The 288,358-nt window shown below is 40.3% G+C and overlaps 8 protein-coding genes across 15 annotated transcripts; 5 read left to right on the top strand and 3 right to left on the bottom strand.

The window, feature by feature from the left end:
• The first annotated feature begins 338 nt into the window (after window positions 1-338).
• NPEPL1 (aminopeptidase like 1) lies at window positions 339-14,603 on the top strand. The gene is made up of 12 exons (XM_054391830.1): window positions 339-488; window positions 1,679-1,864; window positions 3,013-3,183; window positions 5,770-5,859; window positions 6,548-6,629; window positions 6,830-6,972; window positions 7,499-7,576; window positions 10,981-11,081; window positions 11,724-11,847; window positions 12,605-12,781; window positions 13,448-13,558; window positions 14,388-14,603. Exons 1-12 carry the CDS (start codon window positions 339-341, stop codon window positions 14,544-14,546), a joined length of 1,572 nt encoding a protein of 523 aa, XP_054247805.1. The 3' UTR covers window positions 14,547-14,603.
• A 36,597-nt stretch (window positions 14,604-51,200) lies between these two features.
• On the top strand, window positions 51,201-195,199 carry GNAS (GNAS complex locus). 3 transcript variants are annotated; one of them, XM_054392030.1, is made up of 13 exons: window positions 103,586-103,724; window positions 107,621-107,693; window positions 135,527-135,533; window positions 144,389-144,439; window positions 144,522-144,641; window positions 159,071-159,168; window positions 188,416-188,470; window positions 189,751-189,824; window positions 190,496-190,554; window positions 192,308-192,428; window positions 193,460-193,590; window positions 194,103-194,170; window positions 195,053-195,199. In XM_054392030.1, the coding sequence occupies exons 1-13, from the start codon at window positions 103,586-103,588 to the stop codon at window positions 195,197-195,199; spliced, it is 1,143 nt and encodes a 380-aa protein (XP_054248005.1). The 3 variants fall into 3 exon arrangements, with proteins under 3 accessions (XP_054248003.1, XP_054248005.1, XP_054248004.1); XM_054392028.1 differs by lacking the exons at window positions 103,586-103,724; window positions 135,527-135,533 and adding an exon at window positions 51,201-51,456 and having other exon boundaries at window positions 144,385-144,439; XM_054392029.1 differs by lacking the exon at window positions 135,527-135,533 and having other exon boundaries at window positions 144,385-144,439.
• An 8,216-nt stretch (window positions 195,200-203,415) lies between these two features.
• NELFCD (negative elongation factor complex member C/D) lies at window positions 203,416-215,654 on the top strand. The gene is made up of 16 exons (XM_054391751.1): window positions 203,416-203,434; window positions 205,895-205,965; window positions 206,441-206,556; window positions 207,493-207,602; window positions 208,723-208,832; window positions 209,154-209,261; window positions 209,490-209,642; window positions 210,209-210,339; window positions 210,760-210,925; window positions 211,599-211,733; window positions 212,683-212,822; window positions 213,142-213,256; window positions 213,416-213,511; window positions 213,727-213,867; window positions 214,221-214,350; window positions 214,752-215,654. The coding sequence occupies exons 1-16, from the start codon at window positions 203,416-203,418 to the stop codon at window positions 214,784-214,786; spliced, it is 1,776 nt and encodes a 591-aa protein (XP_054247726.1). The 3' UTR covers window positions 214,787-215,654.
• Window positions 215,655-217,292: 1,638 nt separating this feature from the next.
• Window positions 217,293-223,645, bottom strand: CTSZ (cathepsin Z). Its single transcript, XM_054391738.1, has 7 exons — window positions 223,586-223,645; window positions 222,320-222,594; window positions 221,684-221,847; window positions 219,318-219,497; window positions 218,603-218,753; window positions 218,088-218,250; window positions 217,293-217,696 (listed from the first exon to the last, which is right to left on the bottom strand). The coding sequence occupies exons 1-7, from the start codon at window positions 223,643-223,645 to the stop codon at window positions 217,583-217,585; spliced, it is 1,107 nt and encodes a 368-aa protein (XP_054247713.1). The 3' UTR covers window positions 217,293-217,582.
• A 3,067-nt stretch (window positions 223,646-226,712) lies between these two features.
• On the top strand, window positions 226,713-230,817 carry TUBB1 (tubulin beta 1 class VI). 4 transcript variants are annotated; one of them, XM_054392106.1, is made up of 5 exons: window positions 226,713-226,834; window positions 228,271-228,379; window positions 228,565-228,675; window positions 228,809-228,901; window positions 229,508-230,817. In XM_054392106.1, exons 1-5 carry the CDS (start codon window positions 226,778-226,780, stop codon window positions 229,879-229,881), a joined length of 744 nt encoding a protein of 247 aa, XP_054248081.1. In that variant the 5' UTR covers window positions 226,713-226,777; the 3' UTR covers window positions 229,882-230,817. The 4 variants fall into 4 exon arrangements, with proteins under 4 accessions (XP_054248081.1, XP_054248078.1, XP_054248079.1 ...); XM_054392103.1 differs by having other exon boundaries at window positions 228,809-230,817; XM_054392104.1 differs by lacking the exon at window positions 228,565-228,675 and having other exon boundaries at window positions 228,809-230,817.
• A 1,023-nt stretch (window positions 230,818-231,840) lies between these two features.
• Window positions 231,841-233,071, bottom strand: ATP5F1E (ATP synthase F1 subunit epsilon). The gene is made up of 3 exons (XM_054391991.1): window positions 232,939-233,071; window positions 232,627-232,753; window positions 231,841-231,975 (listed from the first exon to the last, which is right to left on the bottom strand). The coding sequence occupies exons 1-2, from the start codon at window positions 232,968-232,970 to the stop codon at window positions 232,630-232,632; spliced, it is 156 nt and encodes a 51-aa protein (XP_054247966.1). The 5' UTR covers window positions 232,971-233,071; the 3' UTR covers window positions 231,841-231,975; window positions 232,627-232,629.
• A 10,205-nt stretch (window positions 233,072-243,276) lies between these two features.
• PRELID3B (PRELI domain containing 3B) lies at window positions 243,277-249,362 on the bottom strand. Of its 3 annotated transcripts, none has more exons than XM_054391807.1 (6): window positions 249,329-249,362; window positions 248,241-248,409; window positions 247,780-247,869; window positions 247,133-247,203; window positions 246,161-246,263; window positions 243,277-243,313 (listed from the first exon to the last, which is right to left on the bottom strand). In XM_054391807.1, the coding sequence occupies exons 1-6, from the start codon at window positions 249,358-249,360 to the stop codon at window positions 243,296-243,298; spliced, it is 483 nt and encodes a 160-aa protein (XP_054247782.1). In that variant the 5' UTR covers window positions 249,361-249,362; the 3' UTR covers window positions 243,277-243,295. The 3 variants fall into 3 exon arrangements, with proteins under 3 accessions (XP_054247782.1, XP_054247781.1, XP_054247783.1); XM_054391806.1 differs by lacking the exon at window positions 243,277-243,313 and adding an exon at window positions 245,360-245,514; XM_054391808.1 differs by lacking the exons at window positions 243,277-243,313; window positions 247,780-247,869 and adding an exon at window positions 245,360-245,514.
• A 27,432-nt stretch (window positions 249,363-276,794) lies between these two features.
• On the top strand, window positions 276,795-286,412 carry ZNF831 (zinc finger protein 831). The gene is made up of 5 exons (XM_054392076.1): window positions 276,795-281,015; window positions 281,509-281,651; window positions 283,488-283,657; window positions 284,181-284,332; window positions 285,561-286,412. Exons 1-5 carry the CDS (start codon window positions 276,795-276,797, stop codon window positions 286,410-286,412), a joined length of 5,538 nt encoding a protein of 1,845 aa, XP_054248051.1.
• The last annotated feature ends 1,946 nt before the right edge of the window (window positions 286,413-288,358 follow it).

Consider the following 288,358-nt stretch of genomic DNA (forward strand, 5'->3'; position numbering starts at 1 on the left):
TCTCTCGCCTAGAGTTCCCAGCACAGGCTCAGAGCAGCACCCTGCCCTTACACAGCTGGTTGTGCAGGGTAATCCCGAAGCGATACGCACCGCGCCTGGGTGAGAGCCCTGTGGCGGGGCTGTAAGGGATCGCCCGGGACCAGCTCCCGTCGCTGCATCCGGGTCCCGCACAGCACCCGACCCGGCAGGCTACCCGCCTGCGGTGCCCGGCGCGGCCGCCGGGGGCCGCCCGCAGTACCGTGGTGCCCGCCCCGCGAAGCCGGCGCCGGGGCGGAGCCGTGCGGACGAGCCGAGCCGAGCCGAGCCGAGCCGAGCCGAGCCGGGCTAGGTGCAGGAAGATGGCGAACGTGCAGCTGGAATTCCAAGCCAGTGCCGGCGAGGCGGACCCGCAGAGCCGCCCGCTGCTCGTCCTGGGCCAGCTCCACAACCTCCACCGCTTGCCTTGGGCCCAGCTGCGGGGCAAGCTACAGCCGCGGGTCACTGAGGAGGTGAGGCCGGTCCGCGGTGTCCCAGTTTCCCCCATACACACAGACCTCCTGAGGCGGTGGCCCCGGCGCGGGGTGGAGCGCAGCCCTCTCCTCGGCACGGCCTCCCGGCGGGGTGCCCACGGGGGCCCCCACCCAGAGGCCGCAGCTCCCCGCCCGGCCCCGAGCGGCCTCGTGGTGCGGGGGAGGCGGGGGCTTGCCTGGCCTGCGGCTGCCTGCGCGGCGCCGGGGCCTGCCGCGGCCAAGGGGGGGCCGGCGCCTGGGGAAGCTGCCAGCCAGGCCCGATGGGAAGCGACCCGGCCTTGAACTACAGAGCCCCGGAGGGCATTACCCCGTTAACCCCACCTCGGAGTGGCCCTTAACGGAAAAATGAAGGGGCAGCGAGCCGGTCACGGCTGGGTACTGGGGACGCAGCGGGGTCTAGCGGGAGAGCCTGTTGCTGCGGTGCCGGGGAGCGCGCAGCCCTTCCCTCACCCCCTGTGCCCACCTCAACGGGTGGAAGGCGCTTTGCCCGCCCCTGAGGTGACGTGGGGATGTCTGCAATTAACGTTATTACCGAAATGCGTTATCTGGCCCCCGATGGAAGGCAAGAGGCTGCGCCCCGCTCCTTGCACAGGGCGAAGCGGATGGAAGCAATGTCCCCCTCCCCTGCGCTCAGCACTGCAGTGGGATGTGCGGACCCCTGTATTTAGATGGTCTTGGTGGCTTGAGATAAAACGGTACATGTTCTGCATCGCGGCTTTTGGGTCTCAAGGTGTCCGGCACGCTTTTCTGCTGGGCTCCCGAACCTCTTAGGACAGTGTTTAGCCTTATTTTTCTGTTTGTTTTTAATTAAATTGCTAGGTGAAACAGAAACTCAGGACTAGTAAATCAACCCCATCTATCAGTACCAAAACTGCCGTTAAAAGGCTCTGACACAGCCATTGCACTGAGTCATGTGGGTTTACATTTTGATTCCTATAGCTTAGAAGAGATACTTGTAACAGAAAGTGAGTTTGTATTATCTGCTTATTAGATAGGTTTGTTGTATTTCCTGTTTCTTTTCACTCCAGAGGCTATTGCATTGGGAAGTGTGTGCATAATTTGTTTCCAACACCTAAAATCCCTCAATTAAAGACTGCCTACATATAGTAGGAATGAGATGGAAAGAGAAGTCTGGTACAGTTGTCTTTAAATTCTTCTTTTCTCCCCAGATCTGGCAATCTGCTCTAAGCACACTGAATCCAAACCCCACCGACAGCTGTCCTCTCTACCTGAATTACGCTACTGTGGCCGCTTTGCCTTCCAGGGTCAGCCGGCACAATAGCCCATCTGCAGCCCAGTTCATCACCCGCCTGGTTAGGAATTGCCTCCCAGGAGGTGTCAACAGATGTATTGTTGTAAGTGGCCATTTGAAAATGCTTCTGGTGAAATGTCAAGTCAAGTATTTTCTTGACTTTTCAGGATTTTAGCTGTATCCAAGGAGACTGGAGATGGGCAGGCTTACCCATGTAATTATACTGACATTTACAAGTGGTTTTGCACTGATGCATAAACAAGACCTAACTGTAATGGCTTATGCATGGTCAAGCAGTTGGAGGGAATTAAAGGTGGAAATATACGGAATGTCTTCAACTTGAAATGTACATGCAAAGGGAATCCAGCGGTGGGGTTTTTTGATCTAGGATTTTTGACATCAGCACATGCTCTAGGAGATTGATGTAGCCTGTGTACAGGGTTCTATGTCTACACTGCATAGCCCCATTTAAGGTGCCTTGTTTGTGAAATAAGTCTTAATACAGATTAATGCTCTAACCCGAGTCCTTTGCAGGGAAGCTCTTGAACTACTTTGGTCATCTTCTGTACAAGCCTGATGAATTTGTTACTTGTTTCTGTGGCTTCTCCAGATCAGTTCAGATTTTTGGGTTGCTAGACAAGGCTCACAGGCAGTGTCAATTACAAAATCAAATTATACTCTTAATTTGGAAAACTTATTTGCAAGAGTATTAGCTCTACTATTTTTTTCTTACAGTTACCTTTGAAAATGTTTAGCTAAAACTGCTTTCCCTGTACTGAATTTCAGAAAAATCTGCATGTTTAAAATTTTTTGGGTTAATATTACCCATATTCTCTATCATTTCTCTTTGTTTCATTTGTTTTGAGCACATATTGATAGTTCACATGCCTTTTCTTTTTTTTTCCCTTGATGTGTAGACTAATCTGTGTTAATTGCAATATAATTGAAGTATAATTAAAGCAGTCTATCTCCATTAAAAGGACGTACTAATTCCCACACAGTCAAGTCCAGCAGTGTAATTAATTTCCATATGGGAAATGAACTGAACCAGTTCAGTGTGATAATGTTTGTAGTGCCACTCCATCCATGCCAAACATAACTGATGGCTGCATCAAGATGTGCTCATGTCAATTCCCACCCACCTCCTTTTTTTCCGCTCTTCACCAATAGTATCACACGTAACAGATCCTTTTAAATTTCTCTTCCACATCCCTAATGTTGTTTGCCTCTGTCTCCTGGCTGGTGTTTCAGATGGTCTGTGAGCGGTCTGAAGTCTTTGCTTCTGCTTGTGCATTGGCCAGGGCTTTCCCCTTGTTCACGCATCGGTCCAGCGCATCGAGACGCACAGAGAAGAAAACTGTAACGGTTGAGTTTTTCCTGGTTGGACAAAACAATGGGCCAATAGAAGTGGCAACACTTAAAGTAAGATTTGGGGTGTTTCTCTCATGAATTTTTTCCATTATTCCCTGAAGTTAATTTGTTTTGTGTTTCTTCAGTTTGTTGCATGCACAGGTATGTCTTTCTCAGGCTACCTGTGGAACAGATGTTTTAACTAAAGTAATAAATTGTCCTAGGTCAAAGGTCTTGAAACTGATCGGTTCACAGCACCTTTGGATAGAGATACATGTTACTGCAGCAAAGGCTGAAGATCTTGTTCAGAATTTAGATCTTGGGGGTGGAAAACACCAAACAAATAGCACAAAGAAAACGTCTCCTTTTCATGTTTATCACAGATGCAAACAGTGTATTTTTAGACTCCAGTATTACCTTGCCTTTGGTGTGTGGGCTTCTCACTGTCTTTTACCCAGGCAAAATCTGTACATGGCTGTGCAGGTGAATGTCTCAGGGAAGTCACTAGAAGTTGCATATTCTGAGACTGCGTATGGCTTCTGCTATTTCTGTCTCATCCATCTTCTTGGCTGAGTTTTCCTAGCAGAAAAAAGACCCTAAAAAAGGATACAGCTTGGAGATGAGCTATACATAACCGTTAAATATGCCTAAGTTGTCTTTCAGTAGCAGATAATCAAAGACTGTTTCCCTTGCATCTGACTGTTACAGGGAGGAAAGTCCACATCACGTAATTTTTAGTATGCTGGATCATACTAAAACAACATCCTAAATAAAAAGCTGTTTCAGGGTTTGTACTTAAGCTGTTAGGCAACATCCTGTTCAGTGCTCCAGGTCCTGTGCCTCAGTACAGATGGACGCTCACTTAGCTGATCAGTCAATCAGCAAGGCAGTAAAAATCCCTTAAAATTTTTGGCAGTGGATTTGACAAAGGATATGGTGTTGCTGCATCTGAAATTTGCAGAATTGCAGCTTTAGGGTTTGCTTTTTTTCTTTCAATGTCTTTTCCTCCATGCTTTGTCCTTTATGAACCCATTTGCCCACAGCAAATGATGCCAGACCAGCGTTCAGGAAAGTGACAGAGACATGTGCTGTGAGGACAACTTTTGATCACAGACTTTTTCCATGCCCCAAATCAGAAAAAATAACTGGTGTCAAAAATAGTTCCTTCAGATAGGTAGATTCCAAACCACTTTGGTTATAAAAAACAAAGCTAAAATTATTTCTACCTCCTGTTCTTCCCCTTGATATCAATGCCAAAACTATTACTGGCTTCCTGCAAGCCAAGTTTTCACCCCTTAAATTCAACTAGCACCAGACTGCTAATGTACAGTGTGGAAGAGGCATGTGGTAGGATTTTTTTAGCTAAATCTCTCCCTTGACATGTTCCTATAGTTTGCACCTACTGCATTGTCCAGAATGTTTTATGGTGAGGACTAGCAGGGATTGTCAGAGTTTTACAAGGCACTTATTAAAGGCTGCCATTATCCAAGTTCTCTTAAGTACACTGGAAGCCAAACCCAGACACAGCTTATTTCCATAAATCTTACTGTTTCTCTTGATCTTTGGGTTAGAGCACCTCCATTTACCTGCATGGTGGATACCTAATGGTGGATCACTCCAAACCTAACTTGGCTCCTGAGGAGGTCCTTATCCCTTTGGGGAAAGTAAAGCAATCAAAAGTAATTGCAGGGAATTGGGCACCATTCCAAAGCAAGCCAAGGTTTATGAGTCTGCTGGGATACAGAATGTATGGAGTCCTTAGGCCAGTCTGGCCAAGCCAAATTTCAGATACCTCAGCACAAATGACTATCCAACGCATTAGATTCCTCTGAAACCCATCTTGCCTCGCCTGTCTGCTGTGTGTGGTCTTCAGTATAGTATGGCTGCTGGAAAGCTTGAACAAAGCTTCCTTCTACCTAGTCTTTTTGTTTCAAGTTGCTGATCCACAGGAATTAAAAGTTGAAGATTAGTGTGTGATGCCTTCATTGTCCCTTTTTTCCAGGGTTATTCTTCTTGAAGAATCAGCCTTAGCATGCTTACTGTTGACCACTTTGATTTTGTTTACTCTTGCTTAGATAAGTTTTCACTCAGTCCAGGTGAGGGTCAGTTGATTTTGGCACAGGAAAGAGGAACAGAAACACGTGTGTTTTACATAAAATGAAATACTCTTATGGGCCTGCCATATAGTAGATCTCTTAATGCACTCAGCCACTCTGCCTGCCATGTACAAACTTGAGCTTTCCCATGTTGAAGATTCTGCAATCTCTGCAGGTTTCCAACCCAGCAGCCTGCAAGCTCATTGTGACTTCCTGAATTGGCTTCCTCTTTGCTTCTTTCCTCCACCTCACGTTGTCTTCTTGATCTCACTTTGATAGTGGAGGAGGCTAGTAATTTTGTAATATCAGTTCACTGTGGGGAGGGATAAAGTAGCTTAGAAATTAGCACACAGGGAAAAATAACTTGAGCTTAACATACAAAAAATAGTGGTTGGCGTGGCTAACACTCTTTAGTGCCATGCAACTGTCTCTGATCACTGCAGTTAAGCATTGATGTGCTCCAGGGGAATCACACATCTGATGTAGGCTGCATGGCACTAAAGGCAAAAGAAAATCAGCCAAAGAAAGGCCAGTTCTCAGATGTCCTCACTTTTTTTCATAGTGTCTGGCAAGTGCTGCAGAAGGAGTCAGGCTGGCTGCTCGAATTGTGGACACTCCATGCAATGAGATGAACACAGATAACTTCCTGGAGGTAGGTAATACACCGGGTGAGTAAGAGTTACTAATTGTAAGTCTAGACTACAGTAATCAAGAACTAGTGTTGCTCTCTTTTAGTAAAATCTGTGTGTCAGCAGTGGGAAGCACATCAAAGAACTTGTCCAAGGATGCTGAGGCTATTTCTTTGGCCTTTAATATTTCGTAGAACTTTGCTAAGTTGTAAGGTGGCAGAGTGCACAGCTTGGGGTAAGGTGGTAGGAATCAGAAGACACAAGTTCTTGATTTAGTCATGAAATTAGCTTCTTTGCCAGTGCAGGTGTTCTCTTAAGCTTGATAAGAGTCTGAAATTACAGGACAGAAGTTGCCATGTTTCCAAATGAGTTTTATCATGAAGATCTGGAAAGCTGTCGAGAATGAAAATATTTCTGTCCTGTTGCATCACAATCCAGTGGAGTGAACAGAAGGCCTTTACTGCTGAAGATTTCTTTTACTGGTGGAGCTTAAAGTTCAAATTAGTATTTCATGCCACAGTATATCCAGGATATCTCAGTGGAATTAGGCCATTGGAAAACCAACACCGCTCCCAGATTTGGGAATGTTTGTATGTGTATGCATGCAAAAATAACAGAAAACCCTTAAGTGGGTACCTGTATGTGTGAAAAGACACAGTATGTCCTTCTGGTGACTGACTGATGGTGTACTTTTTTGTTTTAATCATTAAGGAAATCAAAAAAGTTGGCAAGGATCTTGGGATTACTCCTACCATTATTCGAGATGAGGAGCTGAAAGAGAGAGGCTTTGGAGGTATATCTTGTTGAAAATTCAGCTTTTTTTGCCTAGCAGTCAACGGGAATGCTTTGCCATCTCCATTGTAATGTTTTATTTGCACATTTTGCAAACAGTTTTATTGCCCATAATATTCCAAGATGTTCTACAGAAAATAGCTACAGCTTGCTTCCCACAATCATTCTTGCCCACAAGTGGTTTAATTCTCTGTTTTCCAGGTATCTATGGAGTTGGCAAGGCAGCTTTGCATCCTCCAGCCCTAGCAGTTCTTAGTCACACTCCAGATGGTGCTACACAGACCATTGCATGGGTGGGCAAAGGTATTGTGTATGATACTGGAGGACTCAGCATTAAGGGTAAGGTATGTAAAGACTTGACTGCTGCCTTTGCTTGCATTATTGTTCTCTGATGGAAATGATTCAGTTAATGTCTGCAAGAAGCAAAGTGTATCTGTTTGAGTAAACACTTCATCTGTCATGCACATGGACACACATCAGTGGGGAAGACCAAATAGGATTCAAGAAACACTTCACAGAGCAGTTAAATAGCAACCTAATATTTAGTCCTTAAAAATATTGCCCACTGCTAGAAGAAAGCTATAAACAAAAGTGTTTAATTTCTGATTTTGGAGATAGATCCAAAACTCATTTCAGCTGGCCTTGTAAACAACTTCTTCATTTTCCTAACAAATTAACAGCAGAGGTTTAGTATTTTCCAGTTCTAAGGCAAGATCCACCAGTAAGCAGATGCACATGTTCTGTGTTTCTGTTATGGCTAAGCATTGTCAAGACCAGAGTTACAGAAGCCTCAGAACCACTAGTTTTAGCAGGCATTACTCTGAAATTCTCTTCTAAAGAAAAAATAATTCTATGGTTCTGTTTGAACAGACTACTATGCCTGGAATGAAACGAGACTGTGGTGGAGCAGCTGCTATTTTGGGTGCCTTCAAAGCCACTGTGAAGCAAGTAAGTAAAATGTGTTAATTGATATCATGTATCCCAGCATTGCCAAGGAGCAGTTTGGCTTTGGATATATTCCCAGATATGGGGGCCAGTCTATTCCTGAAGTTTTGACCTCCCACTGCTATTGGTGATCTTGGGCCAGTCTCCTCTTTCTGCTATTTCAGGAAAATGCTTCAAATCTTTACCAAGATCTTGAGAACTGTGAGAAATTCCTTGAATCCTGATTTTGTTTTTTTTATAAAGAGTCTTCTTTGAATTTCAGGGTTTGTTCTGCGGACTGAGTGTTTTCTAGTTTCTTGAATCAGATTTATACTTGAGTTATCCAGTGCTGATTTTGTTTAAGATGTGGGATTCGGGGCAGCTGTCACCCTCTTAACAGAGAAGGGGATGAGTGACTCTTTGATATGAAGTCTGTCCCTATTCCAAGTCCTATGCCAATTCTAATATTAACCTACCGGGGAAGTGGCAGCTCTAGTGTGACCAGGAGCTGCTGGTTGGTTTGCTCCTGTGGTAAAAAAGTGGTAGGAAAGCTGAGAAGAAGCCAGGTATTGAAATATGAAGAATTTTTTTAAATGCACATTGTGCCTTAATAATATAAACTGGGAAAAAGAAGTGGCCACTGCCAATAAAACTCTCTCCTCTCCACAAATCCAACGATTGAGTTTTGCTGACAGAGCAGCTATTGCCTCCAAGGAGTATCCAAAGTTCAAAGAAAGTCGACTGCTGCAGATTAATGCATAGATCTGATGGAAGCTTTGTCCAGGGAATAATCAATGCCAAATTCCCATTTCTCAACAGTTTAGCTCCATGCCTTGGCCCTAGCAGCACGTTTGATGTGGAAAGATTGTAAACTTCATAGTTATCTGCAGAGATCTAAAATTAAAAACAGATTTGTGAGCTGCATCTGAGGCAAAATGACTACCTTGCCGTGGCTTAGTCCTTCAGAAAGTTGGATCACTTAGTGCTTTGGGAGAGCAGGAAAGCCATGGGTGCAGGATGTTCTTCCAGTGATTCCTTGTTTCTGAAGTAGTTTTTTGTATAATTGTGTGCACTGAGAGAAAGTTGCATTCATGTTTACAGTAGGTGTGAATGTAAGTGATTTATCATCTCATGTGCAGTTACTGTAACAGTAAATAAACTGGCAGTGATACCTTTGGACAAACAGAGCCTGAAGAAGCTGTTAGATCTCACAAGAAATCTGTACCTTTGTGTGTGAAAACGAAAGAGTGATGTCAGTGCTTCATTTTGCCGCCTTATGTAAGAAGACCTGTTAATGAAATCCCTGCAGAAAATGTATTCAGGTGGACAGTGGAAAGAGTTTGTTGTTGTTGTTGTTACTGTGTCAAAGCTATTTTATTTCTCTTAATGAATAAAATGAAGCTGGAAGAGGTTTAAATTAGTTATGCTTTGTCACAGAGACTGGAGTTGGAAATGTGTGTTGGATAGAAAGCTCAATGGGAAGAAGGGCAGTGTTTGTTATTCATCTGCAGAAAATGCCTACATACTGTTGCAACAGTTTTACCACATGATTTAGAAAGGCTTTGGGTAGGCAAATTAAGCAAGTGATTTTTCCTAGAAAGATGCAGTTTATCCATTCAGAGCTTTCCAGCACAAGGAAGAGAAAAATTTACTTGACTTCCTGAAATCTTTCTTGATCCTGTGTGTTGGCATAGTGAATCCTGCTTTTGAAAAACTGCAGACAGAAAGAGAGAGGAAAAGGCAACTGATGCTGGAAGCAGGTCTTTGCTTTTTGACAGTAGATTAACCTCATCTCCCACTTGCAGGAGGAAAATTTAGTGCAGTCCAGGGAGAGATTGTGGAGAAAGTGGTAGTTCTGCTGCACGTCATAGAACGGTCTGGGTTGGAAGGGACATCCAAAGGTCATCTAGTCACAAGATCACAAGATGTTAGGGGTTGGAGGGACCTCTGGAGATCTTCAAGTCCAACCCCCCTGCCAGAGCAGTCCAACCCCCTCTGCAGTAAGCAGGGGCATCCTCAACTAGATCAGGTTGCCCAGAGCCCTGTCAAGCCTCATTTTGGAAGAGCCAAAGGTTCGTACATAAAAGGTTATCTCATCAACAGTAATGTTTGTCCTCTGGCTGGACTAGGTTACCTTATGATTTCTAGGTGCTGCTAGTTATTTTGAAAGTTTTTGATTGATGCATTTGCCCTTTAGACTACAGATATTAGTTGATTCAGCAAGTCCAGATTTCTTCAGCTACAGACTTTTATCAAGGGATTAGCAGTAAAACTGACCCTGATTTCCCTAGGAATTTGCTATTTTTAAGGCTAGCTATCCCAGTTGAGGAGGAAGTATGTTTTTATTTGTTAAATGCTGCAGTCTCCCTTTCTGTTCATCGGATACACACACACAATGCAGCCATTGCATGTACAACAAAGTCAGCATACATTTTAAAATGCCTTTCATAACCATATAAAGTTCTACTGCGTTCCAGGGTTCCCACAATCAAAGTTACCTTCCAACAAAGTACTCAGAGATGGAATTCATTCACCTAAGGTTGGTTTTTGGGAGGAGTATAGAGTTCACAAGTGGCTGAATATTAGCATTTATTATTTCTGTTGTTTTGCACTATTATTGTAGGTTCTTCTTAGTGTGGCAGAAATGGTGAGAAGGAACTTAGTTGTTGTTATTGGAGATTAAATAAAAGGAGTGGAAAATACAAGGTTTGGAAAATAATCCCAAGTATCCTGACTGGCTGTGTAATGTCTTTTCACAAGCCTTTCTAATTGTCACATAGAAAGCATCCATTGCTTGGACCTTTGCTTGTGGCTGTGAAAGGTGGAGGAGTTACACAGTCCAAACACGTTGTGATCTCTGTTGTGAGTCTGTGTTAGAGTTGTATTAAAATTAGGTAAGTGAAGCACTGCATCTCTGCAGATTTTCATAGAGGGGTACTGTAGTTTAGTGACTTGGCTTTGGTGAGTTTGGAGCTGTTGCCTGGTGAGCTCAGTGAACTTTGGGGTTGTGCTCGTGAAAGATCTTACTGGAGCTGGCTGTAAAGAGCTGAGCTTGCTCTTGGAGGATTGGGTTTGACTAAACCTAATCCCCTCCAGTTGAATCTGCACTCTGCATATGCAGGGTGTTTTCATTTGGATGCCTTGCCACTGAGAGAAGGTTATACTGATCACTGCTTGAACGACAAGGGCTTTGTAGATTCTTTCCCCATTTGTCTCTCACATGTATGTGGGCTTTTATTCACTGCAGTGAGAATTCTAAAACCTTATCACCCACTTCCTACAGCCTCAGCCTCAAGTTACATTCCTCACAGATTGCCCTTATAACGAGCGGCATTACTGTCAAGAAGTCATAACCTCTCCTTGATTTCAGTCCCAGTAAATTAGCTGGATGTGAATCAAAAGCCATTTCTTTCTTATTCTTGTTACAGGGGTTTAAAGACAATCTTCATGCTGTTTTTTGTTTGGCTGAGAATGCAGTCGGGCCACGTGCAACAAGACCTGATGATATTCATGTCCTTTACTCTGGAAAGTAAGATTGTATCTATCCATTCATAGAAACATTGAAAGGAAATATCATCTGTGGTCCTGTTTCTCTGGGTACCACAAAGATTGCAAACCTGTCCTTCTATCAGTTTTCCTAAATAGTGGTAGTAGCATTTCAAACAGCTATAGGAGTAAGTTTTAAGTGTGCTTAGAGTTTCCTGTTTGGTGTGTAAATACACATCAAAATACATATCACATATGTCATGAGCTTAAGTCTCCTTAAAGCACCCAGGTGTAGGTGCTTTTTCCTGTTTCCTGTGTCCATCTGTAGTCTATGCTGTCTCAGTCATGGGGGCAGGCTACCATTGCATAAGAATCTTTTGTTTTAAGCGCAGTAGGATACCCCTGTGTGTGGCAGTGATTTTTGAAATCCCAGCTCAACATTCTGGCCGGTATACAGACCCAACAAATAGAGCCAACCATGAGACAGTGTTATGAGGACCCTTTTCCATGTGTTCTCTGTCTGAATGCTTGCAGCTGGGGAATAAGCAGCCATACAGACTTGTAGATTCAAATAGAAAAGATGAGGTTTGAAACTCTCATCCATTCTTCTAGTCCAGACAGATGAGTCTTAGCTTCCAGTCTGAAGCTGTAAGTTATTGTATTAAATACCCTCTCTTTTTCCTAGAACTGTGGAGATCAATAACACTGATGCAGAAGGTAGACTGATACTGGCTGATGGAGTAGCTTATGCATGCAAAGATCTTGGAGCTGATATAATTCTTGATATGGCCACTCTTACTGGAGCTCAGGTACTGATGTGGAACTGTTAGTGGACACCAGGCTGCATCCTTCTACTGTGTGCTTTATACACTTCTTTGTGTCTGTCCTCCTAGTCTTTGGGGGAAAGTGAATACAGTGAGCTGTTGTCCTTGATGGTAGCTTCCTAAACTTGTGCAAGAGAAAACTGCCAGCAAAACCTCAGTGAAGTATAAAACTCTGTGTACATGACGTGCCATGAATATGTTACATTTATGACTGCATTACTCAAGCAGGGCTTTTTTTGTTCTTTATGCAACTTTCTTGCATTTGCATACTTAAAGAAAAAATGGTGTTCTTCTGATGACATTAGCAGTAGCTGTAAGCAGTCCAGTACCCAGCATCTGCAAATCAGTAGCTTTATAATTAGCAGAACTGATTTGATGATAGCCATCAGGAGTTTTTCTTGTTCATAAAATGGCCTACGTTGTAAATCATACACAGGATGATACAAGGCTGCAAACATAATGCTATTACGTTTTTAAATCAAATCCTGATTTATAGAAAGTTACATTGATGGGCAGTGATTCTTCTGGAATGGATTTTGAAAAATTTAAAAGATTGAGCAGTAGCTACAATGTCTTTGTGTACATTTGTAACACTTCTTGTGGAGTTGTTTTGAGATGCTTATTTCTTGGTGATTTTGTTAGGTGGAAAGCAGCTGTTAATGCCATGGGGGAGTAGTACAGAATTATCCTACCCAGCACAGTTAAGGTGAATCCTTCCTGATTTTGTGTTCTGTCTCACCAGGGAATTGCTACAGGAAAGTATCATGCTGCTGTCCTCACCAATAATGAAGAGTGGGAAAAGGCTTGTGTTAAAGCTGGCAGGAATTGTGGAGACTTGGTCCATCCTCTTGTGTATTGCCCTGAACTTCACTTCAGTGAATTTACCTCTGCTGTAGCCGATATGAAGAACTCGGTGGCAGTAAGATGTTTCTGGGTTTTCTCCCTATAAAATTTCATTTATTGCATAAAAATTGTGTGTTTTCTAGGTGATATGGTGGCCTGATGATAGATGGCTGAAAGTTCTTCATGTGAGCTGTTATCTTTTAGAAATGGGCCATATTATTGTGGTTTTCAGAGTCTTTTACCTGGGAATTTTGCAGGCTTTGTGTCACCACACTTAAATTTAGTATCGATTTTAAACAGAGTAGCCTGCTGCAAAGGTGTGTTTGGGCCACTTGCCTTTAAGCGTGAGCCTAAGAAGGATGCTAAATTCCTAGATGGAGATTAAGAAGTGGTCCAGGTACTCATACAGAACCAGCAGAGACAGTAACCACCGATGCAGACACCAGGAAATTGAGGACAGAGGCCTTGTGAATTGCTGCAGCCAATTCTGCTGTGTTTAAAGACTTACAACATGCAGTTAAGATTCTAAAATACCGCAGAAAGGAGCTTGGGTGGAAGAGGAATTGAGCAGGGCCATACTGCTACTGGGGATTAAGTCAAAGGATTTACAGTGTACCTGCTTTGTGAGACTGTTTTAGAGCCATTGATTAAGCTTTGCACAAATGTCTTTTTTATAGGCAGGAATAAAACACTGGTGTTTTCTTTTCTTGCAAGACCAACTGTATTTTTACCATCTCTGCAGGACCGAGACAATACTCCAAGCTCCTGTGCTGGGCTCTTTATTGCTTCTCACATTGGCTTTGACTGGCCTGGAGTCTGGGTTCATATAGACATCGCTGCTCCTGTTCACGCAGTGAGTATATTCCTGTGGCTGCTGACACTCCTGGACAAGCAAGCTGAGTGAAGGAAATTGCTTCTACCTGCAGATACTCTCAGTCCTGTGCCATCAAATTAAAAGCAAGAGAATTACATCGAGAAGTGTTCTTTTGAAATGTGTTGACTCTTCCTCTGTATTGTACATTGTTTTGTTTTGGTAGCTTCATCTCTTTGTATTTTTCATTTTGGTTTAAAAAGTATTCTAATAGTGACTTTAATCAGCAACATCATCATTTTGAACTTCAACAACTCGCCTTCTTCCTGTTCATGGCAATAATCCTAGCTTCCCATTTTCACCCAGATTGTTTTGAGGTGATTGGCCAGAGCTGATCATCCTGTCTGCTGACCTGCAGCAGAACAAACATTTGTTTCTTCTTGGGGCTTTCCCCACCTCCCTTTGACAGAACTTTTGTATATTCTTTTTTCCTAAAAAATAAGCCAATTTACTCCCCCCCACCTCCTTTTTTTGTAAACCCAGTTTACTCAGCTCACACTCCAAATCCATAGTCATGTTTGATGGCACATTTTCTTCCCTGGACAATGCTAGCATAAATCCACTCTTGAGTCACTGTGAGCTCTGTTCTCGTGTGAATCAGCTGGTGTGTCGGTTTAATCTAACCAGGACAAATTCCAGCAGCAGTAAGGATACAGAAGCACAGCTGAGCAGGCCTGCTAGGGACCCTGAGTATTCCCTGTGGCCATGTGGCATCACTGTTCTTGTTGAGTGAGTAGGGAAATTAAAATTAGATTCAAATTACACAATCTGAAGGGTGAATTATTTTGTGTCGTGTTGTTTTTTCTTCTAGGGTGAACGAGCTACTGGCTATGGTGTGGCTTTGTTGCTGTCCCTGTTTGGAGGGGCATCTGAAGACCCTTTGCTAAACCTGGTGTCCCCTCTTGGGTGCAATGGAGACTCTCCCACTGAAGATATGGAGAGAGATTCCAAACGTCGACGGCTGGTTTAACGTGCCCTGAGTGACAGGGTGCATGGGTTACCTCACTTTGCACTGAATCATTCTCAAGCAATGAAAATGTCACATGTCAGAAATTGCCATTTTTTTTTACTCTCATGATAAGATTTATTACTTGTTTCTGATAAAAACAGCCTGATTTCTTGGATTTTTTAAAATTATTGGTGCACACAGTTGCTGAACAATATCAGTGGTGCAGAGTCAAGGCTCAACTAACTGTATCAGGAAGAGGGTGCACCCTCCTCTGAGCTCCTCACAAAACCTAACTAAGTGCATTAATGCATGAGAAGCTCTCTCTAGTCTGAACAAGCAATTGCAGCTATTGCTTACAAAGCCTTCTGAATTACTTACTATTTGTGAGGTTTTATCAGATATATCTGCAGGCCCCATTACATCTCAGAACACAGAACAAGGGAAAAAAACCTCTGTAGACTGGGCTTGTTCAATGACAAAATTTAGCTTAGAAGCAAAGGAGATGTAATGAGAAAAGGCCTCTAGTTTTAATAAGGTGCTGTTTCTGCATGTTTAATGTTTTTTCTGGCCAGTAAAATCAGCAAGAGTGGTCCAGAACATATCTCTACGTAAATCTTTCACATACAAATTGCAGAATGTATTCATGTTAATAGAAAGATAGAGGGACTGTGATTGAGTAAAATCGGTTTACAAAGCAGAGTGGCTTCTTGCCACTTAATAAATTTATTATTATTAAAGCAGCTTACGTATTCCATGTGGCATTTTTTGGAGTTATTTACATTTCTGAGAACACTGAGTGTTCCAAAAGTTTGTGCGTGCTGTCATTACTCTTTTCAAATTCCTTTGCCCAGCACTCTTATATCTGAAAGCAGAACGTGGGGAATCACAGCTTACACTGGATGGTTCATAGCACTTCTGAAGAGCTTGCCCTGATTCACTTCATTTGTTTGATTCAGCAGTAAGCAGGGATGTGTAGTCTTGGGTTCTAAGGCAGTCACACAGAGTTTAAAAGCATTCGTCTGGCTTGGGCAGCCACAGGAAATGACTTCCCCCAGTGTGTGTAATGTCAGCATCAGAGCTGGGAACAGTGACCACCTTTTAGTCAGTGCTGGTTCCTACCACGTGGTTTGAGCATCAGCCTTTGGAAATGTTTCTTGGCTTCACTGGAGTGTTGATGGTACAAAATCCCACCCAGCACACAGTTTTGGCTGCTTTGCAGATAAAGTCAAGCTGAGTTGTGATGAGTTGCACCTTTCCCTGTGTTGGGGGTGATCTCTGGAGAGAACCAGTGCTGGGGTTTAGATGAAGTTCCAACAATGAGATACACATCTGGTTTAGGCATGAGTCTTTTTGACTAAAGGCTTCACGGAAAGCTTAATGCATAAGGGAGAAGAAACATTTTTATCCTGGTTTTGGGGCTGTATTTGGTTCTTTGGGGACTATATTTGATTGTTATGCAGAACATAAGCTTGTTCATTTGTCTTTTAATAAGCCCCCCAGCATGTCATTACTTCCTACATTTGTTCACTTTTGCTGTTCTTGTTCCCTGATCCACTGGATCATAGTTTTGAGAGATCTATATATAAATGAGTTCTGCCTTTAGTCATTCCAGTAAAAAAAGAACTATCTGGTACCAAAAATTCTTGTGGGAATTGCCCTGATGAAGAGTTTGTTTTATTAGTGACAGCCTGACCTAATGGCAGAATGTTCTGATTTCACTGGTCTGAAATCGAGTCTTCAATCTCCATCATGTAGAAACATGCTTCAAATTAATCAATTCTAGTGTTGGAGCTCAATCTTTTGCCAAAATGAGGCAGATTAAAAGCCCCTGGGTTTATGGTGTAAGGCTAAATTCTAGTGTTATTCACTGAACGCAGCAAGTCCAGGTAAAGGATTTTGATGACTAATTATATTCCTCCATTTTGCTGCATCTCAGAGCATATCATTCAGCTGGATTCATTTTGGAAGGCACATAGTGGAAACCATCATTAAAAAGAAATACCTAATATGAAGGAATCTACTATGACATACCTGAAATCAACGGGGATAAATATTTAAGAAATCAAAAAATGAAAACCATAAAATGAAAATTCTGTAATAAAATCCCTTGCAGTTCCCAGTGTGTATTATTACTTCCTTCTGCTTGGGTAGAGCAAAAGCTTAGGACCTACACTAGACAGTGATTTGTGAGCTGTATTTACTAAATAAATGATTCTTTTGTGTTTCATGGAGCTTGCATTGGCATCATTCCTGTTAAGCTCACAGCGTTTAACTCCCTAAAGAGTAGAATTTTAGTTCCTCCACAACCAGTCTCCACCACCTGAGTTTACTTCCCTAATTTAGGTGCTGGGCAATTTTAGCCTCAGCTGCAGCATTTGTTATGAGTTATCTTGGTATGAGACCTGGAAGCAATCTACAAAAGCAGAGATTCCAAAACTGTCTTAGAAGTACCAGATACTCAGGGTCAGAAATTAATACATGGGATGGTTACCAAGCCTGCACTGCACAGCACAGCTGAATTTGGTCAGGGCAGCTGCCACCCACTCCTCATCACCATGTGGCCTGAAGTAAGCAGATTGCAGAAGCCTCCTGATATTCTTACAGCCATCCTGACCGAGTGCTCCACAACTACTAATGCATTTAGGTTTACTGTCCCTTCTGTGTGACAAAGCAGCAGTTATTCAGAGGAAACAGATCCAGACACCAGAGATTGACCTCAGTGGATTTAGGTGACTACATGTGAAGTATATTCTGGCACCACTTAAGCAACTTTAAATAGAAACACTCCTACGCAGCATACACTTTTGTAAAACACTGCTAGGTCTTGGGTCCTCCATGCTGTGGGGTACCCTGGGCCAACCCTTCAAAGAAACCAAAGAAGCACAGGACTCAGTGAGCTGTTGAAGGATCACTTCAGTATCTAAGCAGAGAACTGAAAATTGGGAGTTCCCAAGCTGCAGGTTTCCACATGGTCTCCCACTCCTCAGCTGCTTTCTAAGCAACCACAGGACATGGAGCAGGGTCACAGAGAACCTTACATCAGGCTCCAGTAAACCCAGGGAGGTGCCTCTCTAGGTTGTTCTGTAAAAAATAGAGCTTAAATTACTACAGCTGTAGGTCCATCACTTTTAAGAGGAGGAGTCACAAACTAATGCACTCCCTCAGGAGCTTTCCTTCTCAATTCCTCCTTGGAGCTGTGCTGTTACTTGAGGGTGGTTCAAATGGAAGCTGATACAGACTGCAGGTAAGACAGCAAGCTCCTCTGCCATGGCCACGCAGCTCTGGGAGCAGCAGATCAGTGCTGCTCTTCATCCTGGTGACAGCAATGTGCTCTGGGCAGTAGTTTGCTGTGAATCGTGTGGCAGATGTCAGAGTTGGGGACAAGGCTGATCTGCTGGTTTGCTTGTTCGAGTGAAGAGGAACTGGTGTTTTGTGGATTGTCCAAGGCCAAGGAATAGCTGTGTCTGTGATGTTTTCAGTTTGTAAACCTTACCACAGAAAGGTCCTTTCTGGCTTTGCTGCATTTTGCCTGGAGCAAATGAGGCTAACAGTGTAATTTGCCACATTTTGTTACTACTAAATGCTGTCTGAACTGAGGCCTGGTGACAGACACATCACCAGAGTTTTAGCAAGGGCTCAGCCCCTAGAGGAAAGATGAACTCAGCCAAAGCACTGCTTGGGGATTAGCTCTTGCTGGTCAGTACTGACCCTAGGAGGGTGGCTACAAGGTGCAGTAGGGATGGGTGTGCTCCCTTTGCGCTTCACAACATCTTGCACACTGCTGTCATGTGTTGGCCAGGATGAGTATGGTAGAGCTGTGAGCACAGTGTCATGCAGCAATGGCACAGCTGTGCTGTGTGCACATCTGTAAATCATATGGGGGTCCTGCACCCATGTGTGTTATCTACCAAGTGCTTGGACAACGCTTACTGGGTAAAGGGTATAGTGACTTGTTGGGTCATTGTTTGCTGCTAAAGTAAAAGGGATCAAAGGCCTTTGCTGAGAACCTGTGGGAAATAACTTGGTGAACAAGGGTGTGACAGAGTGCTCTAAGTGCAGCCTTTATAGCCCCAGAGCTGTGTGTACCCTGAAGAAGTGAATTAGCCAGAGAAACAGAGAGAAAAAGCTGTTCTGGAGGATGCTGTGGTCTGATTGCCAACAAGGGCAAAGTGTTTCTTGCTGTATACAGGGAGCCTGGGTTGATGGGTGTTTAGAAATACCTCCTTCTGCATCTGGGACAGCATTTACTAAAGCAAATAAAACTTGTGATGTTGGAAGGCAAAAATGAAACTAAAGTGGCAGTCACTGTGCCCACATTTGTCATTTGCCCTTTGCTTTCTTCTGTCATTTTCCACTCTGCTGCTTTTCACATGGGACTGAGCAGCCTCCAGTTAACATGAAGTGTTTCAGCTGCTGAGGTTTGAACTTGTAGTTGTGTATCATGCTTTGGTCAGAGGAAGCCCTTAACTTGTAACTGCCCTTTGTGAGGAGCCCACGGATGTCCAGGGGCTGGCTGGTTACCCCTGGCATGGACTGAAGAAGTGGCATAAGAAGCAAAGGAGACCACAGTTTACATTTCACAACCACTTTCCTCTCCTGCCTCATCGGCTGAGGATATTTCTGGAAAGAAATAAAATTTTGGTTAATTTGCCACAGCTGTTTCAGAAGCTTGTGTGAAAAGGGGATTGCACAACAGGAGCCACTGACTTTTTTGTACAGCCTTTCAGAATGAATTTGATAGAATATAAATCATATAAATGCAGATCCAGCTGAGGGTTGTCTTGGGCCAGACCCAGTTTGGTTCCCTTAGGGTTTGTTGGACTTCACTTGTAGGTTTGAATTCTGCTGAGCCAGGCTTGAGTGTCTGAGGTGGAGGGATCATCATCACTACAGCTTTCTTAGGATACATTATGAGACTGAGAGGCACAGAAATCCCATCCTGTCTGTCAAGTAGACCAAAGTTTGAATAGTTTTATCTTTTTCTGTATATATATATATATATATATATATGTATGTGTGTGTGTGTGTGTCTTTGGGACATCCAGACAAGCTCCTGTGTTCCAAGAGTTCCAGGTGACTCAGGGCATCTTTTTATCTTCTAGTACCTATGCACAGAACTACTATTAATCATGTTTGCTACAGCAGCACTAGGGCTTGCTAAAAAAGCATCCATACTGGATAAGGGTCCTTAACTTGAGTAAATCAGAAGCTGCGCAAAGTCATATTAGACAATCACACAGACTTCTCTCCATTTGCATGTGTAAGGGGGGGAATCATTGCATCTCGTTCCATGTTCCCTATTGTGCTTCGTGTCCTGGAATTTCTCTTGCCTTGATGTGTGAGGACTTCTAGGCTCTGGATGATCAAGTAATAGTTTTGAAAAACTTCAGTGTGGGGATTTTTATTTTTCCCTTTCATGTTTTCTTTCAAACACTTCTCTTACACAAAATCCACAGAAAGAGTTCCAAACAGTGTCCACCTCTATGAAACCAGGCATTTTTCCATAATCTTTTTATAGATTTAATAATATTTAACTCAGCATGCATTAAAAATGTATGGAGTACATAAAATTCATTATAAATGTCACCAAACAGGCCAATGGCTTTTTAATATTGCTGCCACAAGACTGCATTTTAACCTTTTTCCTGTCTGGATCCATTCCAGTGGCAATTCCAGGAGGGGAATATATTTAGTCTATATTTACTTAGTCTGTTTAACTTTCAGTTAGTGTCTTTGGCTCATCCCATGGCCATGCTATTTTGGGATGATTTATATAATATTTACATTAAATTCTGCTAATATTTCCTTGCCTCTTGAAGTTGGATTACACTATTTACATCTCAAAGACCCAAGCTGGAGGAATAAGCAGCTGTTCCAGGCACCAGAGAGAATTTAGTGTAGGGGAGGCTGCCAGAAATGAGACTGTGTCTGAACTACTCATGGAGTAATTACTTAGAATTGAAGTAGTGCTTCATAGAGGAAGGGAGGAGGCTTACTGTGGCAGTAAGAAATGTGGTTGGTATATAGGGGTCAGACAGTAGCATTCAGACATTGTTTTTAGTTTCCTGCAAAGAATTTCTGATCAATTTTTCTTTCCACCATCTGCGAATGTCTCGGGCTAAACCACAGCAGGACTGTGGTGTGAGGTCCTTTGTGGGTAGGACTGGGCTTAGAGTTGTCATACTCTTAAAAGTCCTCTATGTCACTGTTGTGGTCACCCCTGAGATAAGGGTGGATGCAACTCTATCTCCATCAGAATGTGGCCTGGAGTGGACTATAGCCATGTTTGGTTTGGTGGTCTGACAGACCAAAATAGGTGTGTTTGAGCAAGTACAAAAACTGAACCATGTGATCAGTGTTAAACCTCCTGGAAACGAGAAAGCATAGGATTTGCTGAAATGTGTAAATAATTTTATTTAAAAGAATTTTTTAAAAGTAACAGATCTGACCTTCTTATTAAGTATAAATCAAAAAACAATGAAGAGTGGCTGCACATTAGAGGGAATTCCCATCATATCATGGTAAAGCAAAGCAGCCAGAAAAGGGAATAAATTGTATCTCTTATTCAGGCCTCTGTGTGATGTAGCATGATAAGTAGGGACAATGCTCCTTAGGTGTGTGATTTAGCCTTTCACAAAGCTGAGAGACACCTTCATATCAAGTTTGGACGCTGAGGCCATGTTCCTTAAAGTAAAAAAGTCAGTCTTGAAATTACAACAAAAATTAAGCTGAAGTACATTCAGTGCCACTTAACTGAGCTACAAACAAGTATCAGATTGGGGGGGGGGGGGGAGAAATCCTTTCCAAATGTATGCAAATTTACCTCCAGGACTAACCTGTGCAGTAAGAAAGCAGGCAGCTTGATGAGATCAAAGTGCATGTAGCCGACCAGCCTCTCAATCCCAATAGTACTTGGCAGAACAAATGGTTCTTCCCCACTGATGGCACAATACAATCCAGTGGTCCGGGGCAAAAATCCAAACTGAGAAAATATCTGACAACTACTGTTATCCGGGGGAGGTAGGGGCAGAAACCAAATTAGATGGAATTTTGAACTAAAATTACTCTCAGAGGCATATGCAGATCTTTTAAGTATAGGGGATTAGTCCAATAGACATTCTTAATGGTCTGAATCTCTGGAGATCAAGTCTTGCTATGAAAGCCACTGAAACTTTAGGGTGGCTAAATATTTTCTTTTTTTACTCAATTTAGTTTTCTTTTTCAAGTCAATGAATTGTCTACAGTTTATGAACAAAATATTTTAAGTCTTTTATCCTTGCTAATTGACTTTAACACTGATCTTAAAGGATGTTCACTGTGCTTAAGAAATGTCTGGTTTGCAAAGTTACTCAATTCTATACTAAGAAAAATCTTAGCAGTAGTAAGGAAAACATACCTGTGTATGAATCATAGCTGTCCTCCAGAAGGATTTTTTTTGGCCTTGGAACAGACAAAATGACCCAGAAAAACCAAATAAAAGTGGGCAGAACCAAAGTGAGAACTGAAGCTGAAATCCTGTGATTCAGAATGATCACGAAATCACAAAGCCTTTCTGACTTGGACACCGCAGCATTGTACAAAGCAAAGCACAAGGCAAACTGATAAAACGTCTCTGACTCCTCGAGTTCATTGCCATGAAATATCTTGAACTGTGAGGGGAGAGGTAGGGGGAAAGAGTTCAAATGAGTAATTTTTCTTTTCTAGGAAAAAAGGCACAAGGCTGATAAACAGCATTTTCAAACCCAGACAATTAAATAAATCAGACCAGAGAATGGCAGAATGGAACTTCTTAAGAACTGAAGGAGTGAGGTGATAACAGCATGGTAACCAAGTCTTTCTTAAAAGCTTTTGCTGACTCAGACACTGATAAATCTCAGTCCAAGATCCTAGGGCTTACTTACAGGTACCAAAAGAATGAGTTAAATAATCTACATTGCACCTGCTCTGTAACCTCCCTGATTACCAGTGTGTGTTTACATTTACACATGAGACAGGAGCAGACACAGAGCAGGAACAGAATCTCTGTCCAGGCAGTAATGCCAGTTCAGGACAACTGATTTACACCAACTTTTTAGTCCATATGATTCAAGCTCTTCTTGGAACAAGTGAAAAAACTGCAAACTATTAAGTTCTATTACATTTATTATTTTTTTAGATTTTTTTTGCAGGGATCACATGCATGTTGAACTGGTGAGATTGCTCTTTGATTTTCCTTGCTCGTTCAGAAACAATTTACTGGCACTTATCACAGCAAGAACTTCACTTAAAGGCCTGCCTGCCTCTTTGCTCCTCTGACCTCATGGGGAGGGGATGAGGTCTGCTGCAGCTAACAGTTCTCCAGGTTGGGAAACTGAGCAGACAAAGCAGGCGAAAGATTCATAGAATGGTTTGTATTTGAAGGTGCTCAAAAGATCATCTAATTCCAACCCTCTTGCCTTGGGCTGGGATGCTCCATCCAACCTGGACTTGGACACTTTCAGGGATGGAGCATCCACAACTTCTCTGATCAACCTGTGCCATTGTCTTGCCACCCTCACAGTAAATAATTTCTTCCTTATATCTAATCTAAATTAGTCTTTGGCATCTTGCCTTTGATGCTGTCATCAGCTTCCATCTTTTCTGCTGCTTCATCTCTACTTCTTCAGCATTGTGGCTTAAGTGTGCTCTTTTGAACATCTCTGAATCTAACAGATAAAAAATTTAACAGATGATGATCATCTTAGATAGATACAACAGAAGGCTCTTGCCAAGTGGCAAATGCCTCACTTGTGCTTTTCTCCTTTTGGGCAAAAGTTAAATATGAATTTGTAGCATGATTGCATTAAGATTTCAGAAGTGCGCTGCAAAAGCGAATCAATGTTGCTGCGACCTTACTTGGCTTGAGATTATGGAACTGTGCCTGTAAATCATCTTTGTGTCGTTGGACATCTTAGTGCATATGTTTGACTTTTTTTATTACAAGTTAACTATAGCATGATGGAACATACAGTTAATGCTTTTATTCCCCTTATTAGTGTTTTTTAATGTAATTTTAATATAGTTTAAGGCAGTTATTGAGTTTTAATTAAGAACATCTGGGAAGAAAATAATTTTCCACGTACATTGAAGTATGTTGGGCAATGGTAGTGTTTGGGAGGGACAGAGTGGAAAATTGCACACATCTTGCTAAAATACACACCCACCCCTGGGAGCAGAGGAGACCTGGGTGCAGCTGCTGGAGAGCAGTGGGGGTCTGTTCCTGCAGGTCACGGCTGTGTGCAGAGACACGTCTCGGGCAGGGTGTGTTGTTTCCACTTCTGCACATCATCTTTCCTACTGGTAATGACTTGTTGGCTTTTAACTTCCCTGAGGAGTGGTTCAGCCAGGGTTGCCACCATTTCTTTTTGCTACCATTTTTCTGCAGGACGCATGACACTGCTGGCTTACCTGCATCTTGGAGATGCTGCCCTTCCTCTAGTGATTTGCTTTAAGCTCTCACATTTCTTCTATCTTATTTTGATTTGTTTAATCCTACTGGCTGAAAACAGAATTAAGGCAATAACTGCTCTAGATTAGGTGTGTAGTTTTTCTGAATTCAAAGTCTCACAAACACTACTCTTGTGACAGCTCTGTGACATAGAGTCTGTGACTTCAGTGTTTACAGATATAACCAGAAAACTTATTTATTTAGAAATTAGTTAAGAAATGAGAAATGTTTTTTTTTTTTTTTCTCTAAAACGGTAGGGGTTATTTCTTCCAGCTAGTCAAATACTCTTTTTCCCCCCTCCTTTTCTATTTTAATCAATATTTTTTATTTCATGTTGAAGCAGCCCTGTATATAGCCCAAATAAATCCAGGTTGCAAATCTGGAAGTATTTTTCCAGAAGATGTAAAGTCAAGGAGTCCCTGGCTGTAGGTCTGGTGTTTAAAATACCAGGCATTTGTTACGGGCATTTGCATTCACACTCATGACCTTTCCCCATCTGACTGTCACACTTTTCCTCAGAAGACTGAGTATCCCACCAGTGTGCTGCTTTCTCAGTCACACTTCACAAGCCACTTTCCACATCTGTCTGAAGTCCTGCTGGTGAGAGCAAGCCAGCATTCCCTTTGTCTTCAGCAGACTTAACAGTGGACTAGCTCACAAAGCTAATGCAAATTCCATTGTATGAATATCAAAAGGGATGAGGAGGGGTCTTAAATGCATATTTTGTTGGCTATCACTTTAACATTTAAGATACAAAAGCTGTGAGAATAATGAAGACCTTCATATCTTTGGCCAGTAGGAATTTAGCATATGTCTAAAAATTGCCCCCCTTCTACGAACACATGGAAGCTTGCAAGCCAGGAAATAATAGAGAGACAATTATTCATCTCAGTATTTATACTTCTTCAGATATTATTGTTATTATGTTTGCAGAGCACAGCTTACTTTGGACCTGGCTAGTATCTGGAAGCTCTCCATCCCAAGATCTAATACCCAAAACAGGAAGCAGATTTGACAGGCACATGCAATACCATAGGCAAACACAAAACAACATCGTAAAGGCTTGGCTCCAGACCAGCTTTGTATGTGATGCTGAAACATTTGGTATGCTGCTTAAGGTTTCTGCAAGGAAACATCTGTGAGATTCTGCTGCAGATAACACGATCAATCTTTGTTCAGCTAGAAAGACGTGGAGAATGCTTCACACAACCCTAGCTGTAAAATCAAAATATGAGAAGCCCACCTGGTGTCTCTAATGATACTCCCCACCAAGAAATGGTGGTGTAGTTCCCAGACAGATGAACACAGGCCAGGACAATCTTGTTACATCCCCACTGGGCAATGGTTCAACACCATTATGCAGATCTAAACTTAGCATGTTTCTCCTCCATCTTCAAAGGAAGTTCTACTTTTTCTTCTCTTCATCTGCAGAGTGCCATCTTCAGTGTAGGACTTTTATGAGTTCTGTTTATCATAAGGCTTTGACACTTGTATATCTACAGAATGTAATGTCTTAGTGCCAGGAGAGCTTGTGACAAAGTACAGGGGTCAGCCCCAGCATACAGTAGTGCAGTGGGCTTATGTGAGCCATTTGCAGCAGCACACTTATGGCATCAGCTGAAGTCTTGATGTACAGATGGCCTCAATCTGATCACTGAGGCATTCACTCTAGGCTGCAAAACAGTAAAGATGATGCAATGCCTTCAGACAGAACAGACAGGTGTCTTCTAGCAGAGAAACACCACCTTGGTGAGCACAAATTGTTCTTCTGAGGCTGCAGACCTCATGCCAGGTGAACAACTTGTGGCTTTAGGAGAGGTCAGAAGGACAAAAGAGAGGGAATACTGCCTGCCTTCAGGCACATCTTCCCCAACAGTCCTCACAGAACAGGTGGGTTTTCTTGTTGTGAACATTGATGCTTTCTGAAGGCATAAATATACTCCTAATGGTGGCAATACTCTTGCAAACCCTTCCGCTTCTCAGAACTGCAGAACTGTGATCCCAAGACAGCACTACAAGTGTGATTTTAAATTTCATAAATATTTGTATCTACTCCTTGAGAATACATTGTAACTAGAAAAGTGCTCTTTGGGAATGTTTCATGCAGCATGGAACACACCTAGAAATGCTCACAATTTGTGTAATATATAGTTTTGATGTATCCTGGGGGATATCTTAGTAGCCCATTTTCTGATACTATGGTTTAACATAATTAAATGATAGTGGGTTTTATACTGGATAGTTAATACTAGGATTGCTGCTGGGGGGAGAATTTGACAACCATGAGTTACTCCATTATTTAACAGGAGAAAAGTCATTATATGATAGAGCAAATTGTCAGGAGAAATGGGAATGTCTCCTGATTTCTTCAGACTAAGACTACATGTTGAAGATACAGCTTAGTCAAATGTGAGGTAATGACTCAAGCAAATTGCAGCCAGTTCTTGATTCCTTTAGAAAAATAAGTGGTGGGATACCCAGGATAAATGAAAGAAATCCACATGAAACCACAAAACACAGGTAACATTAGCCTAAAAAGCATAGTTATGAGGGAATAATGAAAGAAAGAGGAGTCAGTGGTGTTATCTGCTGTGCAGAACACCAATCTGAGTCAGTCCTGGCTGAGCTGGTAGTATTTACCTTTCTCTTCTGTGATGCCCTCAATCAGTATCAAAAGATCCTGCCTCTCCACTTGTAGCAACTCCCTGGTTCTTACCTGCAGTACACTGTTTGTCACAGGACTGCAGTGGCTGAGGACAAGTAGGTCTAAATCGTGACTGATCTGCATTGTCTCCTGCCCATGTTCTCAGGCAAGCAATACATTCGCCCTCGAGTACTTGCCACTGGAGGGAGGCAGAAAGCAGAAGTTGAAAGTCGTCTGGACAGACAGAGGAGCCAGAAAGTGTGTCGCAGTTTATCTTCAGCTGGAGAACTGTGCTACATTTGTGATGTAGGAACTCAGATGTTTCTCTAAAGGAAAAAGACACACCTGGTGAGATGTGCAGAGCTAGAGTGGCCACCCATCAACACACACCTACCTTCACAGTGCTCTAGTGCCAATGACAAGTGATGGGAGATCCTATGTGAGTTGATTTCAGCCCTGGGAAGAGTCAACAGCAGCCTTTGTAATGGAAGATGGATGTTTACAGCTGCATACTCAGCGTGTGGTTCAGTGCTTAGCAACTGGTGGTTTGGGGATTTAATAGAAGGAGCTCATCAGGGTCTATTCCAAGATGCTTTCTGGTCTCTTCTTGTCATTAGTTAGCAATAGCTGCACTCTGCCCGTTGCTGAGCTCTGGGTCATCCCTTCCCCCTTTATTCTTCCTTGGTTTAAATATTTCATTATAGCGGCTGTCACCTTCTGCACTCTTCGTTTTGCTTTGTGGAGAGAAATAAAAGCTCTAGATCAGAGAATGGCCTACAACAGTGGGTTACAGGTCCTCAAAATGCACCTTGTACCTTGTGCTTCCAGCAGAATGTGGAGTGTGAAGAGACTTCTTAGTAGTGGCCATAAAGTTGTGAGCATAGTACTGTGTAGCTTATTCGCTTTTGCATGTAGCCTCAGCCAAACATCTTAGCTTCCAAAACTTCTGATTTGGATGGTGATTTTCTGTCACAAGGAATGAAATGGGTGCTTAGAATACAGGGGAGCAAGAGAGGGAAGGCTGCTTGAAGAGGAGCCTAAAAGAAAAAGCAAGTCCTCCAGAGCATGACTAGATTTTGACTGTTTGCTTTTCTGACTGTTGGGCAGATAAAAAGCAGTCCTGAGGATACTTCCTTGGTGAGCTGAAGCTTGGAGGAGGGCTGTTTGCATCCATTTGCTGGTGGGGTCCTCTCACTAGACTACCTCTGGTTTTGAATGAGTATTCCATGGCACCTCAAAGAACATTGAGGAGCACCACTGAGTGTTATCCCATCTCCTGCTCTTGCTTTGCCATGTAGGTGCTCTTGTCTTACATACCTGGAACAGAAGTAACCCTCCAGTCTTTCTCTGCCACAGTCTTCCTCTGTTCTCCTCTGGTGCCACAACAGATGTTGCCTGACACAGATAGAGCAGCACACAGGAATCCATATGGTAGTCTACAATGTTGATGGCAGTAGTGAGGTGTGTCTGCAAGAGCACAGCAAGCCAAGCAAACAAGAAGGGATGCTTTGTTGGTTACAGTGTACTGTCATTTAGAAAACGATCCTGACTTGGCTGGTGAAGCTTGAGAACAATTTTAAGAAACACTTCAGAAGCGGGGGAAAAAAAGCCTCTTGGAATAAGAGTGTTTCTACTTGGAGTTTACTTGTATAAACACAGACAAAATGTTGCCCTCTCAGTGACACCTGTGCTTATAGAAGTCAGAAAGCAATGCTGATATTTACAGAATGAACTATTAAAAGCAAAATTCTGGTTTTCTGTACAAGTGGTTGATAGTCCTTGAGAGCTGATGAGAAGTGCTGATACTGTAATCCTCCTCATGCAATGTGGTGCTGCCCCCAGAGCACAGTAGGCACCTGCAGTGTCTGAGATTGCTGGGGACAGAGTAAGGGAAGAGATGACATCTATGTGTCACTACTGTTTTGTATGCCTGCAGCATCAGAGAACTTAGCTTATGCTTACCTGAGTTTACTACAGGTATTTCCATGCCATGGCAAATTGAAGCTTGATGCCCACTTCCCAAGGATGCTTCTCCATTTCTTATTTCCTCACCACCAATCCAAATTTCTAAAAACGATAGCTGAGAAAATATTTGACACAGATGAGGAACCTCCAAGTGCTCCTGAGTAATGCTCTCCAGCACAGTCCCTGACATGGGTGGTGGCAGCTGGTTTGAAGCTAGGAGACAAGCTGATGGCAATACGCTGTCATCTCCATTGCATTTAGCCCCGAAATAATTCTGTGGTACTCAAGACTAATGCAAAATGTCAAAAAAGTTCAAAATGTGATAAGCAAGAGGAACTGAGAGAGGGGAGGGCAGTCACAGCTCAGAGCATCCAAAATGCTGTTCTGTGCTTTCCTCTGCTAGGCGTCATACTGTGTTTACCACCTTCTGGAGCTGGTTTTTTAGGAACAGAAGCCAAGAGAACTGGATGAGCCATAGCCTGTTCCTAGCCTGGAACATGTGTGATACCATGATGTGGGGTGAGTCTCCTCATAGTTCCACTGTACCAACAATAACTAAAGGACTTGGGCCAGCGGCAGTTTTAAGGAATAATGTTTCTGGTGTTGTGCAATAAGGCTTGTAGGGGGAAAGAGGCGAAAGTAAAGTGAACTAAAAGAGCTCAAAATAGTTTTATTTGCTGTCACAAATATCTAAACAGGATTTTTATTTTAAGGAATCTTTTACACCCTGTTTATCCCATGAAGACAATGGATCAGTCAGCCTACTGGCTGGACCAGAAATCTTTTGAATAATTTCTAGCCTACTAGAAAAAGTGTTTTAGCTCTCTTTGAAAGATAAAACCAAACAAATTAGTAGAATGAAAGTTAGAGCAACTGTTTAAAAAAAAAGGGGGGGGGGAACCCCCCCCCCCCACACACAGACAGTGTTAACACTGCAAGGACTTCCTCCTCTTGGTAAACACCGCCTGATATGCAGCAGAGCTTGATACTGCTTGAACCTGCTATGACATTGTTCCAGGAATCTTTGGGTTATTAAAATAAGGCTCCTGCCTTGAGACAGGGTAAAACAGGCATCGTGATCCCAGAGCCCTCTGAACCAGTCTGTAGGATCAGCAGGAGCGCAGCACAGTGCAGATTTGTGCAGCAGCTCATTAAAGCTGGCACAATGGTGTACATTAGACTGAAGCTGAAGAAACCTTTTTTATCTTTTTGTTTTCCTTACCCAACAAAATTCCAAAGAGATGTGATAGTTTACTCCATCTGAAATTTCATGCTAAAAGACACTCTGATTTTTCTTCTTACTGGGTGCTGAGCACACAGAACCAAAAGAGCACAGTATAGAGTATTCTGTACACAGCTGAGAACTGAATACATGGCAGCACAGAGAGCTCCAGCATTTAAGAATCACTCCCTGAAGCAGGGAGCCAAGGATTTCCAAATGAAGATTCTGCGTTTTGTCCCCTTCTGTAATAAGAAAACAAATCTGTTGGGCATGATGCTATCACTGTAACATCCCGACACCTTTTCTATAATTATCCCTGCCTATGGAGGAAAACGTCTCCTGTAGGTGACTTATCTGGCTTTAAACATTGTCACCTAGCAACAGAGGCCAAAAATGCATGTGAGATTGGCAGTCCCATAAAGCAGTTGCAGCTTCTGAATACATGTAACATGCTCTCTTCTACTATAAGTGGCAGGCCTCCACTTGTCTGTCCAAAATACACTTGAAACAGCACCCAAAGAGAGCTGAACAATTGCCAGAAACAGAGGTATATTCTTTGCGGCAGAAACTTCTACTTTAGGAGCCATGTATGGTCCTTACAGTATTCTATGTTGCTCCATGAATGGCTGGAAGGTCTCTACTGTGAGCACGAGTGCACCACCCATCTCTTCCCCACATGCTGTTATGAAGTTTGTGATATCCAAGAAGTCTGTTCTCATTCTAGCGGTGAAGCAAGCACGCGGCTGAGATGTTTGCAAAAGCACATGTGCAGCTGCACGGAGGAGCCAGGTAGCTGTCTGCACAAATCAAGGGCTTGTGTTTGCACAACTGATATTTAGTAAAACTATCCTTGGAGTACTTTGGTAATGGGATCCAGATTTAGTTTAGCAAGACTAAATGCTTAACTGTATTGCCAAACAGAAGGTCAGAGAATCACACTAGGATGAACTTGTGTTGCTCCCTTACTGTTCTCATTCAGTGTTGCTTCTCGGAGGGACAGTTGTTTATCCATCATGTATCTCTCAATCTCATGTTGCCTTAGTAACAGTCAGACTGTGAATGCATAGAGGATCTGCAATTAAAACATGCTTGCACCTTATTTTCTCCACAGAACTCATAGAGGTACACAAGCCACATCCTTCTGTGTTTGGTAATTGATAGGGATCTAGATCCTTGCAAATCATCTAAACAAGTGCAAGAGGTAGCACACTTTAGAGAAGTCTGTGCCAGTGGTTGTGTCTTATATATGTGCAAATTGAGGGGATCAGGTCTCAAAGACTTTGGAGGCAGGAGCTGTTGTCACTTTGTATCAGTATCACGCAGAACGTCATGAGGTCTGAGCATTACCACTAATTGCTGCACTTCAGTACCAACAAATGACTGTTTTCCCCAAGAGTCAATTAAGTTAGCATAGGAAGATGGAAGTTTAACTTGGCTGTACAGCACGATCCACATCCCGCCTTGAAGTGTCTTCAACAAATCAAATGACAAGTGTTACCTACAGAGTGGTGGTCTGTCCTGCAGATTCCAGGACTGGCCATTCACCACTCCAGGCTCTCTTACAAAGCCAAATTCTTGTGCTTCGTATAAACTGGCAGGCCTGGAACAAGCTCTCAGGCTTTAACAAGAATTGGACTTTGCATGTGGCCTGCCCTCAGAGGCTAAAAACACAATCACCAAACTGTGCCTGTATTTCATGAAAGCCTTTGCCAAGTAATTTTGGTTTGTTCCTCAGATCATTGCTAATGTGGTGCTGGCTGTCGCAGGGTGAGGGAGAGAACAATACATCACAAAAATAAAAATACAGCTTTATTTTTCTTTCAAAGGCTGGCTTACCTGACTAGGGAATGAGAAAATGTGGAATTCCTACCTTCATGCCAAGAGGCATGCTTGGCAGTCAGTATGGTTTTAAGCCAAAGCTGATGAGAACCGATTGTGGAATTGTAGGAAAGAATTCCTCTGGGGAGATATTTAGCCCTGCAAAGAAACTTAGGACAAGCAGGATGTACCCATAAGCAGGAAGGAATGGGGAACTACGCAAGGCATAATGCCTCTGATCATGAGCCATCCCAGTGATGCAGTACCAAAGTGGCAGAATAAAAGTCAAACAGCTGTAATATGTGATGCTCCAAACTTGCAGGACAACAGAAACACTTGGTGGGAGAAATGCTGCTATGTAAATTTCAACGAACTTCTGTGTCCTATGTTATCCCTTCTGATTTCCTTGTGCAAAGCAAAATCAAGGATTAGACAGATCCCAAGTAAAAATGTTGTGCGTAAGGGATGAAGTAGGACAGATAGTCCTTTAGGGAACTTAGAGCTCTTTTAAACAGATTTCTTGGCCCTTCTGGTCATGGTCTCCAAAACACTTAGAGTTTGTGCACATGGTCCTCATGCCATTCTTTTTCTGCTCCAAATGCTGTTTTATCCTATTTCAGCAGGAAGCAAATGGGACACTGGGAGGTACATTAAAATTACCTGCAAACATAAATTTTACCAAGTCAGTGTGTTGTAAAGTCAGATTGAATAGACTTAACTGACCGGATCATAGAGTCACAGAATGGAGAATGATAGGGGTTGGAAGGAACTTCTGGAGATCATCTAGTCCCACCCTGCTGCCAGAGCAGGATCACACAGAGCAGGAATGTGCCCAGGTGTGTTTGTGCCCATTACCTCTGTTCTGTCACTGGGCACCACTGAAGGAGCAATGGCCCCCTCCTCCTGACACCCATCCTTTAATTATTTATAAGCATTAATAAGATCCCTTGTCAGTCTTCTCTTCTCTAGAGGAGCATGTTTAACTGTATGCTCTTCATCAACATAAAGTTCTTGTAAGTGAGCCAAGTGTAGCTTTACTTTTAGAGATTCTCTGGCACGACAGCTTCCTCTTTCAATAGCATATTGCCTATCAATAGTTGAAAAGTCAACAGATGTAGCACAAGCCATGAAACTAGGTGTGCTTCTCTTTTCCCCTTTTTCCCCCCAAAAAACCCCAGCCTCAAGAAAGAATCATTTGTTTGCTTGTGTGGGTAATACTAGGCCATAAGTCCCTCTTGCAGCATGCTAAGGCTGACCAGTACTGATCCATGAATGATGTGCAAGCTGCATTCATGGTTCCATGTCTCCCACAGCTGTGAATTTACAACACAACCACCTTCATATGTAAGGTGGGATTGGCTAGTAACTGTGCTTTGGTCTGTGTCACACTTAGTCATGTAATTGCCACTCTTAGGTACCTCATAAAGAAGGGCTGTGTACTTTGTCGATGCTGGCCAAGCTGTGCAGGAAATCACAGAATCAGGAAGGGTTGGAAGGGACCACAAGGATCATCTAGTTCCAATCCTCCTGCCCTGGGCAGGGACACCCCACACTAGATCAGGCTGGCCAGAGCCACATCCAACCTCCAGGGATGGGGCCTCAACCACCTCTCTGGGCAACCCTTTCCAAGGTCTCACCACTCTCATAGTGAAGAACTTCTTCCTTATGTCCAGTCTGAATCTCCCCACTTCCAGGTTTGTTCCATCCCCCCTAGTCCTGTCACTACCTGATATGCTAAAAAGTTCCCTCTCCAGCTTTCTTGTAGCCCCCTTCAGATACTGGAAGGCCACAATAAGGTCACCTCAGAGCCTTCTCTTCTCCAGACTGAACAGCCCCAACTCTTTCAGTGCTGTCCACAGGTGGCAAAAAGGGAGCATCCTGCCAGCTTCCACCTGCAAAATGAGCTGCCTGAAAATGAAACACAAGGATATTTTAGGAGCAACCTCATCTTCCCACAGAGGTTTCTAGTGCACCAGTAGAAACTGGAACTACTTTATAATGACTCACTGTTCCTGTGTGTTGGCATGGCCATCAAGGTGTCAGTTTTCTGAATATTGGATCTGTTTGTTAAGAAACTCAGATAGGTGGGAGGAAAAAACAGAAAAGAAAGAACAATAACTCTCAGTTTCTCTGGATATATTTGTGTTGATAAGAGATAATCCTAACCCACCTTATTCTCGTCGTTCTCAGTCAGCCATAGCACATTATCCTATTCCAGACTTCTGCTCTCATCTGGTCACACTGAGGCTTATTGTCTACATTCCTGCATTAAATATCACAGTAAGATATCGTATTTCTGTAACACAGCTACACACTATCCAGTATCAGTTACTAGCTGAGAGTAGCAGTGCAGTTTCACCAACACCCTAAAGTGTTTTTCTACTAATAGCCCCATAAAAAGCAGGAAGCAAACATCAGTGGGAAAAGTAATGGGAAAACCAAGTAATCACTAAACAAGGCTGAAAATGTCTTCGATGCGCTTTCTTGTTAGCAAAAATGTGGTCTAGTCTGGATGTGGTGACCTGCAGAACAGTACACAAGAGTCTCCAGAAAGGTCTCAAGGTGCATCTGAGTCTCTAAATGCTATATTGAACATTCACAGCTAGGGTGGGAAAACCTCTTCTGGGAGATCACTTAGACTACACAACGAACCAGACAAAGCAACCTCTATTTAGAACTGTTGCTAAAGCTCCTAAAGCTCCTAACCCAACTGCATTTTTGCTATGTGTCAGAGATTTAATTCAGGCAGTGGAATACTACATGTCCTCTTCATTGTTCTCTTCTTCTTTCTCCTGTTCTGAGTCTTCACAACAAGATGGTATTTTGGGAACTTAGGGCTTTGTCAGATTTGTGTTGGGTTGGTTTGTTTGCTTGTTTTCAAGTTCTCGTAACTGTGATGCTACTAAGAAACGTTCCCAAATCAGGAATTGGTAGGCAGAAGATATTACCAACATTGACTCTGCTGAGCCCGCCAAGCAGAAATCAGTGCTTAAAAATGTACAGCTCCATAATTTTTCCATATATTCTTTTGAATAATTGACTTGAAATCTCTCTTACCACCACAGTGTAACTGCAGTAATGCAGAAAAAAACCCACACCAGAATGCTTTAAAACAAAGCAAATTGCATCACAGTAATCAAATGTGCAATGAAAATTGCTCCAGTAAAAATTGTTTCCATGGAAAGATTCAGAAAGATTATTAGAGTTTTTTAAGAGAAATGCTTGGATAAGCTAATAGTGCAATTTAATACCTTCTTGGTTTATTTTTTGCAGCCAACACTGAATATGATTTGCTGTATTTAATACACCACTTCTTGTACTGCATTTTGGAAGCAGAGCCATCTTTGGAATCCCATCTTACAATTCCAACATCACAAAGACAGTTTTCCTAACCGAAGACTGCTGGACAAGAACAAGAAACTGTCCCTATTTTGAAATTTTCTTGGTGTAGGTGTATGCCTCACATTCTGCCATTGTACAGGGAGTCTGAGCTAGGATATATCCTGCTCTCCCACATCCCAGTTAATTTGCAGTTGGCTTTGGTCAGGAGAGTGTGCAGGTCCTTTTATGTCACAAAAAAAGAGAATGACTGAAGCAGAACATGATTTTGCTTCAAGTAGTTGTAAGAAATCTCCGAAGAGCCCATTGATGTTATCTGCAGTCAGAATGATGCATTCATCTCTCTGCCAGCAACTCTGGGAGTGCAGTGGGACTGTGTTTAAATCGTTACAGATCCAGCTTCAGTAGTGATTAGAGATGTCACTGAGCTGTGACATCTGGACAGCTAAAAATGTCCTCAGATGAAAAAGAGGGATCAACATCCAAAGTCATTTAACTTGGGGGTAGTTGGAACAAGGCTCTCAGTGATAGCACTCTGCTTCAATAAATGAGTTTCTGAGACTTTTGTTTTTGAGTAACCAATTGGCATAAAAAAATGCCCACAGCATTAGGCAGCTAGCAGTGGGAAGCAATCCAAAATGCCATTGGGATCGTGAGAAAACTGCTGAATCTGATTGCTCTGAGTAAGGTGTGGGTGCCTCCTGAACCAGCAAATACTGGTTTCATTGTGCCTAGAGAAAAATGTGAATTATATAAAGCAAAACATATGATGGAGCACATACCTTGCTCCAAGGATTTAATAGGTTGCATAACCTTGATATGCTAACCCCAGGGCAGCCCATGAGCATATTCCCTTCTCAAGCACAGTTCAGATAAAACCACACCAGAAGATCCTGGCAGGTCTTGTGGGGAGGAAACTCTCCCATTTGTCATCATTGCAGAGACAGAGGTTGAGAAAAATGTGCAAGCTAACAAAATAATGATGACAGCCAGAGCTGGACTCCTTAGACACCATATCAAGAAGGTCTGTAAGAACACAGGTCATAATGCATTGAGAGAGGTCCTCTGCACATGGCTTAAATGAGTGGCTTAGTAACTAATGTGTAATGATGCAATATTGCTCATCAAGAATTTGACAGAGGTCTTCTACCTTTCAGTGTGCCAGCTGTAGGTCTTGGAAACCATGGGAAAATCAGCAGGATGATGAGGTAGGCAATGAAGTCTATGGTACAGGATGATAGAGCTCTGCAAGAAGATGTGATTTTAATTCAGAGGGATGGTGGATTTAAAAGAAATCTGACATCTATTCAGTAATGCTGTTGATAGTGGGAATAAAGTATTTTATTTCAAAGCCATCTCTCTTCTCTGTCTTTCAGTAAGCCACACCATGCTTTTGTGAGAAGCCTTGAACAGGAACTTGACTTCTCTACTACTTAGTTTTGATTGTAACTTTAACGTTTTAGCTTTAATGAAAATTATTCCTGGGTTGTTTGTTTGGTTTTTGATGTTATTTTTCCTTTTAAAATAATAAAAATGTCCTAGACCCTTTCCCTGGAGTGCTTGCAGTTTGAAGATGGTGCCAACGATAAGGAAAGAGTAGAGTGACCAAGTGTTGATGGTTCCAGCCTGAGATGTACCAGCTCATTGCAGTGACACAGACTCTGTGTGCAAGAGCAAGTCAGCCCAGCCCTTCACATTAGCTTCCAGTTACGAGTGGGAGTGATGCCATCTTCTAACTGCCCAGTGTGTCAGTAGCAATAAAAGCTGAGCAATCAATGTAGCAAACCTGAAGCTTTAGAAGGATTGGAATGCATTTGATGATTTAGGGTGCCAATCTATGGATCACGTTCAAACTGGAATTGTAGATTGCTGGTGCATTCTGAAGGGGAAATGCTCTGATAACAGGAGGTGAAAAGTTTGGTGGTGGCAAGAGGCTGATACAAAAGCAAATAACTTTGTTTTTAAAAAAATCTATTAAATTTTGTAAACTTTTCTATGTAAACTTTGACAAAGACAATGTGAGAGGGTTTGGTTTGTTTTCTTAAAGAGAAGCACTTTTTTTTCTGGGTTTTCTTCTCCCCCAAAATGTAAAACATCTTTTACTGAAATCAGAGTGGCTCTTGCTTAGGCAATGAAAGTTGAAGTGAGGGTCACCTCTAATAACAAAACTTGTGTTTGCATTTAATCAGTAGCACATTAAAATCCCTGAAATACTAATTTTGTTTCTTCAGATAGAAAATTGACAAAACGCCAGTTTAAAATAAAACAAGAACTGGCACATTTTTTTAACACAACATGTTTTTATTGATAACTTTTCTTTCAAAGTGTGAGTCTGTATGGAGTTTGGATTATAAACGAAACAGGGAAGTGTATATTTCAGCTACCTCCTCAGTGCAATAGGTACTGCCAAGCTAATAATGCAGTCACAGGGTGCTACTTTCAATGACTGGTAAGTTGTGCCAAAAAAAGCCATGCAGATAAATTAGGTCATATACTCATGCTGTCTAGTTTTACGTACCAAGTTGCATTATTATTTGCAAAGTTTACTAAGCTGATATTTTCTTTAAATCTAAAGAATAACCAAGGGTATATTGTACAGACCATTCTTCAAAATGTTTCCAAAATAATAAGCACAGAAAAACAACTTCATATCAGATAATTAAGACCTAAGCTATTAGAATTTAAAGTAAGTTTGTGTAACTTATTTTAATAACACAATGGAAAAAGTTATCCTCCTTTGCCACGAGACCTTCCGTGCTAAGTTGCACTCATGTGCAAGAATTGTATGAATGCTAAAGTTTCAGCAGAATACATGAAGTTATACATGATATACTAACATTTTAACCATGTACATTTTGAGTAAGGCTGTTGTAACAGCAGACATCTTTTATGAAAAAAGAAATTCAGCTGCTGATGTCATGTTGACATGAGCAACTCATGTCCCTCTGTTAACAGCATGACGTTTTTATAGCAACTCTTCCTTTCCAAGCATCATCATTCTCTGCTTCCCTCCCTCTTTTTCTCTGTTCTTATCTCTGTTGTTATCTTTAAGAAAATTCTTCTGAAAAAAAAATAACATCTTCCAAGTTTCTGATAAATAAATACGTCAGAGAACACTGGAGTACTTCTGAGACAGCCCTGCATCTATTTTTCTCTCCTTCCAGATCTGCTCAGTTCTTTTTTCCAGACCATGCCATTTCTTTCCAATGCTGATGGAATTTTCTTAAACAAATGCAGCTCTTAAAAGTCATATTTCTAAATTAGTTTTTAGTTTTGCTTCCCATCTTCAGTAACATGGTTCAATTTCAATCCTGCTTAATCTATGTTGAACTTGGTGTGTTTACTTCTGGAATAAGTTTTGCCTTCTCTTCCTATCACCTTGCTGCATTATTCTAGCTATCAAGGCAAATGGTAAAACTATTCTGAAAAATCAACCCAGAAGCTAAATTATTCTCCACTGCTGTCACCCCACATCTGTGATTGGTGTAGCAAATCATAAGGCTTCTACAGATGATGGATTAGCAGCAATTGTTTACACTGCTTTAAAAGGGGGAACAACCTTACAGTGAGTGTTTCTGTTTTCTTGCCCTTTAGATCTCTCAAGTGGAAAGCACAAACGGTGTCAATCGATAGCTTTGCAGGTACTTTTACTGTATACATTTCTAATCATCAAACCAAATGCTGGGATTTGTTTTCTGTCCAATAATCCTCAGTTTCTCTCAAATGGGAACTATTGATCCCTTATGTTTCACTTTAACTCAGACTCTTTATTGCTGAACAAGTATTCTGAAATGTGGCTGTTAGATGATTCTTTCTAGATTAGAATTCCTTTGCCTGGTTTCTTTCCAGATACAAATAACTAGACAGAACAGAATTGTTCTTTAAATTTAAAAAAATTATCATAGGATTTTTTTTTCTTCGTTAATGTTCAAAACTAATTTTTTACTTTAATGCAGACAGTTTGTGTACAATGCATCCCTATATGCTTAACAGGCCAAGTGAAGAGACTTTAAAGAAAATTCAAGCAGCAACCCAAGCATCATAGATGCAACAGGCAGCTGCCTGGATCATCCACCAGATGGGCACAAGTGTTTGGGGTGAAACAGAAAACAGTTGTTTATGGGCATGATTATGTCCCAGAATTAACTCACAAGCTTCTGATGAATAGCTGCAGTATTAAATGTTCCTGAATTCCACCTATTCATCCCATATTGCTATGTCCACTTCAGCAGAGCAGAAGCTGTTTTTATCCACTGCAGTCTGAAGCTCAAACTCTGAGCTCATGCGGACCAGTGATGCCTGAAGATGCTGACCCAGCTCTGAGCAAACTAGCTTGGAGACTGGGAATAGTGGAGGTACATCAGCATAGTTCTTCACCTGAGTTGATATCCTTAGAAATACTTGAGGCAGGGTTAGCTAGCAGGGTATAACACTGTTAAGTTGATATAGCAATGCTGGTACTTTTGCTTTACTCAGGAAATCCTCTTTCTGTCATATTAATTACTCACTGAAATAATTTACTACTTAAACTGTGAAAGCTAAACTAGATCTGTGAATTTTCCTGTTAATCCTTGGCTAATGATTTTGTAGTAGACTATCCAATAGAGAGTATGTGGTGGGTCTCTGATTTTCATTTTGAAATCTATCTGTGAATGAACCCTGCAGCTTTCAAAACACAGAGCCCTATACAATAATCTGCCAAAAAGGCAATTAAAAGCTGTTTTGAGGCTGGTACTTGCGTGCAGTCTCCTTTTATGTTATTGTTAGCTTTAACGAAATTAATCAGGGGGTGAAGCAACACTTCCATCCCAGAGACTAGACAGAATGCTGTAACATGTTTGTGCTAGTTGGCAAATGGATGCATATGTTCAGTTGAAATGATGCAGGTGGCCAGACTGTACCCTGAGTCACACTGATTCTCAGGGCTTCTCCAGCCTTGGGCAGCTGCCTGCTGCTCTCACAAAGGAACAGGAATGAGTTCAGGGACTGTGCCTTAATTACACAACCTGTTCAAAGGGAGTTTGTCTCTGAAGTGTCAGTCCTGTAGAGGAACAGGTCTTTCTCAAGTCCTTAGCACAAGTTAGTCAGTTAAGGAATGACACTCTGCAGGCTACAAATGCTCATCTGTTTACGTATTTCATCTCCAAGTTCTTTGTGCTCTGGGTAGAATTTAATTCAGTCCTGTAGACCTCTCTTGTAGGCAAATGTCCTGTAGATGTTTGAAGGCGGAATAATAACATTCCATTCTGCACCTAAACTGTTGGAAAGACCACAGATACCTATTCTGGTGCTGGCTGGAGAAGGAAGTATTTAATAATGGGATCACCATCAAAAATTAATAAATCTTGACAAAACTTCCTTACTATCCAGTGACAAATACCAGATAAGATATGAGTGACATCATCCCAAGGAAATGCACAGTTTTAAATGGAGCAGAAACCAGAGCCTCTTGTATCATATAAACAAAGGAATGATTAAAGTGATAAGGAGATGCTACAATCCGAAAAAGAAATGTTTTCCCTTTTCTACATAGTAGTTTCTAGAAACTAATAAAAGCCAATGTACTGCTCTGCCCTGCTTTTCTCTGCCCTGTCTGCCTTGTCCTGAGCAGGGTTGGTGTATGTGGCTGACCTATGTAGAGCACATGGCCATGCCATTGCAGGGACAGGGTTTCAGGCTCAGCCTCTAGTTGACATGCAGTAATGTGCACTTTTAAATACCTTCATAGATTTCATTCTACCCAAAAGCCAAAGCAAGCTAACTTGTGTGAGATATATACACCATGGAAGGGAAAGGCACCCTTAAAACCAATTTGGCATTAGTATAAAACACTCCAAGACATGCTGGTGGGATCTGCATGCTCTTCAAAGAGGCCAGCTCAGCACCCCACAGCTGCTCAGATAGCATTGCTGCATTCATAACATCCCTTTGTGCAGCTATCCACATGGCAGTGGCTGGTGAGCAGCTCTTGATTTCAGAGCACACAGATCTTTATTCATCATCCTTTCTTTGGCAAGAATAAAAGCCATGGCTGCAGCAGGCTTTTGCACTGAAAGTGTGTGACAAGGACTCTCTGGCACTTCCACCTCAGTGTAAGGTGCAGGACAGCTGACTATGCCTCCTTTCCACCCAGATGTTTTGAGCTCTCCGGAGGTAATAGCACAAATTAATTTGTTTAATCTGTGGAAACAGACTAAAGGTTCTTAAATAGAGAAGGAAAATGCTACAGTGATTTATTGACTGTTTTTTATAGCTACAGAAAAATGGGAAAGAGGGAACCATAAGGAAGGCACAAGCCTAGTGAACTTAGAGGTTGCATAAATTCTCAGCAAGGTGTCATCTTTGTGCATTCAGGGTATGTCTTAGCATCACTGAGATGTGGCAGGAAAATTCAGAACTTCTTAAGAAACAGATAAAAATCTACTATTTAAAAAGCCCTTGGGATTTTTTTCCTGGCAAAGACTAACTCTAGAGAAAAATAAGATGTTTTTAAAATCTTATTTTCTTATTGTCTAACTAGCTGTACACAAAATGGCTGGATTCATAATGTAGTTATAGGTTTGGTATAAAAAGATCCTTGGTGTAGAACACAAAAATTTTGGCTTGAAACTCTGAAAAAAAGAATCCTTTGGCAGCACATGGTTTCACATCCAAAAAACAATAGATTTTGTCTTTCTTCCTGTAGCTGCTGTGCCCATTGCTGATAGTGTAAAGCAGAACAATCTTTGGTGTCTCTTTTGACAGATGAAAATGTTTCTTAACATAAAAATACTTCATTGTCTTAATTGTTCCATTTTCTTGTATTTTTTTCAATAGCAATAACAGCAAGAAGAATTATCAGTGCTTTGCACTTCCATGGGGGCTTTATAAACGAGAGGCTCCTTCACTTGAGCCTTTCCATTTGGATCATTGAATACTGTGGGTGTTCAGCTTAGCACACTCCTGAGTGCAGGGTAGCTATCTGTCCCAAGTAAGGGTAGCTGTCTTTCCCAACAAACACAAGTTTTCTGCTTGGACATTGCAAACAGATGTGGTTCAGCTCTATCCAGGCAAACAGTTAACCAATTTTTATCCTACGGAAGCCATTGGGAGGTTGAAAAATACAGCAGTTAGTGAGATAACAGCAAAATACATCTTGTGAGAAGGAAGGGAAGTAACCTTGTATTTTTCTAAGGCTTCTTGTTGATGATGCACCAGAAGGGGAAAGGTTGTAAGTTACTGATCACTCTCCTTTTGTGCCTGCAACCTGAACATAGCAGCATTAGTTAGGACAGGAGAACATGCGGACACCTGGATTGATCAGACATCAGATGTGAGAAGGCAGGTAGCGAAGTAACAGCAGAAATGGTAAAAGAGAAATGAAGTGGATTTGTTATTTTTTTAGCTTTTAATGAGGCTGGTGTTAATACACCGGGGTCTCATTAGCAGCTTGAAAACGGCTCTAAAGCTGGCCATCTCCAAAGCAGTAGCTCTGCCTTTGTTCTTGGTGGACGCTTTTAGGGCTGCCTTACTGCAGGACCAGGCACCTGCAGCCCGTTGCAGTGGTGACATCTAGAGGACTCGAGCTCCGCGGCGGGGACGGCTTCATGCTGTTGGAAAGATGAGCTTTCCGACCATGGGCCACTCTCTGCTTCCAGCTAAACTCATTTCACAGTGATGTAGCAGAGGAAAACATCAAAACCCACCCTGTATGCATGTCACTGTCCCCCTGAGAGAACACTCTGCTCCCCTTCTTCTTCAGCCTGTGCTGTAGTTCCAGATTTCATTAACTAACACTGGACAGTGCACTGCTGTAAGCAAAGCAAAGAGCAGAATCCATCACTTTACTGCTGTCACTGACTTACCAGAAGGCCTGAGTCTGGGGACACTCTGACAGTGCTCCCAGAGCTGGGGTTGAGTGATGGTGTGTGGCACAGAGCAGGTGTTGTGGTTGTGCTCTAGGGACTGCTCCCCTTCCAGTCCCCATTGATGTCTTGCCCAGGAAGCAGGGCACAATTAATCAGAATTATGGCTACAACTGCAGCAAAGAGGCAGGTGTTCAGGCAAAGTAACATACATATATAAAGAAAAGGTGCAACTGGGAGCTTAAACTCCTCTGCAGGGCTGCTGCTTCTCGTCTCTTTGAGGCATGCTGCCGCAGTACATTTCTGAGAGCCCTGCGTTGCTCAGCCCCTTGGCCCTGACAGCTTTAACTCTTTACCTTGGCTCTTCTGTGATTTAGCACAGAACATTTCAGTGGCAGAGGTGCCAGGTTGCTCTGGGGCTTGACAGTGGTTGAGATACCAGCCTTCTCCACTTTCCCTGTCCGGCATGACCAGCGATGCTTTCATGTTCAGCACATTTTTACCAAGACAGTAGATTCCTTGTTTGTCTGCCATTTTCTTCTTTAATGCTGCATGAGGATACCAAAGTCTGGCCCAGAGCTTGCATGGGAAATATTAAACTGCAGTGCTTAGAGAAATGATGAAATCTTTACTAGGAGAATTTAACAACCTACTTACAGTGAAGCCAAGCAGGAGAGATTTATAAAGCTGTAAAATAAACTAATTCTGTTCTAAATTATTACAAAACATGAAAAGTACAAACTGTCTTTAAAATCAAAGAGCAGATTTGACTTTTAAAAAACGAGATTATGCTTTGTAAGGCTGAAAGTAAATGCTGTTCACCCAAGCACTTAACAAATATTTGTGAGGAATAGCAGGGAAAAGGCTTTCTGGATTTATTTCCACTCAGAACCAAAACTGATGGCAGTCTCCATCTCTGCCAAGTCTGCCCCTCCAGTCCATACTATTCTAAATGTCCTCTCCCATGTAAATTCCTCCCATGCTCACAATAACTCTGTGCTACTTATTTGCTTTTTCACTGGCAAGGTGCTGTGATCACATCGCAGCTGGGCACTGTGTTTGCAGAGCGTTTCTCAGAAAACCCCTTGGGCTGCACAGTCAGACCTGGGATGTGCCACACTTTGGGCATTAGTCACTTCAAAACCAGAGGCTTGTAACTCATCACTAAGCCTGACAGAAAAGTGGCTAGCACCATTACCCACTTCAGCTAAGTCATGTGTTAATGCTGTGAATAAGAGCACTGACATACAAATACAGTATTTGCAAGAGAGAGATTTAACCAAAGCAAGATGCTGGCTAAGCTCCAGTTGTTCTTTGCTTATGACACTGAATACACAGTTATGTTTTCAAAGTTGTACATCTGAGTAAGACTTTGCTAGTTCAAATGAAATGCTTTGCTCAGTTCTTAGCTGTTTTTTTCCAAAAGGTTGTGTGATCTTTTCAGACACTGATTCAGAAATGAGTGTTCATGTCCTACTGGTTTAATTAGTCACATGGATTTAACAACATGCTTGCAGTGAAACACAAAGCTTCTTCTAGCTGGCTTGAGCCTTCTCCTTCAGAAAGGCAATTTGTGCTGTTTCAGGTTACAAGAAGAGCCACGGAATTGGAAGGACAATCACTGGGAATTTCATGTTTCACAGGGAACCTGGGATGTTGCCAACTATACAGGAGGCCCTGAGCTTCCGAACTCACCTAACCCTGCCCACTGGACAGTACTGTCTGTGCATTACTTATCACTCCTGGATAAGGCACTGTTATTGCAGGACTACATGCCTGGTTATTTGTTTCTGCCTGCAAGCATTATCTCAGTGTATGAAACCAACCAGGTTTGTTTTTTCCTACCTTGGTTGATAAGAGCCAACAGATGTCAGTGCAGTCTGAGCAACAGGAGCCTGTGCTGCAGCTCAGGGCTCTGCTTCTGCAGAAACATCCCTGGGTGGGATTTTCACCAACAGAGGACTGCAGCATGCCTGGGAGAAGGGGGAGGATGGCGCAGAGAACAGTATTGGTGTGTTTGGGGAGGCTGGAGAGGTTCTCACAGCTAAAAATACTCACCCAAGTATTTTTGAAAACAGATTCAAGGGTCCTTATAAACACACACTTTTGTTGACAGAACAAGACTGATCATTTATGCTGTGTATTATCCTTGAAAACCTGTTCTGTTTATGCAGGGAGTCCCATGACAACCCTCAGCTTGCTAAAGGTGCCACAATGATCTTAAAAACAAATGTGTCCCTTTATCTGCTGGAGAGGAATGGTGGGGAAGCAGGAAGTATCTGCAGGCTGTAGGGAAAGCAGTTGGGAAATGGAAATAAGCTGCTTTATCAAAATATTTCTTTGGTGTTTTCAAAAATGCAATCCCAGTGGCTTTGTAGCCCAACTTGGGGCACCTCTTATGCAGCAGATTAATGCTAGATATGTGTATAAAGCCCAGTAAAATCAGTGGAGTTGGGTTGGTCATCTGCTTGAGTGATTTCTGAATGGAAGGAATTTGACAATGTGCTTTCTCTTTTTTCCACCTGAAGCCATAAATATTTTTCAGGCGACAGCTCTAGGAGCCAGCGAGCCATTGTAAGGAACCTCACATATGCTCTTCAGCAGGGAAAAACAAAAAAAATGGAAAAGGAAAGATATGTTAATATTCCTGTGGCATGATGCTGAAAGCCAAAATAGTCAAGGGGAAATCAACCATAGTCAGAGGGAAAGGCAGCAAGTTTTATTGTACCTGAGAGAGTGAAAAGTTTGTACTTTGGAATTTGAATGGTGACACTGTCTGGTTCAGTGCCCAGCAAAGCCTATCTGCCAGGGAGCAGTTGGTCTCCTTAGAGCACAGGCTATTGTTACTATTAAAAAACACCTACATGAGTGCCTTCAGAAGTTGGGCAAGAGGAATGGACAAAGGAGCAAATAGTCCCAATTTAATTTGTATACACAGTGTCAGTTTGACCCCATAATGCAGTACTCTCAGGTATGGATATCCAAGTCCCACTGTCATCTCTGCACACCCTTCTTCTTGCTGTGGCCAGTCTTTTGTCACTTATTTTGTTATCATGAGCAGAGAAGACAAATGCTGGATGAGGTGATGAAAGATCTCATGGGAATTGCTTTGGGATAACTAACATCTCCATGAAATTCATCAGGCTGTTACTAGTTGGGTGCTTTTCTATTCAGTTACATGCTATGCTGAGTGAAGTGCACAGCAAAGTGCACAGCTTTGCTCCTGGCGTCTACAACTTCATCTTGTGGCTTATGGGAACCGAAGATGGACTGGAAGGGTATCAGTCAGAACTGACATTTAGAGCAGGATATTGTGATCTCCCACACCCATAGCTGTATGGACTGGTCTCCCCACATAACGACTTTGCCCTCTTTATACACAGAAGAAACTGGAATATCTTCCTAGATAAAGATGGCTTTGCTCAACCTGCATCCTGAAAGCCTGCTGTGCAGTAACACTGCATCTGTTGACCACGTCTTCAGAACACTTTCTCATGACCAGATGCACTAATATCTTTTGTCATTTTAGGTCTGAAATACAACTCAAATGTAGCTAATTCTACCCATTGTGCCTTATCTGTCTATCATGATGTTTATTTCACAGACGAACTGGCTTTGAAGTTAAGAGATGTGACAAGAGCACAGAGGGTGGCTTTGGGGTTACAGGTATCAGCAACTCTTGGCTTTCACACTTCCTGGAAGAAAAGAAAATGTAACAGTTTAGATTGATGCTTTAAAAAGGATTTAGGAATCCAAGATTGAAATTAGATGCTTAGTCTCTCTTTTAAATCTTGACTTCAATGTAGGAAACGGAAATAACAGCAAAATAGGTACTGACCTGAAGTGAAGGACCAAAAGCAGAGATCAGCTAGAACCTGCTTCAGCTAAAATTAATAGAAAACACTTGCAGTCTGTAGTGGGTGTTTAATCATATAGACACTGAGCAAACTCCACAAACGTAGGTTCCTCTCCTTGTGCCCTAAAAGCTTTGTTTTGCAATGGAGTGGCTCAAATTTTTTTCCAGGGGTGTTCAGCATCCTTTTTTTGCTTCAGCTAGACTGTGAACAGCAATCACAAGCCTGCTGGTAAAGTTTACTTCTTTACTTGAGATGCCTTTAACAGAGGTGCCAGGCTATGGCCACCTACATTGGAAAAGTTGAGTGCAAATGACTGCACTGGAGAGAGGGCTGCCTGTGGGAGCCCAGTGCCAAAAGCTCATGAGCACATCTGACACACTGGTGTTTCCACAAGAAGTGAATGTTGCATGTATAGATCACTTACAGTAACAGAGGCAGGAGAGTTCGAATTCAATTAATTACTTTCTCTCCCAGGATACAAATAAATGCAAATTTTACTCATTTGCATTTCATTTGCTGATATATTTCCTGGTGTTGGTCCAGGTTTTTTTGCTTACGTGTCCATGCCTCTTCTCTAAATGCTGCACTCTCACAGTTATTGCCTCTCTTCCTCAGTATTTTTTGCATTCCCAGATGGCCCATTCTGATTTTTAACCTCTCCACATTTTTTCCCCTCTGTTGGAGATGGTAGTAACAACAGAATAAAAATATAGAGAGATCTACATCTCAGTAGGATTCCCATACATCAGGGAGGCTTCTACTCCAGTGTCATTTAAGGTTCTTATTGTTTGTGAGGACTGTTTTTCCAAAATAGTTAAAACTCCACATGGGAGTGGTCATGCACTGGAGATTGGCTGTAACTTTATTCCTATTTATTGTGCTGGACTATTTTCTTAGTCTCTTTCCAAGGATACAAGTCAGAATATGGTTCCCAATCCTCTTTCTCCTGCAGGCCCTCCACAAGTGGATGTGAAGTCCCATCAAGGCTCCAGAGGAGCTGCCATAAGCTGAGATGCTTCTGAATCCTTTGCTTTAGAATTCTGCACTTTCTCGTAACTCACTCATCCCCTTCTTTTCTTATAACTCTACAGTCTAAGTGTCCACCTTGTCAGCAAGCAATTTGTTTTGGCACTGTAACTTTACAGTTTGATTCCACAAATCACACATCTGTCGCTCCATATGGGAGGTTCTCACAACAATTGCTCTTTCTGTTGGTGCTGTTTCCAATATGCTGGTAACAAAATCCATCCCTGTCTTCCCGAATCCACAACTTATTTTCCTTTTTGACAGACAATTTCTGGATGCATTTTAACATATTCAACTCACCGTCCCAATGTTCACATGATCCTCCAATCCTAGCCCACTTGAAAGCCAGGAATTTCAGAGGGGACTGATTCATTACATTTAGTTTTAAAAGGCAGCATTTTGTCCAACTATGTCAATTAATATTTTGCTAAAGGGTGGGATTCCAAGCAAAAACACAAAGGAAAGAAAATATCTTGACTGGGAATTTCTGAAAACATGAAGAGGTTCCTCTGTGAAACACAAAGAGGTTTCTCTGCTAAGCATCAAGAGGTTCTGCCTCAGAAATATCAAGAACCTCTACCAATCACCAAGAAAATCCCAACCTTCACACTATTAAATAAGATATTTTTATTTGAAATCCTGTCTGTGATGTCAATTTATGTATTGCAAATTGAGGAGGTCAGTACAAGGGACACAGACACCAAGTTAAAATAAAACCAACAAACTTATCTTTTACTTATATACAAAGCAGTAGAAGAACAAACAATAATACAGTGAGGACAAAATAATAATACAACAAGCAAAGGCTTTCAAGGTAACAAAACTAAGATGGACTGATCTTAAACTTGTCTTGCTGTGAATTACAGCAGGAGAAAAAACTCTGCTTGCCTACCCTCAGAGCCAGGGGAGTAGATTCATACACTGCATGCTACATGCTAATTCTTCATTTTACCTTCTGGGTTTGTTTGGCTTTGGTTTCTTCACAGCCCTCAAGAGTTACCTTTCCTTGTGCAGGTGGCACATTGACAGCTCCCCCTCACTGAGTATGCTTCAGAGAACTGTCCTGGCTGCAAGTATGAGCTTCCTCTTGTTCCAGTGCTTCTCAAAAAACAAAACAAAACAAAACAAAACACAGGAAGAAGAAGACAACCATTACCAATAATCATCTAGGCTGACCTTTCTGTTTTCTTGGTATACTACATTCTCGGGGGTGTGTTCATCAGAGAGCAAACTCTCAGTCCCAGAGGAAAAGGCATTACAGCAGTGGAGACAGAGTGAGTCATGTGGGCATCTTCATTCTGCTGCTGAAGCTTGGGCTCATACTGAAGTGTATTTGGCTGCTGTATAGTGATTTAATTTGTACAGGTACTAATTTCTGTGACAACCAGGCAGCAGCATATTGATTAGGTGCCTTGAATGGTACATAGGCAGCATAATAAAGGGGAAGAAGGAGATGTTCGCTGCCTTTGGTCAGGTGATATCTTTCTCCAGGAAGAGACCACTCACTTTCCATAGGATAACTTGCAGGAGTGAAGAGATAAGAACCTGGCCATCAGCTACCAGACCTGACCAAAAGTTAAATAGAAATAAACTTGTAGAAATAACAAACATCCTTCCCATGAGAGACACACACACACACACACACAGTGTCTCCTTCCAGAATAGATGGAAGTCTTCTGGGCATGTTCCCACTGTGAATGATTTGCTCATGTCTCTGCCTGAGCAAAAACTCACAGACCATTTAACCATGTTTCCTGAACTTTGTTCTGGCATCCCCACTTGCTGTCACTGATTGTTCCTGGAATCACTCTGGGAACAGGATGACAGGGAGCCAGTATGCAGAGAAGCCAGGGCCCCCTCCTGCAGGACGGCATTGGGAGAGCCTCACCGAAATGCCAGTGCTGTCTGCCAGTATTGTGCTCTTTGTTGCTGCCTTCCAGCAGGGAGGCTGGACCTGGGATGCTACTCTTCCTCTGCTTCAGGAGAGAGTCAAATGGGTTGATTTAAGGCCACATCCCAAGACTAGGGGTAGCAAAAGGTACAAAAAAGCGAGCTGGTTAGCTTACCAGGTTATCAGTGACCTCTGTGCTCAGCTCTGTCATTCCTGCAAGGCAGCTCCTACCCTGTCAAAGCTGTCTTGCTGAGTCAGCAACAGAAACACTCCAAGGTTTCATATAAGATATGACCTGCTCAGCCTTTTGGGCGGTTAGAGGCAAGAGAGGGTCACCACAGCCCGCTTAACAGATCTGTCCTTCTGATGACACAGAATTGCAGGATATTTTGAAAGATAAAGTTATGTTAAGAAGACATCTAACTTGTGAGAACTCACCAAAAGGAGAAAATGAGATTTCAGTGAGAACCATGCAGGCTGTTTGCAGAAGAAATGCTACAGCACAGATAGCTGGTTGGAAAGCTCCAACTCCAGAGTGCAGGATGTGTGGCCAGGCCCCAGAGAGCATTAGTCATAAGTAATGTGAATGTTCAGAGCTGGCTGGAGATGAGGATAAAATCCAGTATGACAAAGTTGGCAGTAGTGTGCACAGAGCATGCTGCCAGAGAGGGAGCATTACCACAGCTAGTATCAGCTCCCTGAGCCAGGTAGACTGATGGCAACTGAGGAGATGAAGTTGTAAGAAGGCAGATGCGGGGCCACCAGAGGACAGGGGGAGAGAGCTCCATCATTACCTTCTCCACTGGATGACGGCATTGGTAGAAAATAGTAAGAAGCCACTGTCAAATAGGTGTCTGTCAGGAAGTGATGAAGAACTGGGGCATGAAAATGGTTCATGGCTCGGTGGCACATCCCTACTTCCAGGGGGCTGGGGTGTTTGATGAAGGAGCTCTGCAGCGGTGCTCTAAGTGGAGACGAGCTCTGCCGGGGACCTGGGCTCTTCCCTCTCACCGCAGCATCCCCACCACATTCCGAGGCTGGGATGTCACCTCAGCTCCTGACCTGGACCCGTGTCTGGGGCGATAGCCTCTCCGAGGCTGGGGTGCGATATCAAACCAGCCATGGCTACAACGGTTTCGGGTGCTGGAGATGTGAATCGCTGACCGACGACTCTCCCGTGCCGTGTCCGCAGGGATGGACTGACCGGTGTCTTCCCCGCGGGGCAGAATCGAGAAGTGGGCGCCCGCAGAGCCTCACCAGCCCCCGGGGCGCGGCAGGACACCGGCACCTTCACCCGGCGGGGAGACGAGAGGTGCCGGTGGCCGTGTCGTTCTCCCCCCCCTCTCCCCCGGTCGCCCCGCCAACAGCGGGAGGCTGCGGCGGGGGCCGCTTTCCAGAGAATACGGTAAACTGTCCGCATCACGTGTGGCCGCCGGCCGCGGCGCGGGGAACCGGCCGAGGGGAGGGGCGGGACGGGACGGGACACAGCTCTCCGCAGCCCCGGCGGAGCGGGGACACTTTAAGAGGCCGCCGGGCGCCGCTGCCTTGCCTTGCCCGGCGGAGAGCATGCCCGTGGCACGGTAAGAGTCGGCACTCCGGTACCATGGGGCTGTGCTACAGCTTGCGCTCCCGCCTGGCCGCCGCGCACCCCTCCGCGCCCTACGGTAGCCGTGGCGGCGAGGCTGACATCCCCGCCTGCGCGACGGTAGGGGAACACGGGGACCCGCAGGTGCGGCACCGGCTGCGGCAGGACCTGGTGGCCAAAGAGCGGGCGGACAAGAAGCGGAGCAAGAGCATTGACAAGACGCTGAAGGCGGAGAAGCGGGAGTATAAGCAAACGCACCGACTGCTGCTGCTGGGTGAGCCAGGGTGGGCGCGGCGCGGACCGGCAGGTGCGGGGCGGCCCGGAAACTGCGGTCGGTGTCGGCGCCGGTGCCCGTGCCCGGCAGCCCCGTGCTGGCGGAGTGGGCGGCGGGGGCGGGGCGCTCACGTGCGCGGCCGTGCCTCAGGCTTCACCGCCGCCGGGCGGGCTGTGACCGGCCCCGCGGTGGGGATGGTGGCTCCGCTCCCGCTTCTGCAGGGGCTCGAGGCTCGGATGGGGGTGCGGCTGTGGCAGTGCTTGCAGCCAGCCGGGAGGATGCGACAGCTCTTCTCGCGCATCCCCGATAGAGGTACCTGCTCGCTCCCCACAGAGGTGCTGTGTCCGCGTTCCTCCCCAGGTTGATTTGGTGACATCAAGTCACTCACTGGGAGTGAAAGGGAGAGCTTGTAGAGCGAATTTTCTGTTTGGCGGAAGGCTGGGTTATTCTGTGTACCTTAATTTTTTGCGGTTGCCTTCTACGCCTCCCAGAATACACCCTGGGGAAGTTGCCGCCTCTGAGGCTCGTTTAATTCACCATGCTGCCTTGCACCAGCACCTTCTGACTGCGTGGAGCAGCTTCTCCCTGCCTGTGGGCTCTGCAGGGCTCCCAGGCAGGAGATGCTGTGACGCTGGGCTCCCTTCCCTAGGGGAGCTCTGAGGAAAGGCACCTTTTCTTTGTTTACTTGTGTACACTGATGTGTAAGCTTTACGGTGTGTCACCCCCATGAAAACTGTCATAGAAAGTAATTTATTGGCTTTCAGATAAGTCAAAGGAGTTTGGAAATGTTTCTACTCCCTGTTTGCCCAGCACACTGTAGGTGAAGCACAGATTGTCCTGCACAAGTGGATTGCTAAACAATTAACATCTTGCAATAATGGAGAGTATTTTCAAATGTCCACGAATAACTTCAGAGGCTCCTATCCCCTCAGGTGTGCATGGTACCCCATGTAATAAATCGCAAGATTTAGTCCTGATCTTTTCTGTATGTTTGTAGCCTGTAATTGAGGAGCTAAACTTTAAGGAGCTTTAGAAAACAATATTGGACATAGTTTTCTGAGTCTTAGTGGTAAAAGTTTTTATTCTAGAAGTACGGCTTCTTTTGATGTGGTTGTAGCTATAGTGATGTAAGTCTGATCATAAAGATATACTTTCTTCTTACGAGATGGGGGTTGAGCAATACTTGTGTAAAGACTGAAGCCTGTATGCTGTGCCTCTACTGGTAAGGAGTCATACCTCTAGCCAGCGTGACTCTCCTTTCAATCACAGGCTACACTGTAGGTATTTTACAGTTTGGGGTTGGGGTTTCTTGTAAAATGTATTTTGAGTTTGTTCTGTAGCAAAGAAGTGCTTGAAGGAAGAGCTGTGAAAATTGTTTTTTCTTTATAGATTAAATAAACAGGGAAACAACCCAAAACCATCCAGTAGGGTTAATTTTGATGTCAGTCTGCAAGATTTAAGTCATACAGGCTATCTGGTAGGCTTGTTTGCAGGAAGCAATACTTCAGTTGCCTGGTTTTCAATATTGCTCCTGACATGTTGCACCACAGAACTGTTGGTTGTTTTTTTTTTTTTTTTGGCAGAAATTATATTAAACATTGAGTGGGTTAAACAGCATATCCTAGCAGTTTGAAATCATCCACGGTGAAGCCAACAGAGCATTCTTCATCAAAGTACTAATTTATAAATCTGATGGATATGAGTCAGTGTTATGCTGGCAGTGGTTTATTATATTTCAGCCTGGATTTGAATAGCAGGAAGTCACTTTTTGGCCCTCTTATAAAACTTGGGATGCCTAAGACACCTATTTCCCTGCTCCTCACACAAGGACCATCAGTTTTCCAGTTAGCTTTCTTCTCTTGCTGTTTCTCCCCTTCATCCTGCTCTCACTCTGAGTTCTGTTTCTAAGCGGGAGTAAAAAGTTTGGGGTATATTTGGTTATACTTTATGCACATCTGCAGGTATTGCTGCCATCACTCAGTGTCTCTGTGATGAGACCTCTTGGTGGTCATGTGCAAACAACGCAGAACAGTAACACTGAATGAAGGGGGCAGGAGCATCTAGCTGGGATTTAAAGCTGCAGCTGAATGTTCTTCCAAGGAATGGAGTTAAGGTGGGGGAAATAAAAGACTGAAGAAGTGCAGAGCCAGGGGTGTCAACTTGCTTGAGGTTAAAGGCTCAGTGGCAAAAGCTGCAGTAGGTACTCATGGTTCCTTACTTGTGCTCACAACGTTTTAGGCTGATGTGCTCCTGCTTGTATGTATTGCTGACATGGACAGCAAAGGGCACACGGGTGGCTGCTTTTTCTTTGAGAGTATTAGAATTTAAATGAAAACTGCACTGATGCTTCAGGTCTGGTCTGTCCCCAAGTCTAGATGATGTTTAACATATGGCTGCAATAGTTCATATGCTTTCAAGGGCTCCAAAGCTGCCCTATGAATCTGGAGTGTTTCTTCCTAGCATGTGCTTGGCTGTACAGAACACTGCAAATGCAGAGGGGCACCAATGCCTGTACCCACCTGTATTCTGATGTTGTAGTGTCTATATAATGTATCTCACAGCTGTAAGCTCTAGTCTGTTAAGAGTGTTACTCAGATTAGTTCTCTTTAGCACAAGTGATACTTATGTTCCCATGTTGCAGATCCTTTCTTGGAAGGAGAAGTTCCCTGCTTTATGGGAGTGTTCAGGGATGTGCAGGGCATGGGTATAGTTACTCAGTGGATATTTGTATGTCCTGTTACTTGATTTTTAGGTCTATTTCATAATTTTTTCAGTCCTTTTTTCACCACCACAGACATATAAAGTGAATTCCCGATTCCTGAAGCTTCTCTTAATTTCAGTAGAGCAAAGATCTGCTCTATTTTTGAAGCAATAATCTGACTTTGTACTTGCAGGAGAGTAGCTTTCTCCTTTGTTTTTTGTGATAGGAAAATGCGCAATCGAGTGTAATCTCATTGGATTTTGTTTAATGTACTGTACAAGTCACAACTCTGAGATTACAATCATTGTTATGTTGGCAATGTAACATGAGTTCAGGGTTGCTACTGGGTATTGGAGGGTGACTTTTTTTTTTTTCCTTCAGTGCATGGTGATTGTCTTCTGTTTGAGAACTATCCTGGCTCTAAAACTGAAAGTATATGCCTATCGGGGAAAGGATTTTGAACTTTGACAGAAAGCAATTCCATTCTGTGTGTGCTTTCTAACTGATGACTGTAATATGAGTTGTCTTCTATCTTTTTTAAAAGCCTTTAAAGAAAAGCACGATTTAAGTTGAATTACAACAAATGTATGGAAACAATTATTCTCTTGTCTGAGGGGTTTTAATGTTAAGTTAGTGTTTTCCAACAAAACCCCACACTGTCCAAAGCTATTGCTCAGCTCTCCTGGTGTATGTCTTACGTTGCTGTGACCTTCCTCTTCTGTGATGTGTTTTGCTCTAAGGAAGTGAACTTGGGCTGGTCTCCTCTCGGTGCTTTGTAAATCTTTCTGTACTTAGTTTTTTGCTCTCTCAGGCTGAACACTTACGTGTATAAAAAGTACTTGTAGCTTATTCCTGTATTGAAAAGGAAATGTGGGTATCAGTGTATCAAGATAGATATATACACTTGTCATCTTAGATGTTTTTATTAGACTACAATGTATTAAATAGTTGCCATTCTGAATCTTACCTACAGCAGTGCCTAAGTAAAAAAGTTTCTAACAGAAATATTTATATTGGTAGAAATATTAATACAGGCCATGCAAATTGGAAGTTTTTATAGGGGGAATATATTATACAGGAAGAAAAACATACTTTAAAAAGCTAGGAAATATCACCATGAGGACTAACCACAGTCACCCTCTCTGTGCATGCTGCATGGTAAGCCCCTCCATACCATATAATTAAAGACTGTCTTGTATGGTTTACATTGTATTTTTTTTCCACAGGGCTGCTACTTCATTCAGGGCACAAGATGAATGTTGCTCAGTGAATGAGCAGCTATTCAATATTCTTATCCTCCTCATACAATGTGTCACCCTGTGCCCTATTTACGACACACCATCCATACCCTGTACTGAATAAAGAACTGTTGAACTCTTCATGGGATTTTTTTGTAGTGCTGATTACTGCAGGGACTGAATGCTTCATAAATGTCAGTGCATGGCACTGCTGTGAAATGAGGTGGTATCATTCTCCTTCTTTTGTAGATGCTGGAGAAGAAAATGCCACCAAAGACAAAATCTAAAGTTGTCTGAAGCTACTGCTGATCTTAGATGCTTGGCCTTTGTCTAATGCTTATTTTTTATCCTAGTTATCAACCTTTTTTTAACACTTGATGTGTGTAGAGCATGGAATGCATGGTTATGAACACTTAGCACTTTGCAGCACCAGCTCTAGATGCTCTGAAGTGCAACCCAGAGAGCAAGAAGCACAAGTGGATGCCTGCTATGGAAGAAGTGTGCTGCACAGTAGAACAAAGCTGGTCTGGTTCTTCAGGGCAGCATTTAATGGCAAATCCCACAAGATATCCTTTCTCTTGCTGTGAGTCCCTATCTTGCTTGCTTACAGGGGGTGGTTATCCTGGTGCTGCTTCTCTTGAGGAGGTGCTGCTTCTCTTGAGGATCGGGCAGGTGGGGAGGGAAGACACCCTGTTACCAAGACAGGCATGTGGTTAAGCACTTGATGAAATACCATCTCACAAGAGCCTGTCCCTGTTGACAATAGTTTCACTCACTTGCAACTGATTTGGTTTTTGTGCACCATGCATTATGGTCTGGAAGAGGAGGCATACACCCTGTAGAAAAGCTTATGACCCTCATTATTAGATTGTGTAAAAGACATACGGAACAGAGTATACTAAAAATGTAGCAGGAACCTTCATCCTGGCGCTTCCAAATTCTTGAGAACAAGATTTTTGACACTAAACACCTTATACGAAGCTGGTATTGAATTTCACTTTTAAGAAAAGCAGGAATAGGAAATAAAAAAAGCCCTGGGCTCAATCCTAGAGGCTGCTCTGCTGAACAACCTGCCCCCCTGCACACCATGGCAGCAGCTTACAGGGCAGTGGTACCCAGTTGTTCTCCAAATGGACTGTCATTAGTGGTGAAGGAATTATAATATTTTCCAATGGAGTTCCCAGTAACTACCAGACACTGTGAGTACACTTGAACATGAGTATCTCTGTGGTTTCCATCTGCCCAGTACTTTCCAGTGCAGACATGATGATCCTGCTGTGGACACCAGGAGGTGGTATGATAATTACAGGTCTTCCTTTACAATGAAGAGCCTCTGCAGCTCAAGTCCTACTCATTTCCCACTGCTGTATACAAAATGTGCTCTATAGCACAGTGTACTGCCTCTTCAGTTGGTAGACCAAGATCTTCTAGGCCTGGAGCATGCTCACCCTGAACACCTGGAAAGCTCTGCAAACTTTAACAAGGCTTTACCCAGTATCCAAACAGTGGTGGCTCCAGCTCTTCAGCACTGGCACCTCTATTCTTTAAATTGCTTTGTAAGATAGTTTCTCTTCTGCTCCCATTTTAAAATGTCACAGAAAGGAAACAGGCAAGCTACTCATCATAGCCGGGTTGTGGTGGTGGTGGTGTTTGTTTTTCTTTGTTTTGGTTAGCCTCAGACAGACACATGGTGTGGAGAGCTTCAGCCAGCATATTTGAAATTTGGCAAAGTCTGAGCTGCTTCAAATGGTCTGGCAAAGGAAGGTGTCAGGAAACCTACAGCAGTACTGCTGTAAAAGGGCTGCTTATGATGAAGGGCTGCTACTGGATGGCATACTGCATTGGTGCTAGGACAGTGTTCTCTGTATAGAGATCCAAACTGCAAAATTATTGCTTTCACAGTTACAGCTCATGCTGAAGGGATGCTCTGTGCATATATAAGCATGGATTTTTGTGGGAAGGGGGTGAGGAATCTGGGGAATCCCCTGATCCCTTGGACCAACCATGGCTGTGTGGTCACACAACAGCATGAACATACGTCACCTCTGCCCTTCCTTAGCATCCATACACTCTGTGTTTGTGGTAATCTGTATTAGTACTCATTAAATGCCTGGTGGGATAAAGATAATTATCTTCCACTGTAGGGAGGCTGCATTCATGTGTAACTATGGGCCTAATTTCAGTGTTATTAGAGACTTTTTTTTTTAATTATAAAGCTCCACTCCAGTAGTGCTCTTTTTGCTTACTGCTTTTTAACAGTTTATTTCATCTCTTGTTCTGAAGGTTGGTAGCAGCTTTTCCTTTCCATGTGTAGAAAGTGTGGCTGTGGCACCTGTTGGCATCTCAAGTAGTGAGGGAAGCCACCATGTTTCTTGCCTGGAAGAAGTTAGCCTCACCTACCACAGACATTGAATGGAGTCAAAAGTTGGTTATTGGGGCGGCTGAGACCAAAGTTTTTCTTTGGGAAGGGGACAATATCAGTCAAGGGGGTTTTCGGGTGTGAATAGGTGGCTTGACTTGAAAGGGAAATGCAAACTTGCAAAAAATCTGTATTTGCCTTTTTTGGGGGTTACAAAGAGGTTACCTGCTGAGCATAACATCAATTAAATGGTGATGCTTAGGTCTCATGCATGCTGTTACACTTTTTAACTAGTGGCTGCCATGCTAGGCTCAAACTACTGCTGGTTTAAGTGCAGTAGGACTGGCAAAAGCTTTTCATCTGATTGCTTTTCATCTCTTTCCAGAACAGACAAAATATCTTGATTGCTTCTGTGCAACTGTTCATCTCAAATTCAACTGTCTCCCATGCAAAGGTTTCTCTAGACCTGGCAATGTCATGGTTGGGACTAGCTGATGGAAAGGACCATCACAAGAGAGGGGAGGACTGAACCTGATTTGGTGCTTCTTAAAAGAAAAAATACTTTGGAAATAAAAGAAAATAAAGAAACAGGGAAACAGAGAGGAGACCCAAGTGCTTAGTATTATTTATAGTTTAGACTTTACTGCTGTAATAAAGTACAAGCAAACTCCTTCTGTCTGATTCATGAGGCACTTGTGAAGTTTTTGGAGCTGCCTACGGAAATGTTCAAATTCTCTCCAGTTTCTCAGCATTTATGTCCAGTGTATGTGTTGAAGCTGTGTTTGTTTTATCATGTGCATTAAAGAGGCATTTGGGGCAGCTCAGGCAGGATTGGCTGGTGCCTGAAGGTAGATTACCTGACCTAGAGAGTTTTTGTTTTCTTCCCTTGGGTTTGGTGAAAACCTTGCACTCTGAGTTAGAGAAGTAGCTTCCAGCTGTGACCATGCTGGTTTTCATACCTCATGTCTACTCACTTTTTTTTTTCCTGGTAGAAGAATCTCATAATTCCCTGTTAATCTTTGTTATTTATATGGCTTCCTTGGAAAGGAGGTATGAGAAGTTTCTCTTCTGAGTTTGCAGAATGCCATCCCACTTTAAGTCCAAATAAACATTAGGTGTATTTTCTTGGGAGACACTTTAATTTTAAAGCACTATTTTATACATGAGGTTCTGAGCACTCTGAGCTGGATCCTGCTGTCCTGGGCTGTTCTGCACAATGCTGCAATCCCACCCCTGCATCCCTGGCAGTAACTACACTGTTACTGTTATCCTAAGTGTCTTTTCACTGTCAAGGCAAAAATGGAGTACCCCAGGGATTAGGCTGTTTTCTTCATCCCTGTTGAGACTGAATGGGCTCCACCTTCATCTTCCTTTGCATAATGAAAGGAGTCTTGAGCCAGTGTTACAACCATGCTCATGCTTGTTGGTTGGTTAAGTGAGGAGTAGCTACAGGTTGAATTACCGTATGTGAGTGAGTGCCCTGAGGCCTCACTGTGCTACATCTACTCACTTGGGCACCATCAGAGAGCACGGCTGCCATCTCTGAGGGACGTGCTTAGTGTTAGCTTCTCACTAAAGGGAAGTTTCAGGCACCAAAACTGCTTATGGCAGTTTGACTGGGACACAGCTGTGTGCTCCTCTTCCTGGCTTTCTCTGAGTTGCTGAGCTCCACTGGCTTCTTCGTAGAAATGGCAAAGAGGTTTGAGTGCCTGGAACACAGAAAAAGCCTGTACTGGAAACCAGTAGCTGTCTTGCTTGTCCTTCCCCAAGCTATTATAGATCGTGCCTGCCCAGTGGTAGTCCCCAGAGAGTGGCTCCAGAACCCCTGGGCTGACTCTGAGCAATAACTCTGAGAGGGAGATGCTGCTGTGGAAATGAGGGGGGTAAAAGTGCTTTATAGAGTTTGTGCTTCTCTTGGTGACACCCTCATCACATGTTACACCACAGCCTCTTCCTCTTCCCTTCCCCACTCTCTTCCGAACACAATTTTCGGTTTGTGGGCTGTATTGGTTTGGTTTTTAATTTTTCCTGGTTGTTTTTTTTATGTTGAATTCTCAAGACTGTTGGTTAGCCAGGAGGTTTTCTGGAGTACTGGGGGATTTGTGGGTCTGAGACTTAAGAAGAGGAGGAAACAAGAGACACTGAGAAGCAGGACATGTTGTGAGCAGAAAAACTGCATTCAAATTTAGCCAGCAAAAAATGTCTGCTTAGGAGAAACATACTGTATAAAGCACTCTTGATGCTTTCCTTGCCTTATCTCCACACAGGAAATTCACAATTTGTTAGGTCAATTTTTTCTCTGTTAATTAAAAACATATAACAAATACTTTTTAGACTATAAGAACTGAAAGAATATTTTATTCTGCAAGCCTGCTTCCTTAACATTGTTTGCGCTCTCATTTCTCTCAGCTTTTGTGAAGTTTAGTCTCTTATCTGTAGCATTTTCTGGGTTTAGGTGGAGACTGATGCAGGTATTGATTTGCAGATCACAGAATCGCTTTGGTTGGAAAAGACAGTGAGGGCAGTGTCAGCTGTCCCTTCTGGAGTGTCCCATCAGCAAAGGGACAGCATGCCATCCGTGGACAAACTAATGGTGACACATCATGAAATCCTGCATAATCCACTTTGGTACAGAACCAGCCAATTTAGCCTGAGGATCACTATTGGGCCCAAACTGAAGGCTTACTGTATAAAGAATTTTAAGAAAATGTTACTTAAAACTTTTTCTGCTATTGCTCCTAGTAGAGTTCTAAGCAAAAACTAAATACTGCAGAGATATTTACCATTCAGGCTTATTTTGGGAGGGGGATGAGGAAAGGCCTGATAAGTTATGTACTTGACCACATGCAGTTAAAAATATTATTTGGAATATAAACTTCCTTGTCTGAAGACCAGCTTTATGCACAAAGTCAAAAAGCACAAGAAGCAGTTCTCCTCCTGGCCTCTGTAAGTATACCTTAATGCTGCTGAATCCTGGAAATTATGCAGGGCGTGCTTTTTGAATGTTGATTTTGACTTCTTGCCTGGGACCAAGTGTAAAGTCTTTCCAAGGAAATACTTAGAAGACTTGCAATGAGACCCAAAAGCTGCTGCCAAACCTTAGTTTTTAGAAAGGGAGTAAGGGGCAATCCAGCCTGTTAAAAACTTCCAGTTGTTTGTAATTAAATCCACTTCTTCTGTGCACAACAAACATATACTTAGAAAAAGATCATTTTACATAATACTTATGTGGTTTACTGCTGCTCTTCAGCTGCTAAAAATCAAGCAGTAGGTCTGCTATTTTAGTCTGGAAAGGTTACTGGAAGCTGGGAAGCCAGGACTGATGCAGCTGTGCCACCACAGTGGCACTTATCCAGTGGGGACACACAAATCAAGCCAGGGAATCCTTTTCTCATCATCAACCATCTTTCCCACCTCTAACTAGATGAAGTTTGTTTTGGATTGACAGGGTTGGGAATGAAAAGGAGGTAAAAATACCCTGTCCGCACATCCCTCCTTGCCAGCAGCACCACCACTCATGGATTTGGTGGAAGCTAAGGGATTGCAGGAGCTTCTCATCATGCTGCTTGCTTCTTTGAGTGCTGGCAGGAGACAGAAACACTAAACCCTCACAACTCTCCCTGCCCTGAGGTTGGTCTGCCACAGTTCATTCAGAATTGTTTCAAGTCCACTGCCAGAGGGTGGGGGTGTGTGTGGTGGAAACAGCAGCAGCTCTCATTGACATCTGCTTCTCTTCCTAGCTGGCATTCAGAAATGCCCCAGGGGTTGAAGAAACTGGTAGGTCTGTCAGAAAGTCCAGCACAGGTAACACCTTGCTAGGAAGCAAAGAGGCCAAAGCTTGAAAGAGATTTTCTACCCTCTTGTGCAGGGAAGTGATGCCACCGAGCTGGGTAATGTAACTGATTCCTTATGCCTCTGCCTGCATCCTGGAGAAGGGAGTCATTCAGGCTCCAGAGCAGTCTGTCTTGTCTGCAGTCATCTCTAGTTTTGTTGTTATTGTTGTTTAATGCCAAAGATCAAATTCTGTTTGTGTATACACATTTGTTATGGCCACAAAAGTGCCATCACAGTTTTCAGTGCTGGAACTTCGATTTTTGTCAAGCAAAGTACCTTAAAGATCTCTGACGTTCAGTTAATGAAGTTGCTTATAAACTCCTTTTGTTCTTTTATGTACTGATGTTCAGACTCATAGCCCTAACCAGGAGCTCGAACAAAAGCAGAAGACTGTTCCCACCAGTGTTGGACGAAATCTTTCAGAGCCTTGCCCAATGTGTGTGACTTTCCTGCCTTAGACCTCTTGCAGGTGGCAGCACTAGCTAGGTAGGGGACAGCCTCAGCGTGAGTTTATCCAGGAGGTAAACTTTGTATTTACCCTTGGCAAGGAAAGGAATTTTTTTGGGGATGACATGAAGAAATTGTAATTTTTTGACTGGGCTGCAGGTTGCAGGAACCTTTGGATACTGTGAAAGAATAGACACAAAGCATGGAAAGAGCAGAGCAGCAGCTGAGAGGTATTATCTAATAAGGGACACAAGAAAAAAAGATGAAGCCTTGCAGACCAGATTTGTTGGGATTTGAGATGAAAATCCTTGTTGGTTGCTGAGATTATCCCCCAGCATATGGCAGGGAATGTAACAGAGATGTAGAATTAGCTGCTAATGATCTCGACACCTCTTGAAAACAGATGTTTGTAGTCCTCTACAACTGTACGTGGTTTGGTTCAGTTGAAATCTGGATTACTCCACAAGAGGTTTGGTGTGGTATTCCCATTGATCTCACCCAGCATAGATCACCTCTTTCTTAGGAGTACTGCTGGAGTAACTTTATGTAAAATTGGAATTGGGAATTCCAGTTTGTCTTGTCTACTCCATCTTGTTGTCCCAGTTGGTTTGCCTGCTGCTCGCTTTCCACAGCTGCAGGATGTCAGATCTGCTGGCAGAAAAATATGTTAGTGTTTCTGAACCCCTGCCACTGACAGGGTGCTTTCTAAACCTTTTACTTTAACAAATGGCCTATCAGAACCTCTTTTTCTTTATCTGCTTCCCTCTGGATTCTCAGTCCGTTTTACAGCTGCTTCATTCAGAGCCTGCTCCCTTTCCTCCTGCTGTCATCGGTACAAAACTGGCACCATAGTGAACTTCTTGTCCCTGCTAGGTTTGCTGTTGTCTTTTCTATTGTTGTCTTCTCTCAGAACTAACTCAGCTAAAGGGAGTAAGTGCCTAATTTCCTTTCTGATGCCATAAACTATACATCAGGCCCTTTGCATCTCACTCAGCTGTTTCCTAATCATGGAGACTACTGAATTCATTGGTACCTCTGTTGCTTCCATGAAGTTTTCTTGGTAACTGTGTCTTTCTACCACATATACCCAGGGCTGGCCAAGACTTAACATTGATGCATGGAAAAATGCTCAATGCAACACCCTTTTTGTTACACAGATTCAAAGACTTGTTCTGTTTGGAAGAGACCTTTAAAGATTGGGTCCCACCATTAACCCAACACTGCCAGCTTTCCCATCAGGTAGTTTTGGTATGTCCTTACTCTGAGCTGTTGTTCACAAATACTTGACTCATCTTCTCCATGACTTAAGACACTGAAGTTTCTCACTCATGGATGCAGTTTCTTCTAGGTTCTAGAGAGCAGCTCTGTGGAGAAGGACCTGGGAGTCCTGGTAGATAACAAGTTATCCATGGGACAACAATGTGCCCTTGTGGCCAAGAGGGCTAATGGTGTCCTGGGGTGCATTAAGAGGAGTGTGTCCAGCAGATTGAGGGAAGTTCTCTTCCCCCTCTTGCCCTAGCAAGACCTCATCTGGAATTTTGCATCCAGTTTTGGTCTCCCCAGTGCAAGAGGGACAGGGATCTACTCAAGAGAGTCCACTGAAGGGCTACAAAGATGATTAAGGGACTGGAGCACATGCCCTGTGAAGAAAGGCTGAGAGACCTGGGGCTTTTTAATCTGGAGAAGAGAAGACTGAGAGGGATTTAATAAATGTTTATAGATATCTGAGGGCTGGATGTCAAGAGGAAGGGAACAGGCTCTGCTCCATTTCACCCTGTAACAAGACAAGGGTCAGTGGATATAAACTACTGCACGAGAGATTCCACCTCAGCATGAGGAGGAACTTCTTCACTGTGAGGGTCACATAGCACTAGAATGGGCTCCCCAGAGGGGTTGTGGAGTCTCCTCCTCTGGAGATTTTCATGACCCATCTGGACACATTCCTTTGCGACCTGTGCTAGATTCTATGGTCCTGCTCTGGCAGGGGGGTTGGACTCTATGATCCCTTTAACATCTTGTGATCCTCTTTGTAATCTTTCATTTAAGCAATCTGCCCTGATAATTATCTCACTATGCTTATATTTCTTTATGTGTCCGAAGGTCTCTTAATTTACTTACCTCAATTTGTGATATTGGAAGATATCCTCTTGGAGTTGGAAGCTTTTATTGTTCACAGAGGAAAAAAGTTCATTAGCTGTCAGTTCAGGTCATCTTTCTTCCACCCTTTCCTTCATGTGAAACTTCCTCTTGGACTTAATCTTTTAGAGCAACAGCAAGACCTTAACCTCAACGTTTCTTTGTAAGTTAAATTCTTTTGACCTGTCGTCATCTTCATTACGAAGCTTCACACGCTGCAGTACAATAATATTTTTCTTGTGGTGCAATGAACAGCATTGAAGAGTCTGTTCCAGATGGGGTCATTTTTTCTCTAAATTAGCAACTGTCTTAATAGATGTTTTCTGTGGCTTCCAAACTATGTGATATTGCTTGAACAAAAATGTAATTCCACTGAGAGATTTCAAGATCGACTTCAGCTGGACTTCCAGAAACAGGGATTTTTTCACATTTACTTTCAGAGTCAAAACAAGCAAGCTAGAGCACTGTGTTTGTGTTTTGAAGCTGCATCTTCAGAATCAGATTGAAAATATGAATGTTCTCTGGTATGTTTTTCTCACAGAACAAAATTTTCGTGCAGGCTTACATGCTAATGTAAGGGTTCAACTACAGCAAATGTGTCTTGAAACAGGTGAAATATTTCTTTGTGTCAAAAGTGGAAAGCCCAGCTCTTTGCACTCAAACTTGTGGTTAACTTCCTATCATTTTTAAAATAATCATTTGAGAATGCAGTTTTAATTTGGACAACTTGCTTCCAAGGCCAACAGAGTCATTTATTCACTTGAAACGTCCTTGAAGGAAGTTGTAGCCATGCTGTGGGCTAACATGCAAACTCCTCAGTGGTGGCTGCTTCAGCAAGACGTGAGCGGACTCTCAGGAGCATTTGTTTGACTTCTCCTTTGTCAGCAACATCCCATGATGAATGTGGAAAATGCAGTAAATAATCAAAAATCCACTAGGATATGCTACAAGCTTTAGGGTCACAGCTATCTTCTTACAGATTTAAACTCCTAAGGACAAAACATAAATCAAGAAGCCTCAAACCCTCAGGGTTTCTGAGTCAAGAGACTGGATTTCAACCCTCTGCAGTGGCAGGGAAGTTGTTACCTGAAATACGAGAGAGGGCCAAATGGAACAGCAGAGAACAAGAAACTCTGGGGGTTTGGTGTGGTGGTGTTTTTTCTTAAACAAAACAGGACCTAAACACTTTTGACAAACACAAGTTGTGTAGTTCCATACAATCCTAACCTGTAAGTTTTTTAACAGTAACAATAGATTGAACTCAGTCATTGTCTTTCACTGGGGAATTGGGAGTTCATCTATGTGACTCTGGAAAATGTTGGATGATACCTGTCAAGGTTTGTTCAGAATGAAAAGCACTCAGTAACCCAACAGGCAAATGACTTGTGGTTATTTTCACCATGTTTACCACCAGGGAAAGCTGTCCTTTAAAGAGCCTGGAAAGTATGAGAACCCTGAGCAAGGATGCAGTTCTCAGTACAGATGGTTTTGCCTGAGTGACAAGAATAATGTCATCCCGGCATGCCAGGAACCTACAAGTTTTGGTGACTGCAAGAAAAGTGGGAATTGATCTTGTACCACCAGTAGTCAGTACAGTGCCTAGATGTAGCTGCTTTGTGGTTTGTTGTGTGGGTTGGTTTTGTTTTTAATCCCCAGACTTCAAACAATCTTTATTAATAAAAATAAATAAGCTTTATTATTTAGAACAAATTCCATCAAATGATTGATTTTTGTTATATCAATTTTTTATTTGCTAATCCACACGATGGCAAAACTTTATTTTGACTACTCTTATTTAGTTTTCAGACTATCAGTTTCAAATAGTTGGATTTAATTTTTTTCAGAGAAATTCCAAGAGTTCTAAATGGTCATTCACTTAAAATCATGGGCATGGTCAAGAGCTAACTATTAAACTTAAACCTGTCCTGTAAGTTTTTTGCGGTTACAGGATCTGTCTACTGCTTTTGAGGTGGAGATTTTGCAGTTTGGTCCCATATTCTTCTTGTAGCTCTGTGTCTATCCTGACACATCTGTCCTGAGCCATCAGTATACTCAGGTGTTCCCCATGTTAGGCAGGTCTTTTTTAATGCTAAAACCGGAAGAGCTGTTCCAGTTTTTAAAAATTTCACCAAGTGAAAGGCCCTGAACCACCTCCAAACCTTGGTAACCAGCATCACAACAGAAGTGCTTTGGAGGAAGGGCAGCTGTCACCCGGTTGGTGATTTACAGGCTGTGTTTCGGTGAACAGCCTGGTACAGGGTAGTATGTTCCAGCTCGAGAGTGAAGACAGAAAACAAACTGGGCAAGACCTGATTCTGAGCAAGAATAGCTCTTTGTGCTTGTGCACTCGGAGTTGAGCACGTTTTCTGTTGGAGCACAAAAATGTCTCATCCTTTCACACTGGAAGCCTGAGATGCTCTTGGAGCTATTGTATTTCAGGAGAGAAAGTGGGATTTTTGTGTAGCCAGAGTACTAACACTGTGCCTGTGGGGTGGGAGGGAATCCTGCCAGCTCTCCATGGGAATAGAGCTGGGAGTGCATCCATTTCTTCCATCTTTGGGGGTAGTTAGGTTCGGTTGAGCTCTCCTGCAAAGATGTTGCAAGAACAGTGCATGTCTTGGTCATTAGGAATATGTCCATGTTGCATTATTAGATGAGGTCTCTCTCTTCATTTTAGTTTTATCCTCCATCCTCAACCCACTGTGCATAAAGAAGATCCTGCTTGTGTCACCTGGGGAAGCCGCACTTTTCCAGTGCTTCCCAAAGTTCCCTCCAGGAAGAGATTGTTACATCTGACCCAGATGCTTATGGGAAACAAAATGTCTCAGCACAGTGAGTTCATGGAGAGACCCTCACATGCAGGAGCTGATCACAGCAGTGAGGACAGTGGGGAGAGGCTTTTCCTTGGGTTAATTCCAGTTGACAGCCAAGTACTTGGGTTTTAGATAGTATGAGAGAGCCAAATGCTGGCTGGCCCTCTTTACAAGCTGGGCCTTTCCATTTCTCAAGTGGGAGTGCTGTTCTTGGACCTCTAAAACCTCCAATAAATTTTCTCCTTCTGTTCTTTGATTAAGGATTTGTTTGTCGACACTTCAGTGGGCTGTAGCTCTAACTACAGCAGCCCTTGTGTCAACCAAGGCAGAGCTTCTCACTGTTGATAGTTCCTGGCTTTGTGTCTGCTTCCTAGATGTGGTCTGATAGAGGTTTTAATGATCTTGTAAGTTATGAGTTGCAATAATTCTCAGTACAAAAGTTAATGAAATGTTGGGGGGTTTATTTCTCCTACTGTCCCCTGTGCATATCTCTGGACCAGACAGATGAACAGCAGTAGTGCTATGCAGATATCTTCATCAAGTGTTTGTTCTAATAGTTTGCCTGCAAAAAGTAGAAGTGTAGGATGAAACAGAAAGCTCCAACTTGCTCAATAAACATTTAAGAAGTTAGTTCTGCATATATTTTAAGATAACTTTTCAATGGAAAATAACTGTCTGACTGATTTTTCCAATGAACTAAATGTGGCATAAAGTTCACATTTACATTTCTTTTTATAGCTCAGAGGGTCTCATCTTAAAGGGGTTTTAATAGGTGCCAAATGTTCTCAGTATCTGTCAAGGTCAATTACAGATGAGATTTGTTATTTTATTTTAATTTTTTTTCATGGAACAGGAAACATGAAGCATCTTATTGGAATTGTTCCTAGAAGGTTTGAACTTAGGGTTTTGTATGTCTTGGTAAAATGCTAAGTCTGAAGCAAATTACTATGCTGGCTGTTAACAGCGGATTCCAGCTGTGCTGGTTCTGTAGGAAAAGATATGAGATTGAAAGATTTCCAGTGCTGCCAAATGGAGATCTCTTGGTAGGTAACTGATCCCAGGAGCAGCTTGGCTGTCGGTCTACCTGCCCTTTCCAGTCAAGTTCAGCCTTCTTGAAAGCTTCAGCAAGCCAAAACTCGGGTAAAATGTGCTGCTCTGGTTTCCAGCCATGAACACAGAGATCAGTATCATGTCACAACTAGAAGAACTGTTAAAATTGGACGTGCAGTGTTTGTTATGACTTATTTTTAAAGCTAAACTCTTAACTAATCACAGAACAATAGAAAAGAATCATTTATTTGCAGATAAGGTACCAAGTTATTTTGTGCTCTGTTCTTTTTTGTGTGTTACTTTTTTTTACAAATGTGGATTTTAATGCATTTTTCATTGACTGCTTTCCCTTTCTTAACTTGGTCCCCTCATTTTTACACTTGCGGATGATTTTGGCCATATAAGCAGCAGTCCTTGCAGTCACATTGTTTGTTTTTTTTTTTTATAGGACTGATGCTGTAGTTGTCTCTAACCTTTGTCAAAACAGTCTGTATGTTTTAGGATGTGTTGTCCACACATTTGCTTTAAGATATTTCTGCTTTCTCTAAATTAAGGTCAAGCATATTCTGAAACACAGCCAAGGACATTTGAAATATTAAATTCTTAAGGACAGACAACTGTTGAATAAAACAACGGGGAAAATACAGTACTGCAGGAATACAAAAAATGTTGTGAAAGCTCATTTCAGTCTTCACTGATCCATTTTACTCTTTCTCTGTTCAGTAGTCAGTAGTATTTGGAAATTCAAATGTAAAACTGTCCATTTTATTCCCCCCCAATAGGTTTTGAGACAACCATATAATTAATAAACCACTACACTAAAAAGTATTGAGCATACCATTCAAAACCAAGAAAAATACCAAAGTACAGAAGTCCTATGGTTAAAAAAATGATGTTATGAAATCCAACATTGCATTGACAGTACTTCTGAACAGAGTTTTCTCAGACTGGCAAGTTATAGCTTAAGTCAAAAGTCTGTTTTTTCTCCAGTCTATTTCACATCAGAGCAGGGAAAAAAAGGAGGGGAATGAGTTGCATTAATTCAGATAAAGAGGAAAAATTACCATAACCCACGGGGACTGTAGATGTCCATGACCCCACACTGGAGGTAAATGTGGACTTGGGGTAGAATCTGAAGAAAGCAATCACTAATATGGGTAGATTTGGGATCTGGCATTGAGCATCCCAAACTGCTCCTCAGCATCCTGCTGGACCTGGCTCCAGCAAGAAGAAAGGTGTGAAGGTTGCAGTGGAGCATGAAGTGGGTAGAAAGTGGAAAAGGGATGTGAGTTTATTCGTGAGGGCCAAAAAGTCTTTGCAGGGAGGATGCTATTAAAGACCAGGGAAAACAGCAAAACAGTGTCATCAGTCTGCCCATAAAGGTCAACAGCGACTCATGATCTCCCTTAAGAGAAAGTGGTGTTTGCATCTTCAACCCTAATCTTTTTAGTTTGTAATTCCTTGAACAGATACAGTTTCTCACACCTTCTCCTTTCACCCAAATAAATTACACTGAAAAAAAAAAATTCCGAATTAAAGTGTTTTCTTATCCTCCTGCCACTTTTATCAATTTGTGAAGATATTTGAAAGGATAACTAGGTGCCAACCTTGAATGCTAAATGTTAGTCCTAGCTTCTGCTTATTGTTTATCAAAATAGTCAGGCCACTGTGTAACAGCAGCAGTGTAAGTAAATGTCAACATGGGTCATTGATGTTGTAACAGAAGACTTTAATTCGTGATAACACTAAGTAGAGGTTTTTAGGGTGAGTTAATTTTATTGCAGCAGCGCCCTCAAGTGCTGTGACATTTAAAGGTCTGATAGTGTCTCTCCCACAGGACACTGGGGGTTTATTAGCTGGGGCTTGATTCTTTAGCCTGGTCAAGTCAACCAAGAACACATAGGTTATTTTGGTGTAATTTTGAGTGCTCGCATAAATCTAAGACTATTTAATAATAGTATGAGAAGAAGTGTGCTGGTTTTGCAGTTTCTTTTTTAATTGTTCCGTGGTAAGGAAGGTGTTGTTTGGTAAGGACCAGTTTGGTTGGAAGTGATGGTAGAAGGAGTCCTGGGCAGAGGAGCTTTTTCAAGTCAGTGATGAGCCAGGTCCTGCAGGATACCAGTTTGTAGTTTGGGATATTTGGTGCCAGCAGAGCCCAGTGCATAGCTCTATAAACTGCTCTTCAGCTCCCACAGCCCTTTCTTAGTTTAAGTTGTTGACATAATGGAACATATTTTTTTCTGGTGTCACTCACTACCTTAATGAAGAATTTATCTGGATTTAGATGTGGTGTTCATTTTGTTCTGGGATAACCCTATCTGGTAGGCTGTGGACCATTACACTGTTTCTAATGTTATACACTGTATGGACATAACCATAGCAGTATAAAGCTGTGGTCGTTCTGCTAGAGATATTACACCATCCTAAACATACCAGCACCATTATGGTTCTGCAAGGAGCCTGTAGCCCCTGTACTTGCTGGACTGTGGTTTTCCCAGCAGAGTTCCAGCTGTCCCTGAGGTACCTAATGCAGTGAGCCAGTTTGTAAGCCTGCTCTTCAACTCCAGAGCAGTAAAGCCAGTCACTTCCCAAATTGCAGCATCTGCTTTAATTTTCTGACAAAGCTGGCTCTGATTTCCTCCATTCTCTAGAATTCCCTTCTGCTAAGCCCTTCCCACCTCTTGTCTCCCAGCAGGTATGATCAAAGCAGGTCAGGTCACCTGTGTTCAAAGGCAGATTCGATGAGTGATACTGGTGTGTCTGGAGAAGTGAATTTAGCCTGAGAGAATGATTGCATGGGAGAAATGCAATCATAGCACCTAGTAATTACCTGTATCCACAAAATGAACATTTGAGCCACCGCTGAGAACAGAAGGTGTCACTTGCAGCACTCCCTGGTAAAAACAATGCCCTTTCCTCCTAATTCTTAAGGAGCATTTTTTATAGATACGATACTTCAAAGCCTCTATTTTATATTCCTTGCATATGCTATTCAAATGTGTATTTTATATTGTCCTTTTGGTGTGGGTTTCTCAGGATCCAGAGGGAATAGCAATTGCAATAGCGATAGCAATCTGTGGAATGAAGAATTGCAACATTTGGGCCATACCCACTCTTAATATTTGAGTCTTGAATGAGCATTTCTAGAACAAAACAGAAAGAAAATAAGAGGTCAGAGGAAAGAAAATTTAGAAATCATTCAGTTTTTTGACTCAAGAGAAAAATAAAATAGTGAGACATCTTTAAAACAAACAAACATAAAGGTCAGTGGGCATCTGGAGATCCAGTAGCCCGGGATCACTTGTACCACACAGTTTTGCTGCAGAAGACACTCACTAACTTCACACCCTGTATTGCAGGGACAACTTTCTGTGTTTCCTTTGTACTTGCTCTGGCATCACACTCTGAAAAAATAGGGGAGGGGGGGAAATGGGAAGAGTGCAACTTAGTGAATATATGGCACACCTCCAAGAGGAACATGACGAGGGAGTTTGTTTTTGCTAACAGAAGAGGGGGCCAAAACTGCAAGGACTGAGGGTAGGTTTCAGGTTTTTAGGTTAAGAAAGGGAGAGAGAGAGAACGGGAAATAGCCAGGTAAGTGAAGGAGCAGCAGAGAGGACTGAGCAGGTTTGCAAGCCTGCGTGGCTGGGAAGCAGTTGAAAATAAAGATTTACTTAGGGCTCAGGCTGAGGAGTGGGCTGTGAGTGAGAGGAGCTCCTGGCAGGAGAGGACGAAGAGGGAGCTGACTTGGCAAATCAAGGAGTTCAGGAATACCAGGGAAGCTGTGACCCGGGAGCCAGCTGGGATAAGGACTTACTGGCTCAGGATACTCCCTACTAAAATAACCCTTTCAATACATGTTCAAAAGACAGATGTCAGCACTAGAAAAGCTTGATGTGTTTTGTAGCTGCCCAGCTTCATCCTCTTGGGTAAAAACTTTGGTCTGTGGGTACAGTGTTCTACAGGGGAGACAGGGGAGGCCAGTCAGCCTGCCCAGAGCAGCGGGGGCCATGCCTCTCTAACTCCAGGTATGGCCACCACTGTCCTCTGGCTATGTTTTTTACTGTAGTTTTTTACATCAGAAATGGGTTATTTGCAGCTCAGCTGGGGGTCAAAAAAAAAAAAAAGTTCCTTGAGCTATACTTCACCTTAATAATAATAATCCAATTGCTGTAAGGTTAGCAGACCAGCATATATTCATACTTTGGGTAAAGTTGTACTTTGTCTTACTTCTGCTTTTGAAACCCGGAGAGCATAATGCTTCCATGGCAAATTCAGGCCCTCTGGAGAGACTGCCACTCTCTGCCTTGTTAGAAAGTGCTCCCAGCCCTTGGGCTGTGCTCTCTCTTGCTCTGACAAGTATTTTGCACAGCACAGCAACTACTACAGATAGGTTTCTCATGACAATTTTGTCCAGGGATGCTTGCATCTTCCTGTGTCTTCTAAATGTGTGCTTGAATGGCATTCCACAGCAACTGAGTGAATAGATAAAAAAGGATAATCTGGATTTCTTGCAAACACAGAGACAATTACAACACTGATAGCAATGTGGCAGTGAAGTTTCCACTTCCCTGCTTTAAAGCATCTCCCCCTAGAAAGGCATGTGCAGAACCACTGTGTTCTGATATTAGTGACTTTCAGGATCATGGTGTTCTGTGATTTGCTTCTAGCTTTTCTGAAAGCAGCTTAAAAATTGCATTTGCTTGCTAATGTCAGATCATGGGGGGTGGTTAGCATACCAGTAGCAGACAGCTAAAAGCTGGTGGAAACTAGTAGAAATCTGTATATCATAATAAAACTTGTATGATGCATATGATGAGCACAGCCCTGAGAAATGTTTGACCAGCTTACTGCATGTCTGTTTTGGTGATATGTGAAGTTTTGGAAAGGCACTGGTACACATGGACACTTTTTGTTCCTGTATAAACAAAGGGAAGTGAGTGTATACGTGGTGGAGCTATGGAGGGAAAATACAGCCTGAAAACTCTTCTGCAGACAAGCATGATGTGATGTGATTTCCTACTGAGAAGCCAAAATCAAGAAGAGTATCAGAAAAGCAACTGAAATGGGGCTGTTAGGAGGAATAAATGTAGGTAACACTGTTGCCAGCTGTTACAGTATTCCTTTTCTCTGGATCCCACTGCAGTTACTACTTTTTTCCTCAGCTACAATCCATGGAGCGCTGGCACTGAACTTCTGCTGTCAGTCCAAACAAACCACATTTTCTAGCTCTTAAGAGTACTGAGAAATATTTCAGCTGCACCCAAAAGACTTGTAACTGGAAGGTACATTTTCCTTTAAAGTCTCATAACATTGGGAGGATTTGACCCCTTATTTCTAAGTGACTGGGGATTGCACATTTGTGATAAACTACACTAAAATGCCATTGTTTGCTGATGTAGTTTTTTTGTTGCTGCTTCTCAGTGACGTCTAAGTTGTCATCCTGCCTCTGAACCAGGATTCTTTGTTTCAGTAGTAAGAGAATGAGGCAAGGAAACCTGTGCTTCCAGGAGAAGAAATTTTAAAACAACAAAGTGAGTTGCTGTTAAATGGGAGGTGGCATTACTGTGGCACCTTTCCCAAAACATGAAGGTGTGGCTTCCACTGAACCGAGTGCTGGGCTGTGCCCTTGGGACTTTGTTTTAGTCCTGCAGCTCGTTCTGCTGCACATGCAGTTCCTGAGTCCTGCACAGGTGCTAATGGAAATTTTTACCATCAAATTCAGAAGGTGTTAGTGAAGGAATAAATCCCACACTGGTAAAATCTCCTGTGTGAATAATTACTGCAGATAACACCATGTATTTGTGTCTGCCAGTTGTGGTGCCACTTGTAAACCAACTCCTGTTGCTGACTCTGGCATTGCCCTTGAGCCAGCTCCAGTCCTTGTCTATCTGCAAACCCAAAAACCATGCCTGCAATGGTCTGGAGTCAAACCAGCAGCTGTTTCCAAGCATGATTTCTAGAGCTGCCTCTAAATCGACATCTAGATTCATTTCCAGTGTCCACCTCTGTGCACAATTCTAAAGTTGCTTCCAGAACAACCTTCAGACCTGCCCCTGACACTAGGTTTGTAGTTACTCCCACCCCTCCTTATGGCCCCAAGCTACACCAGGAGAAGTTTAGGCTGGGTATTAGGAAAAAAATTTTCACTGGAAGGGTTGTCAGGCATTGAAACAGTCTGCCCAGGGAGGTGGTTGAGTCACCGTGCCTGGATGTGTTTAAAAGCCATGTGGATGTGGTTTAGTGGTGGACTTGGTAGAGTAGGGTTAATGGTTGGACTCCATGATCTCAAAGGTCTTTTCCAACCTAAATGTTCTGTGATTCTAGAAAGAATTCATGTGTTGCTCACATACAGAGCCAAGCTGGAGCTGCTTCTGGAGCCCCCTCTTTGCTGTATGCTGGGAGAGGTCCTACGCTGCCTTGGGGCTGCCTGCCAGTCCCTGACCACCTCCATTTCCCTGCTGCCTCCCTAATTGTACATTTGTCAAGCGTGCCAAGAATGGCATGGGGCAGCTCACATGGGTTACTGCCTTTTCTCTTTTTTTTTTTTTTTTTTTTTTTTTCCTTCTTGTCCTTTATCCTGCTCTCCCCTGGCAGCAACAGTAGTGTTTCAATGTGTGCTTTGTGGGAGCAGAGCTGTCTGAGCCCTTTAAGCGGGAGATGAGCTCAGGTAGAAGGAACGCAAAGAGCTCCTTTCATCGGCTAGGGCCCCGCCAGCGGCTCCGGGGCATGTCCGGCCAGTTATAAATGGATCGTGTGTTACTATTTTTAGCCAAGAGTGGATTGTAAATATAAAAGGGTATAAAGTGCAAAACTTAGCAACAGTGGCGTTTGTTTGCTTTTTGCCTTTTTTTTTTTTTCCTTCTTTCCCTCCCCGTTGGCAGGAATGTGTTTGGAAAGGAATGAAGGTAGAGCAGCAGGTCTGCTGGGTGATCTCCTTTGGACTTTGCACTGCCTGCAATTTGCAGATGTATATATTATATATGTCTTTCTCTCCATACAAAGGAGGGGTGGGAGGAGGGAGTACAGACTTTTTTTTTTTTTTTAGGCTGTTTAAAGAGATCCAAAAGTGCAGCCTGACATGCAGTGCAAGAGCTGGAGGGGGAAGCAGGGGGAGTGAGCGGGGAGCAGCGGGGGCCACGGCGGGGGGACCAGAGGAGGGAGTGGGGGGTGATGGGGAGGAGCGAAGCCCTGCCTGCATGGGGACAGAGTTCAGCAAATGGAAAACACTGACATGGGTAAAAATAGTAACAGCAGGGTTAAAAATAGCATCTGGTGAAATAAATGTGCAGTAACTTCTGAAACCCTCTTGGGAACTTTTCCCTTCTGATCCGCTTCTGCCTTGTGCCCTGTTCCTTCTCCTTCAAGAAATCCCAAAGCAAACCCCTCTGCAGACTGAAAACATTAAAGCGGCACCCTGCATACTGCAGAGGATGAGCTTTGGTTACTTTTTGACTTTTTAATGGATTTTTTTGTTTGTTTGTTTGTCTGCTGAAACTTTGTGCCAGAGAGAGGGGACAAATTCCTCTTTTGCTGAGCCTCTCACAAAGTCCTGGGACAGACCAGTTGGAAGGTCCTTGGGGTTGTTTATCACTTTTTTCCTTCTTTTTCTCCTTTTTGGTGTGGTCTGTCTTTTTTTTTTTTTTTTTTTTTTTTTTTTTTTTTTTTTTTAATGGTGGTGTTCCTACCTTGATTTTTAAGACCCTTTTGTTGCTTCTTGGAGTGCAGACTTCAGTCTGGCCATCCAGCTCCAGCCCCTCAGCCCTGGCAGCAGCAAGCGCAGATGGATGACAAAGCCCCCACAGATGTCCGCAGCTGTGTCTGAAGGGCAGTGGCCAGCCCGGGGTGTTGGGAAGCACCAGGGCTCCCTGATGATGAGAAGGTGCAGGCTTTGCTCCAGGGTACTGTGGGATGGCAAGAGGATGGAAAAGTGAACTGGGTAATAGGAGAGAATGGGGAGACCTCGGGTAGCTTGTTCTGTGGGGCAAAGGGTTGATTGCTGCCTTCTCTTGGTGGGGTTGAAGGTGGTCAGGGCTCTGGGTGTGATGGTGGCCCTGGGAGAGGGGTCAGGGAGGAGGAGAGTCACTGGCATGGGATGGGCAAAGGTACAGGGGAGCTGCTTAGGAGGGCTTGTAGAAATCTCCTGAGAGATCTTTCTGCAGCTCTGGCACTAAACTTGGCTTGTTTTGACTAGACTAGATAACTGAGGCAGAAACAATTGTTGTGACAGGCAGGCAGACCTGGTTCCTGGAGCTGCCCCACTACAGGGTAGGGACAAACAGAAGGTTCTGTAGTTCAGAGGCAATTACAGGTTTAATCTCTCTCTTTTTTTTTTTTTTTTTTTTTTTTTTTCCAAACTAAGCAGCTGAAACTTTCCACCTGGCTTTTTATTGCCCAGGTTAAAGACACAAAGTGTTTCAGCAGTGCATTTTGTAATGTCTTCTCTCCAGTTGGTTATCTTTACTAGCTTTGGATAGAGGAAGTGTCCTGGCAGGGCTGGCAGCTGGACCTGGTACAGCCCCATGCTCTGTACCCAGCTTCCCCTGCAGCCTGAGCAGAGCTGCACAGAATGACCTGCCCTGCCCATGGAACCCTCTGTTTGTATGCTCCTCAGCTAATAAACATGAAAAACAAACATGATAAATAAGATTATACTAGTTTCTGTGTCGAGACATCACTGATGCATCTGGAAATGATTGGTTTGAAATGCAGGTTGATGTCTCACCCTTTTTTCAGGTCCAGTCTTAGCCTCCAGGGTGGCTGGAAGTGCTTCTGCCATGGTTGGAGGTGAAGGGGAGGGCATTTTATCTGGCAAAGTGAGAAAGGAGGCAAATGTCCTTAATTGTATTTAGCAAGCTAAGCCCTGAGCATTTAATTACCTTTTTTTTCTCTTTTTTTTTTTTTTTTTGAAGATTGGAAGTTCCACGGTTTGTTTTTGGAGATCATTTTAAATTAGTTTTGATGTTTAAATTTATTTCATATGAAGCTTGTCTAAAACCTTTAACCAGTATATTTTTTGAAAGCACAAATATGCTTTCATTTGGTAGAATAGCTAAAAAAAAAATACTTTTTGTATTTGGGCAAGGCTGGTTTGTTTTTAAATTAGGTTGTTCAAATCTTTCTAATGTGATCATTTCATATTTGATTCAGCACATAAAAATGATGCAGAAACTCCTGTTACGAATCTAAACTGAACATTCATTTTCTTATCAAAATATTATTATAGAAAAATATTAGTCATTCTTCTTGGCATAGTAAGTAAAGAAACATGTGGATGTGTTAATTTATTCCAGACCCAGCAAAAAGGGATAGTTTATATAAGTAAAATAAATAATTCTCGACTATTTAATAATTGGATCACTTTAACAATAGTTGACTAATAGTCAGATGTCTGAAATACATCTTGCCCATTTCTACTCTTTAGGGAATTTAACACTTAAAAAGTGTTTTTTCCAGGAATTGTAATTCTTAAATTGTTACCTTTTTACATACTTAGTATTTGTTGCCTTCCATAATTTATTAAATCAGAACTAGGAGAAAGCAGCTCAAATGTAGTTGAAATTAATCCCTTGGGAGTCTGCACAGAAATTAAACTGAGATGATAAATCTTGTGTTTTAGGAGTTTAGGATGAGTATACACAAGATAGAGTTATTCTAAAAGGGTATTGTTTTACCATTTAGCATAGGTAAAAAAGATGTTGATTCTCAGGAATAGTGATGCATTTGTTAGTAATTTATTGTCTCTGACTGTGTTAATGAATTGTTGAATTATTTATGTATGTCCCGTTTCAGATTGTGTTGGTAATACAGGAGTGAAAGTTAGAAAAGTGAAGACGTTTTCTCACTATAATTTAAATGTGTCTACTTATAGCATATGAAATTCATGCATTCCTTGCATATAGCTCTGCTAATTTGTTAGCTGTTGTTAGCGTTGCCTTTCAAATTATTTTGCGCCTGCTCATTAACTGCTTTAACATTTTGTTGTGTTTTCAGAATGCAGGTGGCATGTCTCTTCATGTTGCTAATTGATAACAGCCAGCTAAGATTAACTCATAGGATTATGTTGGTTAAGATAACGAAATTCCACAAATGTATTTTTGCATTTGCCTGAGCTTTAAAGAAATCAATCCTGTGATTGTTGTTTGTAAGTAATAAAAATTAACCACCCTCCTGCCAATGGTATGATGGTGAGGATATAGCTCACAGAGTGCAAACATGCACAGTAAGTATTTAAACACTCATGGGTATTTTTACTACCCTCTGAAGTAATAAAAAATATTTAAGTATCAGAATCTAAAGTGCATGAACAACTTATTTGAAAGGCATAACTTATATTATTAAAATGTCAGATAAACTGTATTTGTTTGATACAGAGAATATATTAGAGAGTTTTGAGAATATGTAAAATATTAATAATTATTTGACAATATAAAGGTAGACTATCTCAGGGAAAGTCAGAGCTGAGGTCTTGCAGTCCTTATTTGTTAAGAATGATTTTTATAAAAGTAGAATTTTTGGATGCATGGTAGGGAATTCAGTATTGTTCTCTAGAAACTTAACAGAATTACATTCTGTTAGAAAAAATTAAGACAGCAATTGCAAAGCCAAAAAATCTCTAAACAAACAAACAAAAGATAATTACCATTTTTCCTGGTGAACTTTTTTTGTTGCATGTCATCACAATAAGGGCATACAGGAGGGTGCTGAATCAAGCAAAAATGCTATTTATATTTTTCCTTGGAACCTGCCCCCCACTCCCTGTTACATTGAGTGCAAGATGACATAAATAAAATGTGTTAATTAAAATGATTGAATAATATGTTGCTTCCTCATATTTACCTGTTTTATCCATAGATTAATAAAATGGATATAGTGGGTATTTTTCATCATTTGGATGTAGCTTTTTAAATTAATTTAGACATAGTCCAATTTTTCATGTAAATAGTATTACATGATTTTCAGGTTGCTATGTTTCATTTTCTCAGTGTGTTGCTACAAACTCAGTGCAAAAAGGCATGGAGATGGATGAAACTGCTTTATGTGTATTTGCAGATTATTTTGTACACTTATGCTGACTCAGTGCTAAAAGAGTCAGTTTTGTCCTAAATGTGAACTGTAAACTGTAGCATGAAACATTCAAATGCAGCATCAGTATTTAAAGGAAAAGTAAAGGAATTTAATAGAAGTGACCATGTTTAGAAATATAGAAATCTTAAATGATGAGAGAAAGTAGTACTAAATAATTTGGGGTTTAACTCCAAAAAATAAAATTCCTAAATCTTGGTGAAAATAGATTTTCAGCATTTTCCTAGATATTAAAAAATGAGCACAAGGAAAACTGATATTCTGAGAAGCTGTAACATGGCATTGTATGACTAGTTTAGCAAAGATTTTGATTATCTGTAACTATCTGGCAATACCAGACCTGCGAAACTCTGGTCTTTACTTGCTTTTTTATTTATTTATTTGACTGTATTTTTCATCGTATTTTCTTGAGTGAGAAATGTAGGGAAAAGGAGGCTTGGCAAAACAACTCAGAGTATTGACTTGCTCTTTGCATATTTGGGAAGGATTCCCTTTGAAATACTTCTAAGGCTTTAGAAAACTGGAAAGGAAAAAAAGAAACTTATTACAGTAAAACCACTGATTTAATTAACATTTCCTAAAGTGACGCAAGACTTTCAGTTACCTAAAGAGTTTATTTCCAATTTTAATTTCTTCTGTCAGATTGTGCTGGGTCTGTTGTGATACTGAGGTACTACTTTTAATTATTGAAGTCCTCACTCATGCTCGCTAGCTCTAGACTCTAAGCCTTGCCACACAGCTGATGGGGTCAGAGGGGAGCTGCCGGTGAGTCTCCTTCCCACAAGGCAGCCCCCAATTCTGGATTTCCTGGGCAAGTCTGAAACCTACAGAATATAAAATGTGTGTCAGGAAGCTTGAAAGTCATGTGTGATTGATTTACTTGATTTTAACAACTGCTAAAAAAATAATATGTAGTATGATTGTGATTAATAGTGATTAATACAATGTGATTAAGAGTGCTCATGCAGGGTTTTTTTTTGTCATTTTGTGGTTTGGGTTTTTTTTGGGGGTTTTGGTTTTTTTTTTTTTGGTTTTTTTTTTTTCCCCTCTTTGCAAATCCATCACAGTCAGAAGTACACAGCCAGGTATCCAGCATGTAACACTGGTATCTTCAAAAATCACCTCTCAAAGGTCTCTCCCTTAGGGAGCGTATAGCTGCCAAAACAGACTCCTGCCGAGTATCAAAGGGCATCCCCTGCAAGGAAGCAAGGTTTCTCCCAGCAGTTTTGACAGAGCAGCTGTCTGGCATAACCAGAGCTGCAGCTGGATAGCCCCAGCCCTGCTCATCCTGCTTTTTTTTTTTTTTTTCTATAAGGAGTTTATAAATACACACTGCTGCTCGTACAGTACCCAGCATTAGGATTTTGTGAGCAGTGAGGCTGTTCGATTGAATCAAAAGTACTAGATGCAGTGCGCATAACCAAACCCACGGCAGAAACTGTTCCCAGGGAGAGCTCTGCAGCAGCAGGCAGTGGCCCTGGCTGCACCGCCGCGGTCGCTGGCACTGGTTTCTCTGTGCTTTCTGTACGTTCAAAACAATGGATATTCCCCAAAAGCACAGACAGCTGCTGCCAGCAGTTCAGAGGGAGCCCCTGATCCTGGTCTTTTGCCCTCCACAGGGGCTCTGCAGCCACGAGCACTGCAGTAACATCCTTGCTCAAATGATTTCAGGCAGTCTGAGGGAGACGTCTGTTAGCAGTGGTTCTACAAACAGCCACTCTCAGGGTTGCCTCCATCATGCATGGGCATTAAAACTTGGCCCAACAGGGTCCCTCCACCCAATGCTGGGGGCTCCAGGAGAGCTCCCAAGCCCAATAGGCCTCTGAAGGGAGTAAATCCCAAGTCCAGGGGATGATGTAGATGCATAGACTTCACAGTCAACCTTTTTTTTTTTAGGCACAGAAATAATGGATGTACAACTGCAACTTGAAGTAGAAGGACTGGAAAAATTTATGAACTTTACTGTTATGGGTTCAGTCAAGCTGGCAAATGAACCCAGCACAGGAATACTGTGGGTACAGGCTTCTTGCAAAGCAGTGGTACCACAGACTGCTGAAGAGGGCATCCCTACTTGCTGCTGAGCCCAGACAAACTGACAGTCAGGGTTCAGAAGGCTCCAGCTCCTCTCCTTGCACTGCCTGGGGAGCAGGACAACACTGGTACAACAGTGGTGGGTCAGCTTTCCCTTATATGGGAAAACCCTGCTCTAATTTTTAAAGCTATGTGTTGTGACAGTGCTGAATATGGGAATTTTATAAGCAAAGCTGAATGCTTGTTATGTTCATTTGTATACCAGTATCTGGAACGCTGTCATGGTCGCTGCTGCAAGGTATGCTTGCAGCCCTTGCATAGGCAAAGTCCCAGTGTTTTCCCACCTATTAGGATTTTCTAGTAGAAGTGTGAAGCAGGAGTATGTCATGGAGGAAAGAGTGATGCTAAGATGCTCTAGAAAAGCAAATGACCAGAGGGCCCCATACACAGGACAGTTTGCATTGGGAGCTTAGTGAGATAGCCAATAGAGGATATAAGGACGAACCTTTCAGCAGTAAATGTGGTGGTTGAGAGGCATTATTTATTAATACGTATTATTTTGGTATTACTTGGATTTACACTGAGCTCATCCCTATGCTAATCTAAATGCCTTACTCTTATCCAAGCCACTGCAGGCTTCCCATGCAGTGAGTAGACAACCAGCCTGTCATTTCTGTAATTCTCATAATCTAATTACTGCGTGCCAGAGCAGCAAGTAACTTCTGCTTAAAACCCATGATGTACTTAATGCCTTGATGCAGATGTCTGATCTGGAAAAAGGATCGGCCAAAAATTACCTGAGGGCTCCTGGGTCTATCAGGAGCCTGTGGTGGGAGTGGGACTAGGGTTGACCTTTTTCTCTTGGTTGGTGTTCACCTCTCTGTGTGTGACTCTTAAATGCAGCAATTAAAAGGCTGAGGAAAATGGGAAGGAAACAACCATGTCTACCTCCAGGACAAGGTAGCTGCTTTGTCCTGTGAATAAATAGTTGTGTGAACAAGACTCCTGCCCTGGAAGCCTGGGATGGGCAGACCTCTCCTCCAGGCACTGCTTAGAATTTTAGGTGCTCTAAATCCACTCCTTTGGTTTTTTTGTTTGCTTGCTTTTAAGGAAAAAATAGAACATTAATTATTATTTGTAAAGGGCTAGATTCTCACTACAGAACAGCCCAAGTAAAATTAAATCATACAGTAGTTATTTTGCTTAAAATATTAAGCAAAGTTTGCTGCCATTGCCCTGTTGACCACTATTTTTGAGCCAGCAAATGTTCAGAAGTAGCTAATGATGCTGTTTGTGGCTCCCCTGGTATTTATCCATTGATTTGGGGTGGCAAGGAAAACTATCCTTTGATGCAAGCCTAACTAGTCCAACAACAGAAGTGCCAATATGAGCAGGATGTGAATCTGGACTTTTTTTAAAATGAATTTGTTTAAAATTAGCCATTTTGCAGCCACTCCAAAAAAGAAACCAGAAATGAAACCCATCCTGTCAATGCCTTGCATGGTCCAGCTCACTGCTGGTTATTCCTACCACATACACTGTTTTAGGGACAGCACCTGTGAGAATGTGCCATTTTCTCAGCAGCTGGAGAGGAAAACATTACAGGTACTTGCTGGCTGGAAAAGAAAGATGCAGCAAGCAGCAGCTAGTTGCAAAATAGCCGCTTTAAAGCAGAAGCTGCCTGGCTCTGCCAAAGCTGAAGGGCCAGCCCCAGAATGGAATGCTTATAAAAATAAGATGGTAACCATGCAGCAGAGAAGGAGTAGAGACCAGGAAGTTTCAGTGTTACATACTACATGATACTCTGCTTGGAAAAATATTGTCACAATTGTAGAGATACGGGCATGGATCCATAGTTGAGAGGCATAACCCAGTACCTATCATTAGGGTGATTTTAATCTCTCATTTCCAATTTTGTCTGTGGAAGAAACTCCTTCTGGCTTGAAAATTCTCATGTGAAATGTTGAGCCAAAGGAGATGTGTCTCGTCTGGGGAAAAGCTTGAAGTAATTGGTTAAGGCTGGTTTTGAATTATAGAGGCGGAGAAATGTTTCTTATACCATTGGAAAACATAGCAGTATATTGATTTGTTTAAAAACTTACAGGAGGATGGTTTTATTTTGGTTTAACCATGTTGATATTTATTTGTTGGTTTGGGTTTTCAACAAAGTGAAAGTGCTACTTTCATGCAGCCTGATGGGGAAATAAAAATAAGACAGTAACTTCTGAAAACATGAATGCTGCAACTCCTCAGTTGACCTGAACAACAGTAGGATATCTTAATTTTCAATGCTTAAGACATCTTGCAGTCTCTACAAACAATGTTGTTCTCCATCTTTTTTTTTTTTTTTTTAATAGCAGAATCTGATTTCTGTCATCTTTGTTTAAAAGACAGGATCTTGCTTGAGCTCTGATTACATCCAGAGAGACACTTTTCTGCTGAAACAGGGTCTGTAGATAAGCAAGAACTAGTGTGAAATCTCTGACTTGATTCTCCTTCAGGAATCACAGAGATGCTTCAGTAAGCCAACATGGGGCATTGGAAAAGGGACAGATCTGGTCAAAGAAGTAGTGTTGGGCTAAATTCTCCTATTAGTGCTACCAGCTAAAGAGATACTAAGTTCTAGCACTCCTCTGTGTTGAAAATTTATGGAGAAAGTATAGTCAAAGTGCTAGAGAGAAAGTGTACTAAAAGTCCTGTTAGTCTAAAATCAGAAATTTGGAAAAAAATGCTTAAGCATTATTTAAAAGTACTCGCTGTCTTGCTTTCTCTTCTTCTCCCCCACCCCAGAGCATCAGAATGACAACATGGACACTGAATCATTAAATGTTACTTCAACCAAAATTTATTTTCTGGTTTTATAATGAAGATGTCACTGCTAAAAAGTGAGTTGGTGTGCCTTCTTCTGAGCTGTTGGTTTACAGGCAAGCTGTCCCTTCTTGTGATGGCAAGAAATCAATAAATTACAGACACTTAACTACTCTTCTTCTTGTTACAAACACATAACAGCCTTTGCAATCAGAGAAATGTGTTCACATAATAACTTAGCCTACAGAATATTAATCCAACAATTAATTTACTTTCCTTGCTTTTTTGCTTTTATCTTACCACAATAGGGACAGTCGTTCATCTCAGAGGTATTTAGTGTCAGGGCAGAAAGTTTGTGTATATGTGCAGAGTATTCCATGTGCATTTTCCTGCGTTTTGCGCATTGTCTTTGAGCTTTCAACCCTCTTAGCCTGGTCTTCAATGGAGCACATGCACCCAAAATGAAATCACCCCGTGGGCCAGTGCTTTGGTTATTTCTTTTATACTCAGCTCTATCAGTGTCTGTAAAAAATGTTCTTCCGGCTCTGCATAGGGTACTGTGTCTCTTATGCTGAAAGTTTTGCAAATCATACCAGGGTTAGAAAGCACTAAGAGGAAACCCAGCCCTTGACTGAACTATTTGGGTCTAACACTCCTTTGCAGCCCCAAGGTTTATGTATGTACTGGTTTATTTCACAGACCTCCTCTGGTTCTGTTGTGAAAATTTTCCACTCCTACTGCTTCTAACTTTTATATTAAATGCTTTGAAAACATTTTATTTGTTGGAAGCACCTTGGCAGACATGATTCACTTCAGCAAGCAGTGAATATATAATATATATATGTGTGTGTATGTGTCTACCAAGACACTGTGAGCACTCAAAGGTGTTGCTTCTCTCAAAGATGTTGGTGTTTACTTTACAAGCAAGGCAAAGCTCTTTAGAACCAGCAAAAACTAGGTCTAACAAAAATAGTTTAAGTAAACAAAGATGTTTCTCTTTTGAGAGGAGATAGATGTGCATATGTAAGGACATGATCCCTATGGAGTCTGTCCCACCACAGAGTATAAAAAAAAAAACAAACCCAAAAAACGAAACACAAACAAACAGAAAGCCCCCCACAACCAAACAAAACCCAACAACCCACCATGGAAAAAAAAAAAAAAATCAGGACCTTTGTTGCCTTTCTTGTTCAAGCATCTCATTGTTAGGAGAGGGTTTGTGTAACTTTGTTACATGAGCGGGAGCAGGTTGTGTATAGCAATGTTTTGAGTGTCCTCCTCCCCATGACCCTAGCCATGGTAAATCTCTGCCTGGATTGAACTGACTGGATATCTCAACCAGTTTTTATAGATGTAGTTGCAGGCAGGTGACCTTTGCTATTTAGCAGCTTTATTGTCCTTTGCTCCACCTCAGTATCACCTGTTTTCCCAGGAAATATGTGAAAACATTTTGGAGGATGGAGGTCATCTTTGAGAGGCATCCTATGAAGTTTCTCTCCTTGTTTCTTGTTAGGGAGCTTGTAGGTCTCTTTAAACTTTTTTTTTTTTCCCTAAGTCCATAAAACCAGAAGGAAAATGTCATAGCCTGACTGCATAGCCTGTTTTGTGTTGCTTGAAAACAGTTTCCTGCCCTTGACTGTGGTGGAAGTTTGGATAAACTCACAGCAAAGGAATATAGCTTAAAGTATAGGGTAGAGGATTATGTCTGCCCCCTTTTAAATCTGTGATAACCAATAAGCTTAGGTAACTTTGTAAGAAGTATTTCAGAAGGAGCCTGAACAGTGGAGAGGACTGGTCCTTTAATTTTAATAGATTACCATCATTTGTCTAGGCTGAAAATTTAATTCGATTCTGCATCAAGATTTATTTTTGGCTTATAAGACTTAGTGCCTTTAGAAAACATCAGTCTTGATTTAAAGACTTTAAGATGTAATATAAATACTTTGAAATGCAGACAGCAACAGTATGTTATGTAAAAAAAGTAACAGAAAAATGTAATATCTGTGATACTATCAGCATGCTAGATATCATACCACCTGAAACTTCTTGGGAGGTTTTCTTACAGCTCTGTTAGCTCAGACCTGTTGTGGATCAACTTTTGCATATTTTTCAAGTCAGCAAGACTGCAAACAAGGATTTAGAGACTGTAAAGCAGTAAAGCTGCAAAGGAGAGACACTGGCGTTGGGGAAAGGGACTCTGATATTTAGTTTCTTTTTCTTGGCATTCTTTAGACTCCCAAATGACAACGTTTCTAGTTTTCTAGCACAAAGGAGGCCTCACGCTGTTCAGGATCTGCTGTAAAGTTCTAGTACAGAGCATTCTGTATCCCAAACGATTTATCTAGTTCAATGATATTTTTATTTCACAGCTACAGTTTATAAGCCCTAGTCTAATAGATGGTATTTTTGGAAACCTCCCGTTTACCTAACAATAAAAGCCAGGATGGAATATTAGCTTCCATTTAGAGTTTCCTAAATTCTCTCCCATTAAATCAAAAACATTATTTTATTATTATTTTTTAAAAATTAAACTTTCTTTTGCTTTGAAAAAGAAAGACTAAAAAGAAAAAATGAAAAAACAAATGCTGGGGCATAAACCAGAAAAATGGCATTGATTTCAAGTAAGTTAAGTAATCTGGGTGGGTTTTGTTTCAAGATTTACATCATGAAATGTAATTTTAGTCACAGGAATGTAACTGATTTACAACATATACTGTGAATGCTAGAAGTAAATGTGAGCAGGCCATTGTATCTTTTAGTTTGTGCACGTCAGTCTCACATCTTAAATCCGAGCTTTTGGGAGAGAGACTGGGAGACTGGAGAGAGAGAGAGAATCAGATAAAAAACTTTTTTGACAAATTGATTTCCAGTAAATAACAATACGCTACCTCCTGGGTTTTTTACTAGACCAAATTACCTGAAAGGAGCATTGTGCACATAATCAGTCACAGTAGCATTTTCATTTCTGTCACAGAGGTCTAAATAAATGAATTGGCCATCTGCAATTAATTCGCATTGTACAAATAGTTTGAAGACTGAGTCGTCTGTCTTCTGAACAGAACAATCTATTTTTAGCTTTTCAAGCAAGCCTGTTTTGTGTTCTTTGTAGAGTCAGCGACATTCTTTCAATTTTTCAGCTTAATTAACACAAAAGAAATTGTAATCTGAGAAGGCAGCAGAAACAAGCACCCCCTGGAAACCATGAATTTGCAGGAAAGCAGAAGATGGCAGCTTAGCAAATGATAGCTGGCAAAAAGAAAAAAAAAAGTTCATAGCAGTTTGTGGGATTTTGGCTGGATACTATATAGGCTAAATTTATACATACACTTTGTTGATTTACAGTGAATACTCACAGGTCTTGCAACTAACTTTAGATTCTTTATTCTGAAAATGATGAGGGCCACAAGAACAACGTTTTATGTGAGATCACAGCTACAACTTGCGAATAAAGCAGATTTCTGTAGAATTACATACACTCGTCTGGTTTGCATGTGAACATTGCTGTGTCCTCCCTGGATGGCTGAGGGAACACCGAATCCCCTCCAGATGGACTCACTGTGCTTACAGTTGTGGGTAAATCCTTACTTCAAGCTCAGATATATTCATGTCTATGTAATTTTTATTGGAATCATGTCCTGACAAATGCAAAAATATCCCCATGCATCACGAGATGTATTCTGCACTACATTAGCTAGAAGATTTCTAGCCATTGTTTTGTGAAAAGGAAGGCACAGCTTACTGAGTTAAAATGTTACTTCTAGGTATAGAAAAGGCAGTGAAAAGCTAAATAAAAAGGATACCAACTGAAATCAGTGAATGTTCAGAAACAGTACTTTGAAATAATGAGGAGATTTCTGTGCCTGTTGGCATGTGCTTTTCTGTTTAGATACATTAAATATACAGCATTAGCACTTGCTGTGCGTTAATATTATACCTTGCATAGCATGTAAGCTTCCCAATTAAGTATCTTCCCGAGTATTCGTTTATGGATGCTTGTTGGAAATACACAAACAGAAGGAGGAACAGTCACAAGCAGAAGGAGGAACAGTTGCAAACAGTCAGCCTCCGCTCTTTGAATACAGGTAGAGAGCTCAAAAGCCTGAAGTACAACTCCAAAAAAACCATGCTGGGATGTCAGCAGCCCCACTCAGCTGGTGGCCATTACAGCAGGGGGAATGGAAACGTATTCCTGCAACAACTGGTGCAACTGTAGCCTTACATTTCTGACTCATTTGCATCATCTTTTAAAAAGAAAGTGTAGATTCTAAGTCGTGTAACATCGAGTATTTAGAGGTATTTGATTCCTTACAATTACAGCAAAGTTCCTAATGGGACTCCTTTTCAAATACTGTTGCAGATAAAGCAAATAGATCCCTTTTGGAGATCTGCCTGTACCTGTAGATACAAAGGCACCTTTTGAAATCTCTTCTGCAGGTGTTTTTGAAAATGATTTCCCAACCCAGCCACCCTATCATCCCAGTACTTTGTGTATGAAGAAGTTGTATCACATTGTAGAAAAAATGCACGCAGTAAACGTGTTTAACAAGCTGAACGTTGTTCCCAGAAATGGAAGTATGTTCAAGTGTATCAAATTGGAATAGAAACTGTGACTGACTTCTGATTAAGTTATGATTCTTAAGTTTGTTGCAGAAATGGCCTCCTGCAGGATGCCTTCGACTTCTCTCTCTAACCAGTTTTGCAGTGCTGGAGCCTCACCTCTTAAAACAAGTGCTGAGGGAGATCTCTTTCACTGCCAAGGACTTATAAGACTGTATCCTCTTTTTCCTTCACTGTAGTAACAGGCTTTATTTTCCATCTGTAAATGAAAAGTGTAACTGAGCTGTCGGGGGAAGGATGGGAACACCAATGTTCTTGCTAAGAAACAAGAAAGTTACAAAGCTGTTCGCAGAGCCCCTGTGAAGGACCGTAGAGGGTGTGTAGCTGGTGTGTGCAATCAACTGGCAGTGAGGCTGAATGTAAAAAAGCAGTGGTGAGACAACTGGTTTGCTCACCTAGAAACTTGGTAAACCCAAGTAGAGTAACCCATAACTGTCTTTTTACAAGTTATCTCATCCTCACAGTGTCAGATTTGATGTGCAGTTCTAACAACAGGGAGTGTGAAAGATGGTGATCAATGCTGAAAATTGGTGATGAATATTAAACACTACAAACAAATCAGTTTGCATGCTTTTGCATTAATTTGGGCTGTGAATTTGCCCCACATGATGCTAGAGGAAGCAGAGGAAAATTAATATTAGTGTCATCTTTTTCAGTATCTAATGTGAGGCAGAAGAAAGTAACAGGCACAACTAATCAATGAACTGGGATTTAATTATTATTGGAGTTCTACTTGCAGAAGTTTTCCATTCTGGGCAATATGCAGACATGCCTTTTGTGCTAAGGGCTAAATATACTCATACTAATAGTATGTTCATAATAATTGCTTTGATTTTTATAAAGATTTGTGGGTATTCATTAAACAATTTCAGTGCATTAAACCCAACAAGTTATATTTCTGTGATCACCATGCTCTTACAGTTAATTTTTTGGATCTTTGTTTAAGGAAAAGTAGATTTAATTCTTAAAGTATAGTTAAATACAGTAACAAAACAGGAAATATGTCCTAAAGTATGTTTGGTTTAGGCCCTGTAAGAAAGTCTATTTAAGGAATCTTCTGTAAGGATGTAAATTCTGAAATACCTATTTAGTGTAACAGTTGTAAAATATGTGAGGTAGTCAATCATACTTTTGGCTTTTATACTCAGCCAGGTTACTTGCCAACATAAACAAAGACTTAAAGGCTTATTTTTCAGACATTTCAGACAGAATCCAGTGTAAACCTTTCATTTAATCCATAATATCCTAAATGTTAATTAACTATTTCTGAAAGTAATAAATTAAAACTGTCATTTCTAAAGACAGCTTGATGGTATCTTCCACTTCACCCATTTTATTCTCATGTGCTTGTCTCTTAAAACCAAAATATTTCCTTTTTTTTTTTTAAAGTGCAAAGCATAATTTCTTAATCATTTCTTTAAAAGTTTTGCACTCAATGTCTTCTCTTTTCAGTCAGGTCTGTAGACTGTTGCATTGTTAAATAACAGTAAACATTCTTGCTGCTGAATCACCCATGAGGACAGATCCAGCACCTGGACTGTGGGCACTGAGCGATCCAGCAACTAGAGGGACAAAGTACTCTGTGCTCTTAAGGACTGAAAAGAATTGTTTAGGTAATTGGCTGTCCACAGCCCTTCTCCATACTCTTATCCTGGAGTCTTCACCACTTTCATCTGACTTCCAAAAAACAGGGAGAAACATCCATGTTCATGAAAAGTCATAGAAGGGTCACCGGTCTTTCCAGTTTCTCCTTCTGTCACCCCTTTATGGCTGCTTAGTACCAGAGTATAACAGATGCTTTTCCCACAGTAAGTATGGAGTGAAGGGGCCATGTTGAGCAAAAGCCTTTGGTCTAACTAGGCAGAGCACAAACCCCTGGGTCAGAACTTGGAACACAACTTCCTGCTCTTCTGTTGAGGACTTGTCTGGTCTAATAATCAAACTGAAAGGGCCTGGCCTTTAAAGGGAGGGAAGAACACAAGTATTTGTGGCTTATATTGATTTTGCCAGGAGCTGTGGCTGCTTGGCTGTCCTAGCTGCCGTAGTTGCTTCAGGAGGTTCCCTCATTTGATACTAGGCAGTCCCAGGAGAGCAAGATGGTGTTCTGGATACATGATATGGTGGCTAAAGATCTGTTTAGGACCCTAGTATTCTCAGCATGCATTTTCTTAAGTGTAAGAGAGTAACTTTCCATATTATATCAATCGACCTTCCTGCCGAGAAGACTTTGCAGTTTCCTCAGTGCTGCTGCAAAGCCATCAGACAGTAGAGGGAGCACAAGTTAAGAGTCCCTTTTCCCAGTGCCATGGGACAGCAGCACTAATTGTATGTAAAACAGCTAACAGAAATGGAAGAAATAGGAGGGTGAAAGCCATATTGGTTAGTAGTATGCTGGATCTAGATGAAAGAGCTGGAAGGAACAGGTTAAATGCCTGAGTATTAGGGAATCAGGAGCTAAATATGGCATCTTAATACAACACATGGCAAGAGGCCAGATCTGTTAGCTCACAGGTCTGAATCTGCTTCCAATATTGGGGTTTGATCAGGATTAAAAACCAGGAGGGGATGGTTTTTTGGGGTTCTGTTTTTGACAGCAATGGGATCTATGAAGTCGCATTTCAGTGCTGTGGCATTCAAACCCAAATTCTCATCTTGTGGGACCTTAGGATGCGAGCCACAACCCAGTGTCATTTCTTGAGTCCATCTGTACCAAGCATTTGATAACTATGCTCTACAAAATAGTTTGTGTACAGCTTCAAAATGCAGTTGGGTGATCATTGCTGTGAAATAAAACACAACACTCTGACGACTGATGTTCATATCAAGTATAGTGTGTCAAGTTAGCTTCTATTCCTGGTTCAGAAAAGGTGTAATTCTCTTATGCTCTACATTAGGCAAGTTTACATTATACAGTACCAGAGTAGGACAAGTTCCTGAAGATTTCTTAGGAATCAGCTGCATTAATGATGTTGTTACAACTGAGAATATAAATGAGAGTGACATTTGTATAACAAACTTTCCAATGTAAAAGCCAGAGTCTGTTGGCTAGAACCACTCAGAAAGCTTTACTATAAAAAAATTACAACAATCAGGGTTTAGATGTTATATTTAGAGAAAATGTAGGGCAAGATGCATGAATCTACTGCTTTTTTTCATCACCTTTTTCTGAGTGGAATGACTTGATCTGAAGTTAACTTTTTACAACTTAAGAAGATTATATGGTTTATATAAAAATAATTCAAAGTGCTTAATTTTTAAAGCTTTTTTAATAAGAAAACTTCAAAGAGGTTCATTTTAGAGTAGGATTCAAATAATGTAGGTAAGATAGTTAAATATTCCTTCACTGAAATGCAGTTTGAAAAATAGACATTCATGGCACCTATACAAGTATTTCTATAGATCCTTATCTGTAAGAACAGCAACATATTTCTTTTTTTAATTAAAGATCATTATAATTGCTAATGTATGATTGTTTGGGGGCATATATGAGTCAAACTGTGGTTTTGAGAACACAGTTTTTGAGAACACCTTAACCTTCACCAAATCCTTCGCCCTGTACTGTAATGTCTGTGCTGAATTAAAATGTATGCCCATGTTGGAGATGCCCTATGTACTTGCCAAGGAGAGGAGCACCTCCAAGAGGACAAATGAGAAAACTGGGAATCTTTCAGAGTAACTCAGGAACAGGATTTTGTACATCAATGACCATTTTGCAGAGAAGCTGCTGAGCAATTTAGGAAGGGGGTTCAAATTATTTAGAGAAGAGACGCTTTCTTGCAAAGAAGCAAAACTTTCTGGAGAGAGCAGAGGCAGAGTCATTGCTAGTAGAAATGGCATAATCAGGCCTAGAGGCAAATTCAAGACTGTGTGTTGTGTTGTTGTAATCTCTATATTGGAGGGGGGGTGTTGAATGTTTTGGGGTTTTTTTCATAAGGCTTAGGTATCCATGATTAAGAGGTTTCCTTGCTAAGTCTATATTGCTTTCTTTCATAGTCCTTTAAGGATACTACTGGAAAACCAGAGTTTCTCACAGCCAGCATACCCCTAGGGTAATGTACTGAAAGAACTGTCTCCAGAAAATTGTTCCATACGTGTTGATGTGTCCAGATAGTGGCTTATATGGAGTGCTCTTCAGCTCGGGTCTTCAAAGCTAGTGATTCATTCATGATGTATATCTGTCTAGACATGAGAACTTGATGCAATAAAAAGGTTTCTTACTTGGGTATGAAGACACTGTAGCAATTACATAATTGTTACTAGGGCAGGAGGTCTCAAGTCATGGTAGATTATTACTGGTGTGTCTTGTGCCATCTTTTTCCCTGCCTGCAGACCAGCTTGGATCAAGTCAGTGAAAGTAGGTGCTTCTTCCACCTCCCACTTGAGTAGTTCACTCCTCCTTACAGATTTCACATTGATGCTACTATGAAGAGACCTCCTGTAGGACACTCTTTGGGGCAGCGAGATCCTACAGTTTGTTTTCTTAGCCAGTGAAAGCACTGCTTCCATGCTTCACATTCTCCTGGTATAATTTCAGTTTCAACTCTCTGGTAATGGATATTCCTTTATTCATCCTTGAGCAAGAAGTTTCTTAGCCTTTTAAACTTTGCTCTTAAAATAGTACTAAGCATGTGCATCTCACTGAAATTTAGCATTCTTGCAAAACTGCTGCTCAGTTTGGTCTTGTAGATTGAGTCACTATGCACATCAGCTCTTCATGCCTTCTCTCTGATTAACTTGACCAATGTGAGCTGATGCAGTCTCATTCATAGTCTGAAGTCTATTCTTTGCACTCCCCTTTCTTCCCTCCAAGACGGATTTTTAGAGTGAGGAAGAATTAATTCTTCTTTCTACGCTGAAAGCTAGGAGATGGTCAGTGCTGCTAGCTCTGTCTCTGCTATGTGGCCATCATCATTCAGCTGAGTACAGTGTCTCTCCAGCAACATGAGTGCTTTGATCCTTCATGGAGGGTGTGATACCAAATACATGTTAACAAACCTTATCACCAAAGTGATGTTCACAGACTAAAACAGGGTTATGATTTTCATGGAGAGTTATTTTTGGTGTGTCACAATTGCCTTGGTCCCTTTTGCCTGCCAAAACTGTGAATTTATAAACTCCCTCACTAGTTTCCTCACTCAAGGAAAGCAAACCCAGGAAGCTTAAACTCCATTTTTCTTTCAGATTAATATTAATGGCAAATGTTATGAGGTACTTGCTCAGCTCTGTAATAATACACATGTCCATTCATGAGATGGTGCAGACAGAACAGAGGATTAGGGATACAGAACTGAAGATTGAATTCAAAAAGGCAGCACAGGAACTTCAGGCCCCAAAATATCCTCTGAAAGTTTGGCTTAATTTCATGCTGACAGCCAGGATTCTCCTTACAGCACCACGATACTCATAATAAAGAAATAAATTAAATCCACCCCTTCCTGCATGCCTCACAACACACAGCACTGTGCATGCTCAGCACTTGTGTAGTTTTGATAAAGAGACAATATCGAGCCTGAAATCATTTTAAACAAAACAAATAATGTGGCTACCCAGTGCTTCCTCTGGAAGTAGTTGCTTGGACAAATCATCCTTAATTCTCGCATGTATGCAGTGGGTATATATATCACTCAGTGACACCAACTCCTAGAAAGAATTTTTCATGATAATTGTACAGCTCTGTATTTTATATATAGGGGGTGAAATGCAGCCATGCAGGAGGGCCCTGCCTTCAGCCTGGGATTGCCAGTGCCAGAAGGAACTCAGCACCTTCCAGATGCCCTACAGCACAAGTCAAGCAGTGGGGAGCAGGTGTCCATGTGTTGTGACCCTCGGGACGCTGGCTGAGGGCAGGGTTCATTAGTGGTCACTCTTCTTGTTTATGGGGCAGCAGAGAGGCTGCAGCGTAAAGGAGACAGCAGTGGTGGCATCAGGGTAAATACTGTTGAATCCCCAGCCCCTTGCAGAATCCCCATATCCTTGGCTGATCAGAGGACTTTCCAGCAAAGCCCTTCTGCTGACATAGCCATGATCCCACTGAGCAAAGGGGTTCTGCACATCCAGTGGTGCCTTCCTCATTCACACTGGGCTTGTGGGGAGCTCAGTTGCTTGGGGCTGACACCCAGGAAGTGGGCAGCAGCTCCCAGGGCTGGTTCAGGTCCCCAGGGTGGGGTGTGCTCCTCAACTCTTGAGGACCAGGGGCTCAGCCATGCCACTTGCTCTCAGTTTACATAGCACAGATTAAGCTGTAAAAAGCCAATTGCTTCAGAAGCAAATAAGTCTCTCTTAGACAAGAGAGCATGCACAGAGTAATGGAAAAACAAATTTGGTATTGTAACACCAGAGAGCATAAAGCAAACCTGGAGGTGACCTGCAAAAGAACTCAGCACCAGGTTTCTGCCCTGTTTGGTGCTTTGTGGTGTACAAAGAAAGATTGAGAAATATGCAGGCATATTTTTTTCTCCCCTATTTTCAAAATAAAAAGTATCTTTGTCTGGTGCTTTGAATGTAGCAAGCATGCTGATTCCAGCTTTCCCTGGTTTTGCTGGAGGGCCTGTGGGAGAAGGACTCAACAGAATACTAGCAGCTTTCTCAGCATTTTCATCTAAGAAAAACAGTGTTAAATCTTTAAGAGTGCGTATTTTTTCATCTGATTTGCTGAGAACGTCTGAGTTAAAGAGGTGTTAAGAAAAGGAAGACAGACTATTGAAAAAAAAAACCCACACTTCCTTTTTGAATAATTATTTTATGATGAAACGTGTAGCAGAAGGGCTTAAAGGTCACCAGTGAGATCAGAGCCCCTCAGTTCTCGATACTGTGCAGACATGCAAGAAATAAATGGCTTACAACCTATATGAGAAAGGCTGATAAAAGATAGATGGAAAAAGAGGCACAGAAGGGGGAAGCAGCTTGTCCAAGGTCACACACAGACCAGTGACTGTGCTGTATCAAACCATCAGATCTAATCTCCTGGATCCTGGTCCCCTCTTGCTCATTTCTTCTCCATTGACATTTTGTGTGAATTCTAGCAGGCCTGAGCATCCACCTGGCCTGGTTCCTTAGGAGGAGATAATCTTTTGCCTCTGATGATTTTAATGTGGCAGAAGCAAAATCCAAGTGCTGGACCACAGATTCTGACCCAGCCTGGGCTGGAGCTGGGTCCAGACCATAGTTCCTGCCTGGTGCCCACAGCACTGGTAATGGATGTCTTTCCTGGCTTTGTCTGAGATAGAGCAACAAGGGAAACCTTTGCACACCTAAAATCTTGGAGATAATTGACTAGTTTCTATGCATTTCTAAAACCTAAGACATAAAAAAACACCCAAGCCCACCAGAAAAGAGTCTACATTCTGCAACTGCCCTAGGGTGTGTGGGGCACTCTAATTTAACATCAAGGCACTTAAGAAGTAATGATGCTGTTAGTTTGCCAGACGGACATATTCCAGGAAAAACTGGGTAGAGAAGACCCGTGTTCTGTAGTTGTGTCTGTATGTAATTTTAGGATCTATGCTTAATGCTTTTCCTTCTGAAGAAAAAGAGAGGAGAAAATACCCTTTCTGAAAGAAAACACTTTTAGGCCTTTTGGCAGACAGAGAAGCAAAATCACAGTTCTGTTTTCCTTGTAGATCATCTCTAATAATGGTTCCTGGTACTGAGACTGTTATGGTTTGCTAGCACTAAAATGTAAAGGTATTTTGAGCGTGAAAGCCTGAATGTCATTCTGTTTAAAACAATGTAAAAGAAGGAGAGGAATGTTTATAGCACGTTAAAACTTGTGTGACAACTTAGCAAGAACTATTTTAACAATCCTCTTATTCTCCTTCCTGTTCTGAACCAGTGTCAGTAATAAATAACATTAGTGTGGAAGGATAGCAGCTCACCGTGCTGCTGAGAGCAGGCTGGGTCAGGCTGAGCCTAAGCTGCACTCAGCCCTAGATCCCACCCTGCTCCAGTGGGGAACCACAGCCGGTGCTGGGCTGCTTGTCTGCCTGGTGCACTGGGGAGTTGAAGCCACGAGAAGCTTCTCCTTCTCTGCTGACATCCTCGGCAGGAGAAAGGCTTGAGGGTTTCATGCTTCTTTGCAGGAGCTGACTATAACCCAGGAGTTAGAAAACACAGCCTCTGCTACTACTGCCTCCGTGGGTTTTGTGACCTAAATGTAACAAGGATTAAAGCAGAAGAATTCTTTGTTAAAAAGTTGGCAGTTGGGGGTAGGTCTGCAGTGAATGTTGACAAATATTGAAACTAAATCTGAAAAAAGACTTGTTCCAGCTTTTGTTTGTAATCGGCATTCCATATGTGTTATGCATGGAGCTCGCATGTGCTGCTGCTTCACTTACATAAGAGGGTTTTTTAATAAAGAGCAGTGCAGAATGTGTGAGTAGTAAGAAGGAATATTGGAGTGGGGGGAAGGGGGAACTGCAAGAAAGTAAGAAAAGCTGCTAGGTGAAAAGCTCTTATTCAGGGTGTTATTTCCATAATTCCATGAGTTCCTTTAAGTGTCTTTTAACATTTCTGAGGAAAAGCCTCAAAGTGAAAGGAGGCAGGCAAGCATTTTTTTTCCCTTTGGTTTAAAGGAACATCTTGGTTAATTCTATTAGTAGACTTTGGGCTTGGTTTTATTTAAAACCAAAACAAAAATCCCTCTCAAGTTTAGAATTTCTGTATGGAAAAATTTTTCTTCGTTGCCAGAGAGGGAAGTATCTCCTTTTCATTCTGTTTGTTTTGGAGTATCTGTACCTAAGCATTTTGCGTTTGTTCTTTATTGAATACATTAGTGGTGCATTAATTTCTTCCTGACGATACTTGTTTCATTGCATTTGGATAGGCTAACTCTTGCCCATATGACAGACAAATCTGTTCGTTTTACTTGATGACCCTGCTTTGCCCTCCCTGGGTTTTATTGATAATGGCTTCCTTTCCTACCTTGTTTACCTTTTAAAGTGATTTTTGTTCTAGCTGCCACAAAGGAAACAGCTGAAAGAAACCCCACATTGGATTCTTGCTCCAGTCCCAATCTGTTTGCATTGTTTTTCCTTTTTCAATTATTGTTTGGCTTTAATTTGTTTGTTTCTCCTTTAAATGGGCTTGAGATTACTCAAGGGTTCCTTGTGCAGCAGGTCAAAGGGTAACTTGGAGACTTTGAAACTGTCTTCCTTTTTATCACCAAGTTTCGTTCTTTCAGGAGTCCAAAGGATCTTGCAGGATGATAGCTCGTGGAGGATGCCTCCAAGGAAAGCATGAGCAGCAGACCTGAGTCATTGCAAGAGGCCATGGTAGCCTTTACAGTGTTCAAAACCTATGAAAAAAAACCCACACTGATAGTCTAAATTAGAACCTTGATTATTCTGTATCTATAACTAATTAAAAGACCCTAACTCTCAGAAATGGAATAGTCTTGCAGGTGTGAGGACTAGGGAGAGCACATAAATGCATGGTTGGAACTGCATTTTCAATTTGTAGAGAACTGACCCATTGTTTGTTGTTCACTGAACCACTCTTTAACAGCTTTGAATCAGACAGTATTTTTCTGTTGTGGGGTTGTTGGTTTTTTTTTTCATGTGGGCCTCGCTGTCTTTCAGTTCATCCTGATATCAGCAAGAGGAATGTTATAAAGTTTACAGTCTAGTTTTCAAGTGGAAAGTGTCTAAATCAGAGATAAAGGTGTTGCTGTAAGAACCATTTGTTTCATCTGTTCCCCAGATTGAGTTCTGTATCCTTCCATGAAAAAGACTTGCTGAAAATAGGGTATTTCCTATAAGTAGAAATAAAGGAAATTGTAGTTAGATCACCGCTATCACTTTTACTTTCTGACTACAGATTTTGTGTTCTCTGCTCCTCAGCCATGGTAGGAATTGAAACACAGGGCTATTCAAGGGGCAAGCAAGGCTGACAACCTTCTCGAAAGCTGCAGTGCCATTTCAATCAGGTTGCTAAGGGATGCAGAAGTGTGATGTCATCTGTGTCTTGCCTTCCAAATGAGCACATTGATTTGGTCATAACTCCACCCCCCACAGTTCACAGCCAAAAGTTTATGAAGTCATGTTCACTGTGGACAGCTTGAGCCTGTAAGGAACTGTACAAATGTCTCATCTGAAAACTAATTAACCATTTTTTTTTCTGGAGGCTGGGGCATCCAAAGTGCTCTGTACCTTCAACTTCCTAACAAATGTGAATTGTTTGCAATAGGAAATAAGGGCATTTGTCACCTGGAGGGTTTGGAAGGCGTCTGTAGTATAAAATGGACATCCTGATCTGGGCCTTATAATCGCCTGTAAAAAAAACAAGATTAACTTGAGTGAATTCAGAGCCTAGCTCTGATTGATTGAGAGTAAAAGAGGTGCAACATCTGAATTTTAAGCAGAAAGTTTCATCCATTCATGCTTGCTCTTCAAAAGATAAAAGAATAGAACAAGATTAAGTATGTGTCTCAGAAGCTCAAAATCTACTTTTTTAAGAAAATACAAAAAATATAGTACTTTTCTTGAGGTTCTTCTGAGTGGCGACACCTATAGGTATTATATGCAAATCTTAAGAGGACAGAAATTTGTGTCTACAGGGTAGTTTCAGGGACATGTACTTTTCAACAACTTGTATTGTTATTGATTGTCAGCTTCTATTCTATATGTAAATCTTTCTAACAATTTGTAAATCAAGCTCAAATACTTGTCCTAGATGGGAAAAGTAAACTCTGCATAAATTATACCCTTTAGTAGGCCTACTCAAGTGAGCAGAGTATGTGTTTATTTACAGGATTGAGCTATTGTTACAGATCCTTCCCCAGTTTCAGGCACCAAACAGTAGTAGTTCTGGGGGCAAAAGCTTTGGAGGGAGAATGGAGGAAAGAAATGCAATGAAATTTCTCTTCCCCCCAAAAATCAAGAAAGCTAAGACATCTGATGATTTTCATCAGAATGTAATAGAAGTTAGGCCAATTGAAAAAGCCGTTAAGTTACCAAGTAGAATTAAATGGATTATAGATATATGAAACTTTACAATGCACACCCCCTATAAATATTCAATTACAATGTTATTCACTTGGAATTACCCTGCTTGTGAGATTGTTTCTGGTTTGAGAAGTGAAACAGTATTGTTTCAATCAGCCAATCCCTCCATTATTTTATGAAATCCTTACCTAAAATGCATATTGATGTTACAGAGTTTTTGCATATTCTTTACAGTGAAAATAAAATTAATCTAAGAATGAATCTGAGGCTGTTGGCTGTTATTTTCAGACACAGGAGAAATAGAAAGGAATTTTAATTTCACCTAAGTGTGCAACGCTCACAATCTTCTGTATGTAAACTCTTATCTCCCATTAAGTAGTACAGACTGAGTTAATAGACCTAAGTTTTCTAACGTCTCTTCCACGTGTCTATTCCACTCTTCTAATGTCTCTTTCTAACATCTCATTTACACACTCATGTTATCTTGCCTATTTCTGCTTAAAATGCAGCAGCATCCTTCAACACTCTCTTTTGAGTATTTTCAACTCTCGAATAGACTTCTATCGCAAAGGCACTATAGTCATATATATATATATCTATTTTATCTTTGCATTTACTTGTTCTTAAGACTCCAAGTTCTTTGGAAGTGAGCTTTAATTTTATGGTGAGTAGGGGTCAGATTTTGCCTCCACTTACCCTTCTGATGGCAGGAGTTCTGGGAAGTGGGGTTCACAGATTTTTTACAAGATGGAAGCTAATGCAACTGGTTCCAATAAGAAACAAGGCTTATTCTAAAGACACCTCAGTATCTTTATATTGTTTTAACAAGTAAAATAATTAGAACAGCTAACGTGTTGGTGCATTCGCTTTTCAAATAAATGCTCTCCTAATCAAGTCAGCACTAGAAAAAATCATGGCAGTTTGGTGGGTTTGTGAAGTAAGGTTGCTGCCTTATGTCTTATGTTCTTCTGTACTTTAGAAAGATTAAAAAAATTCTAATTGCTGATAGGCTTAACAGTTTGGGAGTTTTCTCTTTGTTTTCTGCAGCTTTTGACACTTTGACACTTTCTGATGCATTAATGACACTTGTAAAACGAGCTAATTCTTAATTCTGTTGTAACTGCAAGTTTTGTGAATTAGCTGAGTGTGTTTTCTCTTTTCAACTACCTCATGCTTTGCTCAACCTAGAGACAGAGCACAGGGTGCATATACCAGGAAGGCAGCAATTCAAGTGCTCAACACGCTGGCTGATGGCTGTTAGAGTTTAACCTCGCTGAGCCCATCCCAGTTTGCGTTTGGGACAGGGATGTGTGTGTGCTGCTGGACAAGGGCATTTACACAGCAGTGACTCCCTTGTTGTGGATGCTTTGCATACTTATCACTCTCCTTTCTCTACACTAACACCACACATTGATCATCAAGGTTTTATCCTTTTGTATATCTTCAAGCAGTAGTTTTTATCATCTTTGTATATTTCTTCATGTTTGGAGCCTGTCATGTGCTCTATTCTACCCACAGCTGGGACCTGAAGGGAAGCAAAGCTGGAGACTGGGGTAGATTTTCCCTGCTGGTGTTTCTGCGTTCTCTTCATACCTGTGACCATAAAAGTACTATGAGGTTTTATACTTTTCAGTCTGAATTCTGCTTTATTGAGTCTTTTATGCCTTGTAAATGCCACAGTTGAAATGTATTTGAATTACATAGAAACAACACAAATAAATAAGACATATAAAAGATACAAGAAATTATTATAGTCTTTGCTTTGGAAGAATCTGGGCATATCTGAGCCAAGTCTTTTGTAAGACCTTTCAAAAGTGCCTAGGCCTAAACCAGCACCTCAGGAAGTCAGTAAGAGTCTCTCCACTGATTCAAATCTTTTAGGCTCTGCGTACCCCAAGGCTGTGTCATTTAAGAATAGAGTGAAGGCACCAGTAACTCCTCAAAGACCCAAGATTTGGTGGCGATGTTTCCTGTCCCTGCTGAGGTCCACCCATCTTTCAGCAGGGGCAGCTGAACAGATGTATCTGATGACACTAACTGTGACCTTCTGGTTGTTTGCTCTCTTCACATAATTATTTTACTGTAGGTGGTTCTAAATATAGTAACCGGATGACATAAAAAGGTGCATTCATGGGAGTAGTGGGACAGATAATTGAATGTTGCAAATGAGAATAAATAATTTATGTATGGTAAAGGCCATTTCACTCATCACAGGGCAGTAAACTACCCATGTATTTTAGGGAACTGGGTTTTTACAAAGAGCAAAGCACCAATCTTTGTTTTCCAGAGGTGTGTGATAAGCATGCATGAAAGCTAGATAGCTGGTGAAAGCAGACATAGAAGCAACTGCATGCATCAAGTTGTATATTCTGGGTCCACCCAGCATGACTTTGTGGCTTGTTTCCTCCTGTTCAACCCTGTCCCTGGCTGGAGCCCTGAAGAGGCATTGCATGGGTGTGAGGTGGATGCAAGGGAGCTGCCCAGATCAGGAAATGTTTGCCTTGGTAAAAATTAATTTATGCTTATCAGCCTCTGCAGGTCCATTCTATAGACAGATATTCAGAGTTCATCTTGAGAAAATGTATATATACATACATACTTAGTGCAATAACTTTTGCAGTAGTTATATCCAAGCATAGTATAAAGTATCCGGGCACGCCTCCGTTAAAATTAATTTAGAATTCTGCTAACTAAACCCCAAATTCCTGCAAATATTTTTCTGGGTCGCTTTCGTCACGAAAAGCCCTTCCTGAGAGCCACTCGCTGCCGGAGCGACTGCAGCATCCCCTGGCTGACTGTCCGAGGGGATCTGGGGTGGTGCTCCTCCTAAGCCGTCCCCAGGCTCTCTGCGCGGCAGTAGCCGCTGGTGCGGAGTGGTGCGGAGTGGCGCGGGGCGGGAGCGACGGCGGGGCTGGTTCGAAGAGGGCGCCGGCAGCGGAGCGGGCTGACGCGGGCTGTCATGTGAGCGGCCCCGCTCCCAGGGTTCAGTGTGGGCCTGCTTGCCCCACCCCGCCGCTCCGCCGCCTCGGTGCAGTTCAATAGGGAGAGGGGAGGGAAAAAAAAAAAAAAAAGAGAAGGGGAAAAAAAGAAAAGAAAAAAAAAAAGAAAGAAATGCGGGAGAGAGCAGGAAAAATAAGACGGGGGGAAAATCTCCCTTGAGGGACAGGTTTCGCTCGGGGGGAGAGACCCAACAGGCTTTTCTAAATTAATTTTTTTTCTCTCCCGCTCGCTGGAGAAGCCGAGAGGATTCAGCCGCCTGGAAACCTGATGTGAAAAAACAGCAGCCAGGAGAGAGGGGGGGAAAAAAAGAAAAGGAAAGATAAAAGAGGGAGGGGGCTCGGATTGGATCCCCCCGCCTCGGTGAGGGAGGAAGGACCCGCGGCGGTCAGAGGGCGAGGAGCAGCGGCGGCCAGCAAGGGAAGGGGACCCGACCTCCGCTGAGAGCCGCGGTTGGCGTGACCCCCTCGACGCTTCTGCCCGTCGGCGCGGGGGGAGAGGCGAGGAAGAGACGTTTCCCGATCCTCCCCGCCGAGGATTTGGGGAGGTTTCCGCGCCCGGAGCCCGTGCCTTTGGATCTAAAGAGGATTATTATTTTTTGGGGGGGGTGGCACTGAAGCTGGATTTGTTCCTGTGCGTGCGGCGCCGAAGGGGTGGCATTTCTGTTCCCTCTAGAGGAGCCGGCGGCCCGGCGGGTCCGCGGAGATCCCCGCGGATCGCTCCGCATCGCGCCCTGCCGCCACCCCTCCCGGGAAAGGTGCGCTGAGGGGATCGGCGCGGGGCTGAGCGGGGGGGCGGGGGAGGAGAAGCAGCTGCAGCTGCCGGGGAGGAGGCCCGGCAGAGCAGCAGCAAAGTCATCGCCATCGGCCCCCCCTTGGCTGGCTTCGGGCTCGGCTCTCTCCATGTCTCTGGCTCTGGGCAGCGGCCGCCACAGCAGCGAGTAGCGGGGGGAGGAGGAGGAGGAGGAGGAAGAAGAAGAAGGGAGCCCGGGAGAGTGCCTCCCTCCCTCCCCCCGGCAGCCCCGGCCGCCTCCCGTCCCCTCGCCCCGCGTCCCCTGCCTCCCCCTCCCCAAGATGGGCTGTTTAGGGAACAGCAAGACGGAGGATCAGCGCAACGAGGAGAAGGCGCAGCGGGAGGCCAACAAGAAGATCGAGAAGCAGCTGCAGAAGGACAAGCAGGTCTATAGGGCCACGCACCGGCTCCTCCTGCTGGGTAAGGGGGCCGCGGGCAGCACAGCGCCGGGGCACCGGGCCGGGGGCTGGCGGCCGTCCCCTCCCCGCCGAGGTCGGGGGTTTGGGGGGGTACGCACCGGTGCCTTCCCGGGCACGGGGAAGCCCAAGGGAGAGGTGGGGCCCAGGGGAAGCGGAGCCGCAGGGGCCCACACGTTCCCGGGGGGGCGAGGGGCGGTCAGCGAGCCCGCTCCCGCCAGAGTAACGGGGATCCGCTAGCGGCCGGGGTGGTGGGCCCGGGGGCGCTGAGGAGGCCGGTGCAGTCCGGAGGAAGCTGCCGGGCTCCTCGGCCTGACGGCGGCAGGGAAATCTCGGGCACCACCCGGGGCGCCGCGGGCGGGGGGTCGGGGGCAGGCCCCGCAGGTACGGAGCTGCGGCTCGGGGCCGCTTTCCGCCCGCAGAGGCAGCGCCCTGCGGCTGGAACAGAGGGAGCACACAGGTTGGGGCGGGGAGCGGGCCTCGAGTGTGAGGAGGTGGCCGGGGATGCCGGGCCGGCTGCCGGCGAGGGGCGCGGGAGCGTCGGGCCCGAGAGGGAACCTGGGAGATAAACAGGGCAGGGCGCTGACAGGGGCCGCGGGCCTGCCGCGGGTGTGTAGAGCAGGGAGCAGCTGCCGCGGCGAAGGCTGATCACTACCGCCTGGCAGGAGCTGGGGGCCGGGCTGCGGCGGCGGGGGCAGCCGGGGCTCGGCCGGCCCGAAGCGCTCCCCTCGGCGGAGGCTGAAGCGAGGGTGCAGAGGAACGTGCGGCCAGGCCGGAGAGAGGAGGAAGAGGAAGGGAGGAAGTCGAGGAATCGTTTGGGGGAAACGGAGGGAGGATGTCGGTCCCGGAGGGAAGCACGGCGGCCGGCGTTGGGGACGGGGGAGCTCCGTGCCTACGGCAGGGGTAGCAGCGGCAGGGACGGGCTGGCAGCGGACGGGTCGCGGGCACGTCCTCCGTGCCCCAGCGGGCTTCCTTAGCCTTCATTCTGTCGCACCATTAAATTAAGGTATCGCGCGTTTGGAGAGAGGAGAAGATTTGTAGCTTGGTTTCAGGCATTATTTCAGCAGTTAGTTTGTGTTACCTGCCTGTGTCACGTTTTTGAGGAGATACGCTTGCAAGTGTAGGGTTTGGCTTCAAGGAAGGGGAAGGTCCAAAAATTGTTATTGGAGAGAACAAGAATGTGTTTGTCAGACTCATTATTTCAAAATTTTGTAAAGCAGTGCTTTAAAATAAGATGGACTTAGGAGATCTCAGTTGTTTTGATCACGCCAAGAGACCGCTTGTGCACGTTATGCAGGGGTTTAGCGTGGAGCACAGGCTAGGCCTCAGTGAGCTGACTCAGTTATGGTGTGAAACAGCTGTAACTGGGAGGAAAAAAGGAATTTTTGAAGGGTGTGAATTTGGAAGTGTGCTCTTGCTAGTAAAACCTTTCAAACACTAATTTGAAGATAGGGGCTTAACAAAAAGAATGACTGGGACTATAGCAACACCTGCAGCACTGAGGAGTCAGCCAGGACTCCAACAGAAATCTTTTAACAGAATAATTTGGACCTCAGCTCTTGGGGAATGTCTTGAATTTCCAGATTTCAGGCTGAACATTGCATAGATAGCTAGAAAACATGTTCTTGAATGGGTTACTTTCATAAGAGGCAGAAAACAGAAATGTGACGGGCTCACTTGAATTTTCTTTTTGTTTTCTTTAGTTTTGGTGGCTGAAAAATAGTTTAGATACTTGCAAATAAAAATTTATGGACGTTTAGCTATGGCTGTAAGGTCCTAACAGTGGCTGTCATGAATTGTGGACAGTCCATAACCTAAATTTGCTAGTGAAAAATAAAAAAGTTCATGTCCTTATGTTTATTTTAAAATGTGTAAAATTCAAAAAAAGTACTTTGAAAGCATTTTTAAATATTTTCACTTCATTTTCAAATACCAACAAAGAAGAGCTGCTACATATTCTAATGGGTTTGTGCTGCTCTTTGTAGGCCCCACCACTCCACACATGGTTTTCCCTCGTGCCACAGTCTCACTGAACTTAATGGAACTCTCCTTGGTGGTGAAGTTTAAATGTGTGCGTAATTGTTGGTAAGAATAGGACCTTAACGAGTGGCCCAATATAGAAATAGACTTACTCAGAAATTTAGATGCAGTACTTCATTTTAGCTAATTGGTGTTGTATCTGATCCAGAGAATGCAGGTATGTCCATATCAGACTATGTGTTTGTAGCAAATGCGACAACCATCTCCTTTTGTCCTTGGCCTAAATAAAGTGAAGATTTTGACTCTCAATGCTCATAAATACAAGATGTAATGTAGAGTTACAAATGAAATGTTGTTATGAATTACTTTGAATGGAAATACAACTATAGTACATAGTGCTATTCCTGAGTCATTCTTAGTTGGGAGGAGGACCCAGTCTCTTATCTTAAGCCCAGGTAATTTTTCTTGGTTACTTTTGCCACCTGTTTTTATTGCATGGTGCAAATATGCCTGAAAAGACAGAGTGTGTGAGTTATAAAATAATAGTTCAAGGGAGAAACGGTGCTTTCATAAAGAGCTGTAGACTCTTTGTAGTTGCTTATTAAACATTACTGAGCAAGGAGAGGAAAAAGAATGCTCTGGTATTTAGGTGGCAAAGCATGCAAGCAGGTGTTATGGAGAGAGGAGCAGGAGTGTTAGCAATTCATGAGGGAAAAGGAAAGGAAGGGAGAAAGAGGAGGAGAATGCATTTGTCAGAACATGAACTTTGAAATAGAACTGCTAAAATTGAGTTTGGAACACAAAGCTCAAAATGGAGGCTTGTGCTGTCAGTATGTCCTAGCAGAGGCCTGGCATCCTGTAAATACAAACTGTACCTCTCGGCCCATTCTGCCACAGACATGTTTTCTGTTGTTGAGACATAAGCTAATGAGACAAATAAACAATTAGCCAGGAGATGCAAAGGAGAATATTTCTAAATTTTGCCAGGTTATGATACTACTCTTGCAAAAATATGTGTGCTTTGTATAGAAGGCTACTGCTCGGGCAGCGTGGAGCAGCTCAATTAAATGCTGCTGCCGTTCAAGTCTTTTTAACGGGTATGGAAAAACGGGTGCTGTAGGCAGATGGGTTGCCCTGTGCACTGGCATCCATGCAGCAGCACAGAAATAGCATACAACTACATATGGAAACTTGGGTAAAATGGAGTGTTTTTCTTGTACTGCAGGTATATAAGAGAATCAGAGGAGAGCTGCGGGGGAGTGGGGGGCTTTTCAGAGCATGCAGCCACAAAAAGTGGTCTACTTCTCATTGTGTATGTGATTGATTTGGAACACATAGTGAGGGTGGGAGGTTGCTTACAAGACACAGAGAAGGAGGTTTCTGTAGCTTTGTGGGTGGAGGCTTAAAGGGATGCCTTTGTTTTTCAGATATGAGTATCCATATATTTTATTTCTTGTGATTTAAGTTGCGGTCTCTTGACTGGATGATGATAACCACAGCCAAACTCAAAAAAAATTGAGGATCTAGCAAGAACGTTTCAGTTTAATATGGACTTGTCAGTCTTTCTCTCCATCACATAGTAGTGACAAGGCAAGCAGAAATTGGTGTTTCCTGCCTCATTCTTTAGAAAATGTTGAAGTTGTCCTTTTTTCCTTCCAGACCCTGCAATCTGCTTTAACATTGTCACTGGAAAAATGGACAGTGAAATGATCCAAGATTCAGATCTGACACATGACTTGAGCTGGGCGTTTATTTTTAGCTACAACTGAAGTTTCCAGTGGCAATTATTTCTTTTTCTTTCACTTTTCACTCTTACACTGAGAAAACCAACTTTCTCGATTTTACCCTGAAGAAAAAATTGTAGTGTGTGTCTTCATCACTCCTGCTTCCTTCTGAAATTGATTTACTTTCATTTTCTAGGTGCTGGTGAATCCGGTAAAAGCACAATAGTCAAACAGATGAGGATCTTGCATGTGAATGGATTTAATGCTGAGTAAGTGGATTCTCTTTTTCACTTTATCCTACATCAATGTGCTGCACAGTAGTCATTGCTGTTGTTTTATATCTTGGTGTATTTCTTTTTGATACTGTCTCTCAATTTCTAGAATTTGGATGTGTATTTTTAGATGAAATTAGTAGACATGAACTTGAGGTCACGCACTAGTAATAAGTAACAGCTAACAGTATAAAACAATTTATACCAAGGTTCAGTATAGCTGATTTGATTAAGGATTAAGTTTTGTGGTGTTTTTATTTTTAAATGCAGTTTCTTTCACAACATGGCTGACACTGATTTACCTCTGCTATAGCACATTGATTCATACTGCTGAAACATACCTCCTGTTACTCTGCAAAATGAATGCAATTTTCTTTCTGTAGAGGAAGTAAGGCTTTTCTTTCTGTCTTCTCACAAAATGAGACTGTGCTGTGAGTTTTTTTGGGTAATAGGTCAGATTTTATTCTCTCTTTTGTTGTGTTTGCTTATCCAGATCATTGTGTTAAATTGTTTCTAAAAGCTTTTCTTGTTTATGCTTAAAATCTGTCCAGTTATTTGATATTTGTGACGAATGGAATGATATTAAGATGGGGAAAATGGAATTTTCTTTTTTTTTTGTCTGAGAAAGATTTTTTTTTTTTTTTTTTTTTAACTTTTCATCTAACCTTGCTAGGGAGTAGGAAGAGATTGTTCGTGTTAGTTTATACTTCTAAGTGTCTGTGTGTATGTCTGTATACCAAAATCTGCTCAGTTACTTCTAATTGAATTAAGGTGCTGGACTCTCAGAGCTTATTCTGTGTTTAGTTTTTTTTTTTTTAGATTATATTGCTGGTTTTGTCTTTCTCATTTTCATCCTCTAGCTTCTAGTAGCATCATCTATTTTGTGACTCCTGCCTTTATGGGAAGCTTTCACTAGTCTTTCAATAGTTAGTTCTTTAGTAAGAACGTCCAAGCTAAAGTTTAGCTGAGGATCATGGACAATACATGTTTTTAGTTCCTCTTTATAAGGAATATTTTCTTTATCCAAGACATAGTCCTTTTTATAAGTGCACAGTCGTGCATCCTGCTACTGCTGGGTTGTCTCCATGATTTTGGCTGCTGGCTGCTTTTGTTACTGAAGACCTCTTAAAAGAGTTGTGTGACTTAAAAGATTTGTCTGGGTTGACTTTAATGTAACAACTCTAAAAATTAGGTGCTAAGCAAAAAATTCAACAAAGAAAGTGGAAGTCAAGGATGCCTAGCACCTTTAAAAAGTATCAGTCCATTGAACCAACAAGTTACAAGTTTTGTAAGCATACAGATGCTTTTAAAGAAATGCTGCTGCTGTGTAATGAATGGTGCATTACATGGATAGATGTAATACATACATACAAATACACACACACTGGCAAGTTGCATACCCAAATTCATGTGCAGCTGGGAGCCATGTTACACAAAGCCTACAGAGCTGGTGAAGGACTGGGACATGCTCTGGGATTTGCAGCAGTGGTGCGTTCCTGAAATGTTTCACTTCTGCGTTGTAGATTGGGGTTACGTTAAGCATGCAGCTGGATTTCAGGGCAACATGGTGAATTTGGCCTTCTCACAGCGCTGGCTTCCTTCACTGAGTGTGCACATTTTCTGTTTGTTGGGTTTTAGGATTCTACCCCTAAGTAGCTGAAGGGACAGTTGTCATGTGCATTTAGATGACTTGTTGTAGCATTTAACAAGGTGAAATCTGTGTAGTTCTACAAAACTAGAAGAATCTCCTCTGGGACTCCAATCCTTGATCTCTTCAGCTAAGTAATTATTTGAGGAACTGTATGGAATCAAGTGTTCCAGGTAATTAACGTGCTTAATAGTTAACAATGCTAAGGTGAATTGGAAGGTGGTTAAAATTCTAGCCAAGTTAACTACAGTGAAGACTGCTTACGTTTTTTTCAATATGTCTTTTATAATCTGTAGCAGATTTAGAGACAGAAATACATATTTCGGTTTTTTTATTCCTGCTGTGAAGGTGGTGTGTGAGAAGTAACAGCCCTGTGGCATTGGGATGTGGAGCAGAACACTGGAGAAGCAAGGCATGGTCTCCAGCACAGGCTTTTCTGGATGGAGTTTTTTTGGAAGGGCTTAGTCTGCTTTGAGCTCTTGCAGGATGACTTCAGTTGTCTGTGCTATCAACTGATACCTTCCTACAGCAGTTTTATAAATAATGGCAGCATGGCTTCCTCAGTATTCTTCCAGTGTTCCACATCTTTAGCATGGAAGAGTTGCGTTTTAAGCATAATGAAGACCCCATATCAACCACATTTCTACTCTTTGCAGTGCTGTCCACAACAGAGCCCCTTGTAATGTTTATATTTGTCTTGTAATAGCAGGAAGCCTGTGACTTCCCTTCCTTTACTTCCTTCTCTCCTCAACACTTCAACTGTCCTTTCATGAGTATACTCAAGGGCAGGTCTCTACTGTTGCATACTGCGTTCTGTGAGCATCCACTAATAAAATGAAGATAAAATCTCTTGGCTGTGCAGAAGTTCAGATGCCAATCTTTATGAACCAGAAAATGGGAAAGGGAGGACACGAGGAGTAAGGAACGTAGTTGGAAAAATTAACGTAAATGTATAGTTGAAAAGGGAAAAAACTCTTGTGTTATGTTGAGGCTGGGGTTCTTCGTTTCTAAGATCATGGCCTTTTACTGACTTTTTTTTTTTTAAAGTTGTCTTTTCCCTCTGATCATTTTGAGCTTGGCTGACAAACTCTAAGGAGGGGGACATTGTCATGCACCATTTTAGAAAGTGGGAAATTGGCAAGGATGGCAGTTTTGAAGTGTCATGGGAAAAACTGGAACAAGCAGAAATATTTGACTTATGAAATGCACTGTGAAGATTGACAAATAAGGGGAATGTACCTTTGTGATTAGTTAAGTTTGGATAGTATTTATGATTTGGGAAGTCTCGAGGTTATAGGGAATTTCAAATAACACTTCTCAGCCTCAGTTTCCCACATGATTTTGTATAATGATGACCCTATATCTTAAACAAGTACGTTGAAGTGTTGAATAGGATTTTGTGTATTTGTCAGATCTGATAGCAACGACAGCAGAAGCAGAACTGAGTAGCTTTATTTTCAAGACTTAGATGACAAAAATGTTTGCATTTGTACCTTTGAAAATAATTTTCTCTTATTTGAAAGCTAAAGCTAAAAAGCCCTCCTGAAAGTTTGGAACTTTTTTCTCACCTAGATTTAGAAGTTTGTCAGGAAGGGAAAAGTAGTCATTGACGCTTTCTAATCTTAATGTATCTTGTCCACCCAAGTTTAACTGTAGTACCACCATTATTACACATAAACCAGTAAATGATGTTATCTAGTCACATTGGCCAGTGTCAATCTCTTTTGTGACTGATATGACTTCTGCCTTGGTAACTTTACTCTTCTACTATCTGATAGTGTTTTGATTTTGAACTTTGACCTTTTCATGTGTATGATTTTTTTTTTCGTGTGTATGAAGTTAATATTAAGAGGAAGGAAAATGCATAATAGTTATAACTAAGTCTTCTAAAATAATTAGTACTCTCCTTTTAGCTAATACTAGTTTGAATACACAAACCTTATTGCTCTGTTTTCACAGTTCCTTTAGATTTGTATAACAGTATCATGTTTTTAGAGTGGTCATGTCAAATCTTTGCCAAGAAACAAACTGGCTTTACTGTATTTTACTCTACCAGCAACAGAAATAATTTCTTCCTGGCATTAACATTAAAAATTGAAGGGAGGGGGGCTTGGTGTGTGTGATTTCCGTCCCCTACTCTCTTTTCTTTCTTTGCATCACAATGTATATCAGGAGGCTTCTGCAGATTTAAGGCAGAGAGCTTTGTTTTGTGCTTTGTTGTTTGTTTTGTTTTGTTTTTTTAAAATTCAGCTGCTGTTCCATGGCACAGGGGAGGTGCTACTGTGTCTTGTCCTAAGAACCAACGCAGTTATGTAATTGAGTTTTGTCAAAAGACAAGAATATACCAACAGTGAATAAATACTATGATTAGGAACTGAATACTGCATATAGCTTGTAAAAGTTTATGCAAAATATTTATGCAAGTAAAGTATAACTTCCATCAACTGGAAAGAAATGGGAGGTAATATCTGGTGATGTTAAACAACCTAAGCAAACAACTTCTTTAATTGCTATTTTGTTTCTGTGCTTGAAATTAGCTTTTCATTGCAAATAATTTTTTTTCCCTACAAAAGGGAAAATTCCATTCTGTGAAAAAGTAAACTTGAACTCAATGAAGCAGCATTAATATTTCATTATATTATAAAGGAAAAAAAGTTTCAAGTTTTGGTTTTTTTCAAATTTCTTGTGGTGTTCTGCCCTGAGATATGAGACATTCTCCTTTAGGAATATGTACAAATGTTTTGTATTTGAATCTACTACTCAGATATGTACTGTAACATGAGTTTTCAGAAAATTCTGATTGTGTGTAATACACTGGGCCTATTTTGACAAAGAATATTAAAATACCGTGGTGCTGAATATTGTAATAGTCAATGGAATAACTGCTTTACCTTGCTCATAGGCATTCTGAAATCAAACCATTAAGGTATTTCCATGTGCAAATGAAATGAAATACTTTGGGTTTAGTTTAGTTTTCCTTTTTTTCCCCTTTAGAAATGCAAAATAATATTATTTAGGAAGTATTACAGAAAATTGACACATGAAGGAATCTAAAAGTTTAAGAAGCTTGCTAGTTCTGTCTGATTTTAGATGGTCATAGTAGGCTCAGGCTACCTGTAAATTGAAAGATAGCAACACAGTATTGAAAGAAAGCATAGACTCTCATTTGTACATCATGCTTTATTTTCAACTGCCTGGTTTTTGTGTTTTTGCTTTTTCAAGAAACTTCTTGCTTAGGTAAAAGAAGGGAAGTGAGAATTGAATCTTAAAATTTCTTCATAATTGCACACAAACAAGATGTTGCTCGTAGCAGAGCATGCATCTTGCCAACATTTTCTGGTTGGTGGGAAATGTGAACTTCTAGCAAAGCAGTAGTTAAACTACCAGTTGCACATTAAGAGCTCTCCTTCCTCTGAATTATTTTTCCTGGTCTTGCAACTTGACATTTGTGCTTCAATTAAATATTTCAGGTTTCCGATTTTAAAACAAACCAAAACAAACCCCACAAAAAACCCACAGCAAAAAATGGTAGTAAACTCATCCCTTAAGCTACATTTGCATATGTTGCAGCCATGATTTGGCATGTGAAGGGACTGGCCAAAAATATGGCAGTAGGTTTTTTTGAGGTTTAAGTTTCCCAAAAGCTTTTTAAGTATGCACAGACAAGTATTAGCCTAGTAGAAAGCTTTATAGTTCAAGTTCTAGAGAGCTTGGAGGGCAATAACTATGAATAGTGGAATAAGCATGAGTGATGTAATCTGAGAAGCAAAAGAGAGAGAAGAGAGTTTAAGGCTTAGTTAAGTGGAGAACGGTGTGAATGATTTTGACTTCAGAGAGTATATGTGGGATTTTACCCATTAGTTTTGGTAAAAACAAACCCTGTTCTAGAAAATTTGCAGTTTTCTTTTTGACATTTCAAAACAGAAAATAAACTGCTCTGTGAGTGATGAGCTAATTAAGTCAGATTTCTGTAGCTTGTTCTGTGTCTCCCAGATCTTTTCCCCAATAGTAACTCCCAGTCCCCTACAGCATCTGCAGTTCCTCTCCATGGGACCTGTGGCTTCCAAGTATCTCCTGTTTCCTCCAGCTGATAGAGTCCTCATTCTAGTTCCTGGCCCTGATGTTCCTTGCAACATGGATTCCTAAATTCTCCTGGATCATCCTGTCCTTTATCTTCCCTTTCTCTGCTTCTTCCTGCTACCTGGACAAAGTCAGTGTGTGCTGTGGCTGGTGTAGATCTTTGTGAACTCTTCCTGCTTTTCCTCCTTGAAGCACTATTTTTACTTCTCAGCCTCTAGTTTTTATTTCTGGAAATTAATCTCTGTAACAGGAACCCCTTCTTCATATTTGGTTGGACAACAGTATTTGGGAGAGAGTGAGACTGCGAGAAAACAGATTTTTTTTAAAAAGTCCATTTCTTCAATTCACTCTGAATATTTTTTGAAATGCTTTCACTCTGCACATTCATGAATTAACATGGAAGTGGTGTGCTTGCTTCTTAACCAAACATCTGATACCACAGATACATCATTCTATACAACTTGTTATTTAATAAGTCACAAACTGTATTAAATATCCTCAAAAAGCTTTAGATAACTTTAATATTTGTCACTCAGTTATATTTTTTTAATATATATCTGTATTCCACAATTCAGTGTTCTTTCTGAAAAAAGAAAGTCAGTGTATCAAGTTCTTCACAACTCTTCTCAGGAATTAGATTGGCTTAGCAATTGCCCTTTCTCTGCCAGTGTTACAGAGTCAGTACAACTTGAAGAATTTTATTCTATAGTATCTCACTGGTTTTCTTCTTGTCCTATGTGTTTTGGATGGACAGACTGGGCAGTACTCTGATTTTCACAGTAAGAAATGGTTTTACCAAGTTATCTAGATGGATGCTTGAATTACTTTGTGTATGAACGGAATACTTTTTATCGTTCTGAGCTCATGGAAAGTTACTTTCTGGTGCCAAAATGATACCTTCATGTTTCTGCAATCCTTGAACACTCCTCTTACTTCATTACATAGCTAGGTTTTATCTGTGGCAAGAGAATTTTTTCAGTGTCATTATGTTAAAACATGTGCGTTTGTCCCATAAGATAAAATTTATTATTAATAAATGCTCTTTCTAGCAATCTAGATATGAGTCTTCTTGTTTCTGAGGATGCTGGGCTTCTTGCATTGTTATGGTCTCTATGGGATAGGTTCAGCAAAAGCAAAGATGCATCCTTTGGTTTCTCTTCTCTCAAGCTGGGGCAGCAGGTTTTGTGGGATTCTGAACATTAATTTTTTTTTTTAATGAAAAATACTGTTCTTGTTCCAATTTTGTAAGCATCCTTCCTGAGTGTCTCCTAGATCAAGACAAGCATAGGTAATGTTTTCAAGTATAATCCAGCAGGCAAATTTATTTCTATTTTTAGATATATCAGGTGTTTGTATATTATCTAAAGAACGGGGGGCAAGAAGATGGGGCCAGACTCTTTTTTTAGTGGTGTCCAGTGATCGGACAAAGGTCAGTGGGCACAAACTGGAACACAGGAGGTTCCAGTTAAACACAAGGAAAAACTTCTTTCCTGTGAGGGTGGCAGAACACTGGAACAGACTGCCTAGAGAGGCTGTGGAGTCTCCTTCTCTGCAGACTTTCAGTTCCCACCTAGATACTGCAATCCTGTGCAGCCTGTTCTGGGTGACCCTGCTTTAGCAGAGGGGTAGGACAAGATGATCTCCAAAGGTCTCTTCCAACCTTCAGTGTTCTGTGATTCTATGATTTGAGTTGATGATGTCCCATTTGTCGTGAAGAGCTGAGATACAGAAATTTTTCTGTTTAATCTTGGTCACTCAAAGTTCTCTCATTGAAATAAAGGAATTTTCATGATGAGGTTTTTTTTTTTTTTTTTTAAAGGTAACTTGAATCCTGATGTCAGTATGCCCTCCATTTTACTTTGACAATTGAATCTTGAGTTCCTGGTAAATGCAAGAGTGCAAGTGTAGCTACAAAAGTCTGTAATAGTTATTTCTACAACATGCAGTTCATTAGAATTGTTTACAGGTGAGCTTACTTGGAAACAGCAATACATTGAGGTGTGGTTTTGACAGCTAAGGGGCAAAATTGTCTGTTCTTTGAGGAATGTAGTAGTGAAATATCTTGATGAGATGTTCTGTTTTGAGGTGTTTACTATTATAGTAATATGAGAAAGCTTTGTGACCTTCTCAATTAGCTACCTGTTGCTGACTGAATTCTCCAAAGGACTATTTAATAAGTCATTTTGTTCACTTGTCTTTTTAGTTAGGGCACCAGAAAATAATCATCTCTCCCAGCTGGACCCTTATAGCCTCCCAGGAGTGGAGGGTGAGCTAATGGATCAGGCAGAGGTGTGCAGTATTTCCTTCTGAGGTTTAGTGCAGCCCCGGTAGATGTTACATTTATCCTTTAATGGCAGCTTCACAGCTAGCTGAGGGATTTACTTGCTGCCGCCTTAATCATTGTGACTTAAGTACTCTCTTCTTGTCTGTAGGTCTTTGTGCATAGTGACACTTTTGTTACCTTCAAATTAAGACGCTTTAATTGTTTTGCCAATACAATTGTCTATATAAGATATATGTACATATTAATTAGAAAATGTTGCAAGGAAGTGGGTATCCATGAAGAAAGTTTCTTCCTTAAGTTTGTAATGAGAAAGGGTGCCTTATTCACGTTGCTTGATTTTTATTTTATTTTTAGTAGATAAAAATGGGAAACTTAGCACAGTAAGTTCAGAAAATCATGCATAATACCTGTTTTAACCCTGATAGTTTAAATAACTTATAAATAATGCTAGTTAAATTTGATGTAATGTGTCATTACTGTGGGGAAAAATTCACGGTATCACAGTATATCAGAAGCTGGAAGGGACCTCAAGAGATCATCAGGTCCAACCCCCCTGCCAAAGCAGGATCACTTATGGTGGTCTGCACAGCAATGCATCCAGATGGGTTTTGAAAATCTCCAGAGAAGGAGACTCCACAACCCCCTTGAGGAGCCTGTTCCAGTATTTCATCACCCTCACTGTAAAGAAGTTTCTCCTCATGCTGAAGTGCAATCTTCTATGTTCAAGTTTGAACCCATTGTTCCTTGTCTTACCACTGTGAACCACCAAAAAGAGCCTGGCCCCCTCCACTTGACACCCACCCCTCAGATATTTATACACATTAATGAGACCCCTTCTCAGTCTTCTCAAGACTAAATAGCCCCAGGGCTCTCAGTCTCTCTTCATAGGGGAGATGCTCAAGTCCCCTAATCATCCTGGTGGCTCTCTGTTGGATTCTCTCCAGCAGGTCTCTGTCTCTCTTGAACTGGGGAGCCCAAAACTGGACACCATATTCCAGGTGTGGTCTCAGCAGGGCAGAGTAGAGATGTAGAACTTCCCTAGCCCTGCTGGACACACCTTTCTTGATACATCCCAGGATCCCATTGGCTTTCTTGGCCACAAGAGCACATTGTTGTTCCATGGAGAACTTGCTGTCCACCATCACTCCAAGGTCTTTCTCTGTGGAGCTGCTTTCCAGCAGGGCAGTCCCTAACCTGTATTGGTGCCTGCTGTTATTCCTCCCCAGATGTAGGACCCTGTACTTGTCCTTCTTGAACTTTATGAGGTTTGCCTGCACCCAGCTCTCAGCCTGTCCAGGTCATGTTGGATGGCTGCACAGCCTGATGGGATGTCAGCCAACCCCCCCCACCCTACCCCCCCCCCAGTTTTGTATCATCAGCAAACTTGCTGAAGGTACTCTCAATCCCCTCATCAAGGATATTGACAAAAATATTGAACAAAACTGGACCCAGTACCAATCCCTGGGGATCACCACTTTTCCCAGGCCTCCAGGTTAACTCTGTGCCACTGATGGCGACCCTCTGAACTCTGTTGTCAAGCCAGTTTTCAATCCACCTCATTGACCAGCCATCTATGCCACATCTCCTGAGCTTTTCTATGAGGATGTTATGGGAGATATCAAACTAATTGGTTTCATGAATTTTAATTTAATTGTATAACAGTCATTGTTATAGCTTCATGTATTCTATGTTGCTTTTAACAGTTTAAGACCATTTAAGATGAAAACTTGTAATAACTTTAAAAAATAAGCAAAAGATAGCTATAAGGATATAGCCATTTGCCAAGAAGGGATGGTCTGAAATGAGAATATAATCACAACGCTGCATTATTCATGGGGAAAAAAGCCTGTAAGCACAATACATATCTTAGGAAAATGTTTTGTTTTTTTTTTTTCTTTAAACAAGTGAGGAAACTAAAAGGAGAAAGGTTCAGTTGAGTACTTGGGGTTCTCAGGAAAGCTGATAATACTCTGGCTCAAACTACTATTCATATACTGGGTCAGGAAGAGCAGTTCTAGTTCTGCTATCCAGACCTACACTTCCTACACTTCCAAATATTTGATGAAACAGTTGCAGAGGTCACTGGCAGTAAAAAATTTTCAGTATTCTGATACTTTGTCTCAGTTTATTTTGCAGCAGGCATGTTGGACAACTTTCAGGAAGATTTGCTTTGTGTTTCTGGGTTTTTTTTTTTGTTGTTAAATTTCTATAGCATACAAAGTTACTGAATTTACAGTACTGAATTGAAGCATACTAAATTAGATGCAAGCTTTTGCCTTTGGTATGTAAAAATGATTAATGGTGCTTCAAAATAGTTACTCATAGGAACGCATTCTGCTTATGCTGAACGTAGTAGATGAAAATATGTTCCATAACTTACACGTAATACACTTAAAACCTGCAAATGTAGTTATTTTTGCCTTTTAGTTTTTTGACTTGAAAATGGGAGGGAACTGTGTCACAAGTAAAGTATATATAAAGGGACAAGGGGAGGTAGACACGAGTGATAGTCCTAGATGTCTATAAATAATATCTAATAGGAACATACTAATTAGTGGGTTTTTTTTTTAAAGATCTACCAGATGTATATTGCCCTTAGACAAAAATACTGGGATCATCTGTTAGAGTATGGATATTTTCAATAAATAATGGACAGGAATCCCAAAGGAACTATGTGAGAAACTATGGGAAATGCTAATGTTTATTGCTTTATAATGGAATTGTTCCCCTTTTTCTAAGAATTGCTTAACATTAAGGGATTGCCCACATGTTTGCCATCAGATGTGGACATTTTAATGCAACAGGAGTGTATAGGAGGAATGTCATTATGGGTCAGCTTAAATTTGCTTCTAGTGAGATTTGTTGAATGAACTTAGCCCTTTTGGAAAGATTACAGATCTGATGGATAGAATCAACTGTTTTGCTATTTGAAGTAATATATTAATATATTTTGGTTTTCAAAATTGCACTATGTGAAATTAAGTGTGTATATTACAGGAATGTAAAAGCTAGCTTAATGGTAGAGCTCTCACTGCGGTGGTTAATAGAGTGGGACCACATCCTGGAAAACTTTCAGGATAGTAGTAGCCATATATATAAAGTCATTCCTTAGATTGCTGGCCTGATTTGGTCTGAATCCGTCTGCAAACTGAACATGGAGTTAATATGGGGAAATTCAGGTAACTCTCTCAGGGTGACCTGAAGAATGCCTTTAAAAAGTTGTATTTCAGAAGTTTGTTTTAATACAGCTGAATGCAACTTGCCAGAGTTAGAATGTATGTTGTATCTGTCAAAGTGGAAAAGGACTTGAAAGTCAGTTGTGTGCTTTTTTTCCTTGTGGTAAAAACCCCCAAATGCTTAATGCATGAAAAAACCCAGAATATTAAACTTCCACCACTGATAAGAGTGTTATTAAAACACATGCTGTTGCCTTCACTTCATGAAGGATGTAGGATTACTGGCAAGAATGTAGAAGAAAGGCCACAGGAGTTGAACAAGATTGAGAAGCAGGGTGTCCAAATGTGATTTCATTTCTGTGTAGAGGTAGTGCTATGTGAGAAAAAGACAGGCTTGAGATTTACTTCCTCAGCATGAAGGATACTTCAATTGTAATAATCTGTTGGGGACGAGGAAGGCTTATTTGAGCTCTCTTAGGGAAGGACAGGTTTATTTTTAAAGCATATTTCAATCCAGCTCTTGGAGATAGAGCTTTCCTGGTGGAATTGTAAATGCTTGTGGTGGCCACTCTGACCCTGGGAAACACAAAGCCTGCTTCATGTGCTGAAAATTACCCATTTCCTTTGCAGCTATGGGCTTTTATTTTTACTTTTATTACCCTGAACATGATTATGATATGTGAAATTCTGTGTTGGTATTTGAAGTCTTGAAACCTTGGAGTCCTGTGTTTGCAGTTGTTGGAGAGGTGAAAAAGCTGGGGGTTGACTTTGGATTTTGTATTTTTCCCTTTAGGAGGTTTGCCAGTTGTGTTTTGTTACTGTTTTCATTTCCTTCTGAAGCGTCAGGGTCAGAGGTGGTGTTAGAAGATTCTGTTTTGTGCCAGACTGGTGGATTCTTACTCACATGATCCAGATAAAGTTAGTTGAAGAGCTTGAGATAAGAAAGAAACTCTTTCACTAGGAACTGCTAGGCATATTTCCCTCTTCTGCTGAATAAGGCTTTTTTGCCCTCCTTCAATTATTAGGGCAGACTTCTAATCAGTGCTCTGCCATTGCAGGAGTCTTGGGTGCTCAATTTCGTCTCATTTCAGATTGTGACCTTGAGGAAAAATGGTTTCATTGGAAATTTCAACTTGATATTAAAGTATATGGGGAAGCATAGTGGCTTATGGAAGTATTCCACTATCCTCTCTGGCCAAACATTCTTGAAAATATTTGCTAAATGTCTGTTATCTGATTCTTCCTTACTATACTAAACTGCTAACCCAGGTAAAAGCTCATATTCTGAAGTCTGTTCTCTACAGGCAGACACATGTGCCTGAGGAGGTGGCTTAATGGATTTAGTGGGACTCTATGATTATGGATGTCTGTATTTTGAAAGAAACAGCAAAATTTCACCGTAGTGTGGGTAATTCAGATTGGTATGGTTTGAGTGCGTTAATATCTCTTAATGAAGCCAAATATGGTTGTCTTCAATTCCATTCATTCTGGACCTTATCTCTCTTTCTGATACGTCTCACTAGTTGCCAAGCAACCTCAACAGTAGTTCTGCACATCCAGCAGCACTTTAAAAAAAACCTGAGTAGTTGTGGCTGAAAATAAGATGATGGATTTTGATGACATGAATGAAAAGAGTTGTGAGAGAAGGAAATGGTGAGTGGCAAGTTTGGAGCTGATGTTCTGAAAAAGCTGGTAATATTTAGCACTTAAGTAGTGCTTTTTATTTTCCAAACACTAATCAAGCAATCGCAAGATTATTAAATAAGGACTGTTTTTTTTCCTTTCAGTGAATGAAGGACAATTATGTGTGCTTCATAGAGCAGAGGGCAGAATTGAGTCCCAAGAGAGCAGGGGTTAGTTTAATGTATGTATTTCTTTCACCAACCTGTATTGACTTCATGTGTTTCTGGTTGGACTGCAGATTGACTGAAAGATTTTTGGGAGATTTTTGTGTGTTTTCTGATATATAGCCATCACTATCTATTTGTTTTATGCTGATGCACCTGCAGTGTATCGAGTTTCATTAAAATATTTATCACCCATGGAAGGCCTTCCAGACTAGAAGTATGATAGATTGTGTGTGGGTCCTTTATTACTTGATAATGCTGTAATGCTTATAAAGCAATAAATAGGCCTTATTTTTATATTCTCTCTCTTCTGTGAAATGGGATCTGAGCAGCAAACAAACTACCACAGCAAAGGATATAGTAATGAAAAGAGAATCTAATTTGGGAAAATTATTCTGGTTTTGGATTGTTATGTTTCTATGATGGCTTAATTTCAGTTCAAAAATAAAACTATATACTACACATAGACTGACTAAAGCAATATTATTGAGGACAGAAATTAGAAAGTATCTGAATTAAGAGTGCCTTAATTTGAGTTAAGTTTGATTTAGGACACCATTGCCATTTTGAATTCTGTAAATGACTCCTTCAAAGCAGTAAATAGTTCTAATGCTTTTTATTTAAAGCAGATTCTAACACTGTGAGCACTCACTTTCAGGCATAGTCTGCCGGGAACTACCGTATTGTGTGCTCTTAAGTTGTCCCACAAGTTTTGTTTTGGAGGACTGATGGTCCCAGTCACAATTTAATGCTTTCCTTCCGACTCATTTTCTTCTGAAGGGGGTAGTTGTAAAAGCCTGCCTTTTCCACTTCTGGATGAGAGGCTAAAAAAGGGATGCACTGCAAATGGGTCGTAAATGGGCATTGGTCAAGTTCCTTGTTCGGTATATGCACACTCTAGGATGTGTTCTGAATTGCACATTCAGTGTCTCTGGAAGATGACGTGTATGCAGAGACAGGGAGGTTTTCAGTTGCAGAGTGGTTTATGCTAAGCCTGTGTATACACACTGGATATCCACATGGGTATTTTTGCCGTTGTTTAGGATAAGATGAACAAAAAACCAGGATGATGCAGGAGACATTTTCTGTGTCATGCAGATAAACACAAAAAATAAACACTCGTTGTACAGTTTCACATCTTATAGTTACAAGGTGACTTTCTGCTATCCTGCAGGAACATTGAATGCTTGAAAGGTAGTATGACACTTTTAAGTCATTACTAAGAGAACATGCACATTTTGAATTACAGTATATATGTATGTTCATTGTCTGAATCACAGAGCTAAAGGAGATCATGCCTCAGAAGAGTGTTTTGCTGTATGTGTGAGAGGGTTTGTACATTATTCACCAACTACAGTTGTAGTGAAGTTAAGTCAGCTGGTGGTGGCTTACTTGTCGCTTTTAAAGTGAGGATTAAAAACAATATTAAATAACTCTAGGTTTAAGGATAAATTGAATTAATGAAGGCATACAAAAGAACTAACTTGGAAATGGCTAAAACATAATGCAAAAGCATACCAGTGTTAAGGAGTATTTTTACCATGTTCAATATCTAAGGTTTATTTGTGTTGGACTAAAATTTCTTTTGACATATTGCAGCTAATGGAGGTAATTTAGAGGTAGAAAAGTAGTCTGTCTGTGTGATATGTGTACAAAACGGTTTTGTAGCTATGATATTTTTATCCTCATCTTCTGCGAGGAAAAAGAACAGTCCTAGTACATGGGGGGTTTTTTGTTGTGTTTTTTTTTTTTTAGCGCATAAAATGTGTGCATTTTGGCAACTGTCTTTTGCCTCTAGGCTCATAAGTAGGTTTGTCCATGCAAGATGTGTATAGTTACGATATATATAGCAACTATATATATATATGTATATGATGCATTAGCTGCTGCACCAACATTGTCATGTCAACTTAGTTGCCCTTTTTTATATATATGTATTCTCTGTATACCTAGTTTTAAAAAAGTAAATATTATAAACTGGTTGCTCAAGAGCCTTATGCTATAAAAAAAGTAATTAGTACATCAGTAAAAGTGTTGGAGGCAGTAATAAAACTGCACTGTAATCCTTCTGCCAATTTATTGAACTCTAACTATTGTTATCTATGACAATTAACTGCTACATATTGTACATTAACCCTTTGTATAATAGTTGTGGTACTCAATGTGGCTGCAGTGCCTTAATTTTCAAGCAAATATGTCATCCAGTTTGCTAGAATGCAGTCAGCTTGTTGCCTTTCTCTTTTTGTCCAGCTTCTATCATTTACTTTGGAAAACATCTTTCTCACAAAAATAAGTGTCCTCTTGGCAAAATCAAAGTAAACACATGGCTTATATAAGATTTTCTTTCAGTTCATTTAAAAATAATCCTGCAGAAGGTGGTAAACATTTAAACACTGAAGTCTGTGCTTCTTGGATGAAATTTTTAAAGAAGCTTCATTTGGAAGTATTATAAAAGTGTTTACAATTTAATTGTTTCTGAACGTCTCTGAACTTAACCTCTAATTCTGTTGAAGAAATTTATTGAATTAAGATTTGCTAGAAAGCAACTTGCAGGACCCCTTGCAGGTGGTGCGCACAAAGAGACTTGGCAGATGCAGTGTATCATCTGTCACCATGTGCTTCTGTCACTGCTGCCTGCTGAAGCAGCCATCAGTGAATTGTGACATGAGACTCCTCTGCCGTGCTGTGTGTTGAGAGGTGTTTTTAAGCACATGCAAATTGCTCTGGGAATCAATGTTCACTAAAAGCTGGGTTGTGTAAGTCCAGGAATGTGGCTCTAAATACTTTGCAAAGTTGTGAAGGGGATATATAATACTAAGTGAGGTGAAATAATGAAGTGTTGCTTCTCAGTAAACACAAGGAGTTCCTCTTAGTTTAAGGTTTAGACTTTCTAAATTCATTATTCTGGAAAGTTATTGGTAGTATTTTAAAATGTCTTAATACATCAAACTGCTGAGGAATTGGAAGCTGAGACTACAGCTTTTTAATTCAGTTGTCTGTTGCCTGAGCACAGAGGTGGAGTTTACTTATGCTGCTTCTGCAGCCAGCGTCCCTTAATTCCGAGAAGATCTTTAAAATGGCAAGCAATTACGTTTGAAGTTTGGATCTCATGATGTCAATACAGATATGTAGTAAAATATTCCAGGGTGTGGTGATACTTAATCATTAGTGATTGGGACTTGGGGCTTTTCCTGAATATTAAGGCTGAATATGAATGTTGATTGCCCAAGGTGAAGTGATTACCCAGTTACTTATTCTCTCCCTTCTCCTTTTTTATCGATTGCTAATGCAGAAGTGATAAATATGCAGTAAGGTCAGGCAAATACTTGAAACGTTCTCTGAGGCATGGTGCTCAAGATAGAAGGCTTTCACTATCTTTGTACCTTGTGGATTGCATAATTATCATGTAGTGTGAAAATGGTTATTTTAATTTTTTTTCCCAGTAGTGACTTAATGGGCAGTTACACAACTTCAGACTGTTAAGTTGTCCCCTGGGGGATTTTTATCCCTCAGAATCACTTGGTAACATTCAGCATTGTTACAAGCTTCTGGCTGCAAATGATGAAGCTGATAGAGAATTCACCCTAAGTGTAACTGCCACTAAGGGTAAACTGATATGATGCCACACCTTGGATGTACTTTAATACTTAATCTACCCCACAGGAAAGATTGAGGATTGACTGGCTAATGTTAGTACAGTGTATCATAAAAAAAACCCTACTCATTAAAATGTTTATGACTAGGTTTACATGATTTACCTTTTTAGAGAAATGTTAACTTTTCTCTGCCAATACCAACTATTAATAACCTACTAAAACACGACTTAAAAATTTCTTGAATGTATTTGGAACACGCAGCATATGCAGGTGGTTATGCTGTGTTCTATAGAAGGTCTAAACTCCTGCAAAGTCTTGCTTAAATCCTTCATAAAAGTACATGAGGAGATGCCAGTGAATCTCTTATGTTCTGGGTCGGTCTGCTATTATCTGATTTCCAGGTAGTAGATTCATAGGGCATATCTGCATATTGTTTGCATGTGTGGAAAATATCCTCTTGTAGCTTGTGGGAGTGAACTTGAGTTCTCTTTCTGTTGAGCTTTTTGTGGAGAAAGAAATTTTGTAATTCTGTATGTTAAACATTTCAGAGGAAAGCTTTCTCTTTCTTGCTGTGTGTTAGTGATTACTCAGGCGGGGTACGTTCTTCCCTTTTTCCTCCCAGTTGCTGGGAATGTATTTGGAAGGATCACAGTCTGCCGGGTGCCCATCTTCATGCCTCTCTGTGGGTCCCGTGATGGGCCTCCTCACCCAGCCTTCCCTTTGACCCACAGCTTTCCCAGAGCAGCCCCAGCTGTGTCTTCCCACTGTGTTTCAGCAGCTTTCTAACAGTGTACCTACCCCAGGGACAGTCTAGCCTGTTCTTGTAACAGAAATAGGGAGGAAGAAGAAAATTTGAGAACTGCTGTTCCGAAAAACTCTAAACAGAGCTGAGAACTGCAGATTGGGTGAAAGAGCCACACTGGTGAGCTGTGCTGGGTGGGTGAGAGAGCTGCACTGGTGAGCTGTGCTGGACTACTACAGCAGCTGAGTTACAGTGGGGCTCTTATTAAGTTTAGTGACATTGAGTAAATTGCTGTGGGACCACTCTGAACGGTCAGGCATATAAAGGTACGAGGGCAAATAAAATGTTTTGGATCTTTAATGAGGCAGGTTGTTCTATTTCTAAATTATGATTATTTTTAAGGGGAGGGTGAGAGAAGACCTGATGTATTTCTTCTCTTGTTCTCTCTCTCTTCTCCCTCTCCACCTCACCTTGCTGAGAAGCAGCTTCTCTTGTTTAAATGTAGTCTAGTTTATATGTCTTATAAATAATACATTGTAGCATTTTACAGAAACTGATGATTCACTACCTTGTTTTTAAATTTTTAAATAAAATTTGTAGTACTAAGCATACATGCTCTGTAACATAGTGGCATCTTGGTCTGCTGAAGTTTCCAGGAAAGGAATTTCTAAGAATCCATACCTTGCTGGGTTAGACCAGTGGTTTGCATAGCCCAGTATCATCTGCCAGAAATGGCAGTTGTGGAGTATTGGGGGAAAAGTGTCAGAGAAAGAATCACAATGGTTCCTCTTCAGGTTTCTTTCCAGGTTCTGCCACTCACACTTTAGGAGCTCCCAGCAGCGAGATTTGGAACAAGTTTTGAAGTCACATTCAGTATGTTTTTCTGTTTAATAATTATTAGCTGTTTAAAAGAATCTAAAAAGTCCTCTTTTTCCTTTGAAGTTTTTTGGTTTTCTTTTTTCATTATATTGTCCATGATTAGATTGCCAGTTTTGTAAATTAGTTGTGCTGTCTGGTTAATACCTCTGCATTAGCTGGGACACCACTAACAGTTGGGTTCAGTTAGAGCCAAGGTATCTACAGCTCCTCTGTGCTTCTGATATGTTTTTGTTGCAGCCAAAATAACAGCTGGTTGGATCAATAATTGTGCCCAAACAATACTGCTTAAGTAGTTTGCAGTGTTATAACTTACAGCAATATACACACTCTCTTGGGATTACTTTCTTCATATGTGTATAAGTTTCTCATTTAGAAAAAACTATTGATATGTCATTATAGCAGAGTGCTATATATTCTAAGTGATGTACCAAGCATTGGTAAATTATTTCTCACATAATTTCTGGCCTAACATGTATTCATGGATTCATAGAATGGTTTGGGTTGGAAGGGACCTTTAAGATCACCTAGTTCCAAACCCCCTGCCGCTGGCTGGTACACCTTTCACTAGACTGGGTCGCTCAAGACCTCATCCAGCTGGCCTTGGACACCTCCAGGAAGGGGTCATTCACAGTTGACCTGTGCAACCTGTTCCAGTGCTTCACCACCAAACCAGGGAATTAGGAATTTCTTCCTAATATCAAGTCTTAATCTCCCTTTGTAGAGCTTAAAACCATTGCTTCTTATCCTATCCCTGCAGTTTATTATATATTGTTGGTGTGAACTGTATCTTTCACTTTCTGTTACCATTCAGAAATGTCAGGTCTGGGACAGGACACAATAATTTTGCCACTGTCATGGTTTGACTTAAATTACAACAGTATAACTTCCCTTTTATCAGGGGAAATGGTAATAAATGTGCTTATTCAGATATAATTAATTTCCAATTCTAAGCTCAGTAAAAGGTCATTCTTCTTACTGGTTGAGTCCAAATACATGTAGATGTTGAGTACAGTACAGTGAAAGTTTATTCTCTGCATCCATTGTGACTTTCAGTAAGAGCTGTTTAGAATTTTTCCAGTTAATTTATGTTGCATTTGAGAAAGTGCTACTTGAGATCCAGAATGCTTGCTCAAAACATTAATGGACCTTCCTGGTTCTAAATGGTACTTTACTGGTTAAATGAACCCTCCTGGTACTAAAAGTGGAGTTTCCAGGAAGTCCAGGATCATGGTAGATTGTGGCCTGTGGGGGGCCTGTAGGGGGAACATTCTTCAGTTTCCGAAACAGTGTTTCCTAAGCAGATTTCTTGATACTTTAAATGGGAAACACCTTAGTTTTGTTGGTGTTTCTTTTCTACAACCTATTTGTTAACCTTAGCAGTTGTTCAAGTCTTCTGTTTATACCTCATATATTCAGGCTTAGGTTTGCACAAGCAGGAGCTAAGTAGGTGGTGAATAAGGTTATAGATGTTCTGTATCTACTTTGTGCTCAGCTTGAATATAAATAACTCTTCAAGAAGTGAAGACTCAGCCTCTTGGTGTTTGTTGAGAAGTAATCTGCATAGGAGGAAACTCGTGGAAGAGCTACTTTGCCAACTTAAAAAAATTGCTTAGAAAGTACTATGGTGAGATTCAACTGCCTGGCACTGAAGCAGATTTCTGTAAAGCACATGAGACAAGAAGCTGAGAAGAGAGGAGTTTTTTTGTATCTACCCATCTGTTTAGGGCTAACTCAGGAGAAGTTCAGGAGTCGGTCCTAACTGTGCCTAAAAGTCGTGGTTGTGTGCTGTATTCACTTAAGCTTTTGTAAGTAAAAATAACTTGCTGTGACACAGTTAAGGACCTGTAACACTGAATTGTGGAGCGTTGTTCTGCTACTACACAGTTTAAGTGAATGGACATAATGGGAACTGAAATGTTTAGGTAAGAGAAATGTGTGTTGTGTTTTCCGATTAATTTCTACATCTCCTCTGTAAAAAAGGAAGATTTTAAAAATTATTCTTTTGCTCAAGCATATGAGATTTGTTTGCCAAAACATTTCACCAGTTAACTTGTAGTACAGTTTTTAGACTGATTTAATCCAGAGCAAAATTATTTGTGAAGTAGCAGTACAGAAACATGCACTTTCAGTAACTTGGCTCTACCTTTTCTATAAACAGAGCTCTAGATGGCTAGAAATAAAATTAATATTTTTGCTGTCTTGTAGTTGACAGTGCCTTGCAAAATCAGGCCAACAAGGAGAATATGCAGGAGAATCTGCTGCCTGAAACAATACTCCCTGCCACTGGCTGAAGAGTTTCACTACTGGATTTAATGTTATGATGACTGTAGCTGTGCTTGGAAGGAAGTTAGGATATTTTTTTGTTGTTGCCTGGTAATATTTGGTGTTTTTTTCCAAATGTTTTTCTTATATTGCCTTTACTTCTGATAGTGCAAAACATTTAATCACTGAGAAAGAAATGAGATGATTTTGTATCATACTAAATATAATTATAGAAATCAGTGTGATACACGTTGAACTCTGGGCCATACCTCTTGCTAATCTGCTTTCAGAAAAACCTTTGTCTTGCTGTCAGGAATTATTTAGGTATTGGATTTTTATTCTGTTTTTAACATTACCTTCCAGTCCAGGTAGAAAGCAAAACATAACCTTACAAAGTCGAGGTACAAGACCATGTTTTGTTTGGCTTCTGATATGTTAGGGGGTGGTTCTCATGGGATGTTTCATCTTCATATCAGCAAAGTAGTTCTCATCCAGAGGCTCTCAGCTGCCATGTACAGGTATCCCCATGCTGGCAGCACCTGGTGCTTCCTTTCATTTCTCTTCCCAGGTGGAAAGGGAGGAGTTTGGAGGAACAGTTAAAACCAGTTGAAGTGTTGCTTTGATCTGTACACTGTTCATGCAGGTGTTGGAAACAGAGGTGGCTGCAGTGTTAACACAGAGTAGGATGTTCTGCTATGTTCTTTTCTAGACCTCTTCTGCCAAATTGGCATGGTCAAAGTGGTGGTTCTGCTTAGGCTTGCTGTCCTCTTCTGGTTTGATCACAGTTAGTACACAAATTAGTACTGTGAAATATGTTTATTCTCCTTAAGAGTATGGACATGGGAAATGTTTTTATAAAGACATTTACATAAACTCTACAGAAATTAAAAAAAATTAAAAACCCAGATCATCAGAGGCAACAAATACTACAATACTGGGCTCGTTACCAGTGTGGTGTAACTGCTGAGACCAGTTCAGTTTTGGGCAAGCTGCTTTTGGAGACTTTCTTTATATGCAGGTTTGATTCTTTGTGCTGTTGCCTTGTGCTTGCTATTTCCAGTGCTGGCTGGAAATTCAGTGTGGTTGATCTCTTTTGCATGGAAACTTGATTATTGTTAAACAATTTCTTTGTTAGTTCTTGGGCTGTTAAGAGAGCACCTTGCTTGTATAAGTGTGTCAAGGTATCCATGTGTAAATACATTGGAACTTCACTGAGCGTATAGGAAAGGGTACTAACATCTACAATTTTTATCTAGTTTTAATGAGTTTAATTTGGCTATACTTAGAGATTGCCCTTCTTAAGATCATCACTTAAGTGGTTTTTCACTCCTGCTACTTTGTGATGGACTGAAACAGAGAAATGCTTTTCAGAATGTGAAACTTTCAAAATGTTGGCAATTGCACAACTAAAGTGAAATTGAGACTTTTCCTCCTATAATTTTGCAATTTCAGGAGACACAGTTGTTTGTAGCAATAGGAGGGTTAAAAATACCAGAAATCTGATTTAAAAACCTAAATCCTTTTGTATCAGGAGTCTGTGTTTCCTTGATTTAATGTGTTAATATTCACAAAAGTTTCCAAGGACCTGTGTAGGAGACTTGAATACTTTGATCATTCACTTAGCAGTTATAAACTATACCGGTTTTTCTTTCTTTTTTTTTTTTTTTTTTATGTTGAGGGCAGCCTTACCTTGGATGTGAATGACCCTGTGCTGTAACTGAGCCAACGTTTGTACCTCAGAGCTTTAGGGTTGGAACATGCTAATGTAGAGAGCAAAGTCTTTTGTTCACCTAGAGGAAAGCATCTCTGCAGGGAGGTTAGGGGAAGTGTTAGAACAGTTCAGCGTTACAGTTGGTGTCTGTAGAGGACTGAATGTCACCCTGTGAAGTGGGGGGCACCTTTCCTAGGAAAAAGCAGGTCTTGGTTTAGACCAACAAGCTTTTGCTGCTGTTTTTTTTTTTCTTTTTTTTCCCCCCCTGAACAATGCAGTATTTTCTCTACTGGGTTCCCCATTGTGAGTTTTATTCAGTCCCCAGTCCCCACAGCAGTATTGCATCGTCATAGCTGATCTGAGCTCTTCCCAGCTATGGTAAGCAATGCAGTCCACGTCTCGTGCAGCTTTGGGTTTTGGCAGAGTCTTGTCTCAGTAAAAATGTAGTAGTAACATGAGTGATATGGAAGATGCAATATAAATAGCAGCACAGTCAGGTTACTTGAAACTCTGTACGTGGGAGTTACAATTTTTTTGATACAAATGCTCTTTTAAGGGAAATAATTCATCCTGATTTTTTGCTTTTCATTCTCATTGTCTCATATCATGATACAGTTGCCTCTTGCTGTGTAGAAATGAACAAGAAGCTGTGTGACTATGGCATTAACAAACCTGTCCTTTATAAACACGAGGTTGAGTGTTAATCTGTGAAGCTACATGTGAGCTGTAAGAATAAACCTCTGTGTTTAGGGGTAACAGAGCTAGGTGTTTTTCCACTGTATGTTGGTAGGCTTGCTCTGTTGAGGATTACCTGATCACTGACACCTGTGCTAGATGTAAGAGAAGATCATTTAACAATGCTGGGCACTTTGGGAAAAAATATTTTAAACCCATCCTGAATAAAGAAGAAACTGCTTTAAATTCAAGTTCAGAACAGAATCAAAAGGTGTCTGTGTTTGAATCTAGAATAGTAAGAGACCTGATAAACCAATATGTTGCTGGAAACTGTGAGGACACTTTGAAGTTCACAAGATGAAGTACATTTCTTGTTCTAAAGAAGGGAAAATGTGGTAAAGGCATTGGATGTGTTCACCTGAAATAAAGATGACCTTAGCTGAGAGTTGTGTGATGCTGAGGAATTTGCTCAGAGAAAAGTAATACTGTGCAGTTTTTTTTGGAGACGTGGTGTGTGGTCATTTTTAGTTTTGGTTTACATTTTGGCTTCTGGTATATAGGAGCCTAATACGATGCTTTCTGTCACCGTAAGTGTTTTTTGGAGAAAAGGTTACTTTTGTCCAAAATTATTCCAAAATGCCTTTTCAAGACTTAGTCACTTTGCCTCCATTCTCTTGTTGTGCTCTCACACAGTGCTTCTCTGATAGATATACACAGGAGAAATAGAAGTACTAAAAGACAAAGATAAACTCACTTATTATACAAAAATAATAAACTTGGTTATGATAACATTAAAAGCTGTTTAAGTTAGAAATTCTCCAAATTATTATTGAAATGTTAACAGTAGTAGCTCTACAGATTTGTTTGACATGCCACACTAGACAGACTGTTTTAATAAGCTGAGAATTCTGGCAGAAATCAGAGTCTTTGCAGTGACATTGATTCAAAGGGCTTTTTCTTCCCCCCTTTTTTTTTTCTCCCTTTTCTTTTTTAATTTGTGTTTAAGGATTTTTTTTAAGCCCCCTAGTAGTGTACTTCATTTTCTGTAAATTCCATGTAATAAGTAGTAGTATGTAATTCCCTTGGTGAAGATACCTCAGAAAATATAATCCACATGAAAGCTATTTATTTTATTTTTTTCTGTTCTCTGCAGTGCGTTTTCACCAGCAAGTCGGAAAATGAACCAACCAACCAAAACCATAAAAAAGCCAAAGAAACAAAACCAAAAAGGCCCCAAAACCAAAAACCCAGAATAAATAAAATTTAAAAAAGAAATTAAATAGCAAACTCCAAACCTAGACACACATTTGTTCTCAATCATACTTGTTGACAAATCAAGGAGAGAAAAAACTGTGTTAATTGTAGATTCTATTAGGAACAGTCAGAGCAAAAACTATACTACACCAGATTTTGAGTGGTAACAATCAGGGAGGAAATACGTTTTAGTTTAAAGGTCTGAAACAGCATAGAATCAAGGAAGACACTCAAGTGGTGGTCTTGTGTGGTGTTTTTCCCTGCACTTGAAGTTTTCAGTCCCCCTTACTTACACAGCAAGAAAAGTAGAACAGGTTACCAGCTGCTTAGGGTTTATGCCGTATGGTATGCTTATGTGATACCGTGGGCAAGGAAAGACAAATAATTGCCTTGAATTTTATTTCACTCTAAAGTGAAGAAGGAGTTTGGAATTCTTGAAATGTTTGGCAGAAGAGCTTTATTTCCCAGCTAGCCATACATTCCCTGTTCTGCATTTGTTAGTGACTGGGGATTTGGTAGTGAGCAGACAAACTGTAACACTACCTTGGGTTTGGGGGAAGAGTTGGTCCCTGGGTACAAAGATCATTTATTGACTTTGACTCCTCCACTGTTTGTTCAGAGCAGATATTATTTGATACTATATTAGAAGATGTTAAAATTCACTGTACATTTGGGAGAATATGGCTATATAACTGAATTTTTTTCTGGAGCATTTTCTACTTCTGTTATGAATGCAGGAATAAAACTAGATGACTCTCCTGTGTTACTATTTAGTGAGGCTGATCTGATCTCCTGGAAAATGTCTGTAAAGGTTTTCTCAAATTGTTCCATTCCCTTCCTTTTTTAGAAAACCGTCTTCTGAAACTTAATAACAATTTTTGGAGCCCTAGTCAGACAAAGCTAGATCAAGAATTTTCTAGTGAGTGGTTCAGAGATAAAGTAAGTGACCTCTGATTTACAGAAGCTGTCCTAGCTAGAAATTTGCAGAGCAGGTGGTTTGTTTTGTTGCGTTGTTTTTTTTTAACATTAACAACATTGACTCTCTAAAATATTTTAAATTACATTTTTACTTGGCATGTGAATTTACCAGATATCATATGTGTACAAAAGGGGCATGTGTACAGCTTTGAATATCCAAAATAATTAATGTTACAGAAGAGTTACTGAACTGTTAAGCCAGTTACAGAGAAACTGTGTTACGATGGTGTCTGTACATGGAAGCTTGTGTTTGAAAGGCTGCAGCACTAATGTTTTCAAACTGCACCTAGTACCATCTTAGTTAAAAAGTGTAAATGGTAGCTAAGTCTTCAGTCTTTTCTGCATAAGGCTGCTTAACTGTGATCCCCTATTTCAAAGCAAAGCAGTGACACATGGCCATAACCCAGAGCTGTCAGAAAAAGAAGGGCAAACTCAAGATAGGTGGACGTCTTGCACATGAGAACTTTCATCATATTTTGCAGCCTGTGAACAAAAAATAACTTGGATCTCTGTGTTTACATAAGAAGATCTGTGTTCAACTTAACGGTGAATTTTGCTTCCAAAACTTTTATAACTTAATTGTCCAGTGGAAGAATGCTGGTTTTATTTCATGTAACATAGGCCATGCAGCATTCTTAAAGGTTCTGCGCATTCTGGCCCCCATCCATCACAGTACTTAAACCATGAGTAGACCTATTAAAGTTGATAGAATTACTCATGTGCTTAAAATTAAACATGTGCTTAAGTGCTTTGATGGATTAGAGCCAAAGTTGTCAGCACCTTGCTTTGTTATGTGCTGTATTACACCTGCCTCTCTGGGCACTAGCCTGGATCTTTAAGGGACAGATTTTCAAATTTGCTTGTTCCAATATTTAGTTGTTCTGTGTTCTGAAAATGCAGTTTACGTGCACAGTCATAGTAAATTTGTACACTGTTTGCAAGCATAAATACACAACTATAACTCTTGAGATCCAACAGTACTTGACAAATTTCATAAGATTTTCTCCTGGGGATTCTGGTGGGAATGTTGTGCTAATTGTTTATATGGAAACATAACATCTGTAACGGCTTTCACCGAACTAGCTTTCTGTTGAAATCTGGATTTTAATAAAGTACATAATGAAAATCACCATTTAGATATGACAGCATACTGTTGAAAGTGCCTATGGACTTGAACTTCGCTAAAGCTGAGATCATTAGGACCTGTTCTGGTTTCTGCTGATAATGCTGATTTTGTAAGCATTTAGGCAATTCTTTAAGGCTTAGAACTAATGTTGCATGTACCTGACAGCTCTTCATCCTTAGAGATAGCTCTGGAAATCTTCTCGATACAGACTGTGTCAATGGTGAAAGTTCCAAATTTACAGCTGTAAAGAATGTAGCTGATTCAGAGAAAGCAGTCAAACACTGCTTTCCAAACATGTGGAAGACATTACACTTAATACCTTACTAAAATCTAATGTCAGCTTTCAGTGACGGCAGCATAGTTCAATAGTCAGCTCCTGGTTTTTGGGTGCTGAAAGTCTGCATTCACTGTTTTAGCTGCTTTTCTTGTCAGACTGTCATTCTAAACTTATGTCAATACTAAATCCTGCAGCATTTGTAAAATGTGGGGATTTGGATCACTGAGAAAATTGAGTTTTGAAAAAGTACTAGGGGGAAAACAGTGAAATTATGTTACATAATTATTTTGAGTTGAAGCGAAAGCAAAATTTCCAGGAAAATGCAGTCATGTCGCAGGTCATTTCCCAGTGAAAGCTAAGCCTTCTTTGTTCCATTCTTTGATTAATAATTGGAATTAAGTTCTAAATGTAAATTAATATTTGAGTGAATGTTTATTCTGAAATGCATATTTTGAATTTTCTGTCCTAAGTCACAAACTTGAACCATCAGTTGGAAGCAGGTAGCTCTTTGCAGATACTTGTTAACTGTTACTGATCAGATGACTCAGTGGCACTTTGTATTAGTCCTGATCAGATGTATCTGTAAGAACTTCTGTCATCAAATTGCACTTAAATTTGACTGTAAGTGTATTTGATCACATGTGCATTTGAAAATAGTTATTGGTTAGCAACTGTAATAGCATGGAGTTTTTTTAACACCTAAAGTGTACGTCCCAAATAAGAAGAAAAAAAGTTATTTCAGTTGTTTTCAGTAAAACTCAGTTACCACATTCACGCTGAATGATGAGATTTGGAAAGTGGAGTGAGAGTGAACGTATATAATTCAGGTAAAAGTTACAGTGAGTGCTTGAAGAAATAGGTTTTGTATAATTTACCTGGTTTCTGGTAGGACATCACATTGCATGAACTTGAGCCATCCTCTTTTTTATGTTTCTGTTGTGCTCTTGTCCTTTGGACATTTGTTTCTTACCTGTTAACATGCAGGGGTTTGGATTAAAATCCTTGGCTTTTTCCAGGGTTTGAGGCAAGCACCTTCTGATCACCTGTCTACCTTATTGCATGCTGTAAGTGTTACAGGTGATAGTGGAGATCATAATCACTTAAAAATTCGGGAGATTTTCAGGACTGATCATCTTTCACCTGTTTCATTACTGTCTTCCCTACCACATTGCATCCTGCTTGGGATGGTCTGTGTGAATACTTGGCATCCAGTGTTCCAGCCATTTTTATTTTAGGGCTTCTTTCCATTTAATATTGGCACTTAGCCAGATGGGTACTTTTTTAGTTTTAAGTAGCAGTGAGGTCATTATCCATTACAGGAGCTATTCCTCTCATTCTTGTACACGAATCCCTGAAGAGCTCTGGGATGTGGTTGCCCTCTTTGGAAAGCCTCATATACTCCATCTTGATGGAAGAAATTACTAGAATACAGGCATTTACAAAACAGTGACAGAGGAAATGAAACTCATACAGTGCTCATCGAATCAGTGTTTCAAAGTTTAGTTAAAATTGCTTTGAAAGTGTCTGAAAACTAAGGTCGAGAACAAGATCCCCAGTAATGCTGCTATTACCTGCCAGTGTTTTAAAGCCAAGTCTCTGCAGTACCAAGGATAAAGTGATGAACAGCACAGCAAATACCTTGGTTTTAACAGAAGGTGCTGTTGATCCGTGTATACTGCAATGCCTGGTCAGTATGTCCTTGCACAAGAGTATTTTTTCTGGACATGAAGAGATCAATTGACCCAGCTGAGTAATTTAGGAGACCCTAGTAGATTGGATCTGCTGTGAGGAATGGCTGTACAAGCAGACAACTTTAAACAGCATAGAGTGTGCCCTGAGAGCAGCTGTGTGCTGTATTTCACTGCTATGGCACAGCTGGACATAAATGCTTCAAAAGGTGATGGCTGAAGTATGTGTTTGGGTTTTTTCTGCGTTAATAATGACTATCTTCATAGTGAGTGCATAAATAAATAAATAAATAGGTCTTTGTGCTTCCTGACAGAAGTTGGAAATGGTTATGTCAAAACAGTGAATTGTACAAAGCAAAACGATTCAGCAAGTTTGACTCAAATCCTCCTATTCTTCCCATTTCAGAGAGGTTCCTTCCATTCCAGAAAAGAATTCCACAGTGTGCTCTGGAGACTCTATCCTTTTTAATTATTTTGTCTAGTATCTAGAGAGAATGCTGAGCTTTGGAGACCACCTTTTATTTTAATATGCTTAATTACCTGTACTTAGAGCATGAAAATGAAACTGATGTGTTATGCCTAGTGTGCATGCCTGAAGAACTAGCAGCCCAGTTTGCAATTTACAAAGGTGTTTAACTGCGTGGTCTGAATTAAAAGGGCCTTTGTCGACCTCATGCATCACAGAGCTCTTTGTGAACTTCTATTTTCAATCATTGCCTAAACTATTGCTAGTTAATAAGCTGAGGTAAATGGAGCCGCATAAGCAGAATTATGCTTCTTAATATTGGGTCTGTGATGGTCTCTTTGTGCTACTTACAGTTATAAAGGGACTGTAAACCAGTTAAACTGGTTTTAGGTAGGAATTTGCAAAGCCAAAGGGGAGCCCCGAGGTGGCTTAGAGCCAGAATAGCATCCCTGTACTGCATCCAGCTGGGCAGAACGTATGACAGGATGCTGTGTGTGTGAACTGTTCCTGCCATCTGGAGCAGCCCATGGGACACAGCCAGCAGGTGTGTGTCCAGCCCTTGAACCTTTCCAGCTCCTTTAACCCCATCAGGAGCAACCCCATAAGGAGCCAAACCCTTCCCACAACCAGTCCTCACATTAGGTAGTTATGGAGACAAATACAAAGTTACCCTTTAACCTTTACACCTGGGACATCACAATGAGTACAGTAAAATAAACCTCAACGTGGAGTTAATGAGGTTTATATTTAGGTGTGCTTTTTTTATCATTTTAAAGTAACTTCATGATGTTTCGGTTCCCTAAGATAAGAAGCAAGTCACACCCCTAGCCCCTAACACTCCAGTGTAAATAATGATCAAAAATAACATTATCTCTGCTTTAACAGAGCTGTGATGCACTTTTTATCCGTGCTCCAGTAATTTGTATTTCTTGCCTTTTAACTTAGAGAAAGATTGTGTCGTTCTGTAAATAGAAGGTACTTCTTTGCATTTATATTTTTTATCATACATTCATCTATTTATGGCTACACAGTAAGACATTCACCTAACTCATAGAGGTAAATATTGTCATGTATTAAAACAAGCAATAGCAAAGCAGTTTATAGTGCTTTTTCCAGTACTTAAAAGGGAATTTGTGGATACCCTGTATGTATTGTCCTTTCTATATATTACATCATGTGTTTGTGTGAAAGTGGTTATGCTTCAGGGCATAATTGAACTAAGTTTTCCCAAAACATTTAGGTCACAATTAACTCTGTGAAACATAATTTTTAACCATATCTTTAAATTAAAGTCTATTGTGACAAAATTACTCAATCTGCTGGGTTTTGGTTTATTGTTTTGCTTCATTGTTTTGTTGGTGTGGGTTTTTGGTTTGTTTTGGGTTTGGGTTTTTTGGTTGGTTGGTTGGTTTTCCCCAGAAGGTGCTATTTACAGAGAAACTGATCAGTTTATTTTCATAGGTATTCTTTTCTATTATTATTTCTTTGCATAAAATCTTCATGTATGGTAGCTGGAAGATAAAATTTGTTGTCACCCAGAATCTCAGAGAAATAAAACCAAGTACCTTGAAAGTGGAGTAGATTTTGGGGGGTGTGGGGAAAGCTGATGTAAGAGGAAGAACAATAGTATTAGGGAGGGGAAACTACATTTCTGTATCCAGCAGCAAGAATGGTCTGTTGCTTTCAGTGAGATGTTTGGTACATGGTCCAGCATGGCATTGACTGTGTGGAATGCTTTAGATTACATTTTGTCAGCTAGCTATGCCTTTGGGTAACTTTATTTTATCTTACAAGTTGACAGAGTTATCAAGAACTAAGTATTAATGTGGTTAGAAAATCTCTTTCAGTTCTGTTACAAGTGAGGACCCAACTAAACTGTATTTCCTGTCAGAAGCTGTACAGAGTCACTGCTGCGCAGCTGATGGCATGATAGCTCCTACCCTGTGGTACCATGTCTGCTCATCCAGTGCAAAAGAGAAAACGTCTTTGAAGTTGGCAGAATTGCTGAGGTGTCTCTGGTTTGATATAAACGAGGAGTTTGATTTGCAAAAGAGATTCAGGGGGTTTTGCTATTGCGTTTTAACAGTTTTGTCAGCAAAATTGGTACTCTGTCACAGGTCTAAGAAGAATTAATTCAGCCTTACTCTCAATACTCTAGGCACCTATTTTCCCCCTTTTTCAAGTGCCTCTAACTTGGCCTCTGCCCCATTTGCTCCTCTCGATGTATATTTTGAGATAATTGCCATGTATTGTTAGAAATGACTGCGGCTGCTAAACCAAATTTATCTTACTATTGAATGATAAAGTACTAAAGAATTTCTGTGATGTGGATCAGTAGCAAAATCTTAATTGAGTTTCCTTGCAGTCTTGTGTCTGAGATCTTGACTGCACTGCTCTATTCTTGTGAGGTAGATTGGTGGGTAGTGTTGTTTGCGTATTTGTTAACTTCCATAAGGTTCAGGACACATGCAGATTTTATGGATGTTTATGAAATCCATGAAAGACACTGTATTTACATGAATATCAATGTTTAAAACTCATGTGCCTGTGAAGTGCATGAGTGCCTGTCAAAGAATTGAATTGTGTTTCAGAATGAAATTCATGTATTAACTTGCTCACAATGTGTATTTGCCATGGGCTTTTGAAGGTGAGCAGAACGGGGGGACAGCCTGTGGCTACTTTACTGTGAACTCACATTTGTTGGTAATACCTGAAAGCAAACCAGGATGCACCTGTGTTCAAACAAACCCATGTCATTTTCTCCTATAGAAGAGCCAGAGGCAAATTAATTGCTTCATAAGATTGTTTTTTACCTAGCTTTTATCCTTTCAAATCGATTCACTTAACTGGCAGTACTTTACATGGGCAAGGGAAGCTTTTTACTAGGTAGAGTTGTTGTGTCAGCAAACTCAAGAGTGAGAGAAGTTTGACAGTGTTAAAGAAATAAAGGTAATTTATGCGTTATCCTGATCACTGAAGATGATGGAAGCCAGGCTGTTTGCAGCCTTGTAAAGACAAAGGCTAATGTTCCGTATGAACATTACGTGATTGCATTTTAACATGCCTTATTAAAATGATCTATATATACTCTCCAGGCATGTACATCTTGCAATACAAGTTTGAGGAGAGTCTTTCTGCTTTTTCATTTGCCACAGCATGCTGAGAACTACAAAAAATTGAGACCATAACTGATGAAAAGATGGTTTTGAGGTATTATTATATAATACAAAGTCAGTCGTTTTAAGTAGGTGTCATTGTAGTAGGTGTCCATGTTGTGTTCTGCCCATGCTGTTACATACATACCCTTCAGGATTCAAAACAGACTGACTTGTGGTGAAATAACATATATACACTATTAAACTGCAAACCATTATTTGTTACGCTAAGGCTACACGTAGGAAATCATGTGTTAGAAGACAAATTGATGAACAAAATGACATTTTTCAAACATGAAAGCCAGCATTTTTATCCATAATATACAAAGAATGTTCCAGTATTTTGTATTCACGTTTAAGTCTTTATGTTCCAGGATATGCTCCTTTTATAGGCCGTGTTCATAGGGGGATTAATTGGCAATCATCATTTACCCTCATCAAAAGCCTTTTCCTGTTGCATATTGTTTGATCAAAGACTTTACTTTCACTCAAATAATGCATCCCACAGCATAAATTAAACACCTCCTCAGTGTTCTTTCTGACACACCTAATCTTTGTTTTCTAAAATACTCCTGCATTTGAAGTGTGGAGATTCCTGGGGATTTAGGGAATATACAGGGAGGGTTTCCCAACTAGTTTATGTAATTGATATATCTTAAAATGATAGTCCTGCATTATCATGACATATTTCCTTCTAAAGGGAAAAAAAAATGTTGTTGCTTTACATTCTACGTGTTTTGTTTTTCTAGCTATCTTATGATCTTGTTGGGTTTGAAGAAATCTATTGATTTCTCATCATAAAATCTGCCCCCCCCCTTTTTTTTTGCTGTATATTTTTCTCTTAAATCTTCTCCAAACTCTTCCTGTTGAATAGAACATTGGCATTTAGCTTCTTAACTGGCTAGTGGTGACCAAGCATTTCAAACTTACTTGCTTTCATAAATTTAGAGTAATGGCATAAAGGAGTCACAGCATTTTTTACTTTACTTTTTAATTCTTTAACATGTTTTCATTTCACTGGTCATTTCAACACTGAATGTTTTTCTTCTTTTCTACCTGTGAGATGTTCATACTGGGTGAGCTCAGTCCTTAGTCATCTGGAATGTTCTTTTTTGAACTACAAATATTTCTTTTAAGCTTCAGGTAATGGTTATTTATATTACCTGGAAGGTAAACCAGAAATGAAGGTTAAAATTAAATTAGTTTGCTTTCTGAGAATCTGTTTGGTTATGTCTTCATTAAATAAGATTTGATAAAGTCTGGGTAAAAATGTTGCAATTTTAATAGTAAAGCTGAGCCACAGGTTGAAATGGTCTTTACTAAATACTGATTAGGTTGGTTTTCAAGGAGTATTTGATTTTACTGACCTTCGATGTCATTCTGATTTCATGTTATTTGAATTAAAATGGTATCTCTTTTTATAGTACCTAAAACAGACTTTATTAGTTTTCCTGAAAGCTATGTGCAGCTTTGCTTTGGCCCATTTAAATATTGAAAACAGCAGGATTTGAGATTTTTCTTATAATCCTCAACTAATAGAGTTTAATGCTTTGTTTGGCCTACCCTACACAGCCTAAGCAAAAGTTTTAAACAAGATTAAAAATATGACCTTATTAACCCATGGCATCTAAAGATGCAGAACAGGCCTGCAGAGACATCAGTCATTCTTTAGCCAGGATAGCACAGTGCCATTCCCAATCCACGGAGTCTGTCCCAGAGGAAAACATTTTGGGAGCCCAGCTTTTTTTCTCTTTAGTTTTGGCCACTGTGCCAACACCTGGGAATAAGAAAGTAAAAAGCAAAAATCTGTTTCTAAGTTGAATATTCAGTCTTTGTCATTGGGGAAAATAAAGTTCAATTACTTTGGGGGAATTTGTGGTGAAACCTGGCTGAAATTTCTCAAAAACATTTCTGGCAGAGCAAAGGGACATCAGAGAGGGGGCTTAGCTTTTGCTTACTACACTTCATTATTCCCTGAATAAAATTAGTTTCCAGTTGTGTGTAAGCCATTGGATGGGTGATTGATGAACATCCTGAGTTCCAGAAGAGTAAAGTATCTCATTGTCATGGAAAATTTATGCTTAGTAAACATTACAAAACACAAAATGACATGATACATTCATTGCTGTGTAATAAGATTCCTTGTTTACCAGGCATGGTATAGGGCCATGGCAACAAAACCAGAAATAGGAACTATGAGTATCCTTGTTGTAAAAATGATGATGGTTAACAAGCGGTTTGTTAATTGCTGGAGTTTTACATCACTCCATATTCATTATCACTTTGCAGTGCTGCTGGTAGCATGAGGATCAGTGAAGAGGTGTAAATGTGAAAGTTTGACCTAGACCTGGAATAAAAATAATGTGTTCTATTGCATGATATGGAAGATTCAGGTAACTGGGTGCTTAGCTAATGGTCTGAGATGGTTACCCCACAAGTGTTCAACAAAAGCAAAACAGAAGACTTTCTGAACTTCTTTGTAATCATTTTCCAAAACGAACCAAAAGGACTTAATAGTATTTTCTACTTAATCCTTTAAAAATACTGGTGTCTTGCTTAACTTTCAGCATATCAATTGCCCTTTTGATCTCAATGCAGCAGGATCAGGATACATGTTCATTAAGTTCAGGACCCTGCTGAAATGAAGGCAAAATGAAGCTGCATTGCTCACGCTGTCATCAGTAAACATTCCCTGCTTTCGTACCATTGTTTATAAATAAAAAACCATAAACATATTGTTAATAAAGAAACATAATTTTTTAAGAACCAAGTTGATGTTTTTGCAACCATATGTACACTAACTGAAAAATACAGTATTTGTACGTTTACCATAAGTCTCGGTTTGTGGAATGGAGAGTTTCTTAAGACCTGGGGTAATAGAAAGCATTGAAGAGGGTGAAAAGACCTCCATTTTTCCTCTCTTTTCCTGTCTTATTTATTTTCCTTGGTTTAGTGCTTTTAGCCTTTCTTGGCTCATTGCCTTTTTCCCATCAGCAATGCCAAATCCCTAAAGCAAAAAAATGGTAGTCTTCAGGAATAATGTTGTCTATAGGTAGATCAAGAGAACTAAGGAAAACAAGAATTTACATCTCATGATTGATCACTTCATTTTCTTGATGCATCAAGCTTTATTGATCTTCTCACCCTTCCCCAGAGTTTTGAGAATACATGCAGTGGTCAGTGATGAGGGGCTGATGTTTAGGAGCAATTGTGTTTCTGTTTGGTAGGGTTCTGCTGTTCTCTACACAGGCATGTTCTCTACACAGCTAAGTCATCCTGAACGAGGTGGTTGATGCTGCTGTTTGCTTTCCATCTGTAAGAGCAGTGCTTGCATTGCAGCCATGCCTTCACAACTGCAGAATGTATAGTAAGGTCCTTCATGTCTCTATGTAAAATGCAGTGTAGCGTGCGGCTGGAACAGTAGTGTGTTCCTTGACCCTGTCTTTCTCAAGAATTGCTTTACTCTTTCACCTGAGAACCAAAATTCCCACCACTCCTGGACATCTGTGTCTGCTTTGTTATTTAACCAGTACCTTTTTTTTTTCTGCTCTTCTGCATTCTTGATTGGTGAATATGCTTTTGGTTTCATTTTGCTTGTGGGTAATTATAGAAAGTAAAAAGTGATAAAAATCCCTTTGCAATATGTATACTTAATTAACTCAAATGAGGTTTTCAAGCTCTGATATGTAAGCTGACAGAGTGAGCACTACCTTATAAAGGGTAAAAAAAGAAAACAGTTGGTAGTTTAATGTCTCTGGGATTACTGTTTTGGAAAATGTTAGGTTTAAAAATGTAAAAAAGTAATTGGTGTGAATATTTAGCTAATGAAAGCATTCTGTTCAAACAGGTTAAGGAAGATTTGAAGGTCACTTAGATCATTTAGTTGGGTTTCTTCAGTAATTACATGGCTAACTTGGTTTACCTCAAAGTAGTAATTTTATGCTGTGTATAGCAAGAAACTAATAATGTAAAAGTTCTGTCATAGTGCATTACAATTATGTTATAATTTACAGATTCAATACCCGTAATACCTTTAGGATGTGAATTTTTGGTTATGCCAAATGTTTGATCATGCATTTCAGTTGATTGCACTGTTTAGTGTTGAAAATAACTATTGTCAGATTTGACATACAATACAAATACAGCAGAGGCAATGGTTTGCACTCCTGCTATCTTGAGCCTGTTATGCTTTCTAATTTGGCTGCATTTAATCCCAAATGATAATGCTCATAGAGAACATTCCAAGTGGTTTTCTAGCCTACTTTTCTGCTTGTCATTTAAAGGCAAAGTTACTTACTTGGATTAGTTCTTTATTATTTATTTTTGTACCCAAACTGTTAGTTTGAATGGCAGGTTGAGTTCTCTGGTCTAGGTTTTTCTGCTATGATGTAATTTGTGTGTTTCATTTTTCTCGTATTTTGAGATTCTTTAGGCTCCTTTGGTTGATTTCTACTTCTAATGACTTACCTTTTTTTCTTTTTTTTTTTCTTCTCTGTTTCCAGCTTATGCTTTTCTAAATAACTTCCACATCTCTAGTGTTTTGCATTCAAATTAATCAAAATCTGTTTGGTTTTGTAGAATGTCTTAGTCCCAGTCTACAACTGCAGTCAGTTTTTATTTAAGCATAATTGGATACTGGGGTTTGGATGCAAATATATGTTTACTTTTTTAGTAGAAAAGTTGTGAGATATTTAATTAAGACTTGTAATATTCAGTGACTGCAAGCGTTTCAGCCAAATGTGACAATACAGTTTTGATAGAATATTTTCCAGGTTAATGTTCTGTTTCAAAAAATATTCTGCTTTTATGGCTTATGGATTTAATAATGTATTTCTTCATTACAGGGAGAAGAAAATGAAAATTCAGGATATTAAAAACAACATTAAAGAAGCTATAGAGGTAAACTTATGAGCTATTCTAAATTATTCAAGGCTAGATATTTAGACACTCTCTGCAATGTTTTATTTTTGTTTCTTTGCAGACAATAGTGACAGCAATGGGCAATTTGGCACCTCCAGTTGAACTGGCCAATCCAGAGAACCAGTTTCGAATCGACTACATCTTAAATTTAGCTAACCAGATAGACTTTGATTTCCCACCGGTAAGTATCTAATTCAGATCAGCTGCAGTCATGCATTTTTGCAAATGATTATATTTCGCTGCACTGTAGTAAATATTTACAAAAAACAGTGAGCTGCTCTTTGGGAATGACTGTCATAGGTGGCTTTGGTCAGTGCTAATCAAATAAGGTGTATGGCAACACCACTAGAATATTCAAGCTGGTCCTTTGTGAACAGTGACTCTTGTCTGCTTTCTTGTGCTCTACTGAACTAGAGTTAATATGGATATTGTTTGGAATTGCCTTGCTCCAGAAGGAGTGACGATAGACACAGCAGTCTGTTGATGATTAGCTGGCATTCAGTGATACTGTATTTCTCTGTTTTAGAAGAATAGTAGTTTACTTGCTGATTCAGGCATGTTCTCTCACAGCTGTGTCAGCCAGACTTTCTGCAAGGGCTCCACACACTGTGTCCTTGCCCCAACCCACCCAGTCCTAGTTAATCATTTAAAATGCCAGCAGTCCCTGAGTAAATGCAGAAAGTGTAATTAATTTGGTTGATGGTACAACTTTGTGCCCATTCACTGTGTTTAATTTCTACTGTTGTCTCAACAAGCTAGTAGCAGAAGCCCATGAAAATAAGAGTTTGCAAGCACTGAACTCTTGAACACTGAGAAGATATTTTTATTAATTACAGTGATGTATGTTGTACTTGCAGTAATACGGGAGTGTTCCAAAGCTTGTATACTGAGTGCACTGTTCCAGAGGACTGAGGCTAGAAATTACAGTGATGTAGTATGAAAATCATGATTTACACCAGAATTTTGTATCCAGCAGTAGTCAGTCCTAGATGCTTGAAAGGAAAGTGCAAGTGCTAATAGTATTGAGATGTGGGATAGCTTTCACCACAGCAGCAAGGTTTTTGTAACTCTGGTTTGTAAACATTAATTGAACAAGCCAGTCTGTGAAACCAATGACAATTACCTTTTTGTAACTGTTGCTGCTTCTGGGAGTTTCTCTGCTTTGGTCAGCCTTTATTAAAAGAACAAAACAACCAACCAAACCCACATACTTCATGTACCATGCAGAAGTGCTATTCGCAAGTAATTGGAAGTACTGGTGTTGCAGTCTTCAACTCCAATCATTTTCAAAGTTCTGCAGGCATAGACAGGTTCATGGGAGGGGGAACATATGTTTTTCTTCTGGCTTATGAATTGTCATATTAGTAATTTCATCTTAAAGAAAGAGAGAATTTTACTGGATTTTTTTTTTTTTTTAACTTGACACCTCTTTAATTTTGATGCTTGTTAGTGTTATTCATAGGAATATTTGATCCCTTCATAGATGATCTGTCCTGCTAGCAGAATGAACAAAAATAGGCTTTGAAGATAGTTTTACGAGAATATTCGAGTGAAAAGACAGTGGCTCCTTACTCCACCCTGTGTTCTGTGGAACTGGCTTCATGCCCACAGCTCTCATGCTGCCCATTGTTTTGTGATGGTTTAGGTTGTGGTCTGTAACAATGCTGTAACACATTCCTGGGACCTACCTTGTACTGAAATACTTGATTTCCCTCTATCTCAGAGGGCTTTTTTTTTTTTCTTTTCTTCTTCTTCTTCTTCCATTCAATCCTAATGCAGTCATTTTTTAAATGTATGATACCACTAACTTTTTAATATAGAAAGGATACATGGTAGCAAACCCTTAATGTCTAAAGCAATACCAATACTTACCGGGTCCAGAAATAATTTCAAGTCCAGTGAATAGTCTTTGAGTTGAATGACTCACAACTTCAGGAATAACAGTGCTCTGATAAAACTAGTTTTTCTTCTCTGAGCAAAGATATTGTCTTAACTTTTTAAGCCCTGAGTCTACAGAGGTTTAGGTGTGTGCATAACTTGGACTAGTGGCTGGCTTTGTTGGCATGATGAACTATTTCATATGTAAATGTTTGTAGGGCTGAGGTTTTTAACTGGATATACATTAGCCACTAATTTTGAAGGGATATCATTGGCTCCCTCAGCTCCCAGTGAATATATGAACTAATCTGTATCTGATTTCTGAGTTTATATGAATGTAGGCTGTAGTTGCTTGGTTCCTGAAAAACCGAACCTACATTTTAACTGCACATTTTAAATCAAGTGTTGATCTCAAATGTCCCTGGATGACACCTCTTAAGTGCATAGTATTGGAAATACATCATCCTTGGGTACCTCTATAAACATAATTTTTGCATTGCTATAGATGAATTAAAAGTACGTAGAAGAAAAGATAATTTTCTGCAAGTGGCAGTGATAGCCTTACGCTCATTATGCTTTATACCCAAGGAAATTCTGACTAGCTGCTCTCTCCTAAAGTACTGTAGCTATTTTGAATCTCCCACTACCATGCTGCTGAATAGTTTTTTTTATGGTTTCTAAGTGATGTCCTTGAGGCTGAGCTTTACCACATACTGGCTTCAGCCTCAAAGCTAGCTTAGTATCCGCTCTGCCCACAGCCATCCCTTCCCTCTCCTCCACACCATGATGCGCCACCCTCACTTGCACCAAAAAAACCTCCACTGGGTCCCCAGTGTAAATCAGACCATTGAACAGATCCAGGTTAAAAATAGCCCTGGTAACCCTTACTCCTCTATTCTATTTTGGGGAGGTTATTTTTACAGGGATCAGTTTTAAGGGCTGGTTTACAAATGACATGGCCCTTAGGCAGTGGGGTAGAAATTGTGTAATATGTTAATGTGCAGCAGGGTCAGAGGTAGGGTAGGAGGTCCTTAGAATGGCTTTGGCACCAAAGTTTTCAAGAAAGTAACACGAGAATACGCACTCAGTAAGAAAAGATGTGAACTGAGTTCTCTCTGCTACCAAAACTGTTCCTTTATTATGTAGGCAACAGAAGAAAATTATCTGTCCCTGTAGATGATCACCCCGATGAGTATAATGATAGATATGTTATTATTCCTGTCTAAATACATCATGGAAGAAGAGAGCTGTTCTGGTTTGACAGCATCACTAACTTCTTAGTGTAGGGGTTTTATTATTATTTCTTTTTTTTAATTATTTCCTTTTTTTATATGTAAAGCAGTGACAATGCATGTACCTTAGCGATGTATCTTCAGGTGCCAAATTGATAGAAGATGTGGATTTGTGAAGTGTTTTTGACTCAAGAATGTTAATGTTGTTAGCAAAAAGGAATGGGGAGTATTACAGATAGTATCAGCAGCACGATGTGGTACTAAATCCTATGAAATAATCTTTACTTACTCCTTTTTTAAATCTCCATTATCTTATCTATGCAGCACAGATTCTTCTAAGTGGACTGCTGGATAATCCAATTGAGTTTACCTGTCAGAGTTTAACAGGACTTAAATAAAGCTGGTTTTCTTATCCTTTAATGGCAGAAATAAATTCTTGAGTACAGATTAATTAAAGAGTTCTTTTGAACCCTTCTGTTAATATAGGGACTCTGAGGTAGGCAGCCACTTCATCTCTGTTTCTCATAATTAAAAGATGTAGAACTAGTAATGATTTGCAACTGAATCTCCTGAAACCTCTGGGTTTTGTCCACATGGATGAGTGCCCGATACGAATATTTTATTCTCGTGAATGAATAGCAATATCTAGCAAATTCTGATATTGCCAACCTGTTGGAAGTGAGATTTTTTTTTTTTAGCTTCAATCTGCAGTATCTTAAGTTTTAGTTAGGCTGTGAACTAGCCCATTACATCATACTAAGAAATATGTTAACACAAAGCTTTTTTCTTGAATAATTTAAATGAAAATATATTGAGTGTAAGCATAAAGCGGTTTCTCACTTATTTGCTGACTAGACATTACTTTATGAAAAAAACCAAATACTATTGCAAAACTCAGCTTTCAGGTTCCCAGGCAAATTCCTGATGGCCACCTTTTTGTGATGCAATTTTCACAGTAGCTGTTACCAGGAAAGAAGAGCTTTGGGATGTGCAGGAATTCCCTGGTGCTCCAATCCAGAGGCTCTGGCAGCCCAGGATGCGAGTGCAGTGACTTGGGTTGTCTGTGGCCCTTAGCAGCTGGGAGGTGATTTCAGAGCAAACAGCTTTTCAATACCTTGCGTTTTACTGGTTCTCATTCTTTTGGTTCACAAAACAAAGTCTTCAGCTTTTTTAATTTCCAGAGAAGAACTTTTTTTTTTAATCTACAGTAATTTTTTAATAAAATGTCTAATCAGAAACTCTGCGTGTTTATGTAATAAAGAATCTTTAACACGGATTAAAGTTCTTTTTTTTTTTACACCTAAGTGTAAAGCACTTAGGTGTAAAACACTATTTGTGCTCTGCATGTTTTGACTGCTAAAGTTTTCCAGAAATCAAAGCACGGACTGGGAACCTGGGCTTTTATGAAGTGAAAAAAGTATTTGTAGCATCCTGTAGGAAAAGTAATTGCTGTAGTCTATTTAATTAGCTATACCATTCAGACATTAAAAATATGTTCATTTCATATTAAAACTGGAAAAAAGAAATAATATCCTCAAAAACTACCAGCTCACTGCTTCCACAGAACAGGATGTGTAGTGACTGGAAACAATTACTTAGTTCAACAGCTGCATTAAAGAAAAAGCTTCTTTTGCAAAAATGTATTTTGATAAGCCTTTGATTTTGCTATACTTTGTGCATGCAGTTAGAATACCTTATTTAATAAAATTAATACACTCTTCATTTAAGTGGAACTTTGCTCTTTCATCTAAAACAAAGATCATGGGTAGAAAGGAAATGTAGGAAAAGTGACACTGCCTGGCTGGTAATGAAATAAAATAGAATTATTTTTAAAACATAGATGTATAAAGTTACTTACATACAATAATCATCTGTTTAGAAAAAGTAACACAGACTGTGCATATCAGGAGTCAACATATTTAATGGATGCCAACTAATAAGCACAAAGTTTGAGTAATACCAATTTAAGTATTATGCAGTAGGTTGGATTTTGATAACTTACAGCAGCAGTTTGTATTTTAACTGAAGTATAAGTTTGTCTTACTGTTTAGTAGTGAAGGTTGCATACTTGTAATTTGTCTATTTGTCCTCCTTTTTCTCAAATATTGGTTAAGGCTCCTACTTTTCACCTTGTTTTAGAGTTTCTTTTCTTTCCAAGCTTTAATTTTTAGGAAAAAGCTTGAGAATGCGTGTTCCTGAAGAAAGTAAAAAGCTATCAACTAACAGCATCTGTCAGTAGGAGGAATTTCATAAACTGTTAATCCTATATTTAGTAAAATTACATATTTAGGCCAGTCTTTAAGAAGAACAGTAATATTACAGTGCCTTGACTTTAAATATAGGCTAAATAATGAGTACATCTGTATTTAAACAAGAAGGAAAAAAAAGCCAGTCTGCCTTCTGACTTCTGTGAACAGAAATGAGACAAAGTGTAAGAGCTAAGCAGCTTTACTAGTTAGCATTGCTTTTCTGTATAGTGATTAGTCTCTTGATTTGTTTTGCTGCAGTGCTTCTTGCTACCCCTGATTCTTAAACGTGGCAACATCTGTGGGAACAACTCTTGTCCCACCAGATTTATTGCCAGAAACAGCAATTTCTAACTGCAGAGAAAATGGAGATGCTATTACTTCTTGTGCTTCAGTTTGTTACATGCAATAAAATAAAATGTATTATGTGCATGAGATGAAGCTATTTGGGGCTAGAAAATTAAAGGAGTGTGCCTTTTGAATTCTGCAGTGCTTTCACCAACGTGTTTACATAGTTCTGTTGAAAGCTCCTAAAGTACCTCCTTAAATTGGAGCATCTATAATCCAGACATTGACAATATCTGCACATCTTTTCCATAATGGAATTGTTTTATAGTACAAAAAAATCAACCTGTGTTTTGCTTTATTATTAATTTGCTTAGCATGTGAAATAAATTCCAATGCTTTATTTTTCACTTGTATTTTATCCAGTTAATTCCCTCCATGCAATATTAATAGGTTCATAAGTTCATGTTTAGAATTCATTTGAAGAAATTGTGACTATATTTCTCTTGATAGATCTTCTTAGTTTTCCTCAGAGCAATCTTAAAGAACAAGAACAGATTAATTCAATTTCTGTTTAAATAGAAGAGCTGTCAGCTGAATTAAACAGGAAATAGGCATAAATTTAATATAGAAATTCTTAAGCATTTTCTGTTTTTAATCACAGTAAGAGACTATCACAAAATATTTGTGTGGATAGATGAAATAAAATTTTACCTGTGAGCCGATCTGGTAATGCAGTGAGTTGAGAAGAGTGCCTGTGAGAGGCTATATGCAGAGTAAGCGGTGTGTAAATGGACTGATTGCCCTCTGGACATGCTTTCTGGGCATACAATTAAAAGCGCCTTGGGGCATACTGTAATGTACAAAGACTTGGAAATTTGATGATAAACATGCTTCTAAACATGACTTTGGTATTTTAATTTACAACATGTCAGCTGAGTAAAGGATGAACTTGGATGAGCATGAAGTACTCTTTGCTCTTTTTACATGTTCTTCAGTGCTAAATTTAAAGTTGTTTTTCTTTATGCCAGTACCAGACACAGTGTAGTGTGGCATGGCTAAGTTGTGCAAAGTTACCTATTCACAAACAGCCATCTATGACTTCCCAACAGGGAAGTGTTATGAAGTTTATGATAAAAGGGAGTGTTATGAAGTGTATGAAGTTATGGAATTTAAAAAACATGTCAGGTCCTAAATCTTGAGAGAGATCCACAAGCACAGACCTTTTCCCTTGTCAAACTTGAATGGAAGTTGGCAAGAGCTCGTGTGGGAGTGAAGATGTGAGGATGAACAGGTATTTGCTTGTGTACTTGCTGCGTGCGTGACTCTTGAGTTTTGATCCTGCCACAGACCTGTTGTGCCTGTAGCTGACTGAAGCTGTTAAGGGTGGCATCTTTTCTGATAGTTCAGAGAACCAGCATGTTGTCAGGGTTTTCAATTTGCCTTTGGAGTGTACATGACATTTCTTCAGTGCTCCAGGAAAAATTAAGGTGTCTTAAGCTCCCTGCAAGCTGGGTAGCTCTTTGTTACTAAAAAAAAAAAATCCCAGCAAATAAACAGAACTTTTAATTAAATTTATTAAGTGTATGTGAGCTTGATTTCTTCATCTAGATTACATTATAACTCTATGAATACCTCTGAATACAGATGCTTCTTCAGAAAGATTGTAAGACGATTAGTGATCTGTCCTTGGAATTTGTCTCACTTTAGAATGAGGAGGAACTGTTTTATCTTTTCCCCTTTTCTGTTGGTGGAAATTTCTGACAAAACCAGGCTTTTTTGTTTCCAACTTGAAAGTGGGGCATCAAAGTTGTGGTATGGTCCCAGGTTCAACTCATTATGTGAAATGGTGTTAGTTCATCGCACTGCAATAAAGTAATTTTTGACAGACTATTTGTTTTAAGTGTATTATGTATTCATTATAGAAAAAGCAACTAAATGGCATAGTGTGGAAGACATTTTCCAAACGGTCATTTAAGACTCAAAGCAAATTTCTCAGTTTTATTCAGTCTTAATTCCTAGCCACAGGAATTGTCTGCCAAAACAGCTGATGGTTGAAATGCCTCTATTACTGCTCTCTACTGTCCCAAGAGAGAGCTAAAACAGTATGGAAGAGTTCTTTGTGAGCCTTTTTATATTATCAGTAAATGTAATCAATTAACAAATTGCCTTCTTTACATATGTGAGCATGCTCTGAAGAAGCAGAGGAACGTGATTGCTCTGTATAAAATTGCAGAGGAATCTTGACAAAATGGAAAGAAGTGTCCACATCTGCCAACTTACACACCTTTAGTGCTCTCACCAAAAGTGAATTTCTTCCTCCCTAATGAGCATGATGTGCTTCAAATAGGAGCTGTGTGAAAGGATTAAATCTGAGTCGTGTTCTAGTATGTACAGATTAAGCGTCTGTGGTGATTAAGCTTCTTGTGAAAGTAGAAATAAAAGGGAAGTAGTCTGATGCTGTGTTAGTGAGGCCTTTTAACAAAGGCACTTTGTAGATTATGGGTATGGAACCGTGTATTTGCACATTTCTCAAATACTGTGGTATTTTGAAACCCTTAACAAAAGAGAAAAATGAAAGTTCAAACTTCATGGGAGTTTCTTATACAAAACTCCCTTTCCTATTGTCCGTTCTTTGCCACCACATGCAGTTGTGAAGATACCCTAAGCAGAAGCCCAACATATTTCAGCATCGTTCTTCTTTCCTAAGCATGAAAACCTACTGATAATGTGACTTGAATCTTTGCTGAAAACATTTCTGACTCAGTTATGGGAAGTGCTGAGTATTCTGGCCTCTCCCAAAGAGTTTTGTATTCAGTTCTGGACGCATGCCAGTAACTGGAGAATATCTTCAACTATTTGTAGGTATGTGTTTCCTTTGTGATATCATCAGCATATTTTCTCTAAAATAGCAAGCAATAATTAACACTTGTTCACACCGTTAGGAATGCAGATGTTTCCCTATTCAAGTTAGTGGCTTATTAAACTGTCTAATTTGACAAATTTAACACTTTCTAGTATCCCTGCCCAAACACAGGGAGAATGACAAGATGCCATCAGTTTCCTTCACTGCATGGCCTTTACGGTTAATAGTAATCACGTAGTTTCAGATATGAAAAATGAAAAATAAATCAATTTGTGGTGTATTTACTTATCCTGGAAGGAGAAAAGAAGCTTGAGCAGTTTGCCTTGGAATGCACTGTGCTGCCCTGCTCTCCTGTGACCATGTGTTTCATGTTCTGATGCAGTTTGTTAGTGGAATGCAGCAGAACTGCTGGGCTGTCATGAAAGAAAAGTTCATGTGCCCCCACCTTGCAGAGTAGATTTGTGAAGTCATTTGAAACCAGTGGTCAGTGTTACTTTTACAATTTGAACACGTCGGGAAGCAAACGTACTCCAAGACACAATTTTGCAGTCAGGAGTTAGTTTGTTTTGACCTTTAATCGTTAGGTTTGTAAGTGGATGACCTATTTGAAACTCTTATTATGAAATGTGCAACTCCATGGGACAGTGAACTTTGCCCAGGAACTGAATCCCAGTTTTAACCACAACATTGTGTAACGGTCGTACACACCTTTTAGTAGGTAAGGGTTTTTTTTCAGTGGCATTGACTTCTGCTGGAATTAATAAATAAACTATTCTAATGACAGATCCACCCTAGATTATATTTTACACAGAAAAGGTAGTGTTGCATGCCCATGCTAAGGTTCCTGTGTATATGGTGTCATAGTGGCAAGAACTGTGCCAATGTTGGTCCCTGCCAATATCCTAATGTCTATAAAACGTTGCTTCATAAACATTTTTTTAAGTCTCTTGAGTATTTATATATCTGGAGGGAACAAAACCTTATAGACAGTATGCCCAGTTTTTCTCCTTTGCTTTCTACTTGTATTTTCATTCTTTTAGAATGCCTCTCAAAAGCTGATCTTGGTTCCTTTATTTTTTCCCAGGCCTGGAGTTTGTCTCTCAAGGATTTTTTTTTTTTTTTTGAACAACCGAAATGCTCAACCTCCAAGTTCTTTAACACTTTCTCTGATTTGAATCTTAATAAACTCACTGTTTACCTGCTGTAATTTGTATAATTTGCTGATATCTTCTAATACAAGTAGGTTTTGAACTTGATTAGATTCTGCATTGCCCCTTTTCTAATCCAGAACTAAGATCTTTCTGGAACAAAGTGCCATTTTCCAAGCATCATTTTCATTTTTGCTAGTGTTATTTTCTCTAGAGGTCTGTGTAGATGCCTGTAAGTGAATACAAGCAATTTACAAATATTGCCTATTGATTCATTGTATTGGGAGGCTTTGAGCAGATAAAGGAAGTGATAAATAAATCACTAGTAATAGGAAGTGATAGAAGCAGATAAAGGAAGTGATAAATAAATCACTAGAACTGAAATATATTTCTAGGACTTTTTAAATACTGTGCTGTTACAGTATGATGAGAGATGAGGCTTCCTCACCATCAGCAGGTCGTGGTCCCTGCTACTTCAGTCAACTCAGTAAGAACAGAGGAGGTTTACTCAGCAGATTTTCTCAGAGTTTTTTATAGTTTCACGGAAGTGTAGCCTGTTATTTAGGGATTGTGCCCAGAATTCAAACCCAGCCTGAACACATTCAAAGTCAAGCCCTATTTGTGCTGTTCAGATCTGTGTTACACTGCCATCCTTATGTGTTTTGCATAAGCACTTCTCCCTCTTTTAGGGCCATGATAGTTCTTTGAAAAGTGTAAAGTCAGGTCTTGGGGTAAATGCTACAATCTTGACATAAATCTTAGGAAGAGTTCACTTCTTACCTTCCTGGATGATGCCATGCTGTCCTCAATTCTGTTGACTTTTGTTGCTTTGCACAGCTTCAGCTATAGTTTAAACAGGATCTTGGGTGTGTATTGTTTAACTGCAGCATTAATTTTTAAGTGGAAAATAACAAAACTTTTTTATTTTTTTCATTTTTAAATATGCATAGAGCAAGAGTGGATAATATGACTATACTTAGCAAATACTTACGTGTATCATTTGGAACCTAGCATTTAAATCCTGTTTATTGTGGAATGTCATCTCAAACCAAATTGTTATTTAGTATTATTTGTTTATCTTAGCTGTTTAGTTAGGAGTTCCATTTTATAGTGCAAGAGAAACCTGTGTTGATGCTGCTGTAGACTCTGTTATATTAGAATGTGCCAGCAAATGAATCAGCGTTATGGAAACAAGAACCAGACATGTAAGGACTAGTTTTCTGGCTGTTTCTTTCCAGGAAATTTGCCTGCTACTTTTAGTTAATTTGTTTCCTAACTAATTATTTTTAGAGATCTCATACAAATTATACCTATTTAACTCAAAAACCCAACCAACCCTGTTGCTAACTTGATTTTTCTAGTGTCCTCTAAAGCCCCAGTTTTACCTAAATGCATAACAAATCTTGTGGTTTCCCTTGCCTTCCCAGAGAGTAGCCCCCGGCTACATTCCATGACTCAAATGGGATGCTGAGGATTTCTTATGTTAGTTTTTTTCTTAAATATTATTTCAGAATTGTGGTTAGTGTAGGTGTATTGGGGAGGAGAGGGAGAATCTGTTATTTTTTGCAGCTAGTTACTGTGTCTTGATTCCACAATCAGTCACTAGTATAAGTAGACTTCTGAAAAAGCAAGGGTGGAACTCTATAAGCTGTTTTTTGGTGAACTTTCTAATTTAGAGTTGTGTAAGATGGGTCAGCATTAGTCTCCAAATGTGTGAGGATAGTTGATGTGGCCTGAAGAAGAAGGTTGTTTTGTTAATAAAAAGCCTTCGTATTTGGCTGTCATAAGTCACGTAGCTCAGTTTTAAAAACAAAATCAACTAACAAACAAGCAGTTAAAAAAGATCAAAAAAACTCACCTCCAAAATCTCCCACTGTCTCAGTATATAATAATCTATTACTCATTATTATGCATTTTGAAATGCCAATAAAAAGTTCAAAGAATGTGGTTTAACTGTCCTTGTGGGATGGAAAAAGAAGTTAATAACCATATTGGAAAGATTGCATAAGTATTGCTGGTTATAGTTCAGATTAGCAAGGCAGACATAAAGGCAGTATTAAGTATTTTATTGTTAATTTGGCCTAACAAGGAACAAACACTGATCATTGTCCTGTACTGTAATCCACAAGTTTTAGAACAGCTGCCCTAAAAGTACAGGGAGGACTCTCCTGAACAATATTTAACTGTTCTTTTAAACTGAATCCTCAGCTTTTCATTATCAATGTGTTTATGGTAGGGCCAGGAACTGGATTTACTTTTTGTCCCATTTTAAGAGTCAGATTGCAGAAACTACTCCAAAGGTTGCTTCCCAAGGTGTGATGGAGTTTGAAAGTTGTTTGAAGTAATTGTTTTAATTCTCTATCAGAATGTCACAGTTACAGTTAGGGAGGAAAAAGGACTTCTGCCCACAAGAACAAGACACACAATTTTACTGTGCTGTGACTTTTCTTAAGGCACTGCCTTTTTTCACTCTTAAGTGTACATTTGTAGGTGATAAAGAAACTTTGTTTTGTTGCATTTTCTTTAAACTTTGCCTGATTATTTGTATACTATAATGGAGGATGAAGTGAATATTTGGGGGTATATTTGGAGATTGTTGGCTTGGCAGTTGCTGACCCCAATTTGAAGTAGATGGCTATTTCAGAACCGTATGTTTGCCAAATAATTAACTGTCTGAAGTCTGGTGTAAGTTACCTTGATTAGATGGGAAATGTAAATAGTGTGTGTCCATTTGAATCAACTGCTGCTTCAGCAAAAAAAAAATCTTGTACAATTGTCAATTTCATTTTTCATTTTTTCAACTTTGTAGTAGGAAGTGGAGAGAGTCATAAGTTGTTTTGTATTATACTAGTGTTACTTTGGAAACTAAATATATAAAGCCACCCCAAAATGAGGTCTGTTCAAATTCAGTGAGATTAGAGATAATTCCCATTGTCTCCTTTCTCTTCCTATTCCTTTTCGACTTTCCTCACTACGCTGTGGTACAGTTGGAGATTGAAGGTAATTGACAATCCCTCAACTGCCAAAAAATTGGAAACCTTCAAAATGAAAGCATCCAATGAACATAATTCCAGCAGTGGTAGAAAGAAAAGTGAGGGCTGGAATTAAAATTGAGTCATCTTTTATAACCTTTAACAGTAAATGGTCGTACAACCTACAAATACTAAAAATCAAGTAAAGAAAGAAAATTAACTGGTCTTTTTGTTCATAAACACTTCATAAAAGCAGGGAACAAACTGAAAAAGTACATCTAATACTACATACAAGCTTTGTAATCTTTTTAAAAGACTCTGGAGTGTTTTACCATAGACAGTTTTTTAGATGCATAGTGTGCGTTTACTATGGTTTGTGTGTGCAGCTGTTTCCATGACTGGTATTCGCAATTCCGTGATCATGTAATCACATATGAATCCTTATACCTGCCAAAAACCAGGATGGTTTGAAAACCTGAATCACTAAATTTACTTTAAGATGCCATTATGCATCTTTAAGGTGCCACTTAAAGTATATTCTGTGCTGGTACAGTTCAGGTGCTAACATTCTGGTAGGAAAGTGAATTTTTTAAAAATATATTTTCAAGTGAAACCTTGAAAGTCTCATTTGGGTGTGACCCTTTTGTACTGAACTGATAAGAAAAGAATCTAGGAGACTGATAGCCCAAGAGAGGGAGTGATTCTAAAGCTAAGTTAATGGGGGAACCTTGAAGCAATAAAATGACTACTTGAAATAATATTGTTTTTCTTTAAAATATTTCCACTTAAAGCAGGGGGGATAAATAGGATATATAAATATAAATAAAATAGCAACTATTTTAAAGATCATGTGCTGTCCTGGATGCAGAAAAGCTGATGCAGAAAGAGTGAGTTAACCTGAGTCACTTAAAGTCAGAGTAAAAGTATTTAGTCCAAAACACTTCACAAGCTCTGAGAGAGAGCCAGGATGAGTCCATGGTTGTTGATAGAAGTCATGCCCACAGCAGTGTGTGTATTTAAGACAGTGGGCTACTGCTTTCTGGGTCTATTCAGAGTTCTTAGACCAATAGCCAGACATACAGTTAGCTGTTGGAGTCAAAATGCATCTTTTACATACAGAAGAGATCAGGCTTCTGGTTGTGTTTTATACTTGTTACAGATTCAGCATACTGGATGCACTGAAGTCATGGTTGTGTGCTTTTGTGTCTTGTTTTAAGGTTGACACAAAACGTGATCTGGCTTCGTGTCACTGTATTTCTTCTGTAGTTCAATATCTTTTTACACTGTAAAAGAATAAATTCTGTAGATACTTTGAGTTAAGCAAGGTACAGATGTCTACATAGTCCCCAAAGATCCTCGCTAACCTAGAAAATCAAGTAAAATTTAATCATTTGCTACCTTTAAGTAAGAATTGCTGAAGTAGTGTTTCACTGAAGAAAAAAATAATCTTGTCATCCAAATAAATAGAACATGCAGTGGAGTTGTGAATTAAGAACAAATATTACCTAATAGTATTGATTATTAGAAGTACCAACAGCGTCGTAAGTAATGAAAAGTTAATATTTTTAAATATACAGCTGAACTCAAAATGATTGAGAAGCAGTTCTTGAAGTGTTACAGAATGTTGAACTCGAAACACCTAAGGAAGCCAGCTGAACTTGCAGCGAGGTTCTAAAAAAATATTTGAAGTTTTTGTTAACATGCTACCATTTGCTGTTCATTACAGCACTGCCAAGACAGAATCAGGGGATTGTTTCGGCTGAAAACCTCCAGGGATGGTGACTCCACCACTTCCCTGCACAGCCTTTTCCAATGCTTGACCACTCTTTCGGTAAAGAAATGTTTTCCTGAACCTGGCCTGACACAATTTGGGGTCATTTCCTCCTGTCCTACTGCTAGTTACTTGGGAGAAGAAACAAGTATGTTATTGCCAACTCTCTTCATACATGATCCATTTTGCTAATACTGTTTTCATTCTTTCAGGAGTTCTATGAACATACGAAAACACTTTGGCAAGACGAAGGTGTGAAAGCCTGCTATGAGAGATCTAATGAATATCAACTGATTGATTGTGCACAGTAGTGAGTATTGCTTCTGTTCTGCTCTGTATTGACTGCTATGTATAAAAATTGTAATTGAATATTAATGTCAGTGGTTTGGATGGCCCTGATGGTTACTTTTCCTTACCTTGGAAAAGGAGTGTATGCACTGTAACGAATTCTTGGTAATCACCTCTCTTCAGATTGGCAGAAAAAAATGGTGTTGACAGTGATATCTATACTGAAAACCTTGCAAATGCTTCCAAATGGTCTTAATACAGGCAGACATTTTTATGCAGTAGACAATTATATTGTCTTAGAAATCCAATTTCCTGCTTCTTCCCCTTTCCAAATGGAAGTGCAGCAGATACTGCAGCAAGTCTTATTGAGTTGGAAAGTAATTTGGTGTGAAATGTGCCCAAGTTTGTAGCTTTTGTCTTTAGTGTAGTTAGTTTGTCTGAAAACAGAGATGGCGGCAACAATCAGGGGCAGCAGCCTGCGATCAGTCACCAGGACTTCTGCTTGTGTGCCTTCATGCACATATCTGAGAATGATTGGTTCTCTTTTGCTGTTTATGCCACTGTGAAAATTAGTACTGCCATGAGACACTGCTACATGTTTGCAGTTTTTTATCACAGTAATAGAGTATTGTTCAGAACTGGTTTATGGCAGGATGTCTGTGATAATTGTGACCACCATGGCATTTTTGTTGTGTATACTCAAGAACTGCAGGACTTTGGAATATTTATGGTTAAAATGGTTCTTTGCTAGTTTATGTTCTCTCTATTTTTTATGGAGAAGCTAAAAATAAGGTTTTAATGGTCAAGCAAATGCAGGTTTCTCATTTCACATGATGGTGTACAACTGCAGTTTGTCTATTATTGCGTCTCTTAGAAAACATTTAATGAAATCAAATTTGTAAGGGTCCTTTGGTCTTTTTTTTTTGTTTTTTCCCCTTTCTTGTTTAGGTAGACTTAATGGTAAACTGACAATTAGCTCTGTTTGAAAAGAGACCAGGGAGATAATTTTACTATGACTTGCACAGCTCCAGGTCTTTAGGAGCCTCTTTGAAGTTTTGCCATTGTTTCCAGCGTGAATTTGTTTGATGTGTAGTGATGTCTTTTGCATAAGTGACTAATGTTTGATCATTTGGCATGAATCTTTTTGCAAGTTCAGCTGCTACAAAATAAAAAAACATTGCAAAATTTTCATTTTCTGACAACTATACAGTAAAGGTTGTCTTTCTAGTTTAAAGCGATAGAAATGGGGGAAAACCCTAGTTCTGTTTCTGATAGTGTTTGGGTTTCTGTTTGTTTCTGGTAAGTGTTTGTTAATAGTCAACTTCTATGACAGGAAGAAGTAAATATTGTTAAGCTCTAAGGAGGTTTTGTGTTGCCCTTTTTTGGAAGAGGAACAAATTTTGTTCTGCTCTGAATGCACAGAAGAAAGCTGAAGTTCTTACCATCCCTGATTGCTGGACATTGACTTTTTCATGGGTCAGCAGGGGGGTGGCCTTCATGATGGTTTTACCATCCTGCTCCATCTAGTGGAACACTTAATTCTGCATCATGGACTGTTGAGCCAAAAATAAACCTTGTACATTACTGAGAAGTTACAGCTATTTTTTTTTCTAAGGTACCATTGCTGCCTCCTTCTAAAAATACTTCATAATTCTATTTTTTCTTCAATTTGATTGTCTCATTTTTGATCATAAAGATGCACTTTTAACAACAAAATATGCAAATTAAGTTGTGGGGGTTTTTTAATGGCAAAATATTTGTTTGGATCTTAAGGACATTTTGAAATTCTGAACGTGTTTTATTGTATTAAAATTTCAAGGGACCTGACAAAGTTACTTCCTGTAAAGTCTGACAGGACTGATACCTTGAAATTAACTTGGTAAGCACACTCTAAAAAAGTGTAGCAAAGGCAAATATAAAAAGTAGCTGAGAAATAAACAAATGAATACTATTTTAATTTCAATGTGCAGGCTACTGTCATTAGGGCTAATAGAAGTCAAAATAGAAAGTTGAACAAACTGTGTGGAAGTTTTGAGTTCTTTCAGAGATGACTCTTGGATTCTAAATGCTTTTCCATTTGAAGTCTCTGTTTAAAATGAGAAAGGCGTACTTAAAGTGGAAGGCAGAAAAGTGCCTTTTTTCTTTTAAGGTCAGTCTAGCTTCCAAAAATCCCTTCTTGGTCTTGAAGAGTTGAATAAATTCTTAAATACTAATAGATTCTTTGTTCAGTGAGTTACTTTAATATTCTGAACAATGTTCCTTTTTCACAAAAATTTGCTTTTTATAGTTGTGTCTAAATTTGCTATTTTTTTAATTGTTGCTTTGTGAAGCTCATTTAACATTCTGCCTTTTTCTTAAAAAAAAAAAAGGGGGGGTTCACTCTTGAAATTGACACGGTTTTGTGCAGGAAGTTGTGCAAGGAGTTTGTGCTGAATGTTTAAAAATCAATTTTGTCTGTATTCTGGCAGGGAACAGTGAGGAGTGAGTATCTTAGAGTGCTTTGTTTGGCTTTCAGAAATGTTAATACCAAAATGCAATTAATTTCTGTTGCTGCCAAACCTGCAAGAAATGTCTGCAGAGCTTCAGGGGTCTTGAGTTTAGGGTCTGGTCCATACTGCCTGTTCTCAGGGAGTGGGCACATTTTACATGGCTTGTGGTCTGCTTTTGTGGCCACTGTTCCAGGCAGCAGACTGGAGCAGCACCCGTCATCCTGCCTACTGTCCTTCGGGAACTGGCACAAGTCCTTTCCCTCTGCTTATTTCCATCTTTTGTTAATGGTGTGATGGGTGGCAGTGAGCTACTGGGAAGGCCGTGAAGACTTTACATAGTTCCTTTCTGTTCAACATTGCTGCTTTGACTGCTCAGCTTTTCGTGGATAAAAATGGTTCTCCATGTAGGCAACTTAGCTATAGGCCAGCAGAAGGTCCTGTCAGTTACGGACCGTATGGCATAGCTGTAGGACACTGGAGCTCTTGCAGAGCCCTCGGGAGCTTGCCTGGATGAACAAAGCAGGGCAGGGAGGAGCCACTTTGTGCCTGGTGTCCTCTCCCAGGAAAGTGGGAACAAATAAAATTCTCAGTCTAACATTGTATCTTGCCTAACCTGAATGTAGGTGTTTAGAGTCTGGCAATGGTACTTGTCACCTGCTCTGGAGCAGTAACTTAAGCTACAGTACTTCCTACTGACTTACCACAGTTTTTCCACATCTCCTCATAAGAAGTTAACATTAATACCTGGTTTTATCATTGCTCTACCAAGTTCCTGGTTGCATTAGCTCAGAAAAGACAGCTTTACCAAAACCTACAGGTACTGTCCTGAGTTTCCATTTAAACCGTAGTTGGGATCTTTAGAGGTGTGAAGTTGAAAGGCCTGGCCAGTAACCTCATCTGTTGAAGAGACCTTCTGGTGTCCTGCCCCTTACCCTCCAGCTCACTGGCTAAATGAAAACGTCACTTCAGAGGAACCCTGGTCATTTTGAAAGAGTAGCTGCCTCTGCTCATGATGAGCTTTACTGTACTGCCTGCCCAGGCCTATCTTATGGTCTTGAGAGGCAGAGAAAGGAGACCATTTCCCTTTTCTTAACTGAACTTAACCAAGTAATAAATTTCAATTTTGCTTTTAGAACAATCTGATCTAGGAGTTTGTGACAAGTTTCTATCCAAGAGGGATGTATTTTATCTTTGAGGAGGAAGCGATTTCTAAGAGGAGACCAAGTCTCATAGCTCTTGCATCTTGTGGGGATGTATACAGAAGAGAACAAATGTTTGTGCTGAAGCTGCCATGTGATACCACTCCTGGCTAATAATAAACAGAAGAATGCAGAAGTGCCTAGAATATAGAAAACCCCAACAGTGATAAATAAAGGATTTACCATCTTTCGTATTTCATCCCTGAAGGCATAGGATTGCATTTTCTTTAGAATATATTATTAATATTACGAATATAAGAGCCTTTTGCACTGTAATGTGTCAGGACCTGTTTGTCAAATCTTTGCCCGCTGTCAAATATAAACAAACGTCATCCCTTTGAAGTTCTGTTGTTGCTAATAGTTCTATCTGTTTTCATTTGAGGAGCCTCATTCTTAAAGCCTCACAAACACGCAGCAGAGTAGTCAGAGTAGGTAGGATCCCTTCCACGCAAATGTGCTCTTTGTGGCACAAGGGTATGAAGGATGCCAGCACCATCCTGTAATGATTGAGCCAAAGACTGCGGATGTCTTGAAGAAAATTGCTTTGATGTCAGTAGCCATTGGATTAGTTATGTGGCAAATGAAAAGCAAAGCATGGGTACACCAGCCTTCTAGTGCTTTTTCTAGACTTGCTAATCCTGAATTGTGCCCACAGATCCTTGATTTTATTTATTTTTTTGTTAGCTTGGCTTAGTTAGGCTCTTTGGCCACCAGTTTGGTTTTGTGCTTCATTTTATGCTATGCTTTCTCTCCATATCTCCTAGCTGGTGCTTCCTGGTTTTGGCTGGGGTGGAAAGGGAAATAATGTGAGAGACAGCCTTTGCAGCTCATTTCACACTCTGCGATATCAGGAAGGGCTGGAAGTAGCATGAGGGAGCCCATTCTCACGCTATTTCCTGCTGCTGGCTGAGCCGGCTTTTCTCCTGCCGCCTGCCATTTCGGGGAAGGAATAAGCATGGGGAGGTGGCTGACCTAGGTGCAGAGTCACGTTTCTCAAACTTCAGCACCAGCAGAGTTTGAAACTGTGCCAGGCTGCTCCAGAAGAGTTTTGTGAGGAGTATTTTTTAAGATGTTTGTTTTTAAAATACTTATCAAAGAAAGGAGGGGAGTGCAGCTATTAGTCGACTGCTGTGCATGGCTGTGAAAGGATCAGCAGATGTGGACACACTGTTTTTTTAATTTATAATTTGTTATGGGTTATAAATTCTTTATATTTTTATTGAGATTTATGGTGTGTTTTATTTCTAGATTTGGTGACTTGTAGCGAGCAATTAAGAGCTCCGATCTCAGTAGTTAATGATTTTCTTCCATGTTGATCTGACTTCATGACAAAGTTCCCTTCATGGCACATGTAGTAAAGTGAGCTTGCTGAAAGTCTCACTTTTTTAAAATATAAGGGCTGATTTGTCAGTGCTACTACTGTTAGTCTAGTTTCTTATTCATATTATTTATAATTATTTTTTCTTTCTACTTTCTTTCCACTCTGTGATTTTGGCAGAGTAGTTGGTCTTGTCTCCTTCAGCTCTGCAAGCTCTGTCTGTGTGCTCACATTCAGCAGGACAGGAATTTCCCTGGCCTGTATTCCTGGCATACTGGAGCTTCTTACGGACAGTCACAATTATATTGTTAAACATTCCCATGAGGAAGAATAGTATTCATGTCCCCTTTTGCTGATTTAAAACTGATGAGCTTGCCTACTGCTCTGTGAATTCTTTGGCAAGCCAAGGAATAGACCCAGATCATCCTTCTAATCCTTAGTCTTGATTATAAAACCCACCTTACTTTATTCTACAGCACTTAGAGATAGCCGAGTTACAATGTTGCCCCTACTCTTCTTCAGCCTGAGGGAATAGAGAACCATGTTTTAAACAAGGTTAAATTTCAATTAAGAAAAAAAAAATAAATACACTGATTATATTTTCTCTGCAGTCCATTGGGGTGAAGAAATAGGCTGCTGTAAATGATGGGAGGCAGGGTGACTCCTGTCTTTGCATGACTTCAGTGAAGTCACTGCCAACAAAATTAATCCAAATATATATAAGTAGCTGAATTACACCAAACTGCTCCCTGTTCCTGCTCTTTCTTGCTGACTGTTGATAGCAAGGATGTGCCTGCTGGCAAGTGCTGTGAAAACCAGACTACCTAAATTTAGCCAATGAGTGGTTTATGAATCCAACACATGTTCCCACTGTTGTCATAGCTAATCATAAATTCAGAATTTCAAGCTACACTCAACCCCAGATAGACTTCTGTCTTCAAAATAAATTACATCCCAGTATGAAGCAAGATAAAACAAAAGGTGCCCTCGAATAGCTTGCTTGTGTCTTAGAAATTTGAAGCACCGATAAGTGAAAATACTAAAAATGATGAGCCATAATGGCAGAAAGACCTTTACAAATCCAAAACATGAATAATTTAGGAAGTCACACCACAGGCTGCGTAGGGTTGTGCAATGCCCACCACATCATTTAGAATTACTGCAAAAGGGTTTAGCTCTTTGCTCCAGGAATTCAGTTTCTGCCTCCACTTTGACTCATGCTGCCACTTGTAACCCTCAGCCCATCATCTTCATTCATTTGCTGGTTTTGTTTCTCATTTGTTCTTCACTTCTTTTAATGTGTTCATTCTTTTTTGGCCTTTGGCTGCAGGTAGAACTTGCTTTTTGTGACTAGTTGTAAATATTAGGGATTGGCCATCAGGTGGAGGCAGGGCTGACCTCATCTGAATAGCATGAAAAAGCTAGGTTGGAACTTTTTCCCCAGTTCTTTGACCCAGTCCTGTATCCAAATGTCTCACTTCGCCTTTCAGTTTAAATGTGTTATTTGCTGATGCCTGCAAGAGTTACAGATAAACCATAGTGCAAGCGTTCATGGATGCCTGATTAAGTGGAAATGGGTGTTCATTTCCTAATGTGTTACATTTGCTTTCACATGCAAATGGAGCGTTTGCTCATACAGCAGCTATTTCTTGGTTTCAGAAACATTCACATGCAGGTTAAGCACATGCTCAAGAGTATTTTTGAGACTTTGACATGAATGTTGACCTTTTATTTGAATAAAATCTATCCATAAAATAGTATGTTTTCTCTGCGATCATAAGTAGGCACCAACATGATTTGTTCAATAGGTTGCTGTTTTCCTGTGACAGGTAAGTTTCATTTTGAAAGGCAAATATGCATCAAGCCAGTGTCACAAAGGTAGGACTCAAACCCAAGTATATTGACATTGTAGTTAGCTGGTGAAGAATACTGTGTTGAATGTAGCTGATAGTTTGCTCAGAATGTCTCTCTTAGCTAGTATTTTACATCAGTAATCTGCTTTAAACCCAAAATTGCTATTATTAAAGAATTTGGATGTATGAGTAACTACTGTTGTATAAATTTAAGAATGCTGCTGCTTCATAAAATAATTCTGTACTAAAAGTATTTGGCTGCAGTTCAGAATTCTGTAGACAAAGTTACTCAGTAGCCCAAATTCTTGATTGTTTGCCTCATAAAGTTAATTAACACAGAGTTTAAAATAATTTACTGAAGAGAGTAACAGATTCCTTGTTACTAGAGATAAAAATAGCAAACTGACTTACGATAAAGATTATTATGCCTGCATCAGCAAATTATTTTAGGCATTTTAATGAATGAATTATATATATAAATGACAAAATGTGCATAAGCTCTGAGTTTTCTCTTTCAAAAAGAGAAAATACAGTAATCTTGGGCATTTTTAAAGCAATCATCATGTGCACGTTTCTGTGACTGCTCTCATGTCTATTTGGTTCAGCAGTATCTGTAATTCTTAGTCAACATATTTCTGATGCCTGTCCATGTTTCTGCATTGTTCTTATGTCACTGTGCTCTGCAAATGTACAAATTCATACACACTGGAATTTTTTTGTGGGTGAAATTTTTTTTTAAATACAGTGCAGCAAGAGATGGCATATAAGTCAAAACGTTCTATTAATTAAACTTCTATAATTTCTTCATTTTAATGGGAATAGGTTCCCCAGTTTTTCCTGCTGTTTCTTTTTCTTGTCCTCAAAGTTTTTGCCATGGCATTAATTAACAGTGTTAGAGAATGCCAGAAATAGATGAAAAAGAATGTTTTGTATGCTGAGGCTTTTGGAAGAGTTACTGGCAATATTATATTAGTCTCTGGCTGTTGATAGGTACAGGTGTGTAACAGAATGAGAATTAGAAAACTAGACTGGCTGGGTGCTTCTTCTGCACGTGACTGTGCACACATTTGTTATACCTAAACTTTAGGTATGCATAACTGTAGTTATGCGAAATATCTAAGGAGTTACCACTTTGAAAAGCAATATTTCCAGTTTTAATCAAGGATATGTGTAGGGCTGATTATTTTTGTTACTTGGTATTTCATAAATAATTTTCCATGTAATTAAAGTGACCAATATTTTTAAAATAACTAATATATTAGTAAACAGGATTTTATGTGTACATTCAAAGCCATGACTGAATATGCAGTCCATTTTGAGTGATTAACTGGTGTTGTTATACAACTGACAAAAAGTATTCAAGAAATTAGCAGGTTGCATTGTTACACAAGATCATTAAATGCTGCTGCTAACACAGCATTACCACACAATTTTATTTTTCTTTCATGATTGTAAAGATTAAGAAAAATTCAATAGCCTGGATTCATCCTTATAGGAACTCTCTTAAAGAAGACAGAGTTTCTCCTGCTGGGAGTTAATTCATTAACAGCAGGTTTCACAAATATCACTGATTGCATAGATTCCTTGGTGTGCTGCTGAGCAGCCTTTCATCTGCAAGCGATGCCACGCATTCCTGGAGAGAGGGGATCTTACTGTTGTAGTAAACACTGTACTGGGCTGCTGGTGCAGAGCTGATAAACACACAGTCAGTGCATTTACCACAAGACAGGCTCAATGTTTGACAAGGTTTGACATACTCAGAAAGTCAATTGGCAGAGCTGCATAACTGCTGAAAGCTCAAGATTCTTCGGCTTACCTTCACTGTCTGTGGATGTTGCAGCTGGTATTGCTCTTTTTTCTGTGCTTTTTAAATTTTTCACTAGGTGAATAATGAACTTTTTAATGGTAGGGAAAGTGCAACAAATTCACCCTAAAAATAACTACTTGATGTGGGTGAAACGTCTGTAATCTCACTTCCCAAACTTTGAGTAAATTTGGGCCTGTGAAATAGATTGCTGTGTACACAGTATCCTTAAATCCTGTGGGGCTTGTGAAGGCAGGTAGCAGTCTGCAGTTTTGAATTAATTGGGACAAGAAGTTAAAATAAGAGGGGGAGTATTTGTGTGAGCTCTGTAAGATTGTCATACACCTAGGGATTTGCCTATTAAAAAAATAATGGTATGGTGGTCTTGGGAGTACCATATAATGTAGAAACCATTGCTGTCAAGTGGAGAAGCAATCAAAGCAACTATTAGATCTTCTCTTAGTTCCTGAGAATTAATTTTCACTCACTCTTTCCTCCTATGCTTTTGCAACCTCCTTTGTGCAAACAGAAAAAGCCCTGAATGAGGTTTGTTTTGAGCTGCGATTTGAACAAACAGTTCAGTATGATACAGAAACAAGCAGAATAAAAGACTTCCATACAGGCTGGAGCTGCCTTCCCTAGCAATCCTTCCTGCAGGAGGAAGATCTGCTGGTACAAAATACAGGGCGAGCTATAAATAAATGCTTGAGGAAATGAGAAAGAGTGTGGTATTGATTGCATCACTTTTGCATTACCTGTGTAACAGCCAGACTGGCATTCCCTGGGTGGGTTTGGTGGCAGGAATGCCACGATAGCTGATACTGGTCCTGCTGCAGGGTGCTGATGTGGGGGTACCCCTCGGGTCCGGCTGCTGCAGTGGAAGCCCCTGTAAATGCTGCTCCAGCAGGAAATGGCTTGTTGAAAGGTTGTGCTCTGATGGCAGTGCACCTGGAGCAGGTGTGCCTGATATTTTTAGGATTTTGCAGTTTATTCACCTGTGTGGATGAGTAGCTGCTGAATCTTTTTGCCTGACCTTGGGATCTGCCATTTCTGATGTTCCCCGCCAGCAAGCACAACAGCTCGTGGGTGGGTGGGTGGTTGGTTGGCTGTTTTTCTGAGAGCTCCGATTGTTCAAGCTGTATTGCTGCTGAAAATGAACATTTCAAGTTTAGAAGACAACAGTTAGGAAAATACTTTTGTCAAGCTAAGACCTAAAAAGATACTATAAAACCTCAGTAAAGATTTGCTTTAAAAAGGTCATTAGAAGCAATAGTGTTCTAAAAGATAGGAGGCAACAGAAAATTTCTGATACAAGGATGAAACGAGGCCAGTACATTTCCTGGTACAATCTGAATTCGATTCTCAATTATTCCCTGGCCTGAAACACTGCAAATACATCACTGCCAGTCCCAGGGAGAGGGAGCACTCAATGTTGTTGACTTGTATATTCTCTCCCTTCTTTTCCTCTCATGTGAACTCCACTGTTTGATGATATACACAAGCCTTAAATTTTAGATTTCTTTTGTCTTGAGTTCTCACCTGTATTCACAGGTATTACTGAATTTATTATTTCTGAGAGACCCTTGACAGAGACGTCTCTGCAGTACCTTTGCTGTAAATTTACCAGCAGGCTCAAAAGTTTATTGAGACCATGTGCTTGCATGCAGAGAACATGGTCATACAATTCCTTACTTCAGGAGAGGCAGGCTGAAAATTAAAAAATATGTTAAGCTCATGTTAGGTGAACAAGTTTATCAAACTGAGGCTGCACTGTAATATTCTTTAGATACTTCTTAATATATGTGACTAAGACTTAAACTGAAAGAAATTGCTAGCTAATTTTATATGTGACTAAGAACAATTTTGTAGGTAGTCGTTGAGAGGTTTTGTGATTTGAAATAGCGTTTTTGAACTGATTACTCTGTAGTATAGTATGCATTGATTTTGTAGCTGAAACGTGTTACAATCAGTTGTTACAGTTTAATATAGTACTGGGTTAACTGTACTTGTGTTGTAATTAAGTCTCCAAGAAGAATATCCACCATTAAAGCTGAACTCTGAAATGTATTCATTATGCAAGTGAGGGTCTGGATGGTAATTAACACTTGAAACACATTGGCTGCCCAGTAAATTGTCTGTGAAGGCTGTGATGTGCCTTGGGTGCTCTGCAAGGTTCCCCTTCCCCCAAAGGGCTCATGTAAACTGCAGCACAGTAAAAGCAAGCAGAGGGTTATTTTTAGCAAGGCTGTTGCAGCTGAGGGAGGGAAAGAGCTTTGGGTCCTAGAGGAGGATCTGCCAAGGGAGTGTAGGGCTGTTGGGAACCCCAGCGAGCCCAGTTCAGGTGGCCAGGTGGTGCTGTGTGATCTTTGTGGAGAGATTCATGTTTTTACAATAAAAAACCCTCCAAAACCTTCTGAAACACAGGTTATTTAAATAAATAAGTGAAAATAGCAATATACATGCAAAATCCCTGCAAATTTTCTTAGCTTGTCTTTTTTTTTCGTTTATCTTCACTGTTGGTAATACTTGCAAAGTTACTGAAATTCGTGCCTGGAACACACTGTTCACAACTTTCGCTAAGGCATCTCAGTTGGATTTTAATTGCCTATTTATGATATTATGAAATCAGGGACAGTGTGGAAAAGTCAGGCGCCTGAAAGCTTTGTATCTGGCAAGGCAATCTTCTTACATAGCTTCACAAAGATGGTGTCTGCTCTCTCGATATTCTTTCATCAGATTGAGTCTCAAGAGTAAGCCAGTATTGCTTGGTTTGTTGTTTTATTTTGGTCTTTTCATTTACTCTGCTTATCAGTATGTGTGCCATGAAGAAGAGATTTTGCAGTTAAGGTGTGAAATCTCCCTTCTGCTCTTGGTTCAGCCTGAATGGCCTCTGTTCACCAATTTCACTGGAGCATCCATGGTTCACCTCAATTCTGAAGAGCTGTGCTGCTTGAGAATCCTCGCTTTTTGTTGTCAAGGGACAGGCTTGGGTGGAACAATTACCCATTTGTAAATTTGTGTACATCTTACTCCAAAAAAATATAAAAGCTCACGTCTGCAAAACGCCTTGGATGATTTTAGACAGTGTGAGGTTTTAAATAAAATCAGACGAGTGAAGGATGTTACTGGTATTAATTCTAAAAAGTATTGCAATGTCATCAATCTTGACACAATTAAGTGATTTTTGTAGAAGGATTGAGAGGATGGATTTAGAAATCTTCTCCTATCTTAATAGCATACATGATATATTCCCCAAATGGGCATTCTGGAATCCTGCTATGTCCCATGAAAATGTTGATAGTAGTGTGTTATCTGTGTATTTTCAATGTTAACTCAACTTCTCCATCCCTATTTTTATAAGTTCATTTCAAAAATAAGGCACATAATATCTGTGAAGTGTGGAACAGTCTTACGTGAGTATAACATATTCATTATAGTCACAGTGTGTTATCAAGGGAACCAGTAATTAAAATCTCTGCTTTTAAAAGAGCTATTTGGAGCAGAATGTGTGAGATTATAACTCACTTTATTGTGATTTGTGGCTTGTTCAGTAAATTTGCAAAATGCTCTCTGTTGCGAATTCCTCTGTGCTTTTTCAGAGCTCTTTGCTAGGTGAGAACCGTGATGCTTAACCATTTCTTCTGGAGTACTGTAGAGCACAGTCCACCTCTCTTCCACAGAGCTGATCTGCTCTAAGATCCAAGTGATTTGTTATCATTTATCATATCACCAGCTCTCTTCAGACATTACAAGCTCCGTTGCTGTTTTCCTCTCCAGCTTCTCATGCAGGCAGGTTGCAAGTTGTGCAACTGTGCAGAGGCATTCCCTGCCCTTATGGAGGGTGACTGGGGAACAGGCAAGGAAAAACAAGGCAAGGCAGGACTGGACAGGTCAAAGCAGAACTGCTTTCATTAAACTTAAAAAAACCCCAACACACACACGCAAAAATCCATCAACCAAACCCCAGACTTGGCCCTCAACCAATTTTTAGGATCAGAAAGGTGTTGAGCCGTTTCCCAGTTTAAATCTGATTGGAGCCAAGCCTTCAAAGATGCTTGGGAAGCTGTAGTTCCACTGCTGCTTAATTGCTTCTTGTTTTGAAAGATAATTAGGAACTTTATTTAAAAATAGTAACTTTAGTGTTCAGTCCATTAAATTTGTCACCAAGATAATTTCATTAGACTCCCAGCTGTTTTCATATTGGAATTGTGAACTAAAAATAGGTGGGATTTCTGCTGCTCTGTGCAGAGGCTGTTACCTCCATTTCAACTCTGACTTTCGCTAATGATGTGAAATTTGTTTGCTTCTCTGAGAGCTTTTTTGTTTTCTGGGTTGTATTTAAGCAGGTCCTGCTAATTACACCACAATTGTGCTCTGTGGTTTTCTGATAAAGTCACGTGGCTGTAAAGAATATGAAACCGATTTCCCTCAAGACAAGTCTTAAAAATCAAAGATTAGTGCTGCACTCAGTACACTTTCATTTTTTCACCAGTCTGTAAGAGATGTTTGTAATAATTCAACAAATACCTTTCAAAACCAAACAAACATTAATGGGCACAGGTTTGTTACTATTATTAGGGAGGGGTGCAATTTGCCCTGTCAGTTTAGCTCTCATGAGCAGTCCCTTTGTTGTGCATAAATGAAATCACAGCGTAGATTGTGTGATAAAGTGACAATTACCATGTTTAGGTTGTATGAAACAGTGTGTTTTTGACAGAAACTGTGATTAGCAGAACCTGTATGAATGCATGCTGCTTTTATACATACATGAATTACAGGGCAAATCAAGTTGTCATATCCATGTTTTAGATTGTGTCTCTTTTAAATTCTTAACTGCTTGACATTTAATCCTAACATCCATACCACAAAGCATGGTAGTGGATTCATGCTGCACATGCAGAAAGCCAAAGCAGATTTTTATTCTACAGTTAGGCACACATATGTCTTGGTAAATGTATGGCAGTTTCCCTGTGTGCTTGCTTAGAAATCAGTGATACATTAGAAAAGTTACACCTTTCAATTGTGATGTTAGCTGAAGATTTTTTTTCTTCCTTGGGATACATTTGACTGTAACTCCACTAAATGTCTGTGGCTTACACTGATAAATTTGAATGTAGGCAACAGGAGGAAGTTCTGCTGCAGAGCAGTGTGGGCCTTGGGTGGATGGCTTTTTCCTTTTTTAAAGGATCGGTGTTCAGAGCCACAATCAAGAAAGTCAGTGACCCAAATGTAAATTGCATCATCCTTTTCTTTTTTTTTTTTTCTTCCCCATTCTATTGTCTTTAGCAAAGAAACCGAAAATTTTAACATGTGTTAATAAAATGTAAGTCAAATGGAAGTGGGCTCATTCAAAGGAGGGAAGTTTTCTGATTTTTAGTTAAAATTAAACATTTGCTTATCTGCAGAAGTACTCCAATGATGTGCCCTTAAAACCTGTATTTAGATACAGTGTATAATTCTGGCATGGTTTGTTAGCATCTCAGATCTTTTTTAATTTTCTCCTCTGCTTGTTGGTAGTCTGGTCCTTGGACTTCCTGTGCGTATGTATTTATACAAAGAAGATAACTGTAGATGACAAGCTGAGACTGTAGGATCTAAACGTGGCTGAGGTGGGGTGAGGGAAAAGTGCCATATTGAGAGCTCTGCACCTGTCACTAGTTTTGAGCATCAGAATCAATACAGGGCAGTTAGTGTATTCAAGATGCTGCAAAAATGTCTTAGGCTGGAAAATGTAGAAGAAAACAGAGCATGGTTATATTTGGTACTTGCATATTCTTAACTTCAGTTGCTGTGCTGAGGCACCCTTTTTTGTGGTGAATCTAATAATTTGCTGCTGAGTAGAGGAAGTGGAGTTAAAGTGCTGTAGTGTGATAAAAGCTGTGTTTCACATCTGGTTATAATGTTTATAGACTGGGTATGTATAAGCACCTCATAGGTGTTAGCAATGTAAGAACACCCCTCCTTTTCACCAAAACCTCTGAACTTTCTCCGTATCTGCACTATCTGATCTGAGTCTCTTCCACCTTGCAGTCTTTGCTGCAGTTCTCAGTGTAAGCCATGAGCCAGAAGCTCTAATTGTAACAGTGTTGAACAAATGGAAATCCTGGAATTGTCTTTGGCACCATTCAATCACGTCATTTGTAGTTACAGGTATCAGAGCAATAGGTGAGCCAGTTCAGGCTACAGCTGGGTCCCCATCGTTCCACCAGAGCTGATGTGTACCTCTGCTTCCTAGCACAGCTTTGGAATGCACCTTTATTACCAGATCTGTGGGTTTTGAATGTCTCATGCCCACTTAGGTACATATTTGAACCAAGACTGCAATATTGAAGGGTGCTGATGCTGTACATCCTTTAGTGCTTCTTTACAGCAAGAAATTATAAGAGGGTTGCTGGGTTTATGTCTTTGTGTAGCATAATAGATTTGGATATTGAGCAGAGTGTTGTAAGGGTGGCCAAAACCCCAGCTGGGTTTGTAACCCCTTAACATATGGTGATGTGGGAATACACACTACATTTGGGGGAGAGAAATACTTTCTTAGACCCCTTCTCATCATTCTCACTGCAGCATTTCTACCCATGATTTTTAGCATCTGGTTTAATTCAGTTCTTCTCCTGAGACTGTTTAAATGTTCCTTTCATGTAAAAGAGGAAATTTTTAATCTGGTAATAAATAATTTAGGTTTAGGGTTTCAGCCATTTAAAATGCAAACATGAGACACTGCCCTCTGCAGACAAAGAGATGGTCAAGATGTGTGTGTCCTCTGCTGTAGTCTTTCAGGTTTTAGACAGGCAATGGAATTTGGAAATTTTCTGGAACTTGAATACACCCCTTGGCTCTTCAGTTTGGCTTCTCTTTTCCTCAGATTCTCTGCTGCCCAGCTGTGATTGAGTGGAGGGGGGGTGGGAAGTCCACCCACTTGTGGTGAAAAAAATGGGTTGTTATTCATAGCTTTGTGACTTTCTTTTCAGTGTAATGAAATAAAGTATAAACCAGCATCACTGGAGTTTCAGAACTGATGGCTACTGGGATGAAATTCTTTTCCACCTCCCAGTGTGTTTGTTTCACACTGCCTGCATAGGTAGTGTTCACCCACACTATTTTGTATTTGTTTCACAACTATAATGGCTAGAATTCTTCTTCTGACCTTGCTCTTTCCCTCCATCCCCTGAGGATAGGGGAGCTAAAGTTAAGATTTCAAGAGAACACGGCAGTCATTTAAATTTAGCAGAGTTTTGTACGGTATACCTCAGTGCAGTGGTTCTCTTCAACCTCAGAAAAAATGTGGTTTGTGGTCAAGGCTATAGCCCTGCTTGGGAGCACAGAGGCCCAGCTCAGAAAGGAAGGATGGGGCTGTGGGAGAAGACTCCCTGCCTAGGCTTCCTTAGTCCTTGGCCTGTGTGTAAAGTCTGCTGACAAGGAGGCCAGCGAGGATGCTGAGACTGCAAGAGCATTGCTTATGTGTCGCCTTTACCTCCTGAATCTTTGTATTCTCCTGAGTATAAGGTTCCATTTCAAGTTAGAGATATTCATTCTGCTGAGAGTTTTTGAAGTTGTAATTCTGAAATAATTCGTTCTATGGATAATATATTTCATATTTGTTTAGGTAATTACAACACTTTTATGTAACTAAATAAAATCAATAAAGCTAGTTCAAAAGAGGTAATTCCACCTGAAGCAGCTGCACTTCCTTATTGTAACATTGTTTCAAGCAAGTTAGAGAATAAGAGATTTTAAAAGTCCTTCCAAAATTTTCCCCTCACCTCGTTTTCCCTGTGCACACTCACCCAAGAACTTTCTCACACATGCGCATCCATCCCACACGCACATCCCTGCACGCTCACTCCAGGCCTGCCTCAGTTCTGTGTTTTGCAGCACCTGACCATGTGGCTGTGAGTTGGGGTGTGATGGTTTTAAAACTGTTGTTTTAAATTTTTCTTCACAAAGTTCAAGCAGAGAAAGCGAAGGAATGTAAATAAGTCACCATTGGGTGTAAGAAAGCAAAATAATGATTATTCTAAACACTTCCATTGGAGAGAGAGAGAAATGTTTAAGAACCGCTACTCAAAACAAGGTTGGGGAGCTTGGGCAGTTCCCAGCTTGCCTGGCTTCTGTCTGGCTGCTGCTTCTTTTCTGGCTGAAGATAACACACTGACCTTGATGAGCTAAGTCTAACAGCCTCTCTTAACTCTTTGCCTTCTGCCAGGGGGGTCTGGGGATTCCTTCTAGTCTAGGGAGAGAGGCCCCTTGGGAGGTCCCCTCTTTGGGGGAAGGAAAGGGAGCTTGGTTATGCTTTTCTGTTGATTATATATATTTGTAAATGTTGTGAATAGTGTATATTTGTACACATTCATTGCATTTCATCATAGATTGTAGATTTGCTTGTAAATACAGCTTTCATTTGCTTCCAGACTGAGCTAGCCTGGTTATTGTTGGTGGGGGGGATTTCAGCTCTGACACTGTTACATGAGGAACTGTGGTGGAAAACCTCTGTGCTGAAAGCAGTGGACATGACTCTTGGCTGAGAGAGGAAAGGCTGAGGCTGTGTCTTGTCAGGGATTTTACTTTTCCTGTGCATGCTTCATTCTAAATTCTCTATGACTTTTAATCTTAAAAGCAAGCAGCTTAGGAAAGTCCACATTAAAATACCAGTTTTGCAAATGTTAAAATATCTTTTGCCAATATAAAGGCTATTCTACTGTCTGTTTTACAGACACTTGAATGATTAGAGCTTTTAATGCTATTTTTAAGGTCTTTTATAGCCAACCCTCTGTTTTGAGAGATGAGAACTAAAGGAATTCATATTTTTATAATGACTAAAATTCTGCTCCAGAATAAGCTGAGTCAAGTTAGCAGGTCAATGGGAAATAGAGGAGGAAGTGCTAAAATATTTTATTTAAAAGATTCTGAAATGGCATATCACTTGCTCAATTAGTGCTGTTGGTGAGCCTTTGTAAAGCCACAGTATTCTGTGAGGTATCCATTTTAATTGTAAGCTTAAAAGCACTAAAAACTCAAATGCATTTTGGGGAAATGTTCCGCAGTCAGTGACTGTGTATTGATGTTATCACAATGTGTGAGTGAGTGCATGAAGGTGGAGGGTCTTTGTTATATTTTCCTTTTAAGAGTAGCAAAAAGCAAAATCATGAGACTGGGTGACTGACAGTTCTTTTTGTTTAGGATTTTATATTTCTATGAGAATAAAAGAGGACTGTGCTTATTCAGAAACATGGTCAGTCCCTGTGAATGGCTTTCCCACAGGAGGAGTGTGGTCACCTTTATTGTTTGCCTTTGAATTTGGCTTCAAGCTTGATTTCTTGCTCCTTTTATCTGCTGGAACGTAATGTGTACCAGGGAGAGATGAGCACTTCTTCATTTTATTGTATGGCGAAAGAATACAGAAATACATGTGTGCAGACAATGCTTTTCACAGTAGCCAAAGATTAGTGTCACTACTACTGTAAATTGACAGGATAAAATTGCTACTGTAGCTCTGTGTCACGTGTTTGCTTTAAAATGAAATTTTCTAAGTATATCTGGTACTAAATTCAATGATCAAGCAAATGCTTTCAAGAAAAAAGAATAGCTTTGTATTACAATTCACTTCAGAATGAGAGGTGTGCTCTTTACTGATGCTTTTAATACTAGATGCCAGGTTGTGTGCCTCCTTTTGCAGAGGCCTGGAGTTGTTTTCCCAAGCTGGAAAAAGAACTTTTTTTTTAAAGGGGAGGAGGGGACCATGCCTCTAAGAAAAGCAAGATCTGAAATGCAAGCCTCTGTAAGCTGTTTAAACTGTCAGCTCCCAAACAGGTATTGACAGGTAGTCCTGTGAAGACGCCGTGCCAGTCCAGCCCTGAGTGCCTGCAGCATCACGTGTGATGCTGGCGTAAACCAAACGAAACATTCGAGCATTCTGTGAGCAGGATAACAGCCAAAACTACTGCCTTTTTGCAAAAGAACCTAGCTCCCTAAAATACTAACAAAATTCTCAGATAGTATGGTGCCAAAGCAGGCCAAATCCCACCATTGGAGTTGTATCTGTGTATGTTAAATCTGAGTGAACTTTGTACAAGTCTGTTTAAACAAGGCAGTGAAGTCCTTCCTACCACTCTGCTCAAAACCCAGCAGCAGTTTGTCCTCCCATTGTTTTGGGATCATCTGGGGCCTAATTCCTTCCCTGAGCTATCACTGCTTCCCTAGTTCCTGCGGAAACTCAGTCCTGGGATCAAAATTCCTTTTCTGTCACGTGAGATCATGTCAGCTCCACCTACCCCTGTCTCTGAAATTTCTATTAAAAATGATGTTGCCTGGTTTTCAGACAGCAGCTCAGGAAGTGCCTGTTTCTGTATTTTCAGTGTTTGGGGTTATAGAAGCCCCACAGAAGCTGAAAAATGTGGGAACTGCCTGAATCTTTGATCTGCCCATCTTTACAGACACCTCTGTTTTCTTCAGATCATATAAACAAGTATGAAGTGCTAGTTTATGAATTCTTTTATCATCTGACAGGCATCATGCAAATACTAATAAGTAATGCTTCTAAAGCATTTTGTGGCTGTCAGTATAGTTTTACTCCTACTTCAGCTCAGATTGTTGTTTTGTTGGGGTTTTGTTCTTTTTTCACTTTCTGCCTGTTTTTTTGGTCCCAGTCATTGAGGGAATAAGCTTTTTTTAACATTTTTAAATTATTAACAGAATTTTAATTTTATTGGTGATGTCACTAATTTTGTCCAAATAATTCAATTTTAAAATTATATGTATCAACTGAAAGGAATTCTACTGATTTAATGGCACTGGAGGGAGCTAAAGACCATGAGGACAAGGTTCATAAAAATCCTTTGTTGAGACACAATGGAAGGATATCCCATTAGGTTCACCTGTTTTAATTTTAAGCTCAAGAGCAGGCTACAGTAGGGGGGCCTATACTTTATAAAATCATACTTGAGTTCTCACTGATCCAGCTTGATGGCTTTATGGATAGTAAAGACTATAGAAACAATTGGTTTCTACCAAGAAACAATCTTACAATTAAGTCAGCTTTCTATTCCATGTGTAAATTAAGTTTGTAGTCTTTAGTGTGCAGAGCTCTTGGTGGAATAACTGAAAAAAGCGAACTTGATGGAGTTTGATTCTTCAAGATGACAGTCTTTGAGGGTCAGAGGAGGTTAAAACCATTTCAAGCATGAGGAAAGACACAAATTGCAGCAGGTAAGTCAGAAAACAACCCGAGAGTGCAGGCTGTCACATCAACTCTCACTCACCACACTGGGTTCCCACCCTGATGTCCCTGTTCAGCGTATCACTTGCCTTTCATTCCTCTTCCAGTAACAAGTTATTTGTTTAGAGATGTCTACTGATTAATTAATTTCTTCTTCTGTTTTAAACACTGATTCATTAATAAGCATAAGTGAAAATGAAGGCAGGCAAACAAAATTGCTTTTAAGTGTAGAGAAAAGGTAACATCCCATATAAAAAGCAGTAGATGTGATAGTGTTGCACAGGAGACAGGAGTATTAGTATGAGGTCTGTGTCTCTGGTATGTTTGGCCCTACAGAAGTCAGGGTGAAAAGTTGGAGGAGCAGAATGCAGAGTGAAGTGAGAAATCTTGTTAAATTAACATTTCCTTGCTTCACCTCTTCCCATGGTTTTTGTCTTATTTTGCAGACTACTGAAAAAAGGCAAAAAAAAAAAAAAAGGAAACAAAAAGTTAATAGGAATTGTACTGTATTTCTCCCCGCTCACTCACACCATGTTCCTGCCCCAGGCCTGCCCTAGAATCAGATCACCACATGGTGATCTCATCCATATCATTACTTTTCATTTCTGTACCCAACTTTGGCCTTGAATCAGCTTACTTTTTTTTCCTGGCATGGCAAAGTAACTTTCTGGGGTGCGGTAAGGGGCTGCTCTGAAGTGATTTGACATATACAGGCTTGTATTGCAGAGTGAGCCTTGGAGGCACACATTAGTGAGTTGTTTTTAATCAGTCTGTTTTGGTGGTTGTGAGAGTGTGAAAACACATTTGTACAGGTTTGCAAAGCAGGAGTGAAGGCAGATGGAGCAGCCTCAAGTGTTTGAGGGTTGTGTCCATTAATGGTGGGAGGAAACTGCAGGACGGGTTAGATTTGAAAGCCAGTAATTGAGTATGGTCATGGGCAGGTGGCTGTCTTGTTTGGGAGAAAATGTGCCCCTGGTCAGTCATAAGCAGTCTGCCTGGGGGAGGTCTCGCTCCAAAGACATTGCTGAAGCAGGAGGGATCCATACACAGCATTGGGTCCAGGTGAGGAGTTAATAGCCAAGGGGAATCATCCCTGGAGGTGTTCAAGAGGGGATTGGACGTGGCACTTGGTGACATGGTTTAGTGGTCATGAGGTCTTGGGTGACAGGTTGGACTTTGATGATCCTTTGAAGTCTTTTCCAACCTTATTGATTCTGTGATTCTGTGAATCTGGCAAGTGTCTTGGGGGGTGTTGTAGAGTATTGGCCAGGTTTGTGTTATCTTGTAGTGTTTTCTGCTCTACAGCCCTTTCCCTTTCATCTTTCTAGCCAGCTAAGCTACAAAGTTTGTTTATTATGTGAGTCAGAAAGGGCTATCTCATAATATTCATGAATTGCTTTCATAAGGAAGAAAAAAGAATATCGTTGTTTTTTACATAATTTAAATCAAAACTTGTGATTGATTATAGGCTCTTAAACTAACTTGGGGTGTATTTATAAAAACCACTAAATCCTGACTTGGGCTGCTGTTGTAAAGTACATTTTCCAAAATACTTCTGTGCAAACTGCTGTTTCCTGAAGCACACATTGTTCAGATGGCAAATGAGCAAGCTGAATGTGGTAAAAGGAAGGGGGAAGGGGAGGACGGTTTACATACAGCTTGAAGCCTGGGTGGAAGTTACTCTACAATTTTTTAGAAATGAAAATATCCATGTAGGGACCTAAAGGAATCCTGTGGGCTGATGGTGCAGTTTGTGTGGAGCACATGCACGGTGCCTTTGTGGCATACGGAAGATATTTTACTGTGGCTTAATGCTTATGGTAGTTGGAGGGGTTTGATTGCCATCAGTAGTCTATTGTTTTTTGATAGAGCAGCTAAGATTTTATATTTGAGGAGTAGTGTTCTCTATATTAGATCACGTTGACTACTAATTCCAGTATCTGTGAAATTGCAAAGTCTTGCAACTTCTGTCTGATTCCTCAACTGTTGCTTTCATATGCTGTAGAAAATATTGAATCTCCTGATTATACAAATGTCTTCTGTTGGGTAATATTGACAAATATACTGAATAACATTTTTGACATAACATTCTGTTCCCACACAGATAATTTGGATGTAATTGAATGGGTTGATCAAGAGTCTGTGCTAAAAATACGACATTTTCTCACCCACTAAGCAAAAGAAAATGCGTGCTCAAAAGGCACTTTTGTCAAGCAGAGCTGTTGGAAAGTGGGCTGGGTTATGCTGTGACTACTGATTCTGCCTTCTACCTCTGAAGGCATGGCTCAGGTCTGGCCTGAGTTGCAGACACAGCTGGTTTGTAACCTCAGCAGAGCCCACGGCCCTGGTTTTGTTTCTGCTGAGGGTCTGTGATGCACAGTGGCAGTGCCGGGGGGAGGAGAGCAGCCATCGCTGCAGCCTGGAGAGGGCTTGGGGAACCACCTCTTGTACCAGGCTCCTGGAGGCACTGAGCAGCCTGGGAATGATTTTACCTGGAGCAAAGAGCCCCAGTCTCTGCAGGATCCCATCCAGGATGCCTGTCAGACTCACAGGAGTGTTTAAGAACACTTGAGCCAAAGCAGTACAAAAATAGTTAGAGGGGGACATTTTGAAGACCTGTTTTCTTCTGGTTTTCTTTATTTTAATGGTCTCCTGTGCAAAAGGCTGCATTGTTACAGTTTCAAAAGCTGTATGAGTTTGCTGTGGACTAAGCGGAAAGAAAGAAAAATAGACCTTAGGGAAAAACTGACTGTTTAGTATGCAGTAAAGTAACTTTTATACTTCTCCCAATCTCCTATCAAATAAATCTTGTGCTAACAAGCAATCAAAACAGTTTCTCTGCCTACCGCTCCACACAAGCCGAACTGCATTGTACCTTTCCAGCCTTTGAAACTGCCTGTGCCTATTTTTATTTGTCAGGCCGGGGCTGGGCTGGCCCCATTCCAGATGTGTCTCACAAGATTTGGTGCTGATGAGCTATTTATAGCACTGTGGTTCCATTGTCATGGCAACCATGCTAGAGGCCAAGGCGGCTGGGAGCTATTTCTGGACTTGTGCTGTAATGTAAAACTGATTGGGAAAGTTAGTGCATCCTCTAAGCCAGACTAACTTTAGACAGGCAGAGACAAAAAAAAAAGGCAACCACAACCTCTTTAAATAGATTTCTCTTTTTCTCCTCCCTTTTCCCCATTTCTCTTTTTGGTCACTAGCATTTTTTGAAGGAATAATTTGCCTTTCTGCTGGATTTGTCTCAAATTCATTCATGCCTCCCATCAGATTACGCTTTTTTTTAATTACGCAGTTTAGGAAGCCTGTACGTAACCAGCCTTGTTTTTAGGGCAAGGTTTTTATTTCATGGCAGCACAAAAGTTAAAGGGGGTGGCTGGTTGGTGGGGTATATTTAGGGTTGGAATAGTTGCAGTACTTTATACCCCATAGTTTTAATATTCTGTTTTTCATGCGTGCTTCATGTTCTCCACACCATATAAGGGACTGTAACCTTGATTACCACAAGATGATTCCAAATATATGGAGTCATACTTTTCAGCATTCTCATTATTTGCTTCAAAATTAGACCCATGGTGCCCCTCCGCCTCCAAGTGGCTGGAATGCTGCAGGGTTCTTCTGTAATTACAGATGGGGCCACACTCAAAATCACTCTTCTGGGATATGTGTGCATTAATACTATCTCTAATTAAATGTTGGGCTTTAGACTCTTTTAAAAGCTTTCTGTGTGACCTGCTCCTTCGATAAGGAAATCACAATGAGCGTTTGACTTTGGAAGCTTCTTGGGAAGGTTTTCTAAAGAGCTGTATTTTTGTTTCCTTCTGTTCAAGTTTTACACTACATTTTGAAGTTCATTTCTAATATAAATCTGGTTTTGAATGGGGCCCTTATATCTGAGAGCTAACATGCAGAATTTCTTTACAGGAACATCTTACGTGAGATGTTTTTGCATGCAATGTAGTGCTCTCAAAATGATGCCAATAATATTTGTTACAATACTGTCCCTTTGTGCCTGTCTCTAAAGTCTTTTTTTTCCCCTTAATTTTCCTTCTGAAGTGAAGTAATTGCAAAGGTTTTGAAGGAAGTTTTTTCTCCTTATCCAGAAAAAGAACTGTGACTTTCTTAGTATTTTCATCATCCGGTAACATGTCTTCTGTGCCCACCTTAACAGTTCCACCTTTGCAAATCACAGAAAATGCCAGTATACCTTTAAAAACAAAACAAACAAAAACTCCAGTCTACTAATGCCCTGATTTTAATATTCAGCTTCATTTTGATCTAAAGCAAGTTCCATTTCATACACTGTCTGTGTTTGCAGGATATCCAGCAGTGCCAGCAGATTGAATGTTTGCTTATTTTATTTGCATCACTCCTCTAACTTTGCCTGCTTTTCTGCTTCTGTTGCAAAATAAACTAGCTGAAATGTAAAAGCAATCTTTTTCACCAGTTTAAGGAGTAGGATTTCCCCCCTACACCCAATCACCTGTTTGCTCCCAAGAACATCAGAAGTGGACAGACTGAGAACAGTCGATGTGCACATGTGTGCTTCCAGCTGAAGATAACCCCCATGCCCAGAAGTGGGTGTCAGTGCACTCTCCTGCATGGGAAGCCATGGCTTTGACACTGTCACAGACCTGGCTTTTCAGGGGTTGGGAGAACAACTCTACATTAATATGTTTTTAAACTGTGTTAAAGTTACAGTACATCATTCAGATATTTCACAGCTCAAACAGTCTTTAAAAGAGAATGTAGTAGCTGTGTAGTACTCCTCTGTCTGCAGCTTCAGCATCGAGAAAATAGCTAAAGAAAGCATTTATCAAATAGTTAACTGTTTAGCTTTTAGAAAACTGAAGGATTATGGCAAGGACTAAAATGGGACTAAAGTAGAAGTAAAGCATGATCTGTTCTGGGAAATTAAAAAAAAATCTACTCTTGTTTGTAAACACTTAATGCTGAGTTAAATTTCATCTTAAAATTTCTTTAGGGAGCTTTGAGTTAGTTTAGTATTCTTGATAGGGTGTAGATAAATAATCTGCTGGGCATTTGCACAGTTTGTTCTTTAGGAAGATCACTAAACAAATGTTAATTTATTTCTGGATGAAGACACTTGAATTGTAAAAACTGGTTTAGAGGTGGTTTGGGTAAATAAAACTTTAGTTCTTAGTAAAAGCTTGATAATTCTTAGTAATATTCTGGTTAATTCCTAGTAATATCTTGATAAAAACACATGACTTGGAGGAAAATTGCATTTCTGCTGAGTCAAGGGACTCCAGGCAATTAACTTACTCGCTCTGTGCCTTCCTTTAAAATAGGATTAATGTAAGGTGTGCATTTCAGGATGCAATGGCAGAGGCAAGAAATGCAGCATGAATGAAGGCAGGAAGGAGTTGTGGATATCATTTACTGTCTGTAAAATACCTTGAGGCATTCAGAGGCAAGAAACTTTACAAATACGGAGTTCAAATACTACTGTTGAGGGTTCTAAGTTATAAACAAATGCTGTATTTAGTTGGGATTGTAATTTTGAATTCTCAACACGCAGTGTTATACTGACATTAAGGACGCAATCTTAATATGTCTTTTAAGAGAAACATTTTGTGTACAAATTCAGGTTATGACTTGACAAAAAAAACCCCAAACCCGTGTTAGAAATAAAGCTCTTCAAATATAGGTGTGTTGTTAGTTTGAAGAGATCTTTCCAGGATTGTTCTAGACTGAAAACAAAAGCTCTCCTTCACAAAGCAAAAAAAAAAAAAAAAAACAAAACTCGTCTGCCAAGCGTTTCATCAGATCACAAAGAGTAAAATTTCAAGTTACTGTTTATTGAAAAGACTGTGGGGAAATGCTGAAGGAAAGGCAGTCTGATTTCTTCCTCCCTGTTCTTCCCAAAACAACAAAGTTGTGTTGTTTCTTGAGGCAGAAGATTTAAGGTGTTACACACCTTTTCAGTGAGGAAAAATGAGGGCAGGCTGCAGTTCTTAGTCTGGCAGCAGCATTGTTCATTCAGGAAGTTCACCACATGCAGGAATAAAATTCTTTCTGTATGAAAAAACTCCAGGATAAATCAATAACTGGCATATATCATCTGAAATTTGGTATGGGTTTGCCATAATAGGATTATTTAAAATTTGGAAAGAAATGGGGATACATGTACGACTTAATTGACTTGCAGGAGCTAAGGAAAGCTTCTGTGTATGTCTCTTTGTGAAGTCTCCTAAGTGCACCCCTTAAAATTAAAGACACTTGACTCTTCACAAAGATGTATTTAAAACATTTCACATGTTTTTCCTTCCTCAAGCTGAAGAAGGGAACCCTAAAGATAAAGTGTGGGGTTGTTTTTTTTTTTTTTGTATTCTAGATTGTTCTAAATTTTTATTAATACCTTTCATTTTATTACCAAGTGCCTTAGATTAAATGACAGTGTTTAGCAGAGCAATAACTGATCCTGTTATTTAGTCATGTTCAGAATCTGGCCCTAAGTGAGAATTGGCAGCGATGCTGAATGAATGATTTACTTTCTGGAAAATAGCTTTCACGTATAATCTCTGGGGAAATTTTACAGAAGAAAAAAAAACTGTCTGTAACTTGGTGCAAGACTTGCTTGCAGTATAAAATCTGGGTTTGTGGTTTGACAGTTTTATTTGAATTATTTCACCAAGGTCATTTTCTTCCTCCCTGTGAAATTCATTGCTGACATAGTAGATGGGCATACCTCCAGTGCACTTAGAACAGTCTATAACAGCAGTGAACTCAGCACTCAAGGTAGTACTGAAGGGGCCTCATTTGTGTTTTGGGTAGAGCATAACAAGAATTTAAAATAGAAATTAATGATGGTGAATTTGTTTTTATTTTGAATTAGGCTTTGTTCTCCTCTGACTTGATTATTAGTTTAATTTACTGGATAAATTATTTGATCTTGACTAACATTGACTTGAAAGTCTCTGAGCATTGTGTATCGATCTTTTCTGAACTCTTCTGCTCCCACTGTTGCTCCTTATTTTAGGTGTGCTAGGCTAGGTTGAATTTTTGCTGCTCTTTTCCCCTTAGAGACCAGCTGAAAGAATGTACATGTTTTCTTTGTGCAAAAAAATCAAAGTGATTTTTAAAGCCTTTAGCCCTTTCTGAAGTTGTTAGAGCAGACTCAGGAAAAGGCATACACAGAGGAGGAAATCTTCATTTAACATACTGCTTTGCTCCATTTTCCCTGAAATGCCTCTGGAAGCAGGGTAGGATTTCTGCTATCAGAGCGAAGGACCTGAACGAGTATTGTTACAAGTATCAGATGTTAGTGAATGTTGGAACTTGTTTGGGGGGAAAGAAGAAAGGTTTATTCCATTCAACCTTGTTTTACCTGGCATGAACATTGCTATTGGAATTCATCTCAAGTACAGTACTGCTGCTCCTGTGTGGCTGATGTTTTTCAAGGAAATCATAGGCCTAAAAATAGTCTGCATAAACAACAGTAAGAGGTCTGTACTTTCAGTTCCAGGTTTTAGCAATATCTTGTTGTTATTTTCTGATTGTCAGTTTCCAAAATCCATTAAGCTGATTAGCAGAGTGTTTAAAAACAAAACAAAAGAGCACAAAATAAAACAACAACAACAAAAAATGCACCTCTTGTGGAATCCTGCATAGAATGTTATGTTTAGATAAATTCTGTGCAGAAAGGCAGAGTCATTGTTGGTAATCACCTTAAAATCTGTATGAACATGTTGTGTTCTGAATGTTTTTAAAGCATTCTCTGTCTTGTGGAATTGTCACATGCTTCTGAAACAGTATTCTTAGGAGACAATATAATGTGAGGGCACTAGTACTAGTTGGTATTCTTGATTGGTATACTGTATACTTAACTAAGAGCAAACAAAAAATAAAAATTACTCAGAAGCCTGGAAGAAATTAAAAAATCCAGCTTGCAAATTGCAGTAGACATTTTGTCAACAGTTTTATCCTTCTATCTCTGTCTCCACCTCATCTTTTATGATGGAAGTTGATGTTTACAGTTTGTTTCATGTTTTTAGTAGCATGTTTAGTAAGATACGTTTTAATGTGTTTTAAATTCTATAACTCAGACTTAAAGAAAAGTTACTTTTCATTTGTCTCTAAAACAAGATGGCCATGTAGTTCCTGGTGAAAAGGGGTTGAAACTGAAGCCACTATTAAAACATAAAATATTTTTTCCTCCTATCAGAAAGTCAGTTGGGAAGCAGGGGCTGAAACTGAGGGCTAGGACCCTTGTTGGTTTTATTGGGGGTTTGGTTTCTGATTTATGAATCTTGGATATGGATACCTCTTCCTCCCCTTTAAATTGTTGCCTGCAGCTGTAGTTAGCACCCTTGGGGTGTACCTCCCTGTGTAGGGAGCCAAAGTGAAAACTCAGCTTTTCTTTCTGATTTCTGCTTCATGAAGAATTCATGCAAGGAATTTAAAAGGAAAATTTAAGTGTATTGGTTTTAAGACTGTGATTAATCATTAATGTTACGGTTAAAGTTAACTGTAGACGCTTTGCTAGGTCTCCTAATAATACTCAAGGAAGGTGTCTGAGCACGGGGTAGCCCTGCTGCCTAGTTGGTGTTGGACAATATGACTGGGGTGGGGACAGCATAAAATCTGCACCCCGAAGCTGCTGGTTTGCTATGTCTTTGAGTCTCATAGTAAAACTGCAGTAAAACAGTTAACAAATTGATTCCTTGAGATTTTTGCTCTTTGAGTTGAAGTGGAAGATATTTAGGAGGTTACAGTTAATTGGTAAAAGTATTTTAAAGACGGCAGATTATCGTCTTTAAGTGTAGTGCCTAATGAATTTGAATAAAATACATCTCTTTTTATACACATCCAGCTTACTTAGGTTGCTTTTTCAGAAAGTAGACTGAAAAACTGGTAGCAAGAGTTAACAGAAAATTAGTACTCCCTCCCATTTATAACTGAACGACATGGGTTTAGGGCTTTAATTTCTTTAAAGTTACAGTGATGATAATCTTTTTTAAAAAACACTTATTTTTCAGGAAAATTACATGCAGACTATTTGAGTCCTTGGTTTAACTGTAATAAGTAGCAGGTTATATTGTACAATTTATATAAATAAATGACTTAAACTGCTGATACGTTCGTTAGCAGAGGGAGCAGAGTGGGAGGAGGGCGTTGGAATGAGATGACCGGACCCTGATTAAAGAAACTGTGGATTTGGCCCTCTGCTGGGTGCTGCTGAGAAATGCAGGTTTGAAATGCTAGTGCACATCTGCTGAGCAATTTCAGTGTATTCAGCATTTGTGAGTCTGAGTCCATTAAAATACACTAGTGCTTACCTGAGAACCTGGTGATTACTAAAGTGTTTGATAGGATTTCTAATTTGAGAGAAAAACATACTCTTTTTCTTTTCTCTCCCCAGTTTTCTAGACAAGATTGACATCGTCAAACAAAACGAGTATACACCATCTGACCAGGTAAGGAAAGTTTGCACAATGTATCTGCCCCCTCTTACTAAATTATCTCAGTAATTTTCTCATCATGGGTATGACCACACACTTTACATTAGTTTGTCATTTGGATGGACGAAGTGATTTAGGAACAAATTCTTTGCTGTGAGGGTGGTGGAACACTGGAACTGGGTTGTCTGGAGATGTGGTGAAGACCCCATCCCTGGAGACATTCAAGATCAGGCTTAATGGATCTCTGAGCATCCTGATCTAGTTGGGGATGTCTCTGCTCACCGCAGCAGGGTTGGACTGGGTGACCTTTAAAGGTCCCTTCCAACCCACACAGAATGGTTTCATTCTGTGATTCTGTGTTAAGAATCAGTTTTATATTGGAGGCAAAGCGTCTGCTGCAAATGTTACAATTTATCTGTTGCTTAGACACCAAAATATTAAGTCCTGAATTACAAAACCTGTATTCAGGGTGGTGTTTTGTAGTTAGTTTTATTTGGGCTGCATACTCAGTCTACAGCAGGTGCAAATTAGGTTCTTCTGGATCCATTACCCCCTAGGCACTGTATGTGGCTGCAAGAGCTTTGCAATGCAAGGCATACAAAAACCTTGGGTTTAATAGCCCTTGGGTTTAGTGGCCCTTATGACAATTGTAGTTGTGTGTAGCTTATAACTTCTGATTATCACTTTTGTCAGCACAGGAAATTACAAATTTTATTTTTGAAGAGCCCAATTTTCATAAGGCTTAAGTGATTGAGCTCTCAGTTACTTAAAGTCAAAACCAGAAAATTCTGAGTCCTAGACACTTCATCTAGTATCCAAGCACTGAACAGTTAGGAGAGAGATCTTTAGGGGTTGGGAATTATTTGGTGGTAAAGGTCCTGCTGAATGCCACAATCCCACTGAAATCTGTGAGTGCATCATCTAATCATGGGACTTGATGATCTCTGGAGGTCCCTTCCAACCCCTAGTATTCTAATCTCTAGGGATGGGTCTGTGCTGTTATGATCACTCCTTGCTTTAAGTGGCCTGTAGATGTTTCCTCTAATTCCAAGTTTACCATTAAAACCTGCTTGTGAAAACACATCTACCTTCAAAGTTGTTCACGCCCATGTGTGCACACATGTTCAAGATCAGCACGTCAGATGCAGGTTCCCAATGCTCTGGTCCCTGGGTTGCAGTACAGGACACATGCTGTCACCACTCTCAGGGTACAAGGGGCTTATTTCTCTTGCTGGATATATGAAGAATTATGAAGTACCCATATTGAATCAATGACTTCTCCTTTATGCTCCTAGGATCTTCTCAGATGCAGAGTTTTGACATCAGGAATTTTTGAAACCAAGTTTCAGGTGGATAAAGTAAATTTTCAGTAAGTATCCTCTTTTTGTTGTTTTTGTTTTTCTTTTATATATTTTTTTAGCACAATGCAGATAAATACCAGGGCAAATTGGAGACCAGCCTGGCACATAGTCATTGAGGGTACTGTATTTCTCTATAGTTGATGTGTAGTAGAAAACTAGTTTTCTATGATACTTTTTTAAATGTAGTAGTCTGGCTTTAAAAGAAATTAAAATGATGTGCCATTTTCTACTTTTTAAATAATTTTAAATCTATTTTTTACTAATGCCTTTTCTGAATACAGAATTCATTACTAGTATATATAGTGACACATTTGACCAAAAATTTGTACATATCTAATTAACAGAATGTTCTCTTTACTGTCTCAGGTGAGAAAGATTGATTGACCCAAACGAAAACTGCTGAGTTTTAGTCTGGTCTTGTTGACTTTAGATCTGTGATACTTGTTTCAACAGACAACATTGTTGTAGGACGTTTCTTAATGTCTTGGCTTGTGAGAGTGAAAAAAATCTGCAGTGTGCATATGCCAGAATTTCTTACCTCCAGCCTGTTCAGGTTCTCTTAATCCTTGATTCATTTCAGCTTCTATGACATGGAGGTCCTGAAATTTCTTATGTTTTCTTTTTGTGTTTGGGGAACTAAAACTCAAACTGTATTCTGACTGGAATTTTTTTTCCTTAGTATGTTTGATGTTGGAGGACAAAGAGATGAACGCCGAAAATGGATCCAGTGCTTTAATGGTATGATTAGAATTTATGTTTGCTTTATAAAATAGATCTATGTAAAAATTTAATGCTCAGTCTTAATTTTCTCATCGCATGAAAGCTATCTTCTTTTCCATGCAGCTTGAGAAGGAATTATCCAAAGTCATACAGGATGGAATTTTTCTTGGCATGTAGACCTCTGTCACTGTCTAGAGTATCTAGGAATTAAGTTTGACAACTTAACGTAATTTGTCCATTTTCTTTGGCTTTTCTGTCTTCCTTTACTTAGGGTGTTTTGGTGGTGGGTTCATGCGTTGTTTGCCAGCTATGTGGGTGTTAAATTCCAAGATGTATTCTATCTTCCAAGAGGAGGTTTACGTATGTTTGTATCTGTACAAAATACACAATTAGAGGATAATTAATGTATGCATAAAACGAGAATATCATCTTTCTGCACATAATTGCAGCCACATTGCTGTGTTATGGGTGCTTCGTGCCAAGGCAACACTGCACATTAATACAGTGTGACGTTGTAGGGAGCATCAGTGTTGTTAGCCATGGGGTCACACAGCATATGTACTGTGCTACAACCCTGTGTACACTGTAGCCCCAAAATGCACTGTCAGAAAAGTTCATGGCAGTTTATAAATCTGCACTTTTCTAGGAATCTGTGTGTATTAATGTAAGTTCCAGAAAAATAGCCCTGGGGTAGGACCCTGTGGGAAACATAAATCCAAATACCATTGTTTAAGTAACCTGTGTGTAAGCTTAATATCTTGGAATGCTAAGATAGCACCAGCCAAAATGCAGGTAAGACATGGAACATCTGCAGGTACTGTGAAACATCTGGAGTCTTAGCACTGATGGCCCCATCAGTTCAGTTCAGGTGTTTATATTCTTAACACCCATACAATTTAAATGAATAGTTCTGTGCGTAACCTGAGGTGTTGCATGTACCCTCACCACAGCTGTTCGTTTCAGTCTGTATCTCCATTTAGATGAAAACCTTTCTCCATGCAAGTTTTCATGAAGCTAGAGTTAGGGAAAATATTTTTGTCTCTTTTCTTTGTTCTTTGGATAAAGTATTTGTGAAGCTATGCAAACATTAATAATGAGATTCTACAGAGAACAGATAAAGTAGAAGGGAACTTGGAATCCATTGTGATTTTCTACAGTTAGTGTCAGAGTATCACCTGAACCCTTTATAGCCGTGTGGAACTACTGTACAATATTTTCTTCTGTGCTATTAATAACCAATTTGTTTGGGGTTTACTTCTGCTCCTTCCTCTTCCTGTTCCTTCATGATCTGACTCATCTCTTCTGCTGTTGGTCTCTGAGATAGATGAAGCTGCAAGTCAGTGCAAGGGGTCTAGATCAGCACAGCCACATAGAAACACAGAGATCTGGATTCTGTGATACTGGGAATATCTACCAGGAAAGAGAGAGGAGCCTCTGAGCTGTATAGTACACTGCAGGACTAGGACCATTAACCGTGGATTCACAGCAATCTGCTGTTTTTATTCACACAGACAAAAAGTGCCATTTATCCATTTTTTTGTCTCTTGCTTCTGTTCCTTTTCTATGTTTTCTGTCTGTTCTTGCCTTTCCTATCTTTAATGATTTCTTTGCTTTCTCTTTTTATTTCTGATACTTAAAAAGCTGTCAGCAGGAGCATTCCAGCCTGTTTTCTTCATGAAGATAAAAGTCTGTCAGCTTTTTGTTAAATGTTGGGATTCATGGATGTTTCCTCTGAAGTTTGGTATTAACTACTGGGTATTTCTTGATTTAGATGTGACTGCTATCATATTTGTGGTGGCGAGCAGTAGCTACAACATGGTTATACGAGAGGACAATCAGACCAATCGGCTTCAAGAAGCACTGAACCTCTTCAAGAGTATCTGGAACAACAGGTCTGTGAATTGAAGCTTCATTGTTCATACCACATAAGCTAATAATGCTGTCTTATACTATAGTCAAGAGTTGTGTACTGGGCCAGCCAGGATAGGGTTAATTTTCTTCATAGCAGCTCATATGATGCTATGGTTTAGATTTTGACCAAAACAATACTGGTAAGACACTAATGTTGTAGCTGTTGCTGAACAATGTTTGGGGAGCATCAAAGCCTTCACTGTTTCTCCCCAGTGAATAGATTGGGAGTGCAGAATAAATTGGGAGGGGACACAAGCAGGCAGATGACCAAAGAGGTAGCCATGTAATGTCATGCTCAGCAATAAAAGGGAAAACAGGGAGTCAGCTGTTTGGGTATTGGTCTACCCACAGGAGGTGGTGAGTGATTGCTTTTGGATTGCTTGGTTCGGTTTGTTCTCTTCTACCTTCATTTATTAAGCAATTATTACTTGTATTTTTTAGCTTAATCTCCAGATTTTCTTGTTTTTATTCTTCCTTTCCTCTTCCCCTGTCACACTAAGTGGGGGAAAGTGAGTGAGCAGCTGTGTGGTGTTTCACTGTCCACTGGGGTTAACCCCCAACTGTAGCATAGCCTTTGTTGTTTCCTTCTCAGCACAATCCAAGCTAGTTTCTGCTCAGATGCTGTCAGGACATTATATTAATGTATGGTACACTCAGCTAATTAAAGGAAACTCTGAAGAGGTACAAATGGGTAGTTGTAGTATTGAGGCTGAAGTGCTTACAGCAGGGAAGGAGTAGCACACTAAAAAGTGGCTATGTTCACCTGTGTGATACATTTGGATTAGCAGGAGAAAGCAGGCAGCTTTCATTGCCCAGGTTAGACACACACAAACCCAACTCAGGGTGTGTACACCTGGAATTGCACCACTGGTTTCAAGTGTAAAAGGAACCTTTCAAAATCATTGCAGTATGTCATGCACTGCTGTCTTCTGCGCTGGATTAAGAAGAGTTTTTTTGCTGCAAGATTTTAGCAGAGTGCCTTCTCAGAGTGTTTGGTTTCTGTTTTCTACAGGTGGCTACGGACCATTTCAGTTATTCTTTTCCTGAATAAACAAGACTTGTTAGCAGAGAAAGTTTTAGCAGGGAAATCTAAAATTGAAGACTACTTTCCAGAATTTGCTCGCTACACTACACCAGATGATGGTAAGGTTTTTAATTTTTATTAGCAATTTATAATGTCCTTGTAAATCACATCAATAATGGTTTGGGTAATTTCAACTAAGACTTGAAAACTCTTAAGTAGATGTCATTGTCTTTGAGTCAAACTATAATGTTAAATTCTATGTTTTACTAATGAGAGAATCCTGTAATTTATACAGTTATACTTTAATAATGTCATCATGCCAAAATCTGTTACTTTGCTGATGCAGACCACAGCACAGCTTGTCACAAAGGTGCGCCCTGGACTGCCCTTAGTCTTATCTGTGGTCATTTCTCTAACCTGCCAAAAGCCTGGTACTACAGCCCTTGTAATGTTCCTTTGTTCTCCTGCAGTCATGCTGTTCTAAGTAATGTTATGATTTTTCTTATCTCACAGTCAGTTTTGCAAAGCATGTTTCTAGCATATGTGAGTAGAAAACAGAAAAAGTTAGTTTTTAGGCACTGTCACCAAAAAACATCAGTTTTAATGAGATATTTGTTTTATTATTCATCAGCAACACCAGAGCCTGGTGAGGATCCCAGAGTTACAAGGGCCAAGTATTTTATTAGAGATGAGTTTCTTGTAAGTATTTCCTTTGTTTCAGTATTGCTTACATGATTTTTTTCCTCAAATACAGACTCTTACCTTTTACTATTGCACTGTCACTTCTTGTGCTGTTTAGCATCCACAATGAATAAACCACTGTTACGTTCAAGAGCTTTACTGCTGTTTGTTAGCTGCTCTTTGGATATTTGTTTGTTGACACATGGTGTAATTAAATAGCCAAAAAAATGGTGATAATTAAGAAACCTCAGAAAGAATGATGATTGAAGTCTTGCTGTTATTAGTGAGACCAGATTTTTATTCCATGCATTATTGCTAAAGATAAAGACTAATCAAAAGATGCACCATCTGTAAAATATTAATGCTCCTTTCATTTTGTCTTTCCCATTACTGGTCAGCTGAAGTGATAATAAATAGTTTTTAAATGTTATTACAGTTTCTTACAGTGGTGAGCATAGCAATCAAAATGTGGACTATTTTTAAAATGAAGCAAAATAGAATTTGGAGTGGGGTTTTCTGCAAGTTTTCCGTAAGCAGGGATAAAAATTTTGTGAAAGGAGCAAAATCTCACTTCCTTCATAGACAGATTGACTTAGGAGTTGTGTGGCTCAATTCACCACAGCTGCATATGAATAACAGCACTTTTCTTGAGTTCTCATTACACTCTGCAGTTCCTCGGTATGCAGTGACCTTCTCACCATATAATTCTGATCATTTTAAATGTCATGGTTTAGGCAAGAAAGTGAAAGACTCTGGGTATGTTACCACTTAGTTTCACCTTTTGAAAACACGATTCACACATGCGTATCCTAACCTTCGTTCATCTAAGTTTTGAGAATGTGGGGTTTCTTTCTCAGTCAGTTTTATTTTAACCCACTATTTCTCTCTTACCTTTAACAGAGAATCAGCACAGCAAGTGGAGATGGAAGGCACTATTGCTATCCTCACTTCACATGTGCAGTGGATACAGAGAACATCCGGAGGGTTTTCAATGACTGTCGGGACATTATTCAGCGCATGCACCTTCGCCAATATGAGTTATTGTGATGGAGAGCACTTTTTTCTGTGTTTTGGACTCCTTATTCCTTATGAAAAAAAAAAAAAACAAAGAAAAAAAACCCACCCTTGCCCACATAGGGTGGAAGAGAACTGTTTGAATCTCCCATTGATTTGCACCCCTCAACTTTTTCTCCTTGCTGGACAATAGCAGCACTTCTAAGCTTGCTTCTGTACCCTCGGACAGTTTGAGGTGGCCCCTAACACTTAAAAGGCCATTTCCATGAGGATTCCCTAACACTGTTATTAACAAAAAAGAGAGGGAAAAAAATAATTAAAAGCCCTGAATGTGGAGCACCTGAAAGAATTTGGGATTAAAAAAAAAATTAAAACATAAAACAAAAATTGGGGAGAGAAAACTTTAGGTAATTTAGCACTGTTGTGGGTGTAATCATATAACCCATGATCTCCACTCTGTATCATTCACTGCATCAGACTAAAGAAGGTGCCAAGTCACAGACCAAGTTTGAAGACAGACACTTGAGTTTGGTTCTCTGACTGTAATGTGGCTTTGAACGGAAATACTGACAGTTCTACAACAGTGCAAAAACCAACTGCTACCTTTCAGAAGGGTATTTTTAAAACCAGTCTTGGTGGTCTAAAGACAACCATGGACATCTATGAATTGAACTGCGTATGGCCTGTGATTGCAGAAAGAGTTAACCACACACTGTTTTCAGTTTGTCCACTGATGATCCCGTCTGCTATAAAAATCATTATCTGGACTGTAGTCCTCACAGTCTTTCCCTTCTTTTTCTTCTTCCCTCCCCTCATTTTTTATTTTACTGCTGGATTATTATTCTTGTACAGACTGTAAAATGTATTATTTTGTACAACTTTATTGAAAAAAATAACTTGTAGAAGATCTTTGTGCCTTGATTATGGCTGTACCTGTACAATGAGCTAAGATGTAAGTATGTTTGATTGCGCTGTACAGCTTTGTCAACCCTATCTGCAGCATTAGCTCAAGGTAGGGAAAGTTTATCTGTAGTTTAGTTTTTCTGGTTTATAAAAGAAGGAAAAATACTGTTTAGTAAAAAAAAAAAAAAAAGAAAAAAAGGGAAAAAAAAAAAAAGAAAAAAGTACAAATTGTGCAAACTTAACCACTTTAAAAGTGAGGTCTTCAACAAGTGACCAGATGTTGCAGCATCATGCTTTTTAATTTTTAGCTTTAATTCATTTAAATCTCTATCCAAATGCAAAACATGGCTTGTTTCTACATAAACCAAATTTTGCTACAAATTATAAATGTTAGTCTTTGGTCATTCATAGTCCTTTTTGCTAAAGACAAAACCAGAACAATAACAGACACATAGGGCATCATGCAGGTCTGGTGACCATCTCTAGACTGGGCCAAATACCCCACCAACCTCCACTGACTCTGTGTGGGCAAACTACTACCAGGATGACAAGGTGTGCACTGCCCTTGGATTTGGCCACTGAATTCCAGTTTCAAATGACATTTTTATTTCTCTTTTAATAAAGAGATACTTTAGAAACTTTTTGTTTTATATTAACTATATAAGTAGCTTAAAGTGAAGATGTGTGGATTTTTCTTAAACTTGAATAATTTATGCAAATTATATGCTTAGAACAACATGTGGTACAGTAAAAAGAAAAAGAGCAAAAATCACTGTAGCAATAAGAGAGCATGTAATTTTAGTAACTACTACACTGCTTTATATTTTATACCTAGGTGTTTTATGTCTCTGTGTGTTACTTTTTCATGTGTCTAAACCTACGTGTACAATTTGTACAGAGTCAGAAATTACAGCTGTAATAACACATCTAGAACAGTGTTAGCCTATATTACTCAAACACCCCTGTTCTCCCTTCATTCACACCCCTAAACTGATCTGGATCTTACTGCAGTGACTTTAAAAGGAAAACGAAAGAAAGAAAAACACCAAAATACTTGCCTCTCTGCCTTTCACACTAGCTTCCCTCCACCCAAAAGACTGTGTTAACTTTCTTTTTTGGGAAGAGGTCCAGTTTAAATTAAAATTAGGGTGTGGTCAGTGATGTCTGTGCAGCTAGATTTGCTTCAGGTATCAGATGCCTTTTTAATACTAAGAACTGCAACTGTTCAGAATTCTGAGTTTTCATTGCTTTTGTGGCTAAGCTTTTAAACAAAAATGAAATCACCTACTCTGTTCCCACATAGAGCAGGGATGTGATGGAGTTACTGTCCTGTCTCTCTTCGTTCCAAATTAGTAGTGATCTTGGTGATGACACTAAATGGAATGAAATTTTTAGCTGCATTTGCTACTCATCTTTTAAAAATTATTTTTCCTGTTCACAGGTTTAGAAAGTTGCCACCAGAACTTCGTAGAACTGCAGAGAACATGACTGAAAATAGCCCTCTACAATTTAAGAATGTATCCAGTGCCTGTAGGTTAAGGGCTGGTGTTTCCACTAAGTAAAAATGGGACACACATAGTGGAAAGGAAATTCATTGTGAGCCTTAATTTTAATTACAGGAGCCAAAATCTTTGATTTAGTGCCAACCCTTATCTTTTTTAAGCCTAGGAAGAGTTGGTGTAAAGACCAAATTTATAAATGGAGAAAACCTGTAGTGGTGTGAGGAATGTAATCTCTCATCTGAGAGAAACAAAGCACCTCCATTAAAAATTAAATTAATAAGCTTCTTCCTCTGACACTGAGAAGGCTACATAATAACAAGGATATTTAAGATAACAATTTAAGAAATCTAAAGCTTTATATGAACAGAAATGTTTAGGGGATGCTTGTTTGGTTGTTGTTTTTTTTTTTTTTCCCTAAAGTGAGGAAAAAGGCAATTGTCTTGAATACGGTCGAGTTGCACAAGTATGGAGTGTGTGTGGTCTTAATGTCTCAGTATTGCCTTTGTTAGTCTCTTTATTAGTCTATGCAGTTTGGTGGCCTGGTAAATGCAAGTCTTATTTTTAAGCTTTCTCTCTCTTTTTTTTTAATACAAAAACAAAACATAAAGCTTTAATGCTTGCTATTTAATAAGTAACTGTTTTCTTCTGCCTCTAATTTAGTGGCCATAATTTGAAGTTATTTGAACCATTCCAACTTAATGCTTACCCATATTTCCTAGTTTTGTTTTATTTATTTATTTGAACTTCTTGTTTTCATGATTGAGGACTTTCACTTCTGTCTCATTCATTTGTTTGGAAACTTCTGACCTTACAGCCAAAACTTAACTCATTCTACTCAGTATTCATCGTGATGCTGAAGTGTAAGATACCTGCAAATGTAAACACTACCACTTTTATTAATAAAAGTAAATACAGTGTTTTAGGGCACATTTGCATCACTGTAGTTGAGGTTGTGTCAGTACTTGCATTACAAACCCATAGAGGATCTATATCTTGGCATTAAATTGCCCTCAGCTAAATCTTTGCCGTACGAGGCTTCTGCTCAAGCATGATTTAGTGGGTTGGTTTTTAAACCATTTCCTACACAAGTTATACAACTGTTTTGTTGGATGGGGGGTTGTTTAAAAAAAACAAACAAGCAAAAAATAACAAAAACAACAATCTTTTCAAGATTGGTTTTGGCACTTCTGTAATTCAGAAATGGTTTTGATTTTAAAACATAACCTTTGGCAAGCCAGTAACCTACAATATGGTCTGATCGTTTTGGGTATTTTGTAAAAATAATAATAAATTGTAGAGATGTCGTCATTTCAAAATCAGCTACTGTGCATTTGCAGTAACTTCTTTCAAACCCCAAAACTTTTAGCAATCTGTACATCAGTACACAGCAGCCAGTGTGGTGCAGCAGAATAGTGAAAACTCCTGAAAGGGGTTGGTTTGTTTTCTTTTTTTAATAATGAGGAGAGGTAAATTCCCTACATATTAAAAAAAGTTTCAGCTGCTTCTGAAAGCATCAAAAACTGCTCTTAGAATCTGCAACTGAAGCTCTGCAAGTTGTTAGGAGCAGACTTTGATGCAAAAGCATACAAAGGCATGCTGGATCAGTTGTTGTAGACAGGAGCCCTGAGGGCTTATCTTCATTTATCTAAAAACTATTTTGAATCATGGCATTGAGAATAGGATTTAACTTAACTATGTCATCAACTCCAGAGGAACTGAAGCTAATTCTATTCCAGGGTGTTGCTCGTAATTGATACCTGCAGGATTATTTTCTTTTAGCAGTAAATCTATGCACAGAAATATTAATAGTCATCACTTTAGAATCTGAGCACCTTGTAATGAGTCATGGGGCAATATTCCTGTAAATGATGTAGGATGTTTTGTATTATATCCTATTTCCAGATGTTGGAAATTATGTACCAGGAAAAACAGACAGAAACACGAATACACAGGAAGTTGACCACAGAAAACGGAGACAGACTCCATGACAGCTGAGTACCAGTCCAGTGCCTTAGTGACAATACTGTTGGTGATTGGTGCTATACAAATGTCCAAAATTGATGAAGTTGTTCTAAGTTGGGTAACTTATTCTGGAAGAGAGCAAGTTCTTGTCTTTTCCCAACTGTATCTAATATGCTATGTATATTTCTAACAATGCTGACACTCACAAAACCTCTTCCATGGAAGTAGGTGATAAAATTCCTACTAACTGTAAGAAGCATGATCAGGGCCTTAGATGACTATCAGTGGAAATCACACAGGAACAGGTCCTCATCCTTAAAACACATGTTGCATTGCTCTAAAGGTAAAAATATTTACAAGCAAACATCTGTTGGCAGTCCAAAACCAAAACTGTACCCTTCTTCCTCAGCTTGATACTTCTGAAAATTGATCCCCTAGGAAAAAGTCTTTCTGTTCTATGACAAACTTTCAAGTGTCTTTGTAAATAAAATAAGCTACAAAGGGGGATTTCTGAGCCTCTGCTGATGAAAGCCGTTACACTGAAAAACCTGGTGACTGACAAGATAGAAATTCCAGGAGTGAACGTATTTTAATTCTGGTCATAACCAGTTAGTGTAAATACTGTGAGTGGGTGTGTTCCAGTTACTTGGTAGGTAAACTGCTTCAGAGTACTTCCACTGTATTGCAGAGATTGCTAAAAAATCAGCCATGAGTTCTGGCTTCATAATTAATTGTTTTCAACCCTGATTCTCATTAAAAGTTAAAACTGCCTTTTACCCTGTCTACTTTTGATGTCCTGAGCTGAGCAAAATGGGTGCAGTTTAAAGCAGAAGTCTACTTGGAAAAGCAGGTTGGGAGGAGGTGGGGAGGCAAATTAATCTTGCTACATTAAACATAAGAATAATAAAGTGGGATTTTGTTCTAACTTGTGGGTTCTATAAGCTTAGCCTCATTCTGTGTTAAAAAACAGGGAGAAATTCTCTAGGTTAAGAGCAAGTGCTTACTGATACCTCTGCAACAGGGGGTAACTGACCAAAAGTGTCACAGATCATTTTAAGAAAAAAACATCCCACCAAACCAGAATTGACAAGTTTTCTAGTTTTTGTTTGTTTTTTTTTTCTTTTTTTCACTTAGGAAGTCTGCCTCACAAATCTTTCTTTGAGTAACAGGATAAATGCAACCTTTAAAAATTAGAGAAGAATACATTTTTGAGGGAGAAATTTCAGGTGTTAGTGGTCTTCTGTAACATAACATGCTTTCTAAAGCTGGGGTACCAGTAGACAAATGTAAAGAAATTAAAAATTAAAATGTGAATGTGTCTTCACTTTACCCCGTTATTTAATTAAATGAGTTGGCTAATGCTTTTTTATTTAATATACAGCTATTGAAGTTTGGAGAAAGAACAAGCTTAGGACAGAGGCAGTAATGATGGTAATTCCATTCTGTTGTTCTGTTTTTAGGCTGTGAACTTTAGGTGCATTATTTATGGTAAAGTACAGTGTTTCTGTTTGTAGTTTTACAGTATTTGATACAAACTGGGACTTGGATCCTTCCTGCAACTAGAATGCTGGAGTGCCCACAGGGATCAGTCAGAGAAGGAGCTCCTGCATAAGGGTTATGAATTAGTGCCTCAGGCTGTTTGAAAAAGGGGCTCATTCTAGTTTTTCACTACACCATCAGTTTTCTTTTGGCAGGATCAGAAGAGCTTCCATAAAAAGACAAATGAAGGGGTTGGATGATAAAACCAAATACATGTCTGTGTAAGACTTCAAGGTGTTGATAAAAGGTACTTTAAACTTGTATTAAGCTGGAGCCACAGCAAACAGCATGTCTTTTCCTGGAGTGTGTGTGTGGTGATTCATGTATCTCAGTGGTTTTAATCTCCATTCTGTTTGGGTTTTGGGTTTTTTTTTTGCTTGAAGGCACAACAGCCAACCTGAAGCAACAGATTTTATGGAAGTTTTGGTTCTAACCCTGAGTTCTGTTTCCCACAGGGCAAAACTCTGCTGGGCTACAAAGGTTCATCTATGTAATGCAGTTTGGAAGCCTAGTTCTGCCACAAGTAATGGCTCTTGTTAACCTATTTGTGATTTAAAACTGGGGAGCTTGCAACCGGTGGTTCTGTCCAACATCATGGCTCAGGAACTGTCACCTTTGGATTCTGCTACTTTCTCCTGTCCTCACCCCACCTTCTTATAATCTATATAATTAATGGGAGAATAAAGCAGTTATGAAAGAAAGTTAGGAGACAGCATCATGGAAAGTTCAAAGGAACTAGGAAAAACTAGATAAACAATAATCCTAAATCCATCACATTGGACACTGAAAAATATATTTATGGGGGAAATTCTTCATTCCCCAGATAAGTGACCTAATTTGGGATCCTTACACGTATGTTCAAGGTCAGAGAATGTGTTCATCTGAAAGGACAGGATATATCCAACTAAGGAACTGCAAAATACACACTGACTGCATACATTCAGTGAAGTTTCATGATCAGTGTGCAAATCAACTGGAACTTGCTTTGAAGCAAGAAAATGTTTCCACTGTAGGCTCATCTTGAATAGGAGCTGGGGCATTGTGAGATTGCCTTTAAAGGAGTCTATAGTATATAGTTCCAACTTTTAACATTTGAAGAAGGCTAGAATGACAAGATGTCAGCAACCTAAAAGCCACCTTCTTTTGTCTCAGAATACTTGTCAGTTATCTAGCAGATGTGTTGTGTTCAGTGTCTGGAATAAGACTGTGGCCAGTAATTCTGAGTCTCAAGGTACAAACAAAAATGCTTAATGTTGAAGTTCTGCTTTAGAAGGAAGAACTCATCAGCCAAAACTCATTATCCTAAGGTGATGCTGCTGTGATTTCCTGCTCAATTTGGAAGTTATTACCTTATGTATAGTTGAATGTACTGGTTGATGTGTAAAGGGACTATGATACAGAATACAAATTTAGGATAAAAGAATTTGTAGAGGGCAAGGAGCAGTGGTAACTAGCATACAGAGAATACCAGGGCAGATATTTTTTTAAAGCATATGAATAAAAGGCAAACAGTTCTGTTGGAAGTCAGCTTTTCTGTTTGGGATTTTTTTTACTCTCAGAAGGAACCAAATGAAGTTTTATGATTTCATCACCTGTAGGCAGTAATCTTGAATGATAGTTTTTAAGTAATTTGCTCCAAAGTCAAGCAACAAGTTTTGATAATTTGCTGGGACTGAAACTTGAGCATTCAATACTTGGTTCATTCTTTACTGCCTTAGAAAAACCCATTCCCAACCTTTTTGAAACCAACCTTCATTTCTGTTTAAAATAAAATAATTTTTAAAAAAAATTTTACAGTTTACCATATTTCTCTAGATCTGGCTCTTCTTCACATACAGCTACTTTTCAGGATGCCTTTACTACTTCAAATGTGCAGTAGAGCCCCCAAGGCTGTCATTCATAGTATATTTATTGGGATCAAAATTTTATCTTTAACATGTTCACTGCCTCATCAAAATCTTATTAAATGGGATTTGTGATGCAAAAATATTTCACACACAAAACACAGTCAAATATGCATTTAGGGGAAAAAACGTTGCATTCATTTGCTGAATAATAAAATCTTTCAGGGACATTCTTTTATTTATAAATATGTCACTGAAATTTTGTAAAACAGAAATTTATGTGGGAGAACATAGTTAAACCCAAGAAGACAGCCAAGGTTGTTTCCATTCAAAGTTGTAGAAGGTTAGTTTGCAAAATCAATTTCTGTTACATCTTGTGTTTCAACAGAGTTTAAATGATACTTTGAAACAGTTGGGTTTGATCTTTGCCTCTTGTTTATTTACCTGAAGTGGGGAAAGCTTGGATATTTAAATTCTTCTGCAAAGGGCTATTCAGCAGATGTCTGGCTCTGTTACAGGTCCTTAGTTTTCTCCTCAAAGTCAAAAGTAAATGCTTTGAGTATTGTTCATTCTTTATATATTAAAACATATATACTAATTTTCTGTTACTGCAATCAAAATAAAAATATATAAATATATAAAGACAAAAGAACTTCTAGTTTTAAAATTTAGACATTGAAATTACTAGTATCATTTCGTCTGATAACCAGTATGTGTATTGCTGTAGTTGGTGCTGTAGACTGTTCCCTTTTTCTACTCAACTAAGCACTGTGTTTTGTAGCATAATTACCACTGAATCCTAAAAGTCCAATTGTTGTCACTAGACAAAACTTTTACCTGTTCTAAAAATCCTTTACTGAAGCTAAGATGTACTGTTTCAGGCCATAAATTCTGGGCACTAGGAAATTCCTCAAGACCACAGATCCAAATATCCTACCTAGAAGATGTACAGCAAATTTCACTTGTAAAAGGTATATTTATTTGAGTCTTCTGAAAAGAACTAGAATCTCCTCTGAAGTCTCACAAAGTCTCAGCTTTGTGTTTTTTTCCTATCCAGTTTCATTCAAATGTTACTTAAGTTCTGGACTCACTTTTCCTCCAATTTATACTGTTAGGGCAGTATAGTAGTTACTCTGATACTACCTTCAGAGAACAAAACAAAACAAAAAACCAGCACAAAACAAACAAAAACTCAGGAAGCACATGTGTATAGATGCTTCACATTTAACTATGAGAAAATATTTTTATTTCTTGGTTTGGGATGGATTAAATTCAGGTCTGGTATTTTCTTAAGAGTTTTGACTGGTTAATCACACTTGTCTGTTCCAAGTACATTATTCTTTTCTCACAGCTACGAGATGGAAATTGCCCACTAACTAAATGGAAACAAGCCAACAACTTTTTCTCAAGAATATTTCTATTGGCCTCCAGCCCCAGCCTGTCACTCCACTCCCAGGTCTTTCCTCATGAAAAATGGCTAGTGCTTCCACAAGCATTAAAATGTTACCTTACTGTCTTCTTGGCTGCAGGCAATCATCTTGCACAGGTAGAGAATATGTACCTTGTGCCTCTGCTTCAACCCATGCTTTCAAGGTTGAAAACGTCTCTCTTGCTTTCTGTTGACAGAGCAAAATGAACATTTTCTTGGGCTCACAAAGATGTTGAACAAATGGTTCAGAAAGAGTTGCTTCACCAATGTAGGACAGCACAGCTCATGCTATGCTGCAGTTCAGCTGGTGATGTATATTTTCTACACTGAAATTTTAAGTGCAGTAAGCCCTTTAACTAATACAGTGACCACACTTGAACAAAGACTGTGTCTCTGAAGATCTTATGACAACTTATTTCTGAACAGGGCTTTTTGGCCGTTCCTACCAAGTGATTTTATGGACTGCATGGAAGACAATTTAATTCTTTTTTACTATTTTTCAGTTAGAAATTGAATGAGAATAAAGGATCTTTTAAATAATTAATCAGCAATGCTCCTGGCTGCCCTACAAATCCTAGAACACCCCCTCCTCCTCCCCTTTCTCACAGTTAAACTCTTACACAACTGAAGAACAGGAGTTGATCTGAAGAGACAAAGAGACTCTGTTCCTCTCTCATGGTCTCCATTTCAGTAATGCCTATCTCTTTGCCTAAGGTCAGATTGTATGATCAGTTTTCATTTTAGACTTATCCCCTTTTCATTTATCTGTAACATCCCAGTCCCTCTCTTCACTGGGAGCCCTCTTGGCCTGTTGCATTCAGTCAGCTCAGGTGTCCTCAGTGTGAGGAAACTGCTGCCTGTCAGCTGCAGCCAGAAGAGCAACACATCCCATTTTTAACTCTTCCCTGGTGATCTCCGTCTAATTGCTGCTGCTGGGAGGCTTTGGGGCTTTTTGGCAGGAAGTTTGATTTTTAATTTCCATTGGCTATTTTTTTTCCTCTGACTGTATGCGGTCTTCTTCCTGCTCTCTAGCAGTGACTAACCGGGATGAACTGCTTGAACGGGGGCGCAGCGAACCTCCCCCTCCTCGGGAACCACCGTCATGGGGCCAGCTTTTACTTTTCCGTATTTAATTTTTATCTTCTGGCGTTCATGGATGGTTTCGGTCACAACTCGCCAAGCGACAGCTTCACCACAGTGAGCACTAGCTCCAGCAAGGAGCGGCGCTGTGCCGTGAGGTAATGCCCGCCCCTGCCAGCGCTCCGCTGACTTCTATAGCACGTCCTGGGGTGGAGGACGCTCTGGGGCACAGAATGCCCCACCAGTCAGTAGCGGCAAATGTGACAGGGTTCCATGCACTAGCCTCCCTCGGCACCGAGGACGAGCCGCCGACATGCCCTAGCTCTTCGCCCGGCCCGGCCCTGCCTTGCGGTGGCAGCGGCTCCACCCTCCCGTCGCCCGCCATTCCGCACCGCTCCGCCCAGGGGGGGCGGTCGTGGCCTGGTTCCGGCTGTCGCCGCGGCTGTTTCGGCCTGGGGCGGAACGGGAGGAGTCATGGAGGACGCTGATTACTTCGAAGGCAGCGGGGCGGAGTGGGGGAACGAGGCGGACGGGGGGACGGTGAGCGCTTGCCGGCGCCTTAGTGGCGGCACGGTTCGGTCCGGCCGTGCGGCGGGAGGCGGCAGCTCGGCACCGGGCCTGAGGCGGCCTGTGAGAAGAGCCCGCTGCCTCCGTACCGCTCTAGAGAGGAGAGCTACTCCCGAGGGACGCCCCCAGTTGGCTTCCGGAGGAGCTCCTGGGCTTTCTTACTCTTGAAGCCGTGTCTGGGGCGCCGAGCTGAGGCAAAAAGCGCCGCGCATAAAGACGGGCCCCTTCTGGAGCCTGGGGCTTGAGGGGTTAGCAGGGAGGAAAACAACCGCAGCAGAGTGCTTGATTTTGCGTCTTCTGTGCTGAGAAGTCGTATTTGGGAAGCAGGTCGCTTGCTGTGATGAACCGCGGTGTGCGAGTCTCTGTGGGCAAAATTAGCCTAAATGTGGGAACACAGAGGGAAAACAGGACGAGAGAGGTGGGGTGACTTGGCTGTGCTTTTGAACAGCAAGACGATGAGGATGGGGAGGGAGAAGACGATGCCGAAGTCCAGCAAGAATGCCTGAAGAAATTTTCAACCCCGGACTATATAATGGAGCCATCTATATTTAACACCTTAAAGAGGTGAGTAGAACCTTGCGTATGTTATGGTGCATGTTATGTCTGTTACAGGTGCAGTTTTGTCACTTTGTATGGAAATGTGTGTGAAAATGTATAGATGATCACAGTATCACAGTATATCAGAGGCTGGAAGTGACCTCAGGAGATCATCAGGTCCAACACCCTGCCAGAGCAGGATCACTTAGGGTAGTCCACACAGGAACACATCCAGGTGGGTTTTGAAAGTCTCCAGAGAAGGAGACTCCACACCCACCCTGGGGAGCCTGTTCCAGTGCTCCATCACCCTTACTGGAAAGAAGTTTCTTCTCATGTTGAGGTGAAATCTTCTATGTTCTAGTTTGAACCCATTGTTCCTTGTCTTACTGTGAACTACCGAAAAGAGCCTGCCCCCCTCCACTTGACACCCACCCCTCAGATATTTATAGACATTGGTCAAATCCCTTCTCAGTCTTGTCTTCTCAAGACTAAATAGCCCCAGGGATCTCAGTCTCTCTTCACAGGGGAGATGCTCAAGTCCCCTAATCATCCTGGTGGCTCTCTGTTGGATTCTCTCCAGCAGGTCTCTGTCTCTCTTGAACTGGGGAGCCCAAAACTGGACACCATGTTCCAGGTGTGGTCTCACCAGGTCAGAGTAGAGAGGTAGAAGAACTTCCCTAGACCTGCTGGACACACCTTTCTTGATACATCCCAGGATCCCATTGGCTTTCTTGGCCACAAGAGCACATTGTTGTTCCATGGAGAACTTGCTGTCCACCAGCACTCCAAGGTCTTTCTCTGTGGAGCTGCTTTCCAGCAGGGCAGCCCCTAACCTGTACTGGTGCCTGTTATTTCTCCCTAGATGTAGGACCTTGCACTTGGTATTGATGGTATTGTTTTCCCTTTATTTAGAGTTCAAGTAGTTTTAGGTTTTAATGTGACTTTTCTAAATCTTTTCATCAGATATTTCCAAGCAGGAGGTTCTCCAGAGAATGTTATCCAGCTTCTCTCTGAAAACTACACTGCGGTGGCACAGACTGTTAATTTGCTGGCAGAGTGGCTCATTCAAACAGGTACGATATGTAATACAGTATGATTTGGGTCTGGAGTCTTTCTTCTGTCAGAAATATCTGAATTGGTGGGAAACATGATGATACTCAGCAAGTGGATCATCATCGAGTTGTCATCTTGTATGTGTATGTTATGGATCCTGGATGGATCATCATAAAGTTGTCCTCCTGTGTATGTCCTAAATTCTTTACAATAATACCTTTAGTCTGCTCAGGGAAACATTGATAAACATTTTGAAATGCCCACAAACTGTGTTATAAAGCATAATACAGTTGAAGCAACTGCATAAACTCTAGTTTCTTTCTGTTTTCATGCACAAGGGCAAGGCTATTGCTACATAGATGGTGCTGGTAATGTTTTATATTTTTAATAATATTATGTAATTAATATTGTAAAAGCCAATTACCTTATTACTGGTTACTATTCCCTTTCAGTAAATCAGTGGTTGTTAAATGGAGGGTTCTTACACAGATGCTAGTATTCTTTGAGACAATTCTGTATTACTGGTCTGTTTATGAGTTCTTCTGCAGCCTCTTGCAAGCTGTGTTCAGCATTATCTTGTGATATCTTTGTTCCTTAGCTTGTATAAACTATTGTTTACAAATTATAAGAACTATTATGTGCGGATCGCAGAAATGTAGACCCACTTGTTACTACCTCTATGTTGTTTTGTAGTATGCTATCAAAGTTACTGATAGACAATATATTAAAAGGTTGGACTTCAGTCTGTAGCAAGGTGGGTTTGTGCACCAACCCTGGTAGACCCTTCCTTGTTTAAGATGGGAACATTTTGGTATCAGGCTCAGTAACAGTCCTGAGATGACTCACATTGTGTTTGTGTACCTGATGAAGAGAAAAACAAAAGGACTGGTGTGCCCTAGCTGTGATCCTAAACAGTCTGCATTTAGGAAAAAAGAATATGTAAATCTGTCTGTATTAGTGTGACTTGATAGTGGATCTGCCTGTACTAGTGTGACTTGGTAGTGGAATTGATGGCTCTCCACTCATCTTCTCTGTGTTGATAAATTTCTGTGTGGTTTCTGTTCTCATTGAAATAATTAAGATGTTGCTGCCACATTTGATTGGATTGCATCTGCCAAGTTTTTTGTTCCTTCTATACAGGTGTTGAGCCATTGCAAGTTCAGGAGACTGTAGAAAACCATTTAAAGAGCTTACTTATCAAGCATTTTGACCCTCGGAAAGCAGATTCCATCTTTACAGAGGAAGGAGAGGTGTGCATGGAATACGTGTTGCTATCTCTACATGAGTGGAACCTACATAGAAGCCTTCATCTGATGGAGTAGATGGTGGGGGAAGGGAAATTGTATCTTCTAAGCTCTTTAGTTAAGAAATAACTAGTGTCAGAAAACCATCTGTGTCTCACTGGAGTCCTCAGAAGTTTAGAGAACTTAGAAACTTTGAATGCATCCTTGTTTGTAGTAAAGTTCTGTAAAACAACTTGTGGGACTCCTGAGAAGTAGAAGCCTTGCTGTTAATGATCTTGACAATAGTTTAGTTATTACATTTGTCTCTATTGGTCTAATCTTTTTCAGACTCCAGCCTGGCTTGAGCAAATGATAGCACATACTACATGGAGAGATCTCTTTTACAAGTTGGCAGAAGCCCATCCTGACTGTTTAATGCTTAATTTTACTGTGAAGGTAGACTATTCAAATCTAACAAATGAGAATACCCATAAAGGGCTAATTGTTCTGGCATCGAGTATTGGCTGTGGTCCTGCTTGTGTATTTTCTATATTCCTGCTAATATTGCTTATTCAAATGTCAGAAGAGTGCAAGTGCTCTTCTCGCTTTCTTCTAGACTTGTTAGGATTTCTAAAATATATATGTAAACAGTACAAGTTTTCTGTGATGTTTCTGTTTTTACAGCTTATATCTGATGCTGGATATCAAGGGGAAATAACTAGTGTTTCAACAGCATGTCAGCAACTAGAAGTGTTTTCCAGAGTCCTGCGTACATCTCTGGCAACAATTTTAGATGGAGGAGAAGAAAACCTTGAAAAAAACCTTCCTGAGTTTGCTGTAAGGTTTTTTTAATTCATTTCTTTGTATTGTGTGTGTATGTGTTTTGGTTTGGTTTGGGTTTTTTTTCATGTGGAAAGAAAATAATGGTTTCCTTTCAGTTTAGGATATACGAATCATTGGAGAATTGTAGAGAATCTTCACATCAAATCTAACAAAATCTTTTGAATTAAAAAATAGGAGGTTATGCTTTTTGGTCATTTTATGACCAATAATTCCTTGGGTTGCTTATTGAACACTTTTTATATTTATTAAATGGATTGTAAAAAGTGAAGGTAGAACTGTTGTCTTTCACATTTAATGCAACATCAGTCTAGTCAGTCCCCTTCAAATTAAAATAATTCATGTCAGTGTGAAAGTTGCCATCTAAATCAACCCAGCATATGCTGTGTGTTGTGAAATAGCATCACGAAAAAAATTGTCAATTTAGCCATTTCTTCTTGTGTTGTGTCAGTGCATAGCCATACTGTGCTTTTTGGCTGCTGGGGTTTGGATTTTGGTGTTCACAGAAGCATACCTGCATGTTCCTTGTTGACTGGTTAGATTTTTGCTGTGTGCCTTCACAGAAAATGGTGTGCCATGGAGAACACACTTACCTGTTTGCTCAATCTATGATGTCCATATTAGCTCAAGAAGAGCAAGGAGGGTCAGCTGTCAGACGGATTGCTCAGGAGGTTCAGCGATATGCTCATGAGAAGTAAGTGGCAGTTATTAGAGAAATGTCTTTCACCGGATATTTGTAAACTGCTGGGTTTTGCTCATTCGTGATTACCTTTCACCAGCAAAAGGATGATTCTTAGCTGCAACAGAGCAGTTCCTGTAGTGATCTTTAATTTGCGGAATAACAGAAAAGCTCAGTGTACTGTACTGGGAGACCTGAAATCAGAAGAGCAAAGAACTGAAGTTTCTATCTATGAAAAAATGCATATTTTAATTATTCTATGAACATTGTTGGAAACAAAGAAAGGAAATACCATCCTATTTCTGTAATTACCCAGGATGAGGGGTTCTGCCCCAAGGCATTACATTCAATAGGATGCGTCGTGTTGACTCACTGAGGCTAAAACTGAAATGTCCAAATTGAGAAGTAAGTTCTGTGTGTTTGCTCTTCATCCAGAGGCCATGATGCCAGCCAGATCACTTTAGCTTTGGGTACTGCAGCCTCCTACCCTCGAGCATGTCAGGCTCTTGGTGCGATGTTGTCCAAAGGTGCTCTGAATCCAGCAGATATCACTGTCCTGTTCAAAATGTTTACAAGCATGGATCCACCTCCAGTAGAACTGGTTAGTAGTTAAGTTTTGTAACCTCTGATACTTGCTTCTATTCCCATAGCACTCAGAAATAAGCTGTCTTGTTGTGCCAAGTATTATACTGACTTGAAATAGAAGTTGTCACTCAGACTCACCTCTCTATAATTTTAAAGTAACATCTACATGCAAAACTCCTACTTGTATTCTATTTCACACTAGCTTATTGATCGATTTCGCTTTGGTTTGGTTTTTTAATCATTCCATTTAAAAAAAAAATATATACATATATGTATATATTATTTTATATGCAGTGAACTAAAGACCTCCTCAGCAGGAGATAAAGATGGCAATAACTTAATTTCTTTTAACAAAAAGCCCCCAAAACAACAAACAAATCCATTACTTATTGCAATTTGTTACAAGCAGGCCTAAATGGCATGTTTTGGTTTTCTTACTGCTTCGTTCTGACATGGGTTCTGGGAAGAAATGGTGGTGATTAGATACTTTAACAATATAGTCTATAACTATATTGTTTACTTTTGTTGGTTGTTTTTTTATTTCTGACCAAAATTTGGGTCAGAAACCTGCTCCCAAGGGGGAATGTGTTATAGCTCATTCTATGCAAGGTATATCAGATGCAACAACTATATGTGTAGTCATTTCTCATCATTCTTGGGCTCTAATAAACCATTCGTTTTCTCTACAGATTCGAGTACCTGCCTTTCTGGACCTCTTCATGCAGTCATTGTTTAAGCCAGGTGCTAAGATCAACCAGGACCACAAACATAAATTTATTCATATACTGGCATATGCAGCCAGTGTAGTGGAGATGTGGAAAAAGGTAATGTTCAGCTCTATGAATGAGATTATTGTAACCTGAAGTGTCCTGACTGTGCTAAAGAATGCATATGATCTTGAAGCTGCTCAGTTTAAAATAATGTATTCAGGTTGATTCACTTATTTTAACATAAAATGTTTCTGGCTTCAGCTGAAATTGTGTTCAGTCTGGAGCACAAGCCCTTTGAGGAGCATCTGAGGGAGCTGGGGTTGTTTAGCCTGGGGACGAGGAGGCTCAGGAGAAACCTTATTGCTGTCTACAACTCCCTGAAGAGTGGTTGAGGCAGGTGGGGGTTGGTCTTTTCTCCCAGGCAACCAGCAACAGAACAAGAGGACACAGTCTCAAGTTGTGCAGGGGGAGGTTTAGGCTTGATCTTAGAAGTTCTTCACAGAAAGAGTGATTGCTCATTGGAATGGGCTGCCCAGGGAGGTGGTGGGGTCGACGTCCCTGGAGGTGTTTAAGAAGAGAGTGGATGAGGCACTTAGTGTCGTGGTCTAGTTGATTAGATAGGGTTGGGTGATTGGTTGGACTTGATGATCTCGGAGGTCTCTTTCGACCTGGTTGATTCTGTGATTCTGTGTGAAATGACTAAAAATTGTAGACCCTGATGATCAAACGGTACTATACAAGTGCACATTTTTTGTGTTTTCTTCCTCTTCCCCCAAAGTTTATCAGTAGCAGTTGTGTACTACTAGAATTGTGTAATTTTTCAGAGGAGAAAGAATTTAATTTTATGAAGTAGATAAAATAATTCTTGGGGAATTAAATAAAGCAAACATCCCTTTTCTTCAGCTTATTGATAATTACTTCTTCTGAAACTTGCATTTGAGTGTAAATTTGGAGAAACTTGATGTAATCTTAGGCTTATAGCAGGTTACAGTTCCTTTCCTTAGGTAACCAGAGACATTTGCTATATTCACAACTCCTGCGTTCAAACTTTGCAATTTTTCAGAACAAGAGAGTGAGCATAAACAAGGATGAACTCAAGTCAACTTCAAAAGCCATTGAAACCGTTCATAATCTGTGTTGCAATGAGAACAAAGGAGCATCAGAGTTGGTTGCAGAACTGAGCACTCTCTATCAGTGCATCAGGTGGGCTGTGGGACTGGTCCCTTCTGTTGTTGGAGGGAAAGTAGTATTTAGGAGAGACGTTACTGCTAAAGGGAAATGCCTTTGTAGGTTACTCTGAGAACATCCTCATTGGAGAATACGTAAAGATGTCATCTGAAAGCAACTTTCAGGCTTGTACGTCTGGCTCTTGGGAATCTCCCTCATGAGGATGCAAATTCTGGCTTTCACCTGTCATTTATTTATTTATATTAAAATTTCTTTGGAGCTTTTGTTTTGTTTGGGATTTAAAACTTTTTTTTTAAACACTCTGGTGCTGAGGTGGTCTTTTTTTTTTCTGTAGATTCCCAGTGGTGGCAATGGGTGTATTAAAGTGGGTGGATTGGACAGTGTCAGAACCACGATACTTCCAGCTGCAGACTGATCACACTCCAGTTCATCTGGCATTATTGGATGAGGTAAAAATGTATATAAAACCTTACTGGAGACTAAGGACAGTTTTGATGGTTGTAACTGGAGGTATGTCCAGTTCACCGAATGCCTATCACTTGCAGTCTGTCTAAATTGAAGTTCTAAATTGAAGTTCTGAGGATCTATCTTTCCTCTCTTGTTTGTAGATCAGTACATGCCATCAGCTGCTTCATCCCCAGGTTCTACAACTTCTTGTCAAGCTCTTTGAAACCGAACATTCACAGCTTGATGTAATGGAGCAGGTGATTGTCAAAGGATTCAGTATTTGTGTGCCATCATATTAATTATGTTTATTCAAGAGAGCAGCTTTTGCTGTCACAGCAGTTATAATATAGGGATATGGTCATGGTTAAAAGGTAGCATAGCAGATATTGAATCAATAAGAATGAACACTAAAGCTTGCACGCTTCTGAGAGAAAGTTCTAATCTGTTGGTTCTTCCCTTCCCACACCATCAGCTGGAATTGAAGAAAACACTCTTGGATAGGATGGTGCACTTGCTCAGTCGAGGATATGTCCTACCTGTCGTCAGCTATATCCGCAAATGCCTGGAGAAGCTAGATACAGACATCTCTCTCATCAGATACTTTGTTACAGAGGTCAGCAGCAAAAATTAACATGGAAATAAACTTTAATATCAGTCATATGTGTTTGGATATTAAAAAAGCTTGCCTCAGATTCAAAAATATTTCAGGACAGAAGATAGATTTTGAGTAATGTATGTAGTATCAATAGTCACTAGGATGTGACTTGGTCCTACTCACTCCTGATTTCTGAAAGTATCAAGGTACTGGATAGAATACCACAAAAAGACATAATTAATTATTGTATGAAGAACAAGAGGTCTTAAGTGCAACTGCTTATATGCTTTCAACTCTAGTATTGTAAATTAAATATTGTTACTACTACTTTTCTGACTGGAGGAATAACCCATTGTTGTCTGCTGTTTCAGGTGCTTGATGTGATTGCTCCTCCATATACCTCAGACTTTGTGCAGCTTTTTCTTCCAATCTTGGAGAATGAAAGTATTGCAGGTACTATTAAAACAGAAGGTGAACATGATCCTGTCACTGAGTTTATAGGTAAGTCACATTTATTCCTTTCATAAGTCACATTTATTCCTTTCATACTTGCTCCCATTTGCATTTGTTACACCTTGCAAATAATGTTTAGGAGGAGGATTGCTAAAAATAGGATTGCCTCCAGGTATTTTTATTAAGGTAACTCCCTTATTTAGGGACCTGTGTTTAGCAATTTTCCTTTAATCAAGAATTTCAGGGGAGTAGTGAGGAACCTGGGACAAAATCTAGCACTGTAAGGAAAGGATGGAAAGGGAAGTAGTATGTCATAATACACTCCTATCCTAAAGTATCATCTGTCCAGACCCTAAAATCCTAATTATTTACATAACGCAGAAATCCATGTGCAAACAGATAAATCAGAGCAATGTACTGAACACTTTTGTTTTGTTTTTCCTTTTAAGCTCATTGCAAATCTAACTTTATTATGATGAACTAAGCAGTGGAAAATATCAAGAATGCAGAACACACAGTCACAGCTTTGCCATGTTCTCCACCATTAAGGTTCTATAACTGGGCAATACAGCAGCCAAAAAATCCAACAAACAAACAAAAACCAAACCCCCAAAAACATGGAAGAAAGGGCTGAAGGGCATGTGCTTGACTTGCATGGTGACCTTAAGTTTCATATCAAAGGACTGTTAACATACTTTGAAAAATAGAATAATACTGAAGGATTTTCTGTCACACGAAGTATAAATCTGAATATTCTTAGGGAGCTAGCAGGAGAGAAAGATTTATTTTGAATAATGTTATTTTGCTACTCTCAGAATTTGTCACTGATTCTTTGTGTAACATGCAAAGCCTGAAGAATGGGGAAGGTGGTTCCTACAAAACCACTTTGTAGAGAGTTTTCTGAAGGCTATATCTTGAGTGTTCTAGGTTTTGATATTGTGAATTAAGAGTGGAGTTTGTGATGAGCTCTGCTGCAGAGAAGCCACAATGGCTCTTTCTCATCTCTGTGTAATATTAGAATTCTAAATATTCTGTGTTTACTGCTATGAAAGAAAACAACTTGTTTTGTCTAACTCAAGGGGAGTTGTAACAGTCAAGGTTAGTTTTGTAGTAACAGATGAATCCTACATATGTTACCTTTCAGCATCTATTTTCTGTTTAATAGATACATCAAATGTTACTGGTAAGTTTCATTACCATGTCAGAATTCTACTCTCCAAAAATATGAATGTGTGCAGAAATTTTGTTACTGCTTGTTTTTTATACTTCTCTACTGTGTCCTGGTTGATGCCAAACAGTGGGTGATACACCCAAAACTATAATTTACCTTTAAATAAAGTTGTTTTGTTTTTCCAGAGATTCTTTCAAAGTGTCATTGAGACCACTCTTTTTGTTCACTGGGCTGGATTTCTCTTTGTACAGGCAAATATTGCTTGTTTAAAAGTGAGTATAGACAAGCCCATTGTGCTCTGCCAAGCACATCTTTTCTGAAGAACCTGCTTACTAAAAGACACTGACGTTTTAAGTCCAACTGGATCTAAATTTAAAAGGAAGCCACTTTGTTCTTCTCTGTGGTCAGTGATTTGTGAATGGGACCTCTAAGCTACTATCATCATTCTTGAGACAGCAGCCAATTATATAGAGTCATATAACAAGGAGTGCATCTTTCCTTTCCTTAATTGGTCCTTCACATATTCCACAGTGCTTGAGCTTACCATAATAACAGTGCTATCAATCATCAACTTAGAGCTTAGAAAAGGAAAAATTTGCTTCTTCAGCAGCTGTTCTGAACTTCTTTGCATATCTTTCCACCATTTAAACTTGAGGCCTACTATTCATAATGTTCTGAGTAGAATTAGCATACACTTGGCTTTTTGTAGCCCCTGACTTCCTTTCTTTGTGGCATAAACTACAGAAACAGTTCACCTTGTAGAGCTTCATTTTAGGATGTAGCCCTGTCTTGCCTTTCAGTGTAGCAAGAGCAGTTTGTTCCTGTGCCCACTGCAAGTCTGCCAGCTTTCACATAATGCATACTTCTGCTTTCCTGGGTTCAAGTTTGGTATCACTTCCTCTAAACACTTAAGTTCCTTTTGTGATTTTCCATGTAGCTTCTTTTTTAACTAGTTGAAACTCCATAATGGTCTAATCAGTACTGTCCTACTGTCTTCATATTTCAAGGGAACTTCAGTTACAGCAACTGCTGCAGCTTTGCAGTTTTAATCCGTATCAGCTCTCTGGAGTCATTTTGCTATGGTAAAAGCAAAGCCAAGGAGACAGTTTTAAATCTAGGCAGGTGTAGCTTGTATCTTACCTCTCCTGTGGAGGCAGTGTGGTTTACCTTGAATTAGTCTGAACCATCATCATTGCTGTATAAACTGTGTTGTTGACTAACCCTTTCACAAGGAAGAGTCCAATAAAAGTAGTACCAGGGTAAGCTTTGGGTAGCTCGTCTACCCCATGAGACTGCTTATTAGCTACAACAAGAGAAAGCAACTGAAAACATACTAAGTTCTAACACACATGGTCATGTAAAAATTCATTTATTAAATGCAATTAGCAATGCCAGTTACTAACATTTGACATGGCACTGATTTGCCACTTAGCAAGTGGCTCCCTTTTGTGGCAATTTAAACTTTGCCCCTTTAGGAGAAAAATGGCACAGCCAATCACATAGTAAAGCAGGAAATGTGAGCAAAGGCAAGAATAACTAACTAAAATGTGTTTAAACTTTGCCTATAATCAAAGCAATTCCTGTTACCATTTTGGTTGACTAAAACCAGCATTGTTTCATCAGGAGGGCAAGGAAACAACAGGAGTTTTAGTTTTTGAATTTATGTCCAGATTTAGCTTTGTTTTTTCCATTTACATCATGGTGAGATATTTGCTCAGTACTGTCAGAAAATTCAGTGTAAGCAGTAGACCCAAATATTGACTAGAAAGGAGAAAGTATACTCAGTCTATATAATTGGTATTAAAAAAAAAAAAAAAAAAATCAATTTACAGAAAGAGTTTCTGTGTTTTAAGTCAGTATGTATGCATCCAGGCAAACAACTTTTTCATAGGTGTATTATCTTTACATTGTAAATAATTACATGCAGGCAGCTCTGTATTTACTTACTGTAAACACAGTGTGTGTTGCTCTCTGGGCTAATTTTGCTGAGCTGCTCAATAGTGTTGAACTGTGAAAGCATTTTAGACTACTATTTCTTAAACAGGAAAAGGTTGTGCTGGGAAGGTTCCAAACCATGTAGTTCTAAACAGAAAGATCTACAATGTAGAATCAAGGAAGTACAGGATCTCCATATGCACAGTCTTCTTCAATAGCAAGATTGTAGTCACCTCCTCTTCCACCTTTATATGCACTTGTCACAATTCTCAGCCACCCTCTTTCACCCTGTAAAGAATTAATTTTTATTGTGAATTAGAAAGTATAACTATAGAAAATTTATGCTATTTGGTCTGTTCTGTCTTCCAAATATGAAGAATTTAAGTGAATCTAGATATTCACTCAAGATTAAGTGCAGCATAGGGTTCACAGGGTAACTTTGTTTAAAAGGCCATCTACTTTGGTGATTTTACACCTATTCCAGGTATACAACTGGATTTTTTGCCTACAGTTAACAGGAATATCCTTGTCTTAAGATTAGTTTTCTTTTTTTTTTAAGTGCTAGTCTAGTTCAAAGAAAGTTTTGCTTTTCCTGTCCACAGGCTAGCTTCCTATTTCCAAGTGAAAACTCCCACCTTTCTAAAAATCCCTCCTCAAATGTTTGTTCCCGTTTCCTTACCCAGGGTTCACCCCATGAGTTACGAACAATCCAGTATTCTGTGCCGTTTTCTACGCCCCAGCCAGCCACAGATACAATGTGATTGACCACGGGTGAGGGGTTGTACTCTGTGTAAAGTCCTCCAGTGTAAGCGTCCAACTTTTCAGTAGCCATTATGCCACAGCTGTAATAAAAGAGAAAGCATTTTAAAAAAGGGGATCAGGGCAGGGGCCTGCCTGAAAACCAGTGGGTTTTTTACATTAGCTCGTTTGTAGGTAAATGGAGCTCTGAAGCCAAAGTCTGCACATTAGTGCAGGGCTGCTAGCATATGCTAGAGAAGTACACTTCAGTCAGACTGAGTTTCCTGTATTTCAAATCCCAGTATTACTAGTGGATATATTTTTTTTTTTTAAATCATTTGAGGTTGTTGATTTTCTGTAGTGTGTTTTTGTTTGTTGTTGGGTTTTTTGTGTGGGGGTTGTTTCTGTTATTGTTTTGTTTGTTGATTTGGGGGTTTTGTTTGGTTGTTTTTTTACCTAATTGGTCCATTAGTATAGATTTCTGCCATCATTTTTTCTCTTCCACTGACAGACCCATAGTCAGCAACTTTCCAGAGAGTGTAATTCTTTATCACATGGCATTCTCCAAAAGTGACACAAGTTCCACACTGGTTAAACTTCTTACACTCTACAAAACAAAAGTGAGAATTAAAGAAGAGAATTAATAATATGACACTAAGCTTTTTTTCTTTTCAATTATTTGAGGCCAGTATTAAGAGTAGTGGCTAAATGATACTCTCCTTCAAGTCCCTGCATTCACAAGTTACTATTCTTTACTTCAAAGGCATAAGTTGTTCAAGGAGGAAGTGTTTTAGATGTGCTTTTCCACAGAAACTATTCTGGTCATACATGACCAGACAAAAGTTGCATTTCTCCTTTGTTTAGCTGGAGGTGACATTTGTAATTATTTCAGTACATTAGAGATTAGATAACACAAACAAGAGATAAAGTTAAAACAATTTAGCTGTGCAAACTTGTCTGGACGTGATTTAATACTATGCTGTCTAGCCAGAGTAAAAAGAGACACACACAGCCCTGTAAAGAAAACCTGTTCTGTCAGGTACTACACTGAAAGTCAGGAACCACTGCACTGGAAACCCACAAAACTACTTTTTTTCTTTTTAAATATTTTTATGTTAAGATCTGTTGAACCTGACATGAAGCCTTACAGCAAAGCAAATAGGCATCATACTTTGATCCTTAGCTTGGTAGTTGTTGCAGGTCTCATCTGGAATGCCATGGTCATGGGCATACATCCAAACACCTGAGTGGTCTCCACCCTCACAGGATCCTGCATCAGCACAGTCAATCACATTCTGAACAGAGAGATAAGCAGAAGGCCATGCACCTTTCCTCTTTATGTTGATTCGATCTGTAAGGACAAGAAATTACGGGGTTTTAGTGGAATGTATGGGTAGTTGAACATTGCAACTTTGTAATTAGCATTAAGCCTGTCTCTTTCATTGAGCCTGCAACTTTGCAGGCAGCAGCACTTGTGGTTGGAAAAGCTTCTGTTAGAGACAGTGAGGCCCACAGTGTGTGAAGACTGTGTTATTGTGGGTTTCCATTAGAAGTTTTTTCCATTAAAAACTCAGCAGAAGTATACAGATGAGCGGGATGTTTAAGCCTTTAAAGTGCGCTAGATCTCTTCTAATTCAAGTCACAGCTTCTGAGAATTTCCAGATCTGTTTTCCTGGCTTTGACAGCAAAGGGTTTTCAAATACACATTATAAACCCATCTCTCACTAACCTCTTTTACAGGAGCAAAGATTTATGCATAAACCCATGTAGAGTTGTAAGCCCATGCAGCCTAGGTCTCTGGCTCTGAGAGACTTTACAAACTTTAAGCAAGGAAAAGCTTTCAGAACATTCTCACTGTTATGTCAACATTTCGCTGTTATCCTGCCATCTCAGACAGCCATTGCCATCCTCCTGCCTTATTTTGTCAGAAACAATGAGCTTACTTGGCAGAAAAGCTTCCTGGTGAGTATTTATAAACTGCTGCTCACAGTGCATTAACAGTCTTAACTGATGCCACTGTAGTACTTGTAATCCTATTATAGTACTAACAACATTCAACTATACTTGACAGATCTGGGAGGCATTATCCCCCCCAACCTCCCAGCAGCAGAAGGAATGAATGCTTTAACTACTGACAGCAGTTTAAAAAAATCATTATTTTTTTTAAATCAACCATGTAGACTTTCTGACATACCTATGCACACAATTCAGTTGAAACCAAAGTTACAGAACTAAGAAGTTGCTGTATTTTATCTGTCCTAGTACTTCACTACATCCTAGCAGGTTTCATATGTCTATATTCTTGTACTGCTTAACACTGGTCCTTTGTGGTTCCTTGCTTACATCTGCATTGTCTCCCCTTTTCTGCACACTTTCCTCTTTTTTCTGTGCACTTAATCCCCTTACAGCCTCCCTGTTCAAACAGTACCTCTGCAGGATGTTACTGTGGCATGCAAATCATCATCAGCCCTCCCTAGAGAAAATTTCTTCAGGTGAAGTAAATCTCTGCTTCCCTTTTCCCAATAGAAAAGGCTGATATCTCTCTGCTGAAGCTAGATTTGTCTGTGTTCTGTGACTCATTTGAATGACAGAGCTTCTGAAGCTGCCTGCAGGCCCTTCCCACAAGATGCAGCTGCTTTCATTTCCTCATATCCACTCATCCCTTGAGCAGCCCCTTGCTGCTGTAGATGCAGTGCAGCAAGCTGCAGTACCAAAAAGGGGAAGGAGACACATGACTGCTACCTTCTAATCTGCTACTACCATCACCTCTGAGAAGGGCAAAAAAAGCCAGGTCTTACTCCCTCTTACTCTGTCTTAACAGTTTAGCAGGAGTTCTGAAGGAACTCCTTCTGCAAGCAGCTTTTTAACCAAGCCAACATTCACACACACAATTTTGAGAGGGTGGGGACAGCCTTGCTCTGATAGTTTTCTCTGTTGAAACCAAACTGCCTTGCTTTCAGCTTGTGAATTTCCACTATTCCTAGTGTATTCAGAGAATCAGAATCATTTTGGTTGGAAGGGACCTTTAAGATTAAGTTCAACCATTAATCCATCATTGCTAGGTCACCACTCACCCATGTCACTCTGCACCACATCGACATGCTTTTTAAACCTGTCCAGAGACAATAGCTCCACCACTCCCTGGGGCAGTCTGTCCATCGCCTGACAACCCTTTCAGTGAAGAAATTTTCCTTAACGTCCAACCTAAACCTCCCCTGGCACCACTTGGGGTCCTTTCATCTTACTGCCTGATACTTGGGGGGAGAGACCAACTTCCACCTAGCTTCAACCTCCTTTCAGGTGGCTGCAGTAAGTAAGATTTCCCCTTCAGCCTCCTTTCCTCCAGACTAAACAACCTCAGCCAGTCCTCATTCACAGACGTCCCGCCGTCGGTTTTTGCCGCGTTAGTCTCTGCAGTAATTTGTCGCCTCATCTTCACACCAGCTGTTCTGCTGGCTGAAGACAACCTTCCTTTGCTTACTGATCTCTAAATGACAGGGGTTGCCCAGGTCGGCAGGTGGGCCGAGCCCCGCATACCTGCCAAGGCGCTGGTGCTGCCGTGCGCCCAGCAGGACCCGCAGTACTGCGGGATGTGCTGGTTCCGAGTGGTGCTGGCGTAGTTGATGCCGTTCACGCTCCGCCAGTCCCAGCTCTGGGGCAGCGCAGACACGTCCAGGTACTCGTGCGGGCGGGGATAGGTCCTATGTGGAGGAAGAAAATAAAACTAGCTCCCGCGCTGCATTTTAAGGCAAACCGAGGGGATTTTCGCCGAGGTTCGCGATGAGGCGGCGAACGGTTCACGTGACCGCGAGCAGCGTGACCGGTCCCGTGACCGCCGGTGGGCCCCGGGACCCCCACGCTCCGGGAGCCTCCGCGACCCGGCGGAGCAGCCTCCCAGGCAGCGGGGATCTAGGGCCGCCCCAGGTAGCGCCCCCGAGCTCCTCCGGGGCAACGGGGCCAGGGCCGCCCCGGAGAGTCCCTCCCGAGATCGGGCAATGCCGGATTTGCAACCCTTCCCTTCCCGTGCTGGCGAGCTCCGTCCCTGTGCCTGTCCAGACCCTTCCTCCGGGCTCCTCTCCGTGACGCCCTTTGGAGGGGGGCTGTGGAGGTGGCCTGGGCTATCCCGCTGCGAGGGGGCAGCCCCATGAAAGCGGCGGCACGGACAAAGCTCACCTCAGCCCGGGGGCCTTGCGCAGGGCCGGCTTGTAGCAGTGCTGCCCTTCCCTGAAGTAGAGGCCGGCGAGGGCGGCCGGGCAGAGGCAGCCGCAGAGCAGCAGCAGGGACGTGAGGCGCCAAGACAGTTCATCCATGCTGGGGGCGGCAGTACCTCCCACCACAGAGCGGCACCGGCGTTTGAGGGCGGTGGAGAAGCGAGCGGAGGCGGATGGTGGGCGGTGCCGGCGGGCGGAGTGCCCGGGGCTCGGCACAGCCCGGCTCTGTGCTCTCACCTGAGGGGGGAGGGATGCGGAGCCACCCTTCGGTTCCTCAGGTGGCTCATATCATCGTGTGTCTGATCACAGAATCATAGAGTCATTGCGGCTGGAGGAGACCGTGCCGGGTCGCCACTAAACCATGTCCCTCAGGCCACATCTGCATGGCTTTTAAACCCTTTCTAGGATGAGGATCCACCACTTCCCTGGGCAGCCTGTCCCAAGGCTTGACAACTCTTTCGTTGAAGACATTTTTCCTAATCTCCAACCTAAACCTCCCCTGGCACAACTTGAGGCCATTTTCTCTTGTTCCATCCTTGTTACTGGGAGAAGAGACTGACCCCCACCTCACTACAACCTCCTTTCAGGTAGGTGTAGAGGGCAAGCTCTCCCTCAGCCTCCTATTCTCTAGACTAAACAACTCCACTTCCCTGGACTCAGTAACAACAAATAGAGCATATACATTGCTAAGTCCATCCTATTTCACATGCTCAAAAAACCCACAAAATCCCCCCCCAACCAACCAAACAAACAAAAAAAAAACAAAACAAAAAACACCACCCCCACCCCCAACCTTTAAAAAAGCTTTTAAAGCTTTTGAATAGCTATTACAGCTCTTTATTGTGATGATACAAGATATCAAACAATCCTGTCTTGCTGTCCACACAGGATGTGTAATATGAAGACTTGTATCTGGGGCAGGTGCTGACCCTCTATTTGACTGGGTTCCTGTTTTCTTTACCTTTGGCCTAACACATCAGCATTGTGTAAGACTGCACCCAGTGACTGTGTGATGGCATAAAGCAGGCAGACTGGGGTTTTTTGTTTGGTTGGATTTTTTTGCTAGCCCTAACTTTCAAATTTCTCCAGCCCTTTTATGCTACAATTTACAGAAGAATGCAATCCAGTGTCCATTTTTTAGGCTCTTCTTTAGGGTTCAGGATATTTGAAGATGGTTTACTGACTGCTGCATGATTTAGTCTATAGTAAACCCAAATTCCTAATTTACCTGCAGAAGCTTTACGTATCTGTCTGCGTCTCCTTTCCATATGTTGGCTAGAGCTTTCATGTATGGTAAACAGGATTAGTAAACCACAGCCAGTTCTTCCCTCATAGCTTTTCTTCCTTAGCTCTCAATGCTTTTTGTAAAAGGTAGGTTTATTCACGTCACATTGTGAATAGAGAAATCGAGGCACTGAGAACCTCTACAACAAAGTGATCAGCATAGTAGGAGCTGAGCCTGACTGCTGGGCAATTGATTTTTTATCAGTTCATCAAATGATCCTAACTCAACAGCAGCTGAAGTTGTACCAGTAGGGCCCAAGTAAGGGCACTACCCAGCAGACGAATTCATGTGCTACAAGCAGTAATGTTTTGCGAGGTCATAAATCTGCCATCTGGGGAAGGTAGTAAATTGCTTGGCTGTTCAACTGCACCAAAACCTATTTGTTTAAACATAAGGGTTAAGGGTTCCTCACGCTGATGATAGCCTACAGTGGGCAGTCCTACCCGGTTGCCTTTGGGCCACCTGTCAGAGGGAGGCAATCTCTGAACATGTGAAGCAGGTGGTCTTTAGTGCCTGTGGAATGCAATGCTTTTTAGTATCTTTCTTGAGGATGATATTGCTAGCCCAGATTATTTGAAACTAGCGTCAGTGCATCTGGTATCCATTCACAGATCTCTCTAAAATTATCTGGTGGTCTGTAACCGGGCTTATCTCAACCTGAATAGGCTTCTCAACAATCTCCTCCATGAAGAACTAGTTCCTCCCAAGCAAACCACAATAAAAAAAAAATATATCCCCACTGTAGGCTATCATCAGTGTGAGGAACCCTTAACCCTTATGTTTAAACAAATAGGTTTTGGTGCAGTTGAACGGCCAAGCAATTTACTACCTTCCCCATGCTGCAGAGTGGTTCCCTGCACATGGCATTTGTTGCTAGTGGGTATTGTGCCATTATAAAACTCAAAAACCACAAAACATGAAAAATAGAAACAAACCAAACCAAACAATAACCAAAAAAGCCCTGGCTTGTTTATGGTCTCAATTTATACCCATTGCCAGGTCTTTGGTATCTAGGGCCCACTGTGAGGGCAATGGAAGCAGCGGGTGGCCTGATAATAAACACTGTGGGGCAGGCTGGTTATAGCTGTGCCCAATGCCAGGCTGCTCCTAATCTCCACAGTGCCAAAGGTCCCTTGGAGCCAGCCCTTCTACCGCCATCTCCTCTTTCTTTGGTGACGCTCACAGCACTAATCTGCAGTAGCACATGTTCAATGGCTGTGCCTGGGAAGCAAGCTCAGGCAGTTAACAGGTTTGAGGTTTGTCAGAGCTAAGGAATGACAGGCCTGAAGACAAATGTACAGAGAAATAGGCTTCTCATAGACCAGGTTTGGGATAAAGATACGCTTGGAGGTTCACAAAAATGCAGTTGGAGAGGAAAGGAAAAACAGGCACAAACCCACATTTGCCTCACAAAGCACCCCAGGTACCTTGTGTCATGTGCTGTAACTTTTGACTCTATAAGGAAGTGCTTCAGAGAAGATACTTGATTCCTGTGAGCTATTTTTAGCAAGACAAAACCAATGTTAAGGGATTGCACATTTCTTTCACTTCCCTTTTTTTCCCCCCTTCTCCTGTGAGATGGTCTCAGCAAGTACTTATATTGCTGAAGTTATTTTGCCAGTTTTTTTGGACAGTGAGTTAACAACTTCAGCCTCATAAATTGTTGCTATTGTAGATTAATACATTGCATATTTTCAGTAGTATTTATTTACTGACGGTAGCTCAGCAGAGGATGACAGAATGTTAGCTAGCCACTTTTTGTATTGTGCAATTCTGGTGCTAAACACTGCCAGGAGCAGTTGTCTGTTCCTCTGGTTGCTGGTGGAAGAAGTGGAAGTCATCTGTGGCGGGGAAGTCTGGAATAAGCTGATTTTTTCTTTTGAAACAATATGGACACTCAGAAATTCCTTATCTTCAGCAACCCATAGAGTGGTGACGTAGTTACTTTTAATGAGTCAAGTCCTTCTACTGTTGTCTTTTTTGTATAAAATAATTTAAAGGTGCTTTCCTAATTGTAGCTCCTTTTCCTGTCCTTTAAAGAAAAAGTTGCAAAGCACTGACAGTCATCTGACATATAATAAAACTACTACAAGTTTCCAGAGGATGGTCTGTTCTGGGTTTCTGCTGCTCAGTGATATTACTCCTGTTTATCAGCAGGCAACATGACTGTGTCATGTTTTGCTCAGCCTTGTATCATTTCCTTTAATGAAGTGAAACATTTCACACAGTGAGCGTTATAGTTCACTGGGACTGGCTTTTGACCTCTTCCATTTTCCTGGCAAGCTCTGAAATATTACATCTCAGGTATAAGAAAATAAATATAAGAAATACTGTGCTGCTTAATGGCAGAAAAGGAAAAGAGAGAAAGGGAGGAAAAGAAAGTGAGCACCTGTACAAGTTAGTCACAAGCTGATTCAGATTTTAGGTCAGCTGAAATCGATGGATTCTTGTTAAATGTTTAAGGAACATTTATCACTGACAGTGCAATTTTATGTTTTACAAAGTGCTTTTTTGTTATTGATCCTGTCCCTTTCCTCCATGCAGTAAGACACTAAGTGATGCTTATTAGTGAAATACAGGTTTGCCTGGCAACATGCTGCTTGATCATAGGAGGCTGCTGCTCAAGAGGTGGTATTATTGTGGGTGTTGTCCTACACAACTCATATGATGTTAAAATTTGAATTGTGGCAAAAGCACACATACTTAATAAATTAAGATTGGTCATTTTTGGCTATAATCTTTATATATGCATATATGTTTGTGCATATATACAATGTATAAAATGACATTAACAAAAATACAATGTGCACAGATATTCCTCAATCACAATTTGTTGCACAGAGAACTGGAATTAATTGTAAGGGGGTGCATGAGAGAATTTTCAAAGCCACTCAGTAATCTACCTGTTCTCCTGTACCCTATACCCAGCCAATTTGTCTCCTGGTGAAATGCTCTGCTGAGCAGCCTGAGGAGCTGGCTACTCCCCTTGCTGGCTGAGTGACAGTTACACCACTATAAAAAGGCCCCCTGGGGCAGACTGTGCTGGGTGTAGCTGATAGAGAAGCAGAAAGAGGGCTTGTTCTGGGGACTGCAAGTAGAAATCGTGTAGCCACCAACAGGTCTAAGCTACACAAAATGCGTGAAATTGTGCATCTCCAGATTGGCCAGTGTGGGAACCAAATTGGCTCTAAGGTAAGGTCTCTTTTCCATATTGGTCATTAGTACTAAGTTTGTAGCAGGTCAAATGTCATTACAGATGGGGACTTTTGGGTGGAACAATTACTTTGTTAAGTCAATGGTAGGATCCATGCCATGTTAGCGGTGAATATGAGTATTTCACTAGGAAAGTCAGAAGATGGGCTTGGTCCTTGTGCAAAGGTTAATGTTAAGACTGTCAAAAAATAAAGCACCTGCAATAACTATGGTGCAGCGAGTGTAAGTGCTCCAGAGCATTCCTGCTGGGACTCGTTTTCCCAGGGACAATAATCTAGTCTGCAAAATACTGGGACTAGTGAAGGATCCATGAATTCCAGGACTGCAAAGCTGTAATGCCATACAGAAGGAATTCTGCCACATTACAATTATTAATAACAGGCCATTACCCATTCTATCAATAACCAACTAGGTTTTTCTAAGAGTGTCACAAAGTGCAGTTAAAGATTCCTGCTTAAGTGCTCTTTTGCAAGAGGCAGTCATGTCATTGGGAGTATTTTGGTGTGGATCTGAGGTATCTTTGAAGATACAAGATAGTTCTGTCGTGTTCTTCCTCCATTTCTTGTTCCTACAAATCTCACCTTGATTCCTTTTATTAGAACATGAAGATGTTGATGGACAGAGAATGTCAGGTTAGACCCAAATAATTTGAATGCAGCCACTGTGACAATTGAAAAGTTTGTGGTTTTTTTTTTTCTGTTGCCATTGAACATCACTTATTTCCAGTAAGACCTGTAGAAAAGTGCACACACACAGAGTAATGCAGCACACATGTTGACAATGGTGTATTTTTACACTCAAAATGCTGCTAAAAGAGGAGGCCTTTACAATTAAAATAGGCTGGTCATTATTGTTGGTGGGTGTGTCTGCATTAACAGTGCCGTGGCTGCTGCCTAGATAAGAGCCCAAGTACAAGCCATCCATATGAATGTCAAGATAGGCTGTCCAAGACCAACAGCTGTTTGTGGAAAGCATTGCTCACATACAAACTTGTCTGAGCTGGCTTTGCCATGCCACAGTCCCACTTGTGCGTAACAGGCCCGAAAGCTGCCCTCCCTAATCCATGCTACACCCCACACCTCCTGACTTTTATGTAGTTCATACCAACTAGTACCTGTGTTATTTAACATCACTTTTATTTTACTATAAAGGGAACAAACTGAGGGTCTCCATCTCTTAGTGCATGGGTGATAGCTAAGCAGTACAAATGACCTTGAACTTAGTAGAGGAATGAGGAGAGGAGGATCCCTGCTCTGATGCAGTATGTAAATGGAAAAAGACCCCCTGGCTTGGGGCGCAGTTCCCACTTTCTGTGCAGTTAGGCAAAAGTGCAGCAGAGCTAGTGCTGAGCACATTGTGCTGAAAAAAAAAACCCATAATCTTTGTGAGTGTATTGAACCTTTTTCCCTTTTCAGTTCTGGGAGGTGATAAGTGATGAACATGGGATTGACATCGCTGGAAACTACCGTGGGGGTGCATCGCTGCAGCTTGAGCGAATTAATGTGTACTTCAATGAGGCTTACTGTAAGTGCTCAGCAATTTTAGGGTGTTGGCAAAGCAATCTGCAGAGCCAACATGAAGATTAAAATAAGTAATTAAAAATAAAAATCCCCAAATCACTGGAGGTGGGTTGGATTTTTCAGAGTAGATTCTAAGCCTAGCTCTGACTTCTAACAGTAATTGTTCACACTAATTTTCTTTTGTCCTAGCCCATAAATATGTGCCCCGTTCTATCTTGGTGGACCTGGAACCTGGTACAATGGACAGCGTACGATCCAGCAAAATAGGCCCACTCTTCCGGCCTGACAATTTTATTCATGGTATGTGCAGCACGCGGCCAGCAAACTAACTAGAGTCAACTGTCCCCAAACCACCTTTTAACTCTCATCTTTGCAGCTTTTAGAAATTCTCTTCTTAATTATGTGGCTGTTGTTTCTGTAATTCTGTTCACAGGCAATTCAGGTGCTGGAAACAACTGGGCTAAGGGTCATTACACAGAAGGTGCTGAACTGATTGAAAATGTCATGGATGTGGTCAGGAATGAGTGCGAGAGCTGTGACTGCCTTCAGGGATTCCAGCTCATCCATTCGCTGGGTGGTGGCACAGGCTCAGGTATGGGCACGCTCCTCATCAACAAAATCAGAGAAGAATATCCCGACAGGATTATGAACACTTTCAGCGTTGTGCCTTCACCCAAAGTATCTGACACAGTTGTAGAGCCATATAATGCCATCCTCTCCATCCATCAGCTAATAGAGAACACAGATGAAACCTTTTGCATTGACAATGAAGCTCTATATGACATATGCTTTAGAACTTTAAAGCTCACCAATCCCACATATGGAGACCTCAACCACTTAGTGTCCCTAACGATGAGCGGTGTCACAACCTCACTCCGTTTTCCTGGGCAGCTGAATGCAGATCTGAGGAAGCTGGCTGTTAACATGGTGCCCTTTCCTCGCCTGCATTTCTTTATGCCAGGCTTTGCTCCACTGACAGCTCGAGGCAGCCAACAGTACAGAGCCCTGTCAGTGCCAGAGCTTACTCAACAGATGTTTGATGCACGCAACATGATGGCAGCTTGTGACCCTCGTCGTGGACGTTACTTGACTGTGGCATGCATCTTCAGAGGCCGAATGTCTACCAGAGAAGTGGATGAGCAGTTGCTGTCTGTCCAGACCAAGAATAGTTCCTACTTTGTGGAGTGGATCCCTAATAATGTCAAAGTGGCTGTGTGTGACATACCACCACGAGGGCTGAAGATGGCAGCTACCTTCATTGGCAATAACACAGCCATTCAGGAGCTCTTCATCAGAGTTTCCGAACAGTTCTCAGCAATGTTCAGAAGAAAAGCATTTCTCCACTGGTATACTGGTGAAGGAATGGATGAGATGGAGTTCTCTGAAGCAGAAGGTAACACCAATGATCTTGTGTCCGAGTACCAACAGTACCAAGATGCAACAGCAGATGTCGAGGAATATGAAGAGGTAGAAGTGGAAGCCAGCCCAGAAAAGGAAGCAGCATAAAAACAATGGTAATATCAAAACACTCTCCAAAGAAGCCTGTTGACACTCACTAAAGCAATAGCCATCATTCACATATTGAAAATAGCACCTTTCTTAAGAGTTTTTTTCTATGCATCTGGCCACATATATCCACTATCCCAATACAGTGCTTTTGAAATTAATGGCAGCTGTGATTTACTCTCCTAAACTGTTGACACTGAACCTCTCCAAAACAGAGCCACCATGAAGATAAGCTGGCTCACAAGCCTTTCTTGTAAATGTACTCACTTTTAGAGTATTAGCGTCAGAGAATGAATGTAATATACAGCCTTTCTGCCTCTGTATATAGACCAGGAACAGAAGCCACAGCAAAATATGCTATCATCAGCTCATCACATTTATTTATTCTCAGGTAAACAGTCTGTGTTTCATTTCTGAACGTGTCACTGGTTTAGGACACATGTACTTCTGTAAGGCCTGTAAAGGCAGCACTGATTTTGTTACACACTCCATGGACTGATGCAGACCTGCAGATAATTTAGTGCCTTATGTTGCAGAGGGAAGAACAAGGGCAAAAGACTGAATATGCACATTTTTATTTTTTTTAAAAGTACATCAGTAGTTCTATTACATTGCTGGCTTATATTATTGCAGTGCTTGTATTCATGATCATTGTGTGGTTTGTTTCTATTTCAAGCTATAGATTGATTTGTATTAGCATACAAAGTTGTGGACACTGTTACAAGTTTTAATGTGGCTTTTTTTTCCCCTATGTAGTAACCACTGTACATTTTCTTCCTGTCTCTCAGTACAGCAAAATGGATAGAATGGTTTGCAGCTAGATAGATAATTTCAACAGCAATCACTAAATCAAAAACATATCTTGACCTCAGGAAAGAAAGGTTTCTTGCCAGTCACAGCCATCTATTTCACACTGCATTTGTAACATTCTTTAAAATAAAAACTATATACCAAGCTATGAACTACTTTACTACTTGAAACATTTCATAGACAAAAGTCATAGTTTATTCTTCTAAGGACTAATTTTAAATTACATTTAAAAAAAAACCAGCTTGTTTTACTATACTCTTAGATGAGTTTACTATACTCTGAAGAAAGTGATGCCTCCTGCAGCTGAAGTGTCCAGGTGAACAGCCCTGGTGCCAGCTCTTTAAGCATGCTGCATTTCTTCCTGTGCAGGGGGAAAGTCCTGTACTTGCTGTGAAGACACACAGCAGCAGGAACATGCAAGCAGCTCCCTCAGCCAGCACAGGTGGAGTATGATGTTGTCCCCTAGCCACAAGCAGATGGAGTCTTACCCTATCTATCCCAGAGAATGCATGTCACTCTCCCCCCAGTAAAGTGACACAGTGGTAAAACAAAGGATGACCAATGGCTGAGATCTGAGTATGGTCCAGAAAATCCTGCACCTCCTTCTCCACCCAGGTCTTCAACTCCCACTTCACAGGTCAGTGTTCCAGACAGCTTTGGAGACTGGATCCTGTGCAGCACATCCACTGTAGAATATCTTGTCTTTAATTTAGTCATAATCCCCAAGTCTCGTCGAATTGTTTTTCCCAGAGTTAGTCTTCTTCTAAGCCCATGAGGAACACTACGATGATACAGAATTTTAAAGCCAACAGTGTACCACCTCCAGCAGAGAGAGATGACAGAAGTATTTTTAATTATTAAAATTATATGCCTATATTATCTTCTCACATAGATTTTAGTGAGAAAAACTGTTTTCCAAAGTAATCATTAATCACTGAAATGAAGTGGGCAGAAAAGTTTTAAACAATGAAATCTCTCTTCCGTTTATGTACCTGAAATATGAGCATGAAATCCAACAAGAGATTTGCCTTGAAAATAAATGTTGCTACTGAAACTATTTTAAAACAAGTGAAATCAAACAAGTGAAACAGAAATGTCTCTGGAATGTGGAGTGCTTTGGGGAGAAACAACACTTCACACACATTATAATTTAACAGAAATTGGATTTATTAGCATGCTCATTTACATAGTGGCAAGTTCTGCAGTTAATGTGATGACATTATATTGCAGTCTTGAGCTTGCCTACAGCTCTGCAGTTTGCTGTAATTCACCACAAATCAGCTCCTATGAGAGATTTAAAATACAAGTTATTTGAATCAATATGTACAAGGTACGCCTCAATAATTTAATACAACATATAATAAAAAATATATATAATATTTAATCTCAGATCAGAAGAAGCTGCTCTACTTAGATGTCAGCTGCTCATGATGCATGCAATGTCACAAATAAAAGTATAAGCAGTACCTGTCTTTCACACACAGCTGATAACCCTTACACAAATTAAGTCTTCTGATGAGGGGAACTGTAGTTCAGGGAGTCTGTCTCTTGGCTTGGTAAAGCAAGGGACAAGAAACCTATGAAGACTGCTACAGAAACCCAGGTGTTTTGTGTATATCCGTATGAACTCCGACTAAACCTCAAATCGTTCAAAGCAGGGCTTGATGGATAGTACATCTCCCTCTACTGAACTAGTAAGATGAAGCAGCTTCCTATCCCACACCGTCATCAGGATGCAGCGACACCCGCACGCACTGGCACTAAACCAGTCACGGATCTGGTCCCGTTTCACGCATGACGACAAGAACCGATTATCCACATCTAGCAAGAAAGAAACCAAGCAGCTACGGAGCACCATTAACCCGACCCACACTGGGAAGCAACGCTCCGCGTGTAAAGAAATACGACGCTCGCCAGCCCGCTCATTTTACTTACATCTTATTCCTTCTTGGGTTTTACTGTTTTCACAGTGGCCATTGCCGCCCTCTCTGCCTCTGCTTTGTACTGAGGCTTCATGGCCGCTCTAACAACCTGGGCACAGATCTGGGAATACCGGATGTAACTAAAGACGGGAGAGAAAGAGAAAGGGAACGAAGGTGAGACTCGAATCCGTCCCGAAAGCGTCCCCGCCCCCTGCAGAGGCACAGCGGTGACCCCGACAGCCCTCCCTGCGTGGCCCTCGCCTCCGGCCGCTGCAGGACGACGCAAGGACGACGCGAGAGGCATCTTGTCGGCCCAGGCGCGTACCTGAGCCCGGCCTGCCGCCAGTAGGCCACCATGGCTGCAATTGCAAGAAACACGGGGCAAACACCAGCTCCACTCCCGGGCAAAGCAAGGTCAGCGCCCACCGGAACGGGAAATTCCCCGTGCTGCTCCCTAGCCAATCTAAAAGCAGAAATAATCTTCTCGCCAATTGGAATGCGAATTACCTCAGGGAGTCTCACCAATGGCAACTACCCAGCCGCTCCTCCAGTCACAAGCACCCTCCTCTGGCAGCGACCAATCAGAGGGCTGGATAAGACAAGCGACTCCCGCCTTTTCCTCCCGAGGAGCCCCGGCCGCGGCCCGGCCGCTTACCCTCAGCCGCTCGAGCTCCGTTATGGCGCACAGCGGGCAGGCGGGAGGTGGTTATTGGGGTGGGGGTGTTGTCCTGGCGCAGACACGGGGTCAGTACGACACCACACTACACCCACCTGTTCATCCTGGTTCTCCGCAGCAGAAAGTTTGGGAAAGGTTTGGAAGGTGTCAGCTCTGCTTCCAGGTGTGGCCAGCTAGGGCCTAGCTCGGCGTTCCTGAAGAGCGGGCTTGTGGGCGGACGTGTAGTCTTCCGTGGTTCAGAGGCGGAAATTTGCCAGAAACACACTATACATCATGGAATCATACAGTTATTTAGGTAAGGAAGGATCTTTAAGATCATCGAGTCCATCTGAAAGCACTAGCAAATCCCCAGAAATTAAAGCCTGACTCTGTGAAGCTAATGGTTGGTTATATATCACTTAGCTTAGTTACAGATTAACTAATTTCTAAGTATCCCTGTTGCAATCTAAGAATCCGAGGAAGCGGTTAAAATCAAACACACATACACACACACACACCCATCCACAAAACACCCCAGCTACATCAGTTGTTGCTGCCTCTCTATTCCATCAATTCTTAGTTTTTTCCAGATAAGACTAAAGAAAAATTGGTTCACAGACATGGGGAGCCAGCAATTTGTATAAATAAAGACTGTCTTCAATTTGGAGTTTTAATCTGTGGTGACCAAGCTGTGCCATATTCAGAGCTACACCTTGTCAGACATGGTGCCTTTAGAGTGGGGTTCTTGGGGATGTAAGTTTATGCACACACCTAAGATTTGTTCAATTATTTGCTCTAAACAAACGTGTAAAAGACAACACAGCAAATTAGGGGAGATTATTATCTAACGACATGATGGAAAAATTGACAGTTTTGCATGCATAATAAGTGAAAAGTTATGAGAAGATTCAGTTGATGGTTGATAAAAAATCAATTTGGTAATTTCAATAATGAGGACTGAAGACTTAAAGAGATTATAGATTGGGTGTTTATTAAATCCTTTCACTTAAGTATGTATATTGCTTCCCACTGTTCTTCTGTCTGGGACCAAACAACATCACGAACTGTAAGAATCCTCCAGAAGCTGTACAGGTGTTGAGGAAATGCTGGTGACTTTGGTCCTGTGAAGAGGTCTTCTGTCTTCCTGCTGGTTTTGGTATCTGCTGAAGTGCAAATCTCTGGAAGTCACACTCATTTCACCTGACTACACAACAATGTTTTCGCTTACAGTAATTTTAAAAGCACAGTAATTTTCAACTTTATTAGTTATCTCAGTTAGTCCAAAGCCGTTACCATTAATCCACACATCAAACTGTCAGTATAGATCCACCACAACAAATGCAATTGTTCACCAAACATGTCAAAGTCTGTCTCTAGGACAGCATATGACAATAAGAGAAGATTATCTGTTACTGTAATTAGTAGAAACCAGGAAGAAAGAGTGGTAAAATGAAAAGAATTTCCTGATTTTGCCTACTTAATCTCTCTGCTGAAATTACTGAAGAAGACTGACTGGTTAGCACCAGCTGTGATAACATTTTTGAAAGTGGACCCTTCAGGTTGTTTTGCTATGCTAGCCCCTTCCATCTGAACCAACAATCTGTGATTTTTTTTTTTTTTATAACTGCTAAACAACTGCTCCTATTGCATTTGGGGTTCATTTCTAAAATCCATATATTCCATTCTCTCCTACTTTGTTATAAAGAAAGAGTGAATATAAATGAAGCAGAAAATCTTATTTCATGCATTAATTTCCTTATATATTTATCTGTGTAAACCATTTTTATCCTGATTTTGAGACAGACTTGGCATATTGGAGGAAAGCTTGTAAAAATTAAACCAATGAAAAAATAGTTGTAATGATAGCACTTTTAACACAGAAAGGGTGCCAGTGATAAGATATTGAAACAAAACATACTTGTTTTCTAAACCCCAACAACAACAACGTTAACAAAAGGACAGGAAAAAGCACCAAAGATTTAAGGAAGCCACTCTGTGCTACCTATGCAACATATTTGATGTAACACAAGTAACTGCACTACTTACATAAAGGAGATTTTAGATACAATTTAAAAAAATGTTAACATCTGATGATTTAATAAGTAATTATCAGTGAGATTATTTTAAGCTTTATGGGCAGCCTAGGTCACAAGTGGGGTTTGCCAGAAAAAAAAAATCATGCTAACAGAGCTGGACAACTTTCTTCCAGCTATGTGTCCCTCTATTCCTGCCCCACTAACTTCTTGGATTCTTCTCCTTATCTCCTGTCTCTCACCTGCTCCTTTCTCCCTGATTTTGTTTTCTCACCACACCTTCATTCTCTGTGGATCCACATGAAAGTCTTACATCTGTGCTTCTATGCAATGCACTTATTTAAATCCACAATGGAGATGTACAACTTGGATGCATTTGGTTGCACGTTTAGCTCTATTTACTATTTGTTGATTTTGATGGATAAAAATGGAGCATGAGTTTAAAACGTTAAACCTTTAGGAGTGATACCATGCTGAGGCAGATTGGAAATTGTGCTCTACAGAAACTCCAGAATATATATTGATGTTTATGCAGCTGTAAACAAGGCACCATTATAGATTCATATGACCTGCCCACTGCTCTTTAGATACTAGGATATATTTGTAAAGGATAGGAGCTATTTTTAAACTTTCAGCACATAAGAACTGTCAGAAACAGAACTTGGGAAAGAATACATAAAGGAGGAATGTTTAGAAGGTATAGAGAGGATGCCGAGAGAAGGGATATATTAAGAGGGTTAGATGCAGAGATCAGGAGCAGCTGAAGTTGTAGGATTAGCAACATCCAGAAATGTGAGAGTGGATAGGTCTGGGGAAACTAAGGATGTGAGATTAGAAATGTCCAAAGAAACTGAGGAAGTGAGGGAAGGAGCATCCTGAAAGGTGAGATTGGAGACATCCAGAAAGGGTGTAGGGATGAGATTAGAAACATGCTCAGAGGTTGATGATAATTCAGTGGTGCCCTGAAACATGAAATAGTTAAAATCGGTGAGATCTAGTGATTCTGAAGAAGTTGAGGAGGTGTGCTCTGAGACATCTAGTGAGGATGGGGGGATTGTACAGGAAAAATCCAAGGAAGCTGAGGAGATGTGACTAGAAACATCTAGGGAGGATGAAGATGTCAGACTGGAGAGGTCTAGAGAGGGTGAAGAAATGGGACTGGAGAAATCTGAGGGTATAGAGGTGAGACTTGAGAGATCTAAGGAGATTGAAGAACTGTCACTAGACAGATCCAGAGAGCCTGATGAAGTGAGACTTGATAGATCCAGGGAAACTGAAGAGGTAAAACTGGAGCGCTCCCAGGAGTCTGAAGAGGTGAGACTGGAGAGCTCAAGGGAAACTGAAGAGGAGGTACTGGAAAAGTCTGAAGAGGCCGAAGATGAGAGACTTGAAAGGTCCAGAGAAGACGAAGAAGTGAGACTGGAGAAATCCACAGAGGATGAAGAGCTCAGACTGGATAAATCCAATGAATCTGAAAAGGGGATTTTAAAGAGTTCCAGGGAGGCTGGAGTCTTGATGCTGGAGGGGTCCAGGGAGGCCAAAAAAGTGAGACCAAGCAGGTCCAGGTAGATTGAAGAGGCGACACTGGAAAGCCAAATGACTGGTGTTAAATCCAGAAGTATTTTAAACTAAATATCTCTAATATCACACCAAAACAAAGCAGATACAATGAACCCAAACAATACTACTCTTGAAACTAACTGAGCATACAGGTTTAATCCTTCTGTCTCTAAGTGGTTTCTATTTTTTTGGTGCAGAAAAACTCTAGTAATAAGAGCTCACAGACTTATTTAGAATATTACTCCTTCATCAAGGACCAGTACAGAAGTAGAAAAATAACACATACAGTAGCAGACAGTCTTCTGTCCTGGCATGACTCTCCTTATTCAACCAGAGTTTAGCATCTATGATAGCTTGACAAAGAATACCTTCCTGTCGAATGCTATCTGCCTGTCCTGTAGGTCTGGAATAAAATTATAGTTTAGTAATAGAATGGAAATGAAAATGCTTTTGTGCTTCTTTTCCAGGTACCATAGGATATTCACATACTGGACTGCTTACTGGTTCTTGAGATTTAAAAAAAAAACAAACCCAAAAAACCCCAAACAAACAAACAAAAACCAACACACTGAAATGGCAACTGTCCAACTGGGCCTCTGACTGTAAAGGATTATTTTCTTTTGATTTTTAACGTGTAACTAAAAAATGTGAATCTTTCTGATGATGCCAAGAAAAACGGCAAAGAAAGAAGTATCTTTCTCTGGAGTGTGTGTGCAGGAGTTCTGTTTGGAAGCTAGCAGTGTGCTAGACTGATTCTGTGACTAAGAAATACACATTTCAGCAACGCCAGTTTCACTTGTGTTCCAGATAAAAGAGGTCTTATTTTATTATTACATTTATTTTGTACCTCTGGAAGTAAATCATATATCATATATTGAAATAACAGGTTATTTTATTTGTAGTTAGGTTGAATTAATAAAAATATCCTAACGAGAAGTTTTGAAAGAAAACAAACATCTAATTAAAAAGAGGAGAGAACAGCTTATATTTCAGTTTATAAAGGTGCATCTAATTATAGAATGAGTAGATCAGGAGGCTGATCTACATCTGCCTTGTCTCATCTCAAGACTGTGCTGCCAAGCAGAGGGTAGTTGAAACCTGCTGTTGTCTTTCCAGACATAGGCACAGAAATGCACGTTAAGTTTTTCAGCCATCACGAAAGTGTTTTATGGAGCAAGGAAGTGACAGATACACAAATAAAGGAGGCTGTAACTTCTCAGGTGAATACACAGAATCTTTGCCTGTGTTATTATACAACTGATGTCCAGATGCATGTATAATGGATTTAATATAATCACCATGGTTGGAACTCCCACTGAGGTCACCTCTTGGTTGAAGCAGGTATCTGCTGAACATGGACTGAAGCTGACAGGAATAATGTCTCACTATGCAAATATTATCATTGTGGGGATTTAGCACAATACAAAAATTACCAGACTGAAAGAAGGCTGCTTATGTATCAGTGATGAGACCCAAAATAGTTCTTGAATATACTTAATTTTTATTCATAATGCAGCTATAATTTTAGAGCTCATACAGCATGGCTGTAATTCTATGAAGAATACAATGTTTATAGATCAAAAGGCAAAACAAATGATTTTTTTTTACCTGCATAATTTGTGATGCAATTAAAAATTTACTTGTTGCCCTATATTCTTAATAAAACAATAAAAATAATTAACCCCTTAAAAAAAATCTCCCATGCTGTCTAACACTATCATTTGATGACTGAATCTTAGAAGTTTCTCAAGTGCGTTGTACAGAGAAGGACAAATAATTATATAAAAGGCAAATTGCAATACAATAAAAAGCCAGTGTCGACATGATTTCCAACAGACTGTAAATTCCATCATCTTTGCACTGTGTTACTTCTGTCTTAATGTAAAAGGGCAAAGTTACTGTACATTTTACTATGAAATAGCATTGTCAATAAACATGGAATTATGGTCACTATTGTATAAAAGATACAGGTCAGTAATAATGCTTCTTACCTTTGATAGCTGTGGATTTATCTCCTTTCTTTGCCTCTGTAAGCCATACTGGGCTGCGCTGGTAAAGCTCTGCTGTTCTCTCTGCTGCTGACCCTAATCTGTTCCACAGCTACTGGAACTCATGCCATGCTGATGACAATACAGGTCATCTCCTCGTAAATCTCCTCTGGTCTAAGTACAGTACGCTGCACAGAGCACCAGCAGAAAGCATACTCTGAAATCAGCTCTAGTCTTAGATAAAGTTGCAGTTCTGTGCTGTTTCCTGTTACAGGACATTCTCAAGGTTAGTCGATGAAACAGATGAAGACCTTCATTTCTAATGTTTGGACACCTGGATTCAAAGTAAAAATAATCTTTCAGTGTCATCCAAGCTCCCAGCTGTCTGTTCTACAAAATCTGGCGTAATCTCTGGAGGGACCCAGGATCTGCAGAGCAGGATTCAGGTACACTTCAAGTTTTGAGAATCTTGTGCATTACTTCCTTTTTAACTGTTTAATAACTTTTGTTAGTTATGTTACTTTTTAAATGGTGCTATGACAAGATAGCATGACAATGTAAAACACTCTGTCCACAGCTGATGATAACACTGAATAGAAGTTTTAAAAGCACCTAGGTGGTATCAGTGTCTCGAGCCTGTTTTCAGCATGGGCACTTACCCTTCTTTGAAAGACAAGGGAGGCATAGGATCCTAGGTAAGTAAGGGCCATAGTCACCTCTCACTTTGCAGACAGGGAAGTAACATCATCTGTGTGGTAGCACCCTGCTTCCCTTTGTTCTGTTCTTTCACAGGAAAAGCAGATTGTATCACAGCTCATGTTCATGTTTCTTTGTCTCAGCAAGTTGACTTGGCTCAAAAAAGGGTGCGAGTGAAGACCACTATCTTCAGTGCAAGGGAAGAAGTAGGGCAGCACAGCCAGGGGCAAGGCAGACAGACACAGAACTGTTTCCTCTCACCAAAGGTAAGCAATTAGTTCAGCTTAGATGTAACATGTAATCTCCCCTTTAGAATAATTTAATTCTATGGCAACATATAAAGCAAAGCTATCAAATTGTCTGAGAAAGAAAGAAATGAACAGGTTCTGTGCAAGTGAAAGAACAAGCTTCACCTTGAGAAATGAAGGATTTAAAATGATTCAGTGCTTTCATACAACGTTCCCTCTACTGGCCCTCTTCAGCTCTATATATGTGAACCTCAACGAGATGCTGATCTTTCCTTTGAACCAATTATTTGTTAGTGCCAGGGGGTTCTGAAAGGTTGTGGTTACTAGATAATAGGTGCTTGGGTTTACTGTATATGACATTTATTGGAAATACACTAGGCTGTGCAGTTTAACTGCAAGTATAGACCATAATAGATCAGCAATGCTGTAGGAAGTTTAAAGTTTTTATGACATCTGGTTTACATTCATAGTTATAACTGCTGTATGACTGAACAGGTGCTGACACATATAGTCAGTAGAAGAAATACTTCTCAGGTAAATTAACCCTTTTTAAAAAGTGCATCATTTCTATTGCTAACTGCAGTGGTATTATTTTAGTGTTCGTATGGACACAAATTGTTTCAGTGTCACAGTAAATTCAGGATTTTGCTTTCTTCATGGTAGCAGCTTTCATCATTTCAGATTGTTAGAAGCAGTACCTTGCAGAACGCAATAGTATGTAGGCAATAAGCAAGGTGTACAAACACAAATCTTTAACAACAGTGCAGATGGGTACATGGAAGCTAGAAAACGACACTGAAATACAACTACCACTGAAAAAAACTTACAGTCCTATAGATCTGCTCTTAGAATGCCTTGCAGTTAACATAAAACAATTAATCCATTATACTGCTGCTTTAGCCATCCTGAGCCTGTTTAAATCAAGATGTGAAGAACAGTGTAGTTTACAGTAAAAAAAAAAAAACCACAAACCTTTACTGAGTTGACAACCAAAATCTCACCACTGGTTTGGCCAATTCTTAGAACCTGAGGCAAAGGATTTTTGCATTCCTTGTTTCTGCTTTTAGATACAAATTATGTAAACAGTTTGATTCAGAAGGATCTTTCTACAGGCATATGGCTGTCATTACAAACATTTGAGAATTCAAGAGCATTGTGTTTGCAGTAGAACCAGCGGATGATGCAAGTGTTCAGTCTCCACAGAAGAGGGCATCAAGTTTGCCAAGACCTCGAGTTTGCAGCTACTTCAATTTAAACTTCTAGTTTTAAATTAACTGCAATAGGATTTCTAGATGCAACTTACTTTACAAGGATGCTTTGGAGACTTGTAGCATGTCCCTCCCCCTGGCAGGAATCCTTAGTAGCTGTGTTGGGAGTACTTTGAGGGTCATAGGAACACAAGAAAGCCACCCAAAATAATTAAGACAACGAACTACAAGGAAGCCTCGTGATGTATTACTGGAAACTTCAGAAGCAATCAGCAAGAACAAAAAATATAACAGTGCCCTGTTAAATATTCCCCAGGCCACTGAGCTTTGGATCTAAAGCTTACTCACTTTTGTTTTTCAAACTTAGAAGTTCTACTCATGTGAAAACCTAAATCTGAAGGTACAACATGAATCCCTTTCGGCAAGGTGACACAGGTAGGGATGGATCAGAGACCACACTACTACTTTTTCCACATTACACTGCCCCACTCTGCCCCTTTTGCTCCCCACTTCCCTTACCCTTATTTCTTTCTTCCTGGTCCTTTAGTTCTGTCCCTCCTGCTGTGGCTTTTCTCATACCCACCTCCTCCATTCCTTCTAACCACCAGAACCCACAGCTTCCCTGCACTGCCTCAGGTCATATTCACTGCAGTGCACTCATCCATAGCACTCCATTCACTAGGGCATTGCTAGCCATAACAGAGTGCTGTGGTGGGCTGCGAAGTTGATCCAAATGGAACACGGGACTGACTGAAGAAGCTGAGTATGTACACACAGTGAGCACGGGGCAGGTATCTACCTCCTTCTCCTGCAGTGGGACAGCACACAGCCCCCTGCCTTGCCCCCATTCCCCATCAAGCAAAGCTACTTCAGGTGCAATCTCCTACTTGTGAAGGTTTACTGGGGGTAAACAGACAAGCCATTACATGACTTACGGGACCCAAACATTTTTTTCTCTTCTGCTCTTAACAATCATGAGCATTAGATTCCACATTCCTTAACAAGACTTCTGCAAGACCTTTGACATGGTCTCCCACAACATCCTGTTTGCAAAGGTAGAGAGATAGTGATTTGATGGGTGGACCATTCAGTGGATAACGAATTGGCTGGATGGTCAGATCCTGACAGTAGTGGTCAATGGCTCCAGGTCAGATGGAGATCAGTGACAAGTCATGTCCCTCAGGGGTCTGTACTGGGACAGCACTGTTTAGTATTTTTAATCATGATATAGACAGTGGGGTCAAGCGTGTCATCAGCAAGTTTGCAGCTGACACCAAGCTGAGTGGTGCTGTTGTTACGCTAGAGGGGTGGGATGTCATCCAGAAGGACCTGGACAAGCTGGAGAGGTGGGCCCAGCTGAAACTCATAAGGTTCAACAAGGGAAAGTGCAAGGTCCTGCACCTGGGTCAGAACAATGCTCATTATCAATACAGGCTGGGGGATGCATCAATAGAAAGCAGCCCTACAGAAAAGGACTTGGTAGTTCTGGTGGATGGGAAGCTGGACATGAGCCAACAATGTGCACTTGTAGCCCCGAAGGCCAATACCATCCTGGGCTGCATCAAAAGTGTTGCCAGCTTATCCAAAGAGGTGATTTTGCCACTTTGCTCTGCTAAGACCTCACCTGGAGTATGCCTCCAGCTCTGGAGCCCTCAACACAGACGGAACATTGACCTGATGGAGCAGGGCCAGAGGAGGGCCATGAAGATGATTTTGGGCCTGGAGCATCTCTCTACAAGGACAGGCTGAGGGAGGTGGGGTGGTTCAGCCTGAAAAAGAAAACACTCCAAGGAGACACAATAGTGGCCTTCTGGTACCTGAAGGGGCCCTAGAAGAAGGCTGGAGGGGGACTGTTTACAAAAGCATGCAGTGATACGACAAAGGACAATGGTTTGAAATTAGAGGAGATTTAGATTGGATGTTAGGACAATTTGTTTACCATGAGGGTGGCGGAACACTGCAACAGGTAGTTGAGGCCCCATCCCTGGAGATATTCAAGATCAGGCTTGACAAGGCTCTGAGCAACCTGATCTAGTGGAGGTTGTCCCTGCTCGCTGCAGGGGGGTTGGACTAGATGTCCTTTGGAGGTCCCTTCCAACCCAAACCCTTCTGTGATTCTATTTCCACAGAGTCTAGCAAACTCTGAAATCTCATCCCTAGTAAATGTGTCAGATATGCAGAAAAGTAGTTATTAAGAAGCAAAAGACCACAGCAGCTGTAAATGTTCATTTTAGGATATGCATTTCAATCAGATAAGCTATTAACTGCAGAGTATTTCTTCACCTTCATCCTCCTCATTTTAGGTTGCTCACCTAGAGTTTAAAAAAACCCAAATAAATGAGAAAGTTTCAGGAACTAGCCAGAACTCAGATAACATTTTATTTAAAAAGCACTGCATACAGAAAGCCATACTCCCTGACAGACTGAGAATGCAGGCATATAAATAAACCAGAAGAAATAAAATCATTATCTTTCAAGAAGTTGTTGAATGCTTGTAAATATTGAACAGTAAGTTTTTCTCAGTGCAAGGGCAAACTATGAGTTCACACTATGCTGTCCTTAGTGCAGAAAAAGAAAAAGAAAAAAAAAATCACCTTTAAAATACAAGTGATGGTAACTGCTAAACAAATACTTAAAATCAGTTTCAAGCATTGCATTTTTTTAATCAGAAATGATAGTATAGTTTTGCAGAAGTTTCACATACAGTTTTAAAATTGAAATGATACTGAATTTGTTATTACTTCCTGTAAAAGCATAGCAAACCTTGACAATTTCAATTTAGTAAGGTAGTCTCAAACCATTTCTTTTTAAAAAAATAATTAGAGTAGTTAAACTTTTTAAAAATTTATATATATGTATATACATGGGTTTTCTGCCCTACACAAATCTTACCAAAGATTGAGTTCCATGTGTTTACTACTTCAAATAAGCTCTGGCTGTCTATATAGCAGACACTATTTGATAGGCAGTTCTGATAGAACAGAAATGGCATGCAACATAAAATGTGCTGGAACAGGTGACATTACAGTTCTTAATGGCTAACAGAGTGGCCTGAAATTACTTGTAAGCTTAGAATTAAAATTCCAGGAAAAGCCCCTGCTGGCACCAAAATACAAGCACCAGCTAATTCAGGGCTGTGCCTTTCCATTTTTCCTTCAGACAGAGGAGCCTCATGGGACAGATAGTCCCTGCTGAAGTCAGCAGGACTACCAGCAGACTGGTGTACTATGTAAGGAAGGGTGTCAAGGTCTGACCTTTACATTCCCACAGTTAATGACTGGTGACAGTACCAAGAATCTACAGCAAGTACCTAGAAACAAAACATGAACTGTAGAAAGCTCAAGGTTTTCATTTAAAGAGCCTTGTATTGTGAGCAATTTAGTTCAAAAGATAAAGGAACTTCTGGAACTTTAGAACACTGTTTAAATGAAAGGACAACACAATATTCGGTTGATAGTAAGAGGTTATTTTTGGAACATGACCAAGTTAATGAGTATATCATTAACATTCCTTAGTATTATTTCCTCTTATGTTTAGGTATCTCTTTAGCCAACTTTTTAGTTTTCAGTCCTGAAAGTGGTTCTCTGAAATTTTGAATGCCCACTATCCTTAGATGCCCTAGCAGCTTACAAGATTTAAGGCTCTATGCTTATTGTACCTCTTTATTTTGAAACTGAGATACTTACAGAAGTGTAAGATAAAATTTTTTAAGTTACTGCAGACCCAGCTCATTAATGTGAGTTTTAGGTGCAAGATTTAGGTCTTAGTACATAAGATACACTTTGTATGTTTTCCCTATATTGGCCGAAAAACAATTTGAGTACCATATTAGCTCAACCAGTCAAGTTAAAAAGCTTATCAAAAAAATATTGTGTACATTCTTTTGTATTTCAAGCATCAAGTAATAAACTTACTGTTAAAACAAGTTGTTTCACACAACTATCAAAACTTAACAAACAGAATAATGCTGGAACAAACCATTCTGCTTAGTTTTGGGCTTGGTCCCAAAAGAGGTAGTCCGTAAGTCATACAGAAATAAACATTCCACAGAAGTTAACCAAACATGCCAGTCTCCTCCACCATATGCAGCCTCATCACTAAATGAGGTTATTTCATATCTGCCAACATTATAAGTTAGTGTTCATGTAAATACAGGAACTATACGTAAAAATAATTTCTTCATCTGCAACCGAAATTCGGTCCAGTTGAACCAATATATTAACTAGGCTTTGTGCATCAGCCTCATTAGTAAGAATTCAGCTTTTCTCCAAATTAAGTTTGAAACATGCCAAATACACAGGTATGCCTTTAAATAACAAAGGATACTTGTATTTAGGTTTGGAGAGAAGCTTCAGATTGTTAAACCTTATTAGTAATACAGGTATACATAAAATTATTTCTCTACAAATGCTGCTGCCGCCATTGAATTCCTCATGGTTCCTCTTGCTGAAGCTGTGAACTCTTCAATTTCAGCATTCAGTCTATTAATTACCCATTCCAATGCTTCACGGCCCTACGATTAAAGAAAAGTTTGTCGCTCTATAAATCTTACCAATAAGTAGGTTAAACGCTGTCTTACTGAAAAAGAGTAAAGATAAAACAGTTGAAAAATACAAGCCTCTGTGTTTTTTCACCTCAATAATTGGAGCACTGTAGGAACATGGACTGCCTTATGCTTCATGAAAGAATTCCTTATGTCAGCAGTGCTCACATTATGAATGACAAAAGGCTTTTAATCCAGATTGTTTTATCATCGTTGAGGCGGAATTCAAGACATCTTTGGATTCCCAGAGGACAGACTCTCAACTAAAACACCATTTCATTACTCCCAAATTAACTACTTCAGATGTATATCCTTTTACAATAGCAAAAACCTAATAAATGGCATCAAGAAGGCTGCTAAAAACCAGCAGTGCCAGATTGCTGAGTGAATGGAGATGTTATTTTTCCAGGGAAGATTCAGAGAGCTTTGCCAATAACAATTTATTATCTCTACTCACAAAAGGGAAAAAAAGAAAAAAAATCAGCCAGCTGATTATTCAGTCTCTACAGTAAAGGCAGTTGAACTTTGGGGACCCAAAACCAAACAGTAAAATAGATTTTTATTCCTTTTGTCATTTAGTTAGTGAATCACACATTTACACAAGTTTCATACTTACTTTATTAGCATTGGAAGAAATTGTGTTTGCCATTAACCCTTCTAGGTAACTGCTGAGACTAACACCTTTTACAGATATTATTGCTTCTTGTGTCAAAATAGTTCTGAAATGGAGAGCAGGAAACAATTATTCTAAGTAGTTTAAAAAAAGAATGCATTGCTGAAAGAAAATTGCCCCTCCCCAACAAGTGCAATCCTTCATCAGCTTCCTTGTATAACACAGAACTTTGTGCCCCATAAACACAACCCACTTCCAGAGTGCTTATCTGCTTTATCCTTCTAAATTAAAAACCACTCCACTAAGTCCAAGTGTCCCTTTGGGGCACTCAACTATTTCTACCTTTAGCAGCAGGAAATTAATAGTGGAAACAACAGTTTTGGAGTGAAGGTAATACAGAAAAAGCAGTAGTGAGACATCCCCTTCAATCATGGATATAACATTTCTGACCGTCATGAGAGTTAAAAAACCCTCTTATGTTAGAATACTGAGAAAGATCCTTCAGAATTATCACTAATTGCAGCAGTATAGACTCAGTATGCTCTGAACTGCCCTTAAAAGACAACTCCCAGAACCCCCAAAATAAACACCAAAATTCAAACCTCCAGAATTACAGACTAAGGACAGATAAATGTGGCTTCTAGTGCAGGTTCTATGCTCTATGCCTGATGAAGAGATCAGAAATAAGGAGCTGGTAACTGCAGATGTATACAAACTCAGTTACAGACAGGACACAGGACAATTCCCTAAGAAGCTGACCTGGACTCCATCATAGCATACTAGGTTTTCCAGCAGTGCTCTGCAGCAGCAAGGTCATTAGAAAAAATTGCAGTCTATTGAATTGGCTTTTTAGACAAGCAGCTATAACAGAGATGATGTAAATCTCATCTTCTGTTCAAAGGAAACCATGCAGATTTTCAGAGCTGACATCTGCACTGCTACTTGAGGGCAATCTGTAAACAAAGAGGTACTTACTTGTCTGGTTCACGAGGGTGTGGTTTATAGACAAGCCTCTCATCTACTGACACTAGGTTTGTAAATGAAATCTGCAGAATACAAGAGAAGATTCCTTTAATATTTTTATCAAGAAGTAATGTAGTAAATAAAGCTGCATATTCAAAACTAATGCTTTTATCTGATTTACACACAGTATTTTCCCTCTAAGTATCAGAGTTGGAGATTTCTGTGTCTTGTTCTACAAGTTCAGCATTTATTTGCTTATCGAGTTCTCTTTACTTGGGAGTTTGCAACACTTACCAGCATTCTCTACATTTGTAAGAACATTTCAGTGGGACCAGACAGATGGAATAGTACAAAAAGCAAAAAAATGTTACATGACTAAGAAATGGTGGCAGCTGATATCAAGAAGGGTTTTGAATTTTTTTAGCACCCTTTCCTGCTCCTTCAAAGCCACTCCAGTCCTGCTCAGCAATCTGTTCCAACACTTTGGTCCTGACAAGTTCCAAAACTTATTAGCTCTTTTCTGAAAAGCAGAACTGGTCAACTATAAACACATACTTAAACCTTTAACTTGTCTTGTTCTAAAACAATTTTCAACTGATTTTCAAATTTACAAGGCCTTATCTGTAACTTATTTCAATTGCACAAACACAGCTACTTACATTACTGGATTTAAGCTCCATTGTTTTTTCCACTGGGTCAACAACAGAGTGCTCCTGAACATATGTCTTTGTTCTGCATGTACCAATGAGCTAGAAGACAGGCAAATGTATATGGAAATAATTATGTTAGCCAGTTGTAATTGTTCTGATGCCTTTAAATGCATAAGTAGTGGTTATTGTATTGAACGGGCACTGAAACAACAGAATTAGGGTTTAGCTTGAAATAAAACTATTCAGTTGAGGTAGATGTCATTTTTAAGATGGAAGTGATCTAAGATCTGGGAAATTTTTGGCTATCAGTTAGTCACTATGGGTACTGCTGTTCAGCGTTCCTGAAACATAACTGCTTCTATTTTTAAACCATTAAAGTTATGAAATGATACACGTCTATTGCAACACGTGGTTCAGCAGCTTTCCCTTCCCTCCAGCATCCTCTTTGAGCTCTGTAATATCATACGCACAGATTTCACAATGGAGGGTATTCCCCATTCTGTACTGAGGAGCCTGTGGCTGTGCAACTTCCCACTCGTGTCTACATGTCTGTCCAGCACATCGACTCCAACCACGCTGGGGTTCATGGGATTTGGGTATTTCTGCATGGCAGCCGTCGTTACTGTTTCCCAGGGGTGACTGCCAAAACAGAATCAAGATACAAAGCTGTACACCTTTTTTTTTAAACAGGATGTCTGTTAAAAATGAACACAACCCATCAATTGGTTTCTATTTTAAAGCAGTTCAATTTCCAGTTCTTAACTCTAAAAATATCCCTCCCCAGAGGAAACCATCTGTTTCGTGGATTGCACAGGGGTACATGAAATTTAAAACATTCAATGCACCTGATGAATAAGGCCTGCTGAGTTCAATTACCTTCTGTCTTGTATCTTCGTATGAAAGATTTTGCTGTGATGTGCTGAAAGATTACTTTGGTTTCTTTGGTTTTCAGTAATTTAGACTAATTTATCAAGTTGTTAGTTTCCACTAACAAGTGTTTACTTCGGATCATTTTTCAACATAGGAGTTTTGGAGCACTTGAGCCCTGTCAACACGAAGCCACTCATAATGCTTTGGTTAGTCCTACACCTAGAAGGGGAAGGCGGCAGAGACGACCCTTAACACGGCCGACACCGCAGCCGGACCCGCGATACACAGGTACCGCCTCCAAGTTTGGTTTGTGTGCGTCTCCTCAGATATCCCCCACTGACCACAGTTTCCCGCAGACAGCAGCGCCCACGTTCCAGTAATAGGGCTGCGTCCCGGCCGCCTGGGCTGCCGTCCCGAGCTGGACAACCCCAAGGCCCTCAGCCGGCTCGGAGCTGCGCCGGCCGTCGGTCGAGCGGCTCACCACGGGCGTGACCCCGCGGCTGCAAGGACGCGCAAGCGGAAGGTCAGTGCAGGCGCGCAAGCCACAGTGGTCGAAGCAGGGATGTGGCACCTAACCGGCCCAGGGGGCAGACCTAGAGGCAGTGAAGCCCCTCGACCCACCGGAGGACTGGCCGCCCTGCCCAAGGCCCTGCTTCTTGCCCTCAATCTGCCCCTGCAATGCACTTACTCGAAAACGTGCTCCGATGTCCAGATCTTCATGACGGCGGTGGGCAGGAAGCGGGGCTGAAGTCGCCGCCGCGCTCTCCTCGCACCCCGGCACCCCGGCCCACGGAAGCCAAGCTCCACCACCGGCAACTGCTGCGCCTGCGCAGCCAAGAGAGAGCTGCAGCCAAGCCGTGGGCTCGGGGCGCTCGATTCCAATCGCTGCGCGGCGCCTCGCTAACGTCAGAGGTCACGCACCACGTGAAAGCCACGCACAGCCTGGCCGTGATCACTGCGCCTGCGTGTGGCAGAAGTCGAGGTGGTTCTGGTGTCGCCTTCTGGGGTTGCTTGTCTTGTCTCGCCACCTGAGCGCGCACGGGTGACGTTAGGACAACGTTTCTGGAGTTCTACCCCTCCGTGAGTTGAGGCCTGAACAGTGTAACTGGGTAGCTGCTGTCAACTGGAAACTGAGCTGTAATTAAAGTCTCCTGCAGGTTCACCTCAGGAGGTTGCTGGACACCACCCAAAGTTAGCTTCTGTAATCACCACTGTTTTCTTGAAAGATGCTTATTGAACGCTGTTAATATTATGTAGCAAGTTACATAATAGAGCTCTAAATCGAGTATTGTCATCCTGAGCTCACTATCTTTGATTATCAGCCACCAGGTCCTTGAGTGAAAGTAATCCCATGCATGAGTTTGCCTTTGCCTTAAGGAGTTACTCATGCAGTTTCCCTAACATTCTTTTAATATACCACAGTGACTTTATCCCCTTCTACTGGATGTGAAGGGTCTGCTTGAGCAGGAATGGCTCAGTTGAAGGCTGCCCTGGTGCTAACAGGGTGAAAGCAAACACTGGCCTGCACTCTGGTGCTGTAAGAATAGAGAAAAAACACAATGGTGAGTTGTGACAAGCTGCTTAGCTGCCTTTGACTGCAGTTCATACTGGAGTTCTGGTATGTCTGGCGCAGCAGCAGTCATTGCTGGAGTAACCTTGTTCAGGCTGCAATAGTCCACCGTTCATCTCTGCTCCTCACCAGGTTTTCATACTGGCTATTTAGGACTGCTAATGGGTGAGTGAGCCATGCTAATGACTCTTTGGGCCTCTACTTGATGGATGAGCTTCTGGATGGGAACCACGGCATGTTGGTTGGTACAACATCCTTATCAGTGCACCATTTTAGTAGCAATTGGCATCTTCTGATCTTCAGCCTTCATCTACCCCACAACAGTAGGCTGCTCTGAGTTTAGGCAAGATGGTCCGTTGTTCAGTGTCCCCAGTCTCTACAGCTGCTACAACAAAGACTTACCAATACCCTTCTGGGGCCTTTGTAATACCCTTTCCTGAGGAAGTCTATGCCAAGGATGCATAGGGCATCTAGACCAGTCACTATAGGGTGCTCTATAGGGTGCTTTTCCCACTTACTCCATACTATGCTCACTTTGGCCTCCTGTCACTCCAGAAATAGTAACACAGTCAGTCCCTTTATGATCTGAAGACCTGAAAAAGTTTCAAGTTATGTAAGTGTATTTATAAGATGTTCATTTCACAAACACAACTGGTTAACTTTTGCAAGGCTTAATCAGGTGGGAGTTAATACATGTTTTGTACAAGCTCAGATCTTCAGGTGCCCTTCTCCTACTGCCTTGGGTGGAACGGGCCAATGATACCCCATTGCCTGTTTTTGGAGTAAACCGTTACTCGGCTGTCGGTCAGGAGGGGGCGCAGAGATCCTCCGAGTCTTGCTGGTGTCAGAGGGGCATGTGCTGGATTGAAAGACAGAACGTTATTTAACTGAGGCATGAGTAGTCATAGCAATGCCCCACCCAGTGAGGGCAGCTCACTGGTGTCCTTAGTCAACTTGTTTTGTAAGTTCACTGCCTGGAAGTTATTTTATAACCGACAGTTACAAAACAGCCTTATTATTATTTCCCATGTTAAGAAGCACCTTCTGTAACAGGCAGGCTGTTCCAGAATGGAAGGGTTTCAACTAACTGTTCTGAACTGTTTCTCTTACTCATCCCTGGAGTAAACCAGAAGTGATTTACAAGATTCATAAAGCAGTAAGAAAGCAGTTATAGCAGCAGACAAAGCCAAATGCGTTTTGTGGCACATCATCAAGCACTTTCTTCTAAAATTCTCATGATAGAAATGTTGCAAGTGCCTTGAGTTGTGTAGAAACTGATTTTTCAGAAAGGGGACAGCATTTCACAGACAAAAATCTCAACCAGTGAGTGACTGTTATGTACTGCACAGTAATGGCCTCACTGGAAAAAGTCAAGAAGGAAATTTCCCAGAAACAGGTTACTTCCCATACAGAAATTTCTAGCATCTTTTTGCAATGCCAGCCTGTGGGAAGGCTCTGACTTAGAGAATATTCCCAGGCATTCTTGTTTACACTGAATATCAAATACAGAAGCCATTATACACAGAAGCTACTGTTTAATGATAAACTACCAGATTCAGTCAGTAGCAAATACTTAAGTGAGTGCTGCTAAGAGAATAAATTTTTGCTGGTGAGACCTATATTGATCTTATTGTTCTGACTTTTCCACCTCGTGGGACTATTCTGAAACACTGGAACATTCCAATAATCTACTATAGTATACAGAGTTATTTCTGGAAGATTGTGACTTGGTTCTAAATCCATTGTAGTTCTAATATTCACTGAGTAATTTTTGCAGCTGGAGAATTTTGCAAAGGATATTAAAAATGCTAAGCATTTTGAGAGGTCTTAGAATGCAATACATAGTTGTGGAATGTGGTGGCCCTTAAATAGACACTGGCAATTCAGCAGATACCCATCTCCTATCTGTAGCCACTCATCATCTTTTTCTGTAAAAGAAATATTAACTACTGGAATCAAAGCAAAAGGATATATCTAAAAAGGAGGCGTGCCAACATGTGGTGCTGATTAGGAGCTAGATCTTTAAGTCTGTCCAGTCTCAGGTACTACCAAGATCATCTTAAAGACCATAATGGACATCTATAAAAGACTACAAACATATGTGTAAACCCATAGTGAGATTACTTAGTTCTTATCTATCTTCCAGGGGCTGTTTGCTTATGACTCTGCTAGATGCAACTGATACATGAAATGGGCCTTGTGATGATGTGCTTCATACAGATTCTGGCAGAGCGTCTTCCTTAGTGTGATGAAGAAAGAATTGCAGTCACTCTCAGAATTTTGCACTAAAGTGCTCTAAGATCCCAGTGAATTTACTTGCAGAACATTATGGGTTTGTATTTCAGACCCCTGTTTGCCAGCAGGGAGGTGTGAGTTGTCCCCTTTAAGCAGCCTCACAAAATACCCATCATTTTGACTGAAAAGCATTAATGCCAGGAAACAGCTTACAAACCAAAAGTTGCTTTAACTCAAGCATTAGGTCTTGATCATTCATGTACTCCACAATGGTTACCAAACCCCCAGATTGTCCAACACACTCAGGCTTAGACAATTATGGTTTTCATTTTTTGTAAAAACATAAAGGTGTTGTGTCACACTTAGAAAAGCAAACACCATCCTGGCTCAAAGCTCTAATTTGAGAGATCAGATAGACCACTCTGCGGTACAAAATGTCACTGAATTCTAGATTGAAAAGGATTTTGTGGCAGTGGCAGTAATTCAAGATGCACTTGTGAATGAAATGAATGCAAATCAGCAGTGGCATTCATAACAGATCACCACCAAATTTTGCTGTGGTAAGACTGCAGATACAGTGCAGAGTAAGCGAGGAAAGTTCCATATTTAACTGTTGTGCTTCCCTGCAGTAGGCAGGATATGGGCTCTGCTTGCTTACCCTGCTTCATGTTATCACCACAGTTTTCAAATTACAACTGAAGCAGATCACTTCAGAAAAATGTATTTGGTTGTGCATTTTCTCCTTTGTCATATTCTGGAACATGCCTAATGCTACAATAATGCTGCACCAGTTCCTTCATCTGAAATTAAATTTTTTGATGTGTACGAGATGTTGGTATTCACACGCAGCATTAATGAAAACCATTCAAAAGTCTTGCTCTGTTCTTAAGCTCAAAAAACAAGTTCACACTCCCTTTGTTGGTCTGGCAGTTGTACTGGCAGAAAACTGATATTATCAGTGTTTGCTTTTCCAGACATACCTCTTGAATGACTTTCATTATACAATTCCTAATGACTACCTCATCTATAAACACTCTTGCCATCAGCAGTCAATTCGGTATTGTTAAACTGTTAATGCTTGGCTGCATGTACTTCTTTAAAAAGCTTTGTCGGATAGCAGAGCTCCCTTCAGTGCTTCCAGACTCAGCTCTTTAATGCCATGCAAGTCGTTATGGAGCTCTGGATGAAAAGGTCACCTCAAATTCTACTTTTAGTAAGCAAATACCCTTCTTTTTGGAAAGAAAGCATAGCAGTGTCTCCAACTAGGATGGTACCAAATCCTCTATGTTTTGCTCAGGCTTTAATAGGAGTTTTAAGTAATTTTGATCCTTCAAGATTTCTGATTAGTGTCAAAATCAGATTATAAAAATAGCCAACAAATCTCTTTTCCCTAATCCCCTGTGTTCTGGTGAAAATGGCTGTCAGGTTGTGTATGAAATACAAACACCAATTTTTGCCAATTATCATCTTCCATCCTGAGACTAACACCTGTCACTCTGTAAGAGGAGATGAAGTGGCAGTAACTGCACTGCCTTTCAGAGAAAAGCTGTGGATACATATATTCAGAAATAGGGTTGAATCGTTCCATGCCTTCTGTGTGGAAAAACCACAAGAGGGGGCTAAATTTCCGTGAGGTTCTCCATGTGAAGACCTGTTGCTTGCTGTTCTATAAGGCAGAGTTGAAATTACTTCAGTAAATTACTAGTGTCAGTGGTCCTTCATTATCCACTCTAGAAAGCAACCAGAGCATCTTGATTATGTTTGCAGTCATAGCTAAAAAATGCAGCTAATTTCTCTGTGCCATCTGATCTTTTTTTCTTTGTAATCATAAAGCAAATATTGTATTCAACTTTGTTTAGCGTGAGGCTGACCTCATCCACTGCTAAAGAACATTTTGCCTTTTCATTTGAACAGATACCTGAATCTTTTCAGTTGACAGACAGATGGTACTATCAAGGTGATAGTTTTTAAACACTATTTCTGAAAGCAGCCAACTTGAACGCATTGTTTGATAATAATTTTTAAAGACAAATTGGCATTTTCTTCTATTCCTATGTATGTGATTTCTTCACTAAAGGACTGTCTTAAGTTTAAATAACCTTAAGTCACTTACAGTCAGTGAAATATTACCTGCATTACCTCTGTTGTCTATGCATTCCACTCCTAGACTTGATGCCTCACGTAACAACAGTCTTTTAGACTTGTTTCCTGAACTCCTTGGCTATGATGATTTTGTTGCCTAGCATTTAATGTCTCTTCCTTCTCCAAATAACCCCCACACCTCGAGAAGAAAACCCAAATGCCAGCAAAAAAAAAAAAAAAAAAAGGAAAGAAAAGAATTGCCTGGCACTACCTCTGGAACAAACATTTGATTTTCAGATCCCTTTTATTTTATTATTCTGCCATAAAATGTCATAAGAGGCTTAAAGCTGCATACTTTCAGAGTATTGTTGCCTCATATGCAAAACTGGCCAAATGCCTTCTGTATCAAGCTTGTGATGGATCTACTGCAGTTGTGAAGCATATTGCCTGACATTGTCTACAATAACTGGGCTCTAATACTGTTTTATATCATTTGAATGCAAATAATGATTTTTCTTATCAGCTCACTCCTCCACCTGACAACACACAAAATGTAAAAAATAAATGTATGCAGCACCACTCAGCTGCTGTCACATTTCCTCATCATTTGTACTCTGGCTACTTTTAAGGTTGGTTCTTCCACTGCTGTCTGTGGTGTTTTGTTTGAGCATGCTCACATTCCCATAGTGAAATGCTGCACTGTATTACACAGCTGCACTTGTACTTTTGTTTTGCAGTGGAGGTCTTCAGCAGGTAGTACATGGCCCTTCAATGGCTTCTGGCTAGTGAATGATTCGGTTTCAATTTAAAAACTGTCTCAAAATCTGTAACAAGATATGTGCTGCATGACTCCTTAGAACCATAAATTCTAACCCTTTTTTTTTTTTTTTTTAATTGTGCAATTTTCTTGACTTTCATAGTCCAGGGACTGATTGCATCTATGCAAACAGTTCCATCTTGTCTGTGTCATTAGTGGGAGCAGCAGCTGCCATTGGTTGTTTGAATTCCATGCAGATGCATGGTGGTGTACAGTTCATGGATGCAATATGACTATACTGTTGTCTGGGAAACAGTCTCTTCAACTCTGCATAATATGCAGAGCCAGATGATGTTTTTTTCTTGCAAGCACCACAAATGTGCATGTGATCAAGTAGGCAGATGATAATCACATGTTATCACCCACAACTCATGAGCAAGCACAGTAACAGTGCAATTAAAAGACAAACCCACACATTTTAAAGTACTTTGAATTTGCTGATGATTTTGTGTTGTTTGGAAATAATCATGCTTCTTCCCTACATCTGATCCTTCTTTAATTCTATGACAAGAAGATGACAACGTTTAATATAAAACACCCCATGCTATCAAACATTTGTTGAATGCAACTTTCTAATGCAAAACTGTGAAGAACCAGTGATGAGAGTTTCTTCAAGGAAGAACCAGCAATGACAGGATTTCATGTTAAATCACAAACTCACAGTTGCCAGACCTTGCTCTTGTACCCAAAATGTATATAAAGCAATTTGTTTCAGAAATCTTGTACTCAATCAGCTTTCTTTTGACATGGTTTTAAGAAACTGTAACCTGGAAGTAAAACCTGAGAATTCTTCATACACGACTACTGCTTGAGAGTGGCTACTTAGGCATCAGTGCTGACATCTTGCCTGTCACAGAGACAATTATCAGGTCCATTATATAAATTAGTCTTGAGACACCTCTAGCTTACATTTATATCTGACCACAGAGCTATGATGAGGACAAGCCATTAAACTGCTTTTTTGTAAAGTTTTGTGGGCCATCGAACAGGTAGATCCTGGATTGAAGTCTATTTATGCTGTCCCTTAATACTGGGATTTTATTTGCCACCCCTTTGGGAGCAGAAGGATCCGGTCTCAGTTGCCAAGGGCACAAGACCTCACCTCTGGGACTACAGTTCTTGGATCTTCAATAATGAAAGCAACTTAATGCTCAGTCCCAGCCTTTTCTGCTGTGCTTAATAGCAGGAATTCACAGCTCCAAACCCAGAATACATTGGGTGTTTGGATGAAACTGACAATCCAGAGAGAAGCAGCTCACCTGAATGTCAAAAACTGCACCAGGAAATGGCCCTTTCCCATCTAGGGATGAGGCACTCCTACAGTTGAAAAGTTCTCACATCTTATCAGGCCAGTGGTAGTTTCCTGTTTGTAGCTTCACCAAAAATACATTACCTTTTCAAGTTGTCTTCTGAGGGTTTTTCCTGAGGTTATGTCATCCAACCTAAGGGATCAATTTACAAAAAAAACCCCAAAAATATTAATCAAGTAGGAGAGTTTAAGATGAAAACAATGTGAGTATGCAAATAAAATGCCTCAATTTATTTTTCTCTAAAAGTGAGTCTTTAGAAGGACTACATCAATTTGCTGCACAAGTAAATAATATTTGTACCAGTTCTATTGCACTAAGTCAATGAGATATGCATTGTTTTTTCAGTGGGTTCATGATTAATAGAACAGCAAAACTGGAGTTTCACCTTCTTGGTTGGTGTCAGTGTATAGTTTTCATACTCAGAACTAAGAAGATTTTTTATAGCTACTTTCTACTGGTTACAAATTCTGAGCATACAGCAGCTCTTTGAAATACATAAAATATGTAAATCAGTAATTACTAGAGATCAAGGTCTAAAGGAAGGTAAGATGGAAAGTACAGAAGCTACAGCAGCTTTTCTTTTTAATCAAGATATGCATACTATGTATCTTCTAAGTAAGGGCCTCCCAAATGTACAGTGGTATGAGTATCATAGGAACTGCAAAAACAAATACCATCTGAACAGCTGAGCACTCCCCTGAGCATATGGACTCAAGCAGGGTCTGATGCTGCCAGATACATTAGCAACAAAGGCAGCAGGCAAGGCAAACTGTAAGTAAAACCTGCACAAAGCTCCAGCAAAAACAACTTGAAGACAACCCAGTATCAGAAGCAAATAAAACTTACTTAATTTAGTTACTCCAAAAATCATTGTTTGTTTCTTTTACAAACTTGTATTTCAGTATGTCATATATATCTTAATCCTTGCTAAGATACTTAAAGCAGCACTTTCAAAACCATCTGAGCAGTCATCAAGGGACCTGCATGGATTTAAACATGGACTTAAACATAGATTGAAAAACCTGTAAGAAAGACCCTTTTTTGGAGTCCAAACTCTTCTTTGTGATCAAAACCATGTAAAAATTGTCTGCAGAATTAGGACCTGAACGAATCTCAGATGCTTAATCTTCTTCTGTGCTCACTCAGAAAAGATTTTCTTCAAAAAGTAATTCTTACATTACCTGCTTTTCTTCAAAAAGTAATTCCTACATTACTATTTAAAGGGCCACACTGAAGGTATGGTATATTGTCTGTTTTTTTGACTGCTGTGTTTGGTTGTTGCCCCTTAGAGAATCTCCTCAGCATGGGCATGCGTTGTAAAAACTGAAATAAATATAGAGAATCTGTTCTCTGAAAAAGAGGACTATAAATGGAGAGGAGAATAACTCTTAGCCTCACTAAAACTCTCACACTTTTCGGAAGATGAACAAAATGGGATTGTACCTGTTAGCTTTATTAGTTAAACTGAGCACATCAATTTATTCTGTCTCTTCATGAATAACACAAGAAAGAACTAAGAGCTCTGACAGTTCATAGAGACTACTTACTAAGCCAACAGGGAATGCCAGCACTGCCAAGATGGAATTGTTCACAGATAACAGTCTAGATAACAGACTCTTCTCTTTAGCAGTTGTAGATCTAAGAACAATATAAATTATGACACATACCCTCAACAACAAAGCTTGCAGAATCTAAAGTTAATGAAAATGTTGATTTTTAGCCCCCCAGTACTTTATTTTTGCTGTATTGATTTTCCAAGGTGAAAATGTGAAAGTACCTGGCAATTGCTTGCCCTGGAAATAACTGATATTCCTTTTCACTTGACTTAAATCTACTTAAACATTTATAGGTTTTGACACATTTATTTACTAACATTAGAGAGGCTGCAAATATTTTGAAGGAAAAAAAAAAATCACTTTGTGTGTTGACATCTTAACTGGGCTGTTACATATCCTAACACTGGAATGCCTATAAACTTCCCACAAACTGAGAATTTTCTGCAAGTTTAGCACTGGCGTACAAGCTACACCACCCTGCCAGCTCCTCATTCCTGTGCCTGTGCTCTCAGGCTGCAGCCAGTCACTTCTGTGCCCAGAGCAGGCTGAGTTCTAGTTTGGAAACATATCTTGGGAGTGGGGATTCAGTATACTGATTTTGTAAAGGTCTTTAAGCTGCATTCAAGAACGTGGTCTTTAGTAGTTTGGTTTAAGAAAGAAAAAGTGTCTAAGGGTAAATTAGAAAGAACATAACAAAAGCATTGCTCCATTGAAATGATGGTTAAGCATATTGCAACACTGGCCTTGTGAGGGGAATTAGCTGCATTTCAAATGGACCTATTTCTGAGTAGTTTTTGTTTTCCCATTTCCCTAAAGCTCAGTGGAGGTACTTGAATTTTACAAATGAATTTATTATGTTTGGATTTTTTTCATTATACGTGTTAAAATGCTCTCTGTAGCTTATGGGTTTTGGGATTTTCAATGTTGGGAAATGTTCCCCTTACAAGCTGTAGTAACTAGTACTTTGTATTGGAATAAAGAGGTAGGACACAGAATTCTTGGTACAGATGATTTAAATATATATATTTAAGAAAAGAAAGATAAAGAGATAAAAGGTAAATACAAAAAGTGTGCATTTAGAGTCTTAAACTGCAGTACCAAATCATATAATCAATATAATTAGCCAGGAAGCCGTTTATGTCTGACAAGTTTAGTGATGAATGACCACTAAATTAAATGGAAACCGAAACCTGGGTCACAGATTCTTCAATGGCTTTATTAAAGAAAATAAAGAGATACTTATGCCCACAGAACTCTAGTGAAATAAGTAGGTAGTAGTATCTCAGATTTTACAAATATGAAAATGTTGAGGAAATTTTCCCAGAGCTCCAGGATCAGCTAAGGACTCAATTCCCAGAAAAAATCAGTGGGAGTTGATCTTCCAATTCCCATGTCTCTTTTTCAAGATCTGTCTTAGATGGCTTTTCTAACACAAAAGAATGGTTCACCTTGGATTAAAATATAGGAGTTCACAGTTCAGTCAACTAAGCCACTTTGTCTCACTATGTCTCCTTATGTTTTTCCATGCAGGCATGCACATAGGGTGTGTGTGCAAAGGAGTCCTTGCACAGAACACATGGGTTAAAAATTTCCTGAAGTATCTTTATTCATGACTGTTGCAGTAGACAGACTGTCATTTCCTCCAGACCATTGTAGATTCTAGAGATTGGAAAGGTAGTTAATTAGTGAAAGGGCACTGTAATTTTAACATACATTTTGTTCTAATGCTGTATTTTTAATTTGGAGGAGCCTTGAGGTGTTTATTAAATTGTTAAAATCTCCAGAGACTTAGTTTTTATTAAAATGAACCCTGACAGGATAGTTAGGTAATGGATCTTTACAAACACAGTAATTGAAAAATACAGTATGAGGACAGCTGTTAAGATAACTGTTTCCATAACAGCACACATCTACAGCAAGGTCCACAGTGACACAGGATGCTGTTTCTATGGTAATAGAATGTCTTAGCTTTGAGGATGCACATAAATCCCTTATGAAAAGTAGGAACTAATGTTTTAGATCCTTGTTTGTACTTACCTTACTTTTCTTACACTTAGATTGTGAACTTTTTTGGTTGGTACCTCTCTTTAGTTTGTTTTTCTAAAGAAATAGGTGATATCTAGTCATTCTGTCCTCTTCTTACAGCTTTTAAAATGTTGGTTAATTTTAATCAAATTAGGCTGTGGAACATGTCAGTGTCTACTGGCTGGGACTCAGTAGACAGAATGCAGAAACCGAGAGTGATGACACCGCTGGTGGGAAGTCTGTGCAGTGAATTCAGTGGCTGTTAGCCTGCAGCTTGGCCTGGTAGCCATAACTAGAAATGTCTTCTAATTGGGTAAGGTACAAGCCCTGCTGTTGCTGAGAACAGGAGAAACTGGGGATGCTGGGAAGAGAGAGTGAGGGTATGCAATACTTATTTATGGTGCTTTGTAGACACTTCAAATAGGCAAGTAAATTGCAACAGTGTTGGAAGATGGCACAGTGACAATTTAAGCATGGTAGGAGTGTGGAGACAGGCACAGACAGACACACAGATCAGCCTCTCTAGGAGTTTTTGGCTTAAGAAAACGTATGAGTTATGCTCCTGGCTAGGTAACAGCAGCTCTTAGCAGCACTGGTGCTCTTAATTCTTTGTTTTTTAATGTGTTCCTGTATCCTGAATTGGTCAGATATTTGACTGTAAAAATCTCCCAGGTTATTTTTCTGGGATCAAATTAACAAAAGATCAGTAATCTGCAAGAAGTTGAGGTTAACACCTAGCAGATTCACAACAGAAACTCTGCATGTCTTTGCAGGTACCCATTAAAAATTAAAACTAGTACAACTGAAAAACCAGACTATTTTCAGTAATTTCAGCTCAAATTTTGTGCCAAGATGAAGGCATTTTGGGACAGGTGTTTGGAAATACAGCTCCTGCCAAACAGATGCTCATTCAGTACAGAGTAATTTGAGCTCTTTTCATTACCACCCTATTACATGGTACTTTAGAAGTAAAGCATGGTCAGGGAAACTTCCAATTAAAAGTTAACTGTCATGTTTCATTGTGGTAATTTAAGGAATGATTGGTAACTTCTAACAGAAGAACAAATAGGTTGAATCTCCACACTTTTGCATAGGACGTATTAGCATGGGCAGAAAACATTTAAATATAACAACGTGTTATCATAGAATCATAGAATGAAGAAGGCTGGAAGAGACCTCAAAGATCATCGAGTCCAACCTGTCACCCTAAACCTCATGACTATCTAAACCATGGCACCAAGTGCCACGTCCAATCCCCTCTTGAACGCCTCCAGGGATGGTGACTCCACCACCTCCCTGGGCAGCACATTCCAATGGCCAACCACTCTCTCTGGGAAGAACTTTCTCCTCACCTCCAGCCTAAACCTCCCCTGGCGCAGCTTGAGACTGTCCTCTTGTTCTGGTGCTGGTTGCCTGGGAGAAGAGACCAACCCCCTCCTGGCTACAGCCTCCCTTCAGGTAGTTGTAGACAGCAATGAGGTCACCCCTGAACCTCCTCTTCTCCAGGCTAAACAGTCCCAGCTCCCTCAGCCTCTCCTCATAGGGCTTGTGCTCAAGGCCTCTCCCCAGCCTCGTTGCCCTTCTCTGGACATGCTCCAGCAATTCAACATCTTTCCTAAACTGAGGGGCCCAGAACTGGACACAGTACTCAAGGTGTGGCCTAACCAGTGCTGTGTACAGGGGTACAATGACCTCCCTGCTCCTGCTGGCCACACTATTCCTGATGCAGGCCAGGATGCCATTGGCTCTCTTAGCCACCTGGGCACACTGCTGGCTCATGTTCAGCTGCTGTCAACCAGTACCCCCAGGTCCCTTTCTGCCTGGCTGCTCTCCAGCCACTCTGACCCCAGCCTGTAGCTCTGCATGGGGTTGTTGTGGCCAAAGTGCAGCACCCGGCACTTGGACTTGTTGAATGCCATCCTGTTGGACTCTGCCTATCTGTCCATCCTGTCAAGGTCCCTCTGCAGAGCCCTTCTACCTTCTAACAGATCAACACCTGCTTCCAGCTTGGTGTCATCTGCAAATTTACTGATGATGGACTCCATCCCCTCATCCAGATCATCAATAAAGATATTGAACAGGATGGGGCCCAGCACTGATCCCTGGGGGACACCACTAGTGACAGGCTGCCAGCTGGATGTGGCACCATTCACCACCACTCTCTGGGCTCGGCCCTCCAGCCAGTTCCTAACCCAGCGCAGAGTGCTGCTGTCCAAGCCACAGGCTGACAGCTTGGCCAGGAGTTTGCTGTGGGGGACAGTGTCAAAGGCCTTGCTGAAGTCCAGGTAGACTACATCCACAGCCTTTCCTACGTCCACCAGGCTGTCACCTGATCATAGAAGGAGATCAGGTTGGTGAGGCAGGACCTGCCCTTCCTAAATCCATGTCGGCTGGGCCTGATTCCTTGGCCATCCTTCAGGTGTTGTCCACTCCTGTTAAGAACTCAGTGACCTAAGTTACAATACCCTAGGTAGAGTCTGAGTCTGGGTGCAGCAAGTGTTTGTATGCTGAAGACTTTTCTTAGCACATACCCAATATTTCAGGACAAGGAGATAACAAATGTTAATAGCTGAAAAACTGCTGATACAGTTTCAGTGTCTGCTTCTGAAATCGGAGCCATTAATGGTGTCAATAAATTACAAAATTCTTGGTAATCCAATTACTGCTATTTTAAAACACTGAGGCTCCTTTGTAGCTATGGAAACAAAAATGCAGACATTAATGAGCAAACGAGAAAAAAAACCTGGTGTTTCCTTGACAACAGATAAAAGCACAGCTCCATGAAACCAAAGGAGAGAATGACAGAAATACCTATTGCCATGACACACAACCGAAACACAAGTCCAGTGCAATAATATACTTCACTCTGCCAGGAAGCTACAAGTCCTCTTTTCACACGACCACTTCCCATCTTAATATTGAAGTTATGCAGTAGCATGAGGCATTCTGTATGCTTCACTGATCATCTTCATGAGGGTAAGAATTAAAATGGCATGTTAAAGCCTGTGATAAGAACTGGAACGTGTTTGTGGCATGCATGGAGCAAATGGGTGTTGTATATGGCATGCTGAAGGAACCTTTCAGACAACAGGCATGAGATGTAAACAGCATAGTGCCAGACCTGAGACTGACCTCGTGCTTTGCAGTCTGGATGTGACTAGTGCACTCTACAGAAAGCCATGGGCAGAGTGGACACAACTATTTCACACCCAGGTGTTGAAGAGCAGTTTTTTCTGGACTGCATCATAAATTCTGTGTACATATATACATAGTTCCTCTTTTTCCAGTGAAAAACTGTATAAATACTAATTAAGATTATGGCACAGGAAGGGATACAAGAAGTATGCATTATTATCACTTGAAATTTACCTGGCAGCTTTCACACAATACAAAAATTTTTATCAGAGGAACTCAACTTTGTTCATAGACAAGAAAATAAGAATTGTGGTAGTGGTAAATAGGAGGGCACCAATAAGATTACAGGGCTATTTTTCAGTGTATAGCATACAGCACAATGAAATATTGATATGAAAATAATAACATTAATAAACAGAAAACTGGCAAGTTTCCCATAGGCATCTTGGAACAACTGAATCTTCAAAAAAAGGTTTTCCTTCAACTCTACTCAATTTATGCATTCAATTAAGAGCATCCTTTCATAGTGTGAAAAAAAGTAAATCATTAGTTTATAATCCTAAATTGTTTTGTGTCTATAGCAAAAAAGAAGTGGATACCAAGACACAAGAATGCAGGGTTTCCTTGACAACATGTTGATTAAAAACCATAACTACATAAAAACTTATGGAAGAAATACATATATAGTTGAGTTGGCTGAATGGTGTGGAACATGGGTTTACCTATATGACTGGTACTGGTCCGGGTCAGGGTGATGGTCCTACAGTTCATGCTTCCTTTTACTGTTTTTGACATGCTGGAACTTGGTTCAAATGATCAATGGCCCTGTCAAATTCTAGTTTCTTTTTTTGTAAAGTACATTTAAGTTAGTGTAGCTGGTGGGGTTTAGAACATTTCCTAACACTATCAGAAGTTCTGAGGTTCTCTCCTTTTCTATGACAAATAAGAAACAGATGGAAAAATTAGTATGACTGTACTCTAGTTTGTGCATGTGTAAAAACCAGGTAACCTTGCTGACATTTGAGTTGAAGCAACTGCTCCTCTGAAAGCCACATTGCTTTTAAGTGCATCATAATTGTAACTACTCATATTTATGGTGCGATGTGCCTGGCAATACTATTTCTCATTACTCCAGAAAACTCAAAGACCTGGAAATTCACTTCATATTCCTTCTGCAAAACATTTTGTAGAACAGACACCATAACATCCTCTACTTTTTTAACCTTTTAACTTTCAGCTAAGGATGACTTGAGCAAGGAGGAGTAATTTGAGCTCTGTTCATCACTAGCCTTTCACTTGGTGATTTAGCAGCAAAGCCAGACTCATGCATCTGCTTATTCTCTCAGATGTCTAACTTTTCCTTTGTTTTATAGACTATTCTTGTGAATTAATCCATAACATTGCCCTTCACCAGATCTGCTTATGTTGATTTAACAATAAAAAAACCAAACCAAATAAAACCTCAAATCAACTCTGCATGATGGTTTAACATTCAGAGCCTTACCTAAAATGCATTAAATCAATATCTGGAAAAAAGGTCTGTGGCATTGAATGGAAGATGATTTGAGGAACCTTTTTTTCCCTTTACTTCAGGTGATTGTCTACATGTACAACCCTGCTATTGGGGTGTGAAAATAAGCCAAGCGCTTTAAAGAAGAAATTCACTTCTTAGTGAAATGCTTCGGTCATATTCACAACCAGCTGAACCTTTTCATTTTTGTGACTGCCTTTGCATTTTCTCAGCAGCCCTCACGTCTTTTCCCTATGGGATCCATTACTTTTGCCTTGTGTTTCAGGGTTTTTTTTCTTTGTAAAGGCTTTTATTTGGCAAGTAGAACTGTGTTTGCTTCTAATGAAGCTGTGTCTCTCCCTTTTGCTGTTCCAGCACATTTTTGTCTTTACGCTCAAAATTTTCTCTTGGACTTTCTTTTGTATGGCCTTACCAACATGTGAGTTTTACACTCCACTTTGGGGTGGTGGTTCCTTGTGTCTCAAGAAGCAGATATAGTGCCATATGAATTCTAGTAGCTGTTATGCAGTACTGATTATACAGTAACAGTTGGCTGTCCAATTTACTAGAATGCTTTCATTCCTCCTGCTTGAATATTTCTTTTATACTCATATTTTCCAGATTTTTAATACTTGCTTTAAAAGATTCTGTCAATTTATGGAGCAGTGTTCTTTGGGGGGGAAAAAATCATGTTAAGTACCAAATAAAAGTTGTGCAGACAACCATCATTTCTGTACACGCAAACTTAAGAGTTCACAACTATGAAAGAAATACTGCTACTTGTGGTAACTGACTGCAATATAATGTACTCTTTCTTCAGGGGAATTAGTCCTCAGAGGAGAACTAGGAGCATTTAGATATTCCAACCAATACTTTACCTGCAGCAAGTGCCCAATATCATGGTAGAAATGATGGGTGCTGCAGTGTCTTGGGAATACAACTACTACAGCGTCACAACACATAGCTGTCCAACACATACTGAGGGAAAAATGAGCAATGTGTACCTTTCAGAGTCACTACTTCAGCCTATATATTTGTCACTACGCTTTTAAACTGTGTCAAGGAATTGTAACTATTATTTTTAAAAATATATACAAATTATAGTAAAATACTCAAATGATACTACTCATTAATAACATACAGCGTTTCACTGGGTCAAAGGTGTCTTCACTGAGCAGGCAGTACACAGTAATTTAAAGTTTAGAAAAAGCTGAAGTAATAAAATGGGCAAAAATGTCTCCCTTTTTTAATTTTTTTGCTTCTATACATAAAAAAAAATTCACAATGCTAGGAAAATTACCACTTTTACTGATTTTAGCAATTTCAGTTTGCAATCTATATCATGCTGTACAATTGCACTCGGCATGAATGCAACTGTGCTGGCAGCCATATTTCTTTCTCTCCAAGCATGCACTTTACTGTACCAGCTGAGGCACAGACATTTCTCTGGAAAAAAATTCCTGAAGCTGACCTCAGCTGTTAGTTTATGCATGAAAGCAAAATTTAAACTTCTGTTGTGGCTAGTAGTCAGACTCCACCTAATACCAAGTCATCCTGTACCTCTGTGTATTAGCAGTAACATCTCTTTGATGGTTTTACCAGGTAGATATAGAACCGAAGATCATTTCTCGCTCCCTGTAGCGTGATTCATTCTTTAATTACCTTTGTCAGATTCTTTGTTAAAGATTGGGATTAGTAGTCTGAAGTCTCCCAGTCCAGTCTTGGTGTTTTCACTCACGTACTGAACTGTGCTGATTTGGCAGTTCGGCTCTGTATCTGTGACACTGGGACCTGTTACCTGCTTGCTTCACACTGTGGCAGGAGAAGGGGTGAAGAAGTGCCAGTGATACTATGCACTAAACAGCAATGTGGGCGTCATGAAGTGTCCTCACTTTTCCACCCCCCTTTGCCTATGTATCCAGTTACCCTGCTTTTTATTGTCGGTAGAATACCAAATGCCATAGAAATCCTGTTTGAATCTGGGCTCATTTGAATGCTTGAAAAAATGCACCCTGTAACCATTAGAGTCAAGAATGCGCATGCCTTGTCCCAAACATGTTGATTTTCAAACTGGATGTTTTCTCTCATATTTACATGAAGATAGGCATTTAACAGCTGCTAGTCCCTTACTATCATGGTGCAGCCAAGTCATAAAGGTTCCTTGACGTTTCAAAGCTCCTTTCTAAAACTGTTTTGTCTCATTTCACTCTTTGTGGTAAAAAATGTCCATGAGGAGTGTTCTTGCGTGTCTGAGAAAAACTTTCAGCTGTCCTTCCCAACAACAGTGTATTCAGAACCATGTATATTCATCTTCTCTTGTGCCAGCAATGATAGCCTCATAGAATGGTTTGAGTTGAAAAAGACCTCCAAAGGTCATCTAGTCCAGCTCCCTACAGTGAGCAGGGACATGTTCAACTAGATCAGATTACTCAGAGCCCTCTCCAACCTGATCCTGAATGCTTCCAGCTATTATATTTTAGCTTAAACAGCCTTTTCCTCTCATTCCCCATGATATTATAGAGAGCAGCCCCTTTGTGTCACTCCTTTTGGTCTCCTTTATATCCAAACATTCAAGTCTCTTTTCTGTCCGATTTTGATCAGTAAACCTGACACATTGCTAGACCACTGAACAAAAATGGGCTGCCAGGATGTCCTGTGTTTTCTTGTGGAATATTCAAGGGAATAGTCAAGGTCTAAGATTTCCTACTTGGCCATTTGTGGAGTGGTGCTCTGTTGTACTGCACTACTTGATGCTACCAAGATTTGGGTACATATTTAACATGTTCAAGTGAGGTATATAGGTGTCCTCTGGAGATTTTTACTGTGGAAATCTGGGTGCCTTTTTGAATACAGGCTCTTGTAGGTTAATTTTAAAAAGAGCAGCAAAAATCATAACAAAATTTTCACACAGTGTAAAATCCAAAACCTTCCTAAATAATTAATTTACCTTTTTTTTTTTTCCTAATTTAGAGGCTGAGGAAGAAACTTGAACTGCATTACATCTGTTAAGTTAAAATAAAAATAAAACAACAAACAAAGCTTAGAAAAAGAAAAGGGGGGGAAAAAGTAATAATTTTTCATTTGTGCCTGATGGGGTTATGTGTTTGGTTTTTTTTTTTTTTAACTGTTTGCAAATCTTCAGTGTAATGGTTTGAAACCCAGTCGTGTCATTTCTTTACGCCCACACACAGAGCTGCAGTAGTGCAGACACTGTAGCAGGCAAACCGTATTACCAGCATCGGCCATTAAAACTCTTCCTACACCAAGCGTGGGCTGACTTCACCCCCTCCTCTCTTTGCACACACCCCACCACCCACTCTTCAATTTTCAAATGCTTAAAAATACAGAGAAGAAAAAGACACTGAAAAAAGAAAACAGGATGCTTCTTTTGTTTCAACGCTGTTCCACAGACCTGAACCTCTCCACCTGCCTGTGAATTGGCCACCTAAAGGTTAGCAAGTGTTTTGTTATCATTTTATAGAGACAGGGATGTAATTAAATTCTAGATGGTGAGACAGAAATTTGAAAGTTGAGATTTTTTTTTTTTTTGATGTGATGGTTCTTTCACTTAGCAATGACAAAGATTTTTTTCCCCCTAAAACACAAGGACCCACTTCTGTATTTAAGAGGATTTTAATCAGATTTTTTTCATAATTTAGTCCAGGATCCTAAACTTTAAAAGATGGATTAGGGTTATTATTTTTCTGTTAGAGCAACCTGTTGATTACAGACTGCTGGCTGGAGGTTGTTAACTCTTTCCTAACAAGGGAAATGCACAGGAGACAATTTGGTGAAAGAGGAATAGAATGGAAATAAATGGAGAGGTTTAGGTTTTTAAAAGCACTAGCAATAGATATATTTGTCTCAATTGTGAAGCCACTAACAGTGTTACAAAACCAACAGATGTGTTAGATATGTTTCTTTTTAGAATGAAGTGGTGTAAACTTTAAAATAAAGACATATAATAAACTAGAAAGCATTTCTCATGACTGGGACTGAGAAAAGTAACAGCATAAGAAGAAGAATGGGAAATATTCTGATGCAAATTGCATGATGAGATCAAAAGGGGAAACACAATGTTTACTAATAAACTAAAATATGTTTTAGCTAGAAATGTTCTCATTGATTTAAGCTTTTGGAAAGTTTTATGGATATTTGGGAAAAGGAGAACAAAAAAGTCAGCAAACTGTATAATAATGATCTAAACGGTGCTGTTCTAGAATGAAGGAAAGTTATTACAGGTCACATCTGAAAGGGTTTTATACTGTATTCTGGTACAGTGTTTACAAAAATAACTTTGCTGATACACACGATCATGGAAGTGCAGTGTCAAAAATATTTGTCTTCAGGATATGGTACAAGTATATCAAAGCTTGTTCAGCATGTGTTCTAGCTGCTTTGCACTTTTATAACATAAGAAGCAGGGCAAAACTTCAGGAACAATGAGTTTGTAATAACTATCAAGGTTCTCCCAAAGTCAGAATTTGAGCAAGAAATGTTATCACTGAAAGACTAAGAGGGTTTTAGAAGAATAGGGAATTGCATGTTTTCATCCTAATTGTTCAGGGGACTGTGGCTTTCAACTTTGTTAATGAGGTATGAAGCAGTCTGCACATTGCTAGTGGAACTTTCAGTCTTGTAAGATCAGATACGTCCTTTAAGATACATCCTTTAAGAACAAGTGAAAAGGTGAAGTTGGTACTTCTGTTATGAGACCTTCCAAGGTATGAAGTCAAACTGAGAAAAGAGAAAAGGCAGAAATAGTTCTTAAATAAAGACTAACAGTCATTTCTGAGTTTATCGGGAAATATATCAGTTCCACTTTGCTAGTCTGAATTGAGGACTAGAAAGCAGCAGTATTAGGGTACACTCATAAACTTCACCATTAAACTAGTAGTGTTTAAAGTACTCACACAAGATTTATTCCAGATGCTATGCTTCACTATTACTTTATTATGCTAATATTTCAGTAGGAGTTTTGTCTAGCTGGTCAAAGGAGTTCTTCATAAACACTGTCACCTTGTGCTAGCCATCAGTGATAGACTAGCAACTGGAAATGAATACTCCCATGTCTCTAACTTCTGCTGACAGTAAAATATTTTGTGCTGTTCTTGGCATTGTAAAAAAAAAAAAAAAAAAAAAGCTAACAGTCCTAGAAGGTACTTTTCATTTAAGTTTGTAAAGTACTTTAAAATGTAGTTGATAAGATATTTGAAATCTATCTCCTTATTAGTACAGGACACATGCTTATGGGTGCTTTCACTCAATCACACCTTTGGCTAAAACCCTGGAGGTATCTTTGAGGGATGCAGGGCTTTGGCACCTGGGAAGGAGCCCTTTTCACAGATTCTTGGTACCCAGAAATATATACCCATGCTGTCTGGTTTTATCTCCTCAAATCCTGCCTAAGGCATGAACTGAGAATGAAGTGCAATACAGCACCACATTTTCCCTACTGTGTAGTACCTGACAGTTGACTTATCTTTATACATAGTTAAAATAGACATTTTGCTATATATTGAGCCAGCTGAAGTTAATTGGGATTCTCTGAGCAAGATAATGTTTTGAACTTAAATGAATATAAGTAATCTTGCATAAAGAGTCCACCATAGGAAGCAATAATCAACACTTTTTTAGCCAAGAAAAGAAAAACAAACCCCAGTGAATTTCACATTGAACTAATGCAGGTCCTCCTGTACTGTTCAGATTACTCCTAATCATTACAGAAACCTGCTCATCCATATAAATGGGAAGACTAATAGGATGATGAGGAGTCAGTCTGATATCAGTCACTTTTTCAAGATTTAGAGATTTTTAGACCAAGCTTGAAAAAGTTCTGCCAAGCCCTGAAACGTGTGATAGTGGCAAACATTCATGCAGTCACTTGCTTTAATTGTAACTTGCTATATTTAATTATTCCTTCTTTAAGTCTCTCAGGAGAAGAAGCTTGCTGTATTAGCATTTAGGATTTGATATGTTACTGAGTGTTCTAAATAATTAATTATAAAAGCTCATATATGTTGTTACTAGTTCCAGCACACCATTTAAAATAAGTGTCTCTTTGAAGTAACTTTACCTTAACTTTAAATAACAATAGTGAGTTTCAAAGGGGAATAAAACATAATGGACTTCAGATATGTGATAAAACTGAAGAGAAACTAATTTTGACTGCTTATGTAAAATGCCCATAATCATCTGTGATTTGATTCATGCCAGCATTCTATTCTAAGGTGTGCATCTTTTTTTTTTTTCCTTTTCCTCTCTGTTTGTTGACTGTAGCATACAATAATCCTCCAGATCTCACTTGCATACGAGAATCCATTCCTTTAGGAAAGTATCTCCCAGGAGAGCTGAAACTAGCTACTGCATGTAGTTTTATCCATATGGACAGAACGAGTCTCTACATGAGAAGCATGAGTCATTGTAAAGCGGTTCACAATGTCAAGTAGTTTTCTAGATTCACTGATTTGAAGCATTTGCAGTGCCATTACCAATTACTGGGAGCATTTCAGGGTATTACAGAAACTAGAAGGATTGTAAGCAGCAATACTAGGCCCTGGTAAGAGCTTTTTTTTTCACTTCCTGAATAACTAAATGACAGGCAAGAAAAAATAAGACAAATATTTCTCCACTTCCAAAAATGGGGTCCAGAAAAAAAACTAAAAGCAATCCAAACCACAGGCAAAACTCTCCAACACCAGTAAAGCTGTGTAGAATGAGAATCCACTGACACCTCAGACATTAGTCTGTCATCTGAATTAATGAAAGGAAGAGCTTCCCCTAAAGTGGATATTAAACAATCCCAATATTACAGTTCCAGTGCTATGCAATTTATGAGACCCAGGCTGTAGCTACCTGAACAGGGCGTAAGCTCACTGTGGTAAGATTAAAAGCTACATCTTCCAGGATAGAGTGTTCCTAAGGAATTTTCACAGGCTAGATGTGCAGATTTTGTAACTTTATAGGGAAGGCACATTTTGGGAACTTAGCCTAAAAGTAGTGGAGGAAGCAGCCATTCCAGCCCACATTTTAAAGAGGTGCTTGCATAAAGCGCATCTGTCCCCTAACAGGACACCTTCGTTCTGCTGAGTGCTTTAGCTGAGAACTCTTCACGAAGTCCACCCAGAAATGAGATCTAAACTCTGAAAACTGCCTTTTCAGTTCCCTTGACTATCCCCTATCCTGTCCTCCTACCTCTTTTCACAAATACCAGGGAGGTTTGCTGAACAGTTTTTAACATTCTTGAAGTATCTCCCCTCCCTTTTACTGCTATCTGCCCTCACTAGAAGCTGGTGAACAATACCTATGTTAAGTTTAGCATTTGATATGCAGCAAGTGTCTTCTCTCCACCATTTTTTTCTTTTCCAACCCATTTTAAGAGAGCTCTTTACTGTAAAGTTATAATCAAATTAGGGGTATAAAGAAAAAATTCAGTGTATTTCACTGAATCATACAATTGAGGACAGTGTACCAAATGTGTACACTTTGAAGACAGCCAATTCGGTTTATAGGTTCCTACATGAATAATGATAAAGGATACAAAGATACAAAGAGATTGAAATGTGACTTAATTTTCTTCTGTTTCACCTCTTCCTGTTTTCTGAAGGTTGTTACTGTGACACCAAAGTTTAAAAAAAAAGAACCGACTTCCTGATCTGTTTCAAGCCTTTGTCCTCGTTTCTCTTTGCTTGCATCAAGTATTGACAGAAATGAGACTTTTTGCTGAAATGCCTGCCTCAATAAAAGGTATGTGAACTAAAATTATTTACAGACTAAAGAGAATTCCCCTTTTGTATGCTCTCTGGTATTATATTTAAGGTAAGGATCACAAAAAGCTTTTAAAAAAGGCAAAGCCTTCCAGTATAATATTCATCTGTGTTCAGAATACTGAAAAGCTGTTTCTGAGTGTTTACAAAAATAAACTAACTCTGTCTTGTCTACATGTCTTGTAGACACTGCGTAAACTTAAAGAAATGAGGCTACTCTCAATGGTGTGTCAAAAAATTATATCTAAGTGCAAGAACTAAGTAGTTGCATGTTTGTTTAATGATTTTTTTAATAGTGATGGGCAGTTGAAAGTGCATTTACAGGTCTCATGCAAAAAATAAAAATCTTTTGGTTGTAATCATAGGTTCATAGCATGGTTTGAGTTGGAAGGGGCCTTAAAGATCATCTAGTTCCAAACACCCCTCCTGCCATGGGCAGGGACACCTTCCACTAGACAAAGTTGCTCAAGGCCCTGTCCAAACTGGACTTGAATACTTTCAGGGAGGGGGCAGTCCAAGATGATTAAAACAGTAATGATGAAGCAAAGCAACTTTTATAAAATATATTTGGAATTCAGGAAAGAAAAGATATAGAAAAGAGGAATGCACTGAATTTAAAGTGATTTTTTTATACCACTCCTCTTGTCAAAATATTTTATATACAGAATAAGGCAGTTTCTGCTACACTGCTTTGTTGTCTGAAACCACTTTTTGTCTTTTCAGTGTTCCACAGACATACTTACAGTGTGTACCTGAAGATAAAACTAGGAACAAAAAAAGCCAAACTCTTAAAACAAAATTTTATTCACCAGTTTTGATAGCCTTAGAAACTAATTTAGAACATTTTGGACTGGCCATATCCTGCTGTTAGTTTTGGGTTTGGAAATTTTTTCTTACCTAATTAGGATCAAGTTTTTATACTGGCAGTTTGATGTCACAGGTTAAAAATTGAGCTCATAACATCAGGTAGAAGTTCAATAACAGAGCCTGGGAAATAATCAACATCAGAAGTTTTTCTGCTTTAAGTAAGGACTACCCAGAATTAGCCTTGGGGCAGAATTAGTTTGAGATAAACTGTATTGGTCAATGTACAAAGAAATATAGTGGCTTGCTCTGGATATAAATGACAGATGTGAAAAGTATGATTGTATTCACCACAGTAGAACACAAGTCACAGAAGTTTCACTTAGGAAGAAAGTATCTCTTGTTTTCTGTGGAGAGCACATAACCACCACAGCTGGTAGAAATGTATTATTAAACTCTTAAAGTCATGAGACTGTGTATCACCATTCAGCTTGTTTAGCAACAATTAAAACTTTACATTTTCTGCAATCAGTTAGCTGGTTTTGGGGTAGAACACTTCAGAAGTGATTCACAGAATTACACTGCATTTTAGGCCCCAGAAACTGAACAGAATAAGCAGCATTACACAGAGCCTGCCGCTTTGATACTACATGATGCAGATTGAAAACATCTGTCCACTGCAAGTCCTACTGACTTACAGGCTGGCCTTGAACTGCATCAACTCTGCATGTGCAGGAAGATAATCAAAGAGAGTTTGTGACACTGGAGCAGGCTTACTGAGGTGGAAATGTAAATCCTGCATTTCCAAACTTCTCTCCATGGCAAGGAGGAAAGCATAGGTGCTCTGAGGTATTTTGTCTAATGTGGTACTTGTTAGATGTTCTAGCTACATGGTATTCAGACTTCACTCTTCTTCAAGTTTTGTCTCTGCAGCATATTTTTTCCCTTCAACTCCTCTTTATTTTCACATCTTTGGAAAACTACTGCATGCTTAGTTTATGAGTATTGTTGGGTCATGTTTTATCACTTGCTGCTGGTTTCATTGTATGGTGTGTTTAAATTGCTATAAATAAAGGTTACTGTATAGCTTAAGACCCATCTTAAATGGACTTGAAATGTCTGTAACCTCACTTTGCAAATAAGAGAAATCCATTTTTATCCCATAGCGTTAATCACACTGTGGAATATGGATAATAACTTTTCCTTTAACTAGCCATATTCTTTTACCATTTTTTCCTCTCATGGCCAATACCTGTATTACAAAGCTACAAGAGTGGACAAGAAAAGTCGAGCTTGATAGCTGCCTTTTGATTTATAAAATTCAGGGAAAAGGAGAAAAGGCAAAATCTAGCACATTGCTGTGGACAGATCAGTTCATTTTACAGGTTGTTTTCTGGCATTTTTATTACATGAAAATATTTGGCTGAAGACAAAGAATCCCATCAGGTCCAGATACCTTTCCCCTAAGTGGTCTAACCCTGAGCTCACCACAATTTTGTTAATGTCTGCAAGGCAGAGACACTAACGGCCTTGCTCATGACCGAAAGGAAAGTCTGAGAACACGTCTGAGACTCTGTGGCTGGTTTTTGCTCCACTTTTCCAGTTCTTGCAACAAGCAAAACAATTCAGAGAGAAACTGAAAAGAAGCCTTGGCTGTGAAACACAAGTTGCCAACCAGCAGTAGAACTTCCAGAAGTGGTGAGGAGTGAGGAGCACAGAGTAATAGCTACTGGGTACACTCGTTTTTTCATGTGATGTGAGTGATAGGCTTTTTTCAGTTGTGAAGTAACAGAACTTCTCTTGGATCTCCTTCCAACTTTATATTCACTTACCAGCTCTAATTAACTGCTTTTAATCACCTGCTTTATTAACTGCTCTAATAGTAGCCAAGGAGTACTCAAAACCAGTTACATTGAGTTTGCCACTTCTCCTTTATGTGAATTATTTGCAAACTCCTCAGTAACTACATGCTACAGAGAATTTGCTTTGAATAACAGTAACAAACATTTCTGAGGAATTTTTTTTTACTGCTTCCCGGTAATGACTAGCTAATAAAATGACCCAGGGAAGGTACAGAAACACCACTATGGACTATGAAGTAAGGCAACAAACTGCAGATTTCACATTTAGCCACGGATGATGTTATTTCAAATGGGGTTTCTATGACTGTTTGCCCAAGGACAGCCTGTTGTTCCTAACTCACAGAGATGTGAGTACAGCTGAATAAAAATGGGAATAAACATTCAGCACCTTTGTATTTTCACCCAGGCTATAATTACAAGAGGTTATGCTGATGCCTCTCATCAGCTCTTCCAAAGACAATTTTCACCTTGTTTCAATAGTTTCCTAGTTTGTTTTTAAGAAAGAAAAAAGACAAGACAATTTTCTGTTAGAATAAGAAGTAGTCTGGACCAACACTTACCTTGAATATTTCGGCAGATTTCATAAGAATACGTTCACCTTTACCAAAAACTGTGCTACAAAATGTTTTAATTTGTCATTGAAAGCATCTAAAAATAATCAATATGCAATAATATTGCCTTTAATTAGACAAAATTAATTTGGTCTACACCAAAGAGCTTTAATTTGTCCCTCTGTTTTGCTATGATGCCATCTTTTCTGTTTTGTACGCATTAATGTAAATGCCACTTGCAAAACAGGACATCAGTTACATTTTGTTCACACATTTTCATGTTGCATCACTTGTTGCAGTGTGTTTAGCCTTAGCTCACTTAAACTGGGTAAACACAGATAATATACAGCCACGCTTGGTGTCCTGTGTTTGGAACAGGATGCCCAAAGAAGCTGTTCAGGATTTATCCTCAGAGGTTTTTAAAACCAGACTGGATAACACCCTGAACAACCTCATCTGACCTCAGTGCTAACTCTTCTTTGAGCAGATATTTGGACTAGAAACCTCTTGAGATCCCTTTTAACCTTAATTGTTTTGTGTTTGCATATTAACATTTATTCCTGTAAATTATTAAATAATAAAAATGGTATAAATATGTGATGAGACTATGGTTCCAGAAAATTAAACCAGAACTATTTCCTGGGAGCCTCCATTTGCAAATCTGATACTCAGACTTATTTCTGATACTTTAGGTACCTATTGCAGGTTTTAAGTTTAAGGTTCAATGTTGTTTACACTGTGCTAAACTTTAATTCCTACTTATGAGATGAATCAATATAATTAGAAAATTAATTAATTGTTGTGTATTCAATGCCTGTATATAAGATCTGTGATATTCTTAACTGCTAACTTTTCCAGTCCAGCAGCTGAAAGTGTTTATTTTGCTATCTGAAGATTCCCACTTGTTTTGTTTCCCCTGCCTTACAGATGCATGAGCATATGGCAGATAATCTTTGAAATGGAGGCGCAGAAGCAGCCTGGCTTTACAGCTGCACCAGCAGATCAACCAGTTCCAACCTCTCCTCGTCCGCCTGCACAGGGTTCTTCAGATGTCAGTCAAGCCAGTGTGATCCCTCAACAGGAACAAGCCCTATCCCAGCCTGTGTATCTGAAAGCACTTACCATACCACTCTATCAGCCTGTCCAGGCAGGATGCTTTCAGCCACACACCCAGTTAGTGACTGGCAGGAGCTGTGTAAATCTAGACAGCAGTAACATACCTCTCATCCTGAACCCACTCATTCCTTCAAAAGGCACAGATCAGCCTCAGACAGTTTTTCAGAAACAGCTTGGGCAAACTCTAACATTGAACATAGTGAGCACTTTACCGGTTTTATCACCACCAAATTCTTGTGTAAATGCATCTATTGGAAGCCCAGGCAAATCAAAAAAAGCTGGGAAGTATATCTGTAAACACTGTGGACGAGATTGTTTGAAGCCAAGTGTCCTTGAGAAACATATTCGCTCTCATACAGGAGAGAGGCCCTTCCCATGCACCATTTGTGGTATTGCATTTAAAACTCAAAGCAATTTGTATAAACACAGAAGAACTCAAACACATGTCAACAATACCAGACTGCCCTCGGACTCTGACAACAGCAGTGGATTGGAGCAAAATGAGAAATCGACAGATAGCATCACCTCACATCAAAGCAACAAACAACTTAGTAGCACCTGTGAAGACAAGGGGATAGAGATGGAACAAATGAGTTCAGGGACCAGTGCTGGAACAGACACTAAGAAATTTCTTAATGACCTTTCACTGCCAGCAACAAGCAATTCATCCTTTGCTTCGGAAAATCAAGAACCAACCAATCAGTCCTTTAGTTCAAAGGATAATAAGGAGAGTCCTGAAAGAGAACCTCAAACTTTATCATCTCCAGGACCTTTGCCAAATGGTCAGTGCCAGAGAAAGAAGATGCAGGAGCAAAGAACTTCAACTGCCAATAAGCATATTCAGTTGCAAAGGCAGCAAGCAACCTCTTCAGAGAAACAGTGGGATTATAAACCATTTGACTGTAAGCTGAAGAAGTGTGAGAGCACTGACTCAGGGTATCTGTCACGCTCTGACAGCACGGAACAACAGATGGCATCATCCAGCCCGTTGCATAGTCTCCATGAACACAGCACAGAACTGGAAAATGAAACTGCCTTCAGCAGCCAAAGGTGTACTTCCAGAAGCAGTGCAAAGCTAGATGCAGCTGACAAAGCTACAGCCTTGATGCTAGAGAAAAAGAGGCTGGAAGAACACATTTCAAAGCTTATTTCTCATAACAAAAGTGTGGTGGATGATACTCAGTTAGACAATGTCAGACCCAGAAAAACTGTCCTTTCTAAACAGGGTAGCATTGATCTGCCAATGCCTTACACATACAAAGACTCATTCCATTTTGACATCAGAACTTGTGATATAAATAGGAAAAAGAATCTTTCCCTTTGTTCGGCAAAATCTACCTTTGCACCATTAGAGAAATCCAAGCCAGTATTTTTCCATTCAGTCCCCACCCAGTTCTCCACAACGATTGACACTGTACCTGTTACACGGAGCAACTCTTTGCCATTTGTGGAAGGCACAAGGATGGGACATGACAAAGCAGGTGGCTCAAAACCACTTTCTCTTAACAAGCAGTCTGTAAATACAGGCACTGCTGGTTTGCTGCCTAGCAACAATCTTGCTGCAAGTTCAGTGGATTTTCCTAACAGTCATCCCCGAGCTCTAGTCAGACAAACAGCAGTGGATGATTTGCCACTAAGTAATGTGGCTGATCACCTTCCTCCAGCAGAGGAGTTGCAAGGGAGTAAAAATCTCTGGGCAAGAGAAATAATCAGTGCTAAAAATAAGAGAAACAATCAAAAGAAGTTAAAGATGTTCTCCCAAGAAAAATGGCAGATGTATGGAGATGAAACATTTAAGAAAATCTACCAAAAAATGAAAAGCAGCCAAAATGCCAAGAAAATTAAACAAAGGAGGAATAAGATTGCAGATATTACAAGCTTCACTCCTGATGCAAAGGAATCAGTCAGCACTACTGAAATTACTGAGGAAAGAGACAGTCTTTCCTCCCTTGTGACAACAGGTTTACAGACCAGTAAATCAGAAAGCTGTGCTAATGGTAATCATAATCCACAGAAAGTGTCCTCCGAGGAAATTGCAGACAGAGTAACTCACCAGATGCAGACATCATGTTCAGGAGCTGCCAGTGCACACACTGCAGTGAGCAAAACTTCCCAAGGCCCTAGTGGCAGTGACACAGAGAAATACACAGCTGGCCAGAGCACAGTGCTAGCTCCAAGCAGGTGTGAGCTCCAGCTTCAAAATACTCAGTGTCAGCTGAACACCACCAGAAGGAATGATGACTGCTTGCCAGTACAGAGCAGCAAATGCAAAAAAACAAGCCCTGGGAAAGAATCCAGTACATTTGAATCAGATCATAAAAGCACTTCAAACAATGATGGAAACCATAGCAGGGATGAGGAAGCTGACCAGCATGCCCTGACGCCCCTGTGGGTCCATTGCAATGACAGAGAAGCTGCAGGGAAACTCCAGAATTTACCATCAGAAAGAAAAAAGCTAAAATTTGAAGTGGATAAGACACAAAACATTATTTCAAAGTCCTACCCTAGTCCCAATAGTGAAAACAATGCAGTAAATGAAGCAGAGAGAGTCTATTGCACTAGCACTCAGTGTCTTTCCACAGCACCAGTGAAATTCTCTGGTAAGGCAGAGGAGCACATTTTAAGCACAGAATCCACTGGAGGATCTGAACATGCAGAGTTTATGAAAACATGCAAGCTACCCACAAAAGCTCTTAGCTGTAGTGATGTTAACCTTCCACATTCAGCAGGTATCTCACAAGCTTCATTTGTAGGATGCTTAAGGCCTGAGTTAAGAGGAAGTGGTTGTAACTCTTTTGCCTCGCACAATGTAAGAGAGAAAGATGTCAAAACATGTCTTGTGAAAAGAGAAACAGAAGTATCGCTTTTCAGTGATAGTGCTGTTGATGTGTCTTCTAAAATTCATCACCTGCAATCTGGTCATTTAACTCCAGTCCCACAAAAAAGTGCTTTTTCTCCAAAATATATGCTTAAATTGCCTCAAGACAGGAGAGGACCAGATTTGTCAAGTTTGCTTAGGTCAGAACAGAAGATGACATCTTGCACATCTGTGACAGATGCCTTAACCACCCCCCTCTGCTCTTCTAGCAGAGGATCGCTCAGTTCTTGTTCTAATGATGTGCTTTGGTCCCCTTTAAAATTTGAAGTGAGACAAAAGGCCAGCAAAGGGGAGTTACGATGGAACGTACATACAAACTGGAAAACTCCAGCATTTTGTTCACCAGTCAGTTCTGAAGCAACAAATAGCTTAACCACAGCAGATAACACATTTTATAATCAAAACTTCAGGCAGCAGGATACTGTAAGAGACACTTGGAATAACAAACAGAACAAAATTAAACTGAATTATCAAAAGCAAACAGAAGAGAAGTGGATGAGCGTAACTACTTCTTCTGCACAGACCCCAAAGAAAATATGTTTTACTTCTATATATACAAGTGGACTTTTCATATCAGCCGACATCAAAGAAGAGAGAAAGGTTTTACATCATCTTTGCTCAGAAAGTGACTCTTTGATAATGACAACAGCTTCTAGCAAGGATGCAGAGCCACCAGTTGTGGGATGGGACAGAGGTGGAAGTCCAAGTGTACTTCAGGATACACAGCATTCTCAGAGCTCTGCAAACAATACAGCTTATTTTTGTCATTCTTTTGGTACTTTCTATTGTCACACTCTCACCACCCACTGTAAAGAATTCCCAGCACTACCCCATAATAATCTGACTGGCTGCTCGGGAAGTTTAACAGTATCAAGCACAAAGAGCACCTTCCCATCATTAAATGCTGAACCTCGATTAACCTGGTGTTGTTTAACAAGAAGCCTCCCTCTGCCTGCTGAGCAGAAGGGGAATGCAGACTCTGCTTACTCCTCCATGCACACCTCTGACAAGGAATCTAGCAACGAATGCTCACTGTCAAAATATGACATTTCTATTTTCAAAATGAAAAATATTAGCAAGACTATGGCATATGGCTTAACAAACAGGAGCTTAAAAACATGGGTTTCATCCTTTGCTAAAGGACAACAGATGCAGGAGGTAATATTAATAACCCTATTTTCTTTCTCAGGAGGATGTAATTGGCTGACACCCCCCACACATATACACACACTTCTACTGGAAAAATAAAAGAATTATCAAAAGTATATTTATGGAAATTTGCAGGCATTTGTCAGTACAGATTTTATGGTTTATAAGATAAGTGACATGTTCATTTGATGCATGAAAAATACTTCTGTGTGCATTTTTGAAGCTTCTTTCCCTTCCCAGTGGGAATGCTGGCTACTGAGAAGAGTTTATTTCTGTTTCTTGATTTTTCCCCTTATGAGTTTATTTCATATTTTTCTGTGACAGCCTATGCATTTCATTGATTTAATTTTACAGTAATATTTGAATTAGAGTAGGACTCAAGCAGACCATTAACATCAAGACTTTATTATACTTGGAGTCAGTGACAGTGTGTACTAGATCTCTCATTGTTTAAATGCACTGGAATGTCAACAAGTACTTTTTTTTCCAATATTCTTCACAGTTAAGCTCAGCAGCTCCTGGTGGTGCTTTCAAAAATATTTCAGAGCAAAAGAAGAAAACAGTGGCTTGCAAAAAAGAAAAACTCTCAAAAAATAAACTCAAGAGGAGTCACAAACAGAAGAAGATTAAAGTCATCCCAAAATGGTAAGGAATATGGTTTTCAGCTTCCTGATACAGACATTATTTTGCTAAAATTGATGCAAAAAGTGCAGAGAAATTAAAAAGTCATCCCTGAAATTCAACCTTATAAAAAACAGAGGGAAAGATAAATCTCTCAGAAAAAGCTATTCCCACACTGCAGCAGTTCCACAAAGGTAAACTCTAACAATACCAATATGTTTACAGACTTTTCTAAGCAAAGGAGACATAAACCAAAGAAAGATGATGACTGGTCAATTGGCTCTCACTATGCTTTAGACATTATTCTTGTCTGTTAAAATTGTTAGCATTTATATTTGTTTGAAGGCAACCAAAATACTTCTGTTTTTAAACCTGTTACAGCTAAAAGCAGTGTGTGAGTCCCTTTTGTCCTTAGAAGATCTATACCCTGAACTTGCATTCACAAGGGAATGCAGAAGAATAAGTGTCAAATTCTGATACAAACTACTGAAACTGTCTGTAGTTTAAAGGGTCATTTGGTCTAAATAAAAAGCAGGAAGAATTTGAGTATAAAACTGTCAAAGGCACGCTGCGTCAGACAGTGCAATTTCTTCATATTTCATGGGAGTTCATACCAGTGCAAGATTTAGCCTGCAATCCTTCAATGGTGTGGGGTAGCAAAATGTCTGACGAATTGCTTCAATAAGAGACACATATTGTGTGCATACATCCCTCTTATTTTATTTCTTGACTAAAATCAGACAGAGTGACTCCCCTGTGGACAAATCATTGTCAGTAACTCAATCACCTTGTCTAGTTTGGCAAACAGCACTGCAATTTTGAAGGATCATAGCAACAAAAATGGAGGACTTGAGTCTATATTCCAGTCTAGTCACATTCTTCTAGGATACTTTTCTGATTTGGTTTTTGAGGTGTTTTTGTTTTCATTTGGTTTGGTTTCTTTTTTGTTTGTTTTGGTAGCAGGTTTTTTTGGTGGTTTTTGGTGTTTGTTTTGCTGGGTTTTTTTGTTTGGTTTTTTGGTGTTTGTTTTGCTGGGGTTTTTTGTTTGGTTTTTTTGTGGTTTTGTTGCTTGGTTTGTTTTTGTTTGGTTTGGTTTATTTTGGTGGGGGTTTGTTTTGTTTTGTTTTTCCTTCTGGCCTCAGAACTTATTTATTTGGTTCTATCAAATAAGTACAGAGGCTCAATTAAGTACAGGGTGCTGAAAGCTCAGGTCATACATACCACTAGCAAACTGGCCAAACTGTTAATCACTCAGTGCAATGGATTTTTCTGATACACAAACACCTGAATAAGCCACACCCTGTTAGATTTACTTAGTACTCTCTGTATAGTGACTGGTCCTACTGATACAGGAATGGGACCTTCCAGTGCACTTTAGTCTCAATCACTGAAGTTACTAGCAGATCCAGCTAGACTAGAAGACAAAGCAGAGTTGGGTTATTCAGTGTGCGTTTTCTAAATAAGTGAAATACTTATGTTGGTCATTAGTGGTGATGAATAGGTAGGATGTAAGAAGTGGAAAGTAAAAAATTCCAACAACTAGGCAGTCTCAGGTGATTCCTGTGCAATGCAAGTCTTTATAAATATTGTTTTAAAATTCATGGGATAGGAAAAAAGATCTGTTATGCCTGAATACTTTTGTCTTACTGAATCCTGCTGAGGAAAAATTTAATAAAATAATTGTCCATCTCTTGCCTAAAATTCTGATTTTTTTTTTTGAGTTGACATAAACAAATGCTTCCTTAACAGCAGTAAATTGCAGTTAGACTTAAATTTGTCTGATGATATGTTATTACTCTGCTCTGGCTGCTTTTAAATCCCACATATTTGTTTACCTTCTCAATGGTATTGGCAATGCAGGTACAGAGGGAGGCACATACATGGATATGCTCAGTTGAAAATCAACCGACTAAGCAAGCGGCACCCTTGTCCAACTAGAACACTGGATGCTTTGAAAAAGGGCTATTCATCACCATCCTGTAAATTTAATAAGTGTAAGAAGTGCCATTCCCCTCAGTCAAAGGTACAAGGTAAGTATTTGGAACATTTTTTAATGTATTGAATGTTCATTTTTTAAGAGCATGAATGTCAGCAGAACCTCTGCTGTGCACCTGCTCAACACGGAGCTGCCATGACTCTTGTCCTTCAGTATGGTCTGTGAGTAAAACTACAAACATCTCACACCATTTCAGAATTGAACATGCAATGATGTTCATATACATATTTACGTGTGTGAACCTGGCAGTTAGGAGAGCATTTTAGAGAAAAAATAAATCAAAACAACCTTCCACTAGAAGCCTAAGTGGTTTTAAGATGGATCTTTTTCAGTTTCTGAAACAAGGCTGTATGTTTGAAGTGTGAAAATGAGTTTGGTGGGTTAACTTGCTTTCTGTGTTTCAATGACCACCACCATTGTTTCATTAGCAGGCTTAGAATAAAAATGTACAGAAAAGAGTGAAATCAGAAGTCAGTTTGGTGATATGCTGAGAAATGTACAGAGTTCTAGCATGTGGGGGAATAAAAATAAAAATTTCTTCAACCTCTTTTCAATAGAAACTTACCAACACCAGCAAAAAGACATGTCTTGTTCCACCTTAGACAAGCCACTTTGCAGAAGGAAAAAAGAAGGAAAGAATAACTCAGGAATATCTCCCCATACTGAAGATTTAAACCATGTTAAACAAAAAGACAGAATGGATAAAAAAGTAGGTATTGTACCTTAAGTCATGCATTCCTTTTTATCAAAAGAAAAAAAATATATTGTTAATTAAAGCTTGAATTATATTCAGCTCTTTTAAAGTTTGACTTTGATTCACAGATTTTGGTTAAAAATGTGGTAAAGGTATTTTTGGGGGTTAAAATATAATGAAGACTTTAGCTTTTTTAGAAGAAAAATTAATCTTGCATCAATTGAAAAGGAGATTTCTCATGTTTGCTGAGATCAATTAGAGGATCAATTAGCATTGATGTCAAAGGTGTCAGTAGAGGTAGCACCAGAGTATCCTGAGACAGAAAGCTTGAAATTATAAGAAGGAGGAGGGTAGCAGTGGGAAGAACGTGTATCCCTTGCCAAAACTGAATTCCTTTAGCCTCTTGTAGATGCCAGTGCCACTGTGGTTTCAGTGCTACCAATAGCTGATGGGGCCTGAGATGCACTGCAAGTGCTGCAGACAGTGCTGTGGTGTGCAGGAATCAGCACAGCTTTGGTGAGCCTTCTGTGCTTATCCAAATGACAATTTTCCCCAGACTTCTTCTGACCACACTTGAGGACAAAAGCTACTGAACCAGACTGCTGTTATGTAGCATGAGCATTGGGTCTTCATGTAGCATAATCAGTATTATATTTAGAAACCCAATTAAAATTAAGTCATTTTATTTTCTAGACATATCTCACTACCTCAGGCATTATAATATGTCTTACAGATTCACCACAAACCTGTGCACTACACTGCATAAACATTACTGCAGTATGTGTATTAAAATATCTTAATGACAAGAACATCATCCTAGACAGTACCTAGAATACATCTTGAAATCTCTAACCTCCATCATCCATAAATTATTAGCATGGTCTGTCACCTACCCAAGGGAAAAAAAAAGGGAAAAATACATCCTTTACTACACCTCCCCCGCACACTGGAAGGAAAAAACTCATTTTCTCGTCAAATGAGGGATGAGTCACTTGGTCTGCAGTAATGAAGAAGACCAAAAAAAAAAAAAAGACAAAAAAGAAAGTGCAAATACAATCACAGTTGTATAAATAAAGGGTGACATTATGCTTAATTATTCAGTTGATAGGAGTTGATAGGAGCAGAGGCAAATGTTTTCTATTGCTGTAGTCATCTTAGATATCTTTGCAGTTTTATAAAGGGTGGGATTGCTCTGGATTGAAGATTTCAAATGTAATTTTTTCTTCCCCCTTCATTTCTACAGGACTTGTCTGGGCAAATCAGGGAAAACACAGGAACAAAGTTCTCTTATCAGAACATTACAACTCCTCTGGAAATATCAATGACAGCTCATTCCTTTTCATCCACAGTTAATGCAGCCATGCAGCAAGTCAGCAGTGATGTGGAAATCTGCTGTTTAGTAACACAACCGCTTGTGCTTCAGCAGTCAGTCCCAGGGGAGTCACAGCCAAGTATTCAGGGTGACTCAGTGGCATCTTTTTGGTCTTGCCCTTTTGATTTTACAAAGACAGGCACAGGTGACCAACTTGACATCACAAACTCAGACACTACTGGTCCTCTTTCCTTACAACTAGAATCAATCCAGGAAAACATCTTAAATGTACAGTCCAAGAGTCAAAGATCTGCTACATTAGACCCAGCGTTCCTGGACTCGAGAAGGGAGAAACCTCCAAGTGAAGAAAACACATCTCTGTCTCCAAAAGAAAATGCCACTCCCCATTCTCAGCCTGGATGTTCACATTTGGTTGGATCAGAGTCAGAATCTCTTCCTGAGTCAGTCACAAGGGCTGAGTTACCCAGTGTAGAACACGCAGAGCAAGCAAGCTTCTCTCAGATGGCCCCTGACCTTCAGGGGAGTGCAGACAAGAACAGAACCCACCGGCACTCCAATAGCTATGGAAGGCCTCACAAAACAGCTACTACTGCCTTTAAAAAGCTCCCAATTACTCTGAGGTCCCCTGAGTTCAACACTCACTCTGCAACACCTTCAAAGACATACAAAAAGCGAGGTTTAGAGATGATGAGGAAGCAAACCAGAGTGGAGTATGACGACACTAGCAGCGATGATGAAGATAGGCTTGTTATAGAAATATAGCAGACAGGCTGCTAACAAGAGGCTTGTGGGGTGGCCTGTTACAGGTGGAAGCATCACAGATGTCTGAAGGACCTCAAAATCAGAAAAGCCATTCCTCTTGCAATAGGCAGAGTTGTCTTCTGAAGGGTCTTTTCTTTCAAGGACTCACATTTCTTGAAAAAATCTTGTTTGAAGCAAAAAGGGAGCTGGCACCATTAAAATGCAAGTGGTAACCATGTGTTTATGAGGGTTTCCAGCATTGTCGCCACTCTTACCAGCCTCACACAGCCCCCACAAGTGCTAGCTGCCATTGGCTGTGTTGTTAAAAGGCTGCAGTTTTAACATTTATGACTAACAATACAACAGCAGCAGCTCCCTCAATATAGCAGCTCAGATCTCCTGGGATGTGTTCTGTTCTGTATACTCCTCTCTGCCATTTGTACTGGGAGTGATACACTGGCATTAAGGGGAAGAGCTGTTCCCTATCCATGATCTTGGAAGCGTCTGGAAAAATGTCAGTCTTTTTCCATGTTGCACAAACGTCAATGCTTCTTTGTGACAAATCACACAAGCATGCTCTGCTTTGTGTTTTGTGCCTTTTATGCCAAGATCTACTTAAATATTCTTGATTTCTAGTTCGAGAATATGGGTGTTAGCTATTGATATTTCCTGAAGGTAAAATTCATGACAAGGATTTTCTCCTTATATTCATTGTGCTCCAAATGATGTAATATGGAATGTTACCCTTTTATTGTAATCCTAAATTTAACTGCAATGATGCTATTTTACTGAGAGTAAAGAAGCTATATGGCATAGCTTGTTTCTTTTTTAACAAAAAGTTATGTGCCACGAACCCTAAACGTTACTGGTTTCTATGTGAATAAACAGTTAGATATTTTGACTGAGTGTATTTATTCCCTTCCTTGCCCTTGATTAAACTGATAAACATTAAAAAGCATTTCAATTCTACATCATAGTCTAAATCTATACTTAGACTTCTACTGCTCTTACATTGTGAATCATGCAGAGAGTTTTATGGACTAATAGACCTGGGATATTTGGATTTGCTTTTACTTTAATCATGCAGAAATCAGCTTATATAGATCAGACTCACAAATCTACTTTGCTGCATGCGATTCCTGTGATTCCTGATGTCTTACAAACATGACAAGACTTAAGGTCATCCAGACAGAGCTTCATCTTCAGCCACAAATTTTGTTCATCAATTTATTATTGGTACACAAAACAAAAGTGATGGTTAAATTATTACACCAGTTCCTAATTCTAATGTGTTAAAAAAAATTAAGAAAAACATCTTTTTCAGAATAGAGAAGGAACCATGAAAGATAATTTTCCCTTTCTAAAAATGGTACATTATTACACTGATTACACTAATAGTGGTGTCAAAACTGCAAAGAAAAAAAATCTAAGGAATATTAGTTTAAGGAATTTGGCATTTTTATTCTCCTGCTTTACTTCTCATTTACTGAGCACTGGGGTTTTATAACAATAGTGTTACTGCTAATCTGTTGGACTGTGACAGGAATTTGCAGGTCAGACATACAGAGAACAGGTCAGTTCTTTTGCTGTGCTTTATGGTGGAATTATCTCCACATATCACACAATGAAAGGATAAGGTGAAGGAAGTAACAGCCTCCTGAACTTGGCAACCTTGGTATGTAGAGCTCAACAAGCACAGCATACAGCTGAAGAATGAATGGCATCAACAGTGGTAGATTGCAAGGCACTGCAAATTGCAAATTTTGTTGACTGAGTTGCAGGACAAAAAAATACCCTTTTGTTTAGAATGATAGAGCTGCAGATTGTTTCTACATTAGATTTTTCTCTTTATACTGTTAAATGATTTAATAAAAACAAAACAAATATCTTAGTACATGCACTAAGCATATTAACATTTAATGATTTTTAAGTAGCAGTTATGCTAAATTTCTTAGTCTACCTCAAAC

The sequence above is a fragment of the Indicator indicator genome, chromosome 24 (assembly GCF_027791375.1).
Source record: "Indicator indicator isolate 239-I01 chromosome 24, UM_Iind_1.1, whole genome shotgun sequence".
Lineage (NCBI taxonomy): Eukaryota > Metazoa > Chordata > Aves > Piciformes > Indicatoridae > Indicator > Indicator indicator.

Excerpts from the sequence above, each read along its gene's own strand:
- CTSZ (XM_054391738.1), bottom strand. The coding sequence starts at position 223,645 with ATGAAAGCTCTAGCCAACATATGGAAAGGAGACGCAGACAGATACGTA. Across the intron at positions 221,848-222,319 it reads CGCAAGGCCCCCGGGCTGAG|GACCTATCCCCGCCCGCACG; the intron begins GTGAGCTTTGTC and ends TCCTCCACATAG. Across the intron at positions 218,754-219,317 it reads CTACCAAGCTAAGGATCAAA|AGTGTAAGAAGTTTAACCAG; the intron begins GTATGATGCCTA and ends TTTGTTTTGTAG.
- ZNF831 (XM_054392076.1), top strand. The coding sequence starts at position 276,795 with ATGAGCATATGGCAGATAATCTTTGAAATGGAGGCGCAGAAGCAGCCT. Across the intron at positions 281,652-283,487 it reads ATTAAAGTCATCCCAAAATG|GTACAGAGGGAGGCACATAC; the intron begins GTAAGGAATATG and ends TTGGCAATGCAG. Across the intron at positions 284,333-285,560 it reads AAGACAGAATGGATAAAAAA|GACTTGTCTGGGCAAATCAG; the intron begins GTAGGTATTGTA and ends TCATTTCTACAG.
- ATP5F1E (XM_054391991.1), bottom strand. The coding sequence starts at position 232,970 with ATGGTGGCCTACTGGCGGCAGGCCGGGCTCAG. Across the intron at positions 232,754-232,938 it reads TGGCGGCAGGCCGGGCTCAG|TTACATCCGGTATTCCCAGA; the intron begins GTACGCGCCTGG and ends TCCCGTCTTTAG.
- TUBB1 (XM_054392103.1), top strand. The coding sequence starts at position 226,778 with ATGCGTGAAATTGTGCATCTCCAGATTGGCCAGTGTGGGAACCAAATT. Across the intron at positions 228,380-228,564 it reads GTACTTCAATGAGGCTTACT|CCCATAAATATGTGCCCCGT; the intron begins GTAAGTGCTCAG and ends CTTTTGTCCTAG. Across the intron at positions 228,676-228,808 it reads GCCTGACAATTTTATTCATG|GCAATTCAGGTGCTGGAAAC; the intron begins GTATGTGCAGCA and ends TTCTGTTCACAG.
- GNAS (XM_054392028.1), top strand. The coding sequence starts at position 51,201 with ATGGGGCTGTGCTACAGCTTGCGCTCCCGCCTGGCCGCCGCGCACCCC. Across the intron at positions 189,825-190,495 it reads GTGGATAAAGTAAATTTTCA|TATGTTTGATGTTGGAGGAC; the intron begins GTAAGTATCCTC and ends TTTTTTCCTTAG. Across the intron at positions 194,171-195,052 it reads TTATTAGAGATGAGTTTCTT|AGAATCAGCACAGCAAGTGG; the intron begins GTAAGTATTTCC and ends TACCTTTAACAG.
- NELFCD (XM_054391751.1), top strand. Across the intron at positions 210,926-211,598 it reads ATCCACCTCCAGTAGAACTG|ATTCGAGTACCTGCCTTTCT; the intron begins GTTAGTAGTTAA and ends TTTTCTCTACAG. Across the intron at positions 214,351-214,751 it reads TCCTGTCACTGAGTTTATAG|CTCATTGCAAATCTAACTTT; the intron begins GTAAGTCACATT and ends TTTCCTTTTAAG.
- NPEPL1 (XM_054391830.1), top strand. The coding sequence starts at position 339 with ATGGCGAACGTGCAGCTGGAATTCCAAGCCAGTGCCGGCGAGGCGGAC. Across the intron at positions 1,865-3,012 it reads GTGTCAACAGATGTATTGTT|ATGGTCTGTGAGCGGTCTGA; the intron begins GTAAGTGGCCAT and ends CTGGTGTTTCAG. Across the intron at positions 13,559-14,387 it reads TCGCTGCTCCTGTTCACGCA|GGTGAACGAGCTACTGGCTA; the intron begins GTGAGTATATTC and ends TTTTTCTTCTAG.
- PRELID3B (XM_054391806.1), bottom strand. The coding sequence starts at position 249,360 with ATGAAGATCTGGACATCGGAGCACGTTTTCGA. Across the intron at positions 247,870-248,240 it reads TACCCTCCATTGTGAAATCT|CTCATTGGTACATGCAGAAC; the intron begins GTGCGTATGATA and ends CCTGTCTTCTAG. Across the intron at positions 246,264-247,132 it reads CACCCTCGTGAACCAGACAA|AACTATTTTGACACAAGAAG; the intron begins GTAAGTACCTCT and ends TCTCCATTTCAG.